This window comes from Cavia porcellus, unplaced genomic scaffold (assembly GCF_034190915.1).
Source record: "Cavia porcellus strain 051 isolate PalLab524CR breed Dunkin Hartley unplaced genomic scaffold, mCavPor4.1 scaffold_16, whole genome shotgun sequence".
NCBI lineage: Eukaryota > Metazoa > Chordata > Mammalia > Rodentia > Caviidae > Cavia > Cavia porcellus.
Genome location: NW_026947499.1, coordinates 48,133,343 through 48,372,222, shown reverse-complemented (window position 1 = coordinate 48,372,222; position 238,880 = coordinate 48,133,343). Strand labels below are relative to the sequence as shown.

At 46.1% G+C, this 238,880-nt stretch overlaps 2 protein-coding genes across 5 annotated transcripts; one reads left to right on the top strand and one right to left on the bottom strand.

Moving 5' to 3' along the window:
• Nucleotides 1-46,777: 46,777 nt before the first annotated feature.
• On the top strand, nt 46,778-180,844 carry Abcc1 (ATP binding cassette subfamily C member 1 (ABCC1 blood group)). 4 transcript variants are annotated; one of them, XM_063226623.1, is made up of 31 exons: nt 46,778-46,907; nt 83,712-83,888; nt 85,789-85,914; nt 90,117-90,254; nt 92,275-92,400; nt 105,708-105,769; nt 107,887-108,018; nt 117,945-118,178; nt 118,810-118,987; nt 120,338-120,499; nt 123,896-123,988; nt 125,396-125,599; nt 132,560-132,706; nt 133,799-133,886; nt 136,551-136,626; nt 139,090-139,216; nt 142,356-142,532; nt 143,953-144,120; nt 145,845-146,028; nt 153,420-153,510; nt 160,289-160,421; nt 163,084-163,291; nt 165,219-165,529; nt 167,287-167,486; nt 168,855-168,981; nt 169,648-169,749; nt 172,400-172,546; nt 174,034-174,192; nt 175,508-175,674; nt 176,737-176,931; nt 179,181-180,844. In XM_063226623.1, the coding sequence occupies exons 1-31, from the start codon at nt 46,905-46,907 to the stop codon at nt 179,287-179,289; spliced, it is 4,551 nt and encodes a 1,516-aa protein (XP_063082693.1). In that variant the 5' UTR covers nt 46,778-46,904; the 3' UTR covers nt 179,290-180,844. The 4 variants fall into 4 exon arrangements, with proteins under 4 accessions (XP_063082693.1, XP_063082694.1, XP_063082692.1 ...); XM_063226624.1 differs by lacking the exon at nt 46,778-46,907 and adding an exon at nt 46,978-47,122; XM_063226622.1 differs by lacking the exon at nt 46,778-46,907 and adding an exon at nt 47,151-47,192.
• A 4,449-nt stretch (nt 180,845-185,293) lies between these two features.
• Nucleotides 185,294-233,046, bottom strand: Abcc6 (ATP binding cassette subfamily C member 6). The gene is made up of 31 exons (XM_063226625.1): nt 232,772-233,046; nt 231,194-231,376; nt 229,452-229,577; nt 229,194-229,322; nt 225,787-225,912; nt 224,283-224,344; nt 222,872-223,003; nt 220,711-220,908; nt 219,308-219,485; nt 218,841-219,002; nt 217,105-217,197; nt 215,645-215,848; nt 215,388-215,534; nt 214,532-214,619; nt 211,602-211,677; nt 210,585-210,711; nt 210,235-210,411; nt 207,876-208,043; nt 206,970-207,144; nt 205,537-205,600; nt 204,272-204,392; nt 202,578-202,785; nt 197,229-197,539; nt 195,581-195,780; nt 193,146-193,272; nt 191,967-192,068; nt 190,850-190,996; nt 189,024-189,182; nt 188,786-188,952; nt 186,377-186,571; nt 185,294-186,105 (listed from the first exon to the last, which is right to left on the bottom strand). The coding sequence occupies exons 1-31, from the start codon at nt 232,805-232,807 to the stop codon at nt 185,997-185,999; spliced, it is 4,497 nt and encodes a 1,498-aa protein (XP_063082695.1). The 5' UTR covers nt 232,808-233,046; the 3' UTR covers nt 185,294-185,996.
• Between the last annotated feature and the right edge of the window lie 5,834 nt (nt 233,047-238,880).

Here is a 238,880-nt window from a genome sequence, read left to right as displayed (position 1 = left end):
CTTTGGGTTACTACTCATATAGAATATGATTTTTCATCTTTTTAACTTTCTGTCTTTGTGCCTAAAGTGAGCATACATAGTCAGCCCTGTTTATATGTGAGTTCCATATCCACAGATTCAACAAACCACCAATGGAAAACTGCGGAAAGAGAAACCAGGAAATTCCAAAAAAACAAAATTTGAATTTGCTACATGTCAACCACTCGGCTGCACTCATGCAAATGATTTTTCATGCAAATAAATCCATGCAAATGAATGTGCAGGCCCACATGCTGTAGCCACCCACTGCTGAGACTCACTTCTCCAGCACTCGTTGAGCCTCACTCACTTCTCAGCTCATTTATATACTATATGTACCTAGCATTATGATGTTTGTGGCTTTGCTGAACATGTAGATTTTTGTCACTGTTTCTTAAATAATGTAGCATAGCAACTATTGATACAGCTTCTGTACTGCATTGCATATTGTGTCATGTAGAGGAGATGTAAAACACATGAGAAGATACATATAGGCCATGTACAAAAATTATACCTTTAGAGACATGTGTATCCTCAGATTCTGGTATCAGCAGGGTCCTGGAGCCAATTCCCCATGGATATCAAGAGGTGACTATAGTTGGTTTATGTTACTCTTTTCCATGTTGCCAGTCTCTGCCTCTTTATTTGGAGAATCTAACTTATTTACATTTAATAGGTTTATGATTAAGTGAAGACCTCTTTCTGCTACTACTTTCTTTTACATGCCATTTGGATTCTCCTTTCATTATTCTTTCTTAGTGGTTACCCTGGATATTACAATTAACATTGTATTTTGTCAGTACTGGAGATTGAACCCATGGCTTTCACAATGAGTTACATCCCCAGTCCTTTTAAAATTTTAATTTTGAGACAGTTTCTTGCTAAGTTACTAAATTTCCCAGGCTGGGCTCAAACTTGTGATCTTTCTGCCTCAGTCTTCAGGGTGCTAGGATGATAGGTATGTGCCACCACACGCCAGATACTTTTCTTTTTAACTTTACATCTTAATTTATAACAATATATTTCAAATAGTATTCAAGCATTTTATTCCATATGGTTCCATTATTTCCAGTATGTTGTTACTACTAAAAATTGTATCTTTATACATTGTGTATCCATCACCATAAATTTTTAACTATTGTTTTATAAAGTGTTTTTATTTTTGTCTTTTTGAGACAAGGTCTCAATATACAGTTCAGGCTGACCCTGAGCTCAATTTGTAGCCCAAGCTGGTCTTGCAATGATCCTTTGCCTCAGTCTCTCAAGTGCTGGCATCAAGGCATGTGCCACCATAGCTGGCTCTGTAGTAGTCTTTTAAAACATCAAAATTTTTTGATACTGGTGGAATTATTAAAAAACATATTTACTTATATAGTTCTCGTTATTTCTTCATGTGGGTGTGAGTTACTCCCTAATGTCCTTTCATTTCAGCCTATAAGATTCCTTTTACTATTTCTTAAACATCGTGAAGTAGCAGCAATCATCTCTCTTGGTTCTTGTTCCTACAAGGGTCTCTTATTTTTACCTTTCTTTTTTCTTGAGACAGGGTCTCACTATGTATTTCAGGCTGGCTGTGAGCTCACTTTGTAGCCCAGGCTGGTCTTGAACTCGCAACGACCCTCCCACCTCAGCCTCCCGAGTGCTGGGATGACAAGCATGAGCCACCACGCCCAGCTCCTTACCTTTCACTTTTAAAGAACATTTTTGGTTTTATAGGATTCTTAGTTGACAATGTTTTCCCTCAGCACTTTGACTTTGTCTCCCATTGTCTGCTAGTCTCTGTAGTCTCTATACTCTATAGCTTCTGATGAAAAGTCAGCAGTTAGTTCCCCCAACTGGGGACTGAACCCAAAGACACTTGACTTTTGAGCTACATTCCCACCCCTTTTTATTTTTTATTTCAAGACGAGGTCTTGTTCAGTCACTCAAAATGGCCTCAAATTCATGTTCCTTCTGCCTCAGCCTCCCAAATAGCACAGATTAATCTTATTGAGGGTCCTTTGTATGTGACAAGTAATTCTCTCATGCCACTTTTGGTATTCTTTCTTTATCTTTCCTCTTTTGCAGTTTGATTATAATATGTCTGTTATATCTTTGAATTTGTCCTACCTGAACTTCATTACAGTTCTTGGAGGTTTGTGTTATCAAATTTGGGAAGTTTTTGGTCACTTTCTCTTCTAAATTCTTCCATATGTGTCTAGTGAGATGTTTGATACTGTCCCATAGCATCGTATTAGACTTTATTCACCTTTTTCTGTCCCTTTGATTGAGCATCTCAATGTTGCTGTCTAAGTGAACTGTTTTTCTTTCCCTTCTTCCTCCTCCTCCTCCTCTTCTTCCCTCTTCATCCTCTTCCTCCTTTCCCTCCTCTTCCACCTCTTTCTCCTCTTCCTCTTCCTACTTATTTTTCCTCTTCTTTTGGTGTTTTGAGACTGGTTCTCACTATGTAGCCCAGGCTGGCCTTAAACTCATGGTAATTTTCCTGCCTCTGCCTTCTTAGTGCTGGAAGATCATTGTTCAGCCTGCTCAAGTCTGCTACTTAAACTCTCTAGTGAATTTTTCATTTTGGTTATATACTTTTAACTTCAAAATTTTATTTGGTTCTTTTTAAATAATTTCACCAATGGAAAATATTCCAGAAAGAAAATCCAGGAAATTCAAAAAAACAAAATTTGAATTTGCTACATGCCAACCACTTGGCATTGCTCTTTATTGGGATGTTGTCTGCATAGTTGACAGCATTTAGTTTTATGTTTAAAATATCTATTAACTCCTACAGCATATCTTAAGCAATTGATTTAAAGCCTTTACCTAGTCATCCCAATGTTTGTTTTTAGAGCTGATTTTTATCATTCAGTTCAGGATCTAATCAGTATTCTGTACTACATTTGATTTTTTATATACCTTTCAAATATTTTAATCCAGAGTAACTCTCTCTCTCCCTTTTCTCAAATGACTTTGGCTTTTATGAGGAAATAACTGATATCTGATAAAATGTGCCTTCTTTTGGCCCTGTCTCCCTGTTTTCTCAGGATGAGATCCAGGTTAAACACTTCTGACAAGATGATATGTAAGAAATACACGTGTGTTGCCTTTTCAGGGCAATGAAGATGAAACAAATTGGATCCAAACATTTTTAGTATCACTGGCACTTTGATTAGTATTCATGTTTCCAAGAGAAAGAATCTAGTTGATCAGGTTGGTTCACATGCCCATGTGGTGGCCAAAAGACAAGGAGCATTTTGTTTGATGGTCTCATCAAAAATACCTCCAGTAAAAGAGTGGCTGACTATCTGTGCCCCCCCAAAGAAACAACCCTGATGTATCATTACCAGCAGAGAAGGAATGGATGGTGAGTAGGAGAAACTGAAAACACTGATTTTTCCCCTATCCTCCGGGAACCTCAGCCATTCATTTAACTTCTATTATCTATGCTGTTCACCTAGTACAGTAAAGCTAATTTCTTTCTTCATTTCTAGAGGCATCTCTGACCGTGCTGCTCAAAGCCCACACTTGAACACCTTAAACACATCTGAAGCAAAATCCAATGTCTTTCCTACTTACCACTACCTTCTCAACTATCAGCAGAACTGAACTTGTTCGACAGTTTCATCCCTCTCCTAGTGCCGAAGCCCAAATTCCTGTCATTTGCCTTGTCTTGTGGAGTCTCTCTACTGTACCTGTGGTAACTGTTAGATTCCCCATTTGAGAGACAGCACAGTCATCACGGTGGCCATTCAAAGCTGTGCCCTGATAGTGCACACCTCCTTCCTCCCAGAAGCCTCTACACCTTCTCCTTCCCCAAAGTCTGCCAAAGCTCAGGCATGTAAAGGTTTACCCAGTCCCCTGCACTCTCACAAATACATCAGCTCACCTCAGTCCCCAGAGCTCTACCCCCATCAGAGCCTATATCAGGCAGAACCTGCCTTTGTCTGCCGGACAGCCACCGCGACCTTTCTTGTGGTGACTCCCTCTGTGCCCCCCCATTAAACTCCTTTCTTATCTACCTGCCTCCTCTCTTTAATATTCTGTGCTGCTCTAGATTGAGTGCAAACTACTCAATCAGTAACCTCTTTCTCTTTCATACTATGCTAGACTATGCTCAGACTTTTGGCTAGAGTTATTGATAAGCAAAATGCATTTTCAGATCAAATAAATTCAAAGAATATTGAGAAAAAGTAATCTCTTTTCTAGAGAACTTCTTATAAGCTGGGTGTGATGGTGCACATCTGTAATCCCAGCACTTGAGAGGCTAAAGCAGGAGGATTGTTGCAAATTCAAGACCAGTCTGGGCTACAAAGTGAGTTCAAGACCAACCTGAACTGCATAGCAAGACCACATTTCACAAAGACAAAAACCCCCACAAAATTTCTTATAGCTTGAATAAGCTATATATATGTGTGTGTGTGTAATACTGTGACATCATCAGCCTTTATGTATTAGTTTATTATTTATTTTTTATTTTGAGACGAGTTCTTAATAACTTGTGATGCTCCTGTCTTAGCTTCCCAAGTAACTGGGGTTACGGGTTCTATGCCACTATGCCTGGTTGCCAATGTGATCTTTTTATTTGTTTGTTTGTTTGTTTGTTTTTGAGATGGGTATTACTATGTAGTTAATGTGAGGCTTGAAACCACTATGTAGCTCAAGCTGTTCTCAAAACTGTAGTGACCCTCGTGTCTCAGCCTCACAAATGCTGAAGTTACAGGCAAGTACCGCCATACTTTTTTAAGCCTATGTGAGTTTTAAGGAACATTCTTTTTTTTTGTCTTTTTTCTTTTTATTGGTACTGGGGATCGAAATCACGACTGCCTGCTTGCAAGGCAGGTGCTTATGCCGCTGAGCTAAATCCCCAGCCCCAAGGAACATTCTTTTTAAAGAAATAATTTTTATACAGAGAGAGCTTCAGGAATAGTGCAATGAGCTTCCCCATACTCTTCATCTAGATATAGTAATTATTCACACTTCCTCACATTTGTGTGTGTGCTATCAGGATATAATATATATTTACATACATAATGTATAAAATTAACTTTGAACTATTTGAGAGTAAGCTACATACATTTTGCCCCATTCCATCTAAATCAACTTGTGTTTTCTAAGAATGAAAATCTTCTATTATTTAATGAATAGCTCATTGATTAGTCCACATGATAAGGATATTCTTGTCTCTTAGATCAGAGAACAGGTGACAATCTGGAAAGTGCAATTTACATGACTTAAATATTCTGTTATGGTTATACACTGTGTCAACTTGAGAAGTCTGAAGCTTACCTAAGTGATTCAGCAGCTCTGTATCCTGGAGTATAGAGAACAAGCAATTATCTTTCTAGATATTGTTTCACTGTGTCAACTTGAGAAGGTGGGACTTCAAGTAAGTGATTCAGCAGGGGGCTGGAGCCCTGGTTTGTAACAGGGTCAACCTGTGCAAGAGGAGGGCAGGCAGGTGGTGTGAGTGCTACACTCACCCCAAGGGAACAGCCTGCATACACTTAAAAAGGCAAATGAGGAGGGATTGATTGCTTCTTCTTCTGAGCGCCAGTCTTAGCCTTCAGCTTGGACATTGTCTCCTGGCTTCTGGCTCAGACTGCTCAGCTTCTGTCTGGGACTCTTCAGCCTTCCAGTGTAGATTCTTCAGGTTCCATCGTAGACCCATCAGCCTTCTGATTCAGACTTGCATGGGACACAGCTCATGGGCTGGATCCTTCAGCCTCTAGCATGCAGACATCCTCTGTATGTTTCCTCATTCAACTTTGTGGCTGACCACTGTAAGACAATCTTCTAATTTCTTATGCAGTTGTGTATCTTCTAGTTTCTCTAGTAAATCCTGACTGATACATTCTCTTAACTAAGCAGTGCTAATTATAAAATCATTATTATTGTAGTAGTATGTGATTATCAAATATTATCTGTATGACCCACAGATGCAACATTTCACATGAATATAATAATTTTGCTCATATAGAAACCCTAGGTAATAAGTACTGTTATCATAAAGACAGCATTACATTAGCCCTGAGAAGGGGTACAGAAGAGGAAAACTGATCTTGTCATATTGTTAGATTGTAAGACAACTTTGCAGTCTAATTGGGCAGGTAAGAAGACATCTACATGTGAAACTACAAGTGAAAAAGACAAGGGGAGGAAACAAAACGGTGATCAATAGCAAAATTCAGCTCCTCCAAGATTTGGATTCCAGACCATGGAAAATAACAATTTAGTGTAGAAGAAAAAAAAGAGAAATAGATCAGCAGGAATCAGGAAGAAATGGACAGGAAAACTTAGAAGCTACAGAGAAGTTGGAGAGATGGTTCACAATGCAGAGAAAAGAAGGAGACAACTCAGATTGTTTCCCTGGCTCACAGTTCCTGACTTGTGGAGAGGGGAACCTGCTCCCCAGAAGCAGAGCTGGGAGGTCCAGGGAAAAATGGCACCAGAGCCCTAAGCCGCTGTGAACTGCAAAAGAAGCAAAGGGTTTTGGTTTGAGGCCACCTTTTCCACATAGTGGGGAACACTGGCGAGGGATTTAAGTGTAGGCATCTGCCATATTGCCAGAGAGTGCTTAATCAGGCACCATTTTGGGAAGGAGTGTTTAATTAAATCTAAGACTCAGAATAATGCTTTTAAAAAACAAACTTCCCTTCAGGGCTGGGGGTATTAGCCACCACAGGGACTGGGGGAGAGACAGCCACAGGACACATAGGTCAGCAGGGAATAGGCTACAAGGAGGTTCCCTGAGAAATTTAAGCTCAGGCCAGGAAGGACGAGGGCTCTGCCCCTGGCAGTGAAAAGCCAGGCCCAGCTTCAAGTTTGCTCTGAAACGGCTTGTCTGAAACTGCCTGCCAGCATTATATATTTTCATTCTTGCCTTGCTGCTTACGTCTACAACAGATCTGAGGGCCGACTGGTTTTCCTACCCATCAGTGTGAAATGGTAAGTCTGGGCATGGACATTGCCACAGGTTAGGCTAAAAAGACAGGCCTCTGGAATAGGCAATGCACCTCAGAAACCTCCTGCCAGTAAGGCTATGTGGAGAAAACCATGACTTGCTGGACTCCAAAACTGCAAGTCTTGGAAGGAAATCACTCATTCAAATATCAAGAGAAAAAATTTTGTCTTTGGACTCATTTTCCTCTTCTTTTTCTTTCTTTCCTCTTTTTCACATTTCTTTTCTTTTCTTTTTTGAGACAGGGTCTCACTATGTAACCTAGGCTGGCCTCTAATTCATAGTGATCCTCCTGCCTCAGCCTCCTGCATGCTGAGATTACAAGCATGCACCACTATGCCAGCTTCCTTTATTTCATTTTTTCTTTAATCTTTTCTATGTTTCACTATCCATATTATTTTTTTACTTTCTATTTTTCATTTTTTTCTGTTACCTTTATCTAATTCTCCCCCCATCCTTCCTGTATTTTGAGACAGAGTCTATGTTGAAATCCTGGAGCAGCGAGGAGGAAGCTAGCCTTAAACTCATTATGCAGGCCATCCTCTAGCCTCAGTATCCCAATTTTTCTTTCCTCCTCATTTCCCAGTGATTAATTTTTCAAGTTACTCTTACATTCTTCAATTCTAAACCCCCTAATACCTTTAATTATATAACAATAAGCTTTATTAATTTTTAAATAGATAACTATGTTACTACTGTTGAATTATTTTCTATCATTACTGAAGGTATAACTGTCTCATTTAGTAGGTATCTGCTGTATTTCAACATTTGGTTTGTCTCAGTATTTATACTATTATTTTAGATTTCTAAGATTAGGGGTAGTACATTAATGATTCTTATGGTGTATAAATATTTAGTTTGTCTTGGATGAAATTACTGTTGCTAATTTACTTAATATTCCCATGGTTGCATGGTTGTAATAAATATTCCCATGGTTTCATAGTTGTGGCTATTAATAGATTTTCTCTGTATGCCAAAATGTAAATGTGTGACAGTAGCAATACTGTGCTCCATTCCTGATGAACCAGATGCTGAGCCAATTACTGCATTCCACTCTCTCACAGTTACAGAGGTGACAGGATCTTTGTACAGAAGCAAAGTACTATTTTTAGCCATGTCCTCAGTGCATCACTGAAATGTATACTAATCAAAGAGATCTCCATACTAGCAACAAAGCCTTCCCACCATAAGCTGCTGCAAACCTAGTCACTAAACAAACAAAAACCCAATAGAAACATGAAAAAGCCAGGCAAAAAAATACCTCCCAAAAGTCTCAGCTCTCCCAAAGCTGGTGCTGAGGTGGAGGAGAGTAAAAGTCACACATCTGAGTTATTTTTAAAAAGAACAGAGAAGGTAAAAAAAAAAGTATGAGATCAATAAGGTGTTCAGTGGGCTCACTGAAGGTATAACTAAACAGATTATTATGTAATAACTAAAACAATCACTGAACTTAGCCTTGCAAAGACTTAGAGTCCATGAAAAGGTTCCAAACGGAAATTCAGAAGATTAAAGATTTTGAAAGTATGGGTAGCAGAAGCAACCAATATGAGGATAGAATGTCAGAATTAGAAGATAGGAATGCTTTCAAAGACCATTTAATCAGAAATATCTTTAAAAACAATGTGAATAACTACCAGATGACAGAAAGAAGATTAAATTGAACTGGAATAAGTGAAAAATCAAATAATAATGCAAAGGGCATAAAATCCTGTTTACAGAAATAATAGCAGAAAGCTTTCTAAATATAGCAAAGAATTAAACATACAGATAAGTGAGGCATAGAGAACCCCAAATAGCCACAATCGAAAGAGACTCTCCATGTTACATCATAGAAACTATTCCAAAATTTCAACAGAATCTTAAAAGCTCTTAGAGAAAAAATAATGAATCACTTATAAAGATAAATGCACTAGAATTATAGCAAACTTCTCAATACAAAATTTTAAGACCAGGACTTATTGGAGTGAAATGTTCTAAGCACTAAAAGATAACAATTTAAAACTAAGACTTATCTTCCGGGAGAACATGGCGGGTAGTTAACAGCAACTACCGGAGGCTCTCTGAAAGGCTCGGCTCAGAAATCAGGAATGATGCGGACTAAGGAGACATGAGCTGGTAGAGATATGCTCTGCTGACTCAGGAACGAACTGGGCTGAGAGAAACCAACTTGGAATGCAGTCCTAGCGCTAAAATAGGAACAGAAAAGTCTTGGTGTGGAGGCTGGACCCCGCGCCATTGGAAACTGCGGTTTGGATTTCCCGCCGCTCGGCGGCTGACTGCCTCCACAGTGGCTCGGCAAGGAGAGACGCGCAGAAGCTCTGGGAACGGGAGTCTGCGAACGGAGTCGAAAACAGGACGGACAAGGAGGCGTACACGAAAACTGACTGGTGGCGAGGTGAGTGAGAAACTGACCCCCTACCACAGTTTGACTCCAGCGGAGGACTTTCTGGGCTCGGGCAGTCCTGTAAGAGCAGGGCGTGGTTGTCGGGGTCGCTCCCGGCCGGCAGGAAAGACACACGACAAAGTCTGGCGGTGTGCAACCTTGCCTTTATTTATCTCCGCGTGGGCCCCGCGAGGCCTCCACTCTGCCACCAGCCCTTTCTCGCCGGTGGACTTTTTCTATCTCTCTCTGTGCTTTCTCTGTGCTTCTCTCTTGTGGCGGGAGAGGCATTTACTTTTATAGGGTAACAGTGGCCAATCAGTTCAAAGCGCGCGATGCGGGCTGATTGGCTAACATCAGTTGTTGCTAGGCAGACTATCTTACAGAGCGGGTTGTTTAAGTCGCCAGCGCAATCAGGGGGCAGGAAGCAGGCGCCAACTTGACTCACTCGATGGGAGGGGCAATCTAGCTCAGGCTCCGCTCCCACCCACAGGCCCTACGTCCGCCAAGTAAGGCGACCGGTGTTGGCCGCGGCTCCCAACATCTCCCCCTAATTTATTTACTTTGAATGAATGTATGCATCGCAGCCCGCCCTGGATCGAGTGCAGAGGCTTATGCCCTGTGTTGAGGCCCACCGTAGGCCCTTGGCTTGGACCCTGGTCGGCCGCCCCGGGTCCGCCAAGGCCTTGAGACCCTCGTCCTTTTTCCAGGGCCAGGAGTGAACTGGACGGAACCTGGATGCACATAGGCATGCACTCATGCCCCTCCGTGTGATCCCCTCGGAGAGACATCTAGATCTGGGCAGATTCTAGTAATCCAGCGGCTTTCGTGCAGTATGGGGTAGGGCCTGGCTTAGGTCGAGTCGTGCTGGGGAGGCACGCTCTTACCCGTCATTGACTCATCTACCCTGCTGTGTAGTGTCAATAGGGAAGGAGTGCGGAAGACCCGCCACACCTAGACCCGGTCGTAGGCCAGTCGAGCAAGCCATGCGTAGGCCTGGGGGTCATTGTGCCCATCACGGGCTGCTGCCAGGGCCGCATGGGCAACCAGGCGTACTTGACGCCGGGCCACCGCAAGGCGCCCATTAATAAATGATGTAACCCATCGGAGCAAGAATGGTCCTATAAGCAGGAGCAAGAACAAGGAGCATAGAGGGCCTAACAAGGGTAGCACATAGGGGAGCAAGCCGTTCCAGGCCCCCAAAAAGGGATTGTCCTGCAGTTCTTTTAGGGCTCATCTTGTTGTTGGGTCTGCAGTTGGCCCCTGGTGGAACAGGCCTGATCTTCAGTCGAGGGACTTGTCGCATCAACCTCTCTGGGACCCACAGTGGTTTTCGTCCCGGTTCCTGCGGAAAAACACAAACCGCGCCTCGGTTCCAGCTAACCACCGGATCCGGGCCCATCCATTGTCATGCCATAGATAACCGCGCCTTTAGAGGCAGGCCTTGGCTTACTCCCCCTTTTTGTTTTTTATTTTTTATTTTTTTTTATTTTTATTTTTTTTTTTTTTTATCGGTGCCAGGGATCGAACTCGCGATTGCCTGCTTACAAGGCAGGCGCTTATGCCGCTAAGCTAAATCCCCAGCCCCCGTTTCCTCAACCGGCGTTTTTCTCAGCCTGCTCGGCAGAGTAGCCGCCCATGAAAATACCGTCCGCCCCGCGGCGCAACGTCATAGGATGGCGGTCGCGACAGAGTGGAACGGGGCGTCACTTCCTGTGCCGGCTGAGAGAAGGGAGGGTTCCCTGTAGCGGCCTCTTGGCGGGGAGCCGCTTCTGGAGAAGAGCTCCAGGGCGGAGCGGATGGCTCTCTATCTCCTCCCCGCCAGAGAGCGCTCGGGGGCCCTTTTTCCTCTCTCTGCTTTTTTCGAGCGGCGCACGCACACAATTCGCGGCGCAACTCGGCATAGGAGTCAAGGCACGCATGTATCATTTCCCACAGGGGGCGAATAGCCGGCGAAATATCCCCTTCCAATTCCGCCGAAGCGAGGTCCCCGCCTAACTTCTCCCATGACGGCAGGTTTAAATGCCCCGTGGGTAAAAACCAGGGAGCCACCCTATCTACCTCTGCTATGAATAGTTTCAGTGTTTTTTGACCTACCCTGAGGTCTCTAGCTTTTAAAAGCTTCCTAAGGGCCTTTACCAAGGGCCGCGCCTCTGCGCTCGGTAAATTACCCATCCTCAACCTCTAAGGGCTGTAACTCACCGCGTGTGACTTAGAGAACCCGTCACCTACGCGTGAGCCTGAGGGGAGTCTAAAAGCCCTGTAGGTGCGCGCCACCCAGAGCCCAGGCTTATCCCCAACTCACCTGTCCGGCAGCACCACGCTGGAGCGTTGCACACCACCGCCGTGTCTCGGGGTTGATTAGTCCCCGTGCGGGTCACCAAATGTCGGGGTCGCTCCCGGCCGGCAGGAAAGACACACGACAAAGTCTGGCGGTGTGCAACCTTGCCTTTATTTATCTCCGCGTGGGCCCCGCGAGGCCTCCACTCTGCCACCAGCCCTTTCTCGCCGGTGGACTTTTTCTATCTCTCTCTGTGCTTTCTCTGTGCTTCTCTCTTGTGGCGGGAGAGGCATTTACTTTTATAGGGTAACAGTGGCCAATCAGTTCAAAGCGCGCGATGCGGGCTGATTGGCTAACATCAGTTGTTGCTAGGCAGACTATCTTACAGAGCGGGTTGTTTAAGTCGCCAGCGCAATCAGGGGGCAGGAAGCAGGCGCCAACTTGACTCACTCGATGGGAGGGGCAATCTAGCTCAGGCTCCGCTCCCACCCACAGGCCCTATGTCCGCCAAGTAAGGCGACCGGTGTTGGCCGCAGCTCCCAACACGTGGTGGCGACTCTAGCCACACATTCCCCTCTTGGACGGGATTGGTGAAAAGTGCCTGGCCTGTGTGACGCTGCGGGTGGACTTGGTAGGCTGGCCTAACCCAGATCCCAGAGCCTGACGGTGGCCCGGAGGGGTGACTGACTTCCGCGTAGGCTGCCTAGTCCATAACTCCCTGGTGCGCAGCGGTGGGCGGGAACACCTAGCCAGCGCAATTCGATCAGGCTGTGGCTGACAGGGAGGGAAGCTGGGCCTCCTATGTAAGCTTGCATTTTAAAGGAATGGAGAAAATGGGGAAGGGAAGCAACAAGAAAGGCTCCTCGGCCCCCAATTCTGAGAAACAGGCAATAGCAGACACCGCACCAATAGACATTAAGCGCCATATAGAGAGCCTCATAGACCAATTCAGGAATGAAGTTATCAACGACCTGAAGCTAGAAGTATGCAGAATAGTTAGAGAAATGCTAAGCACCACCCAGGAAAAAACAGATGGTGGAATGGAAGAACAGAAAAAGAGGGGAGAATTGTTTGATGGAGAAAACAGAGAAAGCATAGAATACGTGAAGCAGGTTCAAAGGGACTACCAAGAAACTAAGAAGTTTATCGAAGACTGGCATAACAGCTTGAAAGAAACTAAGGACAGACTATCTGAACTGGAGGGCAGACTTGTAATATGGGAGAATGAAATGAAAAACTTCTTAAAAATAACAAAGAAACAAACAGCAATAATACAAAGACAAGAAGATGATAAGAGGAGCCATAACTTAAGGATTAAGAACATAAAAGAAGAAGTAGGGACACAAACAAGTGAACTACAAAAGCTACTCACAGAAATAATCCAGGAGAATTTTCCTAATTTAGCAAAAGGTAAAGATACTCAGATTTACGAGGCATACAGGACCCCAGCTACCTACAACCCTAACAGAGCAACACCCAGGCATATAATAATAAAAATTCCAGAAATTCAATACAAGAACAGAATATTAAAAGCTGTAAGAGACAAGAAACAGACCACTTACAAGGGAACACCCATCAGAATTACAGCAGATTTCTCTGCACAAACCATCAAATCACGAAGAGCGTGGGGGGAAATAATTCAAGCTTTGAAAGATAATAATCTCCAGCCAAGATTGAGATATCCTGCACAACTGTCCCTGGAAATTGATGGAAAAACAAGGTGCTTTCAGGATAAAGAGGAACTGGGGGAATTTGCAACCACCAATTCAACCCTATAGAAAGTATTGCAGGATATTCTAAAAAAAGAAAAATACAAAGAAGCCAGAAATGGTGGCGGGGAGGCCACACGAATGGAGCAGAGAACAAACTGAAGAAGACAAACTGACAGCTACTGACAGAAAAAGAGCTCAACAGAAATGAGACAGAGAAGATTGGATGATAGGAACAGCTATTTTAGAGAAAATGACATCTTAATAGGTAATACTGATTTAGTATCATCTTGTTTGGAAGTCTCATCTAGCTTTTGTTCTTCTGTCTCCAATGGTCTAAATAGGTTGTATCTTATTGGATTTTATTATGTATGATAGTATAAGAAAAAACCTTTTAAAGACAAGGAGATTATACAGAAACCATTGTTCATTTTCTGTTAGTCGATTCTAAATACTCTGTAATGCTGTCATTCTCTTAAATGGTTTTACATTGTTTTGATATACTTAATGCTACAGTATATGAAGTTGTACTCAAGGACTTCAAGGAAAGAGTCAATATGGTAACTACTTTTAGGTCGGAATTATCTGGTGGTGAAACACTATTCTGCTTAAATGGTTATGTTTTGATCTGCGCTGTTTTTCTGTTATGCCCTCTTTTTTCTCAATCTCCACTCCATTATTTACTTTTTTATTTTTATCCGTTTAATTAAAGGGAAAAAATAGCAGGATATAATATAGTAACCCACTTTGACTTTCCATTATCTCGATTTGAAGCCCTGTATTACTCTCACCATCTTGTTTTTGCCTGATGTTCCCCTATTCTGTTTTGATGGATAGTATCAGGTTCGAAAGTTTAGGCATCAGCTGAGAAGATAATGAGATTCATTATAACGCCCATTCTCATTGACTTTTATCTACTTTTGAAGACCTACAATGTCTCCAATGTTTTGGTTTTGTCGGTTTTGTGCTTTACTATTTTGTTCAATTGTATTATAACTAATGATATAGGCAATTCTATTAGAGATAGTGGGAGGCATTATGGTAATCATTGATGATCACCTTGTATTATGTTTTTATATTATCTATTATGTCCACCCTTTTGACTTGACTGATTCTGTCCTGTTATGTCTCATTTGGTTTTACTCTCTTCCAAAAAAGCAATAAGAACCGTGGGAACAATGAAACCCAAAATGTGTAATAGTCATTGTACAAAAGAGAGGAAAAGAAAGTGCTCTAAACTATATAACTGCATGTATATTTAAGTGTATAAGATAGAAAATGATATCACAGAGTTTTATTGGATCATTGAACAGAACTGTTTGCAGTATCATTGTTGGAATGTCCACTCTACAAGCTTTAATTTTGTGACTTGAACAATTATTTTTAAGATGGCAATATGTAATCCATTAACTAGTGATTTCCTTCTGTTCATTTTTTTCTTCTGTAAATCTGTATAACTTGTACCCTTTCACTTTTTTTTCTTTTCTCCTTAAATAAAAAAGAAAAGAAAAGAAAAAAAAACAACTAAGACTTACATATCTTCCAAAACTTTCTTTCAGATTTTGTGGAGAAATAAAGTATTTCCATAACAAAGAGCACCTAAAGAAATTCATGACCACCAAAGCAGCACTGCAAAAAATTCTCAATCCTAGAAAAATCCAATGAAGGCAACAATACCAAAAGTCTTATAGAATGAATGTACCATGCAGGCTGAGCAATTAAGTGTTTAACTTTTCTCCCATTGCTGAGACAAAATACCTGACACCCAAAGTTAAGCAAGAAAAGATTTATTTAGCTCACAGTTTATGGAGGTTTTAGTTCATATTCATTTGTCACCAAAGCAGGGTGGTTTGGCACAGGGGCAACAGTTCAGGCAGACGACAGCAGAAATAGCAAAAGTAGCAAAAGTAAGTGTGTGTGTGTGTGGGAGCAAGCCTAATATTGTAAGTAGGCTATCATCCCCTATGGAAGGTGTGGCATTCACGCCATCTCTGTGTCCTCCTCCTTCATAGGATGAGGATGTTTACAAGGTAAGGACCCTACCTCCTTGCTGAGTTGCTTAAACGTCTAAACTTTTCAAGTTGACACAATGTATTAACCATTATGATTCATCCCTTGTCAATCTGACAACCAGATGCATTTCTTTAAATAGGCTTTTAGATACAAAGATATGCTTATTTTTGTCATTTCACAACATGGGCATTATAACACAGGTTTAACAAGCCTTAAGAACCAGTATTAAATCTATCAACATTATATTACCTTAGAACCATGACATTTTGCCCTTGGCCCTCCAAATTCCTGCACATCCCTTTATGCAAAGGGTATCTAGTTCATTTGCAAGAGTTGCCAAAGTCCCAACAGTCTTAGCATTGCTGAAAAGTTCAAGTTCAAAAATGTTAGGCAACTCTTAGCTGTAAGCCCTTATACAAATGAAAAATTAAAAACTTTCAACATTGAATGGTACAAGATAAATGTTTTCATTCCGAAAGTTACAAACAGTGGGCTACAAAGGATTGGGACCAAAGCAAGTGCAAAATTCAGCAGAGCAAACCTAAACCCTGTAGTTCCACTTCCAGCATCTGAAGCAATCTGTGGCAAATTGTGAGCTCCAAAGGGCTTGCATGGTTCCACACTTATGGCACTTTTGGTGGTTGTAGCTCCCATGGCTTCTCTCTTAGGCCTGCTCTGCTCTCTTTTTGCAAGTTTCCTCAGATGATCCATGTTCTTGGATTCTCCAAATTTCTGGGGTCTGCATTTCATCGTTGGCTTCAACCTCACGGCTTTACACATTGCACTCTGAGGGGCACACTGCCTGGTCTCCAAGGTCTTCTGAAATTGGGGGAGAATCCTTTTTAATCCCATAACTCTTGCATTCTGATTGCACCTAAAAGCAATGCCATGTGGATGATGTCAAGGTCTGTTGCCAGCTGGAGCAGTACCCAGACTTTCCTCTCACTTGGCTATAAGGGTTGAGTGCCTGGATTCCTGGGCACTTTGAATCCAATTCTGAGGGACAAATTTTCTATGCTTCTGCTGTTCTGGAACCTGGTGTGCTGTGGCTTTCTCCCCAAAGCAAAGTTTTTTTTTTTACCTTTGCAGTTATGAGGCTGAAAAAGATGGAGACTTGCTGCTTCTTGTGATGCCTGCCTTCAGGCTATCTTTCTCCCATTTCTTCTCAGCAGTCAAAATCTGCTCTATCTTTTCAGGTCAGAGCTTTACTGGAGATTCCTTTCTGGCTAAACTCACAAAATTTAAAATTATCCTGCTGTGCTCCTTGCTCTTGATTCTCAATATAAATCTGTCTAAGAGCACCTAGTAGTAGCCATGGCATAGCCTCAACATTCAACTGCTTTGAAACTTCTTCTACTTCTGCCAGATTAATTAGCCCACTGCCCTTAATCTTAATCTCAGGCAAAGTCTCTGCACATGAGCAAAATACAGACAAACTTTTTGCCAAGCCTTGTATCATGTGGAGTCCAACACCTACCACAGTCCTTTCCAGCAGAAAGCTCCTAACGCTGGTCTTTACTGGTAGAATTTCTATCAGCAGTCTGATCTTCTGAGCTTTGACCAGAATCTCCCATACAGAATAGCCATCTCTACTCTTTCAGGCAACATCTCTGAACCTTTACAAACTCTTCCCACAAGCCATTCCTAAAGATGCTTGAACGACATGATCAGGTATAATCACAGTGTATCAGTCAGGTCTTAGTAGAGAAATAGATATAATGCACAATATATAAATATATAAGAAATTAGAAGATTGTCATACAATGGTCAACCACAAAGTTGAATGAGGGAACGTGTAGAGGATGTCTGCATGCTAGAGGTTGAAGTGTTCAGCCCAAGGGCTGGAGCTTACTGCAGTGTCCCATGAAAGTCTGTATCAGGAGGCTGATGGGTCTATGATGGAATATTGAAGAATCTACAATGGAAGGCTGAAGAGTCTATGATGAAGGCTGAAGAGTCCCAGGCAGAGGCCAAATCATCTGTACCAGAAACCAGGAGATGACATTCAAGCAGCAGGCAGACAGGAGCTTCTCCAAAGAAGAAGCAATCAGTCCCTCCTCATTTGCCTTTTATACTACTCCCCTAGGGTGGGGTAGCACAAGAAATAGTGCCAAGAATCAACAACTGGAATCATGTCAAATTAAAAAGCTTCTACACAGCAAAGGAAACAAACAACGAAGTGACAGAACAACCAAGAGTATAAAAAGAAAAATCGGCCAGCTATACCTTGAACAGAGGACTAATATTGAGAATGTAAAGAATTTTTAAAAATTAGATCTCTCCAAAATAAAAGGCCCAGTCAAAAAAATGGGCAACTGAAATGAATAGACACTTCTCAGAAGAAATAGAGATGGCCAATAAATGCTTAACATCACTGGACATTAAAATGCAAATTAAAACAATACTGAAATTCCATTTTAGCCCAGCAAGAATGGCCAGCAACAAGAATCAAATAATAACAAATGCCAACAAGATGGCAGGGCAATGGAATCTTTCTACATTGTTGGAGGGAATATAAACTAATACAGCCATTATGGAAATAAATGTGGAGATGCCTCAAAAATCTAAAGAAATTCCATTTGACTAAGCCATTCCCCTTTTATGTGTCTTCTTGAAAATGTTAAAGACATAGTACAGTGATTCATGAATGCCTATGTTTATAACAGTACAATTCACAATAGCTAAATCTTATAAACAGCCTATCTGTCCATCAACAGATAAATGAATAAAGAAAATGTAGTATTTATGCACAGTGGGTAATGGTCTGCCAGAAAGAAGAACAGACTTGACTCATGTGCATGAAAATGGATGCTCCAGGAGACTGTCATACTAAGTAAAATAAATCAGACACATGAGCTATCACATAATTTTTCTTATGTGAAAAACACAAAATATAAATGAAAAACAAAATAAAAGATAATAGGAAGTAGGGAAATAGATCTTTATCATTTGGGAAGTGGGCCAAGAGAGAAGGAAAGAAACAAGAGGAAGGGTTAAGGAAGGGGATTAAAAAAAGAACTAAGATGTGTTGCATACTTGTACCAACTCCTGACAAGGAATGTGATCATTATGTACTGCAAACAAGGACAAATAAAAAATGTTTAAGATATCCTTTCTGATTTATACACAAGGAAAACTGAGGCAGGATCAGGATAAATGACGTGGCCAGGACATATCTGATAAGAAACAGAGCTAGAATTTAAGCCCTGTTGATAGGGTTGCACAATCCAGGCTGTTTACCATGTTGCTATGCTGTCTACAGAGTAAACATGAAGATCACCCGGGGCCTTCATTTAAAATATGATTTAAGAGCCCCACCTCATAGTTTTTGACCGTAAGTCTGTATTTTCTCATACATCCTCCAAAGATTCTGACATGCAGACAACTTAGTACTGTTCATTTCATTGATCCTAAGAATCATTTTCTCTTTGCTGTCCAAACTTGGGTTGTCAGATAAACATACACAGAACACATCTTTGTCAGTGCCTCATGAGGAGTTGTGATTCAACAGAGCACTTAAAACAGGAGACTTAGATGTCAGTCTCAAGTTTCTATCTCACTGTACTCGTATCCAGCTATACAGTTTCAAGCTACTAACCCTCCCCAAGTTCCCTCATCTGGACAATGAGGACTAAATTTGAGGGGGAGGTATAGCTGAAGTTCAGTAGGGTGCTTGGTCATCAGTCAGTGGCAGTGGTGGGGGGCTTGGCATTATTGCTGAAGGTGACATTTTATAAATTCCATATGGAGAAACTATCAACCTGTCCTTGCCACTGTCTCCTCACATACAAAGGTGGGATGCTAATAAACTCTCTTGCAAGAGTGTTGTGAGGGTCAGCTAGATTTGTACAAGTAACACATAAACTTGTGTTAACAATGCTGCTGGGCACAGGCAAATATAATAGGAATATTGACTATTATTGCTATGTGTTCATTTCTTTATCATGATGCTTCAGACAGAAGGAACTCTTAGATTGAATAAGCTCCATGTTTAGGAGTCTTCATGATCTTTATATGCTATGCTCTCTGTCAAGGACACCATTCTGCATTTCCTTATGTCAAAATCCTAGTTAGTAGTGTCTCATTTGGTTGTGTCACCACTGGGACTGTTACTGCAATCTCCTGGCTATGCCATGATGTTAGTAGGTAACGCCTCCTAAAAGTGACTCTAATTAAATGTTACCAGGTTCTGGGTTGCTCACCTCTCCATCTGGAGTTGGATTCTAGGTTCTTCCCCTCTTGAACAAAAAGTGAATGAAATGAGCAAAAAACAGTGGCCGGATTTTCCCTGAAAAAGTAGAAGTGAAAAGGAAGGGAGCAACTGGCTCTGTAGAGCGAGGTTGGGCTGAGTAAAAGGGGAAAAAGTCAGATAAAAGAACACTGTGGAGAAAGCGGGGTGCGCTATCATGAGGAACGCCATGGTACCAAGCTCTTTTGGCATCTGTGTCCTTTTGTACTGTGCAAATCTCAAGGAAGCCCATGAGAACTTCTATGTATGGGTTCTGAGAGGAGGTGCTGGATCTCACACCTCAGGCTGATGTCAGGTCTAGGCCATCCTATTGGAAACCTGCCTGAGTTCTTGCGAGAAATCCACATGCAGGGCTTTGGGATGTGTTCTGCGCATGTGTTGCAGGACCTCAGAATTAAGAGGTCTCACCCTCTTTCCCAGCCAGCTTTGCCACTGTGTCTGTACCAGTGAAGCTCTTCCTTTTCCCCCAATTAGGGCTTAATATGACCTCTCTTAGGGTATCAATTTCTGGCTATGTGTTGAAGGACTCTCTCTCTCTAGCATGAGATGGGGTCTTGCTAAGACACTAGTTTGCCTGAACTTAGCTTGAATTTGCAATTCTCCCGCCTAAGGCTGCCAGCTAGTATTAAAGACATGACACACAACCACTTTGATTTAGGGACTATCTAAGCCACAGTAGACCACAGCAGTAAGGTATACTTATTATTATAGTGGCAGTAGTGACATTTTACAAACTGCTTGGTAACAGATAGGTAAATTATCAGGGCAAATATTCAAGGCATAGTGGACACCAATAGATATCAGTTATCCTGAAAAGAAAGTCAAGGCTACTTTTAGCAGCAACTGGATAAGGCCTGCTAGGAGTCAAGAAAAGTGACTTCTTTGGAATCTGATTGCTTTGCAATCGTGACTCAAAATAAATACACAAATATGGAGCTACTCCCACAATAAAAGAGCTGCTGATGGTTAACTTCCTTTGAAGGGAAGGCTCTTACCACACCAGTGGTGTTGTCATTGACTGATATGGAAGGCAAAGCACAGTGTGGGGCTTCAGCAAGGACAAAGGGTGCCTGATGGGAACATAAAGGGCAGATTGCTTCCAAGGCTAGCAGGGAAGCAAGGGCAGGCAGGAAACTTGCCCTTGGATGAAATGTTTTAATTTATTTCTAGAAGGCAGATAACATAGTTACCAACTCAAACCCTCCCCACTCTTCACTTGCAAACCCCTATGCTCTTAGATCTCTTCCTTTGGTCAGCATTTTTTGTGAATATTGTTAATTTCAGGACTAAAATGAATAGCCACTGTTCTTCCAGGGCTTCCTGAATGCAAGGCCTCTTACAAGTGCCCTCCCAGAGACTTTCCAGCCAAGAACCATGGGCAGTGGCAGGTGTCCAACCAATCGCCTTCAAGGTTTTGCTCAAATATTCCCTTTGACCTCACTTAAAATTTCAACTTGCATCCCCTTCTCTGCACTCCCCAGGCCTCCTCACAGTCCTTCCCATCTTGTAACGTGCTGTAAGATTTCCTTAGTAAGTATACTTATGTATTTGTTTTATTTTATTTATTTTATTTTTTTGAGGTAGGGTTGAGATAGGAGATTAGGGTGTGGCAAAAGCTGGCTGGAGAAGTAGGCATGACCTGTTAATTACCAGATCCGGGACACACAGGCGGAAGAGTCCCCAAACCCTCCCTGTCTACTTCTAGAGAATTTGAGCAGGTTTTCAGTAGGATGGCGCAGGATCCAGTACTGCCTGTCAGGACACGTATGTAAAATTCTCACGAGTTTCCTCAAGATCAAACCTATGAAGGCTGTGCTATCATAACTTTTTATGATAGGCCACGTATTCCCCAGAGGATGTGCCACATACTTTTATCTTGCTTTTGCTCTTTTTCTCTTTACTTGATACACACTCACTCCACAGTCAGTTTCTTGGTCTTTACTTCTACTTTCTCCAATAAACTTTGCCACTGATTCCTGCTCCTTCCATCCAATTCTTTGTTTGAGGGAAGAACCTGGACCCTAACTCCAGAAGGAAAGGCAAGCAGCCTGAATCTGGTAATGTTTAGCTCAGGTCACTTTTTTAGAAATAAGCTACTACTTAACAGGATCCAGCCACATAGTTCAGACTGGTCTTGAACTCACTGTGTAGCCCACACTGGCCTCCAACTTGCGACAATCATCCTGCCTTAGCCTCCTGAGTGCTGGGATTCCAGGTGTGTGCTGCCACACATGGCTATGCTTATTTACTGCTTATCATTCCTCCGCCTTTAACAAGGTAAGAATCCGCAAGAGGAAGGATCTTTGACACTTATGCTCATTGGTGTTCCCTAGAGCCTACAGCAGAGCCTGATTCATGGACTCACTGCACAATATATCAGTCATATAAAGGCAACCTGTGGTTTCTATGGGCTGGGCATCTGTGCAGTTGACCAACTGTGGATTGAAAATCAAGAGAAAAAAATCCATCTATCCTGAACATGTATGACTTTTTCATTATGCAATATAACAACTATTTGCATAAAATTTACATTGTTTTGGAATTACAAGTAATCTATAGATGACTTAAAGTGTATAGGAAGATATACATAGGTTTTATGCAAATAGTATATCTTTTTAGACAAGGGACTTGAGCATCTGCATATTTTAATATCTATGGGGCATCAAGGAATCAATTCCCATAGATGCTTAGGAACGACTATATCGTCATGTTCATTTAGCCTATGTCTTATGAATGCTTAGGCTCTTGTCAACATTTGCATTGGTTTGTTAAATGCTTGTTTCACTACGTTACCCAGGCCACCTTCAAACTCCTGAGCTAAGACATCCTTCTGTTTTAGCCTTCCATGTAGCTGGAATTACAAGAAATTGCCACCATTCCTAGTCAGCGTTGCCAAATTTTGCTGGTAAAAATATACCATATCGAACCTCCTTGTAGAAATATCGTTGCATATTTGTGTGCTTATGTTGAACTTCAGTAGGGGCTGCCCAACAAACCTTCCAAAAAAAATCTGTATTGATTTATTCTCCCGTCAATGGTATTTAAGAGAGCTCACTAAGGACTGCTGAAAGTGGGATAGGGAAGGTCCAAACTCTCCCATACTATTGAATTGTTGGATCTTTGTGTTCAGTGGGATATGCAGTTCATCTCGTTCTTATCCAAAGCAGCAATTTTCCACAACACACCCTTATTTCTAATTCTTCTGTCAGAGACTGGGGTCAGATTTCTCACCTTCAGTTTTTATAATAGAGTACCATTGAGAGGGATCTTATTACTTCCAGTAAGTTCATTGTATCTCCAGGCCAATATCAACCTTCCTTCAACCCATTCTACCTCTCTGAGCTCTATTCTCAAGAGCAAAACAAAGGAGCTAATCCTTTCTCTGCATGACAGCTCTTACAATATTTGGAAACTGTATCAAATGTCTCCTGATGTTTCTCCTTCCAGGATAAACCTCCACAGCCCTAGTCAGACATGTCCCCGGACTGTGACAGTGCAAATCTAGAGGACCTGGAGCTCAGCAGCCCAGCATAACAATTTTAAGGTCTCCTAAGACTGGATTCAAATTCCTATTCCTACCCTTTGCAATTTTCTGACCGAGGCCAATTCACTTCTGAGACAGTAGTTTTTTCCCTTATGAAACAATAATATCTATCTGGTAGTTGCTGGCTGGAGCACATTATGACTTGCAGGTTTCTTTCTTTCATGGCAGCACAATTCATAATAACTAAATCCTGGAAGCAGCCTAAATACTGCATATGCCAATCAACAGATGAATGGATTTTTTAAAATGTGGTATTTACACACAATAGAGTACTACTGTGCCACAAAGAAGGATAAATTTAAATCATTCATAAGAAGACGGAGGCGCCTTGAAGCCATAATGTTACGTGAAATAAGTTAGACACACAAGTTTAAATACTACAAGGTTTTCTCTTATGAGACACCCAAAATATAAAGGGAAAATAAAAGATAGATAATAGGACCTAGGAAGATAGACCTTTTGCCTATGGGAAAAGGATGAAGAGATGGAGCAAAGGGAGAAAGGGATGAACAGAGAACTAAGATGTGCTATGTACATGCATTATGTATAGTTCTCCATGAGGAATGTAATAATAGGTGCTTTGGACATGCACTGATAAAAAATAAAAATTGATAAAAGGAAAAATAATTATATGTCATGATTGCTTTGGTATAAAGATTAATAAGGGCAGAGTTAATTTTATGTTTTCTTCTAATTTTAAAAGAACTAAAGCATTTTCTTAGGGCCTCAGCACTGTACCTCACTAGTCAATGAATATGTGAGCCTTGATTGCTATGGAATATAAAAGAGGATATAAGGGATGATTACATAACACAGTTTTTAAAAATTTTAAAATGTCATTACAGTAAAAGACACATTGCTGTTAATTCTTCTCAAAATATTCCCCCACACTTATTCATCATTCTCGTCACCGCAGTTATCTGTTCTTTTCTGTAACCCTTCTCCCCCACCTCCTTCTCAGCTTCCAGTGACCACTGTTCTGTAGAGGACTCCTTCCCATCCTCATTGCTGCCGAGGAAGGTTTACATTTGTAGCCCTAAGCAGAAGGCATTGGAATTCTAGTGAGTTAATTACAATCTACCGCTTCCAGTGCAATCCCAAGTGAGAATAAAGACACTAAGATACATATACAGTTATGGGGAGCCAAGGGGTGATTCAGCCAAGATGGTGGCTCACTAGAACAAAGGCCACATCCCAAGGCAACCAGGGTTTTATTGATTCTCCATAAGGGGAGTGGCTTGGGGATGAGTGACAGAGTGGTGGGAAATAGGTGACTGCTGTGAGCTGAGCTAGGTAAGAGGTCTGCGATCACCTCTGATATGCAGGGGGCAAGAAATGCAGAGAGAGTAATCTGCACAACACAACTGAGGTAGTGTCTAATAATTCGGGGTTGGTGCTTCAGTTCTGATGTACAATCTTTTTTGCCCTGGGAAGTCATAGCCTCTTTCTCAAGGCTCAGTCCCTGCTGACAGCATGGAGCACAGCTCTCCATCCCTCCCAGCTCAGCCAAGTATTTGGGGAGTCACTGGGTGGGGTAACATTGACCTGTCACTTTGCTTCAAAAATTACATTCCAGCTCTTCAGCTCACCCAGTTTACATTACTTAAAGCCAACTGAGGGGACAAAGAAATAGCCCAGCCAGCTCTGTACATATCAATACATGGAGCTAGGGCCAAGTTTACCCCAAATGGAGATAGCTGCTCTTCTTTTTAAGAGGCGTCAAGGAGAGTCATCTGGGTGGTTCCCCACACTATTCTGCTCCTTCTATGAAATCCTATTTTTTGCCAGACATTGTAACACATTTGTGAAGCTAAGGCTGAAGGAACACCATGAGTTCGAGGCCAGCCTGAACTACAAAGTAAGACCCTGTCTCAAAACAAACACCAAGCCAGGCATGGTGGCACATGTTTGTACTCCCAGCACTTGGGAGGCTGAGGCAGGAGAATTGCTGCAAGTTTGAGGCCAGCCTGAGGTACCAAGTGAGTTCAAGGCTAGCTTGAATTGCGTAGTGAAACCCTACCTCAAAAATATTTTTTATTAAATCAACTTTTTAAACATCAACATACGAGTGAAGACATGGAATAGTTGTCTGTGTGAGACTTATTTCCCCTTAATGTAAGCTCTCCAATTCTATCCATATTCCTGTAAATGACAAAATTTCATTCTTTCATTCACTGAATAATATTCCATTGTGTATATGTACCACATTTTCTTTATCCATTCATCCACTGATGAGTACTTAGGTTGATTCTATTTCTTGACTCTTGTAAATAATGCTATAATGATGGTGGGAGCACAAGTTTCTCTTTGATATGCTTATTTCATTTCCTCTATATATATACCCTAAGCAATATATTGGACTGTAGTTTCCAGTGGTGAGATAGCTGGATTATATGGTAATTCTATTTATAGTTTTTTTTTTTTTTTTGAGGAGTTTCATGGTACTGACTTTACAAACTGTCTCAGTTACTTTTTTATTGCTGGGAAAAAATACTCAAGACCTACAAGTAAGAGGAGGAAAGGTTTATTTTAGCTTACAGTTTGTAGAGGTTTCAGTCTGAAGTCAGCTGGCTTCAAAGCAGTGCACTATGGTAGAAGAGCATGGTAGAGAATAAACAGTCCATGGCAGGGCAAACAGGAAGCAGTGAGCAGCAAACCTTACTCTCCCTTTATCCCATCTAGGCTACAAACTGATCGGATGGTGCCATCCACTCCCAAAATGGCCCTTTTCATTATTTAGAAGTATGTTAAGCCATTCAGTGTGTTAACCCATTTATCATACTCTTAATCCAGGATCACACACCCATGATTCAGCCACTCCCAAGAGCCTCACCTGGGAGCACATGATGCTTTGGGGGACATTTTAGATATAAACCATAATGTAAGCACAGTGGACTAAGTGGATCTCAAAAGGTTCATGCTCTGGAAGTTTGGTTTTCAGAGCAACAAAGGTCAGGTGGTAGAATCTTTAAGGGCTGTGGCCTAGTACAAGGTAATTAGGTCATGTTTGCAATGCTCTTGAAAGAGATTAGTGTATTTTGTAGAGTGATTTAGTTCTCAGGAATGCAAGTTGCTAGAAAAGAGTAGGCCCTGGCTCTGTCTTGTCATATGATCTCTTCATGCATTCCCACTGTTACAATATTCTCTACCATGAGGCCCTCACCAGAGACAAAGTCAATGGATCCATCCAGTCGTGGACTTCCAGTTTGCAAATGTGTGAGCTAAGTAACCCTCTCCTCCTTATGCAATCCTTAGCCTCAGATATTTTATTACAGCAACAGAAAAAATAGTCTAAAATATAATAGTAGCAATCTTCTGTAGACTTCACCAGTTGCCATATTTCAGTAATACAGTTCTTGTTATTAGTGTTAAGAACACATCATGGTTCTGCTTTCCCAGTCCAACCCTAACTGATATAGATATGCTAATAATCATCTAAAGAAAGATGACTGTATATGCTTAGATGCTGTTGCAAGCGTAGACTATATCTGAAGAGCTTACTAGACAGCAGTAATGGCAGATATCTACAGAAAGAGGCCCAGTGGAAGAAAGAATTACTTTTAGCCTATTTGTTTTGTTTGAATTCTTTTTACTTTGTGTATCTATACTTTAATTTTTTTTGAATTGTTTATGTATAATTTTTTGAAATGCCTGATTATGGTAAAACACAGCATGTGTTTAAAAAGTGTATTGTGCCAGGGCCAGGGATATAGTTCAGTGGTGCAGAGCCTGCCTGACAAGCACAAGGTCCCGAGTTGGATTCCCAGTACCAAAAAAAAAAAAAAAAAAGAAAGAAAGAAAGTGTAGAATGTATGTGGAATATGTAGTAGGACCTCATGAAAGTTTTATTTTGCTTTTTTTTAATAGGATTTTTTGACACATGAAACTCCTCTTTTGATATTTTTTAGCTGTCTCCCCCCTTTTCTGGATGATTTTGAGGAGTTTCTTATTTGGTCTTGGTACAGATCTTCATCACATATTTAGTATATTACAAATATTTTTTACTACTACAAGGTGGGTTTTTAAAAAATCCTCCTTGGTGAAGTTTCCTTTGAAAAAGTGTTTCTAAATTTATTTAATCGAATTTATCAATCTTTTTTGTTACATTTTTTTGTCATAGGTAAGTCCTAACAATTATAGGCTTATGATAAATTTTGATACTCAGTAAAACAAATATTCCTTTTTTTCCCCCAAAAGTGTCTTGGCTAGTTTTTCCCCTTTTCATTCCTACAACAGTTTTGGAACAAGACTCTTTTTAAAAAAAGTGAGATTTTTTATTGGAATTGCATTTATCCATAAATCCATACAAGGAGAACTAACACCTTCAAATCTTGACTCAGCCAATCAATGAATACTCGATTTAGTTGGACCTTTAATGTCTCTCAATAAAATTTTATGATTTTTTTCCAAAGAAATTTTATACAGCTTTTGTGAGATGTTGGAACTTTTTAGTTGTAGGAACTCCTTGAGTGAAAGAGTAAGATTTGCTTTTCAGCTTCTGTTAACTTTAGATTTTTTAATACCAGCACACAGTTAGATAAGAGGAATACTTTCTAGTGCTCTGCAGCATAGTCAGGTGACTGTAGTTTAAACATGTATATGTATTTCATAAAGAACTAGAACACAGAAGTTCAAAGATACACAATATAAATATATGACAAATGTCAAAAGAGATAGAAATGCTAATTACCTTGATTTAATCATTTTGTCACACTGCATGCTGTAAGTATATTTAATTATTTTGCATCAGTTAAATTTAAAATAAAAATAAAAAATACACACCTCTCAAAAAAAGTCCATACCACACAGCTTCATTTTTCTAATATTGCCTTGCTCTCCTTGCTAACTGGCACACTCTTGGATGTTATTGCTTATCTTGGTTATTTTTCTCTCATTGCTGAGACAAAACACCTGACACCCAGAATTGGGGAAGGAAAGGTTTATTTAGCTCAGTTTGTGAAGGTTTCAGTCCATAATCAACTGGCTCCAAGGCACAGGGGAAACTGTTCATGGCAGCTGCCGTAGATACCAGCAGTGACCAGAAAAGGGGCAAAAGGGGAAAGCACAGCTCCTGCCCTCACTTATAATGTAGCCAGGTTACACGCCCCTGGGTGGCTTCAGCAATCACACTGCCAAGCCCAGTGCTAGACAATGAACCAATCACAAATGCTAGACTCAGCCGCCATTGAAGGGCCTGCCCCCCACGACCGCTTGAAATTTTAGGGAAACATTTAAACAAACCGTAACATCGCTTTCTACACCTGCTTTTTCAAGGTGTTCGAAAGGTGCTGACTGAGGCAACGGTTATAGGAGGTTTTAGTAGGATTAGGAAAGGCAGGGCTAAGTTTTGCAGGATTGGAAGGTGAAGATGTCATCTGAATAGGTAAAAGGCCAGGTAGAGCAAAGTCACAGGAGGCATGAGGCCAAGCCTGAGCTCTATGACCTCAGTTCTCTGACCTCATTTGGCAGAAAGTCTCAGAAAATCTGAGTTTGGGGCTTCTATAGATGAAAAGTTCTTGAGTTCAGGGTTCAGGATGCAAATGAAATCTGGGTTCAGGATGCAAATGCAGTCAACAGGACTCTTTCTTTTCCACCTATTAGCTTCTACTTCCTCTGTGTTAGCTTCAATTTTTAGACTTTATTCACCATTTGTTTGTTTGTTTTGGAGACAGAGTCTTGTACGTAGTTCAGGCTGGCCTTGAACTCACTATAGCCCAGGATGGTGTCTAACTGGTGGCAGTCCTTCTGCCTTAACCTCCCAAGTGCTAGGTTTACATGTGAGCCCCACCACACCCAGCTGCATTCATTCTTCCAGCAATATTTCTTTCTCTCTGAGCAGACATATGTGTACTCAGCAGCATTAGTCATCATGGAAATGCAGCTAGAACAGCTTTGCAATAAAACTTTGGTGAGATCTTCTAAAGCTAAACATGCAATGACATAGTGACACAGCAATTCTCCCCAAGACCATGAATAAGGACTGTGTCTGTTAGGACAGCCACAGACACGTTTATCACGACCAGAATCCACGGGGATCCCATCACACTAGTAAGAAGTGAAGGAAAGCAGTCAGGAGACAGTGCCTAATCATGATGATCAAGAATGGGCAAAATGAACATGTGTAGGTCGCAGTCAGAACAGTGCTTGCCCTTGGCAGACGCTGAAGTAAGTGCTTGGTTAATACTTTGATCTGGTAGTAGTTTCATTATATATGTACTATATACTATATATAGTATATATATATACTATATATATATAGTATAGTACTAGTATATAGTACTATATATATAGTATATAGTACTATATATATAGTATATAGTACATATATAATGAAACATATATGTATGTACTATATACTATATATACAGTACTATATACTATATATATATGTACTATATATATATGTATGTATATATATATGTATGTATACACACACAGAAGTAGTGGTAGAACTGGTAAAATTTGACTATTAATTGAATATTATTTCATGTGAGGAAATTTTGTTAGGTGTGGCACTGGAGTTTTGCTTATTTAAGTGACCATCATTGTCTTGTAGAGGCATTTACCAAAATATTATAAAGTGTCATAAAGTCAAATTTCTTTGAAATGATTTCTAAAATCTTAATCATGTGTAGATAAGGATGAAGCAAAGATGCGAATATGGTAATGTTATTGAAAAGGTCTCCCTAAAGAGATGGGGATCTCATCTTACCTGGGGGCTTCTTGACACAATCAAAGAAAAGACTTTCAGGATGCATCAACAAGAATATAGGTAGCTTATTAGGCAGAATCAAAAAAGTGCACAATTAGAGAGAAAAAGTGTGGACACTTCAAGGGTGGCATGCTATGGTCCTGGATTGGGGATATATATGTGGTCTTGGGGTATCCTTAACATGGATGATCTACACTGGACATTATGGTGCACACCAATAATCCTAGCACTCAAGAGGCTGAAGCAGGAGGATCACTGAGGATTTGAGGCCAACCTAGGTAACATAGTGAGTTCAAGTCCAGCTTGGACTATATAATGAGATCTTGTCAAAAGAAAGAAAGAAAGAAAAGAGAAAAAGAAAAAAAGAAAGAAAGAAAGCTTTACTTTTTTTGTTATTTATCATTTATTTAGTGTCTGATATCTCAGTCTCTCCCTATGCCTCCCTTTGTCTCTCTCTCTCTCTGTGTCTCCTCTGTGTCTATCTTTGTGTCTGTTTGTGTGTCTGTCTCTGTCTGTCTTTCTCTTACCATGTATCCTTTTCTTTTAGTAGCACTGGGGATGGAACCCAGGACTTCCTGTAAGCAAGTAAGTGCTACACCCACAGCTTTAGTGTCTGTTATCTTTTGGTCACGTTTCCGATTGTGGGCTAAAGTAAAAACTGACTGCATCAACTATGTTGCAATGTAAACTAGAATGAGGGGTGGTGGTGTACATATGGAGGTGAGGTAGGAGGATTTTAAATTGGAGGCCAGCTTACATAACTTATGAAACCCTATCTCGGAAAAACAAAAACAAAACTGTTTATATGTGACTGAAGTTTAGAGATGTGATACTCAGTTAACATCATTGTTTCTCTGCTTTTAGTTTCTGTGTTGAGGCTTATACATTGCATATAGTAGGTAACTTTAGTATGGAGAGCTCCTTAGGAAATGACTACTTTCCAAAGATGTTTTCTTTCCATAATTGGATTTTGACTTTTAAGTGTTTTGCAAGATTCTATCTCTTCAATTTAAAGGAGATGAGAATTTTCTGCCTATTTGGCCTGGCCCCTTTGGGTTCTTGGTACTGGCTTATAGTATTGTTTATGACTCTCAGGTAATCTCAGCGTTCGCATACAAGGAAGAAGAACTGATTTAAAAAAACTATGTCATCTTGGCTTCAGTAGTATGATCAGTAATAAAAGTTGCACCATGCACAGCCTAGAAAATGGCAACTATGGTAACAATTTGTTTGCCACCTTTAAGTACATGAACAAGATTTGTAGCTATATAAAATCTAAAATAAACCAGAAATTTGTATACAGTAAATATTCTCTCAATAGAGCAATTTTTACCCTCAGGGGAGATAATTTAAAGGAGTAAGGGGAAAGCAGAGAAACAGAAGAAGAGAAAGAGGTTAGAATCAAGGCTGGACAAAGAAGATTACACAGACTTTAGGAAACTAGTGGGAAAAAAAGGAGGGAAAAAAGAAAGAAGAAACAGAAACAAGAACAGTACAAAAAAATAAAAAAGATTAGAAACAATGGTCACTCTTATAAAACCAAGAAGAAACACTGAAGAAAAAATAAAGCTAAGAAAGCGAGTAGGGCATGTCTCTGCTGTAGACAAATAGGGCAGACAGAGCCCAGATTTGTGTTGCTTGATCCCAGCAAGCAACAGTAGAATTATGGCAGGGTAGTGGATAATCTCAGCAAGCCCACACTTCCAACTCCGCTGAAGTTCAGGCTGATCTTGTTCTCTAGCTGTGAGGCTAGGTCCCAAGTTGTTTAGTCCACAACACTCCACGTGCCTCTTGCTGGCTTGAACTCCATTCCCTGACCCTTGGTGTCTCCCATGGCTATGCCTCACCCTGACACTGGGAGTCACTAGCTGCAGCTGACCCCGCAGGTACTCTGAATTCTGGGTTCAGCTGATCCCTTCCCAAAACGGTAACAAGCCAGTCCCTTCTACTGGGGACATTAGAATTGGATTGGAATCACCAGCCACTGTAGCCCAGAGCATATACTGCTCTATTCTACTAGTGCATTTCTGGGTGGAGCCCTCACTCGTAGTCACCCTGCCTTTATAGGTTTGAACTACCTCTCACAACATGAGCTGGGATTCAGGGCGGAAGCACCATTTGCGGCTTCCCTCTCCTGCACTGAGGCCCCTCTCTTCACTCTCACCATGGGCGCCAATTCTCGCTTGGAGTCCTTGCTGCATCCTGGGAATGCACTTCCTTCTTCTCTTCCCCAGGTCTCTGCATTCCAGCATCTGGACTGCAAATCTTAGAGAGGCCGATTTGCTGCTGCTCACCACTGCACCATCTTCCCACAAGTCTCTCTGTACTGTTTCTTTGAGAATGAAAGTCTTTGATGTAACTTTTGGAATTTATGGACTCGTAGGATTGCAAGGAAAAAAAAACACATTTCAAATTTATGGACTTACAGCAATTTTAAAACTTTTAGGCATTCTAGAGTGAAGGCCCTGGAAGCAAATAGATCAAGGGAACAAAAGGCACGGGTAACCTTGGATAATCTTAATTATGTCTTAAAGCTGAAGTTTTTCTTGGGGCTACAGTTTCCTCAAAATTATAGTTGCCCAGTCTTTTTCCACTTAGTTTTTCATCCTCTTCAGGAACAGTGATTGAAGGTAGAGAGTGGACACTTGTGTGATTCATTCACAGTCCTCCCTATTTCTGTTTGTGTTCAAAAGCCCTTATAGTGAAAAGTTAAACCAAAGCCCAAACCCATGCGTGCCTCATCCTTGTCCACGCCCCTGGGGGAGCTCTCCTGTCCGTGGCCCTGTCTGCAAGCCGCTGATTCTCAGCACCCTGGGCTTCTTCCAGGCTTTAGGGGATGTGGCCCATCAGTGTCATCACAGACTCTGCTTCTCTTTTGTCAAAGCCTTTCATTGAGCATCTTACAGACAGCAGCAAAAGGAACTGCCAACAAGAGATAGTAGCTTTTGGGATGAATATCCAGTTTGCTACTCACAAGAGATACGCCCTGGAGTCCTTTCACCTCTGAGCCTCCACCTGTCTTTGATGTTGGCACAGTCATAGATCCTAACTTTGAGTTAACAGTGGCTGTGGTGGGTTGCAGCAGGAACACAGAGCATGTGGCATGGCATGCAGACCATATGAGGACTTGCTGTTGTCTTTCTTGTGATGGAAGGAACTGGAAGCCATGCAGATGGTTTACTGTTGCTGTTCTCAGACTGGAGCTTGATGTGGAAATTTTCCGCTGCATGGTGCTAGCACACAGTAGGTCAGGCTTTGGCTACATGTGGCTTGAAAGCCAAAATAACACAGGGCTCCAAGAGCCAGCTGGAGTGTTAGCCAGGCCCTGAGGCCCAGCCAGGATCTTTGCATCCCTTGCCCCTTTTGAGGGTGCTTCCTTCATCCTTTCCCCATTCTAGCTCTTCCTCAACCTGCCCTCTGGCTTCTTCCTACTTTTCCATTTTTCAGTTGCCCTGCCTGCCATGCTTGGGAGAGAGCTCTGGGAGAAGAAGCATCCTGCTCTTTGGTTTCCTTTCTGTTTTCAGAGTGAAATAAAAGTGGACATCCTCCACCCTTTCTCATTAGTAATTCTCTCATTCATTCCTTCACCTTCTTTGCAAGCCCAGTGTGGTCCTTGCAGTGTGCAGGTGCTGGGTAAACAGCAGAGTCTGACGTAGGCTGTTGGGCCTCTCATACCCGCATAGGATCTGTCTACAAATTCTGTTCATTTCTCCTTCCATGTAGACTGATCATCAGATGTTTCTCACCACTCCTGTGCTTCCCTCAGGCCCACCATCCACTCTCATATAGTTTGTAACTGTTCACATTTTTATTCTTGGCCACTACTCCAGCCCACAGCCCTGAGCCACGAGTCAAATCACTCTGTTTCCTACCTCCCCATGATTCCTAGCCCTCCCTGGAGTTCATGGGTCTTCCTGTAAAACCAGCCTCACCTAGCTCTCCTCTACTCCAGCACCTCCTGATTTTCTGCTGTTGCTCAATTTGGTCTTCATTTTTCTGGCCCTACCTTTGGGCTTGCTACATCCTGTGCCTGGAGTGTCTTTTCCCCACTTATGCATGTAACCATCATTTGTTTCCTTACCGGCCTTCGCTTAGGCCAGTTCTTCTCTGGGTATCCTGTCTAAAATATCCTTTTTTCCTGCCTTCATCCTTCATATCCCCTTTCCCTCCTTTACATTCTTCTTTGTACTTGATTATTATAAATATACTCAATACTGTATGTATTTGTCTTAATAATATGTTAATCTGTTTCTTCTTCCCACTAGAATTTTACCTGCAGGTTGGAGGGACTTTGGCATATTTTATACACACGCACACACACACACACCTCTAGAATACCCAGACTTGGAGGGCAGCAAATACTTTTCTGTAGAGAGCCAGAAAGCAAATATTTTAGGTTTTGCAGGCCATGTAGTCTCTGTTACAAATGCTCAGCCTTCCAGTGAAGCACAAAAGCACCCATCAAAACAGTGCATGAAAAACAGTGCATAAGCAGTTGAACATGACTGTGTTCCAAGAAAATGTTATTTACGAATATGGGTGGCTGGTGGTTATTGCTAACCCTGCATATTAACTGCCTGACCCTCAATATTTAGTTGTGTGTGTGTGTGTGCGCGCGCGCGTGCATGGTACTGGGGACTGAATGCAGTGTCTTGGGCATGCTCCGCAAGGACTCTACCACTGAGGTACAACCCCATCCTTGTTGATTAAATTCTTGGAGGAAGATGTTTTAGTCAGCTATGACTGTGACAAAATGCCTTAGAGAATCGACCTAAAAGGAAGAAAGTTTTGTTTTGGCTTAGGTGTTTCAGAGATCTGTGGCAATAGTCTGTCACAGTGGAAATACACAGTACAGAAGGCCTGTTTGTCTCGTGGCAGTGAGAGGCAAACAAGGAGATGGGAAGAAGGTAGCATCCCAATATTCTCTTCAAGATCATGTCCCCAGTGACCTAACTTCCTTTCAGTAGGCTCTCTACCTCCTGAGGATGCCACAACTTCCCAGCAGCTTCCGAGGCTGCATAGCAAGCCTTCAAACACGCGGCATTTGGGGAACGTCCAAACTCTAGCAGGAAACAAGGTCATTCCAGGAGGAAAGCTGGGTTGATTAAACAATTTTCAGACAATGTTAGGTGCTATGGAGAAAAATAAAGCAGGCCCAGAGGGGCTGATGGTTGAGCTGGTTACTGGTATTTGATCTGGCAGTATGAGCACTGTAAAGGTACAGGCTTCTGGAAGACCCTGCAAAGAGGCTCCCAGGCAGGGGACCTGCAAAAGAGTTTTAGAGGTGGGGATGAGCCTGCTGCATGACCCGGATACAGAGTCACTACTCCATGCAGTGACTGAGGAATGAGACGTAGGTTGGCCTGGAGATGAGGAAGAGGCCAGGCTACAGAGGGCCAGGCCTGGAGGAATTTTTTAATTCACTCTATTTTGCACCCTCTACTATTATTTTTAGTTGTGGTAAAAATAGACATAACATAAAATTTACCACTTTAATTTTTTTTAACAGTATAGGGGATTGAAACCAGGCCCTTCACCCTCAGTAATAACCTCAGCTCTCTAAAAAAATTTTAAAAAACATTTTGAACCAGGGTCTTGCTAAGTCACCCAGGCTGCATTCAAACCTGTGCTCCTCCTGCCTTAGCTTCTCAGAGTGATGGGATTACAGGTATTCCCTCCTCTATGCCTAGCTCATTTGAATCATTTTAAGTGTATAGGTCTGTGTATTCACTTTGTTGTACAACCATCACTGCCATCCAGCTCCAGAGCATTGCCAGTCCCTGTTAAATAATCTTGCCCTGATTCCTCTCTCCTAGCCACTGGGAAATATCATTCTCCTTTCTGTCCCTAAAAACATATCTACTCTAGAAACCTCACATAAGTAGATCCATGAAGTTTCTGTCCTTTTTTGACTGGTTTGGTTGGAGTACAATGTTCTCAGAGTTCGTCCGTGTTGTGACATTTGTCAGAATTTCCTTCTTTTTGAGGCTGGATAATATTCCATTGTGCATATGTGCTGCGTTTTGTTTATCTGTTCACCATCTCTGGACACTTGGGTGGCTTCCCCCTTTCAGCTATGTGAATAGTGCTGATCTAAGTAAGCGTGAGTGTGCTAATATCTATTTGAGCCCTTGCTTTTCTTTTTTCTGGATGTATCCCTAGAAGTGGAAGTGCTGAATCATTTCCAGTAGATGCTAAACTAAGGACCACGGCAGGCAATCCCACGCAGGATACAGGGTGTGACTTCTGTGTGTGGTGGGACCCTTCTGGCTGTGGTGAGGGACTGTGACTGCCTTGGGGTGACAGGGAGCAGCAGGGAGACCTAAGCTGCCCATCTGGCCTGGGAGGCACATGAAGCAGATACACTAGTGAGTGGTTACAGACGAGTAGGGAAAAAGACATGAATGAAGACAGTGTGCCATGATTACAGGAAAAAAGAGAGAAAGGATTCTGTGGCATTTTCCTTTATGCTGTCTGCCAACTCAGAGTTGGGCTGCCGGGCTGCTGATGCTTGGATCACAATCCCAGATTACTCTGTAGTCAGTTGGGTGGGCTTGGCGCAGGGCCCACAGCCTCTCTTGTCTAAGGGTGTTTCTCACGATACAAGTGCCCCAGATACAGAACAAGGCACTAGGGGAGAAGGAAGAGGGTGGTTTGCTTCTGTGGCTGAAGACTTTGGTGGTTAAGAGCAGAGCTGAGCCTCATTGCTGCCAAACCCCAGTTGAGAGATCTGTGACAAATGACCTCATTTTTCTAACCCCCTTGCTTCCACTTCTGAAAAATTTGTTTGGTCTATCATCCACTTCTTTTAGTTTTATTTATTTATTATTTGGTTTTTGGTTTTTTAAGACGTGGTCTCACTACATACTTCAAGCTGGTCTTGAACTCCTTGTAGCCCAGGCTGGTCTTGAACTAACACATTCCTCTTGCTTCAGCTTTCTGAGTGCTGAGGTTATAGGTATGTATCACCATGCTCAGTTTATTGTCCACTTCTATCTTCTGTTTGTGTGTGTGTATAGTACTGGAAACCGGGTCCTTGAACATGTCAGGCTAGTACTCTACCACTGAGCTTAACCCCAACTCCACTTCCTTCATAAGACAATAAAGGTATTTGTTGTGCTATGGAACCTAATATATTGTCTGACACACAGTGGGCCATCAATAAATCTATTTCTCTGATAGCTTTTTTATCTTTATCTTTCCTGATTAATATATTTACTTATTGCAGTATTGGGGCTTGGACTCAGGTTTCAAAACATGCTAGGTAAACACTTTAGCACTGATCTATATGCCAAGTCCTTTTTATTTATTTGTTCTGGTGTAGTGAGGATTGAACCCAGGACCGTTGCACTGAGCTACATCTTTAGTCTTTTATTTTGAAAAAGGATCTCCATAAATTGCTAAGTTGCCCAGGCTGGCCTTGAACTTGTGATGCCTCTGCCTTGGTCTGAGTGCTAGGATTATAGGCAATTATTTTAAAAATGTTTAATTGAGATATACATTTCATAGGGAAATTATAACCAGTTTAAATCTCAGACTCCCTGCATTTTAAAATATACTCTCTCTATATGTATGCATGTATGTATGTATATAAACACGTTTCTTTAAAAAACCCATGTAACTACCACCAGATCAAGTTAAACACCATTTCCATGTCCCTTGCAGGTTCTCTTGTTCCTCTTTCTCATCAATATCCGCCAACAGTGAGCTGGGCATGGTGGTTCATACCTGTAATTCCAGCACTCGGGAGACTGAGGCAAGATCTCTGTGAGTTTCAGGATAGCCTGAACTGCATAGTGAGACCCTGTCTCAAAAAACAAAACCAACCAACCAAATAAATAAACAAATAAAAAATTAAATCTGTGGCTGTGCATGCCTGTACCAGTCTGTAATTGGGAGTCTGAGGCAGGAGGATCACCTCGGGTTCGAGGCCAACTTAGGCAATATAGTGAGTACGAGGCCAGCCTGAACTGCATAGCAAGATTGTGTCCTAAAAAAACAAAAAGCAAAAAACAAAACACCACCGCCCAAAAAAACTGAAACCAAAACTGTCGATGTCCGCTCCCGGCCGGCAGGAAGGACACACGACAAAGTCTGGTAGTGGACAACCTTTTCTTTTTATTTTCCTTCTCCGTACAGCCTGCCCTGGGTTCTCCCAGCTGAAGCCTCCTCTGGTCCGCTCCCCGCGGCTCCTTTTGTGCTTCAGTCTGCCCCAAAGCCTCTACCGGTCCGCTCTCCGCGGCTCCTTCTGGGCTTCTACTTCCGGGCTTCTACCTGGCTTCTTCTTCCGCCCAGGGGTGGCACCAGTATATATACGGGTACAGTGTCCAATCATGTTAAAGTAAGCAAGGCAAGCTGATTGGCTAACATCATCAGTTGCCAGGCAGACTATATTGTTGAGCGGGTTGTTTACGCGGTAAGCAGGAAACTAACATATTCGATGGGAGGGGTAATCTACCTCAGGCTTTGCTCTTTACCACAGGCCGCACGTCCGCCGCGCAAGGCGAGCTATCACAGACGCGGCTCCCAACATCTCCCCCTATTTTATTTTTTATGAATGTGCGCATCGTAGCCCTTCCTGGACTGGGTGTAGAGGCTTATGCCCTATGTGTAGGTCCACCGTAGGTCCTTGGCTTAGACCCTGGTTGGCCATGCCATGGTCTGCCAAGGCCCTGAGGCCCTCGTCCTTTTTCTAGGGCCAGGCACAAACTGGACGGAACCTGGATGCACACAAGCTTGCACTCATTTTCTCTCCGTAAAGAAATCCCCTCGGAGAGAAATTTAGACCTGGGCAGCATCTAACAGTCCAGCGGCTTACGTGCAGGATGGGGTAGGGCCTGGCTTAGGTCGAGTCGTGCTGGGGAGGCACGCTCTTACCCGTCATTGACTCACCTACCCTGCTGTGTATTGTCACCTTATGGAGGAGAATGAGGGATGCCCGCCATATCTAGACTCGGTCGTGGGCCAATTGAGCAAGCCATGCATATGCCTGAGGATCTTCTTGTCCATTTTGGGCTACCGCTATTTCTATTCATCTTATTGGTTGGTCTGTGATGGATCTCCAGTAGGGCAGGTCTGATCTTTAGTCGAGGGCTTTGTCGCCCGTGTCAGTCTCTCCGGTATCCACAGTGGTTCTCGTCCCGGTTTCTGTGGGAAAACACAAACCGCGCCTCGGTTCCAGCTGACCACTGGATCCGGGCCCATCCATTGTCCTGTCAGGACATCTTTCCACTTCACCCACCCTTTATGGTTGGGGGAAGGGTTGCAGTGCTCCACAGCTGGGGAGCGATTATCATTATTTAAATTTAAAAAATTGTGTGTGAATAGTGCCATGGATAATCGTGCCTTTGGGGCCAGGCCTTGGCCTACTCCCCCTTTTTGTTTTTGTAAAATTTATTTGAGGCTTTTATGAGCCCTCTCAATGATTTTTTGACCTTGGGGATTGTATGGGATATCATGTTTTAATTGAACCTCCATCATTTTGCAGAACTCATTGAAGGCTTTGCCTATATAGGCTGGTCCATTATCAGTTTTTAATATTTTTGGTTTGCCCCATGTGGCCCAAGCTGCCAGGCAATGATTGATCACATTAGACACTTTTTTACCTGTTTCTGCTGTTGCGAATATGACGTGAGAACAGGTGTCTGTGGAAACATGAACATATTTAAGAGTCTCAAACTCCTGTATATGTGTGATGTCCATCTGCCAAACATCACCAGGGATCAAACCTCGAGGGTTTACTCCCATCGGTATGGCAGGTTTGTATGTGGCACAGGAGTCACATAGTCGCACGATATCTTGTGTATCTGCTCTAGAAACATGGAAATGGTTTGCTAGTGTCCTGGCATTAACATGAAATTTATCATGGAAGGCACGGGCTCGCTCGATTGGTGTTAGTAAGGTAAAAATCCATAACGGGCGAGTGGCAGTGTCAGCAGCCGCATTCCCCTGTGCCATGGGCCCCGGCAGGGATGTATGTGTTCTTATGTGGGTGGTGAAGACCTTATGGTGTCTGTTCTGAAGCAATGTCTGGATAGACAGGAACAGTCCAGCCACTGTGGAAGTGGATCTAATTAAACTGGCAGTCTCAAGCACTTGCATAGCATTGACCACATACCTAGAATCGGAGACAATGTTAATGGCTTTTGAGAACCGTTCAAGAATCATTTTAACGATCTGTAGTTTTACCACCTGAGGCTGATCTGGTTTAAATTGTATGGTAACCGGGGGCTTGTCTAGGATCACATAGGCGCCTATCTCCGTCTTGGAGCCATCTGTGTATATTGTAGTTGTTAGGACTAATGGCTCAGAGGCAGTAACCTTTGGAAAAATTATAGGGTGCTGAGTGACAAATGACAAGATAGGGTCTTTAGGGTATTGATTGTTTATATCCCCATGGAAAACACATCTCAGAATGGCCCAGGTATCTATGCAGGCAGCCAGGGTCTTGATCTGGCTGGCGGTATAGGGTACTTGGATGGCTTGTGGTCCTGAGCCAAAATGTTGGACAGCTCTATCATGCGCTTTAAGGGCCAATGAAGCGACTGCCTCTGGGTAATGCTCTATGACTTTTGTAGGTGAGACCTTAGGGTGTATCCACAGTAGTGGTCTTTTTTGCCAAATCACCGCTGTAGGCTGTAGACTAGTCTGTAGCAAACAGACATCAAAGGGTCGCCCTGGTTCAATTTTGTGTAAGGTAGCCCCACCTAAGGCTTTTTTTACTCTCTGTAAGGCAGCTCTTGCCTCAGGAGTGAGCCTCCTGTGGGAGGCTATATCTGGGTCTCTCTTTAGAAGGTCGAACAGGGGTTTGAGATCTGAATTTGGTATATGTAAATATGGCCTAATCCAATTAATGTCTCCCAATAGCTTTTGCATGTCATTTAGGGTCCTAACGCCATCCATCTTAATGGTGACCTTCTGTGGAGAGACTAGCATAGGGGAGATTTTCGCGCCTAAGTAGGTCACCATTTTTCCTCCCTGAATCTTGTCGGGGGCAACATGCAGATTAGCTTGTCTCAGGGCCTCGACCAACTGGCTGAGTATATTATTTAGCATGTCTGGGTCCCTGCCGCTGAGCAAAAGGTCGTCTATGTAATGTATATATCTTATCTTGGGAAAGGATTTTTGTAGGGGGGCCAGTAGGGAATCAAGGTAAATCTGACACATAGTGGGACTGTTGGCCATACCTTGGGGCAACGTTACCCACTCGTATCTGAGATCAGGGCTTTTTTGGTTAATGGTGGGCAAAGTAAAGGCGAACCTATGAGTGTCCTCTGGGTGCAGGGGAATTGAGAAGAAACAGTCTCTAAGGTCTATAACATAAACTGGCCAGGACTGAGGGATGGCTGAGAGAGCTGGCAGCCCCCTCTGGACCGCCCCCAGGGGCTGCATCTGCGCGTTGATCGCCCTTAGATCATGGAGCAGCCTCCACTTGCCAGACTTTTTCTTAATTATAAAAATGGGGGTGTTCCATGGGGAGGTTGACGGCTTAATATGTCCTAATCTAAGTTGTGTACTGACTATTTTTGACAAGGCTAATAGCTTCTCCTTAGGCAGGGGCCACTGAAGTACCCAAACCGGATCATTTGATTTCCAGGTGATTTTGATCGAAGTGGGTAGGAGAGCTTCTTCAGCGGCCCCTAAGAAAAACCCAATCTTTGCCTACCTTTTTTGTTTTCTACTGGTATTGGGGATGTCCGACCCTGCAGGGCATTGCCCAAGCCTTTGCCGGGGGTATATCTCTGGTTTCTGAGTATATCCTTAGCCTGGGGGGAGCAGTTTGACGTAAGCGTGACATCCATCTGAGTGAGGATGTCTCTTTCCCATAGAGACACTGGCAACTGTAACACAAACGGTTGGAAATGGCCCTGATGACCCTCCTCATCGCACCAGAGCAGGGTTGAAGCACTAACCTGAGGAGCTGACACCATCCCCAGGCCCTGCAGCGTGTTATCTGCAGTGTTGGTGGGCCAGTTGGAAGGCCAATCCTTTCTGGAGATAACGGAACGGTCAGCTCCTGTGTCTAGGAGCCCTGTTATATTCTTGCCATTGACCTTAAGTGAGAGCATGGGCCTTTTACCAAGTGTCATATGGAGTCCCTCAAAGACTTCCCCTGAGGAACCGAAACCTTGACTTTCTCTAATTTTCTGTTTTGAGGGGAATCTCTTGTGGAGACTGGGGAGCAGCAAGAGCTGCGCTATCTTGTCTCCTTTATTGATTACCATAGTACCCACAAGAGATTGAACCATAATTTTAATATGTCCTGTGTAGTCTGAGTCTATGACCCCTGGGACTACTGTGAGACCCCGAAGGGCCGTGGAGGATCTCCCGATCACCAGACCCACGGAATTTTTGGGTAACGGTCCCTTAAAGGTGGTTTCAACCACTTGAACACCCATATCAGGCACTAATATAAGTCCTGAGGCGACACTGAGGTCCACACCTGCTGACCCAGGGGTGGCCCTTGTTGAAGGCTGCCACCCTGAGCTGTCCTGTCTCTGGGGCGGGGGCCCGCCTGTGAAGGGGGCCCCCTCTGGCCGTTTTTTGGCTCTCTAGCATCTTGTCCACAAATACGGTTGCCCTGAGCATCAAAGACCGACCTACACTCCTCAGCTTTGTGTGATCCCTTTTTGCATCGCCCACAAACATATGGTTCTTCATTCCTAGGGCGAGGCCTAGCATCTGCATTGTTTGGGCAATGACGTTTAATGTGTCCTGGCTCCCCGCAGGCAAAACACCCTTTAGCCTTACATTCCCCTTCTAACCCGCGAGGTCCCCTCTGCTGTACAGCCGCGGCCAGGAGAGCAGCCACTCCCGAGTTGGAGAGCGGCCCCCCTATCTCTCTACATATCCTAATCCAGGCGTTGAGGTCCTTGTTCTTATGAGGAGCTATCGCTGCCTTGCACTCCTTTGTACATTGCTCAAAAATCAGCTGTCTTACCAGCGGTTGAGCCACTCCCGGATCAGGAAATATCTTATCGGCAGCATCTTGCATTCGGGCCACAAAGTCAACAAATGGCTCTGTGGTACCCTGAATTATTTTTGAAAGACACAAGGAGGCTGTTCTGGCACCACTTACCTGTTTCCAGGCGCGGAGCCCTATGGCATTGATTTGTTCATAGACAGCGCCGGGGAACTGGGTCTGGTCATCAGCGTGCCGACCTTTTCCCATAAGCATTTCCTTGTTCCACCCCCGGTTTCCCCGATTGGCGTTTCTCTCAGCCTGCTCTGCAGAGAACTCTGCGTACCAGGCTCGCCAATCCAGGTAACTGCCCGAGGGCAGACACGCCTTTGCCAGCTGAATCCAGTCCGCGGGGGTGAGGGGCCCAGAAGACAGATTCTCCAGCATGGCAATGGTGTAAGGCGCAGTCGGCCCAAAGGTTGTAACTGCATTTTTAAGTTCTCTAATCTGCTTTATCTCAAAAGGCTCCCATACATTGCGTCCCTGGCCCATAGCTACTTGTACAGGAAATATCCCGTAGGGGCCACTATCTATCCCAGGTGGATGTACCTCATGAGACAAGCGTCCCCCCTGCCAAAGCCGCCTGTAAAAATACCGACCCGCCGGCGGCGGAGCATAAGACAGCGGCCGTGATTGGGCGGAAAATGGGGGCCCGTGCATCACTTCCTGTTCTGGCGAAAGGGGAGAGAGCTCCCAGGCGGCCGCCTCGTGGCGAGGAATCGCCTCCAGAAACGGCCCCCAAGGTGGGGCGGAAGGCTTCGCCTCCCTCTCGCGCCGGGGAGCGCTCAGGAGCTCTCTACTCCTCCGCAGACCAGGTTGAGCAGAGCGCAATTCGCGGGGCAACGCTGGAAAAGAACCCTGTGACTCCTTATTGAGCGATTTAGGCTCCTGACAGCTGGTCTCTTTGGCCTCCTTGCCATTCAACTTTCCCTCGTCCTCGGAGTCAGACGACTCCGAGGCTAGAGCCCCGTCCTCCTCCTTAGCATCCTTGTTCCCCTTGACGGACCCCTCTCGGGAGCTCCCTGACTGGGCCTGCTCAGATACCCTGCGTACTTTTGTAAGCTCTTGAGAGCTTTCTCCACAACCACCCTCGCTCTTAATGTTACTACCTAGCATGTTTCCCATCTTTTAATATGTTACTCACCGCGTGAGGCCCAAGGAATCCGCCACTTACGCGTGAGCCTGAGGGGAGTCTAAAAGCCCTGTAGGTGCGCGCCACCCAGAGCCCAGGCTTATCCCCAACTCACCTGTCTCGCAGCTCTGTACTGGAGCGTTGTCCACTTCCACGTCTCGGGGGTGATCAGTCCCCGTACGGGCCACCAAATGTCGATGTCCGCTCCCGGCCGGCAGGAAGGACACACGACAAAGTCTGGTAGTGGACAACCTTTTCTTTTTATTTTCCTTCTCCGTACAGCCTGCCCTGGGTTCTCCCAGCTGAAGCCTCCTCTGGTCCGCTCCCCGCGGCTCCTTTTGTGCTTCAGTCTGCCCCAAAGCCTCTACCGGTCCGCTCTCCGCGGCTCCTTCTGGGCTTCTACTTCCGGGCTTCTACCTGGCTTCTTCTTCCGCCCAGGGGTGGCACCAGTATATATACGGGTACAGTGTCCAATCATGTTAAAGTAAGCAAGGCAAGCTGATTGGCTAACATCATCAGTTGCCAGGCAGACTATATTGTTGAGCGGGTTGTTTACGCGGTAAGCAGGAAACTAACATATTCGATGGGAGGGGTAATCTACCTCAGGCTTTGCTCTTTACCACAGGCCGCACGTCCGCCGCGCAAGGCGAGCTATCACAGACGCGGCTCCCAACACAAAACCAAAAAAATCTGCTAATGACAACCACTGTTCTGACTGCGACCCACATATTGTTCATTTTGCCCATTTTTGACCAACATAAAATAGGCACTGTCTCCTGAGTGCTTTCCTTTGCTCTTTATTAGGGGAGGTGGAGCCACATGGACTGTGGCGGGGATGAAACACGTCTATAGGTGTCTTTTGGCAGCTACAGCAGTCCCTCTTCTCAGTCAGGGGTGGAATTGCTGTGTCACTATGTCATTGCATTTTAACCTTAGAAGAACTCACCAAAGTTTTATTCCAAAGCTGTCCTAGCTGCATTTCCATGATGACTAATGTTGCTGAGTACCTTTTCATATATTTGCTCAGAGAGAAAAAAAGTTGCTGGAAGAATGAATGCAGCTGGGTGTGGCGGTGCACACCTGTAACCCGAGCAGTTGGGAGGTTGAGGCAGAAGGACTGCCACCAGTTAGACACCATCCTTGGCTACATAGTGAGTTCAAGGCCAGCCGGAACTACATACAAGACTCTGTCTCCAAAACAAACAAACAAACAATGAATGAAATAAATCTGACTTTGTCGCTGTGTCTGGTGCTTTCCATCTGGGGCTCCCACTGCTCTCTCTTGGCCACCAAGACCCTGGCTACTCTGCCCTTGCCGAGGTCCTCCTCTCCCAGGTGGATCCCTTCTGCATCCCTCCCTGGAGTTCTGTGGGCCATTTCCATGTCCCTCGTGGGTTCTCTCACTCCCCTCCCTGGTCAATGTCTGCCAATGGTGAGCATTATTCTCACTTGGATCCACATGGGTCTCCAGGGCCTGACAAGAAGCTTCTCTGCCTCATGAGTTCTCTCAGTTGCCTCTTTCATCCTGGAGCACAACTCCGGCCTGAAGCCTACTCATGGCCTTACTCAGTGCAGAGGCCCGTCCTCCAGAAAGCCGTCCTGACTTCTACCACCCGGCCAGGGCCTCTTATAGCCTGTTATGCTCACTTTTTTTTTCCTGGGTCCTATCACATTTGTCTGCACTTTTATTTATATGTTTATTAGATTAATATATTCACTTAACATAAATGCAGTTAAAAGTGAACAACCTAGCTCTTACAAATCACTTGAGAGTTGAGGGCTGGGGAGAAAGTCCCAGTGGCAGAGTGCTTACCTAGTACCTTGTAGACCCTGCTTTTGCTCTACAAGAACACCTGAAACAAGAAAGTTTGACTTCCCTAGCAAGACACCTGGCATATAGTAGATGCTCAGGAAGCATTTACCGAATGTGTGAACGTCTCAGCAATAGCACACTAAGCATCATCACCTGAAAGTAACTCTTCTGTAAGAATTCATTCCTTCTGAGGGGTCTTGGGCCAATCAAAACAATCCCTTTCTCCTACCTCCCAGGTCCTTTTGAAGAGGGGCAGACCTCAAATTCAAACATAGCCCCTGTTTTATTTGCTGTAACTATTTTGTGTGTGTGTAGTGGAAACCACACATTATTTGGAAACTATGGAGGAGAGGACAGGGGAAGGTATTGCTGGAATCACAGAGAAAGGTTAGAATCCCTGGCCCCAGCATCAGCCCTAGCCCCTGTAATTGCTTTTTTTCATTTAAAAACTTTCATATTTTTGTGATACTGAAGACTGAACCTTCACACTGAGCTACCACCCTACACCTGTTTACCATTTTAAATTTTGAGTCAGGATTCCCTAAACTGCACAGGATAGGATCAAATTTACAATCCCCCTGCCTCGGCCTCCCAGAGCGGTGGTATCACAAGTGTGCTCCTGGCTGGCTGTTAAGCATGTGTGAATCAACATAGCACATGGTGAACATTACTGGTTGTGTTATCCTTGTCCTCAGCCAGGCCAGCTGGGCTCAAAGCTGGGTTGAGTCACTTATCATACAAAGGACCCCTGCTAAATTACTCTGCTTGGGGGGGGGGGCATGGTTTCCTCATCTGAGGACACGGGTATTATTTTGCTGTGAGCTGTTGTGCAAATGATGTTGGTTAACTCAAGTCAATGGCTAAGCATGCAGCCCTAGGAAGCTGGCAGCCGAAAACGCCGGTGAGCCCTGGTGTGTCTCTAGGCCTCCATTTCTGTGCCTCTGAGATGAAGATGAATTATCTGCTGATTTCCTGAGTGGTGCTCAGGAGCCTCTGCACACAGGTGAGGTGGAGTGTGGACCAGATATAGGCGCCTGGGCCTGAGCTGCCCTGGGCCAGCCTGATCTGAGAGAGAACCCCACCTCCATTACTTGTTACTGAGTGCTTGAGCAAATCGCTTCTCTAAGTCTGTTTCCCCCTCCAGAAATGGTAGGTGCGTCAGAGCCTTCCCTTTGTCCTATTTCTATTGACTTTGGAACCAGCCACCTGAGTTCAAATCCCTGCCTGGCAGTTGAGAGACAGGTGGCCCTGGTTTTGCTCCAGCAACAAGAGGAAGTAGCAGCAGCGAGGACGGAATGAGGATGCAGTTATGGGCCTAGCGCCATTTGTACTGACACAAGGCTTTGGCCACGCTGTTTCTCCAGGTTAGGATTGCTGTCTCTGTATCAGGCCTCAAAACCCGGTGGCATGGTCAGGACGGGAAGGTCACAGCAGGTTTGCAGGGTTAGCAAAGTCTCCAGGGTCAGTCCGATGGGGTTAGGGGGTGGGAGTGGGCTGTGGAGCATGTGGGGCTTTGTGAGCAGCGAGCGCGGCCTGGACGCACGGCGAAGAGGGGTCCCAGCGCGCGCGCTGCCCACGCCTCGGCGCGAGGCGACCCGTGCCGGGAGGGCGGGGCGGGCGAGGCAGGCGGGGCGGGGCGGGGCGGAGCTCCGCATCCCCGTGACGCCGGCCAACCCGGCGGCGTTGCGGCCCCGCTCTACTCCGCCGCCACCGCCGCCTCAGCGCCAGCCGGTCTGCCCGCTTCCGAGCCCTCGCCGCCGCCTGCATGGCGCTCAGCGGCTTCTGCAGATCCGAGGGCTCCGACCCGTTCTGGGTACGTGCTGGCGACTCAGGGACGCGCGGGGCTCGGGCGGGGAGGCCGCTGCTCAGCGAGGCCGGTGGCGCGGGGAAGCACGGGCCCTCGGTCGCCCGGCACCCCGGGCACTCAGGTCTCCGCTGGGCAGCCGCAGGGATCCCCCCCTCCACCCGTGAGTGCGGCCAATGGGGAGACTTGAGTGACTCGGTCCAGGCAAACAGGGCATGGCTTTGGTGCTGGTGGTAGTGGTGGTGAGGAGGAGGCGGAGGGCTTGTGCCAGTTTTAGGGCTTTGGAGAGAGCTAAGGGGCCTCTCTGCTTGGGGGTCTCTCCTCCAATCACTAACCTCCCAGGAAAGGGGGCTTTGGGGACGGAGTCCGGCGAGTGAGTCTGTCTTCTGTTTACCCATCTTCCTTTAAGTGTTGGGTCTCCCCCTCTTACTAAAGACACCCCCTTTCAAAAAGGGTGAGCCCAGGAGAGTCCTCGACTGTAGAGAGGGACTTCAGGCTGATTGAATTGGGCTTTACCTGCGTTGTTTTACATCTCCATTACTCTCTGTGGTCACATATTTTTGTCATCTTTTCCTTCCTTTCTGCCTCACGGTGGGGAGGGAGGTTCAGAGGAACGGGCGGGCGAGGAGAGAGTCAGAGGAGCAGGGATGTTTAGGCCTGTTTCACCTGACCCTCCATTCAGCCTGGTACCTGTGGCTCTGCCTTCCTCTGGTGACGTGAGGCTCATCTCTGGCATTGACCTGGGGTTTTCTTCTGAAATGTGAAGTGCTCAGACAGAGTTCACTTTCTGTGGCTTAATCCCTAGTGTCACTGTAATGCGATTTGTCCCTTTGTATAGGGAGGCACTCCTGTGCCACGCTGTCGTGATCATTGGTAAACATGATAGGCAAATCTGGACACAAAGTTTCTGCCTTCCTTTTAGGTAACAAGAAAAACACCCCAGGGTTTTTAGGAGCTGGTGACTAGCATCCAGAAATACCTTCTTGTCCTACTTTATGGTTCTTTTCTCAGTGTTGAAAAGACACTAGGCTGACTTTCTTGTTAGGTGTCATTTTAGTGGAAAACCCCTCACACCTTGGTACTCTCGCTTTCAAGCCTTTGGAGTGGAAATTTACCACAGGGCTTGAAGTAGCACATGTGCTTTGCATTGAAGGCCTAGGAATGATTGGAGCTCTTTGGCAGTTGGACTTGGGAGCACCTGTGAGTCCCCTAAGCCCTGTACCAGGTGTATCATCAGCAGGATTATTTCTGCAAGGGTCCACATGTCAATCTGGGTTTGTGCTTCGTGAAGTTGGAGTAGGTCCTTGTTTATTTTCTTCTCCTAAAGTCAAGGAAAGCATAAGTAATCATAAATTAGATTTTGTTTCAGGATGTATTTCACTGATGGCTCCTTGCTGGGGATGGGAGTTGAGTTATATATGAGGCATCTTTTCTCCTCTTGATTTAGCTAAATAGTCCATCCAAAAACCAGGTTGTGTTGTTTCTCTTACAAAGACTTTTTGCTACAGCTGTTGTCAGATGCCTCAGTTGCGCTTGGGATAGATAGAAGTAGTTAGCTTTCACCTCTGGCAAGTCCCATGCTTCCTTCAGTTATGGCCTTGTAGAATTTTCCTATCCCTTCCTCCCTCTGGATTCCTAGACTTACTGGATAACCCAGTTTTTGGGGGAGCCCTGGGACCAGAATTTCTGAGTGGGCAGCTGGTGCATCTGGGTTTTTCAGGACAGCAGGCTGCAGCCCAGGAGAGACTCAGCCAGGTTGGTGAGTGCAACCTTGAGCAAGCCATTTTACCTCCTTGTGCTTCGGTTTCCTCATCTGTAAAATGGGGACATAAGCCACACTGTCCTAAACCTTCTGGAGCTTGAATCAGTGAGTGGCTCAGCTTGTGCCCACTGCAGAGATAAACAGTGGTTATCATCATTCTTTCTAAGGATGAAACTTTCCATTTCCAGTTCTTTGCCCTTTTTGTATTTACTTTTTCTAATGCTTATAAAGATGAGTTTGGGCTGTGTGGTCCACTTAGTTACTCATAATTTTTTTTTTTTTTTTTAGACAGGGTCTTGCTGCTGTGTAGCACAGGCTGGCCTCAAACTCATGACGATCCACCTGCCTTGGCTTCCCAAGTGCTGGGATTACAGGTGTGCACCACTGTGCCCAGCTCAGCTATTCATAATTGGTTCCTTTTGCAAACAAGGCTCTCTATTTAGAAATCAAGGTTGCTGGCCCAGCCGTAAGCCTCTAGAGCAGTGATGGTGATGAACCTTGTAGAGCTTTCAGCTGTGATAACAGCTGACTAGGGCAGGTGTGATGCCTTAGGTTCATTGCCACTGCCTCTGGAGTCTTGTTCCTAGGCCAGTGTCTGCCTCTGGGCTTCAGGAATATCAGAAGGGGGAAACTGGCCCATGGTGAAGGTCCTGACTCTCTGCTTGCCCTCAAGCAGATGTACTGGAGGAGTAAAGAGGAAGTTTGTTATCTAAATGGAAAACTGGGACTGAGTTTTGGTACTTGGCTTCCTTTGTAGGTTGGATGTAACGGTGGTGGGGTGTATGGAGCTGGTAGGAGAGGGTACTTTTGTGGCTGACATTTGAATGATGGTCAGAAAGATGGGATTGGTGCTCTCCTTGCAAGTCAGTTTTAAAATGTGTAGTCGTATGTCTCATGTAGAAAAATTTACTAATAAGGAAAAGTTGAGAACACAACTCAGCAGTATAGTATGGTTGCGCAAGTGCTCGTTTTTCTTGGGTTCAAATCCTGATCCTGCAGCTCAGGTGAGTTACTTTGCCTCTGCAGCCTCAGTTTCCCCATGTGAGATAATGTAGTCCTCATAATAAATAGGAATTCGAGGAATAGTAAGAGAATGCTTGGTGAGCACTGTTACTGTTTGGCCTCCCTGGGTGAAGGTTGCCTCCGACGAGAGCAGTGGCTGGGTGGGGCCCCAGGTCATGAGGTAAGCAGCTTTTGGAGAAGGAGCCTTGGGGACCTTGGAGAGAGTGGTGCAGGATGTGAGCGAATTAAGCCTTGCAGAGGAAGCCTTGGCTGGCTCCTTTGGCTGAGATTCTTATGAGGGATCAGGGTCCTGAGCTGCTCTACTGGCATCTTTGTGATGTTTTGGAGGTGCTTGGTCTTGGAACATGGTGGTGGGAGACAAAAGGCCTTTCTGCTCTGGACTAGACTTGAGGAGCAGATCTCTCCACCTAGTGACTCAGAGACGCCTCCCCCGTACCCTATCCCAGAGGAGCTGGGACTCCCCCAACCCTCCCATCTTAGGGAGGCAGCGCCATCCTCACAGAGGACAAAAGCTGCGGTTGTTCTTGCCGCCTCTCTTTTCCTCTCCCTTATCAGAGCTGTCAACAAATCCCATCGCCTGGTCCTTCAAAATGTATCCGAATCTGCCTGCTTCCCACAGCCTTCCTCCTGTCAGCTAATCCCTGGGTGTGAATACTCACCTTGCCACTACTGACCTTACGCCACCCTTGACCCCTGCAACCTGGTTTCGGCCCAGCTGCTAGAGGGACCCTGTTAAAATGCACACCAGATCTATCCCTGTTCTGCTTAGAACCAGGTAGCTGCTCCCCATTTTCCCCAGAGTAGAAGCCAGAGGGCTTACAGTGGTTTTTGGCCTGGCCTCGTCTCTTCTCAGACCTCATCCCTTGCTGCTTTCTGACTCAACTGCACATGAGCCGCACTAGCTGCCAGGTCTACTCTTGCCACAGGGCCTTTGTACTGGCCACTTTACTGCTTGGAGTGTTCTATTATCGTCATATCTTGATAGGCTGTCACTTCAGGTAGCGTTTCCCTGACCTCTGCCACTTCCCCTGCATGCATAATTCTCCACTTCACACCCCACAGTTCTTTCTGTTTTTTTATATATGCTGTATTCTTTTATTTCCACCAAAAGGCAAGCTCTGCTGGATTTTGCCTGTTTATGGCTATAATCTCAGCAACTAGGAAAGTACCTGGTACTCACTAAATACTTGTTGAACGCATGAGTGATCTAAAGCTTGGAATGGCTTGCAAACTTTGTTGAAGCCTCTCTGAAGAGATATTCAGGGTGAAATGTCACCTGTTGGGGATGACACCGACAGAACCCTTCAACTTGCATGTTGTCCTGCTTATATTTAGTCTTTCAGGGTCTTCTGTAAGGTGTTTTTGTTTGTTTGTTTGAGATGGGGTCTTGCTATGTAGCTCAGATTGGCCTCAAACTTGTGGCGATCCACCTGCCTCAGCCTCCCAATTACAAGTGTGTGTCACCACGCCCCACTTCCCGTAGGGTTTTGCCCATCTCTTTTCCCCAGACCCCAGCACCTCCCACATTGTAGGTTCAACCATCATTTGCATTTGATTGAGATGCATGCTTCTAAACTGGGATTTCCATTTAGCCGATCAGTGACCTGGCTTGGCTTTATTCTACGGAATAAATTTATAGAATTTATTCACAGAATGGCTGTAATTTCCAGTATTTACTAATGGGAAGATTTCACAGAGACATCTGGAGTTTGGATTTCTGAAAATCGGATGACCAGAGTGCATTGGGCCTAGCTGGGGCTGCCCCCTCAAGAATAGTTCCCTGCAGTCCTCATCTCTTTTTACTGTCACTTGTAAGGCCAAATGTCTGTTCTCTGTTTCACTGTACTTTCTCATACCTTGTTTTCTGTCAAATTTAGTAGCACCTGATACCTGCTAGTGTTTGAATCAGCATCTGCTGCTTTGCATCCCAGTACTTTGGTAACTGCTCTGGGGCCCATTCTACCTGGCTAGATTTTGCTTTTCTGAGACAAGATCTTGCTACGTAGTCCAGGATTCTCCTGCTCAGCCTCCCTAGTGATAGCATTACAAGTTTGTGCAACTACTTTTTTTTTTTTTTTTTGTGGAACCAAGGATCAAACTCAAGACCTTGAGCTTGCCAGGTAGGCGCTTATGACACTGAGCTAAATCCCCGGCCCTGCAATTACTTTTTTAAAGTACTTTTTGTTTTGTGGAGGTGAGGGGAGATGCTGGGGATGGAACTTAGGGCCTCATGCATGCTAGGCAAACACTGTACCACTGAGATGCATCTCCAGCCCTGACTGCTAGATTGATGATACAGTCTAGCACCTTGGGAGGAAGGGAATGAGTGAATTAATTGAGGTGGCCTGAGGAATTTGGAACAGGAATCTGATTTGTATGTTGGCTCTAAATTTTCACCGTTGGTAAGGCCTAACTTTAGTTGTCAGATCTTCATGGTTAGTAAAACCCTACCTCATAAAACCATACCTGAACATTTTGCAAAAAATAAACAAATTGGGATAATGGAGGCCAGACATCCTGAAGGATGCTTCCTGCCTTCATGGAGAAAACCAGGTGACAACGTATGCCTGGTGGAGGTGTGGGCCTGCATTCCTTCTGAGGGCTGAGCAAGACCTTGGAAGACCTTGTCTTTTGGGGTGTGAGGGCATGGGACATGTAGCTCTCAACTTCAGCCATGTTGACATGTGGACCAGATTATTCTTTGTGGGGGGGGGGACTGTAGGCTGTTTAGCTTTGTCCCTAATCTCTGTTCACTAGATCACAAGAGTACCTCCTCCTGTTGTGACTACCAAAGATGTCTCCAGACAGTGCTAGATGCCCCTGAGGGGGTGGGGCCATATGGTACTGGTGTGGAGGAATATGCAGAAGAAATCTGTGATGAGACTTCTGTCCCCATCCTGGAATCACCCTAAGAGGTTGTAGGCTGTAAAACCTCAGCATAATTGGCTTGCTGGGGCGTCTGGAGGAGCTTAAGGACCCAGTAAGGAGGTTAAACTCCAGTTAGGCACAAGAGGAATCCAGGCTGGTTGTATGTCACCAGTGAAGACTGTGTCTTCCACCCTCAACCACTCTTTTTTGGTTGAAATGTGGAACAGTTTGATGTCATCAGTGAAAACATCTTTCCTTCAGAACCAGCTTCGAAGCTCTGAGCCTTCACTTTAAACCTCTCCTGGATAAAGGGAGAGACTTGATCTAAGTGTTCACCTGGCTTAATTGGGCTGATGTCTAGGGGGATGGCATCTGTCCAGTAACCCTCAGTTTGTAATTGAGATTTTGTGGAACCTTTGATTTCCTTGTCAATGAGAAACTCCAGCCACCTTTTAATGGCCTCTTTGTGTAACCGCTTGTTGGGGTTGGTTTGCTCATCGAGAGCACTTGTTGAGTGTCTATGGGTTTTTATTTTTCCTAGTGGAAGACTGTAGGTTCTCACAATCATTTCATTATTTTCTTTACTTGGCTATTATTATTAATAGCATCTATCATGTCTCAGCACTGATTTAGACACTGGAGGAGAGTGGGAGCAATGAACAAATAGACAAGACCTACGTTCTCAGGGGGCTTGCACTGGGGTTGCCCCAAATGACTTCATGTCATGGTAGCTATTGCAGAGACTTATACCAGGCAGAATTGGGGTGGGCTGCACATTGCCATAGAGGGATGTCTATGATTGATGCAGATATATGTAAGTGACCCTGCAGAATAAATTCCTCTGCAAGAAATTGCCGGGTTGAAGCATATTTGCATTTTGAAATTTGATATTTAATTGCCAGGCTCCTGGGGAAGTTCACACTCCCACTAATGGATCCACCAGCATTTATTAAATACCTGTCGTGTTCCTGCCATTTCAGCATTGAGCATGCTGGGAATTGATCCGGCTTTGGTTGATTTCCTGTGTAAGAGTTTTTTCAGTGAAGTTAAACCTTAAATTCCAGAGGGTTTGAGTCAGGATACTAAAGTAGGAGTGCTTTAGTTTTGATCTAGGTTTTAAAAGATGTGTTTAAATTTTAAGCATTTTTTGACTTCTCTGTTTAAAAAGTGCTCTTAAAAAGTATGGACAGCTTTACTCAGAATCCTACCATGCTGATGTCATTGTGATTTACTTTTTCCACAAAAATTTCTTAGTCTAAGCATAAGAATTTTCTTATTACAAAAGTGGCACACGGCTCATTGTGACAAATAATGTGAACATTCTTTTGGACTAACCAATAACTCAGGCGTTTTTCCATGTCTTTCCTTGTAATCGCATAAATATTTATAAGCTCAACTAATATGTTTAAGTAAAAATGAATTCTTTTGTAATCATTGCTTTTTTTTTTGGCATGGTACTGAAGAATTAAACCAAGCCTTGGCACGTGCTAAGTAATTGCCTTACCATCCCTCATCCTTTTACTGTTTTTTAATTTAGCATGCCAGCCATGTTAAAGCATAGGTTGAAGAAAAAAGCTGAGTGTGATGGCACATGCCTGTAATCCCAGCACTTGGGAGACTGAGTTAGGAGAATTTCAAGGCCAATGAACTCAGGTTGAGACCCTGCCTCAAAAAACCAAGCAAGCAAGCAAACAAAACATAACTGACTAACCCTTTGTAATAGTTGGATGATATTCCAAATTACAGGTTTACAGTAATTTATTGAGCTATCTCCCTATTAATGATCATTGCTTGGATAGATTTCTCATTTTCCTAGTTCTAGTAGACGGTGGAGAATTTTTGTACATGGGTTAAAATGATGTAAATTTTATCTTCAGTGGAAATAGGCTGTTCATTTTCCTAAAAGTCTCTAGTAAATGTATTTCCAATTACAGTGAATTCCTAATCTTTGGCATAATTCCTAATCCTGCACATGATCAAATTTTGTTAATTTGCTAGGTAAAACGATAGTATGTTTTCATCTCTTTGTCTCCTTTGCAGTAAGACACTGAGCATCCTGAGACATGTGCTATGGTGATTTGTATGTGCTTTTCTGTACGTATTTTTTTGGGACCTTTTGAAGTATGTTTAGATGGGTTAGAGGGGTTTTTTTTTTGAGACAAGGCCCACTGTGTAGCACAGGCTTGAACTTTTTAATCCTCCTGCCTCAGCTTCTCCAGTGTTGGGATTATACTGTTAATTTGCAAGGGCTTGTGCTACATTGAAGACCTTGCCGTTAGGCCTAGTATGTGTATAGTAAGTGTTGTATTATAGGTCATCATTGGTCCATTGGCATGTTAACATTGGGGTCAATGTCTATATGGTTTTGCAAGATCAAATTTATACCCTTTTGTATCTTATGTTTTTCTTTATTGTTGTAAGAATTTTCCCATGTTCCTACATAACCTTTAATCATACCCTTAAGTGTTCAATTCATAGTTCTTTGTATCAGTGGACTACATTTATGTAATTATTACCTGTAACTTGACATTTAGGTTGCTGTGGTGGTTCTTCCTTCTCCCTGCGTCTCTTCCCTTTTTTATTTTAAAGAAAATATTTTAATAGCTATCATATGGATATATGTTGATATATGATATATATATATCATGGATAACCTGTTGGCTTATTTTTTTAGAACACATTCTCAAGAGTGGAATAGATAGCTCAGAACATTTGAAAATGTTAGCTCAGAAGTGAAATTGAATGACTAGCTCAGAGTTGAAAATGAATGACTGGCTCAGAACATTTACGCTCTAGCTTTTGCCTAACATATGTTTCCCAAAGGAGTTACTCTAGCAGGGTGGACTAAATGTGAACTGCTAGGAAAAGTCCTGTTATGATTTGTAAGCCTAGACAAACTCCTACTAGAGAGCCGAAGTTTCATCATGCTGAAATATTGGATGGGGCTGGGAGGTCGATTAGTGAGTGGTTAATGATTTTGATAAGTGGGTGTGATTTTCGTAGGTGGATCATTAGTGTTAGTTTCTATAGTTGAATCACAACAGTGGTTTTCCATATAGCTAGTCATGAGTTTAACCATGTAGGAATTGTGACTGTAAATGTCATGTACCTTCTAAGCATTTTATTTGTTGTAAGCTTTGTGTGCCTATCAACAAAACCTTCCCCCATTTATGGTGGTTTAACATTAGTTGTCAGTGGAGGCATCGGTTGTATGCTTATTTTAAGTCAAGGCGGATCATTTTTAGGTTCAGTGCTTGCCTAAAATTCACATGGCCCTGGTTTCAATCCCCAGCAGCATCCCTATCAAAAAGAAAAAGAAAACAAAGCATGTATGTGGCAGATTGTTTCTCTGGTTCATTCCATCAGCCTTGTAAGGCTGGAGGAAAGTTGGAACCAGTGACCCAGAGGAAAGTTGGAACCAGCTGGCACTGAGAAAGGTGACCTTGATAGTTATAATTAGGTTGGCATATCTGAGAGTCCTTTGATAAGGTTTCATTAATTTATTAATCCAGGACATGTTGATAAAGGCATATGTTAGATCAGGATTTCTCTGGGGACTGCAGATATAGTGTCTTGCTTTGTTTTGCTTTGTTTTGTGATACTGGGAATTGAACTCAGGGATTTCCACTGAGGTATGTCTCTATCCGTTTTTTAAAATTTTTTAAGTTTGGAGACAGTGTTTCACTAAGTCATCACGTTCCCCAGGTGAGACTCAAACTTGCGGTCCTCCTGCCTCAGCCTTCCACAGTGTTGAGATTACAGGCATGTATCACCATGGCCAGCAGGGACTGCAGATGTTTTTTCCTACCTTTAATCTTTATGTAATTTGTCTTAATTACTTTTCTCCTTGCTGAGACAAAATACCTGATGCCCAAAGTTAAGGGAAGAAATTTGGCTTACAGTCTGTTGAGGTTTCAGTCTATAGTTGGCTGGCTCTGAAATAGCAGACAGACAGGCATCACAGAAAAGAAATAGTTCGTGACAGATTGGTATATGTAATTTTAGGTCTCCCTTTCCCACCAAAGAAAGCAAATAAGATAAGCTTCTCTCTGTCCTTTATAGTTCACTCAGGCTACTGGGAATAGGGCAGTGCCAAACCAGTCAGTAGACTGATTTAATAATCACCCGCCTTAATCCTAACATTGCACCATGAATAGGTCACACACTCTAGGTCCAGCCACCTCTGAAAAAGCGTCACCTAGGATTGCATGAGGCTATGGGGGGACATCTAGGCATAACATCACCCAAGATCTGTGGGATCTAAGTAGCTCCCTTCACACTTGGTGTTAGAGACACAGCTGGCCCACTTCTGGATAACTGTACACTCAGTGGAAGAGGGATGGGAGAAAGCTCTCATTTCTGTGTTAACTCTTTTTTGTTCAAGGGTCTACGATGAGAGAGAGATGCAGCCCCAAAAGAAAGCCAAGAAAGGTAGTATATGGTTGGGGTCTGGAGGCCAGGTTCAGGAGACTGAGTCTGAAAATGGTCCTGCCTCTTCCCAGCAAGTGAAGAGGGCCTCAGTTTCCTCATCTGGAAAGTAGACATCATGATCCTGCTGTGTCTGTTATGGGGAAGAGAAGATGTGAGTCATAGAGGCCACTCATAGTAGCAGTTTGTAGCATACAGTGGGTTCATGACAGATAATAGCGGTTGTTTTGAAGGAGGCAGCAGGACAGGAGGGATAGTGGTGAGCAGCTGCAGGCCGTGGAGTGGACGTTTCTGATGTAGTGACTGTCTTTTTTGCAACCTCTGGGTCCCCGTGGGCCTTGGCAGAATCCAGATGGAGCCAAACTGAACATTCTGATTTATTCCTTTTTCTCATGGGGGTTTAAACACTCAGGTGAGCCTCTAAGATGATTCAGGTCTGTTTACTCTTTCTGGGGTGTGTGTCTGTAATATGCCCAGGTTCAAGTGGTGTGTGTGAGGAGTCTCAGGTAAGATAAGTGTTGGGTGTCAACTCTGAAATTGAATTGATGTCAGGAAGTTTATTTGCAGGTTTTATTGGGGTTCAGAATTAAGAAAACCTGCTCAGCTACCTAAATCATAGGTTGTGGGTATGAGCCCAGCTGTGATAGCTCTGAGGGCTGCTGAGGGATTTGTGCTTTGGGAAGTCCCAGGTTTTCTATTCTATAAGTATGGTGGGATTGAATTACCCGGAGGGGCTTTTTTTCTCTTCCTCATCTTTTGTCTGATGTAAGAAGGACACTGTAAGATACAGAAAAGTGGGCATAGTTAAAAGTGAAAGTTCCCTCTTAGCGGTGGATCACTTGAAAAAAAAGTGAAAGTTCTCCATCATTACATTCTGGTAGATATATAATCTTTTTGACAGATTGGTGTATGTAATTTTCAGTTTCTCTTTCCCACTAAAGCAGAATTCTTATTTTAAAAATAAGAATAAGATCTTGTAAAAATGTGTTCTTTATTCGTTATTTTCCTTGACAGTGCAGTGATGAACTTTCGGTGACACAAACAGCTTGCTAGTACACTAGTGCCATAGGTTTGCCACCACTGGGCTAGTGCATCTTGCATATGAACCACTTTTCATACTGAGCAGGTAGATACTTGAAATGTAAACATAAACCTAATTAAATACTTTGCTAATAACTGTTTCCTCTTGAGGTAGTTAGTCATAGCCTTGCTTTTTAGCTGTTTCACAGAAAGGTCCTAGGAAGTGGACCTAGGGAAGTGGGAAGTGAGGCTCCAGTAAATGAGCATTGTTAGCCCTCCTAGGTACCTTTTGTGGGACATAGAACTGTTGCAGCTCACCACTACAGGCCTGTGAATTGGTCTCACAGCCTAACTCATTCTTTTGATGGTCTCAGACTGAGAGTCTTCTGAATGCTCAACTTGACTCCAGGCTGAGAATTCAACAGCATGCAGAATATGGTCCCTGTTCTCCTTGAGCTTCCAGTCTTATGGGAGAAATGGACAAATAAATGGAAAACCATAATAAGAAGTGCTGAGAAATGGAACTACTTGGTGCTCAGTGAGTGCTATAATGGATTTGAACTGGCTGAAAAGAAGGGGAGTAGAAGCCTATATTATAATATAGGTGTGGTTGAAAGTAGCAGAGGCCTCAACTACAGCAGCGTAAGATACAAGCTACTTTCTCAAATAAAAATCTCAGCTGCTGTGGCAGTTCTGCCAGGGGCCCCAGCTCCTCCTGTATTTTGTTCTGCCATCCTTGGTATAGACCAAGATTGTAGACTCAGTCTGCATACACTAGCCAGCAAAGGGGAAAAAGAGGCATTGCCTGGAAGCTGCCCTTTCCTTTTTACATCCCATTGGCTGATAACTAGTCATATGGTCATATGTCACTGCAAGGGACACTGGGAAATGTAGTTTGCTTTCTGAATAAGCAGATGCCCAGCTGCACATTGTAAGCAGTTGGAGTATGAATATTGGAGAACAACTAACATTTAATGCTACATAGGCAAAAGCAGAAGGTAAAAAATAGAGGAAGCTGCTGGAGACTCCTCAGTTCAGTCTGTGCCTGGAGATTGGAGAGGAGGGGCATCAGGAGGCTAAGAAATGATGTGCAGGATTTGGATGTTCCAGGATTGTTTCCTCTCCTCATCTTTTTGCTGTCCACTAGCTCTTAAGATGAGTTCATTTGATTTTTGTTTTGTTTCATTTGGTTTTGTGTCTTGAGGATTTAGCCTGAGGAGTGCTGTGGTATATTCTCCAGCCATTTTTATTTTAAGGTAGCATCTCACTACTTGCCCAAGTTGCTTGAACTTTTGATCCTCCCGTCTGGGCTTCCCAAGTACACCTGGAGTTACAGGCTTGTGCCACCACACCTGGCTAACATAGCAGTGCTTAAAATGTGGCCCTTAAAGGCTGATCCCTTCTTAAGTGTTGGATTAAAACCATGTGGCACTTGTTTCACCTCTGTGATCCTATGTGCCTTTGGTAAGATTATTTTTATAAATAAAATAACAGACACTGAGAATTACAGTGTAAAGTAGTGTGCTAAGCCGTCTCTGTGTAATGCTGGGTAGGTGCACTTATGACTCCATATTTAGTTGGGGAAACTGAGGCACAGTTAAACTTGCCCATAGCTATACAGCTAGCAAGAGGTGTAGGAGATACAGTATTCAAACTCAGATTATGACCTCAGAGCCTGCTGCCCTTGTCCTTTTGGGATTTCTCTTCACTAATTTGCATGTAGTTCTTATAATTATGGCCTTTATATCTCCAACTCCCATCTTAACATTTGGCTTCAAGAAACAGCCCCCCCCCCCCTGCAGCCTACACATTGATGGTATTTATTTGTTTACAGGTCAGGAATTCCAGTTTCTGGCACTGCTGTGAAGGATAACATTTCTGTCATTTTCATTCTTTGTCTCAAACTCCCAAAATTGTTGCTGCAGCTCTAACCAGCACCTCTAGCCTTATGATTGGAACTGGGATGGATAACACCAGCAAAAGTCGTCTCAAAAATCCCCTCTATTAGGGCTGGGGATTTAGCTCAGCAGCATAAGTAGGCAGTTGTGAGCAGGTGGTTGCGAGCAGGCGGTTGTGAGTTCGATCCCCGGTACCGATAAAAATGAAAAAGACAAAAAAAAAAAAAAAAAGGTCTATCACATGACAGACCTCTGCTCATGTCTTCCTGGCTGAAATGGCATCACACAACCACCTTGAGCTGCAAGGCAGGCAGGAAAAGTGAGTTTTTGATGCTTCCCTAGTGGGAGGCAGCAAGGAAGGAGGGAGCTGGGCAAGGCTGTTAAGTAAGCCTGCCAGTGGTGGCTGCCATATACTTATTTATTTCTTTTTCAATCAGTTTTTTTCTTTTTAGCTTTAATAAGTGTCTCCAAAGGAAGTTTTATATCACTTTAAAATATATGTGAAGTTGGAGATTGGTAATAGTCACATGTTTACCTAACAGTTGTTAAAATAGATAAATTGTCCCTTTTGTATCTGTGGAGGGTGGGCTCCAGCCCTCCTGTCAGATACCAAAAGCCCCAGATGCCCAGGTACCTAAAAGTGGTATAACATTTGCATGTACACTATATACATCCTCTTGTATATGTCACACCATTTCTAGATTACTTGTAATAGCTCATACAATGTCAACGCTGTGTAAATGGCTGTATTGTAAGGCTTAGGGAGTAATGACAAAAATTTCTGTCCATGTTCAGATACAGTTTGTTTTACTTTGCTTTTTGAGACAGGCTCTCACTATATAATTGAAGTTGGCCTTGAATTCACTATGTAGCCCAAGCTGGCCTTAAATTCATGACGATCCTCCTGCCTCAACCTTCTGAGTGCTAGGATTAGAGATGTGTGCCATCATGTCCAATATCAGATGCAAGCTTTTATTTTTTCCCCCAAATACACAGTTGATTGAATCTGCAAATATAGAACTCATATGTGTGGAGAACCAACTATATCCCTATTTTTCGAAAAAGGATATTCTGCCAACTGCCTAGACTGGTAGTTCTCAGGGATGGGTGCTTTTATCCATGGGGACATTTGCCAATATATGGCAATACTTTTGGTTGTCATAGCCAAGGAAGGGGGAGTGACATCTAGTCTGTGTGTGTATGTGGGTGACATCTAATGGGAAGAAGCCAGAAACAGGCCAAACATTGCACGGTATTCCCCTCACCTACATAAAATTGGCCCTGAACATTGGTAGTACAGCTGTCCAGAAGCCCTGGGCTAGACTTGGTGTTTGTGCTGTCAGAAGGATAGGTTCGTGGTGTTTTGGGTGATACTATGATTTGCCAGTCTCCCTAGCCCCAGGAGAAAAATGCTCTCCTGTTCCATTCAATTGTGTTTTGCCCTCTGTAACTGTCAACCAGCAAGACTTTTTTTTTACCCATAGCCTCCTTGTTGATTTTCAAGGTCTGATCTCTCAGGCAGTGTCACATCTCTGACAGTCATGTGATGTGGCTTCTTAAGATGTGTACTGTATAGAAATCTGAGAGGGGGCAGCGCATGGCTGCTGAAGCTGAAGTGGTTGAAATAATCGCCCTTCCCCAGACAGGGCCTATCCAAGTATCTGATTCGGAAAGAACACTGTGCTCATGGAGAGCATTTCTGTCCTGGGGCCAGGAAGAAGATGGTGCCCACATGCTTTGGAAAGGACTGTGGCATTGGTGAATAGATTTTATTGCTGCTTCTCTGCCAGGGCTTGGCAAAAACAAGCTGGCCTGGGCATGGGCCTGTGGAGACAGGAAGGCAGCTGGCAGGCGGAGGTGATCAGAGATCAGGCTGCAGGCAGGTTCCCCAAGCTAGCCTGGCCCTCAACAGTTACCCTCCTTCTCACCCTCATAGCTAATAGACCTAATAAAAGGTCTATTAGCTATGAGGGTGAGGGTGAGCTAAGTGGGTAGGTCAGTGTGTGGTGATTGTCTTGCTTCCTTAAAATAAGGGTGTTTTTCATTGTTCCTTCTAGATTCTGGAAACTTTGCTTCTTATCCCTGCATGGTGCATCTAGATCAGTAAAGAGGCCAGATGTCCTGCATTTCCTAGACTGCCCCCCAAGCCCTACCATTGTGTTATGCATCCCAGTTTTTAGGGATATTATGCTATAAACCTAAGGCCAGCAGTGTTTATAGGATGGGGTGACTGTGAGATGCAGGCTGATGTCAAAGACACTAAAATAGGAAGAAACCTGGCTCTTAAAGTTAATGCATTGTGGTAATAGCTTCCCCCTTCACTCCTCTCCTTCTCTTCCACCATTCTTCCCTCTCTTCTTCCCTTCTGAGTATTCCTGTGTCCTTGAAGCTAAGTGCTATGGTGCATGAGACATCTGCCATCCCTTTCTCATGGAGACCACAGTGGTGAACATGTTTAAGGCAAGGTAAGAATCTTGTATCCTAGTAGTGTAGCCTCTGTTCATATCATGGTTCTGTGGCTCACCAGCGGTGTGACTGTGAACAAGTAGCTTCACCTAGCTGTGCCTCTTTTGTTGTGTAAAATAGGGTTAGGAGTAGTGCCTGCCTTGTAGAGTTGTAAAATTAGATGAGTTGATGCGCCGTTAATGTGCTAGCCCCGTTACTGTGAATTACACCAGCACGGTCATTTTGTAGCATGGTGATCCCCACTAAGAGCCACAGTGGAGCACATGATCTGGAAGGAGGCTGAGACTCAAGGAGGTCCTGACGTCGCTGTAGTTTTAGGTAGACTCCCAAATTAGCTACGGTTAACTTCTGGTCCTCTGTGTAACTTGGTTCCCTTGGCTTAGGTCCTGAGGCCTTTTAAGTCTCTGCTTCAGATATCACATCTATGAGGAGGGAAACAATAATAGTACCTGTCCTGTAGGTGTGTTGTGGGAATTGGTATGTACGCATAACCTACTTGGAACCATGTCAAGGATTTCAAGGGTTTGTTATGATTGTCCTAAATCGTTGGACGGAAGATGAGCCCTCTACCTTAAATGTGTCTGTTCTCTTGTGATTGAGTTCCTTGGCCTTCATCGTAGCTCTCAGGGAGTCACAGATGCTGTCCTGGTTGTATTTCTCATTCTGTTTTCAATGTGTGGCTTAAAGATTATTGCCAGAGGACAGGAGCCCTAGGGGCCAGCACTGCTACCTCTCGAGAAGTTTGCTACCACAGCTGGTTCCTTCTGCTTTTATTTGTTGTTGAACAAGTATATAAAGAGTTCCTATGGTATGCACCTGTGTGAATTGGACAACTACCTTCCTGCTTTGGGTAAATTACAAGTAGGGAGAAAAAATACACTCAGAGAGGCAACTGATGGACACTTAAGGAACTCTTCCTAAGCCCCAGGGGCTGTTCTTGACTCTCTCTTAGGTGAATAATTTTACCTCTACTCCTACCCTGTATGTAGAGATTGTGGTTATTGCCATCTTGCAGATGGCAAAGTGGAGGTAGTGAGAACTGAAGGCATCCAGCTAGTAAGTGACAGAAGCAGGTTTGATCCTAGGGTATCTGTCTGGCATCACCTCTGCCCTGTGAGTGTCCTGATGCTGAAGGAAGCACACTGGCTTTGGCCCTGGTGACTGGAGGGGTGGAGGCTGAGAGGGCTCACCCAGGAGAGGCCGCTTCCTCTGGTGGTGCGGAAGATGGAGAGGCAGCTGGCCAGGCCTCTAGGTTGCCTTGAGGTGGGAGCCTGGATGGCTTTGAAGTGGCAGAGGCCCTGGGGCTGGAGCACCAAGGTCAGGGAAGGGGTCCTGGGTTGAAAAGGGATCTGACTATCCCTCCACAGGGCTAGGAAAGGCTGTGGCTGATGTTAATTATTAACATTCCTGTGGTTCTTACTAGTCTCTAACACACTAAGGAATGTGGTTTGTTTCACCTTCACAACAGCCTTAGGGAGTTGACAGACTGTCACTGCTGTTTTATGAAGGGAGAAACTGAGGCCCAGAGTGTGTTGTGACCAGCCCAAGGTTGCACAACTCATTTGTAGCAGACCTAGGTTAAAACCCAAGGCTCCTGGCCCCAGTTCCAGGCTCATAGACACAATACCATCTTGCCACCACGATGGAAGTGTCCAGGTTGCTGTGGGTGCCTCCCTGACCCATGGCCTGAGAGTAGGAACACTGTAGAGGGGGTCAGAGAGGGAGCCTTCCTTGTGGCCTGTGCTCAGGGACTTTGGCCAATAGTGGAGCAAAGCAGAAAAAGTAAGTGTCCTGGGGACCTGGACTAGTTTTGACAAAGACAGTAATAACATTATGAGGGGGCAGCCTCGGCCCTTTCTGAACCACATCCCCAGCCCTGAGAGTCTTCCCTGCAGGGAGATGAGTGTTTTTCTTTGCCTTGACATATAGGGAACTGGAAGTCTGAGAGGTGGATGGACTCACTGCAGGCCACACAGCCAGGAAACTGTAGTGTTAGGCTGGAGGCTAGTTCTGCTGCTCCACTGCCCACCGGACCACATTGTGGCCTCTTGCTTTGCACTCCTGCTGCTGCCTGTCTCCTCCAGTGGAGGGGGTGGGAGTGGCACTTCTAGGGGGGACCTCAGTGTGGGAAGGATCAGCCAGTGCTCTCTGGGGCCTAAGGCTCTGGGCAGGGGTGCATGTGGGTGGGCCTGGGGCTTCTCCAAGGAGTGTTTGAGGATGGCAGGGTGTCTCAGTTTCTAGTTCTAAGTTGTCTACACAAGAAAGCTAAGCCACACATTTTCGGTCTAGATTTCATAATTCCTGGAGTTCCTGCAGCACTGTGGTGGGCCAGTGTTTTCTTGGTGGAACTCCTGAGTGAAGATTCACTTTCTTTAAACTTACCTCTCATATGTGTCATTTGTCACTGGGTCCTATCTTAGTTCTATTTTGTGTACTGCTTAACTCTTGGGCTTGCCCTGTGACCATTCCCTAGCTGCTCCTTGTGGGCTGTCATTCTTTACACTTGAGCAAATCTTCCCATGTTGCTGCTTCCTGGATTTTACCGACTTCAAGAAGCTGGCTCTGGCTTGGTGCAGTGGCGCACACTTAAAGTCCCAGTAATCTGAGAGGCTGAGGCAGGAAGACTGTGAGTTTGCATCTAGTCTGGCAATTTAGCGACTTAGTGGGACATTGTCACAAAAACAACAAAACAAAAACCAGATAAATACCTGGCCAGGGCCTTCTGTAGTGTGCTCCTGGGTTCCATCTATTGCCAAGTCAACGGTCTCATTCTTGTTATCTCAGATAGCCATGCAGGACTTGCCACCGGGAGCCAGCCTGCCTGGGTGGCATGGACCTCTTCATTCACAGCTGTACAGCCTGGGGCAATCCCTGTACATCTGCACCTTAGTCACTCCCTCTGCAAAGCAGGAAGAGTATACTCTCTTCCGATGGTTGGAGCGAAGATGAAGCCCCTTAATGTGTGAATTTGAACTTACAGTGTTTTTGAGAAGCAAGAGTCATCCTTGTCCTTGAAGGAGGAGATAGTTTTCCTTTTCTTCGCTTTGTAAATTATTCCCTCTTCCTCCTAGAGACTCCCCTTACCATATCTGTGTATCTTTTTGCTGGCACTGTGCACTTCTGGAATGTTTAAAAGTCTAAACTTTTTTTTTTTTTTTGTATTGGGGATTGAACCGAGGGCCTTTGCACTGACCTACATCTCCAACACCACCAACCTTTTTTTTTTTTTAAAGCAAGACAGGGTCTTGCTAAATTGTCCAAGGTGGGCCTGAACTTGTGATTCTCCTGCCTCCACTTCCTAGAGTGTTGGGATCACAGGCGTGCGCTGCCACAACAAAGTTGAGTCTAAGTTTTGAGGGGGCAAAGTGCAGGTATTTTCTGGCTGGAGTCCTGATACAGGTGGGGCTCAGCAGGTGTGTAAGTTGATGGACAGCCTGCGGATGGGTCTTCACAACTGCTAGGCATTGGTGACAGGGTGGGGCCAGATGGAAAATTGCCAAGGTAGCCTTTCTTAACTGCAGATGAATTACCCACTAGCTGAAGATATCTGCAGACATTTTTGTTGCTATAGCTAGAGATCAGAGGGTGGCTACTGGACTCTATAATACGGTGGTGGCAAGGCATGCGCTAAACATCCTATAGTGCATAGACAGAGTCAACTGGCTTACAATATCAGTAGAACTGAGGGTGAGAAACCCAGTGTTAGGGGGACATAGAAGTTTAAAGCATTGCACTTAAAAGTTTTTAAACAAATGCAAATATATTTTAGTTCAGATGTTGTGGTCTCTTTCTAAGAAGAGGAAGTGTGTGTTACTGATTTTTTTTTTTTTTTTTTTTTTTAAGAAGGGCCTGAGGTCTACCAGGTGTGTAAATTGTTCAGTGTCAAAATGACCCCTGGTCTTACTCATCTTTTCTTTTAATAGCTTTATTGAGACATACCTTGTGATTTATGTATTTAAAGTATACAGCACAAGGGCTCGTCCTGTATTCACAGAGTTCGATATCTGTCGCCACAGTCAGCACTGAGACATTTTTATCTTTCCACTTATGGGCCTGGACTTAAGACCTGGTGGGGTTGCCTGCCTGGCATGGCCATCAGAACTTGATTGAGTTGAATTTCTGTTTTGTGGAGATGCGTTCTGCTGTCTGTCACGGATTCCTGTAGGCAGTTTGAGTGCCCGCCAGGGATCCTGCAGCAAGTGGGGAGTGACGCATTGGAGGAGGATGGCATGAGCATTCACTGCCCTGGGGATGGGCGGGGCGTGTGTGGGAGGAGGTAAGGTCTGGAAAAAATGATGCATAAAATAAATAACCTGAGTTCAGGCCAGAGGAAATTGCCAGCATTCTGTGATTTTTGGCTATTGCATTAGACAGGGCAGTTTTACATAGTTTATTTCATTAAAATTTAAATGTTCTATAATAACATTATATACTGTAGTACTTACTTATCGAGTTATAAAGCCCCAGGAATACATATGCTTTCTTTTACTGTTGCTTGAAACATGAAATTCCCCTGAGGACTGCCAGGTTGCTATGTATCACTGTTTTTCTGGACCTCAGTGTGTAGCTCCTGGTCGGTAAACCTCACCTGAACTTCCCTTGTTTTCTGCACCACGAGGCTTAGGAGTTACTAAAGAAAGCTGATTAGTCTGAGGATCAGGCTTTCTCTTGTTTTCTTTAGCTTAAGAAGCAGTTGTTAAGGGAATTCATTGGGTCATTGTTTGGAATAGTGAAAGATTGGCAGTGACCCAAGCAGCAGTCAGTAGGGGCTGTGTAAACAGTGTGCTCTACTCAGGTGGTGGTAGAGGCAGCGGGCTGAGTGGTTGGCTCATTTGGCCTGCTACCTCTTATGAAAAAGGCACAGGGCTGGGGGTGGGTTCAGTGGCAGAGTGTTTACAGAGCACACACCAGGCCCTGGGTTTGATCCCCAGATTCTAGGTTATACGGGACGTGAGCACCCAGAGATTTCAGTGTCTTAGGTGAGGTCTCTCAGGGCAACTGTATGTATTTTTAAAAATTAGAGTCACGTACTGCCTATTGAAACAGAATTTAAGATAAAATTTTCATTTCCTAAGCTGCCGCCGTGTGGATGTGTATAGAGTCCTAGACTGAATGGAGCATGTGCTGTCAGCCTCATTCTGACCTCAAGACAAGGTGACAAAGGCCTCTGGGCATGAAAGAAGTAACACCTAATTGAGGACAGAACCAAATTGGTGTCCGTCCTGCACCCCCATTTTTATTGCCTCCTATAAATTGTTTCCTTTAACTGCTATAACTAATGACCACACATTTAGTGGCTGTAAACGTCTAAGAATATAACCAGGCATAGTGGCACAGGTTTGTAATGCTAGCAGTCTGGAGGCTGAGGCAGGAAGGTCATAAGTTTGAGCCCAGCCTGGGCAATTTAGTGGCTTAGGAAGACCCTCTTACAAAATAAAAGAAGGGCTGGGAGCGTAGTGCAGAATGAAGGCCCTGTGTTCCTGTTCCTTTAGGAACCTGGCTTTTCACAGTTCTAGAGGTCCCTTTGGCTTGGCATCCCACGCCACACTCTCTTCTGATTTTATGGGTCACAGCTCCTTTTCTGCTGATTCTCCTACCCTGATAATTCCCCTTTGTTTCCATTGGGCCCATGTGGATCATCCGGAAGTCTCCACAGCTTGATACACATACTTGCAGGAGCCTCTTGTCTTGTAAGAAAACATATCCACAGATTATGGGGATATTTAGACACAGGCACAGGACACGGGCATATTTGAGGGTATCTGCCTGCTTCCCTTGCTCAGCACAGTTCCTGGTCTATTGCAGAGCTCAGTATATCTGTTTGTTGCAGTGATAGGGATGGAGTCTAGTTCCTCATACACACTTGGCAAGTGCTCCACCGTGGAGTTATATTCCTAGCCCTTCTTTAGGGTCTCACTAAGTTGCCCAGGCTGCCTGAACTTGCCACCCTCCTACCTCAGCTTCCCGAATAACTGAGATTACAGGTATGTGGTTCCACACCTAATATATCTTTATTGAATAGATGAATAGATCACTCGCTGACACTGGAGATTGTGGCCGGGACAAAGTTAAGAGGTGAATCTGGAAGTAATAATGGCAGTGGTATTTATTGGGTACTTTCTGTGTGCCCTGGCCTGAGCTTAATGAAGTGCCTATTTGCATGTCAGTATTCCCACTTCACAGAGGTGGAGACCGATGATGGCTAGCTGCTTGCCTGGATCACCTGGTGGGGAACCGCTTAGGGAGGGATGGATTTGGGAGGGGTTCTCTGAGATGCAGAGTTCTCAGAGATTGGTCTGTGGGTTCTGTGGCCTTGGCACTGTTGATGTTTTGGCTGTTTTTGCTGCTGAGGACCATCCTGTGCATTTTAGTTGTTTAGGAGCATCCTTGCTGTCCCTGAGATGTCCATAGCATAGCCTCTTTTCCTCAGTTGTGATAACCAAAACCTTCTCCAAACACTAGGGAACCTCCCCTAGGAGACAAACTTGCCCCCATTTGAGACCTTGTGTTCAAGCATAAATCAGATCTGTAGTCCCCACATCTTGTGAGTAAAAGTCAGAATCCCTATGAGCCCCACCCAGTCTGTCTCCTCCCTTCCTTCTTCTCTATTACTGTTGAAACATTTGGCCTTTTCATGGCTCAGAAACTCCAGACATAGTCCCGCGTCAGAATCTTTGCTCTTGCTGCTGCTTCTGCTTGAAGCAGCTCCTGCTACCCAGCCCTGGCTGTTTGATTTAGGTTTCCTGTGATCTGTTATTCAAATGCTCATCCTCAGCAAGATCTCCTCCTCTTCTGAGCTCTTTTCCTTTAACATACTCACACATATACTCTGTGTGTGTGTGTGTGTGTGTGTGTGTGTAATCTTGCTGTCCTTTATCTTATTGTCTGTCCATTCTCCTTAGGTTGTCACCTCCAGCATGGCAGGTTCATTGCCCCTGTAGTTAACTGCCTGAGGGACAGCGCTAGGGATGAATGCTATGTCTGGTCACTGCCATGTGCCCAGATACATCCCTATGCCAAGCACATCCATGAGCCCTTGTGAGGCCCAGGAATCTGGCCAATGATTGGTGCAGCTAAAGGGTCTGAGAAGAGGAGAGGAAGTGGCTGGTGGGAAATGAGCACCTGGGGGTAAAATGTCCAGTTGGAGACATGGGCAGGTGCTGCTTCCTGGGGGAAGGGCCTGCCTGAGGGACCTTGCAGTGCTTGGGAGAGTTGGTATGTAAGCAGGTTGACAGGCTGCCCATGTGACATTTGGGCTCCTGGAGGAGCCGTGGAGCTCTGTTGTTTTCAGTGCTGGCAGCCCCAGTAGGACAGGGGTCTCAGTCTCAACCCTTTCCCCCGGTATATGCCTCTGCATCTTGGGCAGAAAGGTTTGGGGCACCAGCTGGGCAGTGCAGGGACCACTTTGGGCCGTACCCTGACTCCTTGGGTGTTGGGGGAAGGTCTGGAGTCGGCCCTCCCTTTCCATTTCTAGGCTTTATTTTTAGTTTTGATGAGTCAGAGGGCGAGGAAAGGGTCAGCTCAGCACAGCATCCTGCAGAATGGCTCAGCTGCCAACAGTGCTGCTGCTGGCTGCCGGCTGCTGTTCTCCACAACACCCCACGCCGCTGGCCGCACTTGCCCCGCACTGTTGGGACAGCGGGATGCAGACCTTCCATGCTGTGTCTGAGCAGGATCAGTGCCCAGCACCCAGCAGGCCCTGCCCTCACTGCTGACCTCTCAGCGTTCCTTTGCTCAGCTGTGCTTGGCTTTCAAGCTGCCCCTTGGCTTGGTTAGAGACCTGTGCCTGCCTGATGCCTAATTTGCTTCCTTCTTTTTTCCGGGCCTGGGGGTTGAACCCAGGGTCTTTGCCCTGAGCTACACCCCTGTCCTTTTGAGATAGGGTCTTACTGAGTTACCCAGACTAAATTCAAACTTGTGATCCTCTTGACTCAGCTTTCCAGAGAACTGGGTTGGGGTCACCATGCCCAGCCACCTCCTCTTTCCCCTCCCTTTCCCCTCCCCCCACCTTCTTCCTTGGGATTGAGCCCAAGAGCTTCACACTGAATTGCATCCATAGCCTATATTTTATATTTTTATTTTGAGATGGCCTTAATCAGTTGCTCAGTTGCCCAGGCTGGGCTGCAACTTGGGAATCCTCCTATTTCAGCCTTCCATGGTGGTGGGATTATACCACAAAAATGATTTCTAAAACTGGTGTATTGTTCTTCTAAGCCTAGCCCTTGCCAGGCTGTGTTAGGTGGGAGAACCTGTGAACTCTGGAGCCAGTTCACAGGTTCTGCCTGGGTTTGATCCAAGCCCAAGTGACTTGGTGGGGGTAGTCTTCTTTCTGTTTTATCTCTGTGTCTCTCTCTATAAAATAGGTATAATGACAATGCCTGCCTCCTTAATTGCCAAGATAGTAACACAGGAGGAGGTCCTTAACACAGTCACAAAGGGTTCATAATTTGTGTGTCTTGATGCGGGTTCAAGCTGACAGGGATGTGTTACCCCTGAACACAGTGCTGGGCCTGATGTGGTTTAGCCAGAGCTGCTGCTTTATTGTTACAGCTACTGTTGTTAATCTGAGCTACAGTCCCTTGGGGCCGTGCCCCGCATCAACTCTGCAAGCCTTCCAGGTGGCTGAGGGCACTGATAAGTGGAGCCTGGATTCAAACCCAGGCTCTCCAGCTCCAGGTCCCCTCTATTTGTTAGTGCTATCTTTTGTATTCTTCTGATTTCTTCCTTTCCTGCTTTTTCTGGCTTCCCTCTTCCTGGGGTGTATGCCTTTGTTTTTAAAGAGTTGTAACTGTTCATGGTTTAAAATGCAAAAGGTAGAGCTGGGTGTGGTGGCTCACGTCTGTAATCCCAGCACTCAGGAGGCTGAGGCAGGAGGATCCTTGCAACTTCTGAGTTCGAGACCACCCTAGGCTGCAAAATGAGCTCAAGGCCAGCCTGAACTGCATAGAGAAACCCTATCTTAAAAAGACCGCCCCCCCCAAAAAAAAGAAAAAAAAGCAAAAGGTAGAAAATGGTACCATTGGGAATTGTCCCACCTGACCTTTTCAGTCCTTTCTGCAAGTAAGTGACCGTGTTACCCATTTCTAGGGCTTGCTTTTCAGAGAGATTTTGTGCATGTGTGAATATGCTTGTACATTTCATGTGTGTGTGTCCCTTGTTTCACACACTATGTACCTTGTTTTTATTTCACTTGATCTCATACCAGTATGTAAATTGCTGAGTCCACCACAGCGGGGAGAGAATCCAAGTGTTGGGACTGGGTCCCTGCCCAGCCTGAAGACTGCCTGTGTTCTTTCCCTGTGTTGGGCCTCAGTCTGGTCTGGTCTTCTCTGCGTTACTGAGGTAGATTGATGTACAAACTGTGCACTTTTAATGTGTACAACTCAAAGAGTTGGAAGTAAGACTGTAACCATCACCACATTCAATGCCATGAACACTTACTTCACATCCAAAAGTTTCAGTCCTCTTTATTTGTCCTGGAGCACCTAACATAAGATCACCCATCTAGCAAATTTTTAACTGTACACTACAGTGCTAACTCTGCACAGCACTGTATAGTAGATCCCTGGGACTTACTCATCTCAAATTATTGAACTTTGTACTCTAGACCTTCACCTGTGTTTCCCTGGGCCCTGCTAACCATCATTCTGCTCCCTGCACCATGAGTTGGGCTTTATTTTAGAGCCTATCTATGAGTGAGTTCATGCAGTTTGTTTTTCCATGCCTGACTGATTTCACTTAGCAGAGTGACTCCCTGCGCCAGCCATGTCATCACAAAGGGAAAGGTCTTTCTCTTTTTTAAGGCTGAGTAATATTCTGCTGCATGCAGTGTTACCTTTGTACATTCAGCCACAAGCAGATGTCTAGATAGCCTGTCTGCTGTGACAGTGTTGTGACACTGAGCAGGAGTTTCAAATTTCCCTCTGTGGTCTAGGCATAGCCGGGATTGGGACATCGCTTACATCCTTCCAGCTCAGGAGTTCTGTGCCTTTTGGCATTTAGCATTCAGCTGTGGGAGTGACATTTGGGGATCTTAGGGCCTAGGACTGCTGTTGGCTTTAATTCTCAAGGAAGCCTGTGAGGGGTGGATCTGTGTCCCTTTTAGCTTTCATTGGCAACACAGAACAAAGCAGGCCTTGACCCTGCCCAGTCCTGGTGTGTATACAGGAGGTACAGGCTCATTCTGTTCCATGGGGAAGAGTGGCCACAGCGAGCTCCATGAGGAGTGACGTCTCATGAGGGTGGTGCCTCTCGCACTCCTGAGACCTCTGCACTTGGCTTCAGTGCAGAGCAGAGCCCCGCAGCTGGCAAGCTGTACAACCAGCGTACAAGACACTTCCACTCCTCAGTGCAAGCTGACAGCTACTACTCTGTATATGCTGGGGGCTGGACTCTGAAGTCAGAAATCCCTGCATCTCTGCCGATGGCTGTGTGGTGTTGGAAAACTTATATAGCTTTTCTGGTCCCCACTTCCTGCTAAGGTTATGGGAGAATGTGTTATCACCCTAAGTGTTGACTCAGTGGTCACTTTGTAACAGGCTTCTCCATCATCTCTTCTGTTGCTTTGATGACAACCACAGCCTCTTTGTCTGCCTTCTCTAGGTTGTCCCCCAGCATCCCTTAACATGCCAATGAAATAATGCCACGCCTGTTACATGCCTGTCCATAGCTTTCTGTGACACATGGAACAAAAATCTTCATGCCTTACCACGGCTCCCACACCGGCCAAGTTGTGGCCCAGGTGACTTCTTCAGCTCTATCGTTGCAGCTCGTGGGCTCCCTGTCCTGGGGCCCCTGCAGTGTCATCCCTCAGCCTTGGATTGCACTCCCGCAGAGCTGCTCCATAGACTCTTCCTGACCCTTCTGATCACCACAGACATGTCACCTCCTGAGATCCCCGGAGCTTACTGTCCTGTTACTCTTCCGCTGCCCTTCACAGCAGGCACTGTTCTTTGTTGCTACATTTTTCTTTGTGAGTTTTTATGTTTCATGACTGTGAGTTTTAAGAGTGCGGAGACCAGGTCTGATTAGTCCTCAGAACCCCATGTTTGCTCCGAGAGTTTGGCCAGTGTTGAGTTGACCAGTGATCAGAACGCTGCACTTGTATGTATCTGCCCAGCCCTCAGCTGCCAGGAATGGAACCTGGAGCCCTTAAGTGTTTTCTGGTTTCACCTAACCGTAGTAGTTGAGTCCCATTTTACACAGAAGCAGCCAAAGTCTCCAGAAGGGATCTGAGTTGCTTTGGGCAGTGGGGATTTTTGCAGTGGCTTGAGACATCTCTAGTTGTCATCATTAGAGGTGGGGCAGTGGGTGCAGGCTGGGGACACTGCTAGCATCCTGTCGTGCACAGGCTGGGTGCACAGCAGAAGTGATCCAGCCTCAAATGCCAGTGGTCCTAAGGTGGAGAAGCCCCATGAAGGGACGCATGTCTGCAAGTGGCAGAGATTCAAACCCTGCCCTGTACCCTCTGTTCATCACCACTGCCTGGTGCTACTCGCATTCTGTGGGTAGTGGGGTTCCCGGATGTTTGCAGGTCTGAATCAGAACCTGGCTTCTCTGTTCTGTGGTCATGAACTTGGAGTCGTAAGGCCTGAGTGCGTTTAGTTGGTGTCGTGCCCCACGGAACTGTGTCTCCAGGTGTATCAGGCTGGATGCTGCGTGGTTGATCATGCCAAGCCCTTGAAGTTCCCAGTGCTGGTTTTGGGGTGGAGGAGACCAGCACAGAAGCTAGGCGCTCAGGATCAGGCTCCCCACAGGTTCAGATCTCAGCTCTCCGTCCTGGTTTTTGAACTGAACAAGTCACGTGAGCTTCTAGACTTCAGGGTCCTTGGCAGAAAAGGAGGAAGTATTAGCAGTCTGGTGTGGAGGCCTGTTGGAAGGTTTAAAAGGTCTCAGACTTGGAAGACGCTGAACCTGAGCCTGATGTGGCTACTGTTGCTGTTATTACTGGCACCCAGTAAACAATGTTCCTTTGGTTCTCTTTTTCTCAACTCAGCATTTAGAGCTTCTACCCTTACACTCCTGCTACTATTTATTTATTTAAAGTGTGAACCAGTTTTGTTGTTGTTATAGAGGCAGTACATGCAGAGTAAAAAATTCAAACAGACAAAAGATGATAAAGCAAAAACTAATAGTCGCCTGTCTCTCACTGGGTACAGGTCTACCCCCAGAGATCAGCTTTTCTTTTTCTTTTCTGAATCCTTCTAAGAAAACTTCCCTACCCAGTCACATGCAATTTTATAAATGGGAACAGTGGTACATTTCATATTAAAAACATATGCCCCAGTGGAATTCATGTTACCTACTACCTTCCTTGTAAGTCCTTGTTACCACCACAGGAGCTCCTGTCACCCCAGACATGGAGCAGCTGTCCTGTCCATTGCCTTCCCTCCAGTCCTGGAGTTGTTTGCCGGGGTCCTGGCCGGGCCCCTGCTGAGTATCCTACAGGAGGCTGTGTCATTTGAGCTGGAGTAGCAGGGTGTAGGGAAGGCTGGGGAAGTACCTGGGTCATGGCATGTCTGTGGCAAGCACTGCTGAGCTGGGAGAGCCAGTTACTGTCAATCTTATTCTTGGCAAGATCCACCTCTGAGCATGAGGCCACTTATTGCTTGTGTTCAGCAAGCAACTGTAGTGGCTTGTGGATCTGACCCCATTGCGCGGTTCCGGTGCTACTCCCAGGGAGGCCTGAGTAGTGGGGTGCGAGGCAGACCAGAGAAGCTCAAAGGGTATGGCAGTGGCTTCCCGAAGATGGCCACTGCTGCGTCCCCTCAGGCTACGGATATTAGTGTGACACAGAAAAGCAAAGCTTTCAGATGAATGAAGTCAGCTGGTCTTTAGATGGGAGATCATCCTGGATTTCCTGGCTAGGCCCAGGAAACACTAGGGTCCTTGTGAGCATAAAGAAGGTGGCAGAAGAGAGAGAAGTAGAGAACCCAGCCTGCTGTAGGAACTGGGTCTGATGCTGATGGCTTTAGAGAGGGAGGAGGGGACCTGGAGCCAGGAAGTGAGTGTCTTTTGAAAGCTGGGAAAGCTTTGTGTGCAGATCCTTCCTCAGAGTCTCCAGAAGGATGTAGCACTGTTCTCATCTTAGTTTCTCACTGTTCTCACCTGATATTGATCAGTTGACTGATTGATTGCAGTATGGGGGATTGAACCCAGGGCCTTTGAAGTGAGCTTCATTCCCAGTCTTTTAAAACAATTTTTGAGACAGTCTTGCTAACCCTGAGCTCAAACTTGCTATCCTCCTGCCTCAGGTCCCAGAGTGCTAGGATTATAGGCATGTGCCACCTTGTATAGTCCACACCTGAGATCTGTTTAAGATTTCTGACCTGCAGAATTGGATGTGGAACTGTTTTAAGCCATCATTTGTAACAGCAGCAACAGGAATTAGTTCTGAACTTGGTGGCCTTTTGAGAACTCAGTGCTTTCATTTAACTAAGGTCAGGTTTTCCACAGATAAAGCCCAGAGAGAGCACCACTGTTAAAATTTGTTGTCGAGCACTAGGAACCAGCACAAGGGTTGATCCTTGGCCTGTGAATCACATTCCCTGGGAGCAAGCCCCAGCCCCATAATTTATTGGTCTTGTGCCCTTAGGCAAAGATATTGGGCCTTTCTCTGCCTCAGTTTCCTCATTTAATTGGAATTCAGATACCTTCCCTTATAGGTGGTCATGAAGATTAATTTAATTAAATTAATTTACACAAGCGCTTAGCTAATTCTAGGCAGCAGTGGTGTGCCACCCATATGAAGGTATGGTTATCTATTGAGAGTCTGTTGATCAAGGCTTCATGTATTTTTACTGCTAGCACAAGACAAATACTACAGCACAATCTTTGACAAGATGTCTCAGATCCTGGGGCCTCAGTTTCCTTATCTGTGGATGGGGGATAAGAGCAGGGCACATGCCGTGGAGCCCAGCACGAGGGACTTGACCCACCAGTCATGTCATTCAGCCCAGAAAGGGACTGTGTGCAGTGATACCTGCAGAGAAGTGTTAGGAGGGCACTGTTCACTGGCCATGCCAACTTGGACTTGTTCCCCAGATCCTCGAATGTCAGAACTGAGGGCACAGGGACATCAGAAGGTGACTAAGCTGAAGAGGTATCTTGTAAAGATCAGCTTTGATGGTGAGACCGGGTGGGGATACACTGTCACCCTTTAGATTCCCAGGCCAAGGCTTCCTGGAATGCAGGCCAGGGTCATGTGGTGATGGGTTTGTGGCTTCTCCAGAGCTGACATTTGTGGGTCTGTGGTTCTCTCTGAGCAGAATCAGCTTTCTGGCCAGGCTGGTTGATTCCTGAGCCGCCTTGGCTTAGGACGGAGGACCAGGGAAGCTGTGGTCTCTTGAGTTGGGAGCAGAGAGGGACCCTCAAGTTTCTAGCTTGTTGTCCATTCCTTGAGAAGAGGATGAGATCCAGTGTCAGCATACCCCCCAGAATCCCCGAAGAGAGATGGCCAGGCTTCTTGCCTCCGGAGTTTTGGAGACTGAGGTTAGATGAAGGACGCTTCTGGGTCTGGCTGGTGAGGGACACACAAGAGACCCCTCATACAGTGACAGCTGTGGTCAAAGCACCTTTGGCAGCTGGCAGGGTTGTCCTGGGTGAGGCGGGTGGGGCAGGTGGGCCTCCTGGCTGCCCTCAAGAGCAATCAGAGTTCCTGTTCTGAGATTTCCTCTCTTTGTGTTCCCGTTCCTTGCCCATTTCTGGCCGCCCTCTTGGTCGTGCTGCCGACTGACCCTGAGCAGGAACCCAGCCATATGCACTCCTCAGTTTGTCCTTTGTCATGGAAATGCCTTCCTCTGCCAGGTCTTTGTGACCTCTCCTTCCCTGAGTCCACATCCTCAGCTGACCCCTGCTTTCCTCCTGAGCCAACTTACTAGCCAGAGCTTTCCTTTGTCCCTTAAGCTTCTTGACATGAGGCAGTACAGGTGGTCGGGGTGAGCCGCAGCCCCTTGTGGAGCGCCTCTCACTCATGGTCCCATTGTGTTCTCAGCAGAACCTTCCAGGAGGTGCACCTTCATGACCAGGTCACTGGGGGAAGTGATATCACCTACGCAGTTTGAATCCACACCTTGCCTGTTTTGAAAGCCAAAGCTCATAGCTAGACTCTTCCTGGATTGACCTCTCCTTGGGAGTAACCCTGCCCCCTGCCCCTGGTACTGGGGATTGAATCCAGGGCCTTTCCACCCAACTACATCTCCAGCCCATTTTATTTTTTGACAGCATTTTGCTAAGTGGTCAACCACACCAAATGTTTGATTTTATTTACAGAAACCAAACCAACCAAGTGAATGACGAAAATTAACAACAACAACAACATTAAAACAAAGTTGGAAGTAATCCTGGGGAGGGAAGGCATGGCTTTAGATTATTTGTAATTTCTGGATACCTTTTGAGTGAGGAGGATGAGAGTCAAAAATAAATAAAACATAGCCCAGGTCCTTGCAGTGATAGTTAAGTCATTGGCACAGTGAGAGGGTGACAGTAAAGAGGAAGACTTCTTAAAGGAGGTAACCAAGTTGGGATTTAAAGGATGAGCAGGAGTTAGTTAGGGGCAACAGTGCAAGAGAGGGTCTAGCAAGAGATAGTGGAAGAAAGAAGAAACCAGTCCTTTGTCTAGGTTCTGCAAAGTCGTGAGGGCGAGGACCAGGGCCTTGCTCAGTCTCAGGGCCACGAACACAGCCTTGGCAAATACGCCTTGAGTAAAGTTGACACACTGAGGAGCAGCACTGGGGAACTCATCGGGGAGCAGGTGGTGCTTGAATGCAGAAGGCTTCTGTGGCCGTGCATAGGCAGCCATCGGAAGTTACTAACCACAGGAGAGAGGGCAACTAGCTCAGTTCTCATTTAGTTTCCTTTTTTTGTGAATGTTTGTGGGGTGCTGGGGATTGAGCCCAAGCACTGCACCCTTCAGCCGTTCCTCCGGCCCTGTCTCATTTAATGAAATAGTCAAGTCTGTGAATTTTTCTAATTGCTTTTAAACACACATGGAAAAGTCTTCAGTTTCCCTTGGCGTAAAGAGAACAGGAAGTTAAACTCTAGTGAGATATTTTCTGCTATCACTTTGGCAGAGACCCAAAGCCTGGAACACCCTGCGTCTGGGGAGGTGGAGGTCACGTTGATGATACTGCTCGGTTGACCGTGCCTGTCTTTTCAGTGTGCTGCCTCTGACCCAGCAGTTTTACTTCTAGAAAATTGTGTCGTAGATATGCTTGCTTGCATGTGAAATGAAGACTTTTTCCCCAAAGCTTAGTTGCTTGTTGCAAGAGCCAAGGCAAAAGCTAAGGCCACAGGAGACCAAGTTCATGCATGCAAAGGAATAACAGAACATGCTTTGCAAAGAATGAAGAAACTTCATGTGTAATTTAAGATTTGTTAAGAGGAAAAAAAGGCCAAGGTGTATAATATTATGTGAAGTATGCTTCCATTTTATAAAAGAATACATTTGCTTTTGGTGCATGTGGATATGTTACTTTTGGAAGGATACAAAAAAATTGGTAATAGTTGCTTCTAGAGAGAGGAACTGGGTGGGTAGATTTTAAGGAATGGAATAGAAGGCTTCTCTAGTCAAGAGAAATTAAAATTTCTCTACTGGTCAGCAGAAATTAAAATGTCAAGAGTTAAGCAAATTTATGTTACTAATAAAGGTCAGTTTCCAGAATTGTTTAAGTTAAAAAAAAATAAGCAAAATACAAAATAAGGGTAAAGTCTTCTAGTATTCTTTGAGGAAACCAAATAGATGAACTGTATTTGGAATGGATATAAGCACAAGCACTGTTAGTTTGCTTGTGGGGTAATGAGGGCTTGCTAGTGTCAAGGAAAACTTATTTAAAATTTTTTTAACAATATGCTATTTTGTGTAGTTTGAAAAAACTATCAACACAGAAACTATCGACACAATATTGTCTATTACCAACGAGCACACTGGAGGAGAGCGAAAGGACTAGGAATGAGTTTGTGCGTATGGCTGGGTAGATCATAGGTGGGTGGAGGGGTCTGCGGATGCATAGGTGGTTCTGCTTGTGGATGCTCATGTGGATGGCGATAGCAGATACCTGGCTGGCTTGGGGGGAGCTAGGGAGGACCAGGAAAGGTGGAGGTGGCCTTCTATTGTGGCGGAATAATGGGCTAGGATCATGTTGTTGAAATGTCTACATTCTTGGTGGGCGTGTAGACTAGTACAACCACTGTGGAAATCAGTGTGGAGAGTCCTCAAAAAACTAGGATTAGTGTTCCATTCAACCTAGCCGTACCCCTTCTGGGTATTTTCCCAGCAGAATTGAAAACATCACACAGCGATGTATGTGCACCCATGTTTATAGCAGCATAATTTGTAATGGCCAGATTTTGGAAACAACCCAACTGCCCATCAAATGAGGAATGAGTAAAAAAGATGTGGTATTTTTATACAATGGAATACTACTCAGCCAAAAAGAGGATAAACTCAAAGACTTTGATTGGTAAATGAACTTGCATGTGTAAACACCATATTGTCTGGCTAGTGTAAGAAACAGAGAGAGAAAATAAGATCCAAAAGTTACAGTAGATATAGTAAAAGGGAAAGAAACCACTCAAAGGGAAATTATATTGTCTGATCAATTTTGCAGGCCTGTATTTGGTAACCTGAGCAACTATTTTGAAGATAACAATATGCAACATAACAACATTGTTCAATTACTGTCATCTTGATTTGAAATCCTGTATCACTATTGCGGTTTTTTGTTTTGCTTTTGTTCTTGATGTTTTTTGTTTGTTTGCTTCTTAATTTCTCTTTAAAAACAATAGGCGTATACACATAAAAGAGCTGTCTCTCATGTGAATTGTGTTTCTTGTGTATGTAACTCTATATGCCCCAGCACGGTTTTCTTGCTAGGGGGGCAAATTCCTTTGGCATGAGACTTTTCTGGCAACTGCTCAGAAACTGTTGTGTATATAATAACCACCAACAGCTTAATCCCTTTTTCAGCTATCACCTCAAGACGTGTAAGTGGTGTGAAACCAATTAAAATGATCAATCTTTGATATAAATCACTCCTTTCCCTAATCACACGCTTATTAATGAGGCTTTCTTCCAAATACCCAAGTCCACAGAAGCCTGAGCTTTGTTGTCTTTTTTTGTGTGTGTGTTTCTGAGACAGAGGCTCACATGCAGTTCAGGCTGGCCTTGACCTCATTTTGTATGCCAGGCTGGTCTGAAACTTGCCGTGATCCTCCTGCCTCCGCCACCCAAGTACTAGGATTATAGGAGTGCACCACCACACCTGGCCCTGAGGTTTGTCTTTTAATTTTTAATAATTTTTTATGTTTCTTTGTGTGTCAAAATTTCCAAACTAAATCTCCTTTGACTGTTGGCCTTCTTGAGTTTATTTTTCATTAATCCTTTCATTAATCGTGGTTCTGGAAAAATAACTTTTTTTTTTCTTTTTGAGACAAGGTCTTGCTTTTTAGTCCAGGCTGATCTTAAATTCATGATGTATCCCAAACTGGCCTTGAACTGGTGTGATCCCTCTGCTTCAACTTCCTGCATTGACCTCCCGAGTACTGGGATTACACGCGTGTACCACCATGCCTGGCAAAAATAACTATTTGTATCATGGAATAGTTACATTTCCGAAGACTAATGTAGGTGCTTGCTTTATATCGAGGTATCTCTCTGTCCTGTCTGTCTCTCTCTTTCTATACTCCTTTATTTTTACATTTATAACCAGCTCAACAGTTTTTAAGTGAGGAGTTCTATGGCAGTATGTTCCTATTATGTCTAGCTAGATCTCTGTTTTGAAATTCTTGGCACACATATTTTGATCAGTTGTCAACTGTACTCTCTTTTTTGGTGGGGGGCTGGCGAGGGAACCCAGGGTCTCACACTTGCCCGCTAGTAAGTGGTCTTCCACTAAGCCCTCAGGTGTTTTCTGGAGGCGAAATGATCTGCTTGCTTCTCAAATTCTCTTCATCAGCGTTCTTTTGGACATGGCTCTAAAGTTTGTGTGGCATCTTCAGGTTCCACACGCCTCGCAGTTCCTTGGTGGCCTTGCTGTGAGCCTGAGATGCTGCTGGGATTGGAGCTGTTGGGAGGTTATGTAGTCAGTGGTGCCTGCGATGGGCTGGCAGGTGAGAGGCTCCACGCTGGAACCTTTTCCAAGGACTGCTCCTGCCCGCTCCTGCCGATGGGCGTGAAGTAAGGATATGGGCCCATGTTCTGATTTTTGCAAAGAAGCCCCAAGTCCAAAATTTTATGTGAAAAAAAGCTGATTATAAATGTTATCAATAATCTGAGTTTCTAAAGCATGCCCAAAACTATGACAGTGAACCATGAGTGGACTCAGTTGACCTTGGGCCAGGGGAGGGCGTCTTATTCTTCTCACTTTATCCAGTCTGATCACGATGGAGATTGGAAACCAAGACTCCACAGTGCAGTGTATAACTTTTCTCACAGTTATATACCCAGTCCATAGTCAGATCAGGCCTTAAAGCAAATTGAGATTTTCTGTTAAAGAATTTTGACAGCCATTGGAGGGTAATCCTTGGGCAGATATACTTGATCTAGCTACGTATGTGTGGATCTGGTTTATTGCCCTGCGTTTTTAGCAAAACACAAGCTTTTTATTTTACAATGTTTCTTTTCTTTGCTTTTCCCTTTCCCCCTTTTATTTTTTCTTTCTTCTTTCTTTCTTTTCTCCCTAGTACTGGGGATTGAGCCTGGGGGTGGTTTACCACTGAGCTACATCCCTAGGCCTTTTTATTTTGAGACATAGTCTTGCTAAACTGTCCTGGAAAGTCTCAAACTTGCAACCCTCCTGCCTCAGCCTCCCTCAATGCTGGGATTATTATCTTATTTTTTGGAAATAGGATCTCCTTATGTAGCCCAGGCTAGCTGTAAACTTAGTAGATAGCTTTAAATTTATAATCATTATTACCCTCCTGAGCTGAATAATGGTGAGATACAGGGATTTTTAATCCCATTGCTTGACTTTGGGTTTGTCTCCAGAGCATCACAGCTATGTGATCCTGGGTTCAATGTCTCTGTGGCTTTGTTTTTACATGTTTTGTTTTGTTTTTTTGAGACATTGTCTCATTATGTATCTCAGGCTGGCTTTGAACTCACTGGGTAGTCCAGGCCGGCCTTGAACTTGTCTTGTGGCAACCCTCCTGCCTCAGTCTCGCCAGTGTAGGGATTGTAGACATGAACCAGCATGCTTGGCCTTAGTTTTAGCATCTTAAAAAAGATGATAAAATACTTAACTCTTAAAATCAGAGGGCACAATAAGTGTGTTAAGCACTTGAGTCAGGTCTGGCCCCCAGAGCTGCTGATCGGTGCTAGCTGTGATGGTGGTGGTGGTGGTGGAGAAGGTGATGGAGAGAATCCGAAAGTATTCAGTTCACAGGATGGTAAAGTCAGAGTGACCCATCTGACCAAAGGGTTTTCTGTGTATACAAGAGCAGCCTTCCCGGTCCCTCTGAGCGGCACTGTCGTTGTACAGCAGTGGATGTGTTCTGCAGGGTGAGATGTGCCATCACTCTGCTCCCGTCCTCTGCTTCTTGGTCTTTCTGGCTCGTGTACCCCACAGGGTGTGGGGTGCAGAGCTCTGACCTGTTTTTAGCAGCCCCTTCAGCAGAGAGACAAGCCCCTCTTCCTGGTCACAGTGGGGCTGGCAGGGTCCCTAAGCTGCGCTGTCATGTGTCTGCAGGACTGGAATGTCACGTGGTACACCAGCAACCCTGACTTCACCAAGTGCTTTCAGAACACCGTCCTCGTGTGGATGCCTTGCTGCTACCTCTGGATCTGCTTCCCTTTCTACTTCTTCTATCTCTCCCGACATGACCGGGGCTACATTCAGATGACACACCTCAACAAAGCCAAAACTGTAAGTCACCCAGCACATCACTGGGCCGGGTGAGGGGTGGGGAGCCATGGGCCCTTGGTAAAACTGTTTTCCTTTCATGTATTTGCCCCTATTTTTTTAAATTTTATTTTTTAAGGCAGAAGAATAATGTGGTAGGTACAAGGTAGAGCTTTGCAGCCAAATGTAGGTTCATATCCCAACTCTGCCACTCTCTGGCTGTGTGACCTTTGAGACATTTTTTAACTTCACTGAGCCTTTGGTTTCCCCATGCGTGTGGTAAGAATGATAGCCTTGTTGTTTAGGAATCGTCAGGAAGTTACCAGGAGGTCTTCTACCTTACTAAAGCTATTTCCTTTTTATTTTCTGCTTTCAAATTTTTATTTTGAAATCATTTCAAACTCCATGAAAATGGCAAGCATGGGCCAGGGATTTAGCTCAGTGGTATAAGTGCTTGCCTGGCAAGTGCCAGGTCATGAGTTCAATCCCTGCTACCAAAAAAAAAAAAAAAAAATGGCAAACATAATACTAGAAGTAGTGCTGACTTCCTTTACCAGTGGTTGGTTGGTGGCATGTGTGATGCAGCAGGCGGTTTGTTAGCTATCACTGCCCTGTACCCATTGCTTGTGTTCACCAATTTTTTGGGTCAGTGGCCAGGCAGCACATCATGGAGGGGACACATGAGGACCAAACCATTCACTTCATGGTTGGAAAAGTGAAGGACACCAGGGTCTTACAGTCCTCTTTAAGGGGCCAGCCCGTGACCTAAAACCTCCCCCCTACCCCTGAGCCCACACAGGTCGCCCATCACCAACAGGAAACCTTCCTGTAACCCACGGTCCCTGGGTGGCTACGACGTGTCCTTGTGGGCTTGTCTCTTTGGATAAATGTGCCACTCGGGGGCAGGGGGGTGATAGTGAGGGGAGGCTGCATGTGAGCGTGCAGCGGGTAGGTGGGATCTCTCTGCATCTTTCTCTTAGTTTTTCTGTCTACCCCAAACTGCTTAAAAATAAAAGGCTTTAAAAAAACATCATCTATTTCCCTACCCTTTACTAGATGTTATGTCTTCCTTTCAGACCTCTAGATGTTCTTCATGTTTCTTAGGGAACATTTTCATTTTAAAACTATAATCGGATTTCATTGTTACTTACTCAGAAACCTTTCCTTGGGTCGCCCCTACCAGGAGTATGATCTGGAACTCCTCCTAATGGCGCAGCACATTTAGCTCCAACACCTATCATTCTCATTGCTCATGCCACAGCTGCAGAAAACCCTTTGGGCATGTTCCTCCCACAGGCCCTTTGCACTTTCTGGGTGCTTTGCTTAGGTTGTTTCTTTCTCCACATAAATCATTTTCTTTAATTCTTTACTCCGATGTTGCCTGATCAGAGAAGCTTTCCCAAACACTCTGCTGATTAACTGATTTCATTTTTTTCTGCATACTTTTTACTCTCTGGTATAGTAGTATGCATTTATCAGTTTATTTCTAGTTTTCTTCTACTAGACTATTGGCTCCATGAAGGCAGGGACTCGGTTTTGTGTTCTCCATTGTTTTCCCAAGCACAGGAGACCAAGGAGATGCGTAGTAGGCCCTCAGTGAACACTGGTTTGGTGAATGTTACTGAGTGATTGGCTGTGTGGGGGGCTTTACACAGTGGTAGGGGTTTCAGTCATGGATGAGCTCCAGCCCCAGCTCTTAAGTGTTAGATACAGGAGCAGCATTAGCCAGGTTTGGCAGGGGAGCTTGAGCTCTCTGCTCCTCTACTTGGAGTGACTTGTCCATATTCCTAGAGCTGGGAGTTTCTCTGAGACCATGGCTGATCATTGGGGGCTGGCTGGTGCTCTGGGGGTGAGCCTTTTTTGGGGTATGGGAAACAGTGCAGAGCTGTCCTCCATGAGATGTGTGTGTGCTCTTGCCTTGCAGGCCTTGGGATTCTTGCTGTGGATTGTCTGCTGGGCAGACCTCTTCTACTCTTTCTGGGAAAGAAGTCAGGGCAAGCTCCTTCCCCCAGTGTTGCTGGTCAGCCCCACTGTCTTGGGTATCACCATGGTAAGTAGGAGCTGGCTGCAGACCCTTGGCCACCTGCTGTGCCCTGCTGGGGACCAAAAGTAATAGCTGGTGGGAGGGGAAAGGGAAATGAAAAAGAATTAATGAGTAATGTACAAGTCCCATCTCCCCACCATGAATGTAAGCATGATGTACTGCAAACATGTACTAATAAAAATTTTAAATTAAAAATAGTATTAGCTGGAAAATAGGCACAAGGAGAACCCACGCTGCAAATTCAGAATCCAACTTCTCTTGAAAAATTCTGAGCCCTGGCATGGCTGGACACACAGTTGTCTCAGGGAAGGATCCCCTGGAATGAGATGCAGCTGCAACCTGGAGATGGGGTGCACACTGCCCAATTTACTGCAGTCCCCACCCTCCCCTGTTGCCTGCCGCCCCAAGGCTGAGAGGCAGATGCCTCTTTGCATTGTGTTTGCTGTCCTTCTCAGACTGGCTACCTCAGTCGTTTGTGCCAATTTCCCAGGACCTCATGGTCTCTGCTGTTTCTTGGCTGTGGTGTTGTAGGTGGGATATCAAGCTGCCCAGAAAGCCACTAATGACGTCATTATTACAGTTGAAGCTATTGAGGGCTTACTGTTCCTGGCTGGGTTTGTGATGTTTGACTTGCCTTGAAATTCATCTGATTCCCAGAACAAACCAATGTGACATAGGTACGCAGTTTCATAGGTGAGGAAATGAAGGCACAAATGCATTGCTCTAGGTCACACAGCTGATGCACAGTGGAGCAAGGCTAGGGTCCCAGCCCTTATAGTCAACCTTTTGATCTTTGCATTCTGCAGTAGCATTGACCATAGAGTAACTTGCTCTGAAGCAAGCACTATTTCCCTGCGTACCACAGGGACCCTGGGAAGCCTGGAGGGTTCTCAAGAGAAGGGCCCTTGAGCACTGGGAAAGGAGCAAGCTTGAAACCAGGCTGTTATGAGGAAGGTCGTTTGTCTGAGGGAGGACTGGAGCCTGAAAGGCAGTGTGGGGAGGGAGGGCAAGTTGCCTTGTGAAGCAGAGACAGAGTGGAAGTTGGGAGTGGAGTGGGCAGAAGGAGTGAAGGAAGGGGAGGACCACAGCCCTACAGCACATGTGTGCAAATGTCCTCTAAGCCAGGCCCCACTCTTATCCCATTATGCAGTAGCTCATTTATGTGTATTTGATCATTTTCCCCATGTTACAGATCGTGGGCAGAGGTAGAGGGAGTGGAGGAACGGGGCCAAGGTAACACTACCAGAAAGTGGTAAAGCCAGATTCCAAATATGGCTCAGGCATGTATTCTGCCATGCAGTCTTTGTGGGAGTCCTGTTGGGCCTGGCTTCTCTTTGGGACTGCGTAGCCTTGGCAAGCATTAGGAATATGAGAGGGGAGGCAGTCTCACATGTCCCATTGTACTGGCCTCCTTCCCTGTTCCCTGGGACACAATACCTGACACCCATGGCTTAAAGGAGAGGATTAGTTATGGTTCGGGGGATTCAGTTCATGGGTATCTGGCTCCAGGGCAGAAGCAGCACAGTGAAACGGCCTAGAGGGAGCAAAGCTTAGTGCCTGTTGGCCAGAAGAGGAATTAGGGGAACAGAATGAGAGAGGAAGGGGAAGGGACCAGGTATAGCCCCAAGGCCATGCCACAGCAACCCACCCACACGTACTTAGAAATATGATTTAGTAATCTTCTACACAGATCCCAAAGATAGGTTCACAACCCAGCTTAACTTTCACACTTACTATGTTCCAGAAGTTGGCAATAAAAGCATGTAGCAGGGGAAGCAGACACAGAGCAAACAGTCCTCCCCACCCCCAGCACAAAATGTATACACATGTGTAAAGGGCTTAGAGGATAGTCAGGACTTGGCTTGGTCTGAGATAGGGAGATGTCTGTCAGGAAGGACAGTGGAGCAGAGGCCCAAAGGATAAGCAGGAGGAAGGAACTGAGAGCCAAGGTTCTTTCCGTGGAGAACAGCTCGAACAGAAGTCCTGGGGCAAGGGGGAGGAATTGAGAGTCCACCTGTGTGGCTGGAGCAGACATGCAGAGGAATTGGGGGGGGGGCAGCAGGGAAGGTAGAGGCTGTGTCTACAGAACTTAGAGCATTGGGGCTGATGGGTTCTTTTCCTTCCCTATTTCTAAAGCTGGGTCCTAAACAGTTTTTATTCCATCTGGACCCTTTTCAGCCTTTGCCAGTCTCCTTAGAGTACATAGGATATTAAAGGAAACCGATCACTTTTATACACACACAAAGATGATATGGCATACATATATATTTATACTCAAAGTTTAATTTGCATTCAGTGAAATTTTCTCTTGAACCATTTTGTGACATCTGAAGTATGTATTTGTAACTTCTTCCTGCACGGTCAGCCTGGAGAGCTGTTCATCACTCCCTGCCCCCCCAGTTCCCTCCTACTACCTTTTAGGGTCCATCCCTCCCTGGCTCCTATCTTCACTGCTTAGGCTAGGTGTGTCTTGTCCTGTGGCTCTGCATCTCCAGAGCGTCATGGGACTGAGACTAGCAGCTGCAGCTCTTGCTTTGTGGCTTTGAGGTCTTACCATTGTATGTATCAAAAGATACTTTTTTTAGACCAGGAGTGAGGTTCCACCCCTGGAATCCTAGCACTCCAGGATGAGGATGGGCCAGGAGAATCATAAGTTTGAGCTCAGCTTGGGCAATTAAGTAAAACCCTGAGCATTTGATTGAGTGGCTATACTATGTGTTATTTATCCATTCCTCAGTTGCAGGACATTTGAGCTAAGAAATGAATCAGAGTTAAACACAGTTGTCAAGAGATTAAAAAGCAAATATGATCAAAATATGTGCTTCTCTGTTAATACATTTCAAATCCAGCTGTAACTGCAGGTGGGATGACACCTCAATTTCCAAGTAGTAGTGTCTGTATATTGTAGTTGAATGCATCCTTGGCTACTCCTGTAGAATGTGGAGATACCTAGTTTGGGCTGGTGACAAGGTCAGGTGTGCTGTACAGTTGTGGATGCTTCTTCCTTCTGCCTTGGTGGTGCTGATCAGCAAATGGAAAGATGCCTTTGTTTCTGTTCAAGGTCATGGAGCCATGGCTTCCAGCAATAGTCCATCCTTGCCCCCCAGGTTAAACCACTGGTTCTAAAGGGAAAGGTTTGGAGCAAAGATGGGACATCCTGGTTTGCATATATAAATAAAAGCTGTGACCTCTGAGTGGAGAATGGGTGGTCAGAACAGGAGTACAAGCTGATGGTGTTCTTGTCAGGAGAGGGGATGATTCAGGGTCCAGGTGGAACCAGGGATGACAGAAAGACCCCTGTGTTTCTGGGCCAAGCGTTTGTGGAAAGAGAGGGGCCCAGGGTGTCGCACCACTCCTGAGTCTGGCTTGTGACTTATTGGGACTTTGCCTTTTGAAGGCAGCTCTCTGCCTCTGTGGAGAGCAGCCATGGTGTTGTCTTCTTGCAAGGAGAAGCACTGTTTATTTCATATCCCTGATTGTGAAGTCATTCATGAAGCAGAAGCAGTTTTCCCTAGGAATGAAATAAAATCCTCCATGAATTCCCTCCACCATCATCTTACGAACAGACTTCCTTGTAGATGAGGTGTGTGACTGTAGGCCGGAGGTATTCTCTATTTGGGCCTTAGTACTCATGTCTGCCACGTGAGGCTGTGTGTGGCAGAGCACTTAAAGTACCTTGTACAGGACCAGTATGGTGAGTGCCCAGTGGGTATAACCAGTAACTTCAAAGGCTAAGATTTGAACGTACATCTTTAAGGCTCAGATCAAGGGTTGGTTGATGGCCCACTGCTTTTTTATTGACATAGACAATTAGATCCATTTATTTACATATCATCTGTGGCTCTTTTCATGGTACAGCGACAAAGCTGAATAGCTGTGAAGGAGACTGCAGCCCATGAAACCTAAACCTGTATTATATGGTCCCATAAGAAAAAGTCTTCTGATTTCAGTTCTAACCTGAGCTTTCCCTCAGGTCTCTATTAAGGTCTTACTAAATCCTCACAACCAAGCAGAGTGCTTGTCTGCATTTTGCAGCTGAGGTATTGGGGACCCTGAGAGATTCTGTGACTCGCTCTGTGGTACCTCTGTGGCAGTTGTTGTGCTCTTGATGGATGACAGTCTTTAGCCCTGGCTGACATCTGCCATACCCTGGGGGTTCAGGAGTTCACCTTCTCTAATTGCGCCTGTTTTGTGCTTTTCTTTTACAGCTGCTCGCCACCTTTTTGATTCAGCTTGAGAGAAGGAAGGGTGTTCAGTCCTCGGGGATCATGCTCACTTTTTGGCTTATAGCCGTCCTGTGTGCCCTTGCCATCTTCAGATCCAGAATCATGACTGCCTTAAAAGAGGTAAGTGGTGGCCTCCTCTAGCATCTTCCTTCAGTGCCCCGTGGAGGAGATGCTTGTTTCTTCTTGTGTAGAAGTTAAGTGTTACATGGAAACCATGGGATGGGAACCATATCTTCCCTGGGGTCCTTCCTACTCCTTCAAATCCTCACCAAGTCAGCTGCAGCCTTTGATCTGGAACCTCCTTGTCTTCATCTCCACCTGATTGTGTAGCTCTGAAGGGCACCTGTAGATCCCTCAAGAGCAAGAGCCAGGCCTCTGTCCACAGTACTGCCAGGGAAGTCAGCTCCGTGTGTCTTCAGTCTGTGATGGTGTTGTACTGGGAGTGATATTTGCAGTGGCTGTTTTCCCAGAGGACCTGAATGTGTCCCCATGTTACCTCTGTGCCATCAGCCGCTCCTTTGGCTGGAGAAGTTGTTTACATTGGCTGCCGTGTACTGCTCCAGGAATTTTGAGGAGTATGCACTTTTTGGTTAGTAGGATGCACTAACCTGCTGTTCCAGCTATCTTGGAGCTAGCCAGGGACTGGCATGAGGCAAAAGAAGGAACACTTATGGAGCACCCAGGGTATGCAGAAATGTTTCTCCTTGACATTGATGGCAGCTGACATCAATTGACTTCTTGCTTTCTCATTGCTGCCTGGGAATGAGTTTTTCTGTGACTAATCTTGTGACTTCTCACAATGACTGACAGGGCTTTTTAGCATCAGGTAATTACATTTTGGACTGGAGATGACTTTGTTACAGGTTGCTGTCCTGGGCTTCGTGGGATGTTTAGAAGCATCCCTGCCTCCTCCCCTTGGGTACTAGCAGTATCTCTCCACTCAGTGTTCCTGGGCACTGGGAAATACATTCCCTGTGGAGCAAACTCTCCCTTAGTTGTATGTAGGTGGGGAAACCAAGGCTCAGAGAGGATAAGTTTGTGAACAGGGTCCCACAGCCTGTATGAGCAGAGCCAGGCCTTGGATATAGCTCAGTTTTCTTCCTGTTTCCCTACATAGGCAGTAGTGAGCAGTGTGGCTACTGGCCATGGAGCTGCCTTTTTTTCTGTTCTGTCACAAAATAGGTGGCCAGAAGCCTGTGACTAGACCTTATGCATGTGAAGTTAAGTGTTGCCATGGAAATCATGGGATGGGTGCCACATCTTCTGTGGGCCATCCTTACTCCATCAAATCCTCACCAAGTCAGCTGCAGCCTTTGTTCTGGAACCTTTTTCCCCTCATCTCCAGTTGATTGCGTAGCTCTGAATGGCACATGTAGCTCCCTCAAGAGCAAAAGCCAGGGGCAAACAGTGTTACACTGTGAGCCAGCCTCTTTATGCAGAGGAAGCAGGCCAGCTGTGCTTGCTCTCCTGGCTTTTCTTTGTCAGTTTCCTGTTGCCATCATTGAATAGTACAGACTGGATAATTTATAAACGTCGTGGCTTGGGAGCTAGGAGTTCCAAGCTCAGAGGGCTCCATCTGTGAAGTCTTTTGGATGAGAGCTCTGTGCAGAGCCCAGGGTAGCTTAGGACATCCTCTGGTGACAGCAAACATGCTAACTCTTGTCCTCTTTTTTATTTTTATTTTTTTTGTATTTTTACCGGTACCAGGGATTGAACTCATGACCACACGCTTGCAAGGCAGCCGCTTATGCCGCTGAACTAAATCCCCAGCCCCTCTTTTTTCTTTTTTTAATGGACCTGAGGATTGTACCCATGGACTTCACACTGAACTCCACCTCCAGCCATTTAAAAAAAAATTTTTTTTTTTTTTCTGAAACAGAATCTCATTAAGTTGCTCAGGCCTGGCTCAAACTTGAGGTCTTTCTGATTCAGTCTTCCAAAGTGCTGGAATTCCAAGCATGAGCCACTGTGCATGACTTCTATTTCTCTTATAAGGCTGTTAATGAGGGTCCTGCCTCCAAATGCCCTTACATATAACTGTGGGGATTCAGTTTCTTCATGATTTTTAGAAGAGACAAACACATTGGCATGGCAGCTGCTTCTGGAAAGTGATCTTTTCTTCTCCTTTTTCTCCATTCAGGCCACCAAAGACAACCTGTTTCGCGATATCACTTTCTACTTGTACTTTTTCCTTGTGCTGATTCAACTTGTGTTGGCCTGTTTCTCTGACCGTTTGCCTCTGTTCTCTGAAACCATCAATGACCCCGTAAGTATGACCACAGACTTGTGTGCATGCATTCAAGAGAGAAATATACACTAGCCAACTGTTGCTGGGTGCTGGTTCTGAGCCTGTGTTAGTACCTCAAGTGCTGGGAGATGAATTATGTCACCCTTTGTGCTTTACAGACATGAAAACCGAGGTTTAGTTGTGTCTAGGAAGGCTAAGGACGGGATTGGCCTGGTAGTTGTAGGTGGCTGTGTCTTAGTGGTTTTAGAAAATGCAAGCAAATGTTAACAAACCAGTAAATTTCATATATATTTGATCTTCCAAGGATTCTTGCAAAATGAGAAGTTTTGGTAGATTTACACTAGAATCCCACAGACAGCAGTTGGCAGGAACTGGAGCTCCCCAGAGTCCCTCTGACTCCCTTTGGTTCTGCGCCATCTGCTACCCTCAGTTATGACACACATCTGCCCCTGAGGGATTCAAGTGTGAGACCTTTATTATCTGTTATCAGTTTCAGTGACATTCTGTGATAGCTGGAGCAAGGAGGTGAGGACCACTCTTCCTGCTGGGAGAATATAAAGGTGCATAGTCGTTTATCTCCCTGGAGTCCCTCCCTCCTCCTTCCATCATTCTGCCTTTCTGTCTTCCTCTCCTCCCTCCTCTTCCTTCTTCTCCCCATCCTGGATCTGGGCATGGCTAGAGCAGTGAATAAGCATAGTTCTCGCCCACTTGAGGCACATGTTTTCAGGGGTAAGAAGCAAACATTAACTCAGGACCCCAGTGTAAGTTAGACGGTGGTAAACACTGAGACAGAAGAAAGCAGGGGAGGCTTTAGAGGATGCTAACTGGGGTCTTGAGCACTGCTTGATCAGAACTGTCAGGCAAGGCCTCCCAAAGAATGCACATGTAGACATAAATCTCTGGAGGGAGAGGCAGGCCAGGCAGATGCGCAGAGGACAAGTGATCCAGACAGACAAGCAGAGCTGTTGCAAGTGAGCGCAAGGGCCCGTGGGTGGAGCTCTCTGGGAGTGTGTGGCGAATTGTGGCACATCCAGTGTGACTCCAGCAGCAAGAGGCAGGAGAGACCCAAGAGGCAAACTGGCTGCTGAAGGCCCCCTGAACCCTTTAGATGTTTCTGGAATGAGATGGGAAGCCTTTGGGGTACCATGAATGTGTGTTGCTGGTCAGTCATTTGTGAATGGGCGGATTGCAGTGGGAGCAGTTTTCAACTGGACCTCCGCAAAGGGCTGAGGCTTGCAGTGTGATCAGAGGCTTGGGGGCCGTTGGCATGGAGGAGGAAGTTGACATAGCTGAGAGATTATAGAAAGCTGTGCCTCCGTGTGTTCTAGGAGGCCCAGTTCCTGAATGTTTCTGATCAGACAGGAACAAAACTGGAGTCTTAACCAAGTGTGTGTTTATTAATTCATGTATCCTTGATATTTCTGTGTGTTTACATGTGTATTTTTGTACATTTGCATGTATGTCTGTTCCCACATGTGTGTGTTTCTGTGTTCATGTCTACAGCTGCTCATGAGTGCATGTATGGATCTGTGTCTGGGCGTATGTATAAAGTTCAAAAATGTGGTGACTGTGTCTGAGGTCCCTTGCTGAACTCTTGTCCATGCCTAGCATAGAACAATACTGGGTATATTGTTTATCTGTTTGTGGGTGGGAGGTAGCCAAGTGTTTGTTGCATGAAACACTACCTTGGTGCTGAGCTTTTCTGCAGAGCAGGGATTACATCAAACAAGTCAAGACCTCCTGATTGGTTGCAGCCCCTGGGTTGCTCTGGGAGTAAACCAAATCTAAGTAGCGCTGACAGATTGGGAATTACCTGATCCTTTACATTTCCTGGAAGCTTTAAGTGGGAAGGACTTCTCCTTGTGGGGATTCTACATAAGAATGTATTCTGCAGCCAGGTCTGATAGCACAAGCATATGGTCCCAGCACTCTGGGAGGCCAAGGAAGGAGGATCACAAGTTTGAGCCTAGCATGGTCAGTTTAGTAATTTAGTGAAATCCTATCTCAAAATAAAAAATAAAAAATGGCCTAGGAATGTATCTCAGTGTAAAGACCCAGGGTTCAATCCTCTATACGGCCCTCTTACCTCAATTTCCTTCTTCTATCTTGGGAATGCGTTTATTAGGCCGACTTGATCCTCTCTTCCTGTTTTCTGTGTTCTTTGGAGGCTGGGCCATGGAGGCTAAGAGTCCATGTTAGCCTCTTCTAGTCATTGTGTCTCCATGTCTGTCTCACTTCCATGCCCTCCCTCGTGTCACTCCCAGTCTTCCCAGTGGCCAGAAAGCATTAGTTTGCTTCTCATGAGGTGGAATCCAGCAGTGTGCATGGCAGATACGGGTATGTGTGGGCTGGTCCACTTTTGCTCCTGTGCATGGGCTACAAAAGTCATCCTTAGTCCCTCTGGCAAGCCCATCTCCTTTGAGTTTCAGCCCCAAAATTCAGCAGGTTGCCATTTGTCTGTGTGCGATTTGGGCTTCTGCTAAAGAATGTCCCAGAGACCAATTCTCACCTGCTGACTCTTTGTAAACAAAATTTTACTGGATCACTACCGTGCTCTTGTTCATTACATGTTGCCTGTGGCCACCTGGCACCACAGGGGCAGAGCTGAGTAGTTGCTGCAGACTGAATCTCCTACAAAGCCTGCAGTATTTACTAATCAAACATTACTGATCTTGACCTGATGGCTTTCACCTTCCACTTCTGTCTGCTTTCCTTTTTCAGGGCCTTTTTTCCCTATGACAGGAGGACTAGGAGTGTTTACTTATCCCTGCTGTATACCAGGCACTGTACTGAGCCTTCATATCTGTGTCTCATTTAAGCCTTGTACCAGCTACCATGATCTTGATCCTGCGTTTTCCATTTTACAGGCAGAGAAACTGAGTCAGGGAACAAAATGCCTTGCTCAGTGTCAGTGGTGGAGTGGGAATTGAAACTCAGGCTTGATGTTTTACAGACTCCTGTCCCTACTTGAGGGAAGGGTGTTGGCTGATTAAGTAGCTCTGTGTTGAGCTGTAAGCTCTGTAAGGCAGAACCCTGCCTGGGATCTCAGGGCCCAGGGCAGGGCCCCTGTGCACATGGGCCCTTAGGGTAATGTATTGCTGCTGCGTGATGGGGAAATGCTTGCTATAGATGGCTCACTGAAGTGCAAAGTCTGCTTGGGATCTCCCAGGATATCAGATGAGGCTTCTCTGTCTGCCTTCTCATATTACCAGGCCACAGAGAAAGGACCAACAATGTGTAGTGACCTGTTGAGGGCCTAATGTGTGGTATTAAGAGTTTTTTCTCTTTAAAACAATTTTTTAAATTTATTGTGATAAAGTGTAGGAGATTTGCCATCTTAAGCACTTAAAATGTACATTCAGAGCTTTCTGTTTCTTTCAGAGCCCTGCTGCTCTTTGTGGGGACTGTGACCAGTAGCACTGATCTCAGCTGGAGTGCATTAGACATGCAGAGCCTCTCAGATTCCCCTCCCTCCCCACCAGAACCAGTGCTTGTATAGTGTCCTCAGGGCATTCTTGCGCACAGAAAAATTAAGAAGCATTGGTTCAAACCTCACAGTAGCCTAGTACTACTGAGCTTAGTACTACTGAGCTGCATCCCTAGCCTGAAAGGGTGTGTGTGTGTGTGTATTAAGATGTAAAAGAACTATGGCTCAGAGACTGAGCTGGTGAATCCCAGTTTATCCTCTGAATCTGATGGTGCAGGTAGTGTGGTGTGGTGGAAGAGACCCAGATTGGAGTTGGGCTGACTTCAGAGCTCGTTCCACCTTGGTTCATTTATCTCTTCAGTAGACATTTGCTCAGCTTTTGGTGCATAGTGTTTTGGGTGCTAAGGGCACAACAGTGTGTAAAACAGACCTGGTTTGAACTTTGGAGAGAGAACACTATTCCTTTGTTCTCTCAAGGTCAGTGTCTGGGGGCCTATGAATCAAACCTAAAGAAGATAAATGGGAGGAAATGTTTATTATATACACACACGGGGGTGGGCCTCACAGAAAATGAATACTTCCAGAAGTGATTACACCTGAGAGCTTGTGTACCAGTGATGGCAAACCTTTTAGAGCATTCAATGATAACAAATAGCCAACTGTGGCACGCATGCTATAGGTTTGCCACCACCGTTGTATACTATTTTAACAAAAAATGGTAAATTTTCAGAGAAACAAGACCAAGGAAAAGGGGCGTGAACTTCCTGGGGTGGCATTTGTGAGAAAGTACATATTTTTACTTTCACTGCAAGCTAAGGATTATTTTAACAAGAGTGGTTTGTATGGATTCATCTCAAGGCTGCCATGATAATACTGTTCTATTGATGTGGAAGGGAGGCAGAAAGCCTTGCAGGAAATTGACTCTGTGTGCTGCTCATAGGCAGGTGGGGGAAGGACAAGGAACTTGCTGCATTGTTGCTGCTAATTACCTTCAGCTCAAAAACATTTTTGTGCGAAAGTGGCATATTTTGGAGTGGCTTATTCTGAGGGGATCTGAATCTATGACTCAATACATTTGGCCCTTTGTATTTGAGATTTTTCTGTTCATGGATTCAATCAGCTATTTAGGGCAAAAATTTATACTGAACATGTGTGGACTTTTTCTTGTCATTCTTCCCTAAACACTGAACAACTATTTGCCCAACAGTTACATTTATTAGGTATCATATGTCATGATGAAGTTTATGATTGAAAGTGTAGGAAAGACGTAGTAGGTTACATACAAATACTGTACCCCTTTATAACAAGGACTTGAACATCTCGCACTTTGGTTTCTAACAGGGGTCCTAGAATGGATGGATTTTAAGGGACAGTTGTATAATCCTGGCTTTCTCCAAATTAGACAGAAATTGATGGTGATATTTTCATGGTCCTGTGTCTTTACTGTACGCAGTACTATTGTTCCCCCGCACCATCCCAATCAGATGCTTCCTCTGGTGTCTGGGGCTAACAACTGGGCACTGATGGGAGTCTTACCTCCTGCTGACCCCTACCAGTAGTCTCTGAATGGCCTGGGCTTCTGCACAGTGTGGCAGTCTCCACAAGTGAGTGGTCCAAGTGGAAGTTGTTACTTTGTGTGTGGTACTGGAGGTTAAACCCAGGACTGTCACACTGAGCCTAGCCCTTTTTAAATGTTCTAGTTTGAGATTCTTGCTAAATTGCCCAACATAGGCTCAGCCTCTCAGTCTTCCTGCCCCAGCCTCCCAAAGTGATGGGAATACAGGAGTATATCACCACACTGGAACTGATGTTCCAGGTGGAAAATCTGTCACTTTTTATGACCTGTCCCCAGAGTCATATAGTGTCACTTTTGCTATTCTCACTTGGTCAGGCTATCACAGAGAGCTGCACAGGAGCCAGAGGAAGGGTCAGAGACTCCACCTCTAGAAGGAAGAGTGGCCATGCCACACGGAGAAAAGATAAAATCCTGAACATCCTGTCTTTGGAAGATGCTACCTGCTCTGGCTCCTGGGAATCCTGAGGTTAGCCAACAGACTGCCAGTTGTAGATAGGGGTGGATAGAATCTGATAATGTGAGAATGAACTAGATTTGTGACTCGGGGCAAGTCATTTTTCCATTGATTGGTTTTTTTGAGACAGGATCTTGCTGAGTAGTTCAGGCTGGCCTTGAACTCATTATGTAGCCCAGGCTGGTGCTGAACTCCTGTCTCAGCCTCCTGAGTGCTGAGATTACTGGCCACCACTCCCAGTTCACTTTTTCTTTCTGAAAATTGGTTTTATGTTTGATTTGATATTGGCCATACCCCTCAGGAAATCTGAGGCCCTTGATCTTTTGAGGAGGACACCTTGTAATGTGCCCTATTGGCTTGTCTCATCGCCCTCCAGGGCAGGGTCATAGTGGGGCCTGGAAAATTGGGGGTGTGCAGGCCCTGCTGCTGTTCCATGTTCAGGGTAGCAGCAGCAGTCACATGTCACCTGCCCTCAGAATGAGGTCAAACAGGGCCAGGGTGGGGACTAGTGGGTCTGGCTCCGGGCTGCCTGGTGCTGAGTCACTGAGTGACAATCCTCCCCAGTTGGCCCCATGCCCATTCTGTGACTCAAATGTCTAATCCTGACCTTGTGCGGCTTCTTAGTGGGGATCTTCCCATCTGTCCTCATGTTTGGGCCAACAGGGCTTCTGGGAGTCAGGATGAGCTGACCAAGCTTCCCAGAGCTTTCCCAGAGCTCCTGTCTTTTTTTTTTTTTTTTTTTCTTGTTGGCACTGAGGCTGTGACTTTGGGGTGGTAGAGGCAAGTCCCGAAAGTTAAGGAATTAAGGCCAAATGAGGTCATTAAGTCGATCCTCAGTACTCCCTATGGCATCTGTGGAGCAGCGGTCTCTGGGAGCTTGTTAGAATCCAGTCTCAGTCTCCATACGGATCCACTGAATCAGAATCTCATTTTTAACAAGATCCCTGGGTGGCTCCCTGTTGAAAACCACTGGCTTCGACTGTTGCCTACCAGCTGCTCAGCTCATTGGGAGTGGGAGGTATTTTTGTTACTGCCCAAACAATTTGGAACCTTTTTTTCTGCTGGCATTTTGTGGTGAACATTTTTAAACTGGAAGAAAAGTTCAAAGGATTATGCAATGAGTAACCATATATCCAGGGAACTACAGTTAATGTTTTGCTAAACTTGTTTTATCATGCATCTCTTTATTCAGCCAGCCTGCTAATTTTTTTATACATGGGAATTATCTGAAATATATTCATATCCTTCCCCCAGACATTTCTGCATCAGATCATAGCTGAAGTGTTCAGTGTTTTATTTACAGTTCTTTTTTTTTAATTGGAGAAAACCACACTATGAAATTCTTGATCTCAAGTTACTATTTGATGGGTTTTGATAAGTAAATAAATTTTATTGTTAATGTACAGGGCGTTCCTAGGACCCAGAAAGTTCTCTTGAACCTCCTCCTTGAGGCATGATCTTGTACTATAGATTAAACTTCGTTTTCTTTCCCATTCTTTCACTGATGAAGTAAATCCATGTATGCCGAGGTGAGCTGGACTGGAAGTAAGCAAACCTTGGCCCTTGTCCTCTGGGAGAGGTAGAAAGGGAAGGGTGGTCCGAGTCTGCAAGATGAACAGTGGGGCTCTGAGAAGGGAGTGCCAGGGACGGTTGGGGGCCTACAGAGTGGCCTCCAGCTCAGCTTGGGAAATCCAGGACCAGCCTTACAGCAGAGAGGGAGGCACTGCCTGAGTTACAGGAATGAGAGATGCCTGCTATTCGAGGAAGGGGAGAGGTGTTAGGATGGGCCAGAGGTGTTCTGGTAGAGGCAGCAGAGGAAGTGCAGAGGTCTAGCATTGTGGTAGAGCTTGTGCATGTTTGGGGGATTCATAGAATTCTGCTCAGCTCCTTGAAGGAGTCAGGAGTTACTTGAAAATTACAGGAAGCCAAGGACAAGGGATGAAGGATGGTATTGTGGTCCATAATGAGAACTTGGAATTTTAACTTGACATGGTGGGAGCCTGTGAAAGATTTTGTGGCAGTGGAGTGACACCCTTGGTCTGAACATGTTTTTGGAGAGTCCTTCAAGCTGAAAGGAGGGGTTATGTTAAAGTTGGAGATGTTGTTGGTGCTTACAAAGCCAGGGCTGACTGCACAGACCATGCCCCCGGAGAGACAGCAGGATATCAAGTCTGTGTGCACAACAGGACCAAAAACCAGGAGAAGAAAATGGGAGGTCATGGGAAAGGACATGGAGAAGGAGTCAGGTGTGTGCTGTGTAGGAGAAACTAGATAGAGCCCTGGGCAGGGAGACAATCTGCACAGATGGTGAGCAGCAGCGCAAACACCAGTGTTTATGTTGTTGTCTCTTGTGGAATTGAGGTTGTTTCAGCCGATGGCTTGGTGCATTAGTTTGTTAATTTATTTAATTCTTGTAATAACCCAGAAAGGCAGAATGATCAGCTGGTCAGAGTGGTGAAGTGTCGGGAGCTGTCCCATTGGGTTCTCACTCTTGACCATGTATCACATCATGTGTTAAATGTACCTTGGGCCCCACAGTTCACAGTATCGCAGGTTTGGGTAGGGCTAGAACATTTGCATTTCCAACCAGTTCCTAGGCACTGATGGTTGTGGAGCCACATTTGCGAACCATAGCTCTAAGCTCTTTCAGGGTAGACAGTGCATTGTGGCAGTATCCTGTAGAAAACCAGATAGAACTAAAAGCAGACTCAAAACCACAGAGGTGCATGAGGACCCAGAGAATCTCTGACAAACCAAAGGCTGAAAAACCCACAGCAGGTCCCCATAGCACCCTCGTAGGACCTGTGTGTGGTCATTCATGATCGGTGCTCAAAGAACTGGTTTCTGGGGCTGTTTGACCAAATTCATTTTATCCATACAGTTTCTGATCAGATCAACTGGTGCCAAACACAGATGCTTTACTATGTAGTTACACTAAAGAGTGAGTTTCTGGAGCTGTATAAATCAGATATGCTTTCCCTCTGCCTTCAGCCAGGAGTTGTTAGAATTTAGTTTCTTCTTCCTCCTGCTCTACCAACCTCTTCTCCTCCCCCTCCCCTTCTTGCTGGGGATTGAATCCAGGATCTCTGCACTGAGCTACAACTCTAGCCTTGCCCGACCAATCCACTTTTAGTTTTTGAGGCACGGTCTTGCTATGTAGTCTAGACTGGCCTTGAATTCACATTGATCCTCCTGCCTCAGCCTACCAAGTCCTGGAGTTACAGGGGTATCCACCACACCTGGCTGTCTCCAGCCTTTTTTAAAATTATTTTTTTATTTTAAGACTGAGTCTTGCTAAGTTGCCTGGGTTGGGCTCAAACTTGTAATCCTTTTCTCCCAGCCTCCTATCATAGTGCTGGAAGGACAGGTCTGTGCCGTGATACCTGGCACTTGTTTTTATTTCTAATTGAACAAAGTACCAGTTAATAAGCCTGCATCAGCTCATCTGGGGCAGAAGTGCTGATTTCATTCTCTGCAGCTGGGAAACCTCCAGCTACACACTCTGTCTTTTGCACTTACTGAATTCCTCCAGGAAGTAGACCACAGATTCCGTGGAATGGGATGATGTTAGAATCCTTGTTTATCAGCCTAGTTTTTACCCTCTTATTTACTGTTGGTCTTCAGTTACTTCATAACAGACCTTTGTTACGAAATCAGGCTTTCTGTGTCCCTCAGAGGCACTGGAAACCAGCTTGCCACAACACATAGATTTCCTTCAGTGCTGGTGAAGGCAGCTCTGGGCTGGTCCCCATTTCTGTAACTTTGAATAAATTGGAAATCTGTTTGGATCCAGAGGAGGGAGGAGGCCTGGGAGAAGATGAGATGTAGTTCTTTGCGAGTACAAATTAGAGACTGTGAAATGGTCCCTTGCTAGTATGACCTGAGTCTTCCCCAAGTGGCTGGGGCTCAATTTGACTGCTGTGGGTGTGGCTAGTGCCCATAGGACTCGGAAGTGTAAGAGCAGGCTGCATTTCAGCCTCCCACTCGCTGCCTGTCTTCCTTGTTGATTCTAGGGTGAAAGAGAGGCTGGATTTGGAGGCCAAAGACTGTCATTCGAGGCCTTTCTGATTTAAGAGAAGCCATGATGTGTAAATGAATGGATTTGGCTGTGTTTCAGTAAAACTTTATTTACAAATAGCCAGCTGATAGACCACTAGTTGTTACCCTCACCCCCAGGCAGAAAGCATCTGATACAGGGTTTGGTGTCTCATTGGTCTGCAAGAAATGAAAGCCATTTACTTTTCTTCCTTTTCAGCTTTATTGATATATGGACAGATAAAAATTGCATATATTTAGGATATGCAGCTTGCCATTTTGGTGTATATGAAAGCCATTGTTACTGTTTTTACTGTTATGCCATTTCTTGAGCTTGTACTTAACCAGGTACTATTCTAAGTACTTAGCCACTGAGTACTTCAATATTTGCCACTAAGCAACTCGCCTAAGGTCCTACAGCTACTGCATGGCAGAGCTGACAGTCAGCTGCTTTATATGAGAGGCACCCCTGCCCCCTTCTCCCTCTTTCTTTTTCCCTTCTGGCACTTGCCACCTTTTATATGCTTCTATATTTATGCATGTCCACCTGTCCCTTGGGGTGGGAGCAGGGACCTTATCACCTGGTTCACAGCCTTGAGCTCAGTGCATAACCCTCATCCTGGCATATGAGCAGGTCTTCGCTAAATATTTGCCTAAGAAATAAATGCATCATTGCCAGCTGTTCCCCACCCTCTTGTCTCTTCTGTGCCAGAAAGCGCTGAAGCTTTTCACAGTAGGTAGGGCTTAGGCTGTGGTCTCAGTGAATTTATGATTCCCTGATAACTCACCACCCGCTGTCTGGGGTGGGGGCAGGCTGGTGGGCAGGAAGGTGCTCACTCTTCTGGAAGAGTACCCAGGCTGCAATAAAATGTTTTCTGCCTGGCCTAAAATGCCGTTATCTCTACCTCCTCCTTAAATGATGTTGCTACCTTTGTTTGGAAGAATCCACCTCACCACACAGCCTTACTTAGCCTCCTGGCAGCCTATGAGGTAAACTAAGCTGTGGGACTCATTCTCCCATTTTTCAGGTATGTAAACCAAGGCTCCAAGGCAAAGGGACTTGGCCCAAGGTCATTTCAGCTAAAAAATACCAGAGCTAGGATTTGAAACTGGCTCCACGATCTGCTTTTGGTTAGTCTGCAACGCTGGTCCCTGGACCAGGAGCATCAATTTAATGTGCTAAAAATATGTTCATGCCAGGGCCCAACAGAAGATGTCTTGATTTAGTCATTTTGGAGTGGGGCCCTGGACATCTGTGTTCAGCAGAGTCCATAGCTGATTCTCCTGGGATAGGGACTGGGAACCTCCTGCCTTCATAGCACAGGCGGCTTGTTAGGGTTGCTGCAGGGGATTTACATTTAAATTTTATGACATAAACTAGATGGCCTGGTATAATTTGCTGCTGTGGACTTTACCCCCCATCACCTGCATAGATATTTCAGTGTATGTTATTGGAGTGTATGCACTGTTTTGCTTTACTTTTGATCTTTTAATTTGGAGATAGTTTGGATCCCAAAAAATTGCAAAAATGCTAAGAGTTTTCATGTACCTTCGACCCCACTTTCTCCAATGATAATACCCAAAAAATGAAGTATTGAAGAAACTGGATGGCAATACCATTGTTGTTTAATAGCATCAAATGTTCCAATAAATCATTGTGGCTGCAGAATGGCTTGTTATATCATTAGATAATATTATTTTATTCCTTCTTTTGTTGGTGACCTTTTCTATGAAAGGATACTCCTCCTCTCTTTGTTCACCCTGTGTGGTGATCCATTTAGAAAAAGTTGGAGTGGGGAAATGTTTGTTTCTTTTACTTTTTTCTGTTTCCAAAACAATGACCAAGTTTCCTAAGCATCTTTTTTAAATGGTTAGGTTTTCTAAACATCTTTTCATCAGTGACACCAGGATGTTTGTGTGCTTTCCAGTATCGATTATGAACTTACATATTTAAACACAAATTGTTTTGCACCTTGTCCTTAATATTGACTCTTGTTGGACAACAGGAGCCACCTTTGGTTGCATCTGGGTCTTTTTAACAATCCTCCTCATCTTTGTGTATAACAAGATGTTCCAGGGCTATCTTGGACATTTCCTTGCCAGGGACTCTGCCAAGAATTTAGAAGTTTGAAACAGAAACAAAGTTTCAGTGCCTGACTCCACCCCAAATCAGTTTGCTTTGAAGCCCCCTGGGACGGAAATAGGATATAATGCCTTTTGGAAGGGCACTCCCCACCCAGGTGGAATGCACTTGAGACAGAGACAGTAGAGTGTGAGAGTGTGTTGTCTGAGCCAGAGTCTCCTCAAACTGGTGGAACGTGAGCCATGTGGTACCCACCCTGGCTCTGTCCCTTGCCCTGTCTGCATGTTGTTGAGCACGGGCTCATCTCTGTGCCATTAGGAAAGAGGTTGTTTGAAAGCTGGTTCCGAACCTGTCATTGCCCTTCAGATGAAGATGAGCATTCTTTTTTTTTTTTTTGTCTTTTTCATTTTTATCGGTACCAGGGATCGAACTCACGACCGCCTGCTTGCAAGGCAGGTGCTTATGCCGCTGAGCTAAATCCCCAGCCCCCAAGATGAGCATTCTTGATGTCTCCAGTGTAGACTCTGCACAGTCTGCATTGTAGATTGCTCAGGTTGCTGCCTGGGAACTAGAGTCTGTATGCTTCCCTCTACCAAGGCGCTTTAGCACCAAAGGTGGTTTTGGTGACGATGCTGACTCGCCACTGGGGTATCCAACTCAGTCACGGTTTTGTCTCTGTGTTGTTTGCTCATCATTTGATTACTACTGTCTCTGAAACCTGACAATCTGGGGCACATGTCCTGCTCCTGTCACTTAGCTGTGAGACCTCAGAAAGGTCATTTTACTTTTGTTTCTCTGTGTCTTTAACAGCAAGTTGATGGTGATACTTAGACCTGCCTTGTAAGGTGGTCATGCATAGTAAATGAGATAATTTGTGTAAAGCCCTTCGCACTAAACCAACTAGTAGAGCAGGTTAGCAGGTGTTGTTATCAGTAACTGTTGCTACATGCTTTATGAAGTCAGGGATCATATTTGTTCAGATTTGATGCATGGAGGCTGGCACTTGTAGGTGTTCAGAAAACATTTGTTGGATGAATAAATGAAGTGGAAATAATAGTAATAGGTTCACAGAGTTCTCTAGAGATACAGAATAATGCAAGACCATCATTTTTTTTTTGTTTGTTTTTTGAGATAGGGTCTCACTGTGTAGTTCAGGTGGACTTTGACCTCTCAGCAATCCTCCTGCCTCAGTCTCTGAGTGCTGGGTTTACAGGTGTGCATCACCATGCCTGACATGATCATAGTGTTTTGTGTAGTGCCTGGTACATAGTAGCTGCTCAGTAAATGTTTGCTCAGTGAATGAGTAGAGTGCAGTGTGGACAACAGTAACACCAGCCCTGAGGATTATTGTAGGTTTATAGGGAAAGGCAGGTCTGTAGTGCTTTGGAGAGCACCAGACACATAGTAGGTGCTCAGCAAACACATTTTGAACAAACGAGTGACATGGAACAGTGGTAATAACTGGTGGGGTTGCTGTGGGGAATATGTGGCGGGGTGGGCTGTAGCATATTCTTTGTACTTGCACATAGTGGACACAGGAATTTTGTGTGTGTGTGAAATTCGAGGAGCACTCACAGCTTCATTCTTCTGAGGCTTGGGAGAAGGGTTGATGGGGGATGCAGAACAGCATAGGACTGGGTGAGGGTCCTTTTGAAGGCATTGGACTGTTCTTGACTTACCTCTAGCACAGATGAAAAAACTTAACTGGTTATTTCCTATCTCCTCCCCACCCTGTGCTTTTCTCTGCTAGAATCCTTGCCCGGAATCCGGCGCCTCCTTCCTTTCCAGGATCACCTTTTGGTGGATCACAGGGTAAGGCTGGGTCCCCAGTTCTTGGGCAGGTGGTGGGGAATGAATGAATGAATGAATGGATGGATGAGTATGTGTAGTGAGCGTCCCGCACTCTCTTCCACTCACTGCAGAACTCTGTCCTGAGTCCCCCTGCACTGGCCACATGGCCTCAGAGACTCTTTCTGCTCTACATTCTTGAGCTCCAGTGAGTGTGATGTACACACAGACAGGAGCAGCTCACCTCTGTGAAAGGCTTGGGCTAGGCACCGTCCAGCTCCAAGCTCACTTGTGGATTTGGGTGTTTTTTTACACAAAGTAAAGTTATAATCATCCCTGGATATCTGCTGCAGAACCCCTACAAATACTGCAATCCTCTAATGCACAGGTGCCTTGTGTAAAGGAGGGAAGTGTTTTCTTATATCCTGTGCTCATCTTCCTGTGTACTGTCAATTGTATCTAGATTGCTCACCTAATAAAATGTAAATATTATACAGTTTTCATACTGTATTGCTTAGGAATGCTGTGAAGAGAAGCAATTGTCCATGTTCAACACGGACGCATTTTTACGAATATTTTCCTGGTTTGTTGAAACCGTGGGTGTAGGAACTGCACATACAGGAATCTGACTGTGTTATTGCTGACATTGTCTACCTCCTCCCATTACAAAAATCATACACATCACATCATAGCAAATATGGGTCAGAAAAATACACATAGATCAACAGCGAGAAAATACCTAGATGTAACCCCTGTCAGCATCTGGATAGGCTTCTTTCTGATCCTCCTTTGTTGTAGCACATCTTTTCTTGTCCATTGTCAGCACCTTTCTGGGGGTTGTTTGAATCTGCTTTTTCCCTAATAAGCATTATTCTTAGCTCATTAGGAGCTTTTTGTAAGTATATTTCTTAAATGATTTGAAAAATTATTTTGTTAAGTAAGTTAAATTTTTGATACCTGAAAGCTGGGCATGGTGGTCCATGCCTGAAATCTCAGCACTTGAGAGACTGAGACAAGAGGCTGGTCTGGGCTACCTAGGGTGTTCAAGAACAGACTGAACTGCAAAGTGAGATCCTATTTCAAAAATATGAGAAACATCATTGGAAGAGTTAGTGTAGTTAGTGTAGTCTATAGTTTAAATCTGAACTGAAGATTAGAGTCTCCATGCTGATACCATTCTTATTTTTGAACACTGTGTTTTGGTTACATCAGGGCATGACCTTGTTTGCAATGCATTCTAATATTTAGGGACAAATGTGGTAAATTTAAGTGAATTCTTTTGATAGTTTTTTGTAACTGTGAGATTACTTCAAAATAAGTAAAGTGTTGAGTTTACATTTTATTCTGAATGTGTTCAAGCCATGTAGATAGATTAGTACAAGTTGAGCATCTCACATCTGAAATCTGAACTTCTCTGTAATCTGGGACTCTCTGAACACTGCTGTGACACCCAAGTTGTCACATCTTACGGCTGACGTCATGTGACGAATCTGTCAAAACTCAAGCGCATTAAGAATATTGTATGTAATTACTTACAGGCTATGTGGGTAAAATGTATATCAGATGTAAAAGAATTTCATGTTCAGACTTGATTTCTATCATCATGGTATCTCTTTAGGTATATGCAGATATTTCAAAGATGAAAACAAATATGAAATCTGAATGCTAGTGGCTCCAAGCATTTCAAATAAATTCTAGTCAGCCTGTGTAATAAAATTCAGTAAACTCGTCACTCAAGATTTACTGACTGCTAATATTCTGTTGTGTTAGCCTTTTCTAATTTAAAACTTAAGAAGTTAATTAGTGTTGGGGTTGTGGCTCAGTGGTAGATCGCTTGCTTCATCAGAATGAGGCCCTGGACTCCATCCTCAGCAGTGCAAAAACAATAAGAACCCAGCACAAAGCAAAAAAACTATAAATGGAGACATTCTGATGTTTCCTTCCAAAGTATTCTGGGTGGCCTGAGAGAATTAGCTCCATGCCCCTCATGTTGGGCGTTTTCCTGGTCACCTAGTGGCAGAGTTGCAGTGGGGGCCATGTTGTGGAGGACAAAGTAGCATTGACAAGGCTGTGGACCAAGCCCCACTGTCCTCTTCCCCCAGTCAGCACGCACCACCTGCCCCCTCATGTCTTGGCCACAGGTTGATGATCCGAGGCTACCGGCAGCCCTTGGAGAGCAGTGACCTCTGGTCTCTAAATAAGGAGGATACATCAGAACAAATCGTGCCTGTGTTGGTAAAGAATTGGAAGAAGGAATGTGCCAAGTCGAGGAGGTAAGTTGCGCTCCAGGGGAAGCCAGATATTCTCTAGGGTGACCCAGTCACCTTCTGGCCAGTGCCTCCCCTAGCAAGCTTTGCAGTTTTGGGAATGTTACATCACTAGCCCATGCTACAGTGGCCTCATCTGCCAACAGAGCTTCTCTTTGGGCAGAAGAGAAGAGGTTCTGTTGCTCTTACCCTTGGGAAAGCGTGCCTACTGTGTGGGGCTCTCCCTCCCTCCGTTTCATTCTTTATGCCTCTCTCTGAGCATCTGGCATTGCAAATGCTTCTGCTGTTATGAGTGTTGAAGTCATCAAGCTAACCTCTGGCAGATAGGATGGGACTTGAACCAAGAAGCTCTGCCTCTGGCCTGGGCCTTCATGGAGACATAATTCACTGCTGCTTTTGTGCTCAAAACTGAGGCTCAGGGCAGGCTCCTTGTTGGGTGCGACTTTCATGCCAGGCCAGATGAGAGACAGGAGCTGAGTATGTGCTGAGGGGAGCTTCAGACCCCATAAGGCAAGACAAAGCCATGAGGGTGGCCCAGCTGTTTTAGCTAATGGGTCAGGAATGGCTTCTCTCAGAAGAGGACATTTGATCAGAGACTCTTGTCGAGCGAGAGTGAGCTGTGTGTTCTCATGGGGAACAACCAGTTCATAGAGCCTGGGGTGCCCATGGAGCAGCAAGGTAATCACACAGCTTGAGTGGAGTAGTATGGGAGAGCAGGAGGGAGAAATGCTCTCAGAGGTTTCAAGGCCGTGCTGATGAGCTTGCGTTTGATTCTAGGTGTAGTGAGGAGACAGGTTCATGTGAAGCAGTGGCGTGATATGAGTTTTGTTTTATAACGACCACTTGGGCTGCTCTGGAGAGGGTGGATGGTAGAGATGAGAACAGATAGGGATCTCATGGGTTACCTACGATATCCTTTTATATCTCACTCCAAACCTCTGTTTCTACTCAGACGATTTCCTTAGAAGTCATTGTTGCACGTCACCTAGCACCATGCCCTGGTGCTGGGAAGCCGTGGCATTTAGGTGGATGAGTTGCATTTGTTCATCTCAGTGCAGCCCTGGGCTGGACACTTTTGAGAGCAAGGAGGACATGGCATGACCTGGCTCATGGGGCTTGAAAGCCACTCCAGTTGGGGCTCCATGGCCTTCAAGGGCACTCATTTTGGTGAGGGGTTGCTGGCCGTTTCTTCAGAAGTGTGAGCCAGCACTGCCTCCTGTAACTCAGTGGGTGTGAAGGAGGTCAGAGGATGTGTGTCCTGCCAGGTCTGAACTTGGCATGGTCCCTCATACCCACGTCTCCAATTAACCAGAGCAGTGTGCACCTCGGGTTGGCTGTTGGCAGTGAGCTTCGAGGGGTCCCAGGTATCTGTGGGAAGGTGAGGGCCTGTGGGCAAAGCTCTGCCTTTTTTTCTCGGCCCTCTCCTCTCAGCCAATTTTGGACTACTTTTAAAATCCAGTGCTTGGAGAGCCTGGTGGTGCACACCTGTAATCTCGACACTTGGAAAGCAGAGGCAGGCGGATTACCAGAATTGATGGCCAGCTGGAATTATATAGCAAGACACTGTCTCAAAAACAAACGAAAGCAGGGGCTGAGGATTTAGCTCAGTGACACAGATGCCTTTGTGGTATGCACAAGATCATGAGTTTGATCCTCAGTACCAAAAAAAAAAAACAAAACAAAAAAAAAAAAAAAACCAAAACTAAACCAAACCAGAAAACAAACAAACAAAAAACCAAACTGGTGCTTCATTGACTTGTTAAATGGCTTTGCGTTTTCTCCAACCATTAGCTACCAAGGGCTTAAAGCCAGTATTGGATTGTGGGCCTCGCTGGCACCAGTTTAAAGTGTTTTGGTGGCTATGAAAAGAATTTGGCAATTTTTTTTTTTAAAGTTAGGCATAGTTGCCATACCACTAGCCACTCTTTTGCTAGGCAAATACCCAAGAGGACTGCGAACTTACACTCCTAAAGAACTTGTACAGGCTTGTAGTTGCTTTGTTTGTGGTAGTCAAACTGGAGACAACCCAGGTCACCTCTAGTAAGTGTGCAGATCATGGTGCCAACAGTAGAATACATTTGTGGACTCCTTCACAGAGGCCTCCAGGAATGAACTGCTGCTACCGTACGAAGCGGGGATAGTTACCCTTAGTGAAAGGAAACAAAGAAAAAGCAGCTGTCTCCTTCAGTATTTGCAGATTTGCCGCAAGGCACCCTTAGAAACCACAGATGCATGAACCACCTACCAATGCACTGTCTAATTAAAAAAAAAATAGGTAGGAAACAAAAAAGTGAAGAATTCATGTTAAGCAACACGTATTTTAGTGTACAGATGCCACATCAGGTGTAAATCCCAACTAACGCCTTCCTGTTATCCTGGAGATCAAAGTACCAGCAGCATTGTCACCCTTTGAGATGAGACAAGATCTTGCTAAGTGATCTGGGCTGGGCTTGAACTTGGAACCCTCCTGCAAAACCATGACCAGCACTAGGAAAAGTCTCAAACAAAATATTTCTAAGATGACAATATGTAATCCATTAACTAGTGATTTCCTATTTTTTTTTCTGAAATGCTGTGTAACTTGTACCCTTTTTCTGCTTTTTTTTCCTTTTTCTCCTTAAATAAAAATTTTAAAAAAGAGTGTTCACAAAAGTTACACCGTTTAAAAAAATTGAGGTTCAGTAGTCTCCCCTTATCTGTAGTTTTGCTTTGCATGGCTTCAGCCATGTGTGGTCAGCTATGATTTTAAAGCATTAAATGCCTAATTTACAGATTAAATTTAGTGTAGCGTCACTGGGTGGGGTGTGAAAAGGTCTCCCTAAAGAGGAAATGGGGACCTCAATTTCCCCATTCATAGGATAGGTTGTAGGTTTGCTGACGCTGGTCACAGGAAAGAACTGTAGAACGAGTGAGAGGCATAGAATTAGGCAAGTAAAGATGTGCACACTCAGAAGAGCACGCAGACCTCTGGGAGGGAGGAGCATTGTGTGGTCTTGGGTATCCTCAGGATGTGTAATCCTGCGGGTGCTTTCCTGCTGTCTGTCAGGTTGCCTGTCAGATTGTATCAGTGTGAAAAGCGCTGTGTGTGTGTCTGATGTTTAAGAGAGCTGCTGCCCACTTACTGGTGCTGCTTTCTTGTGGACAAGGAACTAGGTGAGGAGAAGGGCGGACTCAAAGTAGAAAGCAGGAAAGCAGTTTACAGGCCTGTCTATCCTTACGGCCTTCATGAGTTGTGATTTTTTTTTTTTATTGAGTTTCCTGGAAGGGAAAGAAGCGTGGGTAACCTAACAGTGGGTAATTCTTATGTCCTGAAGCCAGAGTTTTTGTTTTTCTTTTCAAGGACAGTTTTAGAATTATGATTTGTATTGTCTACCTGTTTTTTTCTATCTTCTACCTCACTAGGTGTACCTGGAAGAAAAAGCCTAATGTAGACAGGGTGCAGTACTGTCTTTGGTCTCAGCCATCCAGTAGGCCTTTGGGGTATGTCCTCCACAGATAAGGGCAGACCGTTTGTTTATTTTTTTATGCTTTGTGCAGTACTGGGGGTTGAACACAGGACCTTCACATGAAGCTACACCCCCAACCGTTTACACTTTTCGAGACAAAATCTTGCTGAGTTGCTATGTGACATGTTAGGCTTGAACTTGGACTCCTATCTCAGCCTCTCAGAGTTTTGGGGTTAGATATGTGTACCACCGTCCCTGCCTGAGACTACTGTATACTTAAATGTGTAAAAATACATACTTTGTGCAGATTTATGTCAGAAATTAGAGGTAGATTCAAGACTTTCATAATTTTGGGCCAATTTTTTGTTTGCACGAATGCCTGTTAAGATATTTGTAGCTGTTCAGTGATGCACAGAGGACAGGACAGAAAGACACAAGGCTGGCATCTGGGCTTAGTCATGACAGCTGGAGAATTTGAATTTGGAAAACAAGGCTTCTTGAGAACCTCTGATTTTGAGGTCTAGGAGAAAAAGCCTCCATCTTGAGTCATTTGTATTTGTTACAGAATTTAAATGTACCACCACACTTTCCTTGGTTGGGATTATAAGGGAAATGATCTTTCCCAGTTACCCTTCCCGAAATTATCTTGTTAGCACTAAGAAGAGCACAAGTGTACATTCAGCTTATAAAACAGCTCTCTGCAGTTGCAGGTCAGCCCTCCCCTTCTAGGATATAGTAGGAACTGTGGGACAGAGACCAGGCTCAGAGCACGTTCAGAATTGCATGACACCGAGACCTTGCTAAGTTTTGGATTTTGCCCGTGCAAAATCGTGAATGAGTTTATTTTTCAAATGACAAAACCATTGGGCACTCCTTATCTGGCTCCTTGGTTGAAGCCAAGTCAACAAAATTACAACAGTTTAGCAATGTAGTTGGCTCTGTTTACTGTTTTAGAATTAAATGTAATGCTTCATTGCATAAAATAGAGTTAAGTTTCCCAACGATCCTAGCAGAAGAGGCTGATTTTATAGATAGACAAGAGCTGACGAGAAGGCAGAAAGAACACAAAACAGAGGCTGAACATTTCAAAATGACTTCCTTTCTACAGCAGGAACAGGGAGACCACACAGTAGAAAAATAGCTGATTAGTTAACACCAGGTTACTTTAGGTTATCTTTTTCCAGTGTGAGAGTGAAGACAGAGGGGACTTCCTTATGCCAGTCTAACCTGGCCTGTTCAGGAACTCTTCTCCCGCCTAATTCTGATTTCAGGGAAAGTCACACACATAGTTTTGGCCCGCTGACATGGAGCTTCAGGGCCAGTGACTCCATGGGGAGTTTCCGTGTGTTGATTTCTAGTTTGTTTTTAGTTTGTTCTGGTCAGTTGGGGCCAGTGCAGGAGCTTAGTCCAAAACAGTGGTCCCCTGTGATTTTTTTTTTTTTAAAGCGTCTTCCAGTTTTCAGAGGGCTGCCTCACTTCTTTCCAAAACCTTTAACTCGGACCACCTCTAGGCCTTGCTCCTCCGCTCTTTCTGCCTGGAAGCCCTTTCCCTCCTCCCCGCACCTGTTCTCTCATTTTGCAGCTCTCACTTTAAATGTCACTTCCTCTAAGCAGCCCCGATGGTGGCAGCTCACACACTGGACTGCTTCTCTCCTGAGGCTCTTTGACCTTAGAGATCTCCTTGGTGCCTGGCCCAGAGCAGGTGTTCTGTCTGTGTTGGTGGACAAGTGGCCAATTGCCACTGTTGCCTGTGTTGAAATGGGTGAGGTTGGCAAGTCCCTTTCCCCTTCCTACCCCGGTCTCTTAGCTTCTCTGATTCCTGGTTCTAGGCAGTTTCTCCCAGCTCAGACCTTTCCTGTCCCACCTTCCTGACTTCTCCCACTTGTGCTCAAGCTCTGCTCGCCTCTTTCCCATCTGAGAGCCCCCTCCTCCTCCCCTTCCCTTTCTCCTAGTTTGCTGGATATTTTCCGTTCCTGACTCAGCCTTCTCTGATCACTTCCACTCCACTTGACTTCCTCTACTCAGGCCTGGGCCTTCCTCCTCCCTGCTTGCCAGAGACCTGTCCCTGAGAACAGCACAGGGTCAGGGCAGCCCGTACCCCACAAGGCCAGGGCCTCACTCAGGAAGTGATATGGAGCCTCTCCCTTCCTCCTTGCTCTGCAGGCCTGTGTGGGTGAAAAGAAAGTGTACTAAACATCCCAGGCAGAAGTAGCTTCAAAGGAGCAAGATATAGTGTCCAGGGAAGGACTTTAGGGAAGACCATGGCAACATGAAAACTGGAAATAATCCTTGTGATCAGAGAAATAAACCCCTTCTCTCCAAAGATGCCTACCGCCTGGTCTCCACAATCTGGGAGCGGGTCATCTTCCCTAGTAAAATGTGTGTAGTTGTGATTAAGAGTTTGAAGATGGGATTATATTCTGGATCATCTAGGCAAGGCCTCATGTGACCGCAGGCCGCTGTTTCAGAGCGTGATGTGATTAGAGAGAAGGTTCATGCCAGCAGCAGTCTTGAACCAAGGTACCAGAGACCTCTAGACGCTGCAAAGGGAGAGGGAACAGATTCTCCCCTTATGCCACTGGAAGGAACAACGCTGTGGGTCCACTTGAGTTTCAGGCTTCCAGAAGTGTAGGATGATTTGGACGAGGGATTGTACTGCTCTGACCACATTTGAGAAAAGAACTAAGGCATATTAGTGCCTGTTGCTACGTAACAAATTACTCCAAATGTAGCAGCTTAAAATAATAATGATGATCCTGGACTGGTGTGATTTTTCTGGGCCTTGGAATGGCTTAGCCAGCAGTTCTGGACTAGGGTCCCATGGAGTCATCTTGGGCTACTACTCTGACAACTTGGCAGGCACTGCAGGATCTATTTCCAGGTCGCACACAGTTGTGACGTAGGCTGGCTCTTCTCAAGATCAAACCAGGGAACTTCTCTCCAGGACTGATTGTCCTTAGTAGTTGACCTTGTCCAGAGTGACCAAAAAGAGGCAAGATGGAAGCCACTGTTTTTCGTCCCTCAGCCCGCCCGCCCTCCTCATGGTATTGTGCTCTGAGCAGGGAGGGACTCCACGGGGCATAAGTCCCACGAGGTGGGGATTGGTTGTCACAGCCCTGCTCTGAGGCTGCCCGCCCTGATGTTTAGGGTGGTAACACACAGTAAGTAGGACCTCACTAGCATCTTGCACTGTCAGTCTCTGTGACTTGGACAAGCATTGTGACCTCTCTCAACCTCAGCTTGTACTTAAGCAGATTAGATTTTGCCATGTTTCTAGTTCTTGTCTGTCCCTAATGTAAAATAACCTTCTATTGTGCTGACTGGCATTCTAAAGAAATGTCTGAATAATATAAAGACTTAACGATGCTTCTTGACTTGGTCCTGATAAATCCATTGTGAGTCCTGATAAATCCATTGTTTAAAATATCAAAAATGCATTTGATACATACCCATTTTTTTCCCTTTTTTGCATAGTACTGGATATTGAACCCAGGGCCTTCATACTGAGCTTATTCTCAGCCCTTAAATTTTTTTTCAATTTTGAGATAGGATCTCACTAGATTGCTAAGTTGTCCAGGCTGCACTTGAACTTGTGATCCTCCTGCCTCAGCCTCCCAGAGTGCTGGGACTACAAGTGTGCAACATCATTCCTGGCTATACCCATGTTTATAGCAGGACAGTTCACTGTTGCTAAAACCCTGAAAACAGCCTAGATGCCTGTCAAGAAATGACTGGCTTAAAAAAAAAAACAAAAAAGAGTGATATATACACATGATGCAGTTTCAGCCAATAAAAAAAGTGAAGTCGAGTCACTTGCAGAAAAATGGATGGAATTCGAGACCAACCCTCCAAGAGAAGTAAGGCCAGATCCAAAAGTTAGAGATCTCTTATATGAGAAACCTAAACTATAGCTATAAGAGAGAATAAAGTAAAGGAGAGATGATAGGGAGCTAGAAGGTAGATTCTTGGAGATAGGGAAGAGAGAGGAAAAAGAAAGAAGAGTAAAGGGATGGAAAATGATCAAGAGAAGTTTTGTGCATGTACTGAGTCCCCATTAAAAGCATCACTATTGTGTATAAAAACATGCACTCATTACAGACCACGGTTCACACACCTTCCCACCTGGCTTCGTAGCTTAGCAACACCGTGTGCTGTGGGGTGCCAGTTGTTTCGTGTGGCTGCCCAGGACCTCAGGACTGCTGCCCAGCACCATGAGAGAGGACCACAGAGCATATCACTAATCTGTAAAAAGATGGCAATTCAGAATTTGACGTCTACTTTTGCCAAATGCTTTCATACCATCACAAAGCTGGACCACGCTCAGTCTAACCATTGTAAGGTGGAGACCAGCTGACCGTGTGTTCTTGATGACAGCTTTGTAGAGATGTAATTCATATATCCCACATTAAAAATGTGCTGTTTGGTGGTGTTTGTAGTATCTCCTCCAAGTTACATGGCCTTCACTGCGATCAATTTTAGAACATTTTCCTTTTCTGCCCCTGAAAGAAGCTTCATAATTTTAGCTTCCATCTCTTAATCTCCTAATCTTTCCAGCCCCAGTAATTAAACAACCTGTCATTTATCCTTTTTCTGTATAGATTTGCCCATTCTGGACATTTCGTGGACCTGGAATCAGTATGCAGCTTTTCGTATCACTTAGTGTGATGTCAGGATGCATCCGTGTCATGGCACGTGGCCATGCTTCATTTGTTTCTGAGGCCAGTTAATATTCCACTGTGCAGATCTGCCACATTCTGCTTATTCAGTCATCAATTAATAGACCACAGGTTTTTCCATCTTTTAGGGATTATGAATATTACTGCTATAAAAATCCAAGTACAAAGTTTTAGGTGTATATGTGTCTTCATTTCTCTAAGGTTATATAAAGAGTAACATAGTATTTCTGTGTTTAACATTTTAGGAACGCACTTGTCTGTTTTCTGTGGGTTTTTTTGTTTTGTGGGGGTAGTATTTTTAAGATAGGATTTTGCTGTGCAATTGGCTGGCTTTGAATTCACTTAGTAACCAAGGCTGACCTCGAACTCAGAGTGATCCTCCTGCCTCAGCCTCCCAAGTGCTGGGATTAGAGACTGTTTTTTTGAATGACAGCATGATTTTGCATTCCTGCTGACAGTGTGTGAGTGTTATTTCCCTATGTCCTTGTGCTTTTTGCTATCTGACTTTTTGATTATAGCCGACTTAGTAGGTGTGAAATGGTATCTCACTATGGTTTTGATTTGCATTTCCCTGATGACTAATGATGTTGAGCAATATTTCATGTGCTTATCAGTATGTCTTCTTAGGAGAACTTTCTTCATATCTTTTGTTCTTTTTTAGATTGGTTGCCTTTTTCTTAGAGAATGATAAACATTCTTTGTGTGTCCTAGATATAAGTTCTTGACTTGCAGTTATTTTCTCCCAAGGTTGCTTGTCTTTCCCTTTCCTGATAGTGTCTTTTCAAGCACAAAAGCATTTTATTTTGATGAAATTTAAATTATCTATTGGGCAGTAGATTATCTGTTGAGTAATTTCTTTTGTTCCTTGTGCTTCTTCACATATCACAACCAAGACTATTGCCAAATTTAAGGGTGTAACAATTTAACCTTTGCTTCTGCCTAAGGATTTTACAGTTTTTAGCTTTTAATTTAAGTCTGATCCATTATGAATTAGTTTTCATATATGATGTAACATCAGGGTTGAAGCTCATTCAGTTGCATGTGGCTGTTCACTTTCCCAACATCAATTTTTGAAGAGACAGTTTTGTCTATAATGCATGGTCTTCACATTCTTGCAAAAAATCAGTCAGGTTTATTTCTGAACTCTTAATTCAGGGATCTTTCTGTGCCTGTTCCTCTTCCTGTGCCAGTCCTGATACCTGTCATTTTGTAGGAAGTTTTGAAATTGGGAAGTGTGATTCTCAATTGCATTTTCTCTTTCAGAACTGGTTTTTTTTTTTTTTGTCTTTTTCCTTTTTATCGGTACCGGGGATCGAACTCACAACTGCCTGCTTGCAAGGCAGGCGCTTATGCCACTGAGCTAAACCTCCAGCCCCTTTCAGAACTGTTTTGGCTATGTAGGATCCCTTGAATTTCCATATGAATTTTAGAACTTGGTGTGTCCATTTGTACCAGCAGCCAGCTAGGGTTCCACTAGGGATTGTGTTGCTTCTGTTGTTAAGTTTGTGGCTGGTATTGTCAACCCTTCATATATATTAACTCATTCGCAAGCACCCTGTGATGTGAGTCCTACTTCTGTCCCTGTTTTATAGATGAGCAAACTAGGTATAGAGAAGTTGAGTGACTTGCCTAAATCCCCACAGCTGACAAGGGTCCCACCCCGGATCTGAGCCCCTGGCACCTGGGTCCAGGTTCCTGCTGCTGTCCTTAGCAGCCTCTCCATGGTGATTTGTCTCAGGCCTTGCTTGTCCCTCAGGCACTGGGCTGCCTGCGGTGGGTCTCACACCCTCTCCCTGTCCTTGTGTTGCAGGCAGTCAGTGAAGATGGTGTATGCCTCCTCCAAGGATGCCGCCAAGCCCAAGGGGAGTTCCAAAGTGGATGTGAATGAGGAGGCTGAGGCTCTGATTGTCAAGTCTCCCCGGAAGGAGCGGGACCCCTCCCTGTTTAAAGTGTTATACAAGACCTTTGGGCCCTACTTCCTCATGAGCTTCTTATTTAAAGCCCTTCATGACCTGATGATGTTTGCTGGGCCAGAGATCTTAAAGTAAGAGCTCTTCCCTTCCCCAAAGCTCCTCTTCATTTCCCTGGTTTGACCTCTTACTTGCTTGGTTATTTGTAACCTTAGGGTCATGCAGTGTGCTGATGGGCATTCATAGCCAAGCCTCTCTGTCTTTCCCCATTTTGCTTAACTGCTGTTTGCATTAAAGCCATTTTATTCTACATGCAGCAGAAACCTACTTAATCTAAAATGGGAGGCAATGGGATTGTCTTGGCAAGCCAAGAGCAAGGAGATGCAGCTCTTGTGGAAAAAAAACTGCAGAGGGTCTAGGAAATCAGAAAGGAGTTGCTTCTCTTCTTCCCTCTGTCTCTCTGGGCCCTCATTTTCATTCCCTTTCCCCGCTTTTCTCTGTCTCTGTGTTCTCTATTTGGTCACCTCTGGGTAACTTGGTGGTGAGACATATCCTTGTAGCCAATGTAAGGATCACAAGGCAGAGGTTCTCGGTGAGTGGCATGGACCCTTTGCAAGGTCAGATGGCCACTGTGGGATCCCATTTTCACCTGTGAGGTTGAAGCCCAGAGGTTCCCTTGCAAGGCAGTGCTGACCCGGAAGTACTTTTTGTGCTTGCATGGGCCCCACTGAAGTGGTTCCGAGGTCACACCTTTCCCCTTGGTAGGTTGCTTATCAACTTTGTCAATGACAAGAAGGCCCCAGACTGGCAGGGCTACTTCTACACAGCGCTGCTGTTTGTGAGCGCCTGCCTGCAGACGCTGGTGCTGCACCAGTATTTCCACATCTGCTTCGTCAGTGGCATGAGGATCAAGACTGCTGTCATCGGGGCTGTCTATCGAAAGGTAGGATCAGCTTCCACATTTCTTCTTCTGGGACTCAATTGGTCTCTCTGTGGGGATGTCTAGGCTAGTCTCTGGAGCAGGAGGATAAAGAGGGCTGGAATAACCAGGGCTAGTGAAGATGGCGACCCTTAGGCATTATCCCTTAGCAAAGCAGAATTCGAGGGTTGGGGTGTGGAATGTTGTGAGCCCACACCTCAGTCACAGGTATCTGAGTTCTTAGAGGGCTTGGTGTAGGGAAATCCAGGTTTAGATCCTTCCTCTGCTGTTAATATTCTGTGTTTGACCTGTTTTCACCATCAAATTAAACTGAGCAGAAGATACATACCCTAAACAAGATAGCACACAGTTTTACCTGTGTACACCTGACTTTTAACACATTTTTCTTTTTTGGCAGTGCTTGGATGGGTAGGCAAGCAGTCTACCACAAAGCCTGCCCTCAACCTCCACATCTAGCTTTAAAGGAATCAATTACCCCGGGGTTTTGTCATTTCTTGGCCTTCAGAGGCAAAGACAGTGCTTGGCCCATAGGTTGGGAAGAGTCCCACTGTCCTAAAGATGCAGAAGTTGAGAAGTAGGTGAGTGGGTCCCAGTCGTGTCTTTGAATTAGATTCTCATAGTCCTTGTGCCTAAGCAGCATCTGAAAACAACTGAATAAATAACCAAAGGCACACAGGTATCAGTATTTTAAAACTCTCCAACTGAGAGAGTGCAACCACATTTGAGAACTAGGGGCTTAGAGTAGGTGGCTCTGCCAGGTGTTTTGTTCCTTACAGGGATGTTTGACAATGTCTGGGGACATTTTTGGTTATCACATCTGGAGATGTAGTGGGTAGAAAGCAGGGATGCTGCTGAGCATCCTAGCATACACAGGACAACCACACAAACAGTGATCCAGCCCCAAATACTGGCAATGCCAAGATAAGTAACACTAGCCTTGACTTTTGGGTCTTTGTTGGAATGTAGAGACAATAGCATCTACATGGTCTGGCAGCTTATTAGAAATCAGAATCTCGGGCCTTGTCACAGACCTGCTGATCAGAAACTGCATGGTCGTATGCTCCTTAGGTGATGTGTGTGCATATTAAAGTGTGTGAAAAGCCTTGGGTTAGAGGGCAATTGATTTTTTTTCCACATTGAAGACTCACCACTAGAAGGCAGGGACTCTGGTTGGTAAGCATGTGACCTTAATGATGAACCAGGTTGCTGAGAAGGTAGCTAACCTGGCAGTGGGGGAGAAAAGATTCACAGTGTTATTGTGAGGAGCCTCTTTCCTCTTCAGGTTCTGGGCAGGGGAATTCTAGTACCTATCACTGCCCACACTCACCTCTTTCCTTCTCCTTTGTCCCTCAGGCCCTGGTGATCACCAATTCAGCCAGGAAGTCCTCTACGGTCGGTGAGATTGTCAACCTCATGTCTGTGGATGCCCAGAGGTTCATGGACTTGGCCACATACATTAACATGATCTGGTCAGCCCCCCTGCAAGTCATCCTCGCCCTCTACCTCCTCTGGCTGGTGTGTGTCCAGTGTCCTTCCTGTGCGCGTGTAGGGAGGGGCCACCGCACATGGGGAATGGGTGCTGAGGATGGGAGGATCTGTAGCTGGTTGGCATTTCTTTTTATTTACATTTTATTTTCTGACCCATTAACCAGTTCCTGGATGTTTTATTCTTTCCAGCAGTTGTCAGGATTCTGTTTTCTTTGGGTCATGAGGCATGGTGTTTCTTTGCACGTGTCTTTTCTTGAGTGTATCAAATTAACAATCCTACAACCCATATCCACCCTATTCCTCCCACTCTTCCCTTGCAGATGTGATTGAGACTCGTTCATTTGTCCTTAACTAATGTCTCTCGAGGGTCTGTCTATTCTAAGAGAGAGAAATCCATGTTAGCCTAAGCAAATAGAGGGGATTTTAAAGGTATTTGAAAAAGTCCAAGGATTTTCCTTGAAGCATGAGTCACTGACTAGGACAATGATAGTGAGACCCTTTTAGAGCTTTCAGTGGTAACAGCCTGCAGCACATGTGCTGTAGGTTCGCCACCACTGATACAGATCAAGCCATGTTTTAAGGACTTTCTCTGTCTCTCATTCTTTTGCTATTTCTTGGTCTCATTATCCTCTGAGTTGGCTTCATTCTCAGTGACTTCCATAACTTTGGGCTTGTACCATCTTACAAACGAGAGTCCCAAAGAAGACTAGTTCCTTGGCCTCAGCCTTGGCCCAGCAGAGTCCTGTTCTTATCCCTCAGCTTGTTGCTGTGGCCCACGAGGGACAGGTCCAAGTCAGTCAGCCTGAATCGCAAGTCTTCTCCTGTAGTAGAAGAGAGGCGGTAGTCTTGGTGTATTTCCACATGGGGCCAGACTTCTCCCAGAGTGGAAAGGTGATGAGCAGAGGGCCTCACAGCATCACACACGCCTTGTTCTTTCCCATCCCTGGCTTCTGCCCATGTCCTTCCTTTTACTGGGAATTCCTTTCCTTTTTCTCTCCCTCCCTCTCTCTCTCCCTTCCTCCCTCCCTCCTTTCCTTTCCTTTGTTCCAACTAATGAACTACTGCCCATCCTCAAGGCTGATTTTTTTTTTCTCCCTCTCAATTAGATGGATTTCCTCCTTTTTTGAATACAAATAACTATATAGGAAATTACTAGATTTTACCTTCTGAAATAGTTTCTTTGCACCCAGGAATGGTGATACACACCTATAATACCATCTCCCTAAAAAGCTGGAAGCCTGAGGAAGGAGAATGCACAAGTTCAAACCCAGTCTGGGAAACTTAGTAACTCAGCTAGACCCTGTCTCGAAATAAAAAAAAATTGGGGATGTGGTTCATGCCCCAGTACCATGGATGAATGAATGAATGAGTGAATTAAGAAACAAATGATAGTTTGTTTTTTTTTTAAGCCTGGCATTGGCTTCTTTTTTTTAAATTTTATTTTGAAAGTATACAACAGAACAAGACAGAATAATGCCAACTAAGATCGTACAGTGAAATTGGTACAGAACTTCACAGCAGATTACTGGGATAAAAGTAATAGGTATCATAGTATATTTTGTTATCTTTATAATAATTCTTTCAATCACATATGTCAAAATGAGATGCAATATAGAACACTATAGAACTTATCAAAACAGAATATTGAATAGAGCAGTACCATTAATCAGAAAAGAGCAAAACAGTAATAAAAATATTTGCCTTCAAAGAGATGGTAGAAGTAAGTCCCCGTTATTTGCTGTGGTCAGCCTCCCAGGAGACGCTCAGATTTCTGGTTCCCATTTGATAATGGGGGGACAGAAGAAGGAGGGTAGGGGAAGTGGGATATTTGACTCTAGGCTGTGCATCAGTAGGTTCACTATCGCTTAGCAGGGAGGCAGGCTGATTGCTTGGCTTCCCAGGGTCCTAAGTTCCAACATGGCGTGGATCTCAGGAGCTGCTGCTGGTTCTTCCCCTGGAAGGGCCGCAGTCTGCCACACTGCCACCCATTACCAGGGAGGGGAGGTGCTTGCTTGGCTTGCCAGTGTCCTAAGTTCCAACATGGCTGGGATCTCAGGAGCTGCTGCTGGTTCTAACAAATGATAGTTTTAAAAAAATGTTTTGTATACCCAGCATGCCACTCCTTCCTTGCCTAGTAGTAAGTAAGCTACTTGGACCGACAGACTTATGCATGTATGAACCCAGCCAGTTAAATATTGCTTTGACTATAATTTATATTTTTGTATGTAGTTTTTGCGTGTCACTGTATCCCCTAAAGTAGTCTAAATAATGGAACTTAGTAGAAAAAACACAGAATTTTATTTATTTTTTAATGCAGTGCTGGAGATTGAATACAAGGTCTCACTCATGCTAGACAAGCACTCTCTCACTGAGCTATATCCCTAACCTAGAGTATAAATAAATAATTAAATAAACAAATGTCTTTTTAGGCAGATATCTTGGGTATTTACTTCCCCAGAAAGTACCATAGGTAAAAGTACCATAGATAAACGTAATATAGATAAAAGTATTTTTGGAATGCTTTTTTGAGAATTGTCTTCAGTCAAAGAAAGGTCTTTGACACCACTCTTCTTGTTTCGAGGAAGAGTGCTTAACCTTGGCTCTGTAAACATTTGGAGTTGAATAATTCTTCATAGTGGGGATTGTCCTTCCTATTCCAGAGTAACTTAACAGTACGCTGCCTTCTCACCAGATGCCAATAGCACCCTGGCTGTAATTTATGACAGTACAGTCAACAAAGGATAAAGCGGCCAGGGCAAAGTCCAGGGAAACCAGCTCCAGGCTTCTAGACTTCCAGGGAGGGGAGTACAGGGATGCCCTTCATTCCCTAGCAACCAGCTGTGGTCATGTGTGGAGACCCCCCTCCCCCAGGATGACAGGTACACAGCACCTGGAGTTGTTGATGAGAGCTGCTCCAGCTGTGTGCTCTGCCTGGAACCTGCCGAGATCCCAGCCTCCCAGCAGGAAAGGAGAGTTCAGCATAAGGCACATCAGCTGTGCAGACAATTCAGCCCCAGGGAGCCCCCGCCCTGTACCTATTTTGTAAGTGGTGAAAACGTTCCCTAAAACCCAGGTCCCCAGTCACTGGCCCAACTTATAAGCACTTTTCAACTCCCATAAATGGTCAGGACAGGCAGATTAACTTTTTTATCCAGTATTATATTACATTTCTAAAATCTTACGGTATTAGTTGGTAAAACTCACCGAGGCCCAAGAGCTTTGGATAAGAGATCATGGACCTGCACGTTCTTGAAGGAGTAAGGAGGCTTCCAAGGCCACCAGATTTTTACTCCATCAGTAGGTAGGAAGAATGCCTCTGCCCAAAGCTCACTTGGCAGGATCTGTGTAGGGCAGGTGGCTGTGTAGAACATGAATGTCTTGTTCTTCCCTGTGTTTGAGTGGCTGTCTTCTCTCCTTCTCTAGAATCTGGGCCCTTCTGTCCTGGCCGGGGTGGCTGTGATGATCCTCATGGTTCCCTTTAACGCTGTGATGGCAATGAAGACCAAGACCTATCAGGTAGGTGCCCGTCCCTGCCAGGATCCACATAGGGCACCTGAGGCTTTTGCATGTGGGTGTTGGTCAATACCTTCTACTCTGGCCCTGTGCCCTCAGCCTCCTCTATCTGTTGAGATCACCTGGGGAACTTAGTGAATGCAGTTGCACAGGCCTCATTCCCCATTCTGCTTCTCTGAGTGCCCTGAATGGCCTGGGCATTGGACTACATTAGCATTTTCTGGGTGGCCCCACTAGCAGTCAGGTCAGGGATCCTGAGAATGTCAGACCCTGCATGACCCAGTAATCAAAATTGCAGTATTTGGGAGCTTCTGAGAATTCTGTCTTGCCACAAAATTACTTGTTTTTATATTGCTTCATTTTCAAGAGTTAAGTAAAAATTAGCATCTACTTTTTTCCCCTACAGAGCTCTTTTTATTTTCTTTCCCTGAGACAAAGTCTCAATATGTAGTTCAGGGTAGACTTGAACTCATATAGCCGAGTGGTCCTCTGCCTCAGCTTCCTGAGTGTTGGGATTATAGGTACATACCACCGTGCCTGTTTTTTCCTTTGCTGAGCTCTTACTTCATGCTGTGCATAGTGTTAACTTCTATTTTTAGAGGTACTTTGTTATTTTTTAAGTTTTTACATACTCAATAGTATAATGAGTATTTTCTCATTATAGAAAGTTTAAGTGACATAAAAGTATATAAATTGAAAGGTGATATCCCCTTTCCTACCCTCTTAACTGCTGTGAACATGTTTAAGGGAGTCCTTTGAGAACTTCAGTGTCTTTATGTACACAGCCATTGAACTCTGTGATGACTTATGCCAGGTAGGTTTGGCATGGTATTATTACCCTATATATTAGTACCCAAATGGGTCAGCATAGCAGCATGGTTTTATAATTTGGTCACATATGTCAGGGATCTTTCTGGGCTATGCCACATACTGTGAATTTATTTCCTTGAACTGGTACATGAGAGAGATAGAGCTTATTTCTCTTCTCTCTTAAGATGGATACTGTGATGTGCCTGTGAGATTCCACATGAGTGCCCTTGGCTCCACGCATGATCTGCAGGGATAGTGAACTCCAGGACATAGACTAGGTTAGGAAGAGAGGCAATTCAGCAGGCTTGGGGTCCTGTCACCTCTCATCCCCTGGATGTGTAGCTTCTTCTGCTGTGTACCTCCTGGTATCCAGGTCATGTTGCTTAAGCATGTATCATTTAGCAGGACTCAAAGCAGCTTTTTCTTTTGCGAGGGAAAGATCTTTTAGGGTGAGCATAGGACTCCAGGGGTTCCCAGGCCAGCCTCCCACCTTTGAGAAGACCCACATTTAGTAGGGGTGCCACTGAGTGATGAAGTGACGCAGCAGGATGGTGGCGAGTGACCTGCACTCAGTGATCGTTGGTCACCCTTTCTGTGAAGGTGGCCCACATGAAGAGCAAAGACAATCGGATTAAGCTGATGAATGAAATTCTCAATGGGATCAAAGTGCTGAAGCTGTATGCATGGGAGCTGGCGTTTAAGGACAAGGTGATGGCCATCAGGCAGGAGGAGCTGAAGGTGCTGAAGAAATCTGCCTACCTGGCAGCTGTGGGGACCTTCACCTGGGTCTGCACACCTTTTCTGGTGAGTGGAGCCCCATTTCTTGTGCATCACACTGCTCTATGTTTTCGTTGGTTTTTCCATCCAGATACTTTGCGAAGGTCACTTACTTCCACAAGGCCTCCTCTGGCTGCTTCTTTGCAAAATCGCTACCACTCTCCAACCCCTTTTTATTTTATTCTTGGCCCTTTGAAGCTTCTACCCAGCCAGTTCAGGCACTGTTTGTTACGTGTTTGCTATGAGAGAAAGAGCGTAACAGGGGGTAGGAGCCCGTCTCTACACCTTTCATCTCCTTCATCTGGAAAGTCTTGCAAGAAAAACACATTAGCTGAACTGCACAGCATATTTAGTGTCATAGTTGGCCTACATTGTAGTCCCTGCTCCTTACTTCATTACCAGCTGGTCACAAGTCATACATGGGTGACCAGTGGGCCATGCAGGGGCTCAGTTGCACTGTCAGTCGTACATTATTAATGTTTGTTAATGTTTATTAATGTTTTTGTCTGTCTCTGCAGTAGGCAGACAAGAATTTGTTTTTCCTGTTGACTGCTGTATTCTGGGCATGATAACACATACCTATAATCTCAGTACTCTGGAGGCTGAGGCAGGAAATTGCTGCTAGTTTGAAGCCAGCCTGGGTTACATAATGAGTTCAAGCTCAGACTGAACTGCAAGGGACCTTGTCTAAAAAAGACAAAAATAAAATAGTGCCAAGTAGCTACTCAACAAATACCAGTTTAATATTAAAAAATTTTCAGGAATCTTAAAAATGATATGTAAAATTGGTTGCCCTGTTAATAACTGATAAAGCATTAACTTGTAAATAAACTATTGTGGCTGTTAAAGAAAAATTGAGATCATAGAGAAAGATGTTAAGTGTAAGAGCATATTGTTCTGTCCTGTATCTTTTCCTCTCTTCCATTGTTACAGTTTTGTGTATCTTTTCTGAAAAATATATTTAAGCATATACATTTTTTTGAAATATAGTTTTGATATGTTCAAATGGACTGATACAGAGTATAACAACATATGGTATATAGTTATGTTTTTAAGATTTATTACAGCAAAAGACATATTTTCATTAATCCCCCTCAAAGACATTCCCCCTTGCTTTGAATACTTACTATTCTTGCCACTTTCTGAAGCAGTTTAAGTCCACTTTCTTGAATAAAAAGTTGTAAAAACATTATACTGTGTCTTCATCCACCTTATTTACCAAATCTAGTACTGGCAAATTCTAGCTCTTTCTCAAAGTCAAAATGACCATGAAAGGTGAGTGTTTTAAATTCATTGAGGACATAGAGGCAGCCATAGCATTGGAACTAAAGACGTGAAAGAGAACTTTCAGAGCTGCTTCAGAGTGGCAAGAACAATGGGGTCAAAGTAAGGGGGAATGTTTTGAAAGAGATTAATGGCAACCTGTGTTTAAAATTATTTTATTGGTATATTTCAGTTATACATAATGATCACATCCATCATAGGGAATTTGTACCTATACATAATGTATTTCAGTTCTCCTTTTTTCCACGGTCCCCTCCCTCCCTTAAACCTCTCTTCCCTCATTTACAATAGCTTTGTTTCCAATTTTTTGCTTCTAGTCCCCCCCAGTTAGGTTCAGCAACCTTCAGGTGACCACAGTCAGTAGACCAAGGTTGGCAGAAGAAGTGACATCTCTGTTCTGGGACTCCCTGTTCCCTGAGATCCCTCTAGCACTTTGGGCAGCTAAGGTGTGATCTTGAATTTTTTTTACACTTCAGTGCCCTGAACTTTCTCCAGGACATGGGTAGACTGTAGTTCAAAAGTAAAAGCAATGTCTGATTAGTAGAGGTTATATAAGAAGTTCGTTTTATTCTTTTGGTTTAAACGATCAAAAGTCTGTGTGCATTATGTATAGCTGAAATATTGTCATTTTTATGATTGATCCATTTTTATTTCATTTTGCTTTAATGTATTATTTTTGGCGTAGTACTAGAGATGAGATCCAGGGCCTTGCACACACCAGGTAAGTGCTGTATTACTGAGCTATACTCCTAGCTTTTTTAAAATTTTATTTTGAGACAGATTCTGGCTAACTTGCCCAGGCTGGACTTGAACTTGTGATCCACCTGCCTCATCTGGAATTCCAGGCCTGAACCACCACACCCAGCTCCCCTGAGTATCTTAATGCCCTTCTTTAGCCTATAGGACTTTATCTATCTATCTATCTATCTATCTATCTATCTATCTATGTGCTGGAATTGAACCCAGGCCTTCTTGCATGCTAAGCATGTGCTTTATCATTGAGCACTTTCACAGTGAGCATGGACCATCTCCGTACAGCAGAGTTTGAGCCTCAGCACTGGCGATGCTTCGGAACAGGTCATTCTTTGTGTGATGGGGAGCAGCCCTGTGTATTATAGGATGTATAGCAGCATCCCTAGCCTCTGTCCACTAAATGCCAAGAAGTCCCTATCCCTACTGTCTCTGGTTGTGACAATCAAAAATGCCTCTAGTCGTTGCCAAATATCCCTCTGGGGGCAAACCTCAAACTCCCAAGGAGCCAGAGTTGCCTGTTACAATCCCAGCCCCTCCTCTTCATGCTCCTTCACCTCACCCTTTCCCTACAGTGGATTGCCGTATGTGTTTGGAGTCTTATCTGTATCAGAGGGGACATGCAGTACAGGTAGTTGTATGTTTCTTTTGTTTGCTTTATTTGGATGCTAGTGATCACAGTTTATACAGGAATTCACGCTGTTTAGAATTGCTCTCTCTTACAAGCAGAAGCCTGCAGCCAGAAAGGGAGGTGATAAGGGTTCCTGTGTGCTGTTGCCCATTTAGGATAGGATGGGGCAGAGCAGGGTTTTCTCATAACCCTCTGCTCTGCATATGGGATCCTTTGACAGAACCTGTGGTTTCCATGTTGTCACCTGAACATGCTGGTCCTTTGTTTATCATTTTCTGCCCTAGTCCCCATTAGAAACTCCCACCGTGAAAGATGCTTAAGAGCCACATTGGCTTGTGACCCGAGTTTTCCCCTTGGTTTCCAGGTGGGTAGTGAAGGGTGAAGACACTGAGCTTCCATGAGCAGAGTTTATTGAGCTGTTTGGCAAAGATCAGATGTGCCTGGGTGTCAGCCAAAGACACTGAGGTCTCTGACTACATTAGGATAAAATATGTGGCCTGCAGTTTCCTTGGAAGGTTCTTGCATGTTCTTTCCGCTGGTGAATTGTGCTCCACGGATGAGGGGCTGTTTACTTGGAGGAATGTGTGATGGAAGACAGGCCTGGGGCAGGCAGAGAGGCCTGGGGATGCCATCCAGAGGGCCGCATGGGGCTGCCATTCTGGAACACAGAGTCTGGCATTTGTCTTGTCCACTTTATGCACTTCCCTAAAATAGCAGCCCCGAGCAGCCTGTCAGTTTTTAGCATTTTTTATCTTAGATATTTATGAGTTTCTTGTCTTCTACTTACCTTGTATGGCCCTTTACTGGAATAATTATTATCCCATAATTACCTGTTGTATAGTTCTCTATTGACCAGATAATAAGGTCTGTAGAAATATAGACCATGTCACTGAGTGCTGGCATCCCCAGAGCAGAGGGAGCTTGGAAATGGTACACATTTGGTGAATATATGTGGTTGAATGAATGAATGAATGAATGAAATGAAATGTACTAGTCAGAACTACCTTGCATATGACAGAAACCTAATTCAAATCAAGTAGAGTAAAAACAGACAAGAAGATTTTGAATCATAAAACTGAGTAGGAAAGTGCTTTAAGTATGGCTGGGGGTTCAGGTGTGCCTGGATCTAGACGTGTCTGAGATAAAGTTGGAAATAACACTCTCTACTCTGCTTTCTTCATGGCGGAATTTTTGACAGTTACTAGTTTTGGATTGTTCTGTTACCTCTGCAACCCCTATGAGCAGGGAATCCCTTTTTAAAATTTTTATATATTTTTTTTTGAGAATATTTTTTGACCACCCTGCTTTTCCCCCAGTAGTTTTTACAAAGCTGAGCAACATAGTGTCGTTGATTATAAAGAGAGTCATGTGCTTATTCCTGGACGAGTCACTGGGCCTGGGAGATGGGATGCTTGCACTGAGGCTCTCATGGGTTCAGACTGGAAGTTCCCAAAGGAGAACTGAGGTGGCTCCAGAGCCAGAGGCACCGATGCTGGATGACAGGAAGAGCATCTTTGTGCATAGGGAGGCATAGAGGATTTAGAGACTGAGCTCACCTATTAGGGGGCAAGCCCAGCCTTCCTCTGCCCATAGCCTCACCCTCAGACTGATGCATTCAACGCTTAGTTAATAATGGGTGGATGACAGCCAAGGCCATAGCCTGACAGGCTGTATGATGCTGTCCTCTCTACGTGGTCCCTGAGCCGCTGACCTGCAGCCTCTGGTTGTGGACGTTATGTTCTGACAGTGAACTGCCTGCAGCCTGGTTTCTCCACTGCTGAGGGATGCCTCTTGAGTGGATGTGCTCTTGTCTTCAGACAAATGCAGCACCCTACTCATCCAGCTGTCCTTTACATCCAACACATTTCCACAGTGGCCCACCACTTGTCCAGCCAGCCAGCCAGCCAGCCAGATATGTACTGAGGATCTGCAATGGTTCAGGCCTTGATGATAGAGAAGTGAATACTATAGACACCAATGCCTGCTCTCGTTCTAACTGGAAAGGACAGGCAGGAAACAATCAGTCCATCATGTTGCATTGCTACACTATCAGAGGTGCTATAGAATTTCTTAAAAAATTGTCTGAGTGGCAAGAAGCGTTTTCAGTTTTAAAGAGGGTGGTCAGCAGGTCACCAGGAAGGTGTCACTTGAGTACAGATCTGATAGAGGTGAAGAGGCCAGGCAGAGTGCTGAGGTGGGACTGTGCACCCATAGGCAGAATAACGGTGGAGCAAGGAGGGAGTGAGGAGAAGGTGGCTGGATGGATGGAGTTAAGGGTAAGAGTTGCATTCCTGGCTTGGGACATGCAGTTGACTGCATGAAGTTCCTTCCCAGTTCTAGGAAAACAATTACATTGCTTTTTGTGGCTGAATAGTACTCCATTGTGTGGATATATTTGAAGGGTTTTGAGGAAAGGATATCTTTGAAGGGGAGAGGGCTGGAGAAAGGTTTATCAGTGGGTACTAATTTACGTTTAGGAGTAAGAAACTGGTAAGCTGATGCACAGTGGAGTGGCAGAAATTGTTCTGTGCCTTTCAGAAAGCAAAAAGGAAAGGACTGAAATGTTTTCACTGTAAAGAAATGAGAACTGACTGAGGATATGACTATGTTTAACCTAATTTAAACATTACCCAATGAATATGCTATTGAAACTTTACATGGTATTTTAAAAATAGATGCTTTATCTGTCAGTTAAAAGCAGATGCAAAGAAGTGGTTTTTTTTTTTTTAAAGAGTACCTTTGGGTTCAAGTCTAGTGCGTCAAGGCCTTTGCAGGAGCCTCTGAGCTCCAGACCCTTGCACAAGGTGGCTTGGCTTGATAGTGTCAGCGCTGGAACAGGGGCCAGCTCTGTCTGCTGGCTGTGCCGGGTACTGTCCCTCGTCTCCTAGAAGGAAGTGAGGGCAGCTGCCGCAAGCTGGCTTTCCCTGTGCTGGACATGCTGCTGGGAGCCTTGTCCTTGCTGCCCGCAGTTGTCAGAGGGGTTCATGAGCTCCATTTCATAGACGGGAAAACAGAGGCTTGCCTTGGAGCAGTGAAGGGGCACAGGGCCACACAGTAGAGACATGCTCGAGTAAATAGTTTAGTCTTTAAGATCTGAGCCCTTCCAGGAGGTGGCAGTGAAATGATGCAGCCAAAACCCTGAAATTAAGACAGGATGCTCAGCTGTGTGTCTGTCCTGATCTCCACCATCGGCACTGAGCTCTAGGTTTATTCTCCTGGGGATACTTCAGTGACTCCAAAGTGGAGGGCTGAGATGAGACAGGACTTCTGTCCAGAATCTAGGGCTCAAGGTTTTCCAGATCACCCAGGATATTGCATTCTGGGTGACCCATGGGTCCCCTTGGTGACCCCACCTGGTGCCACCTGATGTATCTCCTCTCAGCAGTGGGCAAGTGTTGGGCCCACATCCACCCGTTGCTCTTTACTGCTCTCTTTAGCTAGGCTGCCTTTCTCCTGGCATAGGAAGCTGTTGATGGGTAAGATGCTGCTACTTCAGACCACCCAACCCAAGTTGAGGGGTCTCCAAGCCCTGGGGGTCAGGCCCTGGAAACCACCAAGGGCATGGGGTGAGTCCAGGAACAGGTGAGCTTCCCCAGAACCATAGCTAGACCCTGTGTTTTCTTTTTTAAAATGTTTCTTTCCTTGGAACATAAAATCACATGCTGCGTGAGCCTAAAGGAACTTTAGACAGAGACAATCCCCTTCCATCTGCATTTCCCATAAGGGATAGTTGAGGCCCTAGGAGAAGAAATAAACCCGCCTGAGGTTGTCTTTAGTGTCCCTAAGTGCCAGGGATCATCCTAGGCACAGAGGGCACAGTGCATATGAGACAAAGTCCCTGTGAGGAGTAGGCTTTTGGGTGCATAAAATGGACAGTAAACCCATATAATATTATTGTACAAGGTAGTGAGAGGTGCGGGGAAGGAAGGCCACAGGGCTGGGCTGGGCTGCCATGGAGCAGGTGCAGGGCCCTCTTAGGAGGGTGAAGGGACATAACCAGCGCTGAGGGGGTGGTGTGAACACAACTGTGGCAAAGGCTAGGCCTTGGGAACACACTTGGTGTTGCTGAGGAGCAAGTTAATGCCCCACAGTGTCCCTGAGGAAGTTGGTGGCAGCTGCTTGGACTTTTGACCTCAGTCATTCATTATCCAGGTCATTCTTCGACAGCGAGTACCTGTCTCGTGCAAATGCCACCCAAGACTTTTGCCATTCCCTGCAGCATGGTGTGGCCATGTGGGAAGGGGCTGGTCATGTGTCCCTAGGGGGCTGTGGCTGTGACCCTCATTCAGGCACAGCATTCAGTGCTGGTGTCCTGCTTTCAGGTGGCCCTGTCCACATTTGCCGTCTACGTGACCATCGACAAGAACAACGTCCTGGATGCCCAGAAAGCCTTCGTGTCCTTGGCCTTGTTCAACATCCTCCGCTTTCCCCTGAATATCCTCCCCATGGTCATCAGCAGCATCGTGCAGGTACTGAGCGGGTAGGGCCTGGACGCCAGCTGTCCGTTGATTTGGTCATGGCCCAAAGAAAGACATTTTATTTCTTGATGGGAACTCATGGGTGAGTGTGTGAATCAAAAGTTTATTGCCACAAAGCCTTCTCCATCTTCTGGAAGAACTTTTCTAGCATGTTCTCTCCTCTGCCACCCTGGCCTATTCTAAGCCTGGTTTTTCAAAAACACAGCTCTTGACCCTGGATTAATTTTACAACTTCCTTGAAACTCCCATCCCATGCCATAAAATCCCCACAGTTTTGCTGGCAGCCCAGGGAGCAGAGGAAACCCAACTTTATCGTATTTTGGCAGTGCTGAAGACTCTGCCACTTCTCTGCCAGTATTTTTCACATTTTTCTCCTTAGCTTTACACATATTCAACTCCATTTTTAGCTACATGGACAACTCGCCCTGAAGATTTGAGTGTACAGCTCTGGTTGTAGGCTTTAACAAAAGCAGAACACCCTTCCATTACAAAACTTTTCAAATGTACATGGAAGTAAGAGGGACAGCATAATATGAGCTTGTATCCGTGTCACCAAGGCCCAGCATCAGCATTTTGCCACACTAGCTTCATCTGGTCCTCCTTTCCTCTTTCTTTCATTCCTTTTTGTTTTGCTGAAGAATTTTAAAGCAAACTCCAGACCTCTTGACTCTTGGCCCATGAATACTTGAGTGTGCATTTCATCTTACATAATTATAGCACCATTATCATACCAAAGCCAGTTGCCAGTAATTTCTTAAAATAATAGTCTGTGCTGAAGTTTCCCAAAGTATCCCAGCATCATTTTCATGGCTGGCCTCCTCTTTTGCCATGGGTCAGTGGTTTGGGAAATCCCTTTTCACTGAGCACTCCTCTCCTACTTCACTGCCTTTTGTAGCCTTTTGAAGAAAAACAAGAAGCAAAACCCATTTTATTTTTTATTCTGAAGCAAATGCACTGTGCAGAGCCTTGAGAACTGAGGATGTGGCCTCTCCCGCCCAGGGGAAACCACTGAAAGTCAACTAGGGTGTGTTCTGCAAAATGCTTTTTAAAATTAACCATGCCCTGTCATTGCTTTCTGTGTAGGCGAGCGTCTCTCTCAAGCGCCTGAGGATCTTCCTTTCCCACGAGGAGCTGGAGCCTGGTAGTATCGAGCGGCAGCCTGTCAAAGACGGTGTGTGCCACTGTCCCCACCTCCCACCCCTGACCCTGACCCCAGCCCTGCTTCCCCTAGGCTGCCTTTGGGCTCCCATCTGCCCAGAAGCTTGACTGCACGACAGCAGGCAGCGAGGCCTCTGCAGAGCAGGGCAGACAGGACGAGGAGCCTAGTGTCGTTGAAGCCCTTCCGGGCCTCTTACCTCACACCTCCAAAGAGGATGAACTTGCCCTTTTGCCTGCTTGCTGAGAGAGAGCCCCTGGCTGAGGCCTTTCCAGGGTCAGGTTGCAGAACCCAAACCTTGATTCTGTTCTGAGAAGATGAACAGGCAGCCCCGTGGGAAACGGGTCAAGCTGCGTCATTTACAAACTATGTCTATGTAGGTGTGGGCCTCAGTTTCCTTGTTGGGATAATGGGATGGAAGTACCTTTCTCTGACAGGTATCTATGGATTTGGCAGGTTTACTTGGTTTATAGGGTATTATTTTACCCTTTCCCCACCCACTCCTTTGGGCAGGGAGGGGTCTTGTTTGCTGCCCTCTTGTTAGGCACTTAGTAAAAAATATTAACGACACAGTCAAAGCGACACGTTCACCTCTGTGACTTCCTGCCTGCATGTTAACTCCCAAGGGCACTAATGTATTAACTTATCCAGTGGTCGGCATGGCGCACTGGAAGAGACCTCCATTCTGCAAGTAGGGAAAGTGGCCTAAGTAATTGCCTGAAATCACTCAGCATATAAATCAGGCCAGGATTCATGTGCCCAGCCAGCTAGGGGAGTCCCTCTTCTTATCTGCTGTGTAGCACTGCCATGCAGAGATTCACTGAGCACCCACTGTGTGGCCACCGTTGCTGCAAGCACTCTGTGCATATTTCCTCCTTGACACTTACTGTGTATCCTCTGAGGTTCATTACTATTTTACAGAAAGAGAAGCACAGAGAAAGTCACTTGCCTGTGGCTGCCCAGCTGGAAAGTGGTAGCACAGGGATTTGAACCTACATGATCTGGCTCCAGAGCGCAATAAATAAAATCAGAGGGCTGAATATGTGTAGATGTTAATTATAATGTGTCAGGATTGCCTGGTTGCCTAGTGTCTTCACTGGCACCTGAAATACTTCATGGCATATCTGGTGCATAGATGATGATACACATTGAGTGTGACAGTTGTTATCTGTCTCGTGTGACAGCAGCTTCCTCAGCTCTGCCATCTGCAGCAAGTTCCTCATTCTGGACACTATGTACCTTCAAGGCCAGATTGTCCTTGGTTATTGAGTTACATCTTGTAAAATGTAGCTGTTGTCCAGCACACTTAGCCTTTGTTCATTGTGTTCCTACTTCAGTTTTGATAGTCGAAACTGTTTCTAGACATTGAGGGGACACAGTCACCCCTCTTTGAGAACTGCTGCCCAGGCGGATGCTGGAATCTTTCTCACTAGATTTCAGTTGCCCTGAGGACCAAGTCACCTCACAGGGTATGGGGACAATGCCAGCTATACCAAGGCTATACCAAGGCTATACCAAGGCTGCCTTGTTCTGCCAAACAGCACTTGAAACTTGAGAAAGCCACAGGCAACTTGCGTGAAGTTGCTCACAGCTCTCTACAAGCTTCAGAAACCCCTTCCTGGGCCTTCCTGTCCTGCTGCTTTCTGAGATGTTTACCCATGTTCCCTGCGTGCGTGTACCAGACAGAGCGCCTAGGCAGCTCCAGGCTGACTGCAGTGGTTTTTCCCAAATTCCTTAAATAGCACCTTCCAGTTTCCTGCTCAGGTCTGGGGATGTGGCTCAACGGTAGCATTCAGGATGCCCAGGATTTGATCCCCAGCACCACAAAAAAATCAAACAAGCGGTTTCCTCTTTTGAGAGAGCAGAGGGAGAAGGTTAATTTAGGCGAACTAGTCACTTCCTCTTGCCACCGTTTTTTTGTTTATTTGATTCATGGGGGATGTTATTTCTTCATTTGATAACTTTAAAAACTACCCCTATATTATCTCTGGGATGGTTTTAAGGTGGCTCATAATTAAGAGGCAATCTTTTTGTTTCCTCCTTAAATCAAGGTACAGGACATGAAAGGAAAACAAGGATGTGAAAGCAAATGGAGACAGAGGCCTGGAGCTTGGGACTCCCCTGGAATATATAAGGCGGGCTTTGTCTTAGACCTTGCCCCTCCCCAGCCTGCCTGCCACACTTCCTGTTCACAACCTGCTTGTGTCCGATTCGTTGTGACTGCTCTTTTAGAAAGACTGACATGCCAGGGAGATGTGCAGGGTGGTAGGACTGGAGAGAGGGAGGGGACACACTGAGGAGCATTGGGAGGCCAAGCATCCAGAAGGTGGCGCCCCCCTGGGGGACAGTGTTTTGTCCCCTCTCCTGGTTCACTTTGGCTGCCTAGATTTGCCCTGAGCACCCAGCAAGCCCTGTCCTAGCTGGGTGTCTGGCAGCACAGCCTCTGGTCCCACAGGGCCAACCTCTTGTGGTTTCCATTTGCTTTCTGTGTCTGAGGCCACCTTCAGCTGCAGATCAGTGTTCTCCTCTAGGAATTGTGACTGACGTCACCAAATAAGGCCTAGTGCCATAGTCTCCAGCATTAAACCACTTGCTAAGGAAAAACAGAAAAGAGCAACTTGCTCACACTGAGTCGCTCTGCTCCATCTGTGCCTGACATGTTGTCTCTGTGCTTTCCAGCTGGTGGGACAAACAGCATTACTGTGAAGAACGCCACGTTCACATGGGCCAGAGGGGAAGCCCCCACGTTGAATGGGTAAGCAAGGGTGCGGTCACACATGGCATGGAGAAAGCTGCAGGGCTCTAAGCAAACATTGATTCCAGTTCTGGCCATTCTCTACTTCTATGTCCTTGAGCAGATCTCTTTGTCTTTCTGAGCCCCAGTTTACCCATCTGGAAAATCGGTCTAGTCACATAGACTCTTATAAGGACAGATGAAAAGCACTTGGCTCAGAGGGGTTCCCTGAGTTTCAGTGACAGGAACTGTGCACACCTAGGCAACGAAGGGAATTTTTAAGTTGCATGACTAAGATGCTCCGCTTTCTGGTGCAGTGTGATCCAGGGTCTTAGCCCATGCGCTCAGAATTCTGTCCATCCATGGTTTACTTCGCTTCACTCTGGGCTTTGTTCTCTGCCTGCCTCTCCTGTGGGGTAGCAGAGTCTGCAGGTCCAGATATGCTGGACAGAAGACTACCTACCTCCTATTGCCCCTTCCAGGTCTCATGCTCCTCCCGGAACCAATCAGTGTATCTGTACATCTGTGGGAGGCTACCTGCCTCCTATTGGTCCAGACTGGGTCACGTGAGCCTTCCAGAACCTTTCAGTGTCCCCGGAGGGCCTGGGCACACTGGTGACCAGGTGGAGTCCACAGCTGCCGTGCTGGAAGGCGGTCTCTGCCGCCATGTTTCTGGTCAGGATGGGATTGTCTTCTTTTCTCTCCATGACGCCTTCACCTGACTAGCCTTCTTTCAACACTTCCCCACCTGGACCCTGCCATTGTGGTCCCTGTCTTCCCCCAGCTTACTGTACCCAGGGAGTTGGCCTTATTCCCTAGGTGACTGGTAGGTACCTATTCGCCTGCCCGCCCGCCTGCCTGCTTTGTTTTACTGTTCTCTGCTCTTCTCTTCTTTTTTTCCCCTCCTCCTTTCTTCTTCCACTTACTTGGAATTAAACTTAGCCTTTTTTATTTTTTATTTTGAAACAGGGTCTCACTAAGTCTCTTTAAGTTGCCCAGATTGGACTTAAACTTGTGATCCTCCTGCCTCAGCCTCACAGAGAGCTGAAATTACAGGTTGGGTTATCATATCCATCTCACTCTTGCTTCACGGTTCTCTTAGGCTTTCTTAGGGAATTCCTAGCAAATGGCCAATGACAGAGTTGCCAAATTACTGCTGTATTTTTTCAAGAAGGGGACAAACTCTTCAGAGAAAAGTCCATCTCTTTTTCAGTTCTGTTGAAAATTCGAGGTGGGATTGCATGTTTAGCAATTCTTGCCTATGTCTAATTTAAATCCTACATGTTTTATTTGTAGCTTTCCCCTTCGTCATGCTTCATAGCTAGCTTGTCTCTGGGGCCCTTCTCTCCTTCCTTCCAGTCTCCAAGGCCTTCCTATTGCAGTCACACTGACCCTCGGAGGCCCCAAATCCTTTCTCTGTTCAACCCTTCCTGCCCCCAGCCTAGGAGAGTATTCCAGTCTGACGTGGATGAGAGCAGGTATGAGTTCCCTGGGCCTCTGGTCCACCGTGGCCTAAAACCCTCTCCCCACCTAGCATCGGCATGAGAGAATAAGCCACATCACCCAGCCACTGGGTCATAAGACTTAAACAGCTGATGAGTACAGGGCCTCGTGCCGCTGGGGGTATAGCTCAGTGGTAGGGTGCGTGTTTAACATGCACAGAGCCCTGGGTTAATCTCCACCATGGAGGAGTGGGCAAGAGAGAGAGACCGACACAGAGAGAGTGTCTCCACTGACACCGTGAAGTTAGAAGAGCAGCAGTGAGATGCAGTCAGTGTGGGGAGCCTGGAGCCCTGTTAGGCCACTCCTCTCTGGCGAGTCCCGGCCGGACTGTGCTGCCTCAGTGGGAAAGGCCAAGGCTGTTCACCCTCACGTGCTCGTTGGTCTTCCGAGTAGAGCAGTGAGCTCATTGCCCCTTACTTTGTTGACATATTTATCAAAGGATAGTACCTCTAGAGGTGTCTTTCTGAAACTCTGCTCAGAGCAGTTCCTGTCACTCACCCCTTTAGCTGTTTGGCAGCTCCCAAGTGGCAAAGAACAGGTGTCTCAGTACCACGTTGCTTAAAGTCCTGCCAGCCCTGGCTGCTTCCCTCCACCAGTGAGCATCGTCTCCATCCCCAGCCAGCCCTCTCCCTGTGGGCTCGTCACCCAGTGCCAGCTGTCCACATCCAGGCCTCACCTACTGCTTCTTCGGGGCTCTTTTGGAGGCAACTTGTCTTACCAGCCTGATACCCCTCTGTTCAGCTCTGGGTGTGACACAGTTCCCTGGGGCTCTTGCTGTCCCTCCCCATGTGCATTTCATCCCGGCACCTGCCTCACTCCTGATGTACCACCCCAGGAGCCCAGAGCCAACTCACTAAGCTGGACACAGCTATAGAAACGATGAAAGAAATTTTGAGACCTTAAATGCTACTACCTCCTTTCATCTACCCCTTTTACTTCTGTGTCTCCTGGGGCTGAGGTAGATGCACTTTCTCTTTCCAGAATTACCTTCTCCATCCCAGAAGGCGCCTTGGTGGCTGTGGTGGGCCAGGTGGGCTGCGGAAAGTCATCCCTGCTCTCGGCCCTCTTGGCGGAGATGGACAAGCTGGAGGGGCATGTGGCTCTCAAGGTAGGACAAGGACTTGAGGGTGGCTGGATGGGGAAGGTCAAGGACTAAGCTGTTCTCTTTTAGAACTATCTCTAAGTACAAAGTGGGAGTAACAGATTTCAGTTCCTCTCTCTCCTCTCACTCTTTTCTCCCTGCTCTTCTCCATGCCAGAAGGCAGGATGTCAATCAGTCATTCCCTGACGTGCCCCAGCTCCTAGAACAGTGCCGACTCGGGGCAGACCCTTACTAATCACGGCGAACGTACAAGTACCCTCTGGTTCTGTCTTTCTATCCTGCCCAGTCTCTACTTTTCTTCTACATCTCATGACCTCTCTGCATGAGTCTTCTGGCTTGTTTTTTCTCTCTGTGTTTCTCTTCTTACAAATACAAATCTTCTGTACTGGAGATTGAACCCAGTGCCTCTGGTTTGAACTACATCCCCAGTCCTCTCTTACTTTTTTATTTTAAGACAGGGTTTGCTGAGTTGTCCAAGCTGGGCTCAAACTTATGATCCCAAGGTGGTGCTAGGATTACAAGTGTGTGCCACTGTGCCCTCCAAAACAAAATTGTGAGATGTTGACTTACATGGTTGGAATATTTTCTCAGAGCCTTGTTTATGAGGAAACAGCTTAAATTCTGAGTGTTTGTTGAAATCTTCATGTGGAGTTGATAGAACAGTATGGCTTTATTGCTTTTAAAACAGTACTTCGAACCAAGTGGAAATTCCTTGAGAGAGTTTAAGAGGCTTCTATACAAATAAGTTCTGCTGAAAATCAACAAGCCTTGGTTTACACATAAATCTCTCCCCCCAGTGGCCTTTCCTGGTATAGAAATGAATTCCTTAAAATTTGACACCAGCATTTTCTGGAGTGTGATGTGCTGTGAATTCATCTTGCTGGCTATTTCAGCAATAAAGGGCCCCAGGCTTCTACAAGCTTGGTGCATACTTCGTATCCTCCTTCCATCCCTGTTGGAAATTTATAACAAGCATTAACAAAGTAAAGGCTCTGAGAAGTTCTGCAAATCAAAGAAACTTAACTTTGTGTAACCAACATGCTGCATCTATGTTTGCTCGAATTCCTTGTTTTCTTTACAAGACCTTTTTACATGGTCAGAACGACTCTCACGCAGTGCACACTGGGGAGTGATAGCTTGTGCCATTGTTTTCATTTCAGGCAAAATTCCTTTCTCGGTCAATGATACAGTGCCTCTTCCAAGGCAAACATCATAGTATTTGGGTCCGAGTTAATGCTGTTTAGCCATTCTTTTAAGAAATGTTCTGTCATTAATTTCAAGCACATGTTATAAAACAAGATAATGGGCAGTGTGAGCTGGAGCAATGAAGGAAAATTCCATCCTGCAGTCAGATCCACTTCGCCGCCTTTCATTAACCTAGATCTCTACAATCCCAGAACCACTGACTCTGGGCTCAGATCATTATTCCTGACTGTTTTTTTTTTTTTTTTTTTTTTTTTTTTAGTAAAAACAATACTAGAAATGCATTTAAAATACTAACTTTTCAAAATGTTTGTGTTGGTATGGCTTGTGCCTACCATGACTAAATTGTGTATAAGTCTGAGGGTCTGATATGATCCCTTGTAAGTTAGGGAGCCAGCTGTTTACAGTCATGAGAATGGATTAGTCACCAGGACCCCTGGTTCCCCCACCCAGCCTCGTTGCCCTAGAATTCCCTTGTAAGAAGCTTTGGGGGCTCCCATACGATGCAGGTCAGTGTGCCGACTAGCCTGGTGTGAGCTGACCCTGCCCACCCCCGACTTTCCTGCCTGTCTGCCCCTCGAAGGGTCCAGTCATGTCCTGGCCACCCTGGCCTTTCTGTGTCTTCAGTGTACCAAGTGCCTTTTGTCTTCAGCCCTGCTTCCTTGACTTCATTGTTCTTTCTCTTCCTTGTGATACTGTGTGATCCTTCACCACTCTGCCCTGCTCAGAACAAGTTCTTTTAATAATCTCAGTGTTTTTGCTACTAAAACCCATAAAAGAAATAGGCTGGGATTGGGGATTTTAGCTTAGCGGCATAAGCGCCTGCCTTGCAAGCGTGTAGTCGTGAGTTCGATCCCTGGTACAGGTAAAAATACAAAAAAAAAAAAAAAAAAAAGAAAAAAAGAAAAAAAGAAAGAAGGAAATAGGCTTAGCCCTAGCCATTGTCTCATACTACTTTGACTCCTTTCATCCTGTGAAAATAGGAACAAAACATCCTTTGACAGGAGCCGCTTTGCTATAGAAATCTTCCTTAAATTTCATTGGGGAAATGTCCTCAAGGAGTCCTTCCCAAAGCCTCACATTAGGTCAGCACTTTTTAAAGACTCTCTCCTCTCCTTTTTTTTTTTGGCCCCAGTAGGGGTTCAACCCAGGGTCTTCACACTGAGCTACATTCCCAGCCCTCTTTTCTTTTTTCTTTGTCTTTTCTTCCCCTTACCCCTTTCCCATGTTGCTTCTTTTTCTTTCTTTTTTTTCAGATAAAGTCTCACTAATTGTTGAGGCTTGATTTGGACTTGGCATCCTCTTGGCTCAACTTTCCAGGGCAGTGATGGCAAACCTTTTACTGATAATAAGCAGCCGGCTATAGCGTGTGTGCCGTATGTTTGCCACCACTTCTAGAGTGTTGAGGTCATAGGCATATGCCACCACACCCAGATTTAAAGGAACTTTTTAAAAGACTTTGTATATTTTTGTCCCATAGCATTTCTCACTAATCAGATTATTCTTTCAGCCCCTAAGGAATGCCTAATCTCTGGAGACAGGCTTTTTTTCTTTTTTACTATCATAGGTATTCATTAAATAATTAAATACAGAATTGCAGTTTCAGTGCATAGGATTTCAGCTCTGTTTTGTTTCATTTTGATTTGTTTTTTGAGTCAGAGTCTCACTATAATTCAAAGTGGTCTTGGCCTTACGGTATCTTCCTGTCTCAGCCTCCTGAGTACTGGGAGGACAAGTGTGTGTTACCATGCCCAACAGGATTTCAGTACTTTAACTTCTGATATTAGAGTCAGTGATTGACCTCAGATGGGCTCTGTGTGACTCTTGTTAAAGCAGTAGATATAATGAAAATGTCATGCATAGTACGATTCTCTTGGCAGGTGATATATAGGTCTCCTTGATTGAATCTGTCTGTCTCACCCCTTTGCCACCTACCATATAGGGCTCGGTAGCCTACGTTCCCCAACAGGCCTGGATTCAAAATGACACTCTGCAAGAAAATATTCTCTTTGGCCGCCAGCTGCAGGAGCACTACTACAAGGCTGTCATCGAGGCTTGTGCCCTCCTCCCGGACTTGGAAATTCTGCCCAGTGGAGACCGGACTGAGATTGGTGAGAAGGTTGGTATGGTATCAGCACCTGGCTTCTAAATCAGTCAAGTCTTGCTGTGTAGCAGTCACACAGACTCAGTGGCGTACCCTGAGCCCTTACTGTCCTGTTTGTGGGTCTGTGATCAGCTGTGGTCAGTGCCCCAGGCTGGCTTCTCTGGGCAGGAGGCAGTGCTCCATGCTTGTACCCAGCACAACTCTGAGAGTTTGGCTCAGCCTACCTGACGTGGGTTCCTGCTGGAGCCTGGGGTGAGGGCCAGCAGTTTCACAGGGGAAGCTCTTCTCGTGTAACAGCAGAAGCTGAAGGGAACAACCAAACCAGCGTGCTGTGCCCCTGACTCACATGTAAAGCAAGTAGTAGGAGGTACACTCCACTGTCGCAATTGCATGGCTGCAAGGTTGACAGAAGGTAGATACAGGGAGGAGGGCTGTAGAGGTTTCACTTGTCCACAACTCCTGCAAAAGAGATAACTAATCAAGGTGGTAATATAATAGCTAACACTTACTGAACTAGGCCCTATGCTGGGATTTTTTTCTGTTTCATCCCTGCAGCCACCCTATCAGATGGGATTTGTTGTTATTCCTATTTAATGGTTGAGAAAAGGAAGGTGCCGGATCGCCTAAAGTTCTTGGCCTTAGGCCTCACAGCCAGAGAATGTTAGAGAGGAAGACTCCTGTGTTTTTGTTCTTAACTTGCTACTTTTGGTTACTTATCTATTTTGGTAGTAATAGGAGTCAAACCCAGGGATGTTCTGCCACTGAGCTACACTTTTATTTTGAGACAAGATCTTGCTAAATCACTAAATTGGTTGGCCTTGAATTTGGGATCCCCAAATTGGGACTGCGTTGGATTTTTTTGGTTAGTCTGAGAAATGGCTGTTTCTGTGCTCCCCATGTTCTGCCCCTCCGGCCCACCCTACGCTGCTGTGAGCAGCATTCCTGCTCCCTGGCCTTTGTCTGACCTGCTTGCTCCAGTGCCCGGGGTGCCCGTCCACTGCATACTCAGTGTGCATACTTGTAAGCAGCGGCCACTTCCTGGAAAACCAAGAGAGCAAAGGGTATTTCTGTCTCTTTATAGTTACAGGCTGGCACCTGCATCAGTTTTCTGATTTGGTGAATGATTTCTTTTAATTGATGCAAATCTGCAATTCCTTGAAAAGGCAAAACAGTTACCAGGAATCTTGCGTTCTGTCAGGTTAACCCAGTTGATATCCACTACATTGCCCCAGCCAGATGTGGCAGTGTTTTGAACCACCTGTCATGGGAAGGGTGAGACTGCCACTGTGCCCACCCTCTGATGCTTTTGTGCTGTCATGGGGCTGGGTCACAGTCTTGAAGTCTGGCTGGGCCCTCCATGTCCTCAGCAGCAGCTCTGTCAGCAGCCTTCTGCATTTCTCAGGACACCCATCTTCTGTGCTGTTTTTCCTCCCAGGGTGTGAACCTCTCTGGGGGCCAGAAGCAGCGTGTAAGCCTGGCCCGGGCTGTGTATTGTGATTCAGACGTCTACCTCTTCGATGACCCGCTCTCAGCTGTGGACGCCCACGTGGGAAAGCACATTTTTGAAAATGTGATTGGCCCCAAGGGGATGCTGAAGAATAAGGTGCTGTCACCTCCCTTGCTTTCGGGTTAAGTCAGGGTGTGTCCCCTTTTAGGAATCCTCCACTTCCCTGGCTTTTTGTTTTTTTGCTTTGTTGAACTTGAACACATTTCTCTTGCTTCCCTTGGAAGCCTTCCCAAGGCAGCCGACTTGCAATTGTGTTTATAGGGAAGGTCCTTGGCACAACTTGAATTCACTGACTCCACTGCCCAAAGATGGTCTGGCTTCCGATTAAATCATGGGACTGGCTCCTCAGGAAAAGCCCACCCTGTGACCTCCTAGGACTTAGATGGCTCTACTTCCAAGGGAAAGTGACTGAGGGTTGCGAGTTGGGAGTGTGAAATTCACCAGGACATCTTAGTGTGACAAGGAAACAGATCCTGTGCTTGGGCCGGGAGGCAGCAAGGGAAGGAGAGGTGCACTGGTCCGTCTCCCAATCTAAAAACATGGCCACAAGGAACAGTGAAGTTTATGCAAAACCACGGTAGTTATGCATACTCCTACCATTTAGATTTGTTTCTTTTGAATCATTTTGCTCTGTGTATAAACTTTTAAAATAAGATTATCATGCTCTATTTAGACAGCATCATAGCACTTAACCTGTTATAAGCAGTCCTGTGGATACCACTAACATTTAGTGCATTTAGAAATTTTGTTCTTAAATATTTTTTAGTTTCAAAGGAATACAAGCTCATGGTACCAAATTAATAAGAGTACAAGGAGATATGTATATATACAAATGTGTACACACATTTGCAGATCTGTGCACCCCATTCCCCTAATTTCTTTGTTGTGCATGGAGGTCAGCAAGCTAAGATTTTTTGTTTTGTTTTTTTAAAGTTGATGGAAAAAATCCAAAAAATAATTTGTGACATGCCCAAATCATATTAAATCTAAATACCATTGCCTGTAAATATAGCTTTATTGGGGCACAGCACAGCCAGCCTGTGCTTCCGTGTGTCACCTGCACAGCTTCATTCTGTAGCATCAGAGCTGAGCTCTTGTTGATACTCTAAGAGCTGTGAAGCCCCAAAACATTGACCATCTGGCTCTGTAAGAAGAAATCTGCCTGACTTCTACTTCTATAGTTGGATGAATCTCTTCGCAGGCTTCCACATTCACAGAGAAAACATATACCTTTGACCCTCAGCACTGCAAAATAAATAAATGAAATTTTAAAAAAGATGTATATCCATAATAAACATACGTACTTTGTAGTGAATTTGGGGGAAGGGAGATACAGAGATGCTTTTAAGAAAATGTAAAGCCATTGCATGCAGATTGTTTTGCAAGGGTACCGTTCTTCTGTTCATTCACACCCTTGTGTGGGTACCACCTGGCCTCCTCATCCCCGCTGCTAAATACTCACCCCCATCAAGTCCTCATACACCAGTTTGCTTTTTTGGTTGTGCTTCACCATCCAGCACATAGGTTTTTTGTTTGTTTGTTTGTTTCTCCTCCATCCTGGAGTTTGGGTCAAGGTCTCAGTTTGTCTTGTTCCCTGCTGCACCCCCTGCTCTGCAGTTCTGTGCCTATCTCCTAGTGCAGGGCAGACCATGGCACATAGTCTCAGGCTTTAGCCTGCTTCTGTCCCAGATATGTGTCCTGCCTTCAGATTTGAGTGCTGCTGTGCAAAGCCTGGCGATACTTCCCTTAGCCATCATTGTGCCAAGTCAGGCTGTCTCACACATGAGCTCCCATAACTGGGGTTCTGCTTTTCCCTATAGACTCGGATCCTGGTCACGCATGGCATCAGCTACTTGCCACAGGTAGATGTCATTGTCGTCATGACTGGTGGCAAGATCTCAGAGATGGGCTCTTACCAGGAGCTGCTGGCCCGGGACGGGGCCTTCGCTGAATTCTTGCGCACATATGCCAGTGCAGAGCAGGAGCAGGCCTCAGAGGATGATGGTAAGGCAGTGGGGTATTGACTCGGGATCACACTTGCCTCTTGGAGGTTCCCACCAGCTGCCCTGGGAAAGGGAGTCATGCAGGCATCAGGGTGGGTGGCAAATCACGCTCCCCAGGGACCAGCTGGAGAACCAGCTGGATAGAGAGGGAACTGCATACCTTAAGGCCAGGATCCAGGTCCCAAAAGCATTAGTCTTCAATTTAACTTATCTAAAGGTGGGAACCAGTCTTCCTATAAAGTAGCCAAGGGTCCATGAGCTTTGGAATCTTAATGGCAAAAACAAGGACAATAGTAATTATAGTCTGTCTATGGCCATATCACCCTGAATACATCCAATCTTGTCTGACAGTTGTAGTCTCTCTGTTTGTGCAGAGACTGAGACAGGGTGAAAACAGTGAAACTCGGGACAGATGAAGCATGAGAGTTGAACCTATGTGTTTGGGTTACTGGCCCTGCACTCAAATTCCAATTGCTACTCTAAACATTTTGGTGACCCACATCTTGTTGACAACTTAAGACCCCTCAGCCTGTGTCCTCACTGATACAGTAGTGTGACAGGAGGAACATCCTCCTGACATGGGGTGGTAGTTTAACATCTGATGGACATGGAGCATCCACTGAGCGTCGGCAGGTGCTCAGTGTTTCCTGAATGTTCTGTAAGTGGTAGTTGTAAATGTTAGCACCTTGCAGGGGAGAACTGTCCCTGGCCTGTGCTGGTCACAGCAGACCTGCCCTTTCTCAGCTACCTGGCCTCAGATGCCCCTGCAGGCTGGAATTGGAAAGCAGGTTGGTCCCAGGCATCTTTTCAGACTTTTGGGCAAGGGTGGACATTAAGAGTCCTGCTGTGTCACACGTGGCATAGGCTTCGTTATGTACTATTGGTCACACTGGTGTCTCAAAGATTCTTCCACTCACCTTCTGTATGAGAGGTGTGGCCCATATTGACATGGACAGGGCAAATGTCATCTGATGCTTTCTCTGTGCCCCACACAGCCAGGCTTTTATGTAGGGGACACTGCCTTGGTTTCATCTGTTGCTCCAAAGAGTGGTCACCTATCCACCCCCAGTCTGCCTCTTCTAGAAGCCACTCACAGACTCCCTGGGCTTCAAGTGTGTTACACACTTTGTCTCCTGTCAGGCCACAGATATGGCTGCAGGGCCCCACTATACTGCTTCCTGTAGACAAGGCGCACTCTGAGCTCTGTGTGAAGGACCTGGAGTTGTATAGTCTGGCACCCCATGGCGCTCTGTGGTTGCCCAAAAGAAGCTATTCACTGTTTGTTTATTTGGTCACTCAGGGATTTATTGAGTACCGACTCTATGTGTTAAGTGGTTTTCTTATTTTCCTAGGGCTGCTATCACAGCACCACAGACTGAACAACTTAAATAGCAATCATTTATTATCTCATGCTCCAGGATCAAGAGGTTAGCTCCTTTTGAGGATCTTATTGGAGAGTCTCCCAGGACCAATCTGGTTTGGGGCAGAGGCCAGGGTTCTGGCATTTCCCAGCTCCTTTTCCACCTCAGTGTGCTCCCCAGTCCGAGTCCCCCCCTCCCTGAATAAGGAAATCAGTTTATACTGTGGAATGCCCACTCTACTACAGTATGACCTCCGCTTAACAAGCACAAGGTGTGATCAAAAAATAGGAGGGATATTAAAAATTTTAAAAATGTATTATGATAAAGACACATTGCCATTAATACCTATCAAAATACTCCCCCTCACTTTGAACACACCTATCCCATCATTCTTGTCACTGTCTGAACTCTTTTGTGAGTGTCTTTACCTCTTTTGTGGTGCCTGGTTTGGTGTAGTGAATCAATTCAAAATGCTTCCCTTTCATGGTCATTTTGACTTTGGAGAAAAGCCAAATATTGCAAGTGCCAGATGCAGTGAAAAAAGTGGATGGGGACAAACTGTGATGTTTTTACGATCCTGCCTTTACATTGGCTGGCAGCAGCACTCATTTGTTTTTAATCATGTTTCTTAAAGACACAAATTAGGACTTCAGTACTTCTTCAGAAAGTAACAAGAGTGGTGAGATAAGTTTTTTGAGACAAATTTTGAGGGAAGTTAATGGCGATATGTCGTTTACTATAATCAGTTTTTAAATGTAAGCACTCACCCTATATTTTGATCACCCTGCTATACCTATAATGACCCTATCTATAGACAGTCACATTCTCAGGTGCTCAGGGTGAGGGCTTCAGTGTACATGTTTTAGGTCCCTGAGTCAACCTGAAACAGTGTTGTTCCAGGTTTTGGAGAGGCAGTAGTGATCAAGATACAGGCGAAGCTTAGTGAACCTTAGTGTCGAGAGGGAAAGGCAAAAAGCAAATTGCATGAAGATGGTTTCAGGTATTAAGCACTGTGAGGAAGAAAAGCCCCAGATAACTGACCAAGCAGGCATGCGGTGGCAGGCTGGCAACTCAGGATGATCAGGGAAGCCGCTGTGGGGAGGGGAGGGCATGGGAAGGAGCCAGCCAGGAGCAGCTCTGGGGAAGTGTTTTGGATATGGAGGAAGCTTTGCGACATAGAGGCTTTGCAAGCAGTATCATCTCTATTGGTGTAAGAAACTTATAGGAGCCTGGTGTGGCCAGAGCAGGGTGGACAGGGGCTGGAGGGGTGAAGAGGACAGCCCTGTGGGAGGACTTTGATCTAAACCTGTGAGGAGCCACTCAGTGAAAGAGAGGAGAGTTCCCTGAGGACACCTAGCGGCTGCTGGCAGGTTGGAGCTCAGGTTTGGTCTTACTCTTCTGCCTGTGTTAGTCTTGCTGTGAGGCTCTTAGTGGTTTTTTGTAGTTTCTGTTTTTGTTTTGTTTTACTGGGTACTGTACTGGGGATTGAATCCAGGGCCTTTGCCCTGAGCTACATCCCCAACTCTTTTGTAGTTTTTGAGCCGCTGCCTCACAAAGTTACCCAGGCTGGGCTTGAACATGCTGTTGTCCTGTGTCAACCTTTCAGAGTGCTGGGATTACAGGCAGGGCCACTATGCCCAGCTCTTTTAGTAGTTTTTACAGGTGTCTTTTGAGATAGGATTCATGTACCTTATAATTTGTCAGGTTAAAGTCACTTAATCCAGTGGCCATTAGTGTACTCAGAGTTGTGTAGCCTTATCACATTCATTCTTAGAATATTTTCATCTCATTTGCAAAGGAAACCCCATACCTATGAGCAGTCACTCCCCGTTTTTTTGGTTTTGTTTTATTCTTTTTTTTTGCCAGTCCCCAAGTCCTAAGCAACCACTAATCTACTCTCTGACTCTCTAAATTGGCGTAGCCAAGACTTTTTGTATAAATAGACTTGATGATACATGCTGGTTTGTGACTGATTTCTTTCACTGAGTGTTGTGTGTTAAGAGAAAAGTCGTACTTCTGGGTTTGTTTTGTTTATTGTTTCTTGCTGTGTGTGGTAACTGACATTCCCTTCAGCTTTTGATTTTTGTGATTGGAATGAGTTTCTACACAGTTCCCTCGTGGCCAAGGAGTTCTGCCTTAAATCTAGCCTGTTAAATCTTGCTATAGTTCTATTGTCTGTGTCTCTTAGCCCGAGTGATGGATTATGACAGCTTCTCTTCATTGGTCTGCCTGGTGGGCTACATTTAGGCAAAAACAATGCTTTGGTTTCTCAATCAAGGGATATGGGTTCCACTGAATCTTTTTTCCAGAATGATCTGTCTGTCTGGTCTGGTTTGGTCTTTCTCTCTCAGCTGACATCTCTGTCCCCAGCCCCCTTTCCACCCAGATAACCAAGGGACATCCTTAAACTCTATTGGCTCAGATGAATTTTGCCCTGTCCCCTCTCCAGCTGCCAGCATATCCAAAGCAGTGTATACAGAATGTTAAAAGTGGCCAATTTATTTTCTGTGCATGGTGGCACCTACTTTGGTGATAAGAACACCACCCTCTACCTTAGTGTCTCTGTGGGTTCACTTCCCAGGTCAGCCACCTCATCTCTGACCAGAGGAGACATGCAGCATCCTTAGCCTAAGGGTCTTGAACCAGGTGGCCCCTTTCTCCTCCCCATCCGGAAGTCCTGGCATCCTGGCCTTGTCTTGCTAACCCTCAGCCAGCTCCAACCACTGAGCTTGGGTCTCTAGGGCCATACTTTTGGCTCCTCCTAAAAGGGAAACTTTTCTTGTTGGATTCATGAGGTCCAACCCCCAGGCCAAAGGTGGGTTGGTTAGGAGTGATTCTTTGTCAGTGTTATGGAAGAGGGGAGATGTAATGGATACTTTACTGATTCTGGGAAATCTATTTAGTACTTACTTGGGATGCCAAACAGAAACACACAAATTTTTTATTAACCTGCATGCACGAGAAGCAAAAAACATTTTATAACTTTGTTTTATTTGTGTGTGTGTGTGTTTTGTGGTACTGGGGAGTAAACCCATGGCCTTCACGTTCCCAATCCTTTTGATTTTTATTTAGAAACAGAGTCTTACAAAGTTGCTAAGTTGCTCAGGTCTGGCTCAAACTTGTAGTTCTGTTGCTGAGGCCTTGCTGAGGCGGGGATTACAGGTCTGTGCTACCACACCTGGCTGGTTTCTTCTTTTTCTCTTTCCCAGTGCTGGAGATGAAACCTCATGCATGCTCAGCAGGTGCTCTTGCACCGAGCTATGTTTCTTCAGGAACATAAAACCCAGATCATGGGTTTCCCACAATGAGCAGTGGTGATATTTGGCTTTTGGCCATTCAGATGTTTGTTGCCATTACTGCTGGACTGGGGCCTTCTGCAGATACCTATTGGGTAAAGCCCGGCAGGGCTACTAAGCATCATTCAGTACCAGGACTTAGTCCCAAATTTACCACCAGATGGTGGGTGTTAGACAGACAACAAAAATCAGATTAACATGTGGTACGTGGTCTCTGGTGCTGACAAGCCACATCTGTCCCTATCCTGAGTCCCAGAAGCGTAGCCTGGCCCTGCCGAGCCAAGGCACCAGCACTCACAGCAGCCTGTCAGAGGCTGGTTATGCCAGCGCCACCTACAGAAGGGTCTGGACCTCAGCCCGGCCAGGACCAGCGGGCCAGCCTCCATTGGGAGAAGAATTCAGCTCACTGTTGTGTAGATGGCACTTCATTTTTGACCAAAAATGGAACTGACTGGCTGTACCACCCAAGCTCGCACTCAAGCTGCAGCTGTGAAAGCTCTCTTTCCTCAAAAGTGGATGAAATGTAGGCCCTGCAGAGAGGACATTATAGCTTGTGTGCTGGAAGGGCGATTGCTTGATGATGTCCACAGCATTTCAGTGAAGTGAGAGGCACTGATAAGCTAAGGCAAGAAAGAAAGCAAGCAGGCAGAGTGTGGGGAGCTGCTGTTAGCATTTACTGCCTCTCACGAGGCCGACTTCTCCAGGCTTTCTTCCTGCCAAGGACCAAGCTCTTCTGTGCAGCCCCCAGCCCGAGTTCTCTCCACTGTGTGACAGGAATGGAGTTAAGTCCTGGCACTGAGTGATGCTTAGCAGCACTGCTGGGCTGTACCCAATAGATATGTGTAGAGAGCCCCAATCTGTCTTTTCTAGGGATTTTTTTTATAGGAATAAAGTCATGGGGTGAGACAGGTTCAAGGGGGAAAACTGGGAACTCACAAGGCAGAAGGGTGTAAGGTGGAACAGAGCTATGGTTAACTAATAAGATTAACTGTCAGGTAAACTTGATTAAATAGGGCACCAGAAGAAGTGAGTCAATAGAAAGTGGGCATTCTTACAGGGTAGTGACTCTTCCCTAGGGGGTTGGGATGGTGACTCCTGACTTCTCAGGGTGACAGAGAACTATTTAGAATAGCAGTCCTTAGGAAATGGGTGCATTTGTTAGATCTTTTGTCTTAAGGCCTGGCCCACAGCAGGAGGTGTTTGTGTCCCCCACAGTTGCAAGGTGTCTGGGCTTTTGCGCTGGCTCCTTCGAGGACCCAGCCCTGTCTCACTGCCTATAATATTTCTAACTAACTCAGCTACTTGTAACAGTTGCATGGAAAGTCCTCTTTGTTATCATTCTTCCTTCCTGAATGATGGGCTGTTTTTGTGGCTTATTTATGTAAGAAGAACAGATGGTAACATGCAAAGAATGTGCAAGGCAGTGCTCCCCAGTTCCTGCCATGCCCAGAATTCTCTGTGGATCACAGTGACAAATGCACATAATATAAACACCACAGTCTTTCTCTCATAGAGCACTGGCTATGCTAGGTGCCACACAGGATCCCATTTCAGCTCCCTGCCTAGGAGGGTGGTCTCTTTTGCTGTTCTCTTTTGCAGATATGCAAGTTGAGGCTTACAGAAGTTTCCCATTTCCTGCAGGTACACAGCTGAGAAGTGAGAGACCAACCCCCAGAGTGCTGGCTACCCGAATCTGCCCCTCTTTGTCTGAAATTGCTGTAGCTCTGTCACTGTGGGGACCAGCCCTGGGCTCAGGCCTGCTTCTCATTTATAAAGCACTCTTGCTCTCAGCAAATCATTCCCAGCCATTATTGAGAATCCCTGGTGTAGGGCACCTGCCCCATTTCAGGAAACATCCCTAGCTCCCTGTTCGCTTCCAGTGTTGCCCCAGGCTCCCTGTGGCTGTTACATTAGAGAGGCTGGCTTCCTGCATTCTGCATGTACTGCATAGTCCCTAGGTCGCTCTGACTGGGCTGCTGGCAGCATATTTATGTCATATGTAACTTCTTTCCTGATCTCCTCCCAGGGCAGCCCTCTGCTGCATTATATTGTACTTATCCTTCGTTCCTGGCATCAAAGAAGATTAGTGCAGAGTGGGTGTAGTAATTGTAATCACGGCCCTCACTGAATCCTGAAGATGGAAAGAGCTGATGAATTGCTCTCAGCACAATGCTCATCCTCCTGTAAAGGCCATCATCCTGGCTACTGTTCTGGGGATCCTTCTGGGACTGGGGCCTGTCCATAGAGTCCTTGTCAGTTTATATATTGAAATATCTCCTTGTTGGGGACTCAGCCTTACCCAGGGCCCTAAGCATCTGTCCACCAGAAGTTAACCCCTCTCCCTACATTACAGTGGCTTCTCCTCATTGGCTGCTGCCCTTGTCAGGCTGGTTGGTTTTTGAGTGTTCCTCTGATCAGAGGCCATTGACAACCAGAGGGCTTTGTGTGGTCCTTTGCATCTCTGTCACTCCAGCTAAATTTGCCTGTCAGTTAGGCTGGATTTTACTCCTCACTGCCAGTACAGGGAACCTGCCCAAGCCCAGGACTTTCTGTGCATAAGGCCTTGCCTGGGACCATTAAGTCCCAAGGGTCCCCACTCTAGCTGCAGCATGAGAGACTGTCTGTGGCCTCACAAAGCGGGGAGTTTCTGGTGGCCTGCTTATCTGCTCACTCTGCCCTTTGGTTTTGGCCTTAGCCTTTACAACACCAAATGTGTACTTTCTCTCTTCTGCCAGGGGTGACAAGCATCAATGGTCCAGGGAAGGAAGCAAAGCAAATAGAAAATGGCATGCTGGTGATGGACAGCACTGGGAAGCAGCTACAGAGGTGAGCACAGTGAGGGCAGTTGTGGCTGAGGGTTCTCTAAGACCGGTGCCTTTACCCTGCTTACCTGGGTGGAAAGGGAGGTGGAGGGTGCCAGCACCTTACTCGACCTACTCCAAAAGACCCTCTGTGCTCCCCACACAAGTCCTCTGGAGCCTCACTTTCCTGAGGCCCACAGGGAAAGTTGATGCTCTTTGTGTTGGGTGGCACAACTCTTGCAGACCTCACAATTGAACCCTCTGTCCCCACTCCTGACTCTGAAGTTCCCCATGCTGGTGTGGATCTCTGCTCAAGGCCCTCACTCACAGGTGCTTGCAGTGATCAGGCTTTGCAAAGCAGTGTCTGATTAAAAGTAGTCAAAATAAGCTGGGTGGATTGTAGCCAGGAAGAAGGCAGAACAGTAAGCAGCAGAGTTAACGGCCTTTCTGAGAGAAACAGTCCAGATGCTGGAATATAGCATTGTGGGGAAGACAAGAAAGAAGGAAGTGGATCTGCTCAACTCAGAAAGAACCTAAAATGAGACTTGAAGCCCACAGAGAGAGTGAAAAAAGGAAAACTTAAAGAAGAAGGAGGCAGTTGGTGGTGCTTTCATACACAGCCAGACCCACTGTGCGAGAAGAGCTGTTGAACCCTGGGGACGCACGGTTACAGTGAAGGTGGTGGCGGCTGGCAAGCCCAGAGGCCTCTGCAAAGAGACACGGTGGCAGAGGGGAGCAGCGGACTGGAGAACGCACTGGCTGGCAGGGACCATAGAGGAAGGATTCAGTCCTTCCATGGGAGACAGCGATTGGTTGGGAGCCGTTTTGGAGTTGGGCAGGATAAGCCCAGAACCAGGATTGCAACCAGCTTCCTTCCGCCATTCCTAGCTTGGAACAGACTGGTGGAAATTGCTGGACTGAGTCCTGCCCCTGTGCGCATTCCAGCAACCATCGCGGAGGTTTCCCTATAGCTATCGTTAACCTGCCCCGCCCCTGCTTGCACCCTAGCAGCCACTGATAGCCCTACACCAGCGCACCAAAGGTCACCATTGGATATCCCTAGCCAGCACTGGCTAGAAAAATCAAACAGCCTTGATTCAGAGAAATTGTAGCCAGCACAGGAAGTGCTGAGGGCCCCACTACCCACTTCTCTGGAAGAAACCAGGACTATGACATAAGAGGAAGAAGCAAAAGGCAGTCTCTGGCCTCCAACCCAAGCAGCTCTGGTCCAGGAGATGTAAACACGGAAGAGATCAGGTGTCGCACACCTGAAGTTTCTTAAGAAATGGCAGCTGAAGTAAAGAAACAACTTCATGAGGCTATAAAAGAAGTTAGAACAGAAATACTATCTCAGGTAAAAGAAGAAATGAGAAACATAATGAAAGAATTACTAAGTACCTCTAAAGAAGACATAGAGGGAAGAATAGAGGAGCTTAGGAAAATGTGGGAAACCTTGAATGAAGAATATAAAAAAAGATTTAATATACATGAAACAGATTCAAAGAGATTACCAGGAAATTAAAAACTCCATTGAAAGCTGGCAAAACTGCTTGAAAGAATCTAAAGATAGACTTTCAAACCTTGAAGACAGGTTTGCAGCTTGCAATCACGAAAGAAAAGATCTCTTAAAAATAACTTGTGTGACCCTCTCCCTAGGCCAGCAGGCATGTGGGGTTACTGTGCCTGTGTTGAGGGGGTCTGAGAGAGTCTTCACAAAAGGGGATTCTCAAAAACTGTAGAGTTTGGAAATTGGAGAGAACCAGGGGAGTTGCTATGGCAACCATAGGGGCTTGAGGTGACAAGCCCTCATCCTCTGCTCCCCCAGAAGATCTCTGATGTGCCTACTCTGAATGAGGTTTCTTAACTGAAAGAAAAAATGTAAAGTTCTTGGCTTGCGTATTAAATACATAAATCCTTATGGATGTGACGTTGGTGATAAAGTACAAAAAAGGTAAGAGATCCCACAAGTTTAAAGAATGAATTTTAAGGTGAAGGGGAGAGAAAAGGTGAGATATTTTCTCATGTTTAATTTTTTTTTTCCAAATCCGTTTTATTTCAAGGAGCAAAAAGAAAACTAAAACAAGATGTCAAAACATATCAGTTGGGACAATGATACACTGTGCATTATCATCTCCATATCGTTCACCCAGAGGACCATTGTGTGAACAGTGCCAGCACAAATCACTCTCTTCAGTGACTCAGAGAAATCAGTAGTGTAACTGTTTTAACATGTGTGTGTGTGTGTGTGTGTGTGCGTAATGCATATGTTTCAGCGTCTCATACTAGTGAGGCAATATGATATTTACACATGTGTTTTATTTCACTTATGAATATGGCCTCAAGTTACATTCATTTACCTACAATTTCTAGGTTTCCTTCTTGATGGCTGAGCAATACTCCATTTCATAAAAAAAAAATACCACATCTTTTTAATCCATTCCTCAGTGAATGGACATTTAGGTTGTTTCCAAGATCAAGCTATTACAAATTGTGCTGCTATAAATGTGGGTGCACATATCACTGTGGTATGATGTTTTAAATTCTTTTGGGAAGTTACCCAGAAAGAGAAGAGCTGGGTTGAATGGGACCTGTGGTCCTAGTTTTTTCAGGAATCTCCATACTGATTTCCACAGTGGTTGCACCAGTCTGCATTCCCACCAACAGTGGAGAAGCATTACTTTTTCCCCACAGACCCTCCAGCACTTGTTATTGCTTGATTTCTTGATACAAGCCATTCTTTCTGGAGTGTGGTGGAATCTCAGTGTTGTTTTTATTTGCAATTCTTGAGTGCCCAGTGATATTGAACATTTTTTCATGTATTTATTTGCTGTTTGTATTTCTTCATCTGAAAAGTGTGTATTCATCTCAGATGCCCATTTTTGGATTGGGTCTTTAAATCTTAGAGGACTGATTTTTTTTTTTTTGAGTTCTTTATATATTCTTGATAGTAATCCTTTGTCTGAGGTACAGCTGGCAAACATTTTCTCTGATGTTGTGGGTTGTATCTTCACTCTGTTGGTGGTTTCTCTTGCTGTGCAAAAACTTTTCAATAGAGTGAGATTCCACTTGTTGTCTCATTGTGATAGTTTCTGTGCAGTTGGGGTTTTGTTCATAAAATCTTTGCCTATACCAGTGTCTTCAAGAATTTTACCTACTTTGTCTTCCAGCAGGTTTAATGGTAAGATCTTTGATTCTGATTTTATCTTAGCATGTGGTAAAAGATACGAGTCCAGTTTTAATCTTTGGCATGTTTAGAGCCAGTTTTTCCAGCACCACTTATTCAAGAGGCTGTCTTTCTTGCAGGGAATGTGTTGTCAAAGATAAGGTGGCTGAGTGTGTCTGGAGTTGTTTCTGCATCTTCTAATCTGTTCCACTGACCTTCAGGTCTGTTTTGCCAGTACCACACTGTTTTTATCACAGTGGCATTATAGTATAATTTCAAGTCAGAGATTGTGATGCCTCATGTCTTGTCTTTGTTGCCCAGGATTGCTTTGCTTTTCTCAGCGTCTTCTGCTTTCAGATGAATTTTAGGGTTGTTTTCTCTAATTCTGTGAAATATGCAATTGGAATTTTGACGGGGATTGCACTGAATCTGTGACCATTTTCACTACATTGATTCTTCCTACCCTAGAACATAGGGTATCTCTCCATTTTCTAATGTCTTCTTCAATCTCCTTTTTCAGCGTACTGTAGGTTTCAATGTAGAGGTCTTTTACATCCTTTTTAGGTTGATTCCTACATACTTCATTTTTTTTGGATGTTATTGTAAATGGTGTTGTTTCTCTGATTTTTCTCTGTTTGTTTTTCATGTGCAAGAAGGCTATTGATTTCTAAGTGTTGACTTTGTATCCAGCTATGTTACTGAATTTGCTTATTAAATCTACTGGTCTTTTGATGGAGTTTTTGGGATCTTCTATGTAGAGTGTCATGTCATCTGCAAATAACAATAGTTTAACCTCTTCCTTTCCTATTTTTATTCCTTTTATTTCTTTCTCTTGTCTAATTGCTCCAGCTAAAGTTTCCAGGACTACATTGAATAAGAGTGGAGACACTGGACATCCTTTCTTTTTCCTAATTTTAGAGTAAAAGCTTTCAGGTTTTATCCATTTAGTATGATGTTAGTGGTTGGTTTGTCATAGATAACTTTTATCAGATTGAGATAAAGGCCATCTATTCCAATTTCTGGAGGGTTTTTATCATGAATGGGTGCTGGACATTATCAAAAGCTTTTTCTGTGTCTATTGAGTTGGTCATATGGTTTTTGTCCTTGGATCTGAAATATGGAATATTACATTTATGTATTTACATATGTTGAACCATCCCTGCATTCTTGGAATGAATTCCACTTGATCATGATGTGTAATCTTGGTGATTTGCTGCACTCTGTTTGCCAGTAATCCTCAATAATGAGGATTTTTGCATCAATGTTCATTAAGGAGATTGGGCTATAATTCTCTTTCTTAGTGCTTCTCTGGTTTTGGTGTCAGGGTAATGCTTGCTTCCAGGAATGAATCTGGGAGTATTGCTTCCCTTTCAATTATATTAAAGAGTTTGGGAAGTAGTAGTGGTGTTAAGTGTTCTCTAAATTTCTTGTAGAATTCAGCAGTGAATCCGTCAGGGGTTTTGTTTGTTGATAGGTTTTTAATTACATCTTTGATTTCATTGATTGATATTGGTTTATTTAGGATTTTTATATTTTCTTGATTCAGCTTTGGTAATTCAAATATATCTAGGAATCTGTCCATTTCTTCTGTATTTTCCATCTTATTAGAATACAAGTTTTCAAAGTAGGTATAGATGATCTTCTAGATTTCTGCAGGGTCTGTTGTGATTTTGCCCTTTTCATTCCTAACTGCATGGATTTGCGTCTTGTCTTTCCTTTTTTTATAAGTCTGGCTAAGAGTTCATCAATTTTATTTAATCTTTCAAAGAACCAGCTCTTCCATTCATTGATCCTTTATATCATTTTTATAGTCTCCAGTGTGTTAATTTCTGCTGTGATCCTTATAATTTCCTCCTCTGTGTGAGCTTTTGGCTTGCCTGTTCCTCTTGTTCTAGAAGTATGAGGTCCAACATTAAGTTGTTTGTATGCATTTGTTCTGTTTTTCTGCTATAAATTTCCTGCTATAAGACTCTTAAGACTGCTTTTACAAGTTCCAATATGTTGTGTTGTCATTATCACTGAACTGTAAAAACTATCTAATTTCTTCTTTAATTTCATCTGTGCCCCCCTGGTTGTTCAGTAAGATGCTATTTAATTTCCATGTGTTTATGAAGTTTTTGTGGTTTCCTTTGGCACAGATTTCCAACTTCATTTCACTGTAATCTGACAGTTTGTATGGGATAATTTCAATTCCTTTGCATTTACTTATGCATGTTCTGTGAACCAGTACACGGTGTATTTTGGAGAATGTCCCATGTACAACTGAGGAAAATGTGTATTCTGATATTGTGGGATGGAACACTTGTAGACATCTACTAAGTCCATTTGCTCAAAAGTTCGATTTAGTTCTAATATTTCATTATTGATTTTTTTTGTTAGTTGATCTGTCTTCTGTGTGATAGAGGGGTATTGAAACCACCCAGTACAGTTTTATTAGGGTACATTTGATTTTTTATGTCCATTAGTAATTGTTTTACTAGGGATTGAACCCTGGGTCTTCACACTGAACCACGTCCCCACCCCTTTAAAAAACAATGGGTGTTTGTTTATTTATTTATTTTTGTTGTTGTTGTTTGAGACAGAGTCCTGCTAAGTCACTGAGTTGACCATACTGGGCTCTTAACTTTGAATCCTCCTGCCTCAGACTCCCAGAATGTACCACTGTGTCAGTGATAATCTTTTTACTGGCAGTGTCCCTGGACAGTGTAAAGCATCTTGTAGGAGAGACCAGGAATGCTGGAGACATAGCCAGACTGGCTTTCATAATAAATGCACTCTTGAAATTCCCCATGAATGGTTGAACACATTCCTGAGGGCAAATTCTAATCACTTCCTGGTGGTCTTACACGGCCCACCTCTGTACCATATAATGACTAAATTTTAATGAGTAGATGGGTCAAGCTATGTTTAAACCATAGCAGTTACTGTTTATCACTTGAGGGTGGTGAGTAAATCTGGGGGCTTTAATGTTAAACTATTTTAGCATGGAAAATGACACACAATTCAAAAATTGATGTGTTCGTATATAGAGGGTATGTGTGATACATGTGATTAAGTGATGAAGCAAATGAGAATAAAGTATGAGGAATGGGTGAGTCTGGGTAGAGGATGTATAGTCTCTTACAGTATTTTTGGAACTTTCCTACAAATTTGAATTACATGCAAATAATTACCAAAAACATTAGAATTGGCCTCCAGAAAACAAAGATAAAAACAGATTTCAAGGGCTGGTCTTAGATCCTCTTTCAAACATAACAAAGAATCTAAAAATTAAAATCAAATGATAAAACTTAGATAAAGCATCAAACTAGTTCCATGCTACGGAAAGTTATGGATGTGGCCTGGGGAGGGGTAGACGTTGGCCCAGAGTCCCTTGGGAGAATCCAGAATCATCTCTTCATGCAGGCATTGTTCATAAAATACTTTGCTCCTGCCTGTGATCATTGGCTTTGTGCAGACCCTCTTTTCCCTGAGGACTCGCAGCCCTGGAAGATGATGTGAAGGGCATACATGTGCATCTTCATGTATGTGCTTGTTGTGTTCATGCTTTGACATCCCTGTCACTCACAGCCCCAGCATGGGGCACGCCGAGCCTGTCCCTGGCATCCTTGGTTTGACACTACTGTGCTTCACTTCCCAGGCAGCTAAGCAGCTCCTCCTCCTACAGTGGTGACATCAGCAAGCACCACACCAGCACCGCTGAGCTACAGAAACCCAGGGCCCAGGAGGAGACCTGGAAGCTGATGGAGGCGGATAAGGCGCAGACGGGGCAGGTGAGGGCTGGCTCCTTAGTAAGGAGGATGCTGGGTCTGCAGAGCTCTGCTGTATGTATGTAGGTGCTATGTTACATGAACACCTGCATCCCTGATGATGAACCTATGCAGGTGCCAGCTACAGTCCCCGAAACTAAGTCCAGAGAATGAAGTGGTTACTTACCCAACATCACAGCTGGCAAGCAGCAGAGCCAGGGTCTGAATCCAGGCTCCAGGCTTGGCACTTGTCAATAGAGTCCTGACTTCCCCTCTGTTCCTCCCTCATGGAACAACTCAGGGCTTCCCTTAGCTTAGGCAACTGGATCCTTTGAATCCAGGCCTTTTGCGAAGTGGACTTTCGATGTGTGTGAGATGGTTTCAAGCTGTGCACAGATCTAACAAGCACTAAAGGTCATGAACTGACATGGTCAGAGCTATTTCATTTCTCTTTTAGTCTTTATGATTACATCAGTGTGAAAACTTCCTTTGGGTGCTTTCTATCTTAATACCTAACATGGAGAGTAGGTCCCAATCTCTTATTTTATTGTATTTTTTAAAAGATCATCTGTTGCGGGCAAGCATCAATCATTTTCCTTTTACAGTTGAAATTTAGAGTTTATTTTTAAAAGTAAACGTGGTTATATAAAAATAAAAGCAGGGCTAGGATTGTAGTTGGGTGATGGAGCACATACAAGGCCCTGGGTTCCAAGTTTCCCAAAGTAGGGAATTATATTTTTAAGATAAATAAAAATTAAGTACACAAGAAAGTCAAAACACCTCCAAAAGGTAGGAGAGACTGAGCAGGTTTGAGGGGTCACTAGGTGAGGTGCAGGGAATACCCCCTGCCCCCTCCAAAAGATATGGTGACCTCAGCTTGCCTCCCACTCCAGAGTAGGTTTGTCCACTTTCATCACAGAAAAGCATTCAGCATACATTGAGAGAGGCATAGGCAGGTTTATTAAGCAGAATCAAAGAAGAAGCATGCTCAGAAAGGGGTGCAGGTGCTTATAGTCTGGGGAGTTCATGTGGTTTGGAGCAGGAAATCTGTGGGATTGGTCAGTTTACAGGAGAAAGGCAAAGGCCCAATTTAGAGGCATATTGTATCTGTTAATACTGATAGGAATTTTGGAGTAATTTGCCTAGAAGATTGGGGGTGATGTGGGGTGGGGAAGCATTGTAATCTTGGGTAACTTTGATTATGTCCAGAAGCCGTAGTTCCCTTAAAATTATAATTTTAAAATTACAATTTCCCTTGTCTTTTTCTTATTTTTATTTTGTTCAATCTTGCCTTAGCCACCCTCTCTTAGATTTACTCAGTATCCAGAGCCTCTTGGGACCCTCTGGCTATTATCTAGCTTGTGCTCACTCCAAGGGCTGCCAGAGAAATTAGCTAAGACCCAACACATAGGAAGGACGGGCCAGAGCCCCAGACCTGTATGACCCTCATCAGATCTCTGTGTCAGCCAGAGGAGACAGATCCCAGGGCCATTCCCGTTTTATATACAAGGAACAGTGCAGCCAGAGTCTCAAACTTGTCAAAATTAGACAGATACGGAGCCAAACTAAATACTCTGATGTCACTACGTTCCACTTCCCCCAAGAAAGGGGGCCTCCAAGCCCTGCTGAGCAGTTTGAGCAGGCAGCTTAGCTGCATGGTGAAGCCAAATGGTAAAATAAGTTCTTCATTCTGAAACCACTGCCAGTGCTGTCACCCCGAATGTTTCACTGTCAGGAATAGACTTGGAAAGGAGACATGAAAAGGAAACAATTAGTTGTGTGTCCAGCCTGCTGTGCCTCTGCCAGACTGTAGTCAGATGGTTTTTGTGAACCAGAATGAAGCATTCAAAGCTTGAAGTGGTGGCAAGCACACACACAAGGAGAGACCTGGAACAGCTGAAACCTTGCCTGATAGTTTGGGTGAATGATTAGCTTAAATTAGCAAGCTAATTGCCCTGCCTCTGGCATCAGGCCACTAGGCATCTTTTAGCACGAGTGTTTGCCTGGGAGGCTCAGTAAGTGTCAAGCAGTGGATATCTGGCTAAGGTATTTAGTCTATAATGGTCAACAGATCCAGTTGTGGAGTGGAGGTGGCACCTGGCTTTGACTGCTAGGCAGCATGTCCCACCTTCCCATTTGCTTGAAACTCTGATGGCTTCCTGTGGGTCCTGGAGTAAAGATCAGAATCCTGAACAGAATCTCCAGACCATGGATGAGACCTCCTTCTCCAGCGCCATCTTCTTTCTCTCCACCTCACGTTCTGGCTCCAGGCCACCGTTGCCTCTTTCCAGTTGCATAAATGTGCTGTTCTTTCTCCTGCCTCTGCCTTTGCATTTGCTTTCTCAACTTCAGCATTCCATTTTCAGTACTCTTACTTATTTAAATAAAACTTTCCCTGATATCCCCTCCCTGGGTTAGGCCAGGATGCCTGGTTTGATTCTTGATAGGATCATGTGTCCGTTAGCGCCTTTAATACCCATTTATCTGGATGGATGATTAAATGGCAGCCACTTTCCTGGGAGCTCTGCAAAGGTCTCTCCCTTGGCTTTTGTCCACTGATGGCTTTCCTTTGTCAGATAACTAAGGGAGGAGGGTGTTGTACATCTAGGAAGAGATGGGCAGTTGGTCTGCCCAGAGGTATGGGCGTTGCAGACCTCATCCGTACTGTTGTCTTTGTGGCCCCCAGGTGCAGCTCTCGGTGTACTGGGACTACATGAAGGCCATCGGACTCTTCCTCTCCTTTCTGAGCATCTTCCTCTTCCTGTGTAACCACGTTTCCTCCCTGGCTTCCAACTACTGGCTCAGTCTCTGGACAGATGACCCTGTCGTCAATGGGACCCAGAAGAACACGAATTTCCGGCTCGGTATCTATGGAGCTCTGGGCATCTCACAAGGTGGGCATCATCATCCCATCCTTTCTGACTTTGACAGCTGTAATCATTTCATGTCTGATTATAGAACTGGCCCACCCTAAGACTTCAAGGTTTCATAGATAGATTCCTCCACAAAACCAAGCCAAAGCCGGGTGAGCAGCACCTATTACATAGCAGGGCCTCAAGCGTTTGTAGAGTTAATGTTTCTCAAATGCATTGATTCACACAGCCTGAAGAGGCAGGAGGGAGGTAAGGTCCAGTGCCCATTTTACAGATGGGGAAAGTTGGGAGCAGAGGCTGCTTAGAGGCCTCCTGGCCCCATCACTCTGCCTTGTGATGGGGCTTCTGCAAAATCTTAGGTAGGTTCTTTGGCCTTCGGTGCAAAGGTTCATTCCAGTGGTTGTTAGCATAGGCAGTACTGTCCTCCAGGGGATGTTGGTCAACACTTGGAGACTTTCTAGTTGTCTCAGTGAGAGGGTGAGGTGGATAAGAGCTTCTGGTGCCTGAGGGCTGAATATTACCTGGGTGAAGAGAACAGCCCCACTGCAGAGAAGGACCGGCTCACAAGTCAGCAGTGATGAGACAGAAGCTCTGATGTCTGCCGCCTTTGTGATTCATGGGGTTCTACAGTCTCAGCAGCAGGGCTCACACAACTGACAGAGCATTTACTCAGTGCCTAGCTCCATTCTCAGTTCTGTTACATGTGTTAAAGTATTTTATCCTCATGGCAATCCCACGAGGTGGGAGCTACTTTCCCCTTTTAGAAAATAGAGAAAGTGAGGCCCAGAGAGGCAAAGTCAGTTGTCCAGAGTCACACAGTAAATACATGGCAGAGCAGGCCTTGAATGAGCTGCTGTGCTGTGCATTGGATATTGCCTAGGTGCTCATAGAAACTGCAGTTGCAGCTGCACCTGTCCAGAGTCTGTGACGTGCACAAACAATAAATGCACATGCTTGACACATGTAAGCACTTCCTCTATACTAGGCATGTTGCCGCTTGGCGTCGAACAGTGCTGTAATGTAAATATCATTGTCCTCATTTTACAGATGAGGGAACTGAAGTTCAGAGGTTAAGTGACTTGAGGAAGGTCCCACAAACTAGTAATTGACAGAGATAGTATTTGGCAGTTTTGGCTAGAGATGAGCTCCCCCCATTTTCACCCCAACCTCTTGGGTTTCTTGCTGCTCAAAGAAGCCACAGTAGAAGCCTCTCCATGCCTACAGCATTGCGCCTTGGAAAGAACAGTGCCCTGCTGGATGTGGTTTGGAGGAGCCACGAATGAGTCATGATCTCCCGGAGATGCTGTTGGAAAAAGCTCTTAAGAGAGTAGATATGGATTTGTTGAGTTTCTCAGTTAGTAATCTTGTCTTCCTTTACTAGTAGGGCAAAGAGCTGTGGCCTCCAATTTATATTTAAGGGAAAGTAGAGAGCAGAGTGGCTGTGGTGCTTACCTGGGCCCGCACAGTCCAGGGTCTGTTCTTCAGCCATCTGAAGTCCGGGTCATCCAATTGAGCATTCAGTTCTTGGGTTGAATGAACCACATTGTCAGTGCTCAGTAGCCACCTGCAGCTGGTGCCTCCCGATTGGGCAGCTCAGGTGCACAGCGTGTGATCACTGCAGAAGGTCCGTGGGTGAAGGCTGGGACCCTGGGGCAGGCTGCCTGGATCCCAGTCCCAGCTCTGCTTTCATCTGATAAATATATTTCACACACAGCTCACCTGTCTGGTTTTCATTTTCTTACCAAAACAGGTAGCAGTGTGATCCTAAATTTAGACAAGCGTTAAAACCTAGCACATGCTCTTTGGGTACTAAGTGTGCTATCACAATAGCTGCCATCACTTTAAGACACTGAGACTCTGGCCTACCCAGTCTATGAGCCTTTCTCTAGTGCCAACCCCTGCCTGACCTCCCTCCCCACTGCAGAGCCTCACATCCAAGTGTTTACAGGTGTCGCCGTGTTCGGCTACTCCATGACGGTGTCCATCGGGGGAATCTTTGCCTCCCGCCGCCTGCACCTAGACCTGCTGCACAATGTTCTCCGGTCACCTATGAGCTTCTTTGAGCGCACCCCCAGCGGGAACCTGGTGAACCGCTTCTCCAAGGAGCTGGACACGGTAGACTCCATGATCCCGCAGGTCATCAAGATGTTCATGGGCTCGCTGTTCACTGTCCTGGGCTCCTGCATCCTCATCCTGCTGGCCACCCCCATTGCTGCTGTCGTCATCCCACCACTGGGCTTCATCTACTTCTTCGTGCAGGTGAGGGAGCTGTGGTGTCCAGGCTGAGCCCTGTCACCTGATGTCTGTTTCCCCAGCACAGGGCTATGAGGACTTGCTGGCAGGAGCTTAAGTTTGCTTTTGTCTATTTTGAATACCTAAATTGATTTTTAGCTGTGATAACCAAAATACATATACTTTCTTTCTAGTAAGTTTGACTTTGTTAGCTTTGAGTTTGAAAACAGTCTATACATGGACAGTTGCATCTTTTAAGTAGATATAACCACAAAATTCTTTATTTCTTAAGCCTCCTATAGATAACAGAGATGTGAAAAGTAGCATTTTAAGCAAGATAAATGTTTATTTTTCTCTCTTGCAATAGATACTTTGAGACAGGTCAAGGCTGGGGTGGCAGCTCAGTGACCTTGTTAATATGCTAGATTGTCTTGTCTTCTCTTCCTTCTTGCATGAACATTCTGTTCTAAATAGGTTTCATGATCCAAGAGGGTTGCTGGAGTTTCAGCCATTGTATCTATATTTTTACACAGTGAGAGTGAGATAGGGAACAGGCCAAGAAAGCTTATGATGGCTGAATCAATTCTACCTATTTAAATAGAGCTAATTGTTCAAACTTAGTCATGTAGCCACTGCTCTTTGCAAAGCAGACTAGTGGTACAGTTTTTAGCTGAGTCTTGTCACTTGTCTCCCTGTTTCCCCAGCACATTGTTGTTGGAAACATTGTAGTTTCCAATGGTAAATTTCTGCTGGGAAAGAAGAAGGGGATATTATGCAGGCAATTCGTAGTCTCTGTCCTAGTCTTTTTTAGAACCTGTTACAATCTTTGAACACATGGTTTTTTAGATTATTATTGTATAGATGGTGTTCCTGTTGACAGATGAGCATGGTGTGAGGCTCAGGGAAGAGGTGTCTTACCCAAGTACCAGAGCTTAGTGTGGGGAGCCCAAAACTGTCCTCCTCTTACCTGCACCAAACACTAACTATATATGGCACAATTGCTAGTTGGGGTTGTTTGCTTAGATGGGAGCGTTCCCATGACAACTCAGGTGCATGGTACTCCATCCCACTCTGTTTAGGTGGGGTGCAGCCAGCCAGTCAGCCTCTGGACCCCATTATACTGCAGTCCAGAAATTAGTGAGCAGTAATAAGGGTAGGTCCAGTCCCAGACATTCCTCATAACCTCCTTAAATTGGTAGCTACATTTTCTTGGGAAATCTTGTAGCTGCATTTATCAAAAATATCGTATCATAGTCACTTTCCCATCACTGGGACAAAATATCCAATTTCCACAACTTAGACCAGAGGTCTGTTTTGGCTCATGATTTCAGGCCACAGTCACATGCTCCAAGGTAGAAACAGCATAGCAGAACAAAAGGAGCTCAACCTGTGACAGCCAGAAAGCAGAGAAAGGGCAGGGGTAGGGACAAGAATACACCCTTCTAGGTCCACCCCTCCCTCCGTGACACACCTCCAGCCAGCCCTACATCTAATTGCCTCTGTATGCTGTTTCCTCACCTTGAAGCAAGAGGCACCTGGTGCATTTGCTATGGGGGTCATACAAACAGATTCCGGGACACTGGGCTCTTTCAAGGTACTGGTTACTGTCACTGTTGTCCACACTGTGCCTGTAGTCCACCAGGTGAGCAAGATGCTGGTTAAGTGCCCAGTATTTTGCCTCCTGGAAGTATCAGTCATAGCAAGACTTCTCCACCATACTCCCAGGAGGATAGATGAGGAGACCATCACTGAAAACACCATCTCCCCGACCCTTTCCTTTGCAGAGATTCTACGTGGCTTCCTCTCGGCAGCTAAAGCGCCTTGAGTCAGTCAGCCGCTCTCCAGTTTACTCCCACTTCAATGAGACCTTGCTGGGGGTCTCCGTCATCCGTGCCTTCGAGGAGCAGGAGCGCTTTATCCGCCAGAGTGACCTGAAGGTGGATGAGAACCAGAAGGCCTACTACCCCAGCATTGTGGCCAACAGGTGGGCAGTGGGACCAGGAGGGCCAGAGGGAAACTTCTGAGTGCCTCGACTTCCACCTGGGCCCCTTAATCCTGAGGCAGGGCACAGAGCAGCCAAGCAGACAGGGCAGCCCTGGGGAGAGGAAGGAGCATTGTAGGGTCAGGGTTCTACTGGAGCCATAGAGCCCCATGAGCACTGTCCTGCTGCTATCTAGGTGATTGATTGCTATATCCCTGAATAGCTACCTCCTCCTTACCCTTCTGCATCCTGGCACACTTCGTTGAAAGGCGGTAAAAACTGAGCTTTAGCCCAATTGGTGCATTATAATCCCATTGCATCAGACTGGCTGGAGGGACCTTGAATTGCTGGAGTCTGCCACTTCCTGGCAGGAGTGTTAGGGAGTTTGTCAAAATCTGGCTCTGCCTGTGGGAGAATTTCACACAGATGAGGGTCAGTCACATAGATCATAAGGGCTGTGGTAGAAGAAAGATCCAGCAACACCACTTCCCTAAACAAAAGCAAACTGCTTTACACTTTAAAATGTGAAAATAGTTTCTCTTGTGCTACATAATAGCTGTTGAAAGTTAACTTAAAACAAATGAAACATCTGTCTATATTTCAAAAGGTAAAAATTTTTTCCAATTAGATTTTATTGTTATATTTTAGACGTACATAATGATCACATTCATCATAGAGAATTTGTACTTGTTCATGATATAACTTGGGGTTTTTTCCTCATTCCCCTACTCTCCCTTTAACCCCTGCTTCTCTCAGTAATTTTAATGTTTTTGAAATTAGGATGAATCTGAGACATGTCAGGCACATTGAACATGGTAATGTGCATGTCTCCTTCTAGATCCATCTCTTGCTAAGCTTATTTATTTGCAGTGCTAAGGATTACCCTCAGGGCCTCACACATGCTAAGCAAGCTTTCTGACACTCAGTCCAGTAGATTTATTTTTAAATCAGTGATGCCTCTTACAGTTCTTTGTGTTTAAGGAGTTCTAGGGTATCTTTATGAAATACACATGTGTGTAACATTTTTAAAGACTTCTTGAGAAAAAGTTGGTTCTTAAGAAGGCAATCTTTAGATTCTGGGTTGGCGAGGGCAGCTTCTGGAGAACCCTGTGTTTGTCCTGGGGCTGGCCAGGCTGCTAAGAGCAGTGAACTTCGAGTCCCATGATCCCTTCCCCTGTGGCCAGGCTGCATGGTTTGGACGGGTAGCACTGAGGAGACTTTTTTTCCAGAACATGCAGGGAGTCATAACACTTAGCAGCGCATTGGCATCCTCTCCCCTGTGACCTGGAGCCAGGTCTCTCAAAAGCTGACTGTGTGTGTGTGCATGTACGTGTCTGTATGTGCACCTGTCTGCTTTGTGTCTCCCTGCAGGTGGCTCGCTGTGCGATTGGAGTGTGTTGGAAACTGCATTGTCCTGTTTGCCGCCCTGTTTGCAGTCATTTCTCGGCACAGCCTTAGTGCTGGCCTGGTGGGCCTCTCGGTGTCTTACTCCTTGCAGGTAGGTGGAGGTGCTCTTATTAAAGTCTCTCAAGGCAAGTTGCCAGGTTCCCGGGCCTTTGCTTGAGATTCTCCTGGGAATGGAAGAAGGAGAGACTTGCATACAGAGCTCAGGGACCAACTAAAACAAAGGAGGAATTTGACACAGGGCCAGGATTCTCCTTCAGTCAAGAAAATTCCTTGATGCCTCAAGGGGATGCTTCCAGCTACAAGGGAAATGCTTTTAAAACTATGAGTTTCAAGCTCGGCATGGTAACATGTGTGTGTATTCCCAGTACCCAGGTTGACTGAGGCAGGAGAATCGAAAGTTTAAGGCCAGCATTAGGAACTTAGCAAGGCCTGACTCAAAATTTAAAAAACCAGGAAAACCATAACCAAACCCAAACTGTGATATCTTTCCTCCTGTAGCTATGTTCTCATGAGTTTTGATACATTATAGTTTCATATTATCAACTAATTCCGGATATTATCTGATTTACTTTCTAAAGACTGGTCTGGCCCGTGATCATTTTGAAAAACCTCAGTGCTTAAGAGATGAAGGGTGGCGGATCAGGATGATAGCTATATGTGCTAATTTCTTACTTGAATGCTCCATAATTAATGATTCCTTAAAGTAAAGTCACTGACGTTCACGCTGTGAATTCCATGTTGACTCTTCTACTTGTAGATCACCTCCTACCTGAACTGGCTGGTTCGGATGTCATCTGAGATGGAGACCAACATTGTAGCTGTGGAGAGACTCAAGGAGTATTCCGAAACTGAGAAAGAGGTAAAGTAGGAATCCTCTCCTTTATGCTCGGCCTTGTTCATCTCTGTAGCTTTACCCCAAAAGACGCGCAAGCTGCCATGCTTTGTGCATCCTGTTCTTGAGTGGGCAAATAAGTTAGATGTCTCACCAAGCAGAAGTGCATCTGGTACTGGTATCACCTCTTTCAACACCTACATACAACCACCTGGTTTTTCCCAGGATATCAGATGCCAGTATACGTGATTACAGGATACTTTCAGGGTATTCATATAGCTTTCATTGTGTAGTGAGGGCATTTTTCTTTTTTTTTTTTTTTTTTTTTTTTTTTTTTTTTTTTTGTGAGGGCATTTTTCTTCTTCTGATCCTCATATCTAGCTTTTGTTGGGCTCACAGAGACTGTCTTAGTTTGCTGCTCAATCTTTAATGCCTTACTAATTGAGATAAAATCTCCCATCATAGATGTAAACAGCAGCCTTCAGGGGACAGTATTTATCTAACCAAGATAATCTGCTGTTTGTTTTGTATTTTACAGGGAACTTCTATTACGAAAGATAGTGCTAGCTTTCCATTTGTGATTGTATATAAATTTGCCTCTTATATAAGTAGAAATGAGTTGATTTAAAGCAGGAAAAATAAGTAACAGCAGAACCAGTAGATAGCTATGGCAGAAATCTTGGTGTTGTGAGGAATTTCCTGATACTTGGGAAGGGAAGTCTCTACTCTATAGACGGGAAGGGTCACATGAGGCTCAGTGCTGCAGTAGGACTGAGACCCAGGTCTCCAGCATATGCCACTAGGGGTTATCTTCTCGTGTCCTGAGCAGCCCCACCCTGAGCAGTATTAGAGACAATCATGATAATAACAGGATTGCCTGGCAGTCACTGTGTCCACCACCACTGGCAGCCAAATGTGCTGTGGTGATGCCGGGCCCTGTCCTCACTGTGTTTGCATAGGATAACTGCTTCACCACTAGGCTGTATTATAGTAGATGCTGTCATTAGGTGTATTCCACAAATGGGAAAGTCCCGGTCAGGGCCTGTCCTGAGAAAGTCAAAGCAGTGCCTAGATCCAGCCCTTCAATATACCTGCACTGTGAACCAGCTCCGCGATGGAAATGGGTCCACTGTTTGCAGTTTTCCACCTTATGTTGAATTTTTTTTACAGTGGTTTTATTGAGATATAATTCACACACCATGTAGCCATTTTTTTAAGAAAACACTTTACGTACTTTTAGTAATTTTTAGAATAAGCCCATTTGAAAAATACAAGAGGAAAGGATTCCTAGTCCTACCTCCTATTCAAAACACTATAAATTTATGCACAATTAATTCCATATTATTCTCTCCAGTCTTCTGTTCTTATCTCATGTCCCCTTCATGCATATACATGAATTATAAAATAGAGGTTGGCTTATGGTTAAAAAGCCTTATGCAAGGAGTTTCCGGGGACCACAGATGACAGTCGTATTCCTGTTCCCTGCACCTGACTCCTTCCCTGGACAGAGTCCTTGTTCACAGGCTTGGCTGTCCCCTAGACTTCTCCTTGGGCATATTCACATGGATGGATACTCTCACATGCTATTGTTTGCCTCTTTTTCTTTTAACCCAAGTCAGATCTGTAGGTTTTTCTGTGCAGTTGGTTCCCTTTGACTTTGCCTGCTCCAAGGCCCAGGCATATCTGCATCTGCAAAAAGAAAAGAAATATATTGTAGTATTCCCTGTCTAGTAGGGTTGCTTCGAGGCTCCATTGAGCTCCTCAGTCAGCAAGACTAAGCGGAGTGCCTAGTGTATTGTAAGTGCTCCATAAAAACATGTATTTTTTAGTGCTTCCTTGCCAGAGTCACCCTTCCAGTCTTGTTCTGTACTGATCTTCTGCAGCAGGGTCATTCCTGCATGTGCTTAGTAGTCTCAGGAGGCATATGCGTCCCCTGGGCTGCAGCCCTCAAGCCTGGCCCAGAGCACACCTAGTGTGGATTTAGGAAATGCCGAACTGAACTTTTCAGAAGTAGGAGCTGTGTGACCCTGCGTGAGGCACTTAGCGTGTCTTCAACTAAGCTTTTTCCTGTGTGACTGGGGATGTTGCAGAACCCTCTATATGACGTTGGGAGGATGAACATGGTCATGTATCAGTCATGGGTGTGGAGCTTGGCACATGGTAATCTAGTATTGGCCATGGCATCACTGTTGTCCTCCAGGCCAGGAAGGCATCTGGGCAGCTCACTGCCACTCATTCCTCAGTTCATTCATAAGTATTTATCAAGCACCTACTATGTGCTCTGAGCTCTAAGAGACAGCAGAGAGCAGTGGCAAAGCCTGGTGGTCCAGGGTTGTGGAGGAGGTAGTCAGTGCTCTGAAGGAGGACAGAGCAGGGGAGAGCACAAGGACACAGGGCCAGGGGGATGGTCTCAGGCAACCCAGTCTGCAGAAGGTGAAGGAAGGACCCAGTGAGTAGCATGGTGAAGAGTGCTGCAGGACACACAAATAGCTAGTCCAAAGGCAGAAGCAGGCTGTGGGGTGCATTTGAGGACCAGCCGGGAGGCCAGCAGGATAGAGAGGGAGATAGGCAGGAAGGGTCGTGGAGGTCTGTTCCAGTGGAGCCTGTTCCAGTGGCACAGAGGATGAACTCAAAATTCCTCTTTTCTCTCCCTTCCTGACCCTTGTTGTGATCTAAGGCTGCCTGGCAAATCCAAGACACAGCTCCACCCAGCACCTGGCCTGAGGTGGGCCGAGTGGAGTTCCGGGATTACGGCTTGCGGTACCGAGAGGACCTGGACTTGGTTCTCAAGCACATAAACGTCATCATCGAAGGGGGAGAAAAGGTGGGTGTGCGTCATCCCCCACACCCGCTTACAGTTGGGCATGGGCTGTGGTCAGGTGGCTAAAACCAGCTGTGTCACCTGCCCGGACCACAGTCCTGCTCTGTGGGTGGGGCCAGGGGCGTTGTGGGGAGGGTGCGGCTGGTGGAGTGAAGGCTGCTCAGAGTGTCTAGAAGGCTACAAGCCCGGAGCCCAGAGACCAAGGTAAGCCCTGCAGATTTACTTTCTAGTTTCCTTCCCCTGCCTGTCTCTCTCCCTGCCTCTGGCTCTAGATTCCCTCTCCCCTTTCTTGTTTTAGTCTTGTTTGTGACACATAATGTTCACATGCATCGTGGTATCATTGGTCCATGTGCATGAGACATCCCAGATCCTTTTACATCCCCTTCCCATTTGTAAAAGATCAGTAGATTCCCTGTTCACCCCAGCTGCTGCCCACCCCCATTCTTGTGCCTACCGGGCCCTTTTAAGTCCCTTAAGTTTACCAGTTTCAGAATAAGATAATGTCAGAGTAGGAGTAGTTTGAGGCACATATGTATCAGTGGGATCTTAGAACTGTCCTTTGTTTAGAAGCTATTCCTGGAAGACATCCTTGAGATTCTTAGAATTTCCTGGGAAATCAGTTCAAGGATCTTCTTGGAAGTTTATATTTCTGAACATATGGATTTGTTAAACTCTCATTGCCACAAGGCTCAGCACATCCTGTTCCCACGAGATGATGTAACAAGGGACAAAGCAGGGCGGCTGATGTTCCCACGGAGTCTTTGACTTTTGTTACGCCTTAGGGACCTTCTCTGCATGCTACGCCATGGCATCTGTCAGAGGGTTGAGGGGAGCAGGGAGGTTTTATAGGTGGATGGCAGGAATGCCAGTTGGTGGCTGTGACGTGGGACCAAATGTCAAGACCAGGCCATATTGAAAGGAGTGTGGCGGCATCTGCTTGTATCACAGAAATTTCAGCAGCTCAGGTCAGAAAGGCCTCATTAGAGGAGCGAAACAGTGTGGAAAAGAATACCTAACTATTGCTTAATCCTCTCTTGAGTTAACGGTAATAGGCCTTATTAAACATTCCTTCTGCTTGATACCTGTCTCTTTGAAGGTCTCTGCTGACTTAAAGAAGAGTGGGTTCATTCCTTAGGGAGTTTGGCTACTCCCCCATCCATACTTATTTTCTGAGACAGAAAAGTGTTGCTAAGTTGCCTATGCTGGGCCCAAAATTGCAGTCCTCCTGCCTCAGCCTCCTAGAGTACTGGGATTACAGGCATGTGCCACTACAACTGGCAAGGGAGTCTCTCTTGACATTTGGCCAAAGCAAGCCCATAAAGGAGTGTCCTTGGGAGCTGGTGACAGAGAGTGCTGGTGGGAGTTGGGTCAAGCAGATGACAGAGCTGCTCTGGGCCAGCCACTTGCAGTGAGGACACTGTGAGGCCACAGCAACCTGGGCAGCCAGATTCCAGCATTCCCACCTCATCAGGGCTCTTCATGTCCCACAGGTTGGCATCGTAGGGCGGACAGGAGCTGGCAAGTCCTCTCTCACCCTGGGCTTGTTTCGGATAAACGAGTCCGCAGAAGGCGAGATCATCATCGATGATATTAACATTGCCAAGATCGGCCTGCACAACCTGCGCTTCAAAATCACCATCATCCCTCAGGTGGGACAGGCAAGGCCAGCGAGAAGCTGGGGCCACAGGTCCTGTGGTTCCAGTAAGAGTGACAACAGCCTTCTGTGTGTGTAGGCCCAACCAACCATCAATCACAGATGTTTTTTCTTTTGTTTAAAACATCTGTATGTGTTCAGAGCATGTAGGGACATCATTCCCTAAATGATAACAGTGTAACGTCTGTTCACACAGCAGTCCTACTGTCCTAGATGCTGTAAGTAGCCCAGAGGTGATTGAAAGTGTACAGGAAGGTGTGTGTTAGTTATATGCAAATACTATGCCATTACCAAAGGGTCCTGAGCGCCTGTGAATTTTGACATCTGATGAGGATCTTAGTGAAACACAGTCCCCTGCTGCCAGAGTCAGGAGAGGATTTTTATTGCTTCCTAGAGCTGACCAGTAAAGGAGCATTTCCCTCTGGACTGACCCGTGTAGGTGGCAAGTCTCATTAATAAGCTGTTAAACACTTGGCAGTATGTGTGATGAGGTTAGATCATTAGTTATCACTTTAACTTAGGACAGAAGCTTAAATTCTTACTTTAACCATTATGTGCAAGTCACACAACGGGACCCCCATAACAGCAAGGGGTCACACGTAGGTGGTAGCCACAGACGCTTGAGGTTCAGATCTGCACGAACACAGAAGAGCCACATAATGATTTAAAAAGATCAAAGTTTATTGTAAAAATAGGGGCCTGGAGATTTAGCTCAGGGGCTTAAGTGCTTGCCTGCTAAGTGCAAGGTCATGAGTTTGATCCATGGTACAAAAAAAATATAGCAGCTATGAACACAGTCAAATAATACATTACCACCCAAGGCAGGGGACAGCACAAAAGATGGAGGATCTTATATGAGAGAGACCCTTTAGCAGGTGAGAAAGAAAAGCTGTACCAGGCCAGTTTATTAGTTTAAGTGCCGTGTACAGACAAAAGGACTTGGTGGCAGTTCCCCATTATGTTAGTGTTATTCTCCCAAAGACAAAGGAACCCACAGTACTTTAGGATTGTACTTTAGCCAGTGCTGTCCTCTTTCTCTAAGGCTCTCAGCGTATTTGCGTGTTGAAAGCTCTCCGAAGTTATTCAAAAGAGAGAGCTGATTCCTGCTACCTAACCTGAGGATTCCTGATTGTTTTCCTTCTTCTTCTTTTTTTTTTAATCACAAACGTCTGTAGAATTAGTGATTCGGAGGGCCTCTGGAGTCTGTCGTTCCACAGTTCTATCAAGAGGGTTTTATGTCTGCCTGTGTGCTCTGCTCCTGCAGAACAGGGCATGAGCTTCACGTTCTATCTGCTCTCTCCTCTGAGCAGGACCCCGTCTTGTTCTCGGGTTCCCTTCGCATGAACCTGGACCCGTTCAGCCAGTACTCAGATGAAGAAGTCTGGACAGCCCTGGAGCTGGCTCACCTCAAAGGCTTCGTGTCCAGCCTCCCCGACAAGCTGAACCACGAGTGTGCGGAAGGCGGGGAGAACCTCAGGTGTGTAGGGTGGGCCAGTAGGGTGGGAAGCAAGTCCCCTGGGCACTGGCTCGGCCAGGGTGTGTGAAGATTCTGCCCTCTTGTGTGGTTTGAGCCTCAGTTCTGCCACAGACAAGCCACTTGCCCTCTCACCTCTTGGAGCCTTGGTCTCCATGTCTGCAAAACGGGTTTCACCCCAGGTTCTGTTTCCCTTCAAGTCCAAGGAGGATGACAAAGAAGACCAATGTATTTCCCATCATACCCTGGCCCCAGTCCACTGAGGATGACTGTCACTTGTTAAATTGGTAAAGGGCACTTTACCAGTCAGCAGATAGCACTGCTCTGAGCCCTCCTCATCCCTACCCACTGCCCTGCTGCCTTGGCTTTCTTCTCAAGGTCCCCAGGATCTGTCCAGAATCCAGCAGCTAATGCCTGTCACAGCAGGGAGCCACCGAGTACTGTCCCAGTAATGAGTCAGAATTTGTTTCAGCTGCCCATCGCCATGAGCGCCATCACCCAGTATGCTCACATGCTCAGGTGACCTGCCAGGTGGCTCTATTCATCCTGACCAATGTCACACATGTATCTGGGTCACATAGCTGTTGGCTAGTCTTTTGGGCCTTCTTGAGGGCAGTAAGGTATACTCCACATGCGTGTCATCCTCCAACAGACCAGATGGGCACATTGTCATGGTGATAGAAGCCCAGTGTGCCTCCCACATCAGGCTTCTGCTGGTCTTGTGTTTGTCACATCCCTTTGCCAAAGGCAAGGCATGGCCAAGTCCAGAGTCAGCTGTGAGGGCTCTATGGTTGGATAGAGTTCAGAGCCATCTTCCTTTTCACCACTCATGGTGAACTGGACCAGTATTTTGAATATCTCCTCTGAACCATGTGTTGAAATTTATTCTGCTGCACACACAACAGGAAACATGCAATTGATTGGTGATGTCTGCCACAGGGAATAGAAATGGAGGGTGGGCAGGCTTTCCTAGGTCAAGCTGGACAAAGTGTCTCCTCTCCTTCTCTCAGGTCAGGCCTGAGTAACACGGTCTCTGGTGTTTTTTTTTTTTGTTTTGTTTTTCAGCATCGGGCAGCGCCAGCTTGTGTGCCTGGCCCGAGCTTTGCTGAGGAAGACAAAGATCCTTGTGCTGGATGAGGCCACGGCAGCCGTGGACCTGGAAACAGATGACCTCATCCAGTCCACCATCAGGACACAGTTCGAGGACTGTACAGTCCTTACCATCGCCCACCGGCTCAATACCATCATGGACTACACAAGGTGAAGCCCTAGCTGAGAGAGCGAGCTTGCTCACTGTCCCATCCATCCATCCATCCATCCATCCATCCATCCATCCATCTATCCATCCACCAGTCCTTGTGCTAAGAAACAGCCCCACTTGGCCGTGCTTCTTTATTTTCGGTAGGGTCAGGTACTATGGAATCGTGTACTCATTTATTCTCAGCTTGTCTATGCGTGGTGCCTTTCTGTGTGCCTTGAAGTGGGGCCTAGTTCTGAGCCACGGGATCTGTGTTAGGATGCTGTTGGACAGGGGAGCCACTCTGGGAACTGGATAGCTTACTTTGAGAAGACAATAAACAAAACAACAAATAACATGATTTCAGAGGGTAGCATGTGTTGGGATGGTCATATAATAGGGAGAAGGGATGGCCAGTAGCAGGTAAGCCAATGTTTTCTTTTAAAAACTAGAAGCAGATATATTTGGTGGTGTAACACCAATAGTCAGGGAGGCTGAGGCAGAGGACTGCAAATTTAAACCCATTCTTGGCAGCTTAGTGAGACCCTGTCTCAAAATAAAAAGCAAGGGTTAGGGATATAGATCAGTACAAATGCTAGTACAGCCAGAAAAAAAAGCATAATCCATCTTGGATTATAGTCATCTTTTTACCTACATAGTTGTGAAACCAAGTTTTTAAACATTTATATAGAGCAAGCGGCCATCAAGCATCATTGCCCACAGAAGTCATCATGTGGCCCTGGTGTAGGGTGTTAGAGGTTTTGAATTTAGCACAGATGATCAAGCAAGGCCTCCCTGAAGAGGTGAGCTGAATAATGAGAATGTTGGCTACAGAAAATCTAGAACAAGAATCAGTAGTCTTTTTCTATTAAAGGCAAGAACATTTTTAGCTTTGCAGGCCAGGAGGTTGTGGTTTAAGTGGTCCATCTCCAGTATGGTCGCATGAAAGCAGGCATAGGCAATCCTTACAAAAAAGAGCGAGCACATTTGTGTGCTAATAAAAACTTTATTCATAAAAATGGGCAGAGGGAGGCTGCGGATTTAGCTCAGCGGCATAAGCACCTGCCTTGCAAGCAGGCGGTCGTGAGTTCAGTCCCCAGTACCAATAAAAATGAAAAAAAGACAAAAAAAAAAAAAAGTGGGCAGAGGGCCAGATTTGGCCTCCAGGCCATAGTTTGCCAAACTTTGAGCTAAGGAAAGAATATTCTAGGCAAAGGGCACAATCTAGTATAAAGGCTCTAACATGGGAATGTGTTTACTGAATTCAAAGGGTAGCTAGAGGCCTGTAGGCCTAGCGATTAGCCTGGAGTAGATCGTGAGAGGAGAGGGAGCCTGAAAGGTGGCTGGGGCTAGACCTTAGAGCACCAGGTAGTCACATAAGGAGGCTGAGAATTTATCCTGAGAGCACTGTGAAGCCCTGGAGGGTCACAAGTAGGAGAGTGACAGGACATACTTTCTTTTTTCACTACTAGGGATTGAATCCAGGGCCTTCATATGGAGCTACATCCCCAGTCCATTTTCTTTTTGAGACAGGATCTCGCTATAAGTCACTGAGTAGCCCAGGCTGAGCTTGAATTTATGATCTTAATCTCAGCTTTCCAGAGTACTGAGATCACAGGTCTGCACCACCACACCTAGTTGACGTGACATTTTTAAGAGATTGTTGAGCAGCTATGTAACAGGTACAATGGTGGCACATTTGAAACCCATTAGCTTGACCTGAGATCAGAAATGGACATGGTTAGATCTTAACCTTGTATACCAAAGAATCTTGTCAGTATATTATGGCCCACAGACCAAACTCAGCCTACTGTCCGTTTTTATGAATAAAGTTTTATTGGCACACAGCCACATTTTCTTGTCGTATCTGGCTGCTATTACAAATACAGTTGAGATAGGTAGTGTAACTGAGGCCATGCCAAAAATATTTACTGTCTGGCACTTTCCAGAAAAAGACTGCTGAAACCTGTTGTAGACTGTGCTAAGATCTTTTTATTTTATTCTGAGAATAGTGGACCAAGGACTCTGAACAGTTGACATCATTATCATCATTATTAACTGCCCTCAACAGTATTTGAGATAGAAATTTAGGGTGCAGAATTTGAAATTCACCAGAAATAGGGATTAAAGCTGGGTGACCAGTTGCTGGAAGGCTACTGCACAGTCCTGGCAGCAGATGTTGGGGTTCCAACCTAAAACACTGACCTTCCCAGATGGGTCCTCGGGGTCACAAATTTCCTTTCGCTCATGTCTGTGTCTGCTCTCCCCACAGGGTGATTGTGCTGGACAAAGGGGAAATCCGGGAGTACGGCACCCCCTCTGACCTCCTGCAGCAGAGGGGTCTCTTCTACAGCATGGCCAAAGATGCCGGTTTGGTGTGAGTGCCGGAGCTGGTGCACCTGGTCAGAACTGTGGGGCCGACACACCAGTGTCCAGGGATGAGCCAGCGTCCTTGGGAACCCAAACCTCTTAGTCAGAAACCAAAACAACAAGAAAAAGGAAAGAAAGAAAAGCAAACCCATCAACCAAAATACACACAAAGTAGCTGCCATCATCCAGTCCCTGGCCAGAATTGCCCTTGAAGTACCAGGAGACAACTGCATCCCAGAGAGCCCAGGCACCCACACCCTGGCCTCTGGCCTCCAGGAGACTCGCACACGTTTTCAGGCTTCCAAGAATGCAAGCCCACGGAGGGGTTTTAGCAGCCAGACTTTGGAGAAATTGGTTATGTAGAATATGCTAGTGACCAAATCCAGCCAACTGCCTCACATCTCTCCAGCCGAAGTCTGTGGATTCCCAGTCTTCAAGACACTTCCTGTCACCTCTGGAACTTTATCTGGTTCCAGCCAAATGCTTCATTTCCTTGGCTGCAGTCCTGAGGTTGAGGGGCCTGGTGAAAATCATTCTGATTCTCAGGCCATGCCCCAAGGGCCCTGACAGTCCTCTTGCCAACCATCTGGTCTTCCAGATGCTCCGATCCTGGGAGCCAGCACCCCAGCCCTGCCTGCCAGCCGGGCTTCAGTAGCCAGAGGCAGCTTTGCACACCCAAAGGACATGGCTGGACCTGCGGCTGATCTGGACCAGCAACCTCAGGGCCGGGCAGTGCCCTCTTACTGCTGATTTTCCAGCCTGCCCACCTCGACACCTTTCCCTTGCTTTCCTTCTGGTCCTCTCAGCACCCATGGCTAGGGCAGGTCTCCTCCTCTTGGTACTGGAAAGAGTGGAAGGTCTGCTACAGGCTACAGAGTGTCCAGAGCAAGGAGCCGGAGGGACCTCCTGAGTATTACCAGTTGGTACCAAAGAGAGTCCCCTGCAGTCGTCTCTTCATGTTTCAGTTTTCGCTTCTCACCCCTGGCATCTGGCTGGCTGCCAGGGGGCAGCAAATGGCAGAAAACTTGACACTTTAGACACTGAGTCTCTTCCGGGATAAGAAAAGACCCCATTCATGAATATCAGTGATTTTTTTTTTCGTTTTCTTTTTTTTTTTAAGTAGTATTCCAGTGAGAATGACTATCCTGAAGGTTTAATTTCTTGGGACAAAGTCCTGGGCCGGGAAGCAGGGATTTGTGGATCCTGGCTCTGTGTTTGACATTCAGTGCATGTTGTCCTTGGAAGAAGATGGAGAGGTAGAGTCCTTCGCAGCGGGTCCGTTAGCTGCCTCAGTGACAGACCAAAGTGAGACCCCGACAGCCGCAAGAGCTTACTGCTGCCCCAAGATTCACACCTGCTATGAATTACTGTGCATTGCTGACTTCAAACCCAGAGAAGCATCTTTTAGGTGGAAATACATATTTATTTTTTGTAAGTTATACCATCCTTTCATGTTAGAGAAACCAAGTTTTTCTTGGGGATCTTTTTGTAATGACTTACACTGGAAACGTGAACATTTGCAAATAATTTGCAGTAAAAAAAAATATTTTATTTCTTTCTAAACAATGTCCCCGTCCTCTTTCAGGCATCAGCAAAGGTGTCCGTCTTCTCTGGTAGACTCGGGACATGACAGATACAGGGTCTGTGGTGTGCCGTTGTTAGAAATGGGGCCAAGATCAAGAGTGGGGTGGGGTTTAGCAAGGAAGTAGCATGGTGAGGTGCAGGGATGAGGGATCGGACAGACCTAAGTCCTGCCCTCATCATTTGTTGTTGTAAAACCCTGGGCAAGTCAACTTAGGGCGGATGCCTCAGTTGCTTTCTTATTGTGAAATGGGGCTGACCGGAATGACTTCACAGGATTGTCACAGAGTTGAGTGGTGATGCTTTGGAACGTCTTTTGGTCCAGCTTGGATCCTAAGGCAGAAATCACAAGTGGCCAGAATCACCCTGGAATGTCCCTTTGTATTGGGTTAGAGAGAGCTGTGCTGCGGTAATAAGCTATAGAATCTTAGGGGAAAGATCACAAAGGTTTACTTCATGCTAATACAGGATCAGGCGCCTCTCCAGCGGTGCTGCTTCCCATCAGGCAGCTCAGAGATCCAGTCTGGTTTCATACCATCCCTGTTCAAGGGCTGGCTTCTGGGCCCACAGAACAGGGGAAGGGAGAATATAGATGATCACTAGCTATTCTGCAGTGTCTCAAACCAGAAGTGAAGTGATGTTTATGTCAACCTCACTCACAGTCCATCCGCCAAAATTGTTCACATGTGTTTGGCCCTCGCCAAAACGATGTTGGGAAATGTAGGTATACACGTGAAAGGAAGTATCTCGCCCTCTCCTTAATGACATGGTGTCCAAGTTTTGGATAGTGAAGTATTGTCTTTTCTCATTGCTGAGACAAAATACAAGACATCCAAAGTTAAAAGAGGAAAGGTTTATTTAGCTCATAGTTTGTAAAGGTTTCAGTTTATAGTTGGCTGGCTCCAAGGCAGGGAGGCACGGTAGAGGGGCATTGCAGAGAAAAAAGTTTATGACAGATAGAAAGCATCAAAGTAACAAAGGGACAAGTGACCACAGCAGCCCTCTTTGTCCCTCATATTCTATCCAGGATGACATGCACACCCAGGTGTGGGACACCCTGAATCCCAGCATAGTACTGTAGATTCAGCCACCTGAGGAGAGTCCCAGCTGTGTCTGCACAAGGTTTGGGGGGGCATTGAGACAAAAGTCAAAACAGGGAGTGAAACTGGGGTGGTGACGTGTGTTTAAATTGAAGCAGTCTGGACAGTGAGGAATGCCTGTGTTTATGTCACATACTAACAATGTGCACCAAGGACACGTGCACAGCTGCTGTCCTGGCGCATTGCAGTTCCCCAGCTGGTAAGCCTTGGCTTACATTAGGGACTGTGAGTTGTAGACTAAGCCGGTGAGATTGTGACCATTAGGGTTAGTAGTAGTTGGATCTGCTTGGTGGGGAGTCTGGCTTTGAGGTGTGAGGAATGCTTTGTCTCAGACCTCTGGTTCCTAGTGTTAAAATCCCAGGTCAGACCCCAGCCTGGATGTGCTGCGCTGCAGCACGGGGAAAAGCCAGGGCCTTGGTCCAGTGTAATCTGCTTTATGAAGAGGTGGAGTAATGGCACTCGTCTTTCTCAGGTGAGTGCCTCAGTGTCGTGAAAGGAGTAAGGGGGAGACATCTGCTGTGCACCTTACTCTCCCCTGCCCTGGCTCGGTACTGCCAAAGCGCTTTTTCCTGGCAGGGCAGGAAGATTGGGGTGAGTGCTCCCAATGAGGGCTGTCTCTAACTGGTCCTATGGCAGATTTTGTTCTTTCTCCAAAACATGCCAGAATCCAACTAGTAGTTTTCCCCATCACTGCCACCCTGGTCCCAGCCATTGTCCTCTTGCCCTTGTGTCCATGCGACACTGAGTCTCTCAGCCTCAAAGCTGTGTGTAAGTGGGCTTTCTATGACCCGTCACTCCTCCCTCCAGCTGCTTCCCTTCATCCTGCTGGCGCAGCCCTGCCTGGGTCCCCACTCACACTCAGGGCAGGCTGCCTTGCTCCTGCCATTTGTCTTGGGATGGAAGCTGCAGTCAAGCAGGGGACTCCCCATATTTACTCCTGGCCGAGTCCCTCCTCCGGGGCTCAGCATACAGCTTATACTAATGGTGGGATTTTGTGGGGGCAGCCTGGGCCTCTCAACCTTGTTCTTCAGGAGCTGCAGGTTCTTCATGCACCTGGGATCATCCCAGCTCCTGACCAGGTTGGATGAGGACAAAACAGATCAGGTAAAGTATCCAGTACCACGCCTGCCCTGCAGACACCTATACAGGTGCTAGGTTGCCCATCACTCATCCCTGCCTTCGCCACACAGCATTTACAGAACCTATGTCCTGTGCCAGTTCTGGGGACATATGATGGACAAACCTATGTAAGTCTTTCAGCTCAGGAAGGCCAAGGAGCACTTTTCCCCCTTGTCCTCTGGGTAGAACAGAAGTCAGTCTTGTCATGTGCTGAGATCCTGGAGTCCAAGAGGAGGCATGCAGCCTCATGGTTAAGATATGCACTCTGCAGCCTGTCTGCTGGGTAGAGTACCTGCTAACTAAAGGCTCTCAGTCGCAGTTTCTCATCTGTCAAAGAGGTACAGTCATGGTGACATCCTATAAGGATCTTGGTGGAGGCCCACACAGTGGTGCCCATCTTGTCTGCCAGGATCTGCTGAGTGGCACATGGCACCCAAGCAAGGGTAGGCATTGGTGAAGTTGTAAAGCTGTGAGAGCAGGCACTCAAAGACATCTGTGCATGGCCTTGCTGGCACTAACTTGGGTTCCTCCTGCCAACCAGGCCTTGTTGGCAGAGTCCATAGGGGTTTAATGGCCTTAACAGCCTGCTGGCTGGTGTCCAGGGCACCACAGTGCCAGCCCAACAGCAGCCTTGTTAGCAAGTGACAAGGGTATTGGCTCCCATGTGCTGGCCATCTGGGCCATACTCTGCTCACTGGCCAGTGACAGAGGCTCTGGCCATGGTCCCTCTACAGAAGACCTCCAGAGCTCTGCTACAGGCAGAGATGATGTGTTGCATCTGGTACCTTCCCTTTCTCAAAAGCCCAGCTCCACCCCATAGATAGTTGAGCTTTGCTATAGAGACTCAGGAGCAAAACCCTGCTGTGCCCTTTACCAGCGGGAGGCCCTGGCAACCCACATGCCCTCTTGCATGCCTGTGTGTTCTGTCTGCAAATGGAGCTGCCAGTGTTTAACAGGGACATTCTAGTGCTTTGTGAGCAGGATGGGGGAGCTGAGGGGTGCTTACTCCCTGCTCTTACTGGATGAAGGCAGCAAAAGGTGCTGCTGACCATACCTCAGCAGGAGTGCAGAGGCTCCACTGGATCTAGACTATCCTGGGCTGACAGGGAAACCCTAAACCCTGTGTCAGGATGGCGCACCAGAGAGGCACCATGGCCTGGACCAGGCAGAGTCAGCGCTGTCCTGGAGGCTTCCTCCAGAAGCCAACACAGCCACTGTGTGTATCGACGGGTTACTCTGGCAGTGGGGTTGCTTTGACTAGCTGAGGGATATATGCCAGTGTGGAACTATCCTGTTGCAGCTAGAGAGGGGCATTACATGTTCCTGCATCTGATGGGTAGAGCCCATGGATAGTGCTAAACATGCTACCGAATGCCCTCACCAGAATGACCCTGCCCTGAGTGTCCATGGAAACAGGCCTGAGGCAGCCTGACAGGTCACCGCTGCCTCCCACTTTCCTGTGTCAGCTTGTGTTAGCTGTGCAGCAGGGCCGTGCAGTCAGAGTCCCGGGCTGGCATTGTGAACAATGGGGCACCAGGCTGACTGCTCTTGCTGCCTGCCCTTCACCCCTGTGTGTATGACTTTGGGCTTGGCTATTTGGAACCTTTAGTTCCTCTTTCCTGATGCCTGAAGCTGATCTTATGGGTCCAGCGCTCGATTTCTGATCATTGTCACAGACAGGCACAGGCAACAGTGAGCCACGCACTAGTCACCCTTGGTTACAGCAAGTGCTCAGCTCTCAACAGTCTCCAGGGCGGCAGTGTGGATAGAATCATTCAGGGTGTGCTGATGGCTGCTGGAGCACCCACAGGGTGGAGATGGAATTTAACAACATGCCTGAAATGTGCAGAGTCCTGGGCAGATTTTCCTGATACCCGTCTCTCCTCTGTGGGGGAGATAGAATCCATGCACACTGCCTGCTTTGCCCAGGTAGAGCTCTTTCTCTGTGTGAGGAGGGGGCACCTGGCTTGTGTCCAGATCAGAAAAGACGCTCCTTGGAGCTTCTCTACAGGGCAGAGCAGCAGCAGCAGGCGCCGCGTGTGCCTCTCTCAGTCCTGGCTGCACTCTGGAGTCTTAAGGGAAGCTTTAAAGTGTATACCAAGATGGAGACCAGATCTGTAGTTGTGAGGGTACCAGACTGCACAAACCTGTGATCAGATTGCATAGAACTAAATACTTGTACACGCAAATAAGCACACAAACAAACCAGGAAAGCTGAACCAGATAGGTGGTTTTATCAATGTCTGTATCCTGCTGTGACTTTGCCCAACTTTTACAAGATGTTATCACTGGTAGAAACAGGGTGAAGGGCCCAAGCGATCTCTGGTTTTGTTTTGTGGTACTGGAGATGGAACCCCGGCCACATGAATGCTGGGTAAGTGCTCTTCCACTGGGCTAAACCCACAGCCCCTTTTAAATTTGAGGTAAAGTCTCACTACACTGCCCAAGTTAGTCCTCCTGTCTCAGCCTCCCAAGTAACTGGGATTACAGGCATGCCCCACCCTACCAGCTTCTTAAAACTGTGTGTGAATGTATGATTATCTCAAAATAAGATTAATTTGGAAAAAGTACATGTGCCATTGCCCCAGCCACATGAATTCTGATTTAATTCATCTGGGGCATAGAACTGGGTGCAGACATGCTTTTCTGCCCTCCATGTGAGACCTATAAGCAATGAGGATTGAGAGCCACTGTTGATGTTGGCCCCAGTGTGGACAAGCCAGGGTGGGCCTTGCTCTGTCAGTCTGGGGGTGGCTGTGTCCATCTGGTTCTCATACTGGTGATAGACACTTTCTTTGCCATTTTCCTCTTGGTGACCACGACACTTCCTGGGAGTACAGACAGCCTGGATCACTGGTTTCTCCAGGGCACAGCACATTCTGGGGCTGACCCAGCCAGGGACAGTGGGGAGGCCAGGCTTAGACAAGGCCTGACTCCTGGGCCAGCCTGTAAAACAGTCCCTCCTGGGCCAACAGCTGGGCTGGGCTGCCACTCTCCACCACCTGCCCATTGTCCATGACCAGGACCCTGTGGAGAAGAGAAAGACAGCACAGCTCTATCCACCAGCCCAGCTCAAGAGCTTTGAACATGCCTGTGCTTTTGAGCTTTGCTCCCCAGAAGCCTAACCCTCCAAACAGCTCCCTAAACCTGGAAGATTGTGTCCAGGCTCATTCCTTCCCCTGTGGGGTCTGTCTTGCCACCTGCACGGTGAGTACCTAATAATCCATTCCAAGGCCTTGTGAACAGGGACTGCACCCTCCCTGGCCCCTTGCTGCTGTGGGGAAGGGGCACACTTCACCTGGCACAGTCCATCACCGAGCGCAGGCGGTGGGCGATAAGCAGCACTGTGCACCGAGCAAACCAGTGCCCGAGGGCCTCCTGCATCTGGAGCTCTGTCCCCAGGTCCACTGCAGCCGTGGCTTCATCCAGAATGAGAATCTGGGTTTTCCGGAGAAGGGCACGTGCCAGGCACAAGAGCTGCTTTTGACCCACACTGTCAAGGAAGGAGAAATCAGGCCGGATGTGTGTTAGTGGGCATGTCATGCTTTACAGGGCATGCCTACAAGTGAGTCCCTGGGACAGCTGCAGAAGCATGTGCTACCACAGCCCAAGGTCTACAGAGCTGGGAGATCCCATGCCCCATCTTTGAGCAGGCTGACTTCAGGGAAGTATTCAAAACTTGCGTGCGTCAGGTTCCCAGCCTATAAAAGCTATTTCGGTTTCCTTCACTCTATGCTCACGCACCAGACACTCTTAGGACTTACGTAGATATCATCCACAGAGATGTGTACTGCTCTCTCCTGACAGAGGAGGAGAAATGCAAAGGGAGTGCTTAGGTGGCTTAAGTGGCTTGTCCGAGGGCCTCAGTGAGGGAGCCAGAATTTGAACCCGAGACCTCTGTCTCTGAAATCTAATGGGTTCTTCTGCACTGAGGTATGAAGGTGAGCTAAGTGAAGACAAAGTCTTCTGATGCAATAGCTTCTTAAAGGTGGGGAGGAGAGACCTCTGACCCTGGTGAGCACTGGCCTCTGGAGACCCGGGGTGCCTGGAACTGTCTCCCGTCATGCCTGACTTCCTCTCGCGGCAAACCATTCTTCCATGGAGCAAGGCCTGGAGAGAACCAGAACCTGCTCTGGCCATGCGGGGTCAGGGCTGTGCCCTTGCTCCCACCTCCGTGCTCACAAGCTGGGTGGCCCTGCAGAAACCCCAGGCCTCAGCACCCAACTCAGTGAAAACAGGGGAAGTGAGAATGTGGCTTGGAGGAATGGAAGGAATACCTATCACTCCTGTGAGCCAGGCACTGTTTTAGTGGCTTACAGCTGTTAACTCACTTCCTCCTCATCTGGATAGGTACAGCTGACCCTGTTTTATGGATAGAAGACCAAGGCCTGGCGATTAGGTAACTTGCTTATGGATCTGCAGCACTAAGGGGATGACTGGATTTGAGCCAGTCTGACCCCCACCCTGAAACCACATGGCCTCTCTGGTGCTGAAACCATTGCATTCATGGTTCCTTCCCTGACATCCTAGGCTCAGAACATTTAGGTTTCTAAAAGCTATACACCTGTCCACCTGTGTTCATGGCAGCCTTATTCATAGTGCCAAAGGGAGAAACAGCCCACAGGTGTATTGACAGATGGCTAAACAAATGGTGGCCTCTTCCTACGAAGCAGTATGTAGCCTTAAAAAGGAAGGAAACCTTGACACACACTGCAACATGGATAAACCTCAGATATTATGCTAAGTTAAATAAACCAGGCACAAGATGATACACCCTCTTGGCTGAGACAGCAGGGTCACCATGAGTTCTAGTCCAACCTGAACTATATAGCAAGCTCTATCTCCAAAAAAAAACCCCACCCTCTTATTTCACTGATACAAAGTACTTGGAATCCCTAAAGACAGGAAGTAGAATGGTAGTGAGTTGGGATGGGGGTACGGGCAGGTGGTGTTCAGTGGGCAGGACAGGGTATGTGGCATAGCTGCAGAACACTTGCCTAGCATGTGCTTAGTGGGTACAAAGTTTCCATTTTGCAAGACAAAGATTCCTGGGGATCTGTCCCACACAGGTAAATAGAGTCGTGTATCTTAATAACAAATGTGCTCTAACAAACGCAGTGTTGGGCAAGGTCGTCTCCATGGGAACATCACACAGTGTATTTATGCAAGCTAGGACGGCTGGTACCATGCCAGGCAGAATACTTTTCTGGATCCATCACCAGATATGTGAACTGCTTGGGGAAGAAATGTCATTTCACGGTGCTTGACTAAACATAACACTACTATATATTTAAAGTTCAAGATGACAAATGTGATGCTACATGTATTTTAACACACTATTTTCTTTTACACACCTATGATACTTCCCCCCCAGTGAGGGTAAGGTCAGTATCCAACATCAAGCACCATATTTGTGTAACGAAATGCTGAACAAGATAAATACAGACGGTCAGTAGACTTACGTCAGGGAAGGCCGAGTTCTGACATCAAATTTTGGAAGCTAATTTAGGAAAAAGAATCTAGGTATCCAGGGATGGTGCTGGAGCTGGGGACTGCAGATAAAGCGGGAGCCTGGAGGGGTGGTTAACAGAAGGGGCTGCCAATCCTCTGGGTAGCAGAGATCAGTCCTGAGGTCCCCTAGGGTGCCCCGAGGGAGCACTGGCTTTCCTAACCTCCACCCGTCCGTCTCCCTAGGATGGCACCATACCTCAGGTCGTCCCCACTCTCTGCACACTCGTACAGCAGCTGGCCGGGCAGGCTGGCCACGAAGGCTTTGAGCTGCACAGTCTCCAAGGCCGCCCAGAGGGCCTCATCGCTGTGCTCCTGTCGCAGGTCTAGGTTCATCCGCAGAGAGCCAGGCACCAGGATGGGGTCCTGGGTCAGAGGCGTGGTGCATCAGAGCAGGCCACTCCCTCAGCTCCACCCTCCCACGCTCCAGACCTCACCTGCGGGATGATGGTGATCCGGGACCGCAGTGTGTGCAGCCCCACCTGGGCAATGGGGACCCCGTCGATCCAGATGCCACCCTCCGCTGCCTCCTGCAGCCTCAGCAGGCCCCCTGCCAGGGAAGACTTCCCAGCTCCCGTCCTGCCCACAATGCCAACCTGCCAGGGATGGGAGGGTGTGACCTGTGCTGACCCAAGCCACAGCCCAGGGCACTCATCTTACACTGTAAGATGTGTCCGTCCACTCAGCATCTCTGAGCATCCGTCTGTCCACTGTCCACTTCTTCCACGTATCCGTTCACCCTTCCCTTTGTGCATTCTTCTGTCCCCCTCATCCTGACACTTCGCCTCATCTTGCTGTCTATCCCCACCTTCCCTCTACAGCCCTGGCCTGCCTTCCTCCATTCTTCTGTCTCCTCTGTCATCCATGCAGTAGCCTTCCCTTTCCCCCCTCTATCCCTTCTCTTTTTCTATCATTATCTTCCTAGGTGTCTGTGTCTACCTCCTATCCATTCATCTCTCGTCCCTGTTTCACCCTATCCATCCATCCCATAGTCATCCTTCCATATGTCCCCAACTTTCCATCCAGCCACCAGCCCATCCTTTTACCTGCCCCCCAGCCTGCTCTCTGTTGCTAGTCTTGAGCAGACACGTGATGGGGATTTAATACTCTTTATTTAGCACACGAATGGAACATGTGAGTCACCCCACTGCATGACAGGTGTGCTTTTAGGCATAAGGAACACAGAGATGAAGAGTGCTTGCTCCAATATGCTCACTCTCAGGTCTTGGTTGCACAAAAAAATAAACAATATGCTGAACAAGCTCAGGACCTGCAGTGAAAGGGTGCTATTCATGCGGCCTGGGATTTGGAAAAGACTTCACAGAGGGAGGAGTATACCCGAGTGGACTCTTGAAGGATGAGTAGGAGTTCAGCAAGGGGGAGATTCCAAATAAAACACATCAAACTTTTTTTTCTTTTTAAAAATCAGACTACCTGATCATTGAGCACCATATGCCCACTTGGCCCAAATGTTGGCTGAGCCTTGGCAGAGCAATGAAGAAGGAAAGGAGGAGGGCAAGCCCCTGAATGCCAAAACCGAGGAATTCAGACTTTACCCCAAGGGCAGCTAGGAGCTGGTAAAAGGTTTGAGCAAGAGGAAGTGCTTAAATCTGTGCTTAAGTACAGATGCCAGGAGACCAAGCTGGAGGTGGTGAGACAGGCGGCTGGGGGCTCAGTGGACAGCATCATGTGGGAACAGGAAAAGCAGCAAGGAGAAGGTGGGAAGGGAGGGAGGGATTCCACGGAGGACCCGCGGGGGCGTCTGCAATTGTGGTAATACTAGTTAGTATACCCTCCTCCTAGGGCTGCTGCAAGGTAAACGCAATGATTAAGCACCGCATTAGTCACAGTTCTGCAGCCCTTGTTGTGTCCAGATCTTTAAATGTGGTGATTTAAATATAATAGCTAGGAGGTTAGTAGTATTCCCATTTTACAGATGGACAAGAAGTGAGTTGCCCATGGCCACCTATGGCAAAGGCGAGAACCCATGCCACGCAACCTGGATGGTATAGACAGAATGTTTAGCATTGCCCAGCACATGTGGGTGTTCCACTGAGGTTATAGGAAGGAAGGAATCAGAAAGATATTCTCCCCATATGGGGACACCAAGGTAGGCCAGGAAGGCCAGCAGGGGAGGTGGACTTAGGAGTCCAGTGCAAAAGGTAGTGGGTCTGAAAGAGCTTGTTTCAGACAAGGAAGCACAGAGGAAGTGGTTGGTGCTCAGACCTGGCCACACCCTGGACGCCCTGGGAGAACTGCTCACCTTCTCTCCTGCCTGGACCTTGAAGGACACACCCCGCACAGCCAATGGGAGCTCTGGCCAGTGTCTCAGCCCGAAGTCCCGGAACTCGATCTGTCCCCCGTGAGGCCAGGGAGGCTGGGCTGCACAAGTGGGCAGCATCCAGGGAGCCTGCAGCAGAAGGACACACGGTCAGAGAAGCCTGCTTCCAGGGCTTCTCACGAGGCAACCCACCCCTCTGAGTATATTTGGGGTATATTTTCTGAATGGGGACAAAAAAAGCTGAGAGTCCACTGTGGGCCAGTCTAAGTCCACGATTGGATCTTGATCCTTCCAGGAAACCCAGTATCCATCAGCACATGAGAGGATAAGGAAAATGTGCTATTTGTACACAGCAGAGCACTACTCCGCTACAAAGGACACATAGGTCATCTGTAGACAAATGGATGCACCCGAGACCATAATACTGTATTAGTTAAAACAAGTATCAGACACACAATATCACATTGTTTCAAAATATAAATAAAAACCAAAATAAAAGACAACTGGAAATAGGGCGATAGATCTTTTGCAAAGGAGAAAGGAACCAAGAAAAGAGAGGAGGGTATTAAAAACAGAATTAAGATTTGTTATGTACATGTATCAATTTTCTGGGAGATATGCGATTATTATACACTGCAAAGATGTACTAATAAAAAGTTAAAAGAAAAAAAAAACCCAGCATTATTCCTATGTCCCTGTGACTGTACACTTGCTTATCAAGCAGCTGTAAAGCTGTCCACTGTGGTTGCTGAGTGTTGCAGTGTTGTTCTTCTATTCCCTGTTCCCACTGCTTGATTTAATTATGTTGCAGGGGTGGTGCTATCAGGTTGCTGTAATGTTGCTGCCGCATGGCCCTTACATCCTGTCTCTCTCATCCACTGTCACTCAGATGAGTAATGACTTACATCGCTCAAGCCAGGAAGCAGGATTTGATGCTATAGCCATCACTGCCACCCTGGCTAGGAGGCAGCTGACAGCAGTGGGCTTAGTGGGACAGAAAAGGGTGCAGATTCCAGAACCCACGACAGACATGGACCCAGGTCCAGTGCCCCTCTCTGTGGGTCCCACTGAGGCCTCGCCCCCATGTCCCACCCATTACCTCCTTGGGCGTGTGGGTGTAGTCCTGCACCCGCTCCACCGACACCATGCTGTTCTCTAGGTCTGTCCAGCTGCGAATGACCCACTGCAGGGTCTGGGTCACCTGTGCAACAAGACATGACAGGCTTGGCTCACCTTGGCTCTGCCAGTCCCCATCCCCAGGCAGGAATCAGGCCGAAACAAAGGAACAGGGTGCTTGGAGGACCTGGGCCCAAAGGGATAGGATGTGGCCTCAGCCAACAGAGCTCCTCCCTTGCTTTGGAGAACCAGTATGCAGAGCAGGAAGGAACTCTCAGACAATAGTTGTTCCAAAGCACCGTGGTACAGGTGGGGAGACAGGGCCAGGGCAGGTGTCTCGCCTGCCCTGCCCTCTCAAGGGTCCAGGCCCATGAGGCTGAGCCTGCACTGACTTCCTGTCACACCCAGAGCCACCTCAAGCTCCTCACTAGGACCCTGAGAAGTCACATGCTCCTGCCCTCCCCTCCTCTGCCTAGCCTGTTCCCCCACTTCTACAGGCTCCCCTTCTCCAACTCCACCTTCCTTATGAGGTCCCCCTACCATCGGAGAGATGACCCCACCCACGTCCCCCAGGGCCTCTCCCTGTGTGCTTCTGCCTGAGTGGACACACACACTCCAGGGCCCCTCCTTACTCCGTCCCATGCAGCCTCCCGCCCGGCCCACTGCCTACAATAGGAATCCTCTGCTCGTGGCTGGCTGCACGTTCCCTTGCTAAGCTGCCCCACTGGTGGGGGGAGGAGGCCAACACTAGCTCACTGATGGGGCCTGGGCAGGATGAAAGGAGTCAATGCTCATGGAACACTGCCTCATTTGTGACGAACGTCACCTAGACATCATGACCTGGTCTCATGTGTTGTGACTAACAGTTAACAGAAGTTAATCACAGAAAACATTTTGTCTGCTTGGTCTCAACTAAAATGACAGTGTCAGTAGTGACCAGAGTACTGGCCTAACTTTTCAGGCCAGCACACTGAGCTCCCCAAGCAAATAGGGGCTCCTGTCCAAGGTCACCAAAGCCCAGTCTGATTCCCATAGAGCAGAGTTTCCCTGACTGCTTGGTCATGTGGACTTGGGGGTCTTTGAAGGTCCTGGGAGTCGGGGTGGGGTCTGTCTGGCTCTGGCTGTGCCTATGGCTTGAAGCCTACATAGGGATGCTGTGTACCTGGAGGGCAGCTGACACTGAGAACCCCACGAGGCCAGCCCTGAGGTGGTCCTTGCTCAGCACAGCGCACATGGCAGCCACGAACACCAGGCCGTTCCCCAGGAGCTCCAGGTTTGTAGCAAGCCACCTGCAAAGGGAAAGCAAGTAACAAGATTTGCAGTTCTCTCCTCTTTCACGATCCACTGCTCTGTGCACAAGGACTGACCATCACGGTGGCTCTGCAACCATGGGCACCCCAGCAAGGGTGTCCTCTTACCCCAGCTTGGTGAGTGGGGGCAGGCGACACTGCCCTGCTCCCCTGGCACAGAGCTCAGTAGAGCTGTTGTGTCCCTGGGGTACGTACATCTGCTTGCTGTCTGCTGGCCTGAACAGGCCCTCCTCCTTCATGGGGCCGACATCATCTTTATGTACAGGTCACCTCCAGTGTTAACACACCACTGATGACATCCTCTGTGTCAACCATCTCTCCATAACTAAACTAATCGGTTATCGACTAGCAAAGCTCCATCAAGAGATCAGAGCTCTGCAGATCTTGCCTGTCACCTTCCTGGCTTAGTCTCTAGGCCTATACAGGCTCTAGCACTAGTCAGACCCTGTCTTAAAATAAGAAGAGCAGCAGATGCTCAATGAATGTACTGTGACTGGGTGGATGAATACGTACCTCTCTTACTGAGTTTCTGTTCTGCTATTCACTCATTCATCCATTCATTTAGCAGATACATGCTGTACTGAGTGCATATTATGTGCCAGGCATGGTGGAGATGCTGACTATAAATAAAACAGCTAAAAATCACTGGCTTCAGGACATGATGGTACATACTATAATCCCAGCTATTCAGAGGGCTGAGACATGTGTATTGGCAAGTTAGAGGCCAGTTTGAACAACTTAGGAATACCCTGTCTCAAAAATTAAAATGGACTCGGATGTAGTTCTACCATGATGTAAAATGGGCTCAGTGCTCTTTGGGTTCAATATCCTACCAAAAATCACTGCCCTGAGGAAATCCTGAGCTTTACCACATATAACATCAAGTCCTCTTAACATAGGAGGCAGGTGTTGTTCCCACAGACAGATGAGAAAACAGAGACTCAGATTAGATATTTACTTAAACCCATATAAATTGCAAACAGTAGGATTTGTGGCCAAATATACCTCACTCACACTAGAGAATACACACCCTGTCCAAAAGATCATGCTCTTACTGAAACAACTACCAAAAGAATAAATGAACAAAGCCTTTACCTGGGGTCTGCCATGCTCTGGCTTCAGCTCTGAACCTGTTTCCCCATCTGTACATCTATCTATCTAACAGAGTCCTATCTGTATACTGATGTGATATCTGATTAAATATGGTGGGGGAGGATTAGATGAGATACCCCATGAAGTGTCACAGATAGTGGGTGCTTACTAAATGTCCTAAGTCTCTCCTCCCTAGCCAGGACCCCATGAAGGGACAGGACAGGTTTCCCAGAAGACATGCAGAATTGAGACACTGCCCACAGAGACAGACTTTTCAGGACTTGGACAGAAAGGTGAAGGGATTCACACTTATTGAGTACCAACTGTGTGCTTAACCCTCTCCGTACTCCAGTGCCAGTTGTCTGGACTTGAATCCTAGTTCTATCATGACCTTGAGTAAGTTTCCTATGTCTTTGCATAAGATTCACAACCTATAAAGTTATCTCTGCCCCATCAGTTAATAGGTTTAAATACAGATTTCCTAGAGCTAGTGGTACACATCTGTAATTCCGGTGTTCTATACTTCTGAAGCCAGAGGACTACAAATTCAAGCCCAGCCTGAGCGATTTAGTCAGACCCTGTCTTAAAATAAGAAGAGCTAGGAATATAACTTGGTGAAAGGTCCTGGCTTCAATCTCCAGTATTGTTAAAAAAATTATGCACATATATGACAGATCAATGCCAGGAATGCAGTAGCCATGTTACAAATGTTACCCATGAGTATTGTTAATCCTCAGAGCCATTCTGAGACAACCCCAGTCTGACAAATGAGGCTTAGGCTTGGAGAAATTATATGACTTGCCAGGATCAGCCTGCTACTAAGTGGCAGAGTTGGGATTAGAACCTGCATCTGTCTGCACTCAGAACTGAAAGGAAATTCTGGATGCTTATGTAGCTACTCTGTCATCAAGGCATGGTCCCAGTGCCTGGTAACAGAACCTCCTTCCTGCATCTCTGGTCAGTGCCGTTGGAGGCTGTTCTGGCTGGGGTCCATGTGCTCACAGTGTGATTCTGGAGACTGCCTGTGGGGCTCAGCATCCTCTTTGTTCCCCAATTTGCTTTTGACTTTGAACATGCCACCTGACCTCACTGGCTCATACACAATATGATCAGTTTCATACACTGATCACATACAATATGATCTTGGGTATAACTCTCTGAGATACAGATGGTTTACAGGGGCTTCTCTACCTACCTGTCAGCCACCAGTCGTGGGAAACTGACCCTCTGGTTTGCATCCATGAGAGCATCACTCTGAGCCACAAAGTGGCCCTGGGCTTGGAATGCCCTGACCACTGCACTGCCCTGGAACGTCTCAGCCACGTGGGAGCACACAGATGAGTAGCTGGCTGACTCCATGCGTCTCAGCTGGCATGAGGTGGCCACGTACAGGCTCTGAGGCAGAGTACAGTGGGAGAGGAAAGGGAAGAAACCAGACACAGAGAGGTGACTTTCAGAAACACAGGGAGCTCCAAGTCCAGGGGATTCAGGCTCAGTTACCAGCTTGCCTGTAACCAGGGGCCAATTGCTTGCCTTCTCTGGGCTCCAATTTCCTTGTAGACTTAGTTTCATGTTTCTTTTGAAAAGTCACCTGGGGAGCTCTGAAAAGCTCCAATGCCCCACACTCCAGAAGTACTGACTTGGGACCTTGTAGGATCAAACCCATAATGGACAATGGAGATAGTTGGCTATGTCAAATCCACTCAAAGGTTCTGTGTTCTGCTGATGCACAGTATGTGTTGATTGGCTGAGGACACAGCTGTTCGCAGCTGACAGATGGGCAGGAAGCTACAATGCCAGGATCTTTATAAGCAGTATGTATTCACCATCAAGCAGGCATTAGGGTTGTTCACAGCTCACAGGTGAGAACACCCAAGGCTTGAGGGATGAAGCAGCTGCTCTGAGCATTACAGTAAATGGCAGAAAAACAACCCTACCCCAGGTCAAGAGGAATTAGTGAAGTCCTCTTCTCTAAGTCCACACTGTGGAGGACAGTGGTGGCCAGGGCTTTTGATGACAGTGTTTTCTTTTACTTCATGTCTGATCTCCTGTAGGTGACCACTAAGCCAGTAAGTTATCCAGGCTGGGCTCAAACTTGAAATCTTCCTGTGTAAGCCTTCCAGAGTGCTGGTGTTACAGCATGCACCACCACACTTGGCTTGGAGAAGAGTGTTTTTTTTCCTTCAGTTGCTAATGAAGGATGATGTGAACACTAGGCTGGTAAGGGTCATCAGATCCATCCCTGGAAAGACTATGTACAAAATCAGGAAGCACTAAGCTAGTGGTTCTCAGGATTAGCACACAGCAGAGTTACTGGGAGCAGCTGTTAGCAGCCAGGCAGTTGGGCCCACTCTGCTAGCATCTGGGTCAGTAAGTTTGGGAGGGACCTAAGAACCCACATCTCTCCCTATCACCAGGAGAGCCTGATGCTGCTGAACTGGAGTCACACTTTGAGAACCATGAGTGCATTATGGGGACAGTAACTGTCCTGGTGACAGCTGGGCCTGCTACACTGTAGGCTATAAACATTAAACATTTCTGTTGAAACTGGTCTCTGGCCCTGGCAATGGAAAGGATCTGAGCTTAACAGAATTAATCTTTGAGAACCTGCAATGCAAACTTCCTAGGATCCAGAGAAGTGGAGAAGAAGAAGCTATAGCAGCAGAAACAAGGCTAGATATTAAAAAGAACTCTTCTTTGGGCAACAGAGACCACTGTGGATGCTGTCTCTAGTGCTACTCCATATGCCCTGCTGGGCAGCCTCTCTTACACTGAGTCCTGAGCCCAGAGATAAGGCTGGTGGGGATGGTCACAAATGGCCCAGGAGCCTGATGTCTCCATACCTGAAATCTAGCATAAAGTAGCATCAGTGGCAGGATGGCCACGATGGCCAGGGGTGTGACCATTGTCACTGCCAGGCAGACCTCCAGGAGTCCGAAGGTGTAAGTCAGCAGGGCCTGGAGCTTGTCTGGGATCTCCACATCCACCATGTCCATTTCCTTGGAGAAGTAGTTCAGCAGCTTCCCGACAGGTGTCCGCTCAAAGAAGCCAATGGGAGACCGAGCCACATCCCACAGGAGCCTCCGAAAGAGCAGGCTGGACGCCTGGACCCCGCCAATGAACACTGCGGCCATGGAGGCAAATAGTCCGACGGCTAAGGAGAGAGGAGGAGGATGAGACAGAGTATGGGCCCAGAGACCTCCGGAACACTCCTTTCAGGACCTTTCAGGGAAACCTAGGCAGGTTTCCCCTCATCCCTAGGGTGGTCACACTGATTATCTGTCCCCTGATGGACCCCCTCCAGGGGATTAAAGTGTTCCAAACATTCATGTCCATCTAGAACCTCACAATATAAACTTATTTGGAAATAGTCTTTGCAGATATGATTAAAGAGCCTAATCTTTGAATGGATTTGAAATCCAGTCTTTGGTATCCTTATAAAAACAGGTAAGATATAGAGACTCAGAAGATGACATGATAGAGGCAAAGATGGGAGTTACATATGCACCAGACAAAGATGCTGGAGGCCTCCAGAAGCTGGGCGAATGCAGTGAGGGTTTTCTCCCGTGGTCTCCCCACAGCCAGCCCTGCTCTCACCTTACTTGAGATTTATAGCCTCAGAAGTATGAGACACACATTTCTGGTGTTCTAAGCTACCACTCACAGCAGCCCTATGAAACTGATACACTGCCATGTGCCATCTAATGAGAGAGGACTGTCCCATGTAAATGAGAACCTGAGTTATCCCAGGGAGGGCTGATGTGGACAACTTCCTGGTCTACTCCCTCTGGATTAAGTGAGCACTGGCCTGAGGGCGTTACTATGCAAGTACCCCTGGGGAGCAGGTTTCTCAGTTAGTATGACAGACGGGTTCCTGTGTTTAGGCCTCGTGTACCAATTTTTGGGGGGTGGAGGACATGAGCTCATAGCAGTTTGGTGATGTGGCCAAGGTCACTCAGTGGATCAGGCTTAAACTGACTTTTAAAGATGAGGCTAATGCCAGCAGGCCACACCACCCTGTGAGCAAGGCAACCATCCACCGACTCCAAGCTGGGGCCGCAGGGGAGTGAACCGATGGACTTGACCCTGGATGAGGACAATGCCTGGGGAGGGAAAGGAAACCTGGAGGACCGGCAGACCCAGGGAGACACAGCTGGCAGAATGGTTCAAAAAATAAAATCTATCAATATGCATAAACACATTTAGCGAAAAGAAGCTCAGACTAAAAATCAGAGGATGTTTCCAGGCAACAGGAACATGAACGAAAGCTGCTATCCCACTTTCAGAAAAATTGGACTTCAAGCCAAAACTAATCAAAAGATATAAAGAAAATCACTACATATTTGTTAAGGGAAAAATATAATCAGAAGTGATAAAAATTATTAATATATATGCACTGAACAACCGTGTACCCAACTTCATAAAATAAGTACTACTGGATATAAAAAAATCAAATAAACAAACACAGTTATACTGGGAGATCTCAACATCCCACTGTCACAAATAGATCAACTAGACCAAAAAACAAACAAGGAAATATATCAAAATTGAAAAAATCTTCAAAAATGGATTTAATAAGATATCTACAGTGTTCCACCCAACAACAGAATACATTCTCTACAGCAACACACATACCTTTCTCCAAAATAGACCATCTACTAGCCAATAACACAATCTTAAGTAAATGCAAAGGAACTGAAATTCTAACACATGTAAAAACTAAAAATCATTGGCAAAAGAAAACAGAAATTATGCAAACTCATGGAAACTAAGCAATACACTCTCAATCAGTGGGTTACAGAAAAAAATCAAGGGAGAAATAAGATAGTATCTAGAACTAAACAATAATGTGAATATAACATACCAGAACTTATGGCACACAAAGCAATTCTAAGAGGGAAGTTTATAGCTGTGAATGCTGACATCACAAAAGCAGAGGAACCCCAAATAAATAACCTAACAATGTACCTTAAGTCCTAGGACACCAAGAACAACTACAAGGAAAGAAAGTATGAATCTCAGAGCAGAAATTAATGAAATTGAGAAAAATTCCACAGAGTCAATGAATCAAAAAATTATTTCTTTGACAAAACAGAATAAACAAATCCCTAGCCAATCTATCCAAAGCAAGCAGAAAAATGACCTCAAATCAATATAGTTAGAAATGAGAAAGGTGAAATCACAATGGACGTTGCTGAAATCAAGATTATTAACAATTACTTTACAAATCTGTACATCATAAAATGGAAAATTCAGAAGAAATATATAGCTTCTTAGATATATATGAATTGCCAAAACTGAACCAAGATGATTTAAAAATCCTGAATACTACAAAAACTAACAGACAATGAAGCTGAATAAAAAAAATCTACCAACTAAGAAAATCCCAGTCCAGAGAGATTCAGTACTGAATTCTACAAGAACTTTAGGGGAAATCTAACATCAATACTCCCCGAACTCTTTAATGATATTTAAAGGAAAGGGGTACTTCAAAGTCATTACCTTGATTCCAAAACAAGAATTAAACCAAAAAAGAGAATTATAGACCAAATTTTTTTCATTGGTGTACTCCTGTACACCACTAACAAATTCACTGAGAAAGAAATTAGGAAAAAAATACCATTAACAGTATTGTAAAGAAAAGTTAAATACTCAGGAATTAACCTAAGTAAGAAAAACTTCTACAAAGAAAACAACATTCTGAAAAAAAATTGAAGAGACCATCAAAAAATGAAACATATCCTCTGTTCTTATAGAGGTAGAACAAACATAGTCAAAATGGCCATATTTCCAAAATTGATATATGTATTTTATGCACCCCAATCAAAATACAGACAACACTTCTCACAGAAATGGAGAAAACAATTCTTAAACTTATAAGGAACCAGAAGAGACTCAGAATAGCAGAAGCAATTCTGGATAACAAGAGCAAAGCAGGAGGAACCACAGTCTCAGACTTGAAGTTATATTACAAAGTTACAGTGACCAAAACAGCAAAGTACTGGCACAAAAACTGAGGATCAGTGGACAGAACAGAAGACGCAGAAACAACCTCAAGCACATTCAACTGTTTGATCTTTGACAAAGGGGCCAAAAACATATCCTGGAGGAAAGACAGCTTCTTTGGAAAAACTTTCTTTCTACATTCAAATGTAGACCCAAATCTCTCACTAAACTACTAAACTAAAATCAGAATAGATCCAGAAAGGATCGTAAGCTGCCAGAAGAAATGTATTGGTAAAACTCTTGAAACCATACGTGTAGGCAAGGATTTTCCAAACAGAAACCCTGGTTACACAGGAAATAGTACCAAGAATCAACAAATGAAATCATAACAAATTAAAAAGCTTCTGCATAGTAAAGGAAACAACCAACAGTGAAGAGATAACTTACAGAATGGGAAAAATTTTAACTAACTGTTTCTCAGAAAAAATATAAAATATTAGATTCCCCCAATAAAAGACTCAATCAAAAAATAGGCAAGTGAAATGAATAGATACTTCACAGAAGAAGAAATTAAAATGGCCAATAAATACATCAAGAAATGTTCAGCATTGGCATTGGCCGTTAGAGAAATGCATATTAAAACAACATTGAAATTCCATCTTACCCCAATAAGAACACCAATCATCAAAAAAAAAAAAAAAAACCCAAATAATAAATGCTGATGAGGCTAGAAAAGGAATCCTTCTACACTGTTGGTGGGAATGTAAACGACTACTACAACCAATGAAAATCATTATACCTCAAAAACATAAAACTAGGGGCTGGGGATTTAGCTCAGTGGCATAAGCGCCTGCCTTGCAAGCAGGCAGTCGTGAGTTCGATCCCTGGTACCGATAAAAACGAAAAAGACAAAAAAAAAAAAAACATAAAACGAGACATTCTGTTTGACCCAGCTGGTCTCCTCTTAGGTATCTTCTCCGAAGAGTAAGAAGACATCATGGTATAGTATAAGTACACACCCATGTTTATAGAAGCACCAGTTCATAACAAGATCTTGGAAGCAGCCTCTATGCCATCAACCAATGAATGAATGAAGAAAACGTACTTAAATCCAGGAGACTACTCCTATGTCATAAAGGATAAGGAGTCATCTGTAGGAAAAGGATGCACCATGAGACCATAATGTTAAGTGAAATAAATAAGACACACAAGCTTAAATATCACATGGTTTCTCTTATTTGAGAAATCCTCAAACATAAAGCACAAAATAAGAGACAGAGAATACTAAGTTGGGAGCTAGATCTTTCCCAAACGGGAAAGAGGTACAGGCAAAAGGAAGGAAGAAAAGAAGATGCAAAAAGGAATTGTATTACGTACATGGACCAGCTCCCCACAAGGAACATGGACACCGTGTACTGCCAACATGTGCTAACCAGAAAAGTAGAGAGATGGCTACACTTAGGCATTTGCTCTTGCTGTTCCTGTAATTCCCTCCAGTGAGGCTATGTTTGAAAGAGAAGCAGCAGCAGGGCCAAGGACAGGGCACTGGAGAGGGAGGTGGGTAGGGACAGTGTAAAAGGGTGGCGCTGGGTGTCCTTGGGATGACAGGACTGCTCTGTAACTTGAGCACTGTGGTGGACAATGAGCCCACTGTACTGTGTTGGATCTGCACAGTAGCAAACACTAAATGAGGAAAACTGGGCAAATCTAAAGCAGTGCAATGCCCTGGCCACCGTCAGTTTCCTTGTGTGACATGGTGCTATTACCTTGCAAAGTGTCCCTGCAGGAAGAAACTGGCAGCATGCAGAGGGGGCTCTGCATTATGTCTTATGTCTAAATGGGAACCTACTGTTACTTTAGTAAACAATTATTAAAAGGAGAAGATAGGAAGGGAGGAGGTGAAGTGGCGGCAATGTTTTTAAAGGAGGAGCCTGGTTCTTTGAGGAAGCCAGCAGCAGGGCAGTGAGAGTCATGATCAGACCAGAGCTGCCCCTGCATGCAGTGGGAGCTGGGAGAGATGTGGAGGATTCCAGGAAAGGTAGTTGGTGTTTTCAGAAATCTGCTCTGGCCACAGCTGGGCAACCCCAGCTCCCTGCAGCCTCATCTGAAGGTCTGTGCTTGGGTCCAGGACATTTTCCACAGATGCTCAGGGAGGTCAAGTGGAACCAGGGGTGGCAGAACAAGGGAGCCTGGAGAACCCCTCATTGGAGCCAGGAGGATGGGATGAGGTTGTGAGCACCAGGTACCTTGGAGACAGCCGAGGAGCCCAAAGACCCAGCCGCGCAAGGCTGTCTGCATCTGCTGCCCGTCCACAACTGGGTCATCTGCCCACAGGCTCAGCCAATATCCCCGGCAGAAGGAGGCCACTTGCTGGCAGAGGAAGAGGAAGAGCGTGTAGGTGCAGAGGGGGATGCCCACGGCTTGCAGGTAGCTCAGGTACATGGCGGCCTTCACCTGTAGGACATGTGGTCAGGGTCAAGGGGAGGGCCGAGCCAGGGCGAGGCCAGCCAAGGCTCCCCTCAAGACCCTGCCCAGCCTTTCCACCTCTGTCTGCCAGACAGTCCCCAGTGGGCCATCAGAAATCTTAAAGGTACAGACTGGGTGACTTCTGGATTTGGAACATTTTCTTGAGCACCTACTATGAGACAGGCACACAACTTTATGCTCACACTCACTTCTATTCCACAGATCAGGGCACTGAAGCACAGGGAGGAGAAACAGCTTATGTAGGGTACTGGTCCTACCACTCTGGAGCTCTCTGTCCAGCTGTAGAGGAAATTTCTGAAAACACCAACTAATCCTGTTTTGCTGCTGCTGTTGGCTGGCAGCCCTCTTGCTCTCATAACACCCCCACTTACCATGTGCCAGCATCATAAGCCGTTCCCCTCTCTGTGCCCTGAGCTCTTCTCACCTCCCAGCTCTGCCCCTGATGTTCTCCCTGCCTGGAGCATGCCCTCTCCCACTTTCCATGGCACGCTCCTTCACGTCCTTCAGGATAGCATAAACACTGCTCCTCTGAGCAGCCCATCCAGGAAGCCCTGACCCTCAGCTGAGCTGCCTTTCATCACCCTCTTTTGTTTCCTCTCATGAGGTTCTGAAGTTACCTTGCTCGGTAATCGTTGGTAGTGAACCTGTGGCACGTGTGCTGCAGCAGATTGTTTTGTAGCATTGCAAGCCCTAAAAGGTTCACCATCACTGTCCGAGTGTTTGTGCCTGCATCCCTCACTAGCATGAAACCTCCAACAGGACAGACGTTACCTGGACAAGTATGCTGGATGGATGAGTGAATGGTTGGACAGGCAGATGGATGACTGTGTGAATGGCTGAATGAATGGATGGACGGATGAGTGGATAAATGAGTAGGTATAGAGGTGGGTAGTTGGATGAGTGGATGAATAGATGTGAGGACAGACATAAATGTATAGTGAGGGGGTAGGTGCATAGATGAGTAGAGGTAGAGGGAGACAGATAAGATACAGGTAAGAGGGTGGTTGAATAAGTGATTATATAGGTAGGAGATAGGTAAGGGGGTAAGTGGGGCATGATGAATAGGATGGAAGGGATGAGTGCACATATAGATGGATGACAGGAAGGATGGAAGGGTGGGTGGTGTGTGGATGAATAGAGGGATGAATGGATGGACAAAATCATAAGGAAGAGGAGAAATAGTACAAACTTCAGATTTAGACTGACCTAGATGTGGGTCCCAAGTTTGTCATACATACAAGTTTCTCAACTCTTTCACATGTCAGTTTCTTCATCTCCAAAACTGAGCTTCCACTATCTATGTTTGAAGGATTTTGTAAGGACTACAAAAATGACAGTCTAGGATCTTACTTGGCACATAGTAGGTGCTCAGTAAAGGTGAGTGTCCCTCCCCAATACTATATGTGGTGGGAGGACTTGGGCCTGGGGAGAGCAAAGAGCGGCTGGTGGTTACCCGGCCATACCGCACACTGCCCTCTTGCGTTGGCTGTCCTGTCCCCTTAGGATCATCTAGAGGAGCTCTTGTCTGGGATGCTGAGATGACACTGTTCCTCGTAGAGGCTGACTTTATGGACCTGTGATTTAGAAGTGAGAACCAATCAGTATCTCTCCCACAGAGGCTTACCCAGTCCTCAGGCCCCCTGGTAAGCACTGAGCTCTGTGGTCTCCTTTCCTCCTCCTCCCTCAGCCACCATACTTAGCACCCAGTAGATGTCATGTCTCCCTACTCCCCACTGGCACTCAGCTAAACTCCACCGAGAATCCCAGAGCTAATGTTTCTCCAATGACATTTCACAGAATAAATATATATCAACCTATTATTATGTATCATGCATCATCTATCAATTTATCAATCTATCTATGCACAATCATGAATCACCGATCAATGTATCCATCCATCCATCCTTCACTGATCCATCCATCTATTCTTCCATCTCCCCACATATATGCATCTACTCATTTATCCATCTTATCTCACTCAGGATCCTTGTCCAAGAGTGTCTGTGTTGCACTCAGGAGAGCTCTCAGGGCAGATAGCTGGGAGGGGAAGGGTTGTACCCAGCCTTGATATCCCGAAGGATTGAGGCCCCTCACCCACTGCATAGTATGTCCCCTGACACCTGGCACATAAGCTCTAAGTGTCTGGCCCTGTGTTTCTCTTGGTCACCACCAGGCCTCCGCAAGGAGAGCCAGCTGTAGGTTCTGCTGTGGCAGATGGTCCCACAGTGAATTTAGCTGCAACACGAGGGCCAAGAGAATAGGAGACAGTGGACCTCCTTGTGGCCCCCTATCTGTGTTCCTGGACAGCACCCAGTGATGTCTTGGGTGTAGGCTCAAGCCCTCTGCCTGGTCTAGCTGTCAAAGCATGAAGGACCAGGCTGGCACGGTCATGGTGAGGCTCTTTCTTAGAGACCAGCCTGCCCTACGCAGCAGTGAGAACCTAACAAACTGTTCTTGGTCTACATTAGAGCACCTGCCATGTTGGAGGGCCAATTGTTCATGTTATGAACCAGTCATTTGGGGACCTAATTGTTTTGACCAAAAGACTGGCAAAAAGCTAGTAACTCATGCCACACTGAGATGTGAGATGTTCAGTAGGTGCTCCACCTGGGATAATTTGCACCCCATCCCACCACCTGAGCTACAAGTGGTTACAAGTGGAACCATACATAACCCTCAGCCCATACTCTCCTGTGCCCAGTACCATGGTGAACTCACCTCTCTGGTCTGTGTTCAGGTCCTCCACCTCCAGGGTCACTTGTGTTGGCTGCAGGTTCTGTTTCTGCAAGGCCAAGGGGCTTCTGTCATGCAGTGGGGCTACACCACACGATGCAGACAATGGTTTCAACCTTCATCTGTCCCCATGATCTGGCTCCTGCTGCCCTTCCCCTGGGTTCACTCAGAACTTTATTCTGCATCCCCCACTGACCAACTCATCCATTTCTCACATGTAATTTAGCGACTGCTACACATGAGGGGTTAAGAAAATAGCAGGAACATTATACAAAGTCAATTTTTTCTAGCTCCTAGGCACCCTTGCTCAGGTAGCTCCAGGCCATGTCTCCCTGGAGGGCTCCTTCCTCCTTCACCTGGGCTAGCACAGCTGTACCTGCTGGCTTGAACCATGGGTGTTACGTACATGACTATCCCACTGAGTGGCTTGTACCACTGGTAGAAGTGGTATAGTCACGCATGAACCACCCCATGGTTCAAGCTGCCCAGGAATTTTGGTCCTGTTGTGAACATGTTAACCACACATCCATGAACAAAAAGCAACTGCTATCTTAAGACACTGATTTAGGGGTTGTGTGTTATCCACATTGGCCCAGCAAAAACTGACCAACACAAACAGGTGTGTTCTATTTTCAAGCTCCAGTCCTGTAACTTGTTACAGCCCTCATCTTACAGCTTTGATAAGGGTAGGCTAGTGCTAAGCAGATGATTGCAGAAGAGGTACTACTAAAACTCAAGAGACTAGGTGTGAGTTCTTGCTTGGTCATGATGAGGGACAGTGTAGCATATGGTCTAGCATATGCTCTTGTTCGGATTCACATCCCAGAGCTGCCACTTATCTGACATGTGGAACTCAGTTTACTCATCTGTGAAATGGAGACGAGAATACTGACCTCACAGGCTCAGTGAGCTGCTGTCAGTTGGCATTTGTTGCTCACTATGGATACACTTGCATGGCTCACCGAGCAGCTTTGGTGTCCTCTGCGTTATCAGAAGCCCCAGCTAAAATGTTGTGGCCTTTTAGGCACTAAGGACCATCTTGCTTGGTCTATGTAACAGCTTCAAGCACAGACTCTGGAGCTGAACACACCTAAATAGCCACTGGGGACCTTGGGAAAATGGTTGACCTTGAGCAAGTGACCCCTTTCATTCTGCATCTGTCTGCTCATCTGCGGGAAGGCAGAATTCACTCATACACTTCACAGGGCGCCTCCAGGGACCCAGTGATGGATATCACAGAACTGCTGCATGCAGCCTCTGGCTTGCATTGGTGTCCTTGGCTCCTCTTGGGAACCATCTGCTTCCATCCAGCCCACAGAAGGGATGCTAGGGTGCTCGGGTCCCAGCAAGGGGACACTGGAGCCTTCTCCTGGGGCAGCAGGATGAGGTACAGAGAATCAGCAAGTCCCAGCCTGTACCTCCGTCTCCTCCACCTCCAGGCTGTCTGGCTGCCTCCAGAAGGGCCACCAGCGCCCCTTTCCTATGCAGCAGCTCCTGGTAGGAGCCCATCTCTGTGATGCCACCATCTTCCAGCACCATGACCTGATCAACATGGGGCAGGACGTGGAGTGCGTGGGTCACGAGGATCCGCGTCTGCATAGAGAGAGTCAGAAGTTACGCACATGTGCCTGGCCGGTCTTCTGAAGGCAAGGGCAGGAAAGAGCTATGTCCCTAGGCTCAGGGTGGGCAGAAATGGCTCTCTTGTGCTCCTCCCCACCCCTGCACTAGAAAACAGCAGAGAGAAACCGAGGAGTCTCTTAGCCATGTCTCCAAACAGGAGGGCACAGAGTTCATCTGAGTGACACAACTTGAGGCGGAGCTGGACAGGTGACTTTGTAGTTGCTGTGTGGGGACTGACCGGTAAGTTACAGACAGCACAGGTCAAGAAGGCATTGACTACACTGAACCTACTGAACGTCCTAGCTCAGCCACACAGCACATTACAGAGCCCTGGGTTTCCACTTAGGGACCTTGGGACTCACTGGCTGCCACTGCTCAGCGCCACGAGAGAGTATTAGTAGCCCAAGAAAAGGCTGAAATTCAAATGCATGATTTCTGCTAAATGTCTATCACTTTTACACCATCATAAAATTGAGGAATCCTAAGTAGTTTAACTATAGGCACTTAAACAACAAGTAAGTGCCTTTGCAAGCCACTGAGATTTGGAGACTGTTATGTAGTATTGTCACAGCAAAAGCTGACAAATATAAAGAAGACAACTAGATTCAAGAGGAGGATACTGAGATAGACCCGGGTAAGGACTAGATTCTAGGGGCTTCCTCTTCTCTTGTCCTGGACCCTCTGACAAACATTCTTGGACTCACTGTTCCTTGGAGCAGCCCCCTGGGCCCGATGACCTGGTGGAAGACATGCTGGCCAACGTGGGCATCTAGGGCTGCCAGAGGATCATCCAGCAGGTACACGGCAGCCTTCCTGTACACAGCCCGGGCCAGGCTCAGCCGCTGCTTCTGGCCCCCAGAGAGATTCATGCCCTGTGGCCACAGACAGGCACAAGAAGCATGGTCTATATTACATCTGCTGGGCGACAGTGGAATGACTAGGCCATACAGGCATGCCTGATCTCACTTGATCTGTCCTCTGGGCCATGGCCAGCTGTGGGCACCTGCTTCCACCCAGCATCCCTTAAGCCTCGCTGCTGTCTTCCAGCTGAGCTTCCTGGAGGACAGTCTTCACCCACGGTGTCTACTCTTTTTCTCCCATTCAATTCCCCATCTTTTCAGACTGTTTTCTCCAGGGACACAGTTTCCATGGAGGACTCCTCTCATTTCCCTGTTGCCTCATCTGGTGGTAGCTCTGTAGTCCTTGTTTTCATTCATTCATTCATTCATTCATTCATTCATTCATTCAGCTAATTCTTACTGCATGGATTCTGTGTACCCAGCAAGGTCCTAGGGCTCTGGGGACCCAGCAATAACCAGAGCTAAGTTCTTGCTCTTCTGTCTTTTATCCTAATGAGGGTAGGGATAGGGGACAATCTGTGACCACAAACAAGTAGAATGAACAGGGTACGGGATGTTGTCAAGGGCCATGAGGACCAGCAAGCAGGTACTTATAGGGTAGAGCGGCCTGAGCAGGGTCACAGTGCTGGGTGAGGCAGCCAGGGAAGTCTCAAGGTCACAGAAGTGAGGGGACAGCTTCCCAGCAGAGGGCGTAGCAGGCACATAGGGCCTGGCGTGGGAACGTATTTTGGGTATCAGGGAACATTGCCAGGATCCTTGTGGCTGGACAAAAGAAGGAAAGGAGAGAGTGATGGGAGATGAGGCAGAGAGAGAAGCAGGACTAGATGGCAGGGGATCTGGCCAGGGATGGTCAGGAGTTTGGCTCTAAGATTGTTTGAACAGAATGCTGCCGGCTGAGCAGCAGGATTGGGTGCAGGGGGTTGGGGACAGAAACACGGAGCCAGGGAGGATGCTCCTCCAGCGATGTGGTGGGGAGTGGGGACACTCCAGGTCTGCTCCTGAGGAGGACAACAGGCTTTGCAGATAGACTAGCAGTAGATGTGGGGGAAAGAGAATCAGAGACACACGAGGTGGGGGTCAGAGCCTTCAGGAGCAGGAGGCTCTGGAATATTGGGCACTTGGCCCAGGGTGTGACACAGCTGGGCAGATGTGGAGGCAGCTGGCAGCCCCCCCTTGGAACACTGTTCCATGGGCCTGCATTATGCCTTGCCCCGGCTCATACCCACCCTTGGTCACTTGTTTGGCTTGTCCTTGGCTGCAGTACTCAGTGAGCTCCCTCAGATCTTTGAACAATAAACCAGCCATGGACCAAAGGTAAATAAGTGCAACTCTGCCTCAATAACGCTTTAGTTACAAAGCCAGGCAGTGGGTCACATTTGGCCCATGGGACGCAGTGCCTCAATCCCCGGCCAGTCCACAGCTCTGGATGCCTATATTCTATTTATTGTACATCTCTGCCCAGAGCTTTTGCCAAGATCCATAGAGGAGAAGAAATCTGACCATCACACAGCAGGACAGAGCAGAGCAGAAATCTTGATCTTTGCCTTAGTTACTTTTCTTATTGCTAACACAAAATACCCAACACCCAAAGTTAAAGGACGAAAGGTTTATTTAGCTCACGGTTTGTAGAAATTTCAGTCCATAGTCAGCTGGCTCCAAAGCAGGGTGGCATGGCAGAGAGGCATCAAGGAGGAAAAACAGTCCATGGCAACGCAGGGCAGGCAGCAGGCAGCAGGCAGCAGGCGGCTAACAGCACAGCAGCACCTGCCATCTCTTTTATAACTTGCAGGCTACAGGCTCCCACTTTCTGGGTGGTGCCACCCGCACCCAGGGTGGCCTGTCCTAAATCCTGGCATCACATTAATCCTGCTGTCACACACCCTAGATCCTGTCACCTCTGAAAAGCTCCACCTATGACCACATGCAGTTTTGTGGGGACATCTAGACTCAAACCATAACAATCTTCTTACCGGTAGCTGTCAGAAAATGCCTCATTGCATATCCTGGTCACAACTCTCTGCTTTTCTCTTTGGCCCTATTTTCAATCATTGTTAATCAACAACTATTGGCCATCACTATGTCCGACCCTGAGCTGGGACCTTTTCTTTTACTTCCCTGTCCCTCTCTGTCACACTGTCCACAGGTCAGAGAAGCAAACCCCAACTGCAATGCCTCCTCACCCTGAGAAGCCTGAGGCACTTACCTGCTCCCCAGTTGGGGTGTGCATGCCTGCAGGAAAGCTTTCCACATCTGGCCCCAGAGCACAGGCCTGCAGCACTGTCTCCAACCAAGGCAGGTTCAGCTCTTGCTGGAAACACACGTTCTCCACCACCGACGTGTTCTGGACCCAGGCCTCCTGGGGCACGTAAGCCACTGAACCCTAAAACACAGCTCACTTTTGGAGACAGAGGTGGGAGTGATTCTGCAGAGTAGGGGGGCTAGGCTGGGGTAGAGGAGATGGAAGAGTTCTTAGCTGTGGAGAGAGGCATGGGAGGGAGTACGGAAGGGAGCCTTCAGGATGGGGACGTCTCGCAGGTGGGAGGGTGGTCTCACCTGCATGCTCACGGACCCTTCTAGCTTTGACAGTTCCCCGAGCAAGGCAGACAGCAGGGAAGATTTCCCTGCCCCTACTGGGCCCACAATAGCCAGAAGACAGCCCTGGGGCACAGTGAGGTTGATCCTAGAAACCGAGAGAGATGCAGCCCTGGTCAGGCCCAGCCTGTGTAAGAGCAGGACAGGCGAGCCCCAGACACAGCCAGTCTGTCCTGTTGGCCACTTCACCACCCCATCCTTTCCTGTCCTTGTCATTGTTCATGCCATGCACACACACACCTAACACGGTGTATATACACACAAATGTGCATGCTCACACACTTGTACAAGCACACATAGACACATGCATGCACATATATGTGTGCACACTCATAAGTATGCATGCATTCACAGAGCACACATGCACACACTTAACAAAGCATGCATACACAGCTGCCACACACATCAGTGCACATGTTAACATACATGCATACAATCCACACAGCTGACTGTACGCACACACGCACATAGGCTTGTATACACACATATGTACAGTCCATTTAGACCATGCATGTACATATACTGGCTATGCATAAACTCATGCACACATGCAACTGTGAAGACAACCTGCTGTCCTCTGTGCCTCTGCTCCTGTCCATTTCCTGTAGTCCACCCTCCACCTAGCAGCTGCAGGGACCTGTTAAGCCCCAACTCAGATCATAGCCCTTTCCAGCTAAAGCCTTTTGGCATTTCTACCTTGCTTGGTGTTGAAGCTAAAGTCTTAAAGACCACGAACACGTCCAGCCACCTGCTGCTCTGTCACCTCAGCCAGCTGGAGTGTAGGGAGGCATCTTCCTCTCACTGGGGAGGCTCAGACCCCCTGTTGCCCTATCCATGAAAACTTCCACTTTCCTGATTCTGCTAGGGCCAATGCACCTGGGCTGGAGACCTGAGCTGTGTCACAGGCGGGAAGTAGCAGGAGCCCCACACATTTTCTCTCACAGAGGTTAGGGTAGCTCCTAGGGGAGTCATTCCTACCTGTGCAGGCAGGGAGGGCTCTCCCGGGACCACGTGAAGGTGCCATCCTGTATGGTGATGCAGTCTTTCCCAGGCGCTGCAGGGCACGGAAGGCAGTCACAGAGCTGCTCCCACCTGCCTCATCTCCATCTGAGGGATCCACCCTACCCAAAAGTAGCAGGCTGTAGCTGAACCCTCCCAGGGAGCCATCTGCCCGCTGTGCCCAAGCTTGTGGGTGACCTTGCATTGGCCCCATTGTGTGCTGTGGCCATGTGGGTGGCAAACCACAGCCCAGGGACCAAATCGCATCTGCTATTTTATAAATTAATCTTTACTGAAACACAGTCATGCCTATTCATTTATATAAAAGGGTGACTGAAAAATATAAATGTTTAAATTTTTAAAAATTTATTACAGTAAAAGACATTGCCAGGAACAGTGGGCTAAGTGTGTTCAAAATGGAGTATTTTGAGAATTTTGAGGGCAATTAATGTAATGTACATTTCACTTGTAATACTTTTATTTAAACACTCATTGTATATTCGGATCAGTCATTGATCAAACAGTTACAGCAGTTTCTATCAGATGAAAACATTTCCATGTGTCCTACTGGATCAGGCACCCTGGGACTTCCAGCTCTTCCCCAGAGTCAAAATGACCACAAAAGGGAACACTTTGAACTGATTCAGGACATTGAGGCAGCCATTAAAGACACTCAGGACAGAAGGCCTCGGAAAGTGGCAAGAACAAGGAGATGAGTGTATTTGAAGCCAGGGGGAATTAATGGTACTGTGTCTGTCACTGTAATAAATTTCTAAAATGTAAACATTTGCCATATTTTTCATCCGTTTTTTAAAAACTCACTGTTCTCATGCTAAAATGGCAGAGTTGAGGGGGCATGGCAGAGACAGCAGGGCTGTGACCCTAAAATATGTACAATCTGGTGCTTTACAGAAAAAGCTGGTGGACTTGTGATGTAATTTACACCTGAGCCACGGCTGTGGCTGAGGAAGGAAGCATTGTTTACTTCACTGGGTGCCAGTGTGAGGTGGCACGGGTGGTTCGGTGTGTCTGGGTCTTGGATCTTAGCTGTGGAATGGAGAGGACAGAGATGACTGGTTCTCCACTCTGAACACTCGTGGAATCACCTGAGAAGATGTTCTAACACGACGAAGGTCTCTGAGGCTCAGCTCAAATCAATTAGATAGAGTCGGAGCACCTGTGGTTTTTAGTTATCTTAGTCATTTAGGGACCCATTGAAACAAATAGTCTCTAGGGAACATGTCAATAAAATGCAGGGTGCCCAGCTAAATTTGAAATTCAGATAAAAAGAGAAATGTCGGATAAATTTCTTTGGGTGTAAACATGCCACAAAAATGTAGCGGGACTTTCTTTAAAAAGAAAAAAAGTTCTGTTTATCTGAAATTCAAATGTAACTGGGCATTCTCTATCTTTGTTCATGATTCTAGAGACCATACTCTAGGGGCTTTGTCTTTTGTCTATAACCTGAAGTGTACGAATCCTTCTCCTGCTTGCTCTCTACTTATCCAGCTGTAAAATGGCAGGTCCTAGAAGCACTTCACCCACAGTGTTACTAAGGGGCAGGGCTCTCTTCCTTGCTTTTCTCCCCCCCCCCCTTTCTCCCTCCTTCCCTGTATTAAGGGTTGAACCTATGGCACTGTGCATGCTATTTTTATAAATAAAGTTTTATTGAGACACTGTTTTATCGAAACCACTAAGCTACATCCCCAGCCATTTTTATTTTGAGACAAGGTCTTGCTGTTTCCCAGGCTCACCTTGAAATTGTGAACTTAATACCTCCATCTCCTGAGCAGCTAGGATCACAGCTATGCACTATCGTGCTTGGCTGAGCTTATTTCTACACAGAGCACTTTATACTGCGCTGACACACAGTAAGCACCCACTCAACACTAGCACTGGGTGTCAGCGTTCATCTCACTCTTGTAAGTGTGCTTTTGGGAGAGTGAGGCTCTGGCCCCAAATAACCAGGTGTGTCAAACATGTGTCTAGGATAACCCTTGAGTCTCTGGTTGGGGACTTATATAACTCTCCAGAAGAGCTAATGGCACAGTTGTCACAGACCCCAAACTATTTACTGAGCAGCTCCTAAAAGCCAAGTGGTGCTCGTATAGCCATCAGGACAATCCTGGTGGTTGGAAATCTGAGACCAGGAGGGAAGAATTGCTGCCTGGGGCCCCAGCGGAGGGGTGGGCACAGATCTGAACCCAGAATCTGGGTCTGAACTCCTGAATCACATCAGTTAGGCTGAACAAATCAGATACAATTGGGTCAGGGCTTTGAGTCATTTTAGAAATGCCAATTTTGAGTTTCTTAGAGGGCTGTGTGCTATTTCCAGGTTTCCCCCCTCATAATTATACAATCACCAAAATACATAATAGCTGGCTTTGTGCTGGGCTCTAAGCCAGGGTACTATTTAATTAAACACACTCAGTTCACCCTCGCAGCCAGCCCAGGCAGCAGGTGTTATGATTCCTGCAGACAGAGGTCCCAACGTGTTAATAACTTGCCAAGGTCAGTGCCAGGCCCAGGATGTGGACCTGGATCGCCCATCCTCGTGGGCTGGGATTTTAACCGCTACACAGGTGTTTTCTAGATAAGCAGGTTGACCAGGTGCCCCAGTGACAGGTCTGCTTCCCACTGCAGCAGTGGCGGTTGCTGACCTACATGTGGAGGGGGGATGTGGAGCAGAATGGGGCTGCCCTGCTGACCAGCAGGTGGCAGAAGTCGCCTCACAGCATCTATAACTCTGATCCTGGTGGTTACTGAGAGACCTGCAGAAAAGCAACCCATGGTGCCTATTTCCAGTGGCACCGTCCTCCCATTGCCAGCAGCCCTCACTGTCTCCCCAGTGTGGCGCTGATCACTGTGGGGATCCCCCACCCTCAACCCCTGCTGCATGCAGCACTCACGGCATCTGGAGGGACTCAAGACCACGGCGCCAGGGTCAACTTCTTCCAGGTAGAGGAAGGCGGCCAAGCGGTCAAAGGACACCCGAGCCTGGGGAACAGAACTCCAGGTCACCACGCTGAAGAATGAAGAGCTCAGTCTTCCAGGCAGGTGGCTGAGCTTCCTGCCCACCCAGCCCGGTGGGTTTGCAAAGCATGGGGACAAAGCTGTCCAGCTCCTGGCAAACAGTGTGCCCCAAGCTATGACCACGACAGTAATGAGGGCCTTTCCTACCTCCTCGCTCCTAGCGAGAGAAACTAGAGCCAGCCATGGCACGACAATCAAACCAGAGAAGCAGTTGGTGGCTTCTTCAAGGATCTTCATCAAGCCACCTTGTGGAACAATTTCAAACTCTGTCCACATGGAGGTGCCATTGCAGCTCCTGGCCACAAATCCATTTATGAGGACTCAAAATGGGAACCATTAAAATACAGGGGCTCAGTAGTTATGCTCTGTTTCTCACTTCCAGCAAGCCCAAGGATGCACAACAGGAAAGGATAAGTGATTGCAAAGGCAGAGAAGTGGCCCTGTATAAAAAGGAAACTGAGCCAGGTGTGGTGGTATACATCTGTTTCTCCAGATACTTAGGAGGCTGAGGCAGGAGGATCACAAGCCAAGGCCAGCAAGATCCTATCTCAAAATACAATGAAAAAGGCTGGGACTACAGCTCGTTGGTACATGCCCCTAGATTCAAGCCCCAGTATCACAAAAGATTAAAATTTTTTAAGGGGGTAGGGTGGAATCTGGAAGAATTCTGGCTCATGGAATCACTGAGAGCCTGGAGGAAGTGTGCTGAGGGCCCAGGCCCCAGTGCCTGACCTGGACGACACAGTGGATGCTAAAGGGCAGGAAGGCCTGGGCCTTGTTGAGGATGCCGAGCACCGTGAGGGTCACGAAGGCCTTCTCCGCATCCATCGCATTCTCCTCAGCCACCAGTGTGTGGACAGCAAACACCACCAGCGCGACCTGGAGAGACACGAGGTGGGTGAGGAGACTGAGCCCGGCTGGGCAGCCTGGCATGCTGAGGGTACCCCGCCTTCAGCCCGTCCTCTGCAGGAGGACCACAGGGACATCACCAGGAACGTGGACACTTGGAAGGACACCAGAGACACGGAGAAAAGCAGGGTGGAGGTCCTCAGGGCACCCAGCTCCCGGCCCCGGATGTGCAGGACCCTCTCCAGGAAGGCTTCCTCCCAGCCGTGGGACTTGATGGTCCTCATGGTCCTGAGGATGAAGCCGGTGAGCCGCGCCCGGGAGTCCTTCTGCCTCATCTGCTCTTCCTGGGACCAGGCGGAAGGGGCAAGAGAGGGGCAAGTGGAGGGTTCCTGGTCCCTGGCACGCTGCGCCCTTGCAAACCCTGCTGGTTCTGCCTCCACCCCGTTTTCTGAACCCACCTGCTGCTTAGCGTGTCCTCCCCCGACCTGGCCCCGGCTCCGCTTCTCCCACACCTGGCTCCCACACTTGTGCCCACCCAGAGGAAGCCTCAAGGCCCAGGAACAGAGGCAGGGCCTCAGAGCCCACCCGGAAGTCCCCCTGGGGTGCGGGTGATGCCTGAGCTACAGTTTAAGGGGAGAAAGCCAGCACTAAGCAGAGCAGAGTGGAGGATGGAGCAGGAGGAGGGGAGGCATCCAAGACCCAGGCCGTGGTGTCAGTTACTGTGCTAACACAGTGTGTCGGGTTTGGGGGCGGGCTGGATCAGTGGGGACCTGAGGGTCAGGCAGGCAGGCTTGGGTCTCTGGTGCCACCACAGAGAGGCTATGTGGAAGGTGCTTGGAGATGCCATCCAAGCACCGCAGAGCCCAGGAGACCAGGTGGGGAGGGCTGGGCAGTGGGCAGGGAGGGGCCTCTCTCCATCCTCCTTCTTCCCCTCCCCCTCCTCCCAAGCACCTTCTCTATGCCACATACTAGTCCAGGGCCAAGTTAGCCTCGGAGACCCCTGGGGCAGGGAATACCCACTCTCATAAGGTGGGTATGCCTGCGGGTTGTCCAGGAGCAGGGTTACAGGAACATAAAAAACAGCCCAGACAAAGGAGATACGAGGTGGGGGAGGTACGCTGTAGGAGAGGACACAGGCGAGGCTGCAGTGAGGGTGGCCCGGGAGCAAAGCCTGGAGGTGGGGGCATCTGGCAGGTGTGAGGTCTGGGGACAGAGGGATAGAAAGAGGGAGAGGGCACAGGGCCAACCTACTGCATTTGGAGGTCTCTGCTGACCCTAAGGCCCACAGGCCCTCTGAGGGATGAGAAGAGGAGGGTGTGATTGTCACATGTCCCCTCTGACTGGTGAGCAGAAATGAGCCCAGAGGTGGGGGGTTGCACAGAAGTGGAGAGCCAGCCAGACCGGGAGGGGTCACATTCTGGGCAGGATGGAGCCACCACCCAGCAGACGGGAGCTCAGGCCTGAGTGATGAGCAGAGTTGCACCACGGTGATAACACCCCCCAGCACCCCAGTCTCTCCTAAGTCTGGCATCCACCTAGGCCCAGGGCCCACAGGTTCCTTCCTTCCTGCCTGGCCTGTCTCTGTCCCCAAATGCCAAACCTGATGGTGGGTCTTCTTCTTGGAGATGAAGAAATTCAGAGGGAGGAGGCCCAGGAAGACAGCGATGGCGGTGAAGGCAGATGGCCCGAGGAGCTGGGGACAAAGAAGCCAAGATACATGAGACCCCCAGGGCTTTGGCCAGACCGAGTCCCAGGCGCCTGATGAGGGCAGGCCAGGTCACCAAGATCAGGACTCATGGGACCCACAGAGGAGACAGCTGCTGAAGAAGGGGTGTGCCCACAGCAGGACTTCTGGGGGCTCATATGTGCAGATGGCTGAGGCGAGGGGCTCCCGCCTCAACGGTGACAGCAGGGCCCTGGGTTCAGTTCTGGTGCTGATACCCGAGAGGTGGCCCTGTGTAATTTCCCCACACTTTGTGAGCTGTGTGTAAAAGGGGAACAGTTCTTCCTGTCACCCAATGCAATGATTATTGTAGTCTGTGTGTCGCCCCTTAGGAGTCTTGGCACATTTAACAAATAACCATATACAAGTGAATTTCAGTTAAGAAGTTCTGTGAATGTTTTATGTACTCTATGTACTTGAGATGCTTATAGTGAGACTGTCTAGTTTGTCTAAAGTTCATGTTTAACTTTTTGGGTAGCAAACTCCCAAGAATGATCATTTCTAGACTAACCCTAACCCTAACCCAGTTTCCCCTCTCAGAACTTAAAACGGACCGTTTCTTTCATTTATGTGGCAATGGCGCCACCCAGCGGCTTCATGGGAAAATGTCCAGAAGGCAAACACCTGCCCTTAGCTGGGAATGATTGGAAAAAACAACACTGAAGACAAAACTTCCTGAACCAAATTGTGTCCTCTATCTGTAGCAACAGCCGTGGCTGTCCCTCCTTACCTAGGATTGCATGGCGACACTCAGATTTAGGACCTATGTGCTGCGGGAGGCCATGTGTGTGTGTACGCACAGACTACAGACATAGGCGGCTATCTTGAACTGTGACTCTCTCCCTCTCCCTCTCTTGCTCTTTCCTCAGTGCTGGGGATTGACATCCGCAGCCCTTTTCAAAAATGGGCATAATGTCTCACTAAATCGCCTCGGCTAGGCTCAACTCTCAATCCTTCCTCCTCCGTCTCCTGAGTGCCAGCCTGGCTTGAAATATTTTAAGCACCCATATGAATGACACAAGGCCTCATGTGATGGGTCACGATCAAAACACAGGAACACTAAAATATTTTATAAAATCACCTTCAAACCCTGTGTAAAGCCATACATAAAGCAGAAAATTTCATATTTAGATTGGGTCTTATCTCCTAGAGATATCATCGTTGTATGTGCAAATATTCTAACACCAGAAAGAAGCCAAAGTCTGAAACACTTCTGGTCCTGAGCACTCTGGATTAAGGACCTGCAGTCCGTGTCAGCCCATCTACCCCCTGGCACTCCCAGGGCAGGGAACGATCCTTCTTGAGATCTCTTTCTAGAAACGAGCAAACTCCACACTAAACAGCAATTTGTTCCCCATCAAAGTTGTCTTTGATTTTTTTGTTAACGACACTGATGCCCCAGCGTTAGTGTTTAATCTGCCTACTGGGTACCGTGGAACCTCCCTGAGAGGTACCAATGTCATGATTAACATCACCATTTTACAAAAGAGGAAACTGAGTCCCAAAGTCGGTATCCAGCTCCTGGTCACGCAAACACCTGCCTTGCACAAGGCTTTCAGGCCACATCTGCCCACCGTGTGGGAGGAAGAGGAGAAACGCGCTCAGCCCCCCACCTGCCACAGGTAGGCGAAGCAGACGACCATCCAGAGCAGCGGCAGCCAGAGCCCGTTGAGGTACAGCACGCTCTCGCTCAGCCTCTGCACGTCCACGGAGAGCAGGTTGACCACGTCCCCCACTGCGCTGCTCTTATGTGCGCCAGGGGACAGAACCAGGACCTGCGGGAGGGACGGGGGAGAGCTGAGGGGAGGGAGGGGCAGCGGCTTCTTTTTCCGGACTCCCCCCCCCCCCACACACACAGGAGACATGAGCTCCAGGCTGGCGGTCACAGGAGGAGAAAGGCCACCTCAAAGCAGCTCCAAGGGTTGGAGGGGTGAGGTTGGGAGCTCCCAGGGCCACATTACCCAGCCCCCACCAGCCACAAAGGAGGTGAGAGCGCCAGAGGCACAACCCCAAGTGAACCCTAATCCTCCCGGTGTCAACACAGCTGGGGATGTCTCCTTCCCGAGGTGCAGGGGCTCACCTTTCTGTACACCAGGCCAATGAGGGCTGAGCGCAGCCGCATCTGCAGCAGCTTGAGCCGGTACATGTGCTGCTGCTCAAACAGTGTCTGCAGGCCGGCCGAGAGCAGCAGCAGCAGCGCCAGCAGTGAGCCTTGCCAGGCGGGGGCCTGGAGGTCGCCCATGAACTCCAGGAACAGGCTTGGGGGAGACGGGGACAGCGGGTGAGGCCAGGGAGCAGGTGCTGCTGGGGCCCAGCCTGGCTGGAGTGGGACCTCTATGTGACCGCCACAGTAGGCCCTGCCAAGGTCCACTCTGCGGCTGCTCAGGTCACAGGGTGGAGTCTCGTCCCACCCTGGCAGGCTGAATGGTGTCCTCCTGCCCGTCCACCCCCCATGCAACTGACAGAGCCCTTAACTAGGCAGCCATCTTAAAGTGAGGCCAGCAGCTGGGCCCCATCTCAACCCACTGGGGTCCTCACCAGGGGACATTTGGACAGAGACACCGGGGGCTCCACATGTGCAGAGGAAGGGCTGCATGAGGACACAGCAGGAAGGGGCCTCTGTACCCCAAGGGATGAGGCCTTGGTCCAGATGTCCCTGCTGACCCCTTCACCTTGACTTCCAGCCTCATAACTAGGGGAAGATAAAGTTCCACTGTTCGCACCCAGTACCTCTGTGGCTCTCTGCTGTGGCAGTCTGAGTGGAATACTGCAGCCTGCTTTTTCCTTTTCTTTTTTTTTCCTGTACTAGGGATTGAACCCAGGGCCTCTGCACCAAGCTACAGTCCCCAGCCCTTTTTAATTTTTTATTTTTAGACAGGATCTTACTAAGTCACTAAATTCCCCAGGCTGGGGAATTCAAATCTGGGATCCTCCTGCCTCAGCCTCCCAGAGTGCCGGGATTCCAGGCATGTAATCCCACACCTGGATACTCTAGCCCTTGAATCTGGGTCAGCCATGGGACCAGCTGTGACCCACCACCATGGTGACAGTGAGACTTGCCAGTTCTAATTTGGGCCTCCAGAGAAAATATGGCTTTTGTTGTGTCTTCTAGAACCTTCTCAGCAGGGCTTTGGAGGATGGGAACTGTGTAGAACAGGGATTGGCCACCCGGCTACAACCACTTTGGCCACGCCAGTCACTGGCGGTCCTGTCCGTGGAAAGAGCTGCCCTGTGCCCCTGGTCATAACTGTTTTCCCACTTCATCCTAAGCGAACTGTTGCCTGGGACTTTAAACCCCTCACCTCTGGGGCCTTCTGTGTGTAGCACTAGCACACAGGCAGGCGACAGCTGCTGTCTGCCCTCGAGCTTGTCTTTTCTCTCTGCCTGACCCTCGGGGCCTGGGAGTGATGCACAGGCAGAGAGCTGCCTGGCCAGGGAACAGCGTAGGGGCCTCCAGCTCACCAGGGCCCAGGCTGGACCTACCTGAGGAGCTTGGGGACTGCGAATCTGAAGGCGTCGGCGATGATGAGGCTGAGGGTGCCCAAGAGGAAGGAGCAGCGGAACACCCTCCAGATGGCTCCGAGCAGCGGGCCCCTCGGGTGCCTTCTTTGTGGCAGGAGGGCCTCCAGCTCCTGGCCCGCCTGGTTCTCATGCTCCGAGCCTTTCAACCCCATGGTGCACCTGGGGAGAGGAGGGCCGCACTGTGGGGTCTGCTTTACTCCTCAGCAGGGGCAGGTGGGAAGGGTCAAAGGTTCTCTAGGTATAAGGAGCATGGCCTGTGGGTCCTGCCTGGCCCTCACTTGCTCTTCCTAACCACCCAGGGGACTCTAAGGAGCCAGTGAGCACCCATTTTATTCCAGGTACTGCTAGTCCTCCTAGAACCCTGCAAGCCATTTCACAGCTGGGGAAACTGAGGCTCAGAAGGGTGAATGTACCCAAGGGTAGACAGATGAGATGGAAAAGAACTAGGATGTGAGTGAGGTGTCGTGGGGCATGCCTGGAAGGCTTAGGCCGGAGGATCACAAGTTGGAGTCCCAACTGAGCCATTTAGCAAAAATAGGGCTGGGATGTAGTTTAGGATTAAGGCCCTGGGTTTGATCCCCAGTGCTGAAAAAATAAAAATAAAGAGCACTGGTGATGGTTTCAGTGCTCTGTCTCCAAAGCCTGCTGTGTATGGCGGGGCTCAGGCTGCCAGACTGACTTTCAGAGAGACCAGGCTTCTAGCGCTATTCGGGGATATTGCTAAGGGATCAGGGTTGGATAGGGATGAGAAGAGGAATAAAGATGTTGTATCCTTGTACCACCTCCTCATTCAGCCCCAGTAACGTGAACATTATGTGCTGCACATGTGTCCTAATAAAAGAATAAAAATAGGCAACTCATCACAAAACAAGCCAAACAACAATGGCAAAATACCATGTGGCCCAAACAGATCTTGGGAACTTGATTTGGCTGGCTTTTGTTCTCCCCGGGTGAGACCCTCTCCCTTTCCCCAGTGTTGCCAAATATTTCAGAAATAAAATTTCTCTCAAGTGTAGTCAGTTGGCTCAGAAAATGGCTTGTATAAGGTCGGGCATGGTGGCACACGCCTGTAATCCCAGTACTTGGGAGGCTGAGGCAGGAGGTCATTGCAAATTCAAGACCAGCCTGGGCTACAAAGTGAGCCCCAGGCCACCCTGAACAGCATGGCAAGACCCTGTCTCAAAAAGACCAATAAACAAATAAATAAAAAGAAAATAGAAAATGACTTGGATAGCCCTGCCTCTCCCCTTCCTGCTTGAGGTTACATCTTCTTCATCACATGAGCCTCCTGCCTGCCTCTTTGGCTGTCTGTCTGTCTACCTGCCTGCCTGTCTGTTATTTGTGCGATTCAGCCACACACCAAAAGCCACCTCAAAGCCCTAGAATTTGCAGGGGTACCTTTTGATCCTCCCTACAGAGCCAGTTTTGTTCCCTGAAAACCTGAGGTCCAGTCATGTTCAGTGCCTTGTGGAAAGTGACCAGGCTCGTGCTGGCAGGGCAGGATCTAGTACAGGGACATCTTTTTCTGTGTTGAAGACTCTTTTTCTTCCGGCTTCTTCAAGGCCCAAGGGCTCATGGAACTTTCTGGAGAGGCCGCCGTGGCCGAGTCCAGGTGGAGTGGACAATGCCAAAGAGCTTAAAATTCTCTGACTAACTAATCTTGCTTGAATTTCTGCTGTTTTTGAGGATTTGCTGTTTTCCAAAAATCATCTTTTAAAAAAATATCTCAATGGGCCTAGTGACGCCCCCTGCTCCTTTTTCTTGCACAGTGTTGGGGATGTAACCCAGGGCTTTGCACAAGCTGGGCAACACCACCACCGAACAGATGAGAAAATTGACCCCAGGAAACAAATTGTGTAATAAGTGAGCAGTGGTCTGCATGCTATGAGCCACAGCCCAGCTCTCTGACCCTATTTGTAGCCTAGGCATTGCTTCCTGCCTGCCATTCCACCATAACAGCTTTTTCTGTGGCCTTCCTGGAGCTCCCCGTTGTGAGTCTCCATTGGGGTGTCGGCTCTGGGGAGAGCTGTATAGGGAGCCTGATAGGCTCATGACTGGATGAGAAACATTTGATGAATTTGCTTTGCTAGCCATACCAGCTTGAAGTCCGCCACCCACTCACCCCTGGGCCACACCGTGGTTCCTCAACCACTCCCTTTCCAGCTGGGAAACAAGTTCCTCTGAGGTGTTTTCTCGCTCAAGGTTCCAGAGCTCTTCTGGTCTCAGAGACTTCCTGTAGCCCTTCCAGAGCAGTCTGTAAAAGAGAAACACCGGGGTGAGCTCCTCCTGTCATCTGCCCTGCAGGGGCACAACTGATGGCTGTGAGCCTGCAGAAGTCATTTTAGCTCTCTCTGCACCTCTGCTGGCTCCTGAGTCGGTGAGGGGAATGAACCTTAGCTCTGAACCTTACAGAGATGGTTTCGTCTGGTAGCTTAGCATTGGCTCATTTTATAGATGAGGAAGGAAACAGGCGGGAGAGAGTAAGCAACTTAACTAAGACAGGGAAGTGCTGGGTGCCAGCCAGGATGCCAGCCAGGATGCCAGCCTCTGCCTCTCTGGACCTGCCAGGTGCCCTTTTCTAGCACAGAGAAAACTCGGGAAAGCAACAGGTTTGGTCTGGAAATGATTAACATTGGTTTTTCTCTGAAATTATTTTTGGAGTTTTCTTCTAGGGCAAGTGATTTGATAACTTTTTCAAGCTTGGGTAGTAATAGGAAGATTCTTTTAAAAAAATTATTAAAGTAAAAAAATGAGTTGATTTAAAAGAAAAACATTACTGGGGTCGGGCTATGGCCCAATGGTGGGGGGAGAGAGAAGAAAAGAAATGAAAAAAGAAAGTTTGGGAAGCAGAGAGAAACACCCAAACAGAATCATCTAGAAAACTTCCATTCTCTTTCCGCCAATTCCACAAGTCCAGAAGCTCATGTCCGTCACTTATTTAACAACTCTTGTTTATCACACAATATACTAGGCCCTTTTGTAAGTCTTGCAAATTTCTCCACACAGCCCTTAGGTAGTTGCTACCTTTATTCTCATTTTACAGGTGTGGAGACTGAGGCACAGAGAAGTTAAGTAGCTTCCCCAAGGTCAAACTGCCAGGAGGTTGTGGATCCAGGATTCCACCTGGGTGGTCCCACAATACTGAGGTCGGACGTCACAGAGCAGGATTGGGAGAGGCCCTTCCTCAGTGCCACGTGTGGCTGGCGCCAGAGCCCTATTATCTCCATCAGCCTGGGACTCTCCAGGCACCAAAGACTTGGTCTTTTTGCATCTTGCACCTGGTGCTTAGCACACAGTAGGTGCTTACTGAATGTTGGTGAAGTGGCTGAAGATGAACAATAAATGTTACAGTGTAACAAAGTAACTGGGTACTCACTACACACAAACACTAGGTGCTAGGCAGGGTAGCCTGGCTGCTGTCTCAGCCCTGGGGTTGGGGGTGGGGTGATGCATCTGGGCACAAATAACTGTGGAGAGGTAGCAGACAGGGTGGGATTGGGGATCCACCCAGCCCCTTTTCTGCATTTGCTTACCTAGAAGCCCACCAGAACAAGACCTTGGAGGGGAAGGAGGCCCCAGCCTCTGGGCACGGATTCTGCAAACGACAAAGAATGGGGGTGGGGAAGACTCTGGTCTCACATCTGTGGTGAGCGGCTGACCAAGGTCAGGGACACAGGGGGAATTCTCCCAGAGGGGACCTCAGCAAGCTTGATGATTCCTGGTAGGCAAGACAAAAACAGCCTGGCCCACCAGGACTGAGCATGCTCACAAGGTAAGAATCAGAGTTTCTCACAAAAGCAGCTATTATTATGCTAAGACCAAGATGTTCTCCGTCAAGGACCCTGCAGGAGAAAGAGTCCTTGACTCAATGCCTGAGTGGATGCTATAAAGAGAAATCTGCCTGTCATTTTTGTCAACTGCTCTGGAAAGACCATATGATCTAATCTTTTCACTGGTAAAGCATGAAGGTGCCCGTTTCACCACATCTTTGCCATCACTGTTTGTTGTCAAGTTTTAACGTTTCTTCTTGCCACCTGATAGGAAGAACAAGTCCAGTTCTGGTTTTAAATAGATGTCTCAACATTTGAGTTGTTCTTGCAATTGTTGCTGTTATTATTGTTTTTGTTTTTGTTTTTGTTTTTTTGTACCGGGGATCGAACTCACAACCTCATACTTGCCAGGCAGGCACTTATGCCGCTGAGCTAAATCTCCAGCCAACTGTTATTATTGTTTTCAGTACTGGCAATTGAACCCAGGACTTTTTTACTGAGCTACATCCCCAGCCCTTTATAAAATTTTTGTATTTTGAAACAGAGTCTTGCTGAGCTGCCCAAGTTGCACTCAAACTTGCAATCCTCCTGCCTCAGCCTCCCACAGTGCTGGGATTACAGGTGTGTATCACCCAGCATGGCTCATTTGAGTATTTTCAAAGACAATGTAGATCAGTATCTTCCCCCAGATAATTCTTTCCTGATTTCACAGGCTACTACAGAGTTACTTGATGAAAATTCTCACGAAGCCTATATTTCTGCAAAGCACAAATACAGGCATTATTTTCCACACATTTGTGTAATGTATGACTTCCTTAATAGCAGTCTCCCTACGTGACTGGGAACTGGTAAGTACAGGGACCATCTCTGCTGTCACCACAGATCCTCAGCATCCAGCTGAAACACAGGGTGGGGGTGGCAAACTACAGTCCACGCCAAACCTGGCTCACTTCTTGTTTCTATAAATAACAGTTTTACCAAGCACAGCCCTGGTCATTTGGTGCCCACTGCCTTTGCAGCTCGTGCACCATGATGGTAGAGTTGAAGTAAATTGGTCCCGTGGCTCACAATGCTTACAAGATTTCTGTCACATTCCAAACAGAAAGCCACACAGGCAACGAATCAATGTGCAGATTTGCATTTTGCTACATGGCAGGGTAAACAGACAATGAAAGGCCCGTTGACTCCCTCGTTTAGCTTGCTTTGGTCGTGCGTGGAAGTGGATGCAGGGACAAAGGAGGCACTGGGGTGGGACCCGGTGACTTACAGACTGCTGGGGGCCGTTTTGGAAGAAGGGGGGCTGATCCACCAGGCAGGACAGCACAAACTCAGCCATGACCAGAGACAAACACAGGTAAGTGGACAGGTGGTGCAGGGGGTCACTCTGGAAGTCCTGCAGAAGAGAAAGCAGAAGCCACACTGAGTCTGACCTGGGGAGGAGGTGAGGTGGCAGAAGGTACCTGCCGTGGGGGAAGGTCGAGGCTGGACAGCATTCCCATGCCAGGAGCAGCATCCAGACGGGATCAAGGCCACAGAATCCACAGATTTCCAGACCAGGGCTCTGGAAACCCAGAGCCTCCAGCATCCCTGGTGGTTCCAATTTGACTCCGTGCGAACAAGTGGGAATCAAGGCCGTGCCAGTGTACACTAGTCTCAGTGCTGCAATGATGAAATCCAGGGACACTGGGACTTTTTCCTTGTGCCAAAAGGAAATCATCTCTCCATCTCTGTCCCCCATCCTTATCTCCTGTCCCTTTCTCTCACGGCCAGGCTCCCCTGGTTGATGGAGAAGGGCGCTGGTTTTACTGTGCATCTATTGTACCTTGGACACACACCCTTCCCCATGCTGACTCCAGGGGGTTAGCTTGCTTCGTTTCACGCCTGGGTAAACCAAGGCTCAGAGAAGCCATGGCACTGGCTCCGGGGCACATGGCCTGTCTGATTCAAATGGGAGCTTTGGCTGCCATGTGCTGTGATTGCTGGCATGCTCCTGTCCCCTCTTCTGGTTACAGCACCCCATTATTCTTTCCCTTATGCTTAGGCACATGGTTTGTACAGAACTTGCTCCACTCTAAGGTCAGCGGGAAACTGAGACCCGGCGATGAGTACCGTCCAGGTCCTGGGAATCGTTAGGAAGGAACACAGGATTCATGCTGGGCCAATGAGGGCCGAATCCACTGGGAGAGTCCCAAGGTTGTTGTATTGGCAGACTGCAAGCCTGGAGCTTCTGGGGTCCTTCCTGTAGACTCCCTGAGTGTGCAGCCAAGGGGCAGAGAGAGGACATCTGGTGGTATTATTATCTTGCCTGGGAGCTCATAGATATGAGCTAATGAAGTCACAAACTAATACAATCCCTCTGAAGTCTGTGCTAGTGTGAATTGGGCTTACATTGCTTAAAATAAGAGCCCTCATTTCAAACCAGAATTCCTGCATGCATTGCACACTCTTCTGGACTATTTTTCAATAGACAGCAAGTTTGTACCCTACCTTCCCCATTCTACCGATATTTTGATATTGGAAAGTTTGTTCTGAATACAGGTCAGATAAACTTGGCCCTTGTACTCTGAATGTGTGTGGCCCTGAAAAAATCATATCCTTCTCTCAGCCTCTGTCATCATCTACAGTAGGTTCATAGCTAGGCATGGTGGTGCATGCCTTTAATCCCAGCACTGGGGAGGCTGAGGCAAGAGGATTTCTGGGAGTTCAAGGCCAGCCAGGGCTGCATGGCAAGTTCAAAACTATAAGCAAGACTCTGACTCAAAAAAAAAAAAAAAGAAATAATAATAATAATAAATGGGACTATTAGACTACCACAGAACACTAATATGGTCCCAATGAGAATGTGAGCATGAATGCTTACCATAGAGTGTGCCAGGGCTGGAGTCCCAGCCATTTCTGCATTATTACCCAAGCAGCCAATCTAGAAGTCAACCATAGGACCCACCCTTGATGGATAGCTGATGGGGTTTCTGGCTCCCCCATTAATTAGAACAGGTTACTCTTTTTAAAAAATCAGTTCTTAGGCTAGGGTGTGGTCCAGTGTTAGAGTACTTGGACAGCACGTTCAAGGCCCTGGGTTCCATCCCCAGCACCACAAAAAAAGTACAACACAAAGATCTGTCCTGAAGGCCAAGATGCTATTCCTCTACTTTCTCCTTTGAGAGCAGGACAGGGAAACCACTGGGCACAAGAAATGATGGTTCATAACCTCCTGCAGGCCGATCGCTGGTTTCCAGGTGGTTCCTCCTACCCATGGCAAGCGATTCTCAGTGGGGGTGATGGTGCCCCTGGAGGACGTTCGAAACATCTAGAGACATTCTGGGATCTACTACATGGGTGGGGCTGTGAGATCGGTCCCCAGTGGGTAAAAGCCAGGTGCTCTGTTCTGTACCCCACAGTGAAGAGCACAGCCTCTCTCCCAATGGGGAGTTCTCCAGCCATGATGTCCACAATGCTGAGCTTGTGAAAGCCAAGTCTAGGAAGGCTGGGGAGGCAGCTCCGGGGTCGAGTGCTTGCCTACATTCGCCCAGCCCTGCCTTTAATCCCCAGAACTGCTAAAAGAAAACAGCTCTAAAGAAAACCCGACTCAAATAGTATTTTTGTTCTTTTTACAAATAAAATGATGCACTGTGTCACCTAATATGGAACTATTGCTTCCTGAATTGGGAAAGTGAAATAAAAGTGGCTTTGCAAAACGAGTGTGTAAATAAAGATGCATGAGAACGTGGGGGAGTATGCACAGGTAAGGACTGGGGGAAATGTGCCGGTCTATAAGGAAGAGCATTTGTGTGTGTGTTCGGGTGGTGCATGCGTGCTTGCCTGTGCTTGTGTGAGGCATGAACAGGAGCAAAGTGCATGTGTGGCGTGCAAATGGAGTATGTAATGTGGGTGTGTAAGACAGTGGAAATTTGTATTGATAAAGATCTGGGTGACAGTATGAATGACCTTGGAGATGATTATATAAAGTGAAATGAATCAGGCACAGAAAGACAAGTGCTGTGTGATCTCACCATATGTGGAATGTAAGGTTGACACTAGAATGGGGATTACCAAGGGCTAAAGAAGGGGGCGGGAGGAAGCAGAGGGCAGAGCTGTCAGCAGGTACAATTAGGAAGAACCCTGCTAGCAGGGAGACTATAATTAACAATATTGTACAGAATATTTCAACACAGGGAGAAGGCTCTGTAAACTCGCCAACTAGAAAAGATGAACATGTGAGGTGATGCATGTTCTAAATACCCTGCGCTGATTATTGCACAATGTATGTATGCATTGAAATATCAGCTGTGGAGGGAGGGTCACAAGTCTGAGGCTCTCTAAGCAACTTAGCAAGACCATGTTTCAAATTTTCAAGGGCTGGGGATGTAGCTCAGTGGTAAAGCACTCGTCTAGCATATATGAGAGCCTGGATTCAATTCCTGTCTTGTGAAAGAAAGAAAAAACACAAAACAATCATACAGTGCCCCATAAATATCTACAATATTGTGAGTCATTTTAAAATAAAAAAATGGATGAGCTCATGGGCACTTCAATGTAAGGGTGTGCTTGTGTGTCTTCAGCGTTAAAGTGACTGGGGTGTATATCTCCATGTGGAGTAGAACTCCTGTGTGGAAAGGGGAGGAGGAAGAAAGGGAGCCTGGTTTCCTTCTCCAGGTGGCCCAGGCCTCCACTTACCCCACTCGAGGCTTGCTGGACAGCACTGATAGCTGGCAAGAGACAGCAGAGGAGCCAGTACCCAAACAGCACCCCGGATGCCCGGACGCCCTTCTTCCTCTCCACATGGACCAGGAACATGGCAAAGCTCTGGGCAAGAAAGTTCAGATGGGCCTGAGAGGGTTGGGAGTGGAGGGCACGAAGGGACGTCTCCACTTTTCCCAAGCTCCCCACCCATGCTGGAAAAGCAGCAGCCGGTACAACCAAAGAGGTCATTACCATGGTGGTGAGCCACACTGTAGGATGAATAAGGACTTCCGGGGTCTGTGATTGCCCCTGCTGGATTCTCCACAGAGGAACGGCCACATTGAAGGTACACAGGAGGATAAGGGCGAGCCCCAGCACCTGGGGAAACAGCTCAGATAAGGCTGTGTGTGGGTAAAACGGAAGGTAGTAGCAAATTGGAGGTGATCTCAGTCCCACTGGGCAGTGGTTCTGCAGAATCCCCAGTGGGGCCCAGTGATGAGCCTATGCCAGAATGTTATCAGTGTGTCAACATGAAGAATGCAGGAGGCACCACACTGCAGAGCAACCTGACTGTAACTGCCATATAAAGAATGCAGAGCAGAATGAAGCTAGTGGGTCTCCACTCCTGCACATGCGCCATGACTTCATGTAGGAAGAAGATAGGGTGTAAAGGGAAGTTTACTAGCAGGCGTTTGCAGTCTCTGCTGTTAGGGACCAGAGAAGTCTTGCATGGCGCCAGTAAGTTTCTAGGTCCCTCTACCATATACTCTTCCCTTTTTGAATAAAATAAAATGAAAAGGGGAAAACATGTATATGCACACACTGGAGAGAAGGCAGCCCGGAATTACCAAAGTAGCCAGCTAGCAGGAGGCAGGTTTGGCAAACCCCATCTCGGGGCAGTTGAGTTGGGCTGGTCATGTGCTTTGAAATGGCTTGTGAGCTAAGAAAGGATTTTGTATTCTTTGTATCATGAAAAATAATTTTTAAAAAATGTAAAAATCACAAGTCACAAGGAGAAATTAGATGAAATTCACAATTTAGTGGCTATGAAGTTTCACTGAAACATAGTTGCAGGTATTTATCTACAACTTCTATGGCTGTTTTCACAATGTATTAGCAGAACTGAGCTTTGGAAGGGAGGAGGCTGTGTGGTCTTCGCTCTGGCCCTTTCAGCTTGCTAATCTCTGGGCAGACAGCAGGCAATGGAGCTAGACTTAACAAGGAGGTATGGGAAGGAATGAACTTTGAAGAACATTTCTATACCAGTTTGGAGGACAAGACGAATGAACAGAAGGGCTTGCAACTGGAAAGGTAGTGTTTATCTAACACTAAAATAAACACACAAAAGTTTTAAAAAACTGTTCAGCAGGTTTGCCAATGAGGGAAACATAAATGCAAAACTGGGCCAGGACTATAGATCAGTGGTAACAGTGTGTGGTTCACATTTGCAAACCCCTGACCCTGAAAATAAAATAACATAAAATGAAAGTGTAACTTTTAAAATTTAAAAAGTCCATCTTGGGGCTGGGTATTTAGTTCAGCGGCATAAGCGCCTGCCTTGCAAGTAGGCAGTCATGAGTTCGATCCCCGGTACCGATAAAAAAGAAAAAGACAAAAAAAAAAAAAAAAAAAAAAAAAAAAGTCCATCCTAATGCGGCCCTAAGATCACCTTATGTATCCCAAATGTACCCATGTCACAGTGGAAAATGGCAGATTGTGGTAGCTTTTGCCATCCAAGAACATGTGTGTGTCTGTTGTCTGCGTATGGATTTTCATAATTATGAAATCTGCTCAAGGGAACTTTGTTCCACTTAGTTTATCTCTGTTGCCTCTTTAGTATCGATCTGTTTGATTAGCAGATTTCCCTCTTGTCAGTAGCCTGTCAGTAGCCAGGCTACTTCCCAAGGGAGGAGTATTCATTTTGGAATGTCTGCCAGGCTCCACCCTCCCCTCTCCCCATTATCTGGCTCCAGTCCCCCAGGGGCAATGGCTACCATTTTGGCTTTGAAGAGGGGGGACATCCGGAGGTAGCCCTGGCCATGGTGGTGGATGTAGAGGAGGTAGAAGGGGCCGAGGACCCAGAGGTACAGAGGGGGCAGCCAAACCCCTGCTGCTCTCAGGAAGCACAGGCTCAGCAGGTGATTGACAGCAGGTTCTGGCTCACTCTGGTTCCACACCTGAAAAGACACCAGGTGGGAGGGGCTTAGCATGGTACAACACCAAGGTCCCAATCTCACCTGCCCACAGGGTCGGGCAGTTTGGGATCCTTAACAATCACATACACATATTCCAAGCCCTTTCTGGAATAACTTTTAATTCTCAACTCTTTTCACCCTAACATCATCAGCTCTACAAACTAGATGTAATCAATCACCCTGCTGATCTAGCAGATGAGGAATCTGAGACCCAGAGAGTTTGAGTAACCGGCTGGTGCTTCACAAGTGGGAAGTGGTGGGACTGGGATTTGAACCCAGGGAGTTGGGTCCTGGAGTAGAGGAAATCTGGGCTTCATAATGAGTGCTAGGCACAGCCTGTCTCTCCTGGTAAAAATTCTAGGAAGCAGATGTGACTGTCTCCATATCACCACCAGGAGACAAGAGTCACCAAGAGGTAAGCAAGCTGCTTCCTTCCAGTCCACACAAACAGAAACTCCAGACTGAAAAGAGCACCACTGCCACAAAGCTTGTCCTACTGGGTCTCTTAGTCTTTTTAGAAAACCCTGTACTGGAGACTGAACACAGGCCCTTCAGAGTGAGACAATAAGGTACACATCAACTCTTTTAAACCTTTTGAAAATTTTGAGACAGGACCTTGTTAAGTTTCCCAAGCTGGACTTTTTTTGATCCTCCTGCCTCAGCCTCCCAGAGTACTGGGATCACAGGTATGTACCACCATGCCTGGCTTGATCTGTGATGTTTATCTGGATTCTTCTGCTGGCCCTCTCCTCATGGACAAGAAATTTGTGACGTTTAGAGGGCACGGCTGCATCAGCCCTCTGCTCCCTCTCCTTCACCCCTCCGTGCTTATCTTTTAAGTTCTAGCTTCTCCACTCACCAGCTAGGGCATGCAAACCATCCTGGGCCTTGGCTTCCTTCCCTGTAAAGGGGACAGGCCTTTTTCTCTAAGGGTGGTGTTGCCGGGCCTAAAAGCAGTAAATCGCAAGGCACAGCGCAGGCACAGGGTCAGCGTGAGTTCCTCTGCCCGCTCAGCCTGGGGAAGTCCACTCCCCGCTGCGCTTTCTGGGACACAATCCGGGATTCGGGAGGAAGCCAGGGAGACAGGGGATCCAGGAGACCGGAAGGGGCTCTCTGAGGGTGGGCCGGGTTTGGGCAGGGTCCACTAGCTTTATAAAGATAAGGACCAACGTCCCCAGTAGGTGGGAGGTCTGGAGACCCCTGAAAAGTCCTGGGCTCTGCAGGTCACAAGACACGGATGCTCGGACGGTACCTGCACAGTAGAGGACCAGAGTCTGCGGAGGGGGTCCCTGCATTCCCCAGGTTTGCAGTCCGAGCTATCTACTACTGCGTGAGCAGGGGAGAGTCAGGGGAGGGCGAGCGCGGGACTGAACTCACCCCGGGCCCGGCGCAGGGCTCACCCGGTGCGGCCATCTGCACCGCGCGTGGGTCCCAGCGCTGTCACTCTTTCGTCCGTCCTCGCCGCCTCCCAGGCTCGCTCTCCGGGCGCTGGGGGCGGGTCTGGGAAGGACTGGAGCTCTGATGGCTAGGCCCGGGGCAAAGGTCTGGCAGCGCCTAGGGAGAGGGACGGCCCAGGCCTGCTCTTGGAGAGGCACCCCGAACCCCTGAAGGTGCAGCGACAGCCTGTACTCTCCTCAGCTCCCAGCAACAAGGCCCACCCCAACAGTCCCAAGCCCTTTGGACTCAGCAATGCCTGGAGTTTATCCTGGTGGAAGAACCGAGGTCTTGCATGCTGTTTTCACTGGAGATGTGAGGGCAGCCAAAGTGTCCAGTCACGGGGTAGGCACAGTCTGCGGAAAAAATTTAGGAAGATTCTTAGTAAAGAATTTAGTACAGTGCTGGACAAACAGTAAATGCTAAATATGTTAGGTTTGCTTTTTATCTTTCAGACAGGAGTCTTGCTAGTTGTCCAGACTAGTCTCAAACTCCTGGGCTCAGGGAATCCTCAAATCAGACTTCAAAGTAGGAGGGAACTACACATTAGATATTATTTAGCATTGGTATCATCTTTTAGTCCACAGTTTACTAAGCAGTGGCTTAAAATGCCATTGCAGAAATATATTAATATGAGAGGTGGTTGCTAAACATTGCGAACAGATGATAGTACAAAATAGATGCGATGATTTGGAAAAAAAGAAGGGAGAAGGATGTGCCTAAATTGGGGAAAGTGGAAGACAAAGTAATTTTTTCCCAGAGGGTTTGTTTTCCTTGTGCTGGGAATTGAACCCAGGGTCTTCACACTGAGCTACATCTCAAGCTATTTTTAAATTTCAAGACAGGGTCTGGCTAAATTGCTCAGGCTGGGCTCAAACTTGCTATCCCGCTCCAGCCTTCCAGAGTGCTGGTGTAGGGAAAGCTGGGAGACAGGCAGGGAAGGGGAAAGGTCTTAGCGAGGGTTCTGGCAAATCTTGACTGGAAAGAGTTAAGCCTCTGCTAGAGAGCAATAAAGAGAATCAGAGAATTGGGGAGAAATGATAAGCAGTTGGCTTTAGTTGCCAGGGACTCAATTAGGTTGCCAGGTCCCCAGTTTGCTCCTCTCCACCTCCAATTAAGTTCAGAAGAGATAACGTAGGAAAGGGGCTCTATCGTAGAAAATTCACTGTGTATGTACAGTAAAATATATACTCACATCTGCATGCCCACTTACTTACATAGAAATATAGATGTATATAGATGTACACAGAAATACATTTATATATTTTATTATTCTCTCACTATGTTAATGCACTAAAATATACCTATATCCCTTTACTATTTGCTACCTCAGCCTTGAATATAAGACTCTGCTGTAAATCTCAAAGGTATCACTTGACATAACAAAGAAGAGCAAAGCTTACCCAAGAATTTGCAGGTGGGCAGTGTGCAGGGACAGTTGCCGAATCAGAGGTCTCAGAGCCTAAAACAGAGCAGCAAGCTGTAACAACTCTCAAAGGGAAGAGTGCCTGTCTTGCCGTATAGTAAAAGAGGCCAGGAATAAACACCCGTAAGCACTGGCTCCAGGCTCCCTACAAGGTAGCTATCTTATTTCTCTCTTCTTTTTAATAAAGTGCTTTTGTTTCTCCTTCTAAACTTACATCTCTATCTCTTTTATCGATGTGAAGGTTATGGACCCCAGATAAAATCTACCTGCACGAGATGGGGTAACACATGCACCACTGTGTCTGACTGTTGAGTATTTTAAAACCAGATGTGTAGCTGGTGGCAATTTGAAGCTATGGGTTCTTTTCGAAAAGACTTGGTGTATTATTGTAATATAAGCATAAGCCAAACATAGGAAGGCACTAATGCAGGAATCATGGATACTACTTTTGCTTTTTTTTTTTCTTGTTCTTTATTAGAGGGCAACAAACATGTATTTAAGATATGACTGAAAAACTGAACTGTTTCCCGAATATAAGCCTTGACATTCTGTACGGGTGTAGAATAAAATCTTGCTCTGTCTATCCTGCTTTTTCTAGGGCCAGGAAGTCACAGGTAGAAACAAAGAATAAAATAGGATCTCACTAAGCTTTATTAAAGTACTTAATAGGAAATCTTACTAAAGGCAGCTTTTTGCTTCTGCTCTCAGACTCCAGTAATGAGAAAGACGAAGGAAAGAGAGAGAGGGAAACCAGATCTGGGACGGCATCATGTAACAAAACTGACAAGAATTTAGTGAGAAGAGTCCACAGGCAAAATGGGGATGCAGCCAGGAACGTGACAGGTTAGGGTAACTAGTGCCCAAGCCCCTCAACCCCACCCCTGTTAAAATGAAAAGGAGATAGAAAACAGCCATGTAAGACTCTTATTTAATGTATAAAGCGCACATTTCTCCTTTACTTAATCATTAACCTGTCTCATTTACTGACCACTAATCCTTATCTTTCTGTAAGGCACCCCACACTGCATCCATCACAAAGGGACAGGAAGAAATCAGAGGGCCAGAAAAAAATGCAGAGAGAAGTGCTCAGGTTAGGATTAAACACAGCTAGGGAACCAGTCTCAAGTGGCAACTTTCAGGTACCCACATAGGGGGTGTGGAAATCACCTGTCTTAAAATAAAAAGGAGCTGAGGATAAAAATACACAGGTATTCACTTCTGATGCCCCCACTCTTCCAAAGTAGCTATCTTATTTTCATCCTATCTTTTTTTATTATTATTATTGATATGGGGATCGAACTCACGACTACACTCTTGCAAGGCAGGTGCTTATGCCACTGAGCTAAATCCCCAGCCCCCAACCCCACTTTTTAAAAAAAATACATTCTTTTCTTTTATATTAAACTCTGCCTCTTTAATTCATTACCGAAGATGAGAGTTTATGGTCCCAGTAGGATCCCACTAGCTGCATGTTCCAACAGAGCAGTGGTGTGGCATGGGCATGGTGTACACCCCTCCCTATACATGAGATTTCTCCACATCTTGTCCTCCTCTTTTCCTCCAGCCTTACCTCTCACAGGGCCTCCTCCCTGAAACTTGTCCCCACCTTTTTGTACTGGGGATTGAACTCAGTGCTAAGATACACCCTCAGGTTTCTGCCCTTACCCCCTAATTTGAGACAGTTGCTCACATGGAACTTGAACTTGTGATCCTTCTGCATCATCATGCCTGGCTTGTCCAATGTCATGGTTTATGTGGTTGGCCCCCAGGCTTCATGCATTTGCATTATGCATTTGTGATATGTTTATTGTCTAGTGCTTGGATTGGGGGTGTGAGTATTACACTGGCCTAGGGGTGGAGCCAGGATGTAATGTAATGACAGAAAGCCAGAAATGTGGGTGACCCAAGGAAAGCTGCAAAAAGTGAGCAGAGAGGATTTAAGAGAAAAGCTGCGGGAGCTGAAATCCCTGAAAGTGCCATGGGGGTGGAATCACCCAAGCCTTTTGGAGCTTGCAACCAGATTGCTTCAGATATTGAGCATAAAACTCTAGGACTTAATGTTTGTCCTGCTGTATGTTGGACTTGCTTTGTTTCCAATGCTTTATATTCCCCTGATTGTAACTTTTGGAATGGTAATGTTTATCTTGTGCTTTTGCATTCGAGAAATGTTTAACCTTTGTTTCATTTTTACAGGGGGTTACAGTTAAAAGATTGCCAGAGATCTTGGAGGAGACTTGGGACTTGGACTTTTCAGCAGTGCTGAAACTAAGGACTTTGGCAACTCTCGGAGACAGACTAAATATTTTTTTTGTATAAAAGATGTACATGAATCCTGGGGGCCAGGGGTGGAATGTCATGGTTTATATGGGTGGCCCCCAGGCCTCATGCATTTGCATTATGCATTTGTGATTGGTTCATTGTCTAGTGCTTGGGTTGGGGGTGTGAGTGCTACACTGGCCTAGGGGTGGAGCCAGGATGTAATGTAACGGCAGAAAAAAGGTGTGTCTCTCTCTTTTGCTGGTTTCTTCTTTGCTGTTTGCAGCTGCCATGAACTGTGGCCCAGGGTGTGGCCCTCCCTGCCTCGGAGCCAACTGAGTATGGACTAAAACCTCCAAAAACTGTAAGAAATAAACCTTTCCTTTCCCACTTTGTGCATCAGGTATTTTGTCTCAGCAACGAGTAAAAAGTAACTAAGACACCCATCTTTTTGAGTCTCTTCAGCCTAACACAAGGTCTTGGTCCCCTTCAACTGTTCTCCTGCCCCTGTCTTTTGGAAGAGGAGACACAAAGTGCCAGGATTTGTCTTGAAGCTGAGTGTGGCAGGTGATAAGATTATATAGTGCATCCAAAAGATGAGAAGTATAAAACAAAAGAGGTCTTTATTCTGAGACCTTGGAGAGAGAAAACAAAAACCCCCCTGACCACTGGAGTCTGGCTTTCTCTCTGGTGGACACGTGGCGTGGGGGCATATAAGTAACCTAGGTTTGGGGTGGAACCTAAGGGGGCATTAGGGATGCACAGGTAGCCCATTGGTTTTTGTTTGGAGCCATAGGTAAATTCCTAGGGAAGGGGAAGATGGAGTCATAGGTAAATTCCTAGGGGTGGGGGAGATAGGAGCTCCTTGGTTCCGCCTCTAAGGCTTCACAAGCTACAGTGTCCTGACTGGGCCAAAACTCTTTCAGCAGGTCTGCTGTTTACATGAACACTTTGTCTGTTACTTGAAGTGGTTTTGGTGGAGCAATAGAAACTATGGGGAAAGTGGAACCCTTCTCTTTCTGTAAGCTACTTCCTTTTCACTGACAGTGCCACCTTCCTGGGGCTTTATTTCTTTGTATGGTTGAAAATCAATTTGAAGAACTGGTTCAGAAATCAGAAGAACATAGAGAAAATCAATTGGGGTGAACAAAAATCAGGATTTAGGCATCCAAATCCCTATTTCCTAGCTCTTGGAATGCCTATGACTATATATAGAGTTCTAGATGAATCTTTCCCCCTTTCTGGTTTCTGCTTCCGATTTCATAAAATGAGAAACTATTACAGACTGTGAGGCTCCAACAGACCTGACTGTTCCAGCCCCAAGCCAGATTGCCAGCAGACGCACTGCTCTCTGCAAGGAACTCGGCTCAGGCTGTCGTCAGCAAACATAGGAAGTTGTAGAGGAGATAAGATGGGACAAGGAAAGAGAACAATTATGGCAGCCATTGTTGATTTTCCTATTTTCTGATTTTGAACACCTGTAATGTCTTCATTACTCTGTTTTGATCAGCTTTATACTATTTTGTTTTGTATGAATTCATTGTGTGTGAAGATATAGACAACTATTTAGAAAAAAACAAGAAGTATTATGGCAGTCACTGCTGATCTCTTGTCGTCTTGCTTTGAAATCTGTGTCACTTACATTGTTTTATACTGATCTGCGTTGTTCTGTTCTGTTTTGTTTTGCCCTCTTTAAAATAAAATAAAAATTCAAAAAAAACATGGTACAAGGAATTTTGCATGTTCTGAGAACATTTAGAGGCACTCGACAATTTATACACAACATTTCAAGGACTTTGCCCAATGTGGTGCAAAACTGCCAGAGAACTTCGACCACAGATGTTTATTGGGATCTTCTAGCCTGATGTCCCCTGCCTTCTTCTCTCCATTCCTCTTAAAGGTACATACTTTCCTTTGTTCAGGGCAGACAGTCTTGCTTGTCTGCACCTAGGCAAAATAAATTACATGCCATGTTGCCTTTACACAAGCCTGGTGGTCTCCGCTGGTTCCCCCTACCCGTATGTTACATATGTTATACAGACCACCATGGATTATCATGGCTTTCACTTCCCGACAATGTTCTAAGACAAATCAGGGGCTATTGTTAAGGCGAACAAAGGGCATGTTTTGATTATGGTCATAAATAACAAAACTCAGTGAATACACTATATAAAACATTTCACTGTTATGACATTAGTTGACAGATTCTGTATTTTGAGCAGAGACACAGCGGGAAAAATTTTTACAGTTGCTTCAAGAGAATGACACATTGATCACGGGGCCACAATCACACACTGGATCACTTCTGTTTCTTCCTATTTTACAAATGGATACTTTTCTGAACAAACTCTGTCGTTCTTTCTAGTCGTG

Coding starts and splice junctions, on each gene's coding strand:
- Abcc1 (XM_003478184.5), top strand. CDS start 47,524: ATGGCGCTCAGCGGCTTCTGCAGATCCGAGGGCTCCGACCCGTTCTGG. Junction 144,121..145,844: donor AGGGGATGCTGAAGAATAAG/GTGCTGTCACCT, acceptor TTTTCCCTATAG/ACTCGGATCCTGGTCACGCA. Junction 176,932..179,180: donor ACCATCATGGACTACACAAG/GTGAAGCCCTAG, acceptor CTCTCCCCACAG/GGTGATTGTGCTGGACAAAG.
- Abcc6 (XM_063226625.1), bottom strand. CDS start 232,807: ATGGCCGCACCGGGTGAGCCCTGCGCCGGGCCCGGG. Junction 231,377..232,771: donor AGCCCTGCGCCGGGCCCGGG/GTGAGTTCAGTC, acceptor GTGTCTTTTCAG/GTGTGGAACCAGAGTGAGCC. Junction 189,183..190,849: donor AGGTCCAGGCAGGAGAGAAG/GTGAGCAGTTCT, acceptor CATCCCTGGCAG/GTTGGCATTGTGGGCAGGAC.